The following is a 279,960-nucleotide window of genomic DNA, read 5'->3' as shown; positions in this document are numbered from 1 at the left end:
TAGCGGCCGGCGCATCCAACTGCCCGTTAAAAGTAAATCTCTCACATTCAGTTGAGATGACTTTTGTGCACATATGTTCCTAGGTATGCATTATACTGCCCCCTAGTGGCCTAATGATGCAAGGAATTACAGTGATCCCTCGCTACTTCGCGTGTCGTTTATCGCGGCTTCACTACATCGCGGATTTTTTTTTCCAAATTAAAAAAAACATTTCAAAGTCAAAATAAAACTTCTAAATTGAGGAAACGTGTCTAACCTTTAGGACAATGTAGTATCGCTCCAAATGTTCGTTTACATCCCTTTAGAAGTCCGCTTTCAAGTGTTAGCACTATCGAGAATTAGCATCTTTCCGCTAACTCGTTAGCCTCCCCAGTACTTCTTGTTGGAGACTGGACTTAGCCGATATCACTTTTCGTGTGGGGTTTTTGGAACCAATTATCCACAGTAATCGAGGGATTACTGTACACTGAATGATCAGTTTTGTTGGTATTTCAACTGATGAATAGCATGTCTAAATATCTCGGTGGGTGCGATTACGCACGCCGACTGACCGCGTCTCGGCGCTAGCGGCAGCGGGTGCGGCTAACCCCAAAGGCTCCATGTATTTGAATAATGTAGTGCACCACAGTAAACATTAGCATATGTGGGTACTTCCAAGCCACCGGGGCACCATGATTCACTCGAACAACCCCCCACCCCCCGCGTTGATGCAGGATGGATATTAAGCCTGTTCGAGTTGCCCATGAATCTTAACGGCTGCAGCCCACTGAAAAAGCAAAGTACTGCAGAATGACGCCACAGACGAGAGGGGTGCGCTATCGAACATGTGCCAGTTAGCGCAGCGGAGCGGTGAAGCGGGCAGGCGGGGCCCCCCTCTGCCGGAGCCCCTAATGGCTGCGGGCTCTCGAGGGTTGCCCGCTGAGAGTCGATGCGAGTGCAGATATTTGCTAGTCGCAGTCCAAGTCCACATTACCAAGCGTTTGACTGAAGGTCCTTCGGTGGGCAACCTTCTGCCATCCGCTGGTGCTTCTTGGAATCGCACCGGTTCATCTTTCGCCGAGTCCCATTTTCACTTTTCCAACTTGCAGGCGTGACCAAATGGCCAATGGGTCATTTGTCCAAAGCGCCAAATGTTTTCTCTGCTTAGCAGACAATCTTACTGACTGATGGAATTTCTTTTCATTTTTTCAGGTTTTTCAGTGCTTAATTCACAAATTGTGGCGATGGCCCAGTCTGGCCATCATCTGCCACACCAACAGACGCCAACGTTGTACCCAACGCAGTAAGTTGTCCTTTTTTGTTGCTTTTTTGATTGCGAAATCTGCCACGGTTGTTCACACAATTAACAAAAGTTGCGTTTTCTATCCTTGTTTATACGAACAAGAAATTCAGGATGAATGTGCCGACGATAGCTGTGCATCACGTCCTCTTTGTCCTCGGTGAAGGTCTTCTGCCCGTGTGCGTGTGCTTTTCGTCCTGTTAGTGAGACGAGTGAAATGAAACTAAGCCATCTTGTAAGTGTCCGCCCACGCTGCGCGATTCTCACAATGTTCTCCGGCCTGCAAATTACGACGGCGAGAGCGCAGCCGGGTCATCGACGGCCAACGGGAGCCCTCGCGGTGCCCCCCACCCCTCGGCCCTTCCCTGTTGCTTGGATACGCTGCGGTTTTAATTAAGGCCCGCGATCCCCTGCGCTAACCTTCATTTCCATTAAACTCGATGAGGCGTCCTCAAGTGTTGTCCAAACTTCAGCAAACAAACAACCAACGCGAAGAGCGTTCTTGATGGAAGCTCAGCCGGCGGTCGGGTCACGCGCGGCGTCTTTCAGGGCGGCCAAGCCACGCGGGTCGGACTCCGCCGCTGCTGCTTATTTGCGCGTCAGCGCGGGGCGCGCTCGCGCTGTTCTTCTCTTTCTTACTTGCTGAAAAGCAAAACTGCGGGATGGAATCTCCTTTGGGTGATTAGGCGCGCCTTGGCTCGCGGGGCTAATTGGCCTCGGGGCCCCGATGAGCCGGGTTTACGAGCAACCTGCTGGGATGTGGATGAACTGGAGGGACAGGAAAAAAAAAAAAAGATGTGGAGATGACACGTCTGAGCTGAGGTGCCGGTCACGTCCCAAGTTCCATTTTCACATTTGATGAATTTGAATCGAGTGCAGGACTGCTTTGTTTGCCTCGTTGGCGCATTTTGGTCACAGGATGCACGAGCACAACTTTTTAAAGGCGCCGCTTCCAAAGTGAAATATTCTCATCACAGTTGACACAAAGTGGAGGAGGCGCGAAGAGGCTCATCTGTCACTTTGGGCTCTCGTCTCAGTCCAGACTGCCGACGGGCGAGTCGGCGCCTCCCGAAATTCACGAGCTCAACAGACGATGAGCCTGCGAGGCGGATTCAATTTTCTTCCTTGTACGACTTTTAGTGTGCCTTGGCGTATTTTGCGCTCTTCTTACTTTTGACATTTTGAACGTCACTAGCCAATTAGGGAGCTGATTATTGATGACACTGACACTAATCTCCGTTTTTGCGGGATGAGGTGATCGATAGGCGAGTGCGATAAGCCGAATGAGATTTGGACTGGATCCATATTCGAACGGGCGCCCTTATCGTGTTTGTTTTCTTTGCAATAATGTCAGATAGAGAAAATAATGCATCTGGCAGCATGGAGTCAGTGTACTTTTTTCTTTTTTTTTCTCTTCCATTTCTTGGCGCGGCTGTCTTGTAAAACATAATTTACAAACAAGCTCCAAACAATGCTTGTGTGCAGAAAATGTCATTTTTTCAGCTGGCAGCTTGTCGTCTGTCTTGGCCTGCCCGGCTGCCTGGCTGCTTTTTTTTTTTTCCTTTCCTTAGCAAACACGACTCGTAGACAGACCCGCTGCCACCAATCCGACCGGTGCGTGCTAATAATGTTTTTTTTTTTTTCCAACTGGTCCAAAATGAATGGCGCACTAGGTGATGAATGACAGAAAACGTAGAAACTTTTGGGATGTTTTTTTTTTTTTTAAACCAACAGACGATGAGGTTGACAACAACAAAAAAAGGATGCAAGTTCAAAAACACACACACACACACGTACGCACACACACAGGATAGAATAAATGTGAAAGTCACTTAGCACCAAGTTGCCTCGACGACTATTAATGGCGACTCAAATGAGTTGCAGATTCATAAATTAATCGATATGTTTTGGATTTCCGGCTTTAATTTCTGCACGGTGTGGCTTGTTGGCTGACTTTCCCGTCCACTCTCCCAGCGTGGGTGAGCTCCAAAGTTTCTTGTAGGTCTTTCCAGGTTTGCAAAGTTGAGCCATCTCATTTGCAAAGCTAGGTTAAGCTTATGCAAAGCAGATGCGTTTCAAGTACGTGGCAGGTCCCGCAAAACAAACATTTCCCCCTCCGCCCCCCCCTCGGCGGGCGAGTGACAGCGATTTAAATGGGACGTGTCATTAAGGCGCGCGAGCCCGCGCGACACCTGCTTTAATCACGGCAAACAAAGGCGCCGCCAGTGGCCGAGTCGGCGCTCCCGCTCTGTGATATTCAAATGACGGGGCGGCGCAACAGCCGCAACAACAACATCAAAGAATAGGCAGAGCGCCGTCGGGGCCTCCCGCCGACGCCGCTCATCACCTTCAATTTCCGCCTGATTAAAGCAACAAGAAGAAATTGCAAACTCTTACCATCATACATTGTCAACTTTGGAAAGATTCTTCTCTGGCACCGCCGCACTCTGTAATTCGCCACAATAGTAGACGGCAGTTATATGTTCCCCCACAAAGTCAAAAGCCATATTTTGGAAATGCTACTTTGTCCCGTCTCGGACGGCCGAAAGCCGCTGCTCTTCCCGGGCCCGTCGGTTTCATTTTAACGAGAGGGCTCGCCGGGATGAAACATCCGTCACGCCCGCTAAAGCCGCGCTGGCCGCGTGTCACCGAAGCTCTCGGGCATTTCTATCGATTACTTTTGTCTTTTTCCAGCACCCGCCGCAGACTTGACTCGTCCAACTTATGCTAAGCATATTCTACGGTTGGTAAATGTTTCGTCGGCCGTCCTCACGTTATCGAGGGAGCATCTGCTCATCTCTTTGCTCTTGAGATGCAAATGCACTTCATCGTCCAGGTGGAGTGGAGCCATTTTGCGCTTGTGGATGTTCCTCTTCTTGCAGCATGAAGAACCCGCAACATTAGCCGCACACTTTGGACGCCGAGCGTTATTATTAAACATCTGGTCGCTGGCGCTGCGCGGGAATAAATCAGTGGCCTCTTTGACTAATCAAACATAATCACGCCGGCATTCTGTTGGCGGTAATTAACAGGCGCGACGCGGAGCATATACGAGTATCGACTTCAATCTGCTTGCAATCGCAAAGGACGTCATTACGCCGCTCGTATGTGGAAGTCACGCATCGACGAAGCTGCGAGGACTCTAAATGAGGTTTCACGCTGTCAGAAAATCCACATGTGGAGCAAAAGTCAAAATGTTGCGTTTGAAAAGAAGTTTCGGAAGGCAGAATCATATTTTTAGTTCATTTTATGACACGTGAAGCCGATTGCCCAACAAGGTCTTTTTATTGTCTAAGCCCCTTTTGTGAAAATTTGAACGTCAATTGAAGACTTCCTACTTCGGCGAGAAACTTTTTTGAAGTGCGCGCAAGGTTGTAAAGGGTCGTAAGACGGGACAAAGCATGGCCTTGCATATTTGAACGCAGCTAATTTCAAACAGTTGCGCGCACGCACGCGAGGCCCGTAAAAAATTCAACCTCAGGTGCAGCCCATGCCTGAGCCGCGACAGTGAATGATGGCTTCATTTAAAGTCATCATCGTTTTAATAAATGAAGTCGAGGCGGCGGCGCTGAGCAGGCGCAACGTGATTAAACGTGCCCGTCTTTGGCTAATTAGCTTCCTTCAGGTGCGAACCGCAAAATGCCGAGTCGCCGTCCTTCCCAAAACCGGCCGCCAGCGTACATTTGCTGCGAATATTGGCCAGCAAAGCCTCCATCAGATAAGGATTTGAGCCGCTTTCTTCCCAACTGCCGTTTCGTAGGCGGAGTGGTGGAAGTCACCTTGAAATGAAAGCCGTCGGAGACAATAAGGGAGATGTTTTCATTTGATTTGACTGACATGAGGGATTGACGCTTGATAATGAGGCAGAAAACACTCACAGGATCGACGATATCATACCAGCTCACCTTTTTCTTTTTTTTTTTTTGTTTTAGCCAAACTGAGAGGCAGGTTGTCAAGGACACTCCCGAGCAACAGGTGGCGCTGCAACTTCGCCCTTAGGCCGCTTTGGCCAATTATAATTGTCAATAAATAAATAAATACATACATACATAAAGACATAAATAACTATATACATAAATACATACATAAATAAATACATGAATTACTTATTCATGTATTTATTTAAATAATGGTACATGTGGACTGAAGTGTTATAATATCTAGTTTTTCATTTTTACAGCAAATTTCACAAAGCCAGAACAACTGGAAATGTTTGCGTTTTCTAATAATTTTATTTAGGTTGTACCAAATTCTCTTAACATTTTACGGGACTTTTTTTTGTGCACAAAATCTTGCTGCAGGAGAACTGAAACTTCTTTTTTAAAATGTTGTTGGGGATTCAACTTTGCCCAAGGAGACTTTTGTTCCACCTTCAGGTCATCTCCATCCCCCGCCGGGACGTCGCCATTCAAAGCGTCGATCTCTCCTTGAAGTCGGCTCTGCCCTCACCGGCAAATGAATTCCTTCCAAATTGAAATTTGCGTCTTGGATCCTTGGAAGCGAGTGCCCGCGTTTCTTTATGCCAGGCCTTGCTTCTTGGAACCTTGACTCCTTTTCTTTTTATTACCTCCCTCAAGGTGTCGATGTGTTTTCGTTCTGTGCGCGTTTGCGTCCTTGCTCACTTGCTTCGACTCATCGTTGCACCTGGCACTAAACAAATTTCCAGGCTGATTCATTCCATTTTCCAAACCAAACCAACGAAGAATCCATTCAATTCCGAGGTGGAATTATTCATGTTTGCTGTGTTTTCATAATGCGTGCTTTCCAAGCTGCTAATATAGTTTATGTTTTATGTACATAGAAGACATAAAAGTAGACATTAGACGCCCAGCGTATGTGGATTTCAACAAGTGTAACATCGTTGCTGTTCATTGCTAAATGAAGCTAAGCTTTTACATCGCTAATCACTTCACCGGAGAGAGAAAATGGCCAACGGGAATGACTTGGACGGACGTCCTACTGAGAGAATAAAAAAACGATACCGCGGAGCCACTCGTGATCCTAATAAGGAATTCACTTTTTTTTTTTCTCCCTGTAGGCGATTCTGATAAACAAAAAACCCACCAACAAATATCCACGTGTGTTTTTGGCTAATATGTTGTGATGTGGCTGCTGATTGCGGCGAGGGAGGCGTTGCAGCACCTCGGGGCTGAAAGGAAATAATTGATTTTTCCCTTCAAGGTTAGCAAGGGAAAAAAAAAAAAACCCAAAAGAGCCGTGGGGAAAGCTACACAGGGCCCAGCAGTGGGCCAATTAATGCCGTTCATTTGGAAGAAGTGGGAAGTGTTTGGTGATTTATTTATTTATTTATTTATTCGTTTAGCATTTTCCCGACATGAGTGGGAATAGCCAAGAAAAAAATCGTGCACACTTCCTTTACCCAAGCGCACGCACATCAACACGCGTCGTGTCGTTGTGGGTCTGAAAAGAGGTATTTTTAGTTCGCTACCTCGAAAGCAAAAGTGACTTTTGCCGGTCGGCATCTCCTGCGACTTCTATTTTTACGTCTCGCCAACATATATTATTAAGCATCAAAGCCTTTTTGCTCCCTTTCATAATCCTGCTGTTTTGGTGGCGGTGCGGGGGGGAAAGGGGCCCGTCTCAAGTCTCCCACATAAAAGAAAATATTAATAACCTGCTCGCTATTGATCGCTTAGCATTGCGCAGAGTCTCTGGCGTGCAACGCGCAATGCGCTTTACGGCGTTATTCAAACTAAGAGATGCATTAAGTACGTTTTCTGCACTTTTATGAGGAGAAACGTTTGTGTCTGCGCGACATTCCGACACACAAAATAGCAACATTTCCAGAAGGTGGCTATTGATTTAATTAACAAATTTTGGAATGATGGGAAGCCACCTTTTACATTTTTACTAGCTTGAAAAATATTGTATAAATGTTTTTATTGTCAAAGCTTTTTGGGATAGCAGTAGCACACACAGCTCGGTAATCCGCTAACATTAGCTAGCCGTCTAAACGACAGTACAGTAAAGCCTTCATCGTGCTAATCCGACATTATGATGCGAGTTCTCTCTTGCTCGCTCTCCATCTCGGCCCTTTTCGTGTAATTGTATCAACAAAATCATTTTAAAAAGCGATTGTGCTGCTCGATAAGGCAGTAAGTAAACAAGCACGTTAAAAGGAGCTAATTAGCAATAAGGACTTTTTAACCCCCGCTGGAGGTGAAAGTACAAAGCTACATTTCATTTCACACTTTATTTACTTGCCTAATGAGATTATCTATTTGATGTATCCGTTTATAGCCAGGCCTGACATTTGCGTTTGAGTATTTACGGCGGCGAGCTCAGAAAAGTCCACTCTTTGGAAAAACGTGAAGATGGAAGAAGCGATGGCGTCGTAGCCGCCGGCCGGCCGGCCATCCTCCCCTGCAGATTTACTTGCACTGATTTATGGGCTCAAACTGGGGATGTGCTCTATTTGGCCGCCTTCATATCCATTTATGTAATTAACAAGGAGTGCTAGCGGTTGCGCCGGCGGTTAATAAGCTCCACCGGGAAAGGCGGGCGAGCGGGTGAACCCGTGACCCCGTAGATGTTAAACACAGATGAATAGATGCCAGAGCACACGCGGCCCACCACTAAATCACCGCAATGAGCAACGCAAATGGGCCCCGCCGCTAAAAAGCCAATATCCCTTAAATAGGCTGGGCCTCTCATCGATATTGAAAACGGCTCACCTTGACATGGCCGCGTCGCCTTTTGGACGAGCGTTCGTCCATCCGTCCGAGTGGCCGAGACACGTGCCGCGAGATGCCGATGACTTGACGTTTTGTAAAATTTTAACTTGGGTCAATATGGCGGTGCCGCTTGTGTGGCTGGGCGAGGCTAGCTGGGCAAACGTGGAAACATGCAGTAGAAGGCCACGTGTCCTTCAGATGTTTGCATCTCATTCGGTGCAACAAATGAAACAATATTTTTTTTCTTTTCTCCTTAGCGTGACCCCTTTCTATTCTTCTTTCAAAATGAATGTAGCTGACCTTCGTCACTTTTACTGGACTGTTTTTCCACTGACTTGCCAGACAATGTGGGACAATAACAACAAATTTACTGGGCCTGTCACAGGGCCGCACTTCTTAAACCTTGATCTTAACTAAAGCGACTTTATAGCAAAACCAAAGCTGCACGCTAACCTTGACAGATGACCGTAAAACTTTTTTTTTTTTTTTCCAACAGCCGCTATATAACGTTAGCACCCGAAGCCTCGTGAAAGTCGTCCGCGTCTTTGTCGGTGACAAAACAAACATACAAAACGAGCTTTGGCTGACAGCCACGTGCAAGCAAATGTTTCGCCGTCTTCCATCTGCACATCTTTGCCGCTCCGCATCGTTTGTCTTTTTTTTTTGCTGATCTGCAACATATAAAATGTCAACAAGGCCAGAATGCGTTTAGCGGTAAGCCAGCGCTACATTTTGCAAGCGTATGTTCTCACTATGGCTGCATTGGTAAAATTTCACCGCCAATGATTTCGCTACATGAGAGGGGGAGGGGGGGCATTTGGCGGGCCGCTGAACTTCCTTCCTTCCGAGTTGCCGTAATGAGGTAGAGCCCGCCGGCTACGGTAGGCCGCGTGGACTTAATGAGGGCGCGGGACGCCGCCCTCCAATCAAAGAGCGTTCACGGCTAATTGTGGCGGGTTGAACTTTAACCCCGGTGACCACCCACCGAGGGAGACTCCAGCAAAATGGGAGACTGGGTTTCATAATTAGGTTGGGTTTCCAAGCCGGAGGGTTGGGTAAGGTTTCAAAATGAGCCCGGGTGGGTCCGTGTTGCAAAGCAAAAATTAGCAAAGGTTGTGATATCCAACCCGGGTTCAAGTTTCAAGTCAGCGCAGGTCTCAAAGTCGGAGGTGAAAATAAGTTGTATCCTCCAAATGAGAGCTTCAAATTGAGTCTAAAATTAGCTTTTGTGCAAACAAACTCCAAAACCAAGCCCCAAACAAACAGAAATGCTTGAGTAACTTTATGTGAAAATAATTGGCAATAATAAATTGAAAGCGAGTAAGCCGAGCTTCGGCGCCGTTGTTTTCGAACAATACATCTCGTTAATGCGAAGAATGTAAAGTGTGTGGCCAAGGTCGCGAACGCGCGCCATGCTAATGTAAACGTACACGGCACGCGCGGACTTGTTGTTGCGGCTCTATTAATGAGTCTCATCGGCATGCAACGCAGTTAGCTCAGGGAGCTTAATTATGTAAATCGTGAGGGCCTCTACTCTGCCGATAATTGTCGGCATTACGAAACCCACGCTTTCGCACCGTTTTCATATTTTATCAACTGCATGACAGCATTAAACACATATCATGTGAGCAAGCTCAGCCGTGATTGGCCAGCCATCCAGCCGCCGCCGTTGAGCATCTTGGCAAGTTTTGCGTCCAGTTCCTCTGAAATTGTCTTTTTTATCAAAGCCCGCGAGATATGCGCGTTGTTGTCGAAGATGGCGGGTAGATATTTTAAATGTTCCCTGGCACTGCTTATCGTTTTCCTCCGCTGGGGTTCTTTTTTTTTTTTTGCGCTATTTTAAAACAAACAAATAAAGCTCCCGGAATAGCAGAAAATGAAGAAGAAGCTTTAATGAAGTTGCTCGGCTTCTTTGTAAAAGTGGGACGGGAGAAAGTCTACTCGTTTTGAGGAGCTTTCGGAGCATCTTCACATCCGTGTGGAGAGAGTGTGAGGGCTCTCTGACACCTCGCTGCTAGCGAGTGATTTTTTATTTTTTTTTTGGGCAGTATTTTTACCAATCCATTCTTGACCCAAAGTGAAGCGCAACATTTAGCAGCGAAAAGTCTTTGGAATTGTAAATGACGACGATGTGATTAGCGGAGCACCTCTTCCCGGTGTTAATAAGTTTGGCCACGAAGCCCGGGGCACACTTGGCACATCTTTTGCGCAATTAAAAGCAGCGATTGGCTTTCTCTCTGAGCTTGACTCTACAAAAACAAGTCGAAAGAGGCGGCGAATCCACATTTGTTAGAAAACGTGAAGGGAACATCTTTTGTGGCGCCAGTCGTTTAATGTCCTTCGTGGACGGGAACAAAAAAAACAAAAAGGAACAAAAGGGGATTTTTTTTTCCCCCGCTCTTATAACGAATGGGGCTTGGGTGAAGGTCCGCCTTGGGCTGTTTTGCTGCTCTAAGAAAGGAACGACGCTTATTTTTCAGCCTTGGCCTCGGCAGGGGTGTCGCCATTGTGAATGTCTTGGTGCGCCTCTCATCCAGCACCGTCTGGGTTTTGCTCTAGTGACGGATTTTGAAAGAAAGCCCTTTGGGGGGGGATCAAGGATCCCCTTTTCGCTGGCAGATGTTTGTGAAACGAAAGCGATAGGCAGGCCCTCAAAGTGTCCTTTTAAACGTCTGTATTGTCTCAGCCACTTTCAAGATGGCCGACGTATTAGCCGCCCGGCTTTTATCTCGCCGCCGCACGGACCTGCAGTGGGACAGTCCCGAAAGGCCGCGTCGCTAACAGTCGAGTCGGCCGGCAAAGCGCTCGCCTTTCATAATGCCGTTGTTCCAAGCTTTTCAACTTTGACCTTCAACTTTGACCAAAACACGGGCGGCAGCAAGATGAGGCGGGAAATTGGCCGAAGATTGCATCTGGCCCTCACCTCCAGCATGAAGAAGAAGGCTCGTTAAAGAGCTCGCCACTTTGTTGGGGCCCGGCTGTCACATCTGATAACGCTCACGCCATCCAAGCGGAGAGCCGCTGATTGCTCCCTGCCAAACTTGGACACTTTGAAAAAGGACCTTTCAGCGTTTCCAGCCGGGGAGAAGATTTGAGATGATTCGCCGCTCCAAGATTTGATCTCCTTCCCCGCTCGCAATATGGCGGCAACATTTGCCCAAAGGCCTTAATGACAGCGGCGCAAATTAGCGCGAGCGAAGGCATTAGCGCCTCGTCTTAATTGTTTCCTCCGGCAAAGCAAAGTTCACACAGGAGGAGAAAAAAGCGGCGCTGGCTTTTGATGCAGCGGTGACCTTGCTGCTCGATGCAGGATCCTCACGGTTATCTCCACACTCCCGAGAAACGCTCTCAGGTGCGCCGCTGATGAAGCAATTCATTGAAGTCGGTCACGATCGAGGGGCTGGCGAGATTGTTCTCGCGCCCGTCTGGCTCCTCCGGGCGAGTGACGTCGCTCTGCCAATAGCCGGCGGACTCTTTGTGCGCCACTAGCGCTTTGCAAGCGGTGGGGGGTTGGGGGGGTGGCATTGGGGGGCTCGAGATGCCGCGCTCTGACTCGGAAAGCCATTCCCGAGAGGCGCATCTTCAAATGTGTGCCAAAGTGGTCCAAATGCAGCTGAACTTTCTTGTGTTTCATCTTGTTTGCATCAGACGGGAGCGGAAAAGGATCAAATCACTTTTTTTTTTTTGTTGCTTTGGGTTGCAAAGCTTTTAGGCCTTCTTACGTATTGTTTGGATAACTCGCTTAAATTTATTTCGTTATTTATTTTTTGTATGTCAACACAGCAATGGACATGTTTGTTGACATCCGTGGCGAGTGTTAGATGAACCATTGATCCGTCGCCATGACCACTTTCCAGCGGGTGACCCGTCCATACGCGCCAGCCGGCTTTTCACGATGACGCAATGTCACATTCATGGCTCCAAAGAAGAGCTTCTGACTGACAGCTGGAATCTGAGGATGGACAATTTCAAAAACGAACGCGTTCAAGCCCAGCCCGATCAATTTGTATCACGACTTGATGTAATTGGATGGTCGGACTTGAAATCGATTCAGCAATCGATAGATGAATCGTTACCTCGCAGGTAATGACGGAAGACGCCGTGTCGGAATATTCTTCTCAGCAGTTACTGCTGCTTCCTTTTTTCGCCCACTCAACATCAATCAGACTTGGAATTAGAGCCTTTTTAAAAAGCAACGACTTGCCGACACGTCGGGCCGCGCTCGCCTCGCACGCAGAGAACATTCAATAATAGATAGAAAAGATCTCCTGCCTTCCTATGGCAGCTGAATACAATCTTGACGCTTTCCCCCAACAAAGATCTGCGCATTTTTCCCCCTTGCAGCTATTTGGCGAATACAAAACCATGCGGCAGGACAAACGTTTGTGCCCCGAGCAATCGTTCATCAATCGTTCATCATCGGGACATCAAATTCGTAAGTTAAAATGGCGGCTCATAAGGTGGAATGGCGCTAATGCGCGTACCGATGTGAAAACAAAAGTCTTCCTAAATATGAAGCGAGGTAGGCGGGCAGGTGTGGGAGGGGGTGAGCAATGTGGGAGGACATCGAAAGGTGATGTATTCATTTACAGGAAGAGTTAATTAAGCCACGGCAAGAAAGTGCTGAGTTCTGGAGACACAAAATATTTATTCATCAGCCCATTAATGTTTAATTTCCCCCCCATTTTTTTCCTGCACTATTTTTAAAAGGGAGGCAGAGCGGAGGAAAGCTTTGAACATTTGACCTTATATGTAAAAAGTGTCGGCTGAGGCGCCGTAGGGATTGTCTTTAATCATTATCCAGAATGGGAGGGGGAGGGGCTTAAAACCACCCTGAACGTTCTACACACAAAGACAAAATACTTGCTATCCCTGACACGCACGCACACACACACACACGAGTCCAAATGTCATGAAATTCCCCAAAAATGCAGGCACAAAAACAAACAAACAAAACACACTCAAAGACACCAACCTGCACCAGAATGACTGTCGCCTTGAAACTTTCTGTGACTGTTCTGCTATGCCAAGGAAAAGCAAACAAAGCTGCAGCTGCCTTGTTTCTTTCTTTCATTGTGACCTGTACGGAATCCAGATGCAACAAAACAGCACCGCGCATTTCCTCATTATTTCCCTCTCCGGGGTTTTCTTCAACACAACCAGATCTCCCTTTTTTGCTCCGACGATATATATATATATATATATATTTTTTTTGATAGAAACCTAAACAACCTGAGAAGGCCGCCTTGATTAATAATTGCCCGAACAAGCAAGCACACCGCCGTTTCGTAAATCCCGCGCGACGTCCGGGCCAAAGTAGCGAGGCGGTGGCTGCCGGTCACGGGCTTGATACGTCTGCCAGCTAATTACGTGGCAGCAAACGTGAGAATATATGGCTGGCTTTTATCTGAGGAACTCATCAAGTCGAGCCAATTAAAAGCGGCATTGGCGCTCTCGTTCACTTAATTCATGATTGCCAATTAAAACGGAATCGCGCGCAAAGTTGTAAAGCTGTCACGGAGGCCGGGCTCAATGACCCTCTCCCGCTTTGAATGATGGATGCCAGCGCTCGTCGCTCTTATTTTGTCTCCCCAAGGGGAGGGGCGGAGGCTTGGGAGAGCGCCTTGTCAGGAGAAAACACCCCAGACCTGCCTTGGCGACCATTGTTTTTTAAACACACAACCTGAGTGTGGCTAGAAAGTACGAGTAATTGTCGATTGATGAGCACATTCTGTTTTGGGCCTCAAACACGAATAGCCAGCGGCTCTTGGTGAGGAGAAGGTTTCTTTCCTCCCACTTTCAGAGCGGAGTCACTTTTATCTTATTTCACCATCTTTGGCGCTTGACTTTTTTTTTTTTTTTGCATCTTTGCTTTCCAGATAATTTACACACCAAATGCACAGGATACATACGTACATGGATTTCACAACAATACTACTTTCAATATTTGCGACCTCGATGAAGTTTCACATGTTGGACAAAATTCCTAAAAAAAAAAAAAAAAACGACGAATTGCGTCAGTCCTTTTGCACGTCGATCATCTGTCACAAATCACGGCCGATGCAGATCTCGCCATGAAACCGTTGTCCAATTTAAGCGCAGGGGGAGAAAAGTAAATAACGGCAGCATGAGCACGGCACTTTAAAGGCCCATTTAAATGTCGGTGCAAGCGAGTTAAAGCGAAGGCAACTTGTCCCGCCCGCATCACCGGCGTCGCTCGCGCCATTAGGCGCCGTCGCTGGGCTATTGATGGCCTAATTAAAATGTGTCAGCTTGAAATATGTCACTTTTTTGTGGAAAGGCAGAAATGGATGGCGTGTATTAATTTCCCCTTTCTCAGAGGGACCTTTTTTAATGTCGCTGGCTAGACAGCGACTTGTGTCTACAAGCGACGCGACGGCGGCGGTGCTCCCCCCCTCCCTCTCCCACGCTCCTCAAACAATACGTCAAGCGGCCTTGACAACGCCGGAGAAGGGCGATGACCGTTTTCCGCCAGGCAGGCTTGCTCAAACTGTCGCCGCTCTTCAATTTGATGTGGCCTGTGTGGCGGACTGCTCTGCGCTCAGATCGTTTCCTAATTCAATTTTTCCAAATACACACAACCTCGGTCTTTTGCCCGTGTGTGTTTTCAAGCTTGAATGCCGACAGAGAGATGTTTTGCAAAAAAAAAAAAAAAACTCTAGCTCACTTAAAGTTCCGCCCCCTCCATCCCGAGCAGCACGTTTGCTGTCGTCCTCAGGAGACGGGCCCCCCGGGGCCGCGGCGCTTTACACCAGATTAAAACCCAGCGTGGCTCGCTAATGTCACCCGGCCAAAGAATCGATGGCCCGGCGCGGGAAATGAAAGCTGTGACGGACACGGACGAGCGCGTCAAGTCCTGTCGGCGGGCTTCTACTCAGAGAATGCTTCTCAGGCTTGGCAGCTGCCAAGACCATGAAGGGGGGGGGGGGGTCGTTGTGTCAGCCAGGGGGGAGGGGGAGTCGACACCATGCGGCCATCGGCTCCATCAAGTTGTGCCACCGCCGGCTGAGCTTTGAGCTCGTTCCGCCGCACTAGAGAAGAACTTTTTCTCATTTCACACGATCAGTCGCAGCGGAAATCAAAAAAGGGGAAGAAAAAAAAACACACCTTTGATGTGAATTCATAGACGAACGAACGGATGGACGGATGTCGCCGTTAATGTTGATTTGCTCTTGTGATTTCAGACAATGCAAGACGACGTCGCAGCTCGTCGGTGTTCATCGAGCGCCTTTGAGCTCATTGGCAAGCTCGTGTTTACGGCGTCGACGCAACACGCCGCTTTCCGGCCTGGCGGCGACGCAAAAGGTAATTTCACTCTTCTTCTTACTTTTGTAACTTAGCTGTGAATTTGCGTCAGGGGGGAAAACGCCACTCGTCCTCGCTCTCCTTCACTCGCTCACTTTTTATCTTAAAACCGACGTCTGACTTTATTTTCACTTTGACTGCTGGAGAAGTTCTCGCGTAGAACCAACAAAAAAAAAAAAAGTTGGTGAGGTATTTGTCTTACGTTTGTCCTCCAACGACTGACTCGGCGCCGATGGGATTAAATTCAACGGGCTCCGTGACGTTAATGAGAAACATTGAATGAAAGGCGCCATTTTGTTTTTGGGGTCAATGTTGAAGCCTCCGCCATCCACTCAAAGGCGAAAATTGAGACGCCTGCCGCCGACACCTGTGCTCGCTCCGCCCACCTGCGTCTCACCCAAAGGGCAGCTGTTTGTTGTTGTGCTCGTTATGCCGAGGTTGGGGAAATGGGGTGCGACGTCGGAAGAATTTCGGATCTCGCGAATAAGGCGGCGACGGTTGCCGATAACGAAGCCTTTGCCAGCCAGCCGGGCAACGGACGGACGGAGAGTGAATGTGAGCGGCGGAGCATGCGAGCGCACATCTTTGACACCGCGGGGGAGACGACGTGTCACGACAAAGAACCCGTCCGTGCCTTTGCCTGTTCCTCGTTACCATGGCGCCCCGTCCAGACCGGCGCCTCGCCTCGTCCCGTCCTCATTTTGGGCTTGTTTGCGCTCTCTGTTTGCTTGCTCATTCTGCCCGACACGAGGTGACATTCTTTAGCTGGAAGCGCAAAGAAGAGCATCTGGCTTGCTGTCCAAAGAACATTTGCCACCTTTCGGGGGTGGCTGGGTGGGTGGGGGCGTGAGCGTTGCAGAAGCGTAATTGAAAAGCGCCACTCGGCAGTTACAACAAATGAAGAAACGACACCTGAATGGCGCCGGGAGGCGACGCGGCGCCGTGAAAAAGGCTTTAAAACTGATTATGCGTCGAAACGCGCGTAAGCGCTCGCCCCCCTGCGGACCGCAATGGCTTCTGTCAAGAAATGAAAACTGCCAAACAATCAGAAAGTTTTGCGAGGCCTCGTTGCGCTTGCGCCAGACACGAGACAATAACTTTTCCGAAATACGCCCAATTCGTCGAGCCAGTCGCGCAAATTTCTCGTTTCGTTTAGCATAGCGGTTAGCGGTTTGCCTTTCAAATGTTGAAGTGGAAAGTTCAACATTTGAGCAGGCGAGGTTGCTTCAGTCTTTGAAGTGGATAACATCGGACTTTGTGCTGTGTCATGCAGAACAGCAGCAAGAGCGTTGAAGATGAAACTTCAGAGTGTCTTTTGTGGAAGGGGGGAACGGGAAGGGGGACTCGCGCAGATCCAAGCCCGACTCAGCGGCTGTGCGACACACAGGCGAGCCGGCGAGTCATTAGGATTCGGATCAGGACGCCGCCTCACTCGACAAAACTGGCAGATGAATGAGCGCGTCTGTCTACGCTTTCTCTTTTGGCAACACCATGTGACGCATCGGCCCAGGATGACCTCGATGCTTGTTTACTCTTTGAGGCAGCACAAATGTAGATTCGACTTGATGTCGATATCCTGCTATGATGTGTCTACGTTCAAATCTGAATTCCACTGCAATACCCAAATCGACCTCTAAGAGGCCACAGAGAGTCCTGACTACCAGAGAAGAAGAACTCAGAGCACAATCAGGAGAAAGAGCGGCTCGATGAATGCAACCTGAATGTTGTGCTTTGAGTCAGCGAGGGCCTGGAGCCCCCCCCTCCCCCTCACACGCCTCCCTCTCCCCCGCCACTCCAGCTGCGACTCGACGGCCAATAATGAGAAGACGGCCGCCATCGATCCGGCCAATCCCCCGCGATTAGCTCGTCCTTTCGTCCACTTGATCCCGGCGACCCTCTCCGGCTGCGCCTGAGCAAAATATAATGGCTCAATACCTTCTGGACGCCGAGTCCTCAAAGAGTGCTTTGACGCAAAGATGACGAGGCTCGACCGGCTTGACGGCGGCAGGCCTCCGACATCAAGGTCTCACTCCGCCGAGGCGCCCCGCGACCGCACAGCGGCTCGGGATGATTAAAAGAAAACACAAGCGCGCGCAGAAGGAATTAAAATACAATTACAAGTCGACTCCTCGGTGTGAAACGTCGTTGCGCAATTACGGAGAGGGAAGATGCATTTGATCCGCCGCTAAACGAAATCCGGTTTGATGATAAATCAGCCACCCGCCGTCGAGAGTCACGCTGCCACGGAAAGGTCACGCGCTCTGAGTCATCGCGCCTCCCGTCTTTGAGGAGCAGAGGGAGTGCGTGGGGGCGGGGCAAATTCTATTTCCATAAAGTTGAAATGAATTGAAAAAGGCCGTCTTCCTCACCGCACCGCTCGCTCGGGCTTTCAAAAGCTGTCGCATGTTATGACAGCTCCTTAAGTGTTTCCTTTAGAAAGTCCCTCTGCCGCGATCGATGATCCTTTGAGTGTGTTACAGAGCGGCTGGCTCGCGGGAACGACACCGGCACCTGTCCGCTGGCGGCTTATTGATCTGCCCCTACTTACCGATCAGCTTGCATGCTCGCTGCTTTGGACTGAAATGTCGACTTTGGTTTTCAAACATGAAGCTTAGCTTTGGTGACCGGTGAAGAAATGGCACGCAAGCCACGTACAGGACCAGAACCTTCGAACTCTCCCTCCCTTCCTTGCAGGTTATTTTTTACTCACTGTCCTCCTCTCACTAAGCCAAAAGACCTCGAGCAGATAACCGGTGGCCAGGGAAGCGGAGGTCACGCTCGTGATATGGTAGACTCACGCGGGAGGGGGGCGGGGTCAAGACAAGAAGACGGCCGATAAGTGGGAGGCGGGCGCGCCGGACACGTGGGGGACGGCCTCATCGCCTGCGGGCATCTGCTGATGGATGGGGAGGTGCTGATGAGCTCCCAATGTCACCGTCCAATTAAATATGCCTCCTCCCCCCCACCCCTCCCTCCCTCCCTCCCTCCCTCTCATCTATCTGCATATACCTTTGACTCGCCGTTTGCTCCTGAGCCGCTGCGCGCCAGCTAAGCGCTCTTCCCCCCGCTGACAGACAGGGGCTGCTCTTTCTATTAGTTTGGGTCGGCGCTCGCCATTCTCGCGGCAGACAATGGACTGCGGCGGGAAAATGCAAATACACCCAGGGAGCGCTGACGGTGGGTGACTAATACCCGCCGCTAAGCGCCCGTCAAGTTCGTTGTATAAACCTGGGGATGGGAGGGGTGGGATCTTCTGCATACCATATGTTGAAACTTTGCACCTGCGCGTGCCTTGAGTGCATTTGGAATCTGGATTTGTTTCGCATAGCTGTTAGCAGAAAATGAACGGATTCATGCTTGTTTGCTAGCTTCGCGGGCTCCGTGTAAACTTCTGAAGAACGTTTGCGCGCCGGATGGTCATTCTTGCCTTGATGTGACTCGGTGTGATATTTTGAGGCCTCGCCCTGCATTTATTCCAGCAATACATCTGCGACTAACCAGCTGCTGCCTGCGTGCAGATGTCCCGTGTTTTGTGGCGCGTTTTGCTAATTGGGAGGAATGTAAAAGCGGGGGAGTTTTGGGAGCGTAATTACGTGGTGACATTTGAAAATTCAATTAGTGACGAAGGAAAGAAAGACAAAAACACAAAGTGCACACAAATGCATTGGCAAATGATGATTTTTGTGGCGTTTCGCTTGGACAAAAGTAGTGCTTTGGTTCTGCATTATTATGCCAGATCTCTGATTCTCTGCCGTATGTCGGCATTTATTTTTTGGGATGACGTACATTCTGGCTCGCAAAAAAGCCTAGCAAAGACTCCCAACCAAGTCTGCCCCCTACTGGTTGTACATCAATGAAACGTAAATACGTTGGAACGTGATGTGCAACTCGTGAGTGCACCAAGGTGTCTGGAATATTTTTCAAAGTTTCAGCAGGGACTTCACAAGCCATCTGCCCATCACAAATTGCCACCTTTCAAAATGGACTTGTTTCGCACAGAATGTCCTCCACAGCTCCTCCCCCTCCCCTCCCCCTTTTACCTCCTCCATGTCATCCTTCAGTTATCTTTTAGCTCATTCACCTCATCCTTTTTTTGTACATTCTCCTTCAGCTCCTCTAGCAAGTCTATCTTCTCCTCCTCTCCTATCCATCATCTCTCATTCCATTGCACGCTTCACCTCGTCGTCAATCTTTGTTCCTTGCTTATCCTCCTCTTCAATCTCTTCCTGCTCGTTTCACCTCCTTATCTATCTTTGTTTGCTCCTCCTGTCTCCTTCACCTCCTCTCCTCCACCACCTCCATATATCTTCATTGGCTCCTGCTAATCTTCTCATTTTGTTGCCCCTCCTCTGCTCTTATCGCCTTCCTCCTCATATCAATCTTCCTTTCCTCCTCCTTCTGCCCCCTCCCCGTTTTTTTATCTCTCTCTCTCTCTCTCCTCTTCTCCCCCTTCACCGTCCTTTCACTCCGTCTGGGTGATTTGTGCGAGTGTGAAAACTCCTCCTCGCCATCCTTCTCCTTTTTTATGAGCATCTCCCGCACGTCTTCTCTCCTCCTCGTGATTTGTGGCACTCTGTTCCAGGGCTGCGCAAACATTTTCATCCAAGCAACACCGACAGAAAAATCTGAAGGCTGCAAAGAAATTCTTTGACTTTAATTGAGTCAATATGCTAAAGACGGTCCAACTCACAAATGTGGATTGTTATTTATGAAAAGGCGGCGAGGTAAACGTTTAAATGTTGTCATTCTTTTTAGGCCCTCACTTTTTTCTCTTTTAACACCCAACCCTTTTTTTAAACAACATTTTCGGGCCTGTCAAAAAATAGACGGGGGTCTGCATGCGGGCCCCGGCCTTTAGTTTGGACACCTCTGCTCTAGGGCTTGCTGCGATCGCCACACCGGCAGAAGAGGAAGAAGTCTGCAGCTGGTCACCCGTGCGAGGAAGGAGGAGGAAGAGTAGGAGGCGGCACTACGCAGGAGAGAGAGAGAGAGAGAGGAGGAGTGAGGCTGGAGAGAAAGTGCGAGCCGAGCCAAGTCACATCTGAGTGGAGGCAGAGCCAGCGTGCGCAGCGGCTCGGCTCCGTCAGCGCAAGCAACACAAATCCACGCCATCGGGACCTAATTGACGACTTGTTCTACAACGTCACGCACGCTCCATTCCTCCTCCTCATCCTCCTGCTCCTCCTTTCTTCTTCTTTCTCTCGGGGTCTTGTTGTCCTGCTCAGTCAACTTTGGGCGTCCTCGCCGGTGGCAACTTCTGTCACCTTTTTTTGGCGGGTGAGTGTGGCTGCTTCTTCTCCCTTTTTTGCACGCTCGCTGCATATTCAGCCTTTTTTCGTCCTCGTCGTGCATCATTAGTATTCTGCGCTCATTTGCTCTGCCTCCGCGGCGCCTTTTTTTTTTTTTGCTGTCACTTGTCAATGCAGAAGATGAGGGCGTGTGGAACTTTTTGGGAGTGTGTGCGTTTTACGTGGCTGCATGGTGATGGATGTGCACCACGCGTGTCCCCGCAGCGGTTTTCTCGCACGCCGGGAGAGAGGACGTGACCCCCACCCCCCCACCTCCGCCTCCCAATATAAGACAAAAGAAGAAGACTCCCTTTTCTCAAGAGAAGAGATTATGATTGAATAATTTCTGACCTATTCTTAGAGCATCCAGATTTTGAGCAAAAACTGAATGGAGGAGTGAAAAAAAGATACGCAACATAGGCGGGTCGTTTTATTAGGTACACCTTAGCCTGTTGATGAAGCAGTTGATAATGAAATGCGGGATTCATTCCATGGCGATAATGATACACTGTGAAATGCATTCATTGAGCGTTCTTATACTTTTGCTCTTTATTTTTCGCAAAGAAAATTGGATGATGAAGTCATGACCTAAAAGTGAGCGTTGTTATTTTGGGTACATTTTTGTTTTGCACCTGGAGTGCAAGCGTGCCTAATGAAATGTCCCATGCCATTTGGAAATAACGCCAGTGTGATAAATATTACCATTCTCGCTGACTCGCTGTCTACAAAATTAGCCGCCGCGTTGTGCCGGCTGTCACTTGTCCCCCCCCCGGCGGGTGGCGTGGCCAATCCAAAGCGGGGCAAAAGGGGGCGTCGCGAATCAAAGGCCGGGTGGCTTTGTGGCCCCAACCTCGGGCTCAGATGATGGCTCACGTCCTCCAGCCGACCTCTCAAAAACGTCACCGCCACTTCGCTTTGGTTGGCCAATCCGCTCATTTTCTCAACTCCGGCCGAGGGGCCCTTGAGCAAGGCGTGGAAGGTCTCCGTTGACGTGGGGTGATGATCGGTGCTGGAGGAGTCCGTGAGACGGCAGCGAGTGTGCGATTGGTCGTCCGGCCCCGCGGCGCTCGCTGGTAATCCTGTTGTGGGACGGCTAAATAGGATTAGAACAACTGTGTGGAAGCCAAACAGCGGCTGGGGGGACGGAGGGGGGGCTGCTTTATCTTGTATTTTCACTTCATTCGCGCTCATCACATTGACGCTGCCCCCCAACCCCCACTGACCGGCCTCCCGGGGGGAAATCCACATGAAGGTTATAATGTCCCCAAAACACAGTTTGAAAATAAATCGGAGGAAAAGGCAAATTTTAAACAGGCTCCCACATTTTTAGGAATGTGTTTTTAAAAAGTAAAATAGCAGTCAATTGTAATATTTACTCAAGAATACACATATCGTAATCAAATTGAATGCAACGAATGAATTTTTTTTGGAAGTTTTCATTTGTCAATTGCCACCATCTGCTATGCGTGATTTGTCCAGCAGGGAGCAGCATAATGCACAACTGTTTGTCATTTGTGGAAGATGATAAAGAATATATGCCTTTGAGAGTGTGTTGTAGCACTGTTTGCGTTTAAAGATCCTGCGCTTAGCCCTTCAGTGGTGTTTTATACTGCGTGTTAGCACGAAGCTAGCAAAAGTCAAAGTCGTGTGTGCAGTCTATGAACATTCCGTTACTTGCGGAGATGGTTTGCCTCGGCTGAGCCGGTCGGCGTAAGCCATGGTCCACCTGCGGACTCTCGCCGCCCTGCACACACATCTGCTCCACTTTCGACTTCCCCCGTCCAAATGTCATTCTGAGACGGTGCAGCTTGGCAGGCAAGCACTCAGCGACTTGCACACCAGCACGCTCACAAGATTGACGATGTTGTGATATCATGCGCTCATGATACAGCAAATGATAAAATATGATCACACTCGTTATGGCGCACAGTAGGACGACATTATCATGATGATGTCACGATAGAATATTATCACGCTGTGCACGACTTATTTTGATATGCAGGTTATCATGATGTGATGTTCTCATGATTAGGATATCACCGAAAAGTCAAGAGAGCGTTTTGGTGAGCCAAGCGTAACGTCGCGTGCGAGCCAAGCTCTCTCGACGTCTCCTCTCACATGACCTCCCGCCGTTTACGTGGCATTTCTTGGCCGTAAGGAGGCTGGAGGACGAGCACGCATCGCCTCGCGACTCATACGCGGCTAACCGGCCACCTTTGCGACAAGGCCGCTCGGTCCTGCTGGGATTCTTTCGTGTCAAGACACCACGACCTTCTTCACCTCCTCCTCCGCGTTTGAGGCATGCTGGGTAAACTGTCAGGCACGCGGCCCGGGCGTTAAGACAAAGGCCGGCGTGCCACCGAGCATCCGGCTTGAGGTCGCCTCCGATTTATTTTTAATCTGACCCACCCACGTGACTTGTTAGCGTGTCCATGATGACCTTGCTGGGGTGCAGCCAGATAATTGGGAGTCAGCTGACCGGCCTTTGTTGTTGCGCTCGTTAGCATGGAGGCCTTTGACGATCCTTTGTGACGCCGGGTCAAGGGCAGGCCCGTGAGACGTTTCGTCTGCCAAGGCGGTGGCAGGCCACCACGTTCACTAAACAAGATGCGTGCAGACTTGCTGAAAAGCCGACAAAGTCTCCTCGATGAGCAATTTTACTTGGCAACATCCAAGTTTGGCCGACGTGTAAGCCTCGAGTCAACCCAATCCAATTGCTAGCAAATCATATGTTCTGTTCAAGACCGAAGGATGACACTAAATTGCAAATCATCGAAAGATTTTCTTTTTTTTTGTGGGCGGAGCTTGTTGGCAAAGTTGGATGACTTGCCAAGTAACACAAAATTCTAACGGTTCCATCAAACGATCCTTTGTTGTTGCACCGTTTCGCAAATGCAGTGTAAAATCTGTGGTTACATCGCCCCCTCACTGTGACATCCTGCAAATGCATTTTCATACGCACTCAAACTTTGTAAAGGCAATTTACCATTTAAATGAAAAGTTGTTTTTGCACTCCAACTTGGCTTGGTGACCCAATTGCCTGTCTTTTGAGTTTCTATATGATTAGCGAGAGCATGTCATTACTGGTGCGCCAGTAATCACATTACAGGCGCGCCAGTAATCACATTACTTGCCGCGGTCACAGCGGCACTTTTGCTGACGTTTGCCGTTGTCTTTTTTGTCTTCTCTGCGCTCCGATAGGTGCCAATTATCGGACCCTGCCGCCGAGAAGCTTCTGGGCCACCGCTGACCCCGTTAGCCGACTTTAATGTCAACTCCCCGGCGCCCGAGTGGAAGGAATTACCTCGCTTTTAGTCTCCAATCGAGAAAAAAACAGCAGAATGCCGAGCTTGACCGCACCGCGGTGAAACGAGCTCGGTGCTGTGAGGATAAAAACCCAGAGGGGGTTTGACATTTTAGCTTCCAACCCCCCCCCCATTTTATTTATTTATTTATTTTGCTCCTCTTCTGGCCTGAGTGCGGTTTGGAGCAGCGCGGGGGGAGGAAGGCGGCAGGGGTGGCGCAGATGATGGCGCGGTGCTGCTCGGCCGTGCGCAGAGCCCCAGCTCTCCTGGCGCTCCTTGGCCTCCTGCTTTCCATCCAGGGAGCTTGCTCGGGGCCCGACGGGGGCGGCGGCTCAGGAGACCGGGACGAGTCAGGTGCAACCCCTCGAGGGGGCCCGCACAGACACAGACGCAGCTGGGTATGGAACCAGTTCTTCGTGCTGGAGGAGTTCACAGGAAACGAGCCGCTCTACGTGGGAAAGGTGAGTGACCCGCTTGGCTATTTTTTATTTATTTATTTATTTTATTTTTTCTTCTCTCATTGAGTTTGCATTTGCCACCACAATTGTCCCAAATGTAGATGCGTTTGTTTCAGCAGTTTGTAGCACTCAGCTTTGAGTTGCTTGGGGCGGGCTCGCTCTTGAGCGCACGGTAACGCGACTAATGTCGCAGAAACGACATATGTTGAAGCTCTCGTTGTAAAAGCTTGTCCTCAGGTAGCGGTGGCGCACGCAAGTGGAAGAAACTGCAAAGTGGAAGCAGCTGCAATGAATTCGGCCACATACTCCACACGCAAAAGCAAACTTCCAGAAGGTCCTTGTGTTGCCGTGGAGACAACCCGAACAACGCGCTAGCTCCTCAAAAAAAAAAAAAAAGCAATATGGGAGCGTATTGAATGTAATGTCGTAACTCATGTGGCCAGGCCGTGTTTGTTGTGAATTCTAAAAATAAGGCAGTAACCCACCAAGAAAATAGCAGTACCGGATGTTTACTGGATAGGTGTGGAATATTTTGAGTTTTATTGATGCTATTAGTTCTGCTGAAGCGATAAACATAAGATAAAAAACTTGCCTGCCTTTGAATGCATATTAAACCTCGGCTTAAGTGCAAACGCACAATTTCCTGTGTGTGCCGTTACATTTATTATCGGATTCGCTTACAAATGAAAGAATTTGCAAAAACAAGATGGTCATCCTCTTTTTCCACCGTCATGGTCCGGATTTGACCTCGACCCGAAAATAACCTTTAGTGCTTTACATAGTTTGTCTTAGTAAGCACATTCAGATCGGAAATGAGTTGTTCGGTCCACTGAATCAAAACAAGTAGGTCCAAACAAGGAAGAAAGTGCACTTTTATAATAGTGACATACCGTCGGGTGCATCCATGATTGGCTTGCAGCACTGTTGCCCGTCGTTAGGACAAAACGGCCGTGCGCTGGCGCTCCAGATGGAGTCATCTCCGTGCCCCCCTGGAGTTGTCTGCTCTTTATGATCCAATTACTTTTCGCTCTTTCCGCTCATCTGCGGGCTGATTGGCGGCGCGCCGTTGCTGTTTTCTGGCAAAGCCATTCAGAACCGGATTAGCGGCTCCGATCCCGTGGGGAGCTAGGTGGCCGCTCGGTTGTCCTGTTCTTCTCCGTCCCGCAACATCTAGCGGGAAGCCTTCTGCTTGGACTTGGCGCCGCGGAACCACGACACGCTAGTGACGCAGCACTCGAAGCGCTCGCTGGTAAACGTAACACGATTAGCCCTTGCTTGAAAGCAACTTTACCCGAGATTCAATGGCAGCTCAGAAGGCTGCGCGACGTGACATTCTTTGAGTGTGTTTTTTATTTTTTATTAAATTGTCAATAGCTTCTAATTGCAGTCTTTCAATGCGTCTTACTGGTTTGGTAAAATCCGTCCCACCTTGTACGCTGCCGACACCGCCACATGCTTACAAGGGCATTTGAAAATGACTTTTCTTTTCATATGACTAATAAAAAAAGAGGCTCATTGAAAGCCGAGGAAATTAAAAGGCTGCTCTGGCTCGTCCACTCTTTGAATGTCAGGAGAAAATAATTGGAGTGCACTAAACTGGAAAATTCGTCCGCGACGATGCACATTTGTCAAAATTGGAGGCTGACAAAGGTTGAAATTTTGTCGACGGCATCCAAAAAGTCGGAAAGGAGTTTTGTGCAGTCTTTTTTTGTTGCTTTACAAGAAATCAATAGACTGAGGTTCCCCGGCCCAGTGAAGTTCGCACGTTGACATTTTCACATTCCTCCATTTTGGCCCGTGAGTGGTGTCTTTAAAGTTGAATTGTAAAAAGATGAGAGTTTCTGCTTTTTCATACATGACAGTTAGCGCTTGAATGTGACAAAGTGCAGCTCTGAGCCTCAGGCTGCGCTTCTTCATCTTTCTTTTCTGCCATCAACTGATATATTATGTTAATTTTCCCGCCCATTGATCAAGGGAATGGATTTGAATGCGCATCCCTGGCGGGCGGGAGATTGCCGAACACAAATCGGAATAGCGAACGAACTCCTCTTAGCCGGAACACGCTTCTCAAGGGAACGCGGGCGGCGAGCATCTGTCCGCCGCCGCGGGGAAAGACGCTTGTTCGCTCACACGTCTGCGACTGAAAGGTGGACTGAAAGGTCCCCTGCGGACGTCGACGACATGATCCCGAGCGGGAAACGCTCACACGGCGCATGCACGTGTTTCTCCGGCTTTGCTTGACTGAAGCGCCTGCGGAGCGCACCTGCTACCTGATGTGGTCGCAAAGTTGCCATCTTGTAGTTGTCGTAGATATCCTCTGCCATTTGCCAAAAGGGGAGGAGGCTATGAAAACATTTTCCTTTGCCGCTTCATCAATCATTTTTTTACGACGGATGATTATATTTACGGGAAAGCCCATAAATAAATTTACGACGGTGAGTCACGCGCACTTTGCCACCCGGCAGCCGGACGCCGGTGACGCGCGCGATGCTAATGCCGCTTTGTTCGGCAGTCCTCATTATCATCGCCGCGGACGTCCGCTGTCTAAAAGGTCGGCGAGCGTGCGGCGTAACGGCAAAGGTCACTTGACATAGCGTGAGATGAGATGAGAGGAGGGAGGAGGAGGGCGATAATTCAGAAGGGTGGGAGGGACGTGCTAGTCAAGGTGCTGCAGAGAGCCCGGAAGGGCCCAGAAGTCCGTTTCAATTAGGCCCAAATTTGTAGTAACACAAAATGGACCCTGCTCGAAGTTGAACAGGAAGTGACATTTGCCCCAAGCAGGAAGAGTCGCCCATACGTGATGACACAGGTCATGTGACGTCATTCTGTTGCGGCTAGTTCTGAAGCGTTTGGCGTGTGTGCGAGTCTTCTTAAAGTGATGAAATATGAAAAGAGGAAGAGGATGTGCATGGAATAGTTTGATTCCAACTTTTGCGCCTGCCTCCTTTTATGTGCCTTTTTTTCATCTTCATTTTTTGTGGGTGGGTGAGGAGGGTGGGGGGAGGCCCGCTAGTGAACTGCTGATGTGTCGGATTTTCGTCATCCCCAACAGGTCTCGCTGCTGAATAATTCAAAAGCGGCCCGCTCGCTGCGGCAGCCCACCGTTATTGGTGTGCTGTGAATTCACGGAAAAAAAAAAAAAAAGTTTGTACTTGTAACTGCCGTGGATGGGAGGGGCGAGGTAAATTTACAGCACTTTTGGCGAGCCTCCATTTTACGACGGCGAGTGTTCCTGATTTGGCGGGCAGCGGACGTAGTGATATACGGCCGAGGTGGCTTTTTTATGAAGCCGACGAGACCGATGAGCTAATTTCACGTGCTTTTGTCTTTACAAGCCGGAGTCATATTCCATTTCATTCCCGCACAATCATCACCTCGTCAAGCTTCGCACATAAAATGGCCGCTTGATTGTGATCAATGCAAAGTGGGCGGCAAAGTCGTCACTGATGATTCTGTGATTGTTGGGGCTAAGCGAGCGCCGCCGAAGTATATTTGGTAGCATAAGCGGCTCCTTAAAGCACGCTAACAGCAGAATTTCAGAAAAAAAAAGACGTGATGTTTGGAATGTTTGACAATACAGCAACTCATTTTTCACATTTTTATTTAATTGGGTTCTTTCAAAACGTTCAAGACAAATTTGTCTTAAATATGTTCCGCGTATTTGCATGAGATTAAACCATTAATTGCTGCATTTTTGAAAATGTTTAAGATAGCTCCAAGAATTTCAATTATTTTGTCGTAGTTTTAATGTTAATGGATTTAGTTTTTAACAAATAGAAAAGTAAATGTTTTTGCATTACTAATGCATGATTAAAACATATTCATTAATGCACGAAATGATTCCCATTTATTCCCATTTAGTGCTACCTACTGCACTAATTAACCCGTAATTTATATTTTATGTAATTTCAAAAGAGTTTTATATATATATAGATATATATAACATGATTAAGTTATTAAATTGTATTACATAATTTGATCCTTTTTGAAACTTTTTTTTAATCTCCTTGTGTGTACACAAGTGCACCCCAAAAGGATAAAAGGATCGTGAAGCTTGTGTTCCCAAACAAGTGTCAAGGGCACAAAAAGTTAAAGCTGAAGCGTCAAGCTGCTTCACTTTTTTAATTTATTTTTTTTTGTAGCATTTTTGCCTGGAAGACGCTGCGGGACGGTATCACCGAGTTAGTTGAATTTCTCATTCTAACCTGATTAGCCTGCCTAATCTGTTTTTAGGTCGGTGTGTAAACAAGTCCGAATTGCAGCTGTGCTCCAGTCACCTGGAGGCATGTCGTCCAGTGAAGGAGAGCCTAATATGCTCAAAGTGCGGAGGGGAGGGAGTTGGCGTGAGCCACCTCCTGCTGTAATTAAGTGCGGTCGTAATGAATGATGGCCACTAATCCTAAAAGTGGGCGGGGTTCCATTTCCAAGGGGAGTGGGAATGACCTACATGTGCGAGCGCCGACTTTGAACGTGAAGAAGCGCTGCGGCCGTCTCATTTCCATCCCCTCAAACATTGATAGAGTTGCAATGCGGTCCTCCCAGCCAAATGGCCGAACGGACCATCTCGTCGACCGACTTCCGTGTCTTGATTTTCCCAGATGTAAATGGGATTAGCAAATTCATTTTATACACCAGCGTGGACGTCATGCAAGTCTAATGATCCGCTGAGCTTGCCATTCATCACAAGCCTGCCCACAGGAATAAAAAAAAAAATCGCATGATTTATTCGAATACTAATATTAATATTGAAAGCCCCCAGCAGCAATCAACAGGGCCTCGCGGTGGCTTTTTCGTCATCCATTTTTTTTGTCATCCAACTTAAAAAAATAAATAATTTATACTACTATGCTTTCCCAAATGTTAGTAACGGAATCGAAATAAAAAGTCATTCAATTCTTGCTGTCTTTCTTATGTTGGCCACCAGGGGGCAGTAGTAGGCTCACCTCTGAAAATCTCATCAGAGCTCAGCTCAGCGAGCAGCCAATGTGGCCATTTTCCTTTTCTGGCCCTTCTTGATGACATCATTGCATTATTTCTCTTGCGAGAAAATCGTTTTGCATCGATGAACACGCTCGTTCATAATAGTAGCCACGCCCGGTTTTGTATGCAATGCAATCATCTTGGATTGTGTCAGCCAACAATGATGATGATTTCATGACGGGCTGGGAGACGTAGCAGCGTTTTATGATCTCTGGCGAAAAAAAAAAAAAAAAATACATGCTTGTCGGCCCCATAAAGGGCTTCCCTGACGACGGGCGATTGCCAGATAAATGATGTTGCCGCTATTCAGCCTCCATCTCATTCCATTTGGACTCTTTCTGCACTTCCAATGACTTTGACACAGCCAGGATGCAGTCATAAATTTGCAACTCTCACTGGGAGGGGGGGGGGGGAAAAACAAAGCCGAGGGATTTCTGCAGAAATATCCTTGGAAGCGGGCCGATCGGCTTTCAATGGAGTAGATGAGTTCAGCGCGCGAATCAGAACGGTCCTGGCGGCCGGTTGACCAGCGAACTGCTCTAATTCAAATCCAGCACTGGAAGTATTGTGTACACTTCCAAAGTCTCCAAAGGCATGTTGCTCTTTAATTAAGAAGGCGTTTCATTGTTTGAAGTCGTGGAGATGCTTGTAATCCCCTCGGATTACATTTGATGCCGCGTTAAAAAAAAAAAAAAAAAGCCATCATGCTGCTGGTGTTTTTTTTTTTTTTTTTTCTCCTCTTTCTCTTTGAGCTTTGAGTGGTGCGAGGCTTTCAATCAAGGAGAAGTAAAACACGGCTTGAGTGGCAGGTTCAAGGATTTGTGTTGAGAGGAACAGGAAATAGATCAATTGAGAGATGCTGTTCGAGTCGATACATAGATTCAGTTTGTTTGGTGCCGGCAGAGTTTTGAGTCGAAGCCGCCGCCGTGGTCAAGTGGAAAGCAATTGAAGCAATTACGGCGTTCGACGTGCGTTGCCGTTTAAGTAGGACAACAAAAATGCCACACGTGATCAATAGTTACATGAGGACGACATGGAAGAGCAAATGGGAGCAGCCGGACTTCAATTGGGAATTTTTTTTATAAAATCGCAAGATGCAAAAGTGCCCATCGTAAAGTGACCTTGTGGCGACGCTCACCAAGTGGAAGAGGCTTGTGTCGTAAAGTCAGTCATCTGGCGCTTTGGGGGATTCGTCCAACTCCAGGGCCCTTTGTCAATTTTTAGCACCACGCTCAGTTTGGGAGTCCAGGTGGTCTCGCTCGGCACTCTGCTGTCGTTGGCTCTCGCAGCTCATAAAGCTCAATTAGCGGCGGCGCCATCAGCTTCCACTCCATGTCTGTAAGACACTAAAGCTGTCATGAAGCCAAAGATGTCACAATGGAGACGGGGTAGCATTTTTTGGCTTCCAATCGCGCTAAGCTAAGCGGCCTATGTCCAAGTTCCTCGCCTGGTTCTGCCCGTGTCCACCAAATCAGAATCCGTCGCTCAGCTGACCAGATGCCGCCACATTGATGAGTGAGAGGAGAATCTCGGGACGAGAGGCTTGTCGCCAAGAAGACCGAGAAATCGCTCCGGCTGATAAAGTGGCCGCGTAGCCGCGACGCTCGCCTTCTTTATAATTAGCTGCTGGCGCTAATGCAGCTGGGTAAATACTTTCAAGGGTCATTTGCGACTGTTTTATTTCCCGTGGCGGATGGGATCCACTTTACGTGGCAGTCAATCAATGCGAGTACATCAAATCAAGCGGCGTGCTCGCTTGCCAGGAGCTCCGAGGACACGCGCTCAGGCCAAACACGCGCGTGTACCCAACCCAATTCGCTCTGGTTGTATTTTGTTAAATGCTGTTCAAAATTAGTCACCATAATGTGAGGAAAAATGTGACATTATGAAAACGATGTCACGTAAATCTAATAATGAAGCGTAGCTGCGGGGTTTTTTTTGTGTCCAACAGAATGCAACCAGAGTGAGAGAAAAAAAAATGTGCGAAATCCCCTCAAACAGGAACCTTCTGTTTTAAAAGCAAGCCATTGCACGGTGACGCCACTTAGCATAGACCAGCCCCGGGCTTGAATATTACATGCTAATTTCTCTTGGAATATATTCCTCATTCTTTTTAAAATATAATGCATAATAGCTTTTTTTGCATAATTGTTTTCTTCCAAATAGCTGTAAAATGCCATAAATGAAGCATTGTGATGATGTCATACGAGAATCCATTGTTGATTTGGAAGCAAAGCAGAGTGCACTGCTTGGCTGCCACCAGCAGAGGCGCTGTTGAGCTGTGACTCCAAGCTTGCCTGTAGAAGAAGAACAACATGACATCAGGTCACGCTGTTGAGAAAATTGTTTGCCTCATCCTAATCGCCTCATCTCAGCCCTTGGTTGCCACGGTTACAAAGAGTGTTGAGCATTAGACAAGATGGCCTCCTCTTAAGCAAGCTGCCTCAGGTCTCCTTTTATGACTGCCCCCTCAAAACACTCTTTTGCCACAAGCAAGCGTGTCAAAATGGATCTGAAAAATGCCAGATAAGTTCTTGTTTGCATTTTTCTGAGACAGGGCCCGTCCCGGCCACGGCAATTTGCAGCGACGGCATGACGGCAGACGCGTTATTTCACACCTGGGAGCGCTTTTCAAAAGTGCGAAATTGAAGACGTCTCCTTCCAAAGTCGTCGGGCCGCATCCGATATCTTCCCGGTTAAGCGTGATCCGAACCCGGTGAAAAGTCGCCGGATGTCATCGACGTCTATTAGCTGAAAAACGAGGCGCAAACGGAGTCGTCGGCATCTCCAATCCGAGCCGGCGCCGCTTTTGGATGCGATTGGAGTCGATGGGGCAGATGGATTGCGCTATTAAACGCCAGCGTCTGCCTGACCGGCTCACAGCAGCCACAAACATCAGCGCCCTCATCAGGAAACCTCTTCACGCTTCGCCCAGGACTTTGACTAAAGGCCACTTTTGATAAATGTCAGGCTCCAAACGTTTTTTTTCCTTGCGCATCCTCTACACGGTGGCGTTCTCGTGCTCGTCCGCCGCGCGGTTTGGCTCTAGGAGCCGAGCGGTAAACACTGGGTTGCTTTTCCCGGCGGTCATGACAATATTTACACGCAGCGCCACGGAGACCTGCCCTTTCTGTCTGAGTCCCACTCCCCCCCAAAAAAAACCTGCAAAGACAGGGAACTGAATTACCCACAGTTATATTCTATAGATCAAGAAGAGGCCGTTCTGTCTTTTGATCACTTAGCCGAGCTCCAAATGAAGCAAGTCCAAATGTAGAATGCAGTCGTCTCCCTGACCAGTCAATTGCCTAAAAAGATGCAGGAACAGGTTGACATACGGCGTCGTAAAATATTTCCCGGATACAAAGATTGGACAAAAACAACATTGGGATTGGTTGTAAATCGTATTGATGCTAACGATAAATCTGCCGCCGTGTATCCGACGCGTCCTAACGAGCCTAGCAGCGGGGCGTAAACCTCGCAGAACTCCTTCCGGCTCCCTAAGATGGCGGCCATCCTCGGCTAACGTGTCGCTAATCATGCGTGGCCGTCACCCGCCGCCCCGTGTCCTTGTCGGCCATCTTAATCTGTGGCTTCAGGCGTCCCGGCAAGGAGATTAGCGATGTCGCTCTCGTTAAACGAGAGGACGGCCATGTTTATGAATCCAAATGTGTGTAGAGAGCCTGAGAGCGGTAAACAAGCAGACGCAATTATGCCAAGGAAATAGCAAAGATGCGTCTTTGCTTCTTTTGAGATGAAGAGGAAGAAAAGGATGAAGAAGGGTACTCAAGTGGCTGTTCCACTTCAACTCTTGAGACTGAGCTTTGTTCTCGACATCATACAGATGCACTAATGCGATTCCCTGTTCATGATTTTTTGGGGCGAGCGTTCACCGAAACCGTTCCGGACATGGGCTTTTTTTTATTTTGCAAACGTCGTGGCACTTTGCTTTTAAGTTACACACGACAAAGACGAAGCTCATCAAAAAGTCACTTTCAAGCGCACTCGAGCGTGATTGCACCTGGAGGGCTTGCATGACTTGTGGCGCTTCAAGCTTGGCGCACCCCGGACGCCGCTGGACTTTTATAGCTCGGCGTCGCACCCGCAGCTTTACGGGCTACTTTGCGGTGGGCTAATTAGCCCGCCGGGGTCCATTCGAGTGGACGTTGGCGGTGTGCTTGTGCTTTGCGTTTGCTCTTAACAAGTGCAAGATGCTGATGTTGGCGGATGTGCGAAGTTTGAAAATGGATGAACAGGAAAAGATGGCCGACGCTGAATAAGACGTCTCATCTCACTCGGAGATCGGCTTGAAGTCGCGTTGATAGCCGGTTCTTGGCTGTTTTCGTTCTTCTTGCCTACCTGCCCGTCTTTCAAGCCAATTTCGCTTCCACCTCACTATGAGTGAAAGCCTTCAAATAATTCAAAGTGGCTCGGCTCTGATTAGCGTCTGCCAAGAACCCTCCGCCCACTTCCCGACTAAGCTCGAGAGGCTTGGGAGTTTAATTATGGGGACTCTAATTAGTGTTATGAGTGCGGCGCGACCCCCCGTGCGATCTCATTGACCCCGAAGCATCTGCACGGGTGTCGCCGCTGCCGCCGCCGCCGCCATTGTCTATCAAGCGGCGCGCGTTGCCCTGAGGCTGAAGACTCACGTTGGATGAAAAGTAGCTTTGCACGCAGAGAGCAAGGCCAACTAATTAGGCGGCGATAGAAACACCATGATGGATGAGGCTACGGCACAGAAAGGGAAATCTCCCTCATTTTACCTGTGCAGGAGCAATTTTAGGATATTTTATTGGGCTTTTTTTTTTTTTTTACAAGACAATGCAGAGTGGCTGCAAGATGGATGGAGAGCGGCCGCAAAGCAGCGCGCACTCGCCAATTTTGACTTTTCGCTGCGGGTCGTGCAAATTGGACAGCAGAGGCAAAAAAAAAAAAAAAAACCTGTGAAGGGCTTTGTCACATTCCCCTCGAGATCAAGACAGGAAGGAAAAAGGAAAAAATGGAGCGGCGCCGGAGAAGCTCCCTTCGGCGGCGTAATGGCTCCTCGGCCGCGACGCTCGCTTTTTCATCATACGCCGGCAAAATGGGATTGAGCAAAGTGTTTTTCAGCAGCGGCGGGCTGGCTCACCTTGACGGCTCACCTTCACAATGCAACAAAGTTGTCGCTGGTAAAATCAGCTGCAAATCACCAACCGTGTCATTAAGCCAGCGTTTCCCTCCGCCCGGCTCGCTTCTTCTTCCCCTACTTTTTTTGCCCACGCTCACCTTCGGGAAACAATAACAAGAAATCATTTGGAGTGCGTGTGAATAAATTACATCTTGTTATTATTAGTAGTATCTTAGATATTCTTTTTTTTTTAATATATATTGTTATTGTTCTCATCGTCATCATCTGCATCATCGTCATCCAGGAAGTGCAACTCCTAATGATGCCGACAGCAATGACGAAGCTACTTGTCAGCAAGTGCAAGTGTGTCAGCGTCTCAAATGACATTTTGTTGCGGTGCTTTTGTGGAGCGTGTTGGCAAGCGACAGTGCGCCTCGTAAATTGTCGTTATTGTGCCACGCCGGAGGGGAAGATGTGTCAAATGCACACCTTGACCCCGTTGGAGCACCTCTGACAAATCATATTATTTGCTAGCCGACGTGAGAGTGCGAGACAGACTGTGTGTGTGTGTGTGTTTATGTGTGTGTGAATTCACAAGATTGTAACTCTTTTATGAGCTCCAATCGTCGGTGGAAATATCTGGCCAGGCCCTCGGAAGGCCGATATTTATAGTTGTACTTCTTGCTCGCCAAAAGAAAGAACGCAAGGTTTACACTGGCTGTTGCTTAAAATCAACACTTCACTTTTGTGTGTGTGTATGTGTGTGTGTGTTGGGGGCCATTTGTAAATGTTGCAAATCATAGAGTAGCATTAGTGCACTATCAAAGCTCCTCGCCTGCAGTTTTTGTCGGCTGTGACTCACAGCAAGTTGAAGCATGCACTTAGCCACCCAAGGTAACATTCATTTCAGTTAGCTCCTGTCTACACACTTGAAGTCCAAGAAGAACGCTGGCCGGCTGGCCTGGGCCGGGCTGCATTTATCACCTGTGAAATCAATGACGAGCTGCTAGCATCTTGATAGCTAAAACGAGCGGTTACCAACAAACACCGTTCCCCTCGTGTGTTTCTGCAGGTGACACCAAGCCACGCCGAAACGATACAACCGGCTTGTTATTGTTCACTTTTATTTCGAGGTGTCCATCAGACGCTTGGCAGCCTCCGTCTGCCGCTGCGCATCAGGGGACGAAGCAAAAAAAAAAAAAGCCTACAATAAAATAGCGGCTTTGCATCTGACTGGCCTTTTTTTCTGACAAAGGAGCTTTGATTCCCTCCTCTAGAACCATTTGAAAGGGATGCCTATTCCTGTCCCCCATTCATGTGCATCCCTGTGATGAGGGCGCACACACACACACAAGAATGAAATATCGGAATAAATACAAGAGCTTGCCCCGACTGCCACTTTGATTCAGTCTATTGATGTGGGAGCGGGCGAATGGTGGCCAAGTGGAGGGGCCATCAGTCGCTTTCTTCTCATCATCCAGCCACTTTATTAGGAACCCCCAAGGGGTCTCAACTCCCAGCACAAATGTCCGCCATTCAATATCCGGGTTTTCCCTCGGCAACTTTGGCCGCCGCATCACGTCTCATTGTTTCCCCGACTCAAAGCGGCGACCTCTTTGAATCGTGGCAGCAGCGGTCGGTGGAAATACAAACCAGCTCGCCGCATTTTTGTCCGTCTTTGTTCACATCTACCTTCTCGTTGGCCAATTTGTAATCAGAGGCGATTCAAGCGGCGGCCCGCTTCCTGGCAGGAATCGAGTCCAATCTGTCAACAGCCCCAAAATATCCATTCCAATTCCATCCTAATGGAAAATGATTGAGAATGGATCAATAGGAGTATACTTCATTCATACTTACCCAACAACTTAATCAACATTATAATCATAAATAATGAGACATAATGACACGAGAGATTTAAAAAAATAATAATAATCACACAAAATAAAGCAATTGATTTAATTTTACCAATCAACCAACTTGGGTTTTGATTATAGTGGGAAAAAAAAAACGGGTTTAAATGGTGTCCATGCCGCCCCCAATGAATTTCCCTTGTCGCATCTCCTGTGGCGACAAGTGGACGAGGTGAATGGACGCAAAGCGCCGACGTCCGAGACAGCTGCTCACATGGATTCTTTGCGTGACATCTCTTTTTTTGTCCCCCCCTTCTTCTTTTTTTGTAGCGCCGTCACACATCTCCCTCTCATCTCGGCCTCCTTTTTAATGATTCACCACTCGAAATTAATGAATGATGCCCGGCGGATTGAAACGTCTGCTCGGTTATTGATTTGCAAAGTAGAAAAATGAAAAAAAGGACCAATTAAATGAAGATGCAGACAGGAAATGATATTTGGACTGAAATAGAAAGTGCAGAGCAGAATCAAATGGGGGGAAGGAATGTCAAGTCTTAGCAAGGTGCCCAACCTCCCCTCGCCAAAATGAAATGTTGACTTTGTTAAACACGCGAGCATGGAGCCACTCCAAGACGCCAAATGGCAATTCTGGCGCTTGCCAAACACGCCAGCTCTCGTCGCTGATGCATCGCAGTAATGGAAAACCTTTGGCGTCAAATCAAACTTGCAGCGGCGTCGCTTATTTCCCGTCATGTTGACATTCTTCCAATAGATTGAACGAGGGCTTCCGACAATAATCCGGCGCTAATGCAAAGAAAATGTTGACACATGCAGCCTGTCGCCACGCTATATGACAAACACACACAAACTTAATTAGACGCCGCTGCTCACAATAACGGCAAAAAAGTCATTTGACTCGAGCCAATTGTTCTTTTCCTCCGCCGTGATTGAAAAGCACAACAAACGAAAACATGATTGAGCTGAGATGCCTGAGTCGCCAATACGATGATTCTTGTTGCCTTTTCCAGGCCGAATGTTGCGCATTCTTACGGTAGCGGCTCGGCGAGTTAAGTTACGTCTCGGGCCGATGCGGCCTTGAGACGCTCAACTCGCCGGCGTGTCAACGACTCATTTTACTTGCAAACAAAGCAACAAGCGCGTCACGGCACTTTTACTTTGAAGGACGCCGTCTTTGTGTTGACAACCTATCGGTTGCATGCTGCTTTGATGCCCACATTATTTTGAAGACTTAAATTAGTGTCATGCTACCATTTCTATTTGTGGGGCTGGAGGAGCGCTTTTCATTTTTTTAATGGCCTGCTAATAAAAGCGAGCGGTGGGTCCAGATGACCTGAGCTGTCTTCCATTTTGAACACCGTGAATGAGGCACTCATAGCATCTTGCAGGCGCCATGTAAACGCACGCCATTATCCCACTTAGTATATTCGACAAACCTAAATAAGCCTCCCCCCCGCCCATTCTGTCCCATGAAATGGAAGGTGCTCCATCACGGCATCTGCAGAAACATTTTTCTTAAAAGCCTCAACTCACCACTTGTGGCACTTTGTATTGCGGCCCATTAGAGCTTCAACGACGCCGGACGTCACTCTGGGATTTTCAGACGCTTCTTCAGAATTTTTCAATGATAACAGGCCAGCTTTAGTCGACCCTTTTTCATCCTTGTTTTGCTGGGCGATATGAAAAATAATAAATATTTTTTCTTGTCCACCGACGGTGTGATCATGGATTTGTCCACACGGCAATTTCATGTGAAGCAATCAAAAGGGACTTATCTCACTGGGGAACATGACCTCCGCGCTCGGTCTATACAATTGTGAATTTATCAAAGAAGCTTTCAGCGTTTCCAAAAAGAAGCACTGCTCGTCCAGATGAATGCAAAGCGCCCCCCCAACCCCCCCCCGATGAGACATCACTGCTTATATTAGCCATATCCTAAATATGAATGCGGTAGCCAAATATACACAAGGTCTTGATATTTCCATTCATGCCTTTTTTGTTCGGGCCAGCTTCACTCGGATGTGGACAAGGGCGATGGCAAGGTGAAGTATGTGCTGTCGGGCGAGGGCGCCACCTCCATCTTCACCATCGACGAGAACACGGGCGACATCCACGCCACCAAGAGGCTGGACCGGGAAGCGCAGGCCTACTACACGCTGCAGGCGCAAGCCGTGGACCGACTCAGCAACCTGCCCGTCGAGCCGCGCTCCGAGTTTGTGGTCAAGGTGCAGGACATCAACGATAACGAGCCCAAATTTCTCGACGGCCCCTACTTGGCGGGAGTGCCAGAGATGTCGCCGCTAGGTGAGCTTGCTCTCATTTCCATTATTTGCTCGTGCATTACATTTTAATCTCTTGAAACGAGCTTGTTTTGGTGCCGGCCGACTCCTTGATTTCCATCCATCAGCTAAAATGCCAGCGCGGGCCTGAAGGCTGTTGATGTGTGACGCACGTTTGAGAGGCCACCGGAGCAAAACAAGGCACGCCTCCGGGGTGTTTCCTTTCCACGCTTACCTGCGTGGTCACCCTCTGATTGAGGCAAATCCATTTTGATTGGGGGACAAAGCCGTTATCTGGCGTCCTCCAGCCGAGACGGTGAAATGCCGCCGGCTAGGCTGCGAGCTGCCACCTCATCGGTGTCACCGGAGCGTTGTTACTGCAGTTCTGCGTCAAACTCGGCATACAGACTGACATGCTAACTTCCTGCTCTGGATGAGATATGGAAGCCATCCAAAAGAATTGACGTGATTGGTAGCTACAAGACCGTCCAAGGCCAGTAGCTAACAACTAACTAACATGATACTCTCAAGAGATCGATTTCGATGGACTAAAACAACTTGCTCGGATAACTGGCTCATGTCTCATTTGCTCATTTGCGCCGTCTTCCATGGCCTTTTGTCTTTAAAAAAAAAAAAAAAAAACCTGTCCACTGGAGAGCGAGCACATCCCTCGAGGTTTTTTTTTTTTTTCTCACTAATGCTGTGCTTGCAAAAACCGATTAAAAATAAATAAATAAAACTCTTCCCTGGTCCTTGCATGCAGATGGAAATTAGCAGAAAACAAAAAGTCAGTCCTTTAAAGTACAAATGGACTTTTTTTTTTTTACCAGCCGCCACGGTTCAAATGAGGCCGGACCCCCCTTGCCGGTCCTTTGACCTTGGCGCTCCCAGTGAGCCGTAACGGAAGCTGTCATGACTAAGAGGCGATGATATAATCCGGGCGTCCTTCTCCGGCCGGCACGCTGTAACTCCTGCGCAGGGCGCACGGAGCCGCCGTCCGCCCGCCCGCCCGTTAATTGTGCTTCTTTACGAGGCGCCCGGCCGACTCTAATCTTCCATTTCTGTGATCACTTCATTCTGTAAAAGCCCGTAAAACATGGCTCGCCTCGGAAAGTCGCGTTTTTTACGAGCGGCTTTGCTTCCCAAAAGGCGGCGCTTTTCTGTCATATGCTACAATCTAAACGTGCGCGTCGTTAAAGTGAAATATGAAGAAGGCGGGCAAGGAGCCTTTTTGAGATTCCACCAATGCGATGAACTCAACATTTTGATCATGTGACTTTCAATTCAGTCTTGAGGGTTGGAGCCCAAAAATGTTAGCATGACCCTTGCTTGAAAACCCAAGAATGTAATTTAGAAATGTGAGATGTAATTGCGTTGTGTGATGCGCGAGAACATCCTGGACAAACAAGGCTTAAGTACTCGATGGGTCGGACTCTCCATCTGGCGTCGACATCTTTGGCTCAAAACAGAAACAAAGGGAGTAGAAAAGAATTACACTTGAGCTTGCAAACAAACAGCGGCGGGCCTTTGAGATATTGCGTTCTTGACAACATCCGAAAATAACAAGTCATTCCGAAGCTAAATAGCGGCGGCGTTGACGACAGCATCGCACCTAATGACGTTATTTACCGCCTGACAAGTTTCCATCCTTCCAATGTGACTCAGCTTTCAAGTGCAACCGCAGCCGTTTCCGCAATTAGCCGTGTCGGTTGCCGTGGTAACTAATGAAGGCCCGTTCGCCCCCGCAGGAACTATGGTGGTGCAAGTGGCGGCCACCGACGCCGACGACCCCACGTACGGGAACAGCGCCAGGGTGGTGTACAGCATCGTGCACGGACAGCCCTACTTCTCCGTGGAGCCCAAGACAGGTGGGTGCCTCAAGCACGCCATTTTTAAAAATAATACACAAAAGTAATTGAGAATCCGTATACTGCACAGTCACTCCATCTGACTTTTGTGAGTGAGTGCGTGCGAGCGTGACGTGCGCGCGCGTGTGTTGCTAGCTCCATCGCGAACCTCGCTAGCCAATTAAGGAGCAGAAGCGCCGTCACACCTGTGAAGCTTGTTTACCACATTGCATCGGAAAGGCTCCATCAAGCCCTCGATGCTGCGAGACAGCCGTAATGCCGGGCTCAACTCCTCAAACGAGCGCCAAACTTTTCCCGGGCGCCGACTTGACTCAAGGAGAGGCGAAGCCGCGGCCGGATAATGGCTGGATTGTAAAAACACCTGCGATGGATGAACGGCCAGAAGCAACTGCAGCAAATGAATGGCTCACACACACACACACACATCCGTGTTGTGTATCTCCACGGGGATCCGTATATGTTTACTAAAATGTCCTCTCAAAATCCCTGGTAGCGGTTGGGATGTAGAAAATAAACGAGCGATTCCAAACACAGCGGCTGCTTTCAAACATGTTCAAAGTCGCTAATTAGCACAGAGGGATTTTTAGCGTAGCCGACTATGGCATCAAATGAAAAATAGACGTCGAGCACTTTTCCGGAGCAGCAATGCTGACGTGCTGCACAATTTCAGCTCATGTTGAGTAACGGCGACGGGAGCGGTTGGAGAATGCCGAGGTCGTCATTTAAGACTTGGATTCGCCGACACGCTGTGTGACAATATCCTCGGGTCGGACGTTGTTTTTATCCACAGCCACTTGCTCAGTTTGGCGGCCTCATGTTTCATTCGCTGACTCTAATTTAATCTGATCTGGCAATGTCGCAGTTTGTGGCTGCTTTTAACGATGTCATGAATCATAAAAATAAAATGAAAAAAAAAAAGAAGCATACTTCTTTCCCACCTGGCCCGGACGCTTGCTTAGTTGTCTCTAAGCGACGGCGCTAATCCACTCGGCGAGGTTGGCGAGGCTGTTGTTTGTCGGCTGCCCCCCCTGCTCTCTATCTTTGTTACCCCGTGCGGCGCCGGTGTCACTCCCGGGGAGAGGAGATGATTAAAATCCCGACTGCGGCGCATGGCCTCGCATCGCGCTCTGACTCGCCGCCCCCGGTGCTAACCAGCCGCGTTGTTTCCGCGCATTTATCTGACTGTCGCCTCGCTACTGGCGGCAGACAGGTGGCGAGCACCCCCCCCACACACACACACACACAACGTAAAAACGGCAGACTTGAGCTCTTCAAGATGAAGAGGGGAAGCTGGGATTTGCGAGGCCCCTCGGGCAGCCCCTTTTTCGCCAAATAGAGCCTTGCGACACAAAAACGGGGCAGCGGCGTCTCCGGCCAGGTGAGCCAACCTGAGACACGAAGCAGGCCGCATGTCTGCTGCCAGAGCAGATTGCCGTTTTGCATATGTCGACACAGGCTGTCCTAATTCCGCGGCGAAATCTCACAATCACATAATTAAGGGATTCCGAAAGGAAACAGCTTGCCAGAACCCAAAACGGGTTCAGTTGCTTTTTCTTTCTTCAAGGGAAACGTTGCAACAATTTGCCGCATGTGTTTGTGCACTTTTCATGGAACTCTCCATCAATGGACTCCTGACAGCGCGTGTTAGTCACACTCGCGCATGTTTTGTTTTGTTGTTTGTCATCAGAGGGAAATAATTGCAAGGCAAGCCGCTGTATTAGCCAACAGCGGGAGGCCGAGAGATTTATGAGACGCCTCGGGCCGTAATGTTCTCCATTTGGAGCGGCTGCCGCAGCGGGAGCCCCTTGCTAACATCTCCATCATGAGGCGATCACGGCGAGCGGGCGTCTCCTATCTGACATTTTCACACGAGGGCGGTCAGTCGGGATTGGACATGGCCTTTTCTTTTGTTTGAGCGGCCGCCTTTTAATTAGATTCTCCGCCGGGAGCAGACAAAGCCGTCTGGCCGGCCGTCACCTGTCACCGACACGTGAGGTGAGGCGAGGTGAGGCCGCTCATGTCGCCTTCAGCTTGCGTTTCACCCGAACCCGATTCCACTCTTATTATTTGTAACTTTGCGAACGTGCGTCTTGTTAATTACAGCTGAAGTGACCTGCACCGCGGTCGAAGGCGCACTCAGCTCTAAGCCGCTGGAGGCGGCTATCAATTAAGAGCCCGGTCCTTAGCATCTCGCCGCAGCATCACCTTCAAGCTCAACTACCACTAATCGATGAATATAAATGACAAAAGTAAAGCGCTTCAGGCATGACGACGGATGTATTTGGCCGTCCGCATTATGCGTGGCTTGCAAGCGGCTGCGGGATGAAGTGGCGCTTCCCAAGGGCACCTTGGAGATTCAATTTGGGATTAAAAAAGAAAAACGCAGAGTTGTTGCAAGAAGGCCATTCGGGGATGCAACAGCGGGCAACTTCCCAGCTTCCCCCCCCAAAGCCCTCCTGACAGTTAGGCACTTTGTCAAAGTCACCCAGCACCAAAGACCATGGTGTGTGCCGCAAACCGGACTAATTAGCAAGTCACACTCGGAGGCCCTGCTGGAGACAGAACGAGAAGTAAAAGTTTCATTTCCCAGCTTGTAGGCGGCTGTGTAAGATGTGCCACAATGGAAGGAACCGGCTTGTGAACTTTAGCACCAGAGACTCACTTTTTGAAAGCTGTTGTAGCTACCAGGATGGGAAATGAAAGTAACACAAGTCCAAGTCAGACCTGCACGGTGTGAACTTTAACACCCAAGGCTTCCTTTTCCTGCCCTGCGGTGGTGTGGAGAGGGGGAAAAAAAAAGACCCAAATGAGATCCTCAGTAAGAGAAGAAATCAACTTTGCGGTTATCTCGTCCTCTGTCTGCAATTGTGCGAGAAAGCCTTTTATTTGCTCTGACAACAGAGATAAGATTTGCCACAAGCTGGCACGTCCTGGAACCGTCCATCGGCTCTGAGCTGGAGTCTGTCCCGAAAGAATGTTGGCGAGAGGCGGGGCGCGGGACGTGGTGCAACGTTGCCTGATCGTGACCTTTTTCCTCAACCGGCCTGCGGTTGCCGTGGTAACCCTCTTGTCACTCCTCATCATGCCTCACGTCTGCATGTCACGTTGTCGTTGACATTCGGCGGTCAGCGAGAGTCACCCGTAGGTGGACGGCGGCTTAAGGCCGGGATGTAGCCAGGATAGAAAATGTATCCGCTATCTCCCGCGCAGACAAGATTGCTTCCTGCTCTCATTACGCCGAGGAATCGGCCGCCGTTAAATCTTTGCCGCGATGAGAAAAGAATGGAACTTAGCCAAATGGAAAACACGTCCCTGGCGCAGGCTTGAGATTTGCCCGCAGATGACAAAATTGAATGCAACAATTTCAAAAATGTGCACGCCACTAGGGATTAGCTGGTGGGGTCATTGGTCAGACACACTTTAGGCCAAATTCAGACAAATTTCAAGGTCAGAAAGCTCATTTTTATGAGGCATGCTGATCAGAAGACCAAAAGCTTGCAGGATTCGTCCAATAATCGCGGTAAACATCTTTGAAATATCAAAGAACGCAAAATACCCGTGTCGTGATTAAAAAAAATACAGATTAGAAGTTTCAAAACGTGCAATGCCGATTAGGTTCTGCTTGTACACACGAGCAACTTTTGCTGATGAACACGTAGGCTAATTAGTCAGACATTTTCTTGCCAAATTAGCATTTCTTACACACTTCAATGCTTCCGTTATTTCTCTGTAGGCTAGTAGGAATTTTCCATTGGCCTGGTGGTGCCAATTTAACAGTTTCTTGACAAAGTAAATGGTAGGAAAAGGCCAATTTTGACTCTGTGGGCTGCCACAAAGTTTCCAATAGACTTGCATTGCCAACTTTGTTGCAAGTTAACTCCATCAAGTTGAGGTCAACGCATCCCACCCAATATTCCCCTCAAGAACTAAAACACTCATAAAGCAACTTCTGGAAAGCCATAAAAGTCTTGTAACAACTCCAGTCAGGACCCCCCCTCCCATGATAGACAACTTAAAATTCCCATCCTTCCTTTTCTGTTTTTTTAAAGTACATATAGAGATATATATATTTGACAGTGAACAGCAGACAAAGTCAAGGCATTAAGACTTGTATAATGCGCCGCGCTGTCACGGCAGCCAATCAGCTTCTTGCTGGCTGGAAAGAGAGCCAAGCTTAATCAGCGGTGCTCGGCCAGCGAAGAAGCCCGCGATGTTGGCGCTGGCCCAAAAGCAGTATCTGGGTGCACATTAAAGTGTGTGTGTGTGTGTGTGTGTGTGTGTGTGTATGTGTGTGTGTGTGTGTGCGCAAGCTTGACAAGTTAATAAAGCAAGCGATTGTCCTCCAGAAAGAACGTTAACAAGCTACACTGAGCAATTTTCCACAAGACTCGCTGGCCACTTCATTAGGTAGACCCGCCTCACCTTCTAACACTTGATACAAGAAATATATTAAAAAAAAGGTAGATTCTCTGGTTTGATTGATGACACTGTCAGAGAGGTTTTAATTTCGCACTATTTTTATTATTGCAGTGGGCTATGTCAAGGTGAACTTCCTGTTTATTTTCAGGCTGGGCTCCTTGAGACTTTTTTGTGCATGTTTTTTTTATTTTTTTTTATGATAGATGTGTCCACCAAATTTCCTGCTGAAGCGGGAAACTGGTCTTTTGTTCTAACTTTAAAGGGAGTACTGCTGGGCTCATGTTCAGGACCCCTCAATTTGTTCCGCGTAGGCGTACCTAACAAAGTGGTTGCTCTCATACAGTCTACTGAAACACATTTCAGTATTTAAGTATAAATCCACATGATTTATGAGAGGATTACAATCGTGTGAGTGAGAAAAAAACAATCAGTGATGAGCTGGAGGTAATCCTGATTTATGTCCCTGGCGGTTCCTCGTATAAACACGTGTTTTTAACAAATTAATGCACTTCTTTGCAAATATTGACGACATTTTTTGAAGTGATGCAATAAAACTTAAAGAGGGGGGAACAACTGAAATAAGCAGCGGAATTGTGGCAAAACAGTTTCGCCTGCCGCTATCGTCCTTGTCACGGCGGCCTCATTAGCCGCGACTACAAACATAAAAAAAATATATGCTTGGCATAATATTAGGCTTCTTCCCACACAACCCACAGTGTGTATTTTTTATGGATGTAGTTTTAATTCATGAAGTGGTGACAGCCACTGCAATGCAGCGCCTTAAGTTCCCCGAGTCAGGCAGAAGCTTGACAACAAAAGACTCGCTTAATGTTCACCGTGAATACGTGAGACCATCAGACAGCTGCGGGAGAGGTCCGGGGCGCCCAAATATCATTAGAGCACAAATTTGGCCCTTTTCTGGACAAACAAAAGCCCTCGCTACAGCTTCCATTCGGGAACATTTCCAGAATTCCGCCAAATTGGCAAAATGGCCGACTTCCTGTTCAATTTCAGGCATTGAGCTTCGCTTCTGGCGTGTTGGGGCTCCCAAAAAGGCAATTCATTCTTTGGAAAACAAGTTAAGCACCACAGCTTTGAAACGATAAACAATCTTACGACATAAGTGAATCATTTTCAGGGTCAACAACAACATGAAGATATTTAGAAAATGTTCGCTAGCTTGTCGCTAACTAGCTTGATGGTGCACTTTCATTGTTGTTAATCACATCCACGCCGACTTGTTGTCATATATGTCACGTTTGCCTCGGCTATTTCATTAACGATTGATTTGTTAATTCCATTAGCGACACTGCTGATTGTGTGTCTAAACACAACACGGTTAATTGAGGATTGGACACAACTATGTGTTTAACGAGCAGTGTTTCCCTCCCGCTTTTCATCGCTTGAAGATGACGAGAAATTTGCCTTTTGATCTGCTCCATCAAACCGCCGAGCGGCTGAGAAATGACAAAGTAATCTCTCGCATTCGGCGGGAATCTTTAATAAGCGTCGTTTAATGAACGAACGGCAAGTCATTAACTTTGAAAGCAACAGTGATTGCTTTTGAAGGATTAGCGCACTTTCCCTGCATTTTAAAAACGTATCAGGAAACGTTGTGGAGATAAGGTTGTGATTGGAACAAAAACAAAATGAAGCATTCATCAAAATGCTGCAGGAATTTGGGCGAGACGCTAACGAACGTGCTTTGCTTGTGCCTTCAGGTGTCATCCGGACAGCTTTGCCCAACATGGACCGCGAGACCCGCGACCAGTACGTGCTGGTCATCCAGGCCAAGGACATGGTGGGCCAGATGGGCGGCCTCTCGGGTACCACTTCCGTCACCGTCACGCTCACCGACGTCAACGACAACCCGCCTCGCTTCCCTCACAGTAAGCCCCGCCTCCACCTGGCAACACTGATTGATTTTGGTGCTAAAGTTTTTCCTATGAACGTCAGCTTTCCATTTGAGACAGTTATGAATTTGACTACAAAACACGTCTTTAATTCTCTATGGACAAAAGCAACCAAAAAATAGCCAGAAAGAACCCCTCCAAGCTTTTTTTAACCTCCTCTTTTGAACTTGATGTAGATTAAAATCATGTGCAATAAATAATGTGATAAAGTGCTCTCGAGATAAGCTGAGTGGAGAGACATTCATTCAGAAGCGCTTACTGACACTTTCAACCGCCACTTTACATAATTGCTACTTTTGTTTCAGATACTTTTAACCACATTTGGCCTTACAACAAATATTGTCTGATTTATCGACGCGCATGATTTTTTGCTCTCCTTTGTTGATTGGCATCCAAGCATTTTAAACTCAGCAAGACGCTTGCTGCACTTGTAGTTAGAAAATTGGAATTCTTTTGGGATGCAGATTGTATAACAATCAGAGTGAATGGTAAATTGAAAACAACCTTCGCTAAGCACATAAGTGGCATAGTTGTGGAAAACAATAGCCAGAGACTGGCCGAGGAAGAAGCCATGAAATGTTGGATCGTATCTGTCCAAACTAAGTTGTCTTCTATCTTACTTTGATTAGTTTTATATTCTTCTTTTCTTAAATTGTTAGCGTTTTAGTTGATTGGTTTTGTTCCTTTGTTTTGTTACTTTCATCTTGGCTCTGTCTGTTAGCTAGCTTGTTTGCTAGTTGCTTTCTTTGTTAGTTGGCTAATTTGGTTTGAAAATTGATTTTGTTGTCTAGGCTTTTGGTCTTTTTTCTTCTGTTGGTAAGTTTGTTTTTTGTATGTTTGTTAGCTCTTTCATTTGTTTGTATGTTAGTTTGTTTATTTGTGTGTTAGCACCTCTACCACCGAAGCTAATCTTGCAGCTTCGCTAACTACTTCACTTTGTTCTGGTCTTTGCTAGCAGCAAATTAAAAAACCTTCCTGCAAGGTGGGCAATCTCCCTGCTTCATTCCTCATCAGAACCACGCAAAGCTTTGGCATCGGATAACCGGGATCAATCCGATTCCTTTTTTTTTTTAGTTGTTGTTGTTGTTGTGGGTTTATTTCCTGGCGTGCTAATGGCTTCCTGGCTCAGCTTTAGGATTCAAAGACGTCTGGGGCTTCTTGTGATATAATCCAAAGCGCCAGCAATCAGTTTGCCACCAACAGCCCCGCCATCCCGCGGTTGGCTTGCCGCTCTCGGACCGCCTCGCGCCAGCCAGTCAATTTGCTGCCTCCCGGGGCGAGGGAGTGTGCCGAGACGTTGAAGTTTGCACAACAATTTATCAGTGCCGCCTAAATCCCGGATCCGGCCAGCTGTCGCTCCAGGGAGATAAACTGTCGGAGAACTTATTTGGTTTTACTCCTGTAGATTTTGCCGCGTTAGGGTTCGCCTAAAGTTGGGATTCGCCCCGGAAATGATGCAAACCAAAATGCCCCGAGAAGAACATTCTATTCATGTTTGGGAAAAATGCCAGACATGTTCAGTTAGGGTCTGTGAGTTGCGGTTTTGCCTTTGCTCATGACAGCGATGAACCTGGGTTCATTTTTTCTTATTTTCCTCACAGTCCATTACAACGCATTAGAGACCTGGAGCGGGCCTGAAAGGGGACCTGGACGAGCTACTCAGTGGAGGAAAGGTGGAAAACGAGCAAATTGGATTTTTTTTTCTCGGTCCGCTCGCCTTTTAGAGAGCCGCTATTCCACGGCAAATTAAAAAGCCATTATACAGATTACATGGCCGCAAACAATGTGGGGCAGATTAGCATTTAGACGGGGGAGGGGGGGGGGCACTGTCAGGAACACAGAAAAGGTCTCGTAATGAGCTCTGTCACGCCGATTGGGGGGAGATTATGATTATGAATATGATTCCCTTCCTTTATTCTCGCCAGACCGCTTCAGGGGTCGGACAAAAGCACGGGGAAAGCCAATGAGAGAGCCGTGCATGGCGTAATCAAATCTTGTGAAGTGGACGCTTGGATCGGAGTGGACCGAAGCTCACAATGGAGTTGAACTTCCATTTAAGGAGCAATCATTTGGGATGGCTGCTCAATTGGAAACAAAATGTTGGCCTGTCCAATTTGGAATAGTCTCGCCGTATTTGCAACGGTGATAGCAACATTGATCCCAAATCATTGTGATGATCATTTTGGCCTTATTGGTACAGCCGCACTTGAGAGTGAATTTTGGGACGCACCGCTTGCACCGCAGTTGAACTTGACGTGAATGACAGATTGCGCAATTTTTTGCCAACTATTAGAGCTTGTTCAAAAGCTTTGTGTGGAAATGAAAGCTGCTGTACTCACGTTTATAGTTTCTGCCGTAGCAGGTGAGGGCAAAGCTTTGATTTTTTTTTTTTTCCAGGGGTGTCACTCAACGCTCATTCATGTGAAAATGTGCTTTTTGAAAGCCGATTAGCAGTTTGAATCCAAAATCGTGCCTCCGCACAGAGTCTTGTCAACGTCTTGTCACCACGGCAACCGAGATGCTTTTAATATTTACCGCCTACATAAATAAAGACTGTCCCCAATTACTCTATTTTATTAGTTGCGCTCCAAAGTCCAAAACCTCTTGCAGAAATTTGGTCAGTTTCTCATTGGCAAACATTTTCCACCACGTCGCCCTTGGTAGCTTCATGAGCTAGCTTCCAATCTTGCATCTGACCTTTTGTTCCCAGAGGTCAACCAATACACGGTGCTGGAGTCGCTTCCCGTGCAGTCGGTGGTGGCCCGGATCAAGGCGGCTGACGCCGACGTGGGCCCCAACGCCGAGATGGACTACAGGATCATGGACGGCGATGGGCCCGGCGTCTTCAACATCACCACGGACGAGAACACGCAGGAGGGAGTCCTCCTCCTGTTAAAGGTACAGCCAAGACAACACCAGCTAGCAACAATCACTAGCTCACATCATTAATGTCCGATTTGGCACTTTTGCTTTATAGCTCATTCATGTGCAAATGTTTTTTTTCGAAAAGCTTCTAAGCAGCTGCTCAGTTGTTTCCCCTTCCCCTAAAGTGCTCGTTTCCAAGCGGTCTGAATTGTGTAAACCACATGGCGCCGCCATGACAACTGATGCTTTCGCTATTTGAAACCGCCTCCACAAAAAAGCACCATAAACAGTCCAAATCCTGCTAAATTGTGACCGACCATGTCAGGTGTGCCAAATGGATCTTTGTCTGTCTTTGATTTGTCGTTGCCAAGCAATTATCCGGACGCGCCGATCAAAGTGTCAAATTGATACGCTCGCATGTTGCATTAAACGGCAAAGTGATATGACGACGTCTATGTCGCCATGACGACGATCCATCAGTAGTAACGGCTCCTTAATAGTAACACCCCCCCCCCCCCCCCCTCTGGCAGCCTCTGGACTTTGAAAGCAAGAACAGCTTCTCTCTGCGGGTGGAGGCTACCAACAGGAACATCGACTCCAACTTCCTGAACTTGGGCCCCTTCAGCGACACCACCTCGCTCAAGGTGAGCGTGGAGGATGTGGACGAGGTGCCCGTCTTCGCCTCGCCGCTCAGCACCATGTCCGTCTCCGAGGACGCCCGGGTCGGCACGTCCATCGGGAAGGTGTCGGCCCACGATCCGGACACCTCCGACAGCAGCATCAGGTACGACATAATGTCACTTTTTTTTTCTTGTGAGAACTTGAGCATTGTGTTGGGGTGGGCTCAGAAGTAATCACAATAAAAGGCTCAGCAGAAGCGACACAAAGTCCCCCATGTGGCCATCACGAGCGCTGCCAGATGGCACCGTTTGTGCTTGGGGGGGAGGGGAGCGGAGGTGGAGTGGGTGTGCAGCATCTGCAAAAGTCAAATGCCATCTTAAAGCCGGAAAAGGGCATTCTTTTAGTCGGGTCAAGGCTTACCACTGTGGCCTTTTCGCTTCCAAACGTTGGGTTGACAATCTGTCGGGTGTCGTATGGGTGACCCCCCCGCTCTCCGCCCCCGCCCCCCTTCCCACTTTGTATTAATTGAATGAATTTAGTCAATGTTCCATCACAATTGTTACTAGCCCTAATCAGAAAATCAAATTACTGCAGCATTGTACTTCTTTTTTTTTCTTGGTTGTTATCAGCGTCTGCGAAATGATTTTTTCCAACACACCAGACGAATTGAAGATGATTGCGGAACTAATGGCGCCACCGCAGTCAAATTATTTTGCTGTAATAGTCAATAGGTGGAGGCTAATTGAACTTGCAATGTACTCATAAAAAAATATATAAAAAATAAAATAAGTAAAAAAATACAATAAGGAATAAAAATATTTTTAAAAAAAACAATAATAAAAAAAATAATGACATCGATGTACATGTATTGATTTTGCACGCATGCATTCCAGTTTTAAAAAAAGGCTAATTGAACTTACAATGTCCTCATAAAAAATTATAAAAGAAATTAAGTAATAAATAAAAAAATAAAAAATGCAATAATGAATAAAAATATAAAAAATAAATAAAATAATAAACAAAATAATGACATCGATGTTATTAACATATATTGATTTTGCACGCATGCATTTCAGTTTTTAAAAAAATTGGGCAAGTTGACTGAGGGGTGTGCGCTGCTTTGCAGGTATTCGATCGACCGCAACACAGACATGGAGCGCTTCTTCAACGTGGACGCGCTGAGCGGCATCATCAGCACGGCCAAGCCGCTGGACCGCGAGGTCAACTCGGTGCACAACATCACCATCCTCGCCGTTGAGAGTCGTGAGTCGAGTGCAACCGTCGCCTCGTGTGTTTCATGTTTTTTTGTTTTTTTTCCTCTGTGGCTTGTCTGGGCTAATTATAAGACAATCAAGAAGAGTCGGAGTCCTAATTGAGCGCGTTGGGGGCATGCAAATGTGGCGCCACGGCACTCCATAAAGATTTTGTAGTGCTGTCAGTGAGAATGAAGTCACGCGTGAGGACAGTCGCTCTGACCCGACCCGACTGGGGGAGGTCATGACTCGGGGTTTTATTTTTCCTCCTCGTGTGACGTAGTGGCGCTCAGAAGCAATTGGCAGCTGCGGAGCGGGTGTCCGCCAGCCTCCATGTCAGCGCAACACGCTTGCCGGTGGCCCCGGGGTGCTGCGCGTCCTTTTTTTCTGTGTCCGCCGCGTCAGCCCTCTGAATGTCAGCGCATCATCTCGGGCCGGGCCCGCCAAGCCGAATTAGTGTCCGCTGCGCCCAGCCACAGACGTTTAGGCGTTGGCGCGGGAAGCCGTAAAGCAAAAGTGATATGAGCGCCGCTCCTTTTGTCCGTCTTTCAGAGGACCCCAACCAAATTGGCAAAGGCGCGGCCGTCATCACCGTGCTGGACGTCAACGACAACGCGCCCGTCTTCGCCATCGACTACGAGACGCTGGTGTGTGAAAACGCGCCGGCGGGCACGGTACGTCCCTCCTCAACCTTGCTTGCTTGCGTGAAGCTTTTTCTTTCCGTGTGTTCGCATTGGGCCAAGTTGTTGCTAAATGACCTGAGCGACCGTTGTGCTGATTTCTCCAGCTTTTGGGGAAGGCAATCAGGCAGCGGCTGATGGTGGCGCGCCATTGGCCAGCCTCAATGGCGGGCTGTAATTGAGACAGCCATTTGGGCCTCGTTGAAGATGTCGCACACTGCTTTTGTCTGAGATGAGAGTGGCAAAAAAAGTGATTTGATTGGTATGTAGGAGGGAGTTCCGATTTGGCTTGGAGACTTTTTCCTGCTTCTTTTGTGTTAATTTTCAAAATCATTAGAAATCAAAGCGGCTAAGTGCAGTTGAAGCTGAAATGAAATTGTTTTACCCGCACGTCACCCTCGAGTTGTTATTAGAGTAAACATTGCGTCTTCATTAGCCACCGGCGTTATCGACAAAGCCCTCGCCGCCGCAGCTGGATGATTATCGTCCTTTCCACTTGTCCACCGATGATTATTGCTGAACAAAAGCAGCGGCGGCTTTCTATCAGCCATCAATCTCACGCCAGCACTCCGCTCCGATACGCGTTTCGTATTTAACCCCCCCCCCCACCACCACCACCTACGAGCGCCACCGTAATTCATTCCTGATGTGAATGTGACCGCGCCGAAGCAATCAAAGCGGGCCCAGACACGGTGCGCCACGTCTCGAGCGGAATGTTGCTAATCAGTCAGTTTATTTTGTCCTTCTGGAGGATCAAAACATCAGCAACAGAATGATAAAAACAGATCAAATTATTTTTATTCATTTAGCTCGAGGTTCAGAAGGTCCTTGCTTTGTGGCTCAAAGGTCCTTTTTCTCGATCTTCTCTCCAAAGTCAACCTTTGAGGCAAATGTGTGACGTGACCTTGTTTGTGGCGACCGTTTGAATCGGACACGGTCAGTTTCTAGCAGTTGCGATGCAATAAAAGAGATGAAATGTCGGACTGGCAACATGTCAGAGTGCTGATTTGAAATTAATTGAACTGCTCTTTTAGCGTGTGCGCCGGTCCAGTAATGGCTGTGTCCCCTCGCTTAGGCCGCCCACTGGCTGTCACGCCCGCTCGCTGCTCCGAAGATGAAATCAGATGGCGGACTTGGCGGCCGTGGGAATAACCTGCAGCGGTCGGGCCTAATTAAGACCGTCCGTCGGCAGCAGCTCCCCGCGGAACGCGCTTGACGCTTGTCACGGATCATCGACGGCATCTGCACTCTGCCATCTTTATTAATTGATGGGGTGGCCAGGGCAGTCCCGGCCCCCGCCGCATTATATCTATGAGCACACCTGGTCTTGCATTCTGCATCCCTTGCCATCATGGCCACCCACGGAAAATATGAACATTTAGTTCCCCTTTAAGTAGATTTTGTAGGAGTTATTTTTAGTCTCCGTGTTTCAAGAGATACTTTCAACCCCTTCCTTGTTACTGATTCAACCTCGGCAAACAATGGCACATTGTAAAACAAAAAAAAATGAGTCAAGTCAAGCGCGCTTGACATTTTACGTGAATGATTGATGGATTGTCACGATTGAGATCTCGAGGCTGTTTGTGACTTTGAGAAAGTTGAGCTAAGAGCGTAATGACGACGACGCAACAATATTTGAGATATCGAGAGACTTGTTTGATGTCTGCTTCAAGAATCAGAAGAGGTGAATGCCGACGTCTGATCTCAGTTTTTTTGTGTGTTGTTGTCATTTTCTGATTGCATTTTTTGGGGTACTTAAAACTGAGGAAAGACATTTTGAGAGCAGTTCTTTGTTTTTTTCCCCTTATCAGACATGCCAGCCAGGCGCGCTGATAAAACAAGCAAACTATTTTAAAACGTCTTTTTTTCCCCCCATTGTGCCAAGTTATCAAAATGGATCTTGTACACAATCATCGACAGTAAAAAAAATCCATCTTTACTTTTGCGCTCAAATAAATTGAAGTGCATTGGGACTAATTTGCTTTAAATTTGCCTCGTCGTTTTTTTACCCCTTTTTAATATCTCGTCTCTCCCTGAAGTGCAAAGTGAGAAGTGCAAAGCCAGCTGCGGTCTCAACTGCACTTTGGCATCACTTCCACATCAACCGCGTGCGAGTGACGATGTCATCGCCTATCCGTCCAAATTATCACTTCAGCCTGCAAGGCGCAAGGTGAGGTGAAAACAAACATGCGGCAAGCTATAAAAAAAACATCATCGGATCACACTGCGCGATGACAACGCTCGTGCGATCCGCATCAGACGAGACGGTCGAGCAGGCCGCCGCCCTGTCACGGCGGATGTCACATGCGGGTGATGTTTAGGGCGCGGATGGAAAGCTGCGAAAGCCGTGTGCCCCCACACATCCTCGCTGACAGCTGTCATATCGCCACGGCGACAAGTGCCACCTCGTCAACGGCGCGCTTATTTCCACTCCACGCCTTGATCTCGAAGTTTGCGTTTGCTTCAAAGACACTCGCTCGGCTGCGTCTGCTAATACGCGTTTGAATATTCCACGCGGACGGGTTTCCTTTCTTTGTCGATGTCAAAGAAGGCACCCGAGCGTGTTCGCTGTCAGATGTGATGTTCGCGTTTCTCTTCCAAACGTGTGTCAGCTCCCGCGAAGACAATTTTTTGAGAAAGCATTTATTAGGCTTCATTGAAGTAGCCACGCTGCGAGATAATTGGCTTTTTCCAAAGGAGGCGGGGCTTGTGTGTCCGTTTTCATTTCGAGGGCGCCAACTCGCAACACATTTTATGATGTCGGCCGAAATTAACCAACATCCGCCACTGCACTCATCACATTGTGCTTTCGAATGGTGCAAAAGCTTCACCACGGAAAACATTTGCAAGCAGTACGGGGAGGAGAATTATTCATGTTGGGACTTCTCATTTGCATAATATTCATGAATTAAATAGGTCAGTTTTTGAGCCCGTTCATGCATGAATGATGACAAGCTCCCTCGGGATTCGCCCCCTCGAGTCTTCGTGTGACTCTTTTGCCATGAAAAACAACTTCATGCTCGGAACGCGCTTATTTGTTGGTCGACTGCTGTTGAATTTGTCCAACTTGCAAAAGCGGCGCTTCGGCCAGCAGCAGTCTGAAGATTTTCAAAAACGAAGCACTTCGCTCACAACTCTTTATTTGCCTTTTGGAGGCGGCAGGAACGTTTTCATCCGCCGACTCCCGGGCCTCCTCATTCGGGCAAATTTGCGCCTGGGCTCATCGGAGGCGTGTGTGAGCGTGCTAATGAAAGGCGTTATGCATTACAAAGTGTTTGATTTAAGTCTAGATTTCCTGGGGGGAGGGCGTCTTTTCTCGCCGCCGCCTTCTTGCCGATAAGCCGCCGATCCGTCCTCGCCACTCAAAGGACATGAAAAGGTTGAAATTGCACAAGGGCCGGGCCGCCTCCTCCTCCTTGTTGTTGATCGCGCTATCCAGATTTCCATAACACAGCCTGCGCGATCTGCCCATTGAATGGCGGCTTTTGGCAAGCTGTCACAACATTCGGTACAGGTTCGGTCTCGGCTAATCCCGATGCCGTATCGACGCCTTCGTTGATAAAGAAACGAAATGCGTCCCTGTGACTGACGGCGCCGTACGGTGCGTTTTCATCAACAGGCGGATTTATAGCTCCAGCTCTCCCGATCACTTGCGGGTTTTTTTGTCCTCCCCAATGAAGCCGAAGCGACATTTTGTGATCGTTTTGGCGCCACCTCCACGTGTTGGCATAAAAGTGAGAAAAACTGGACTTTTTTTGTTTTGAATTTTCTTTTTGTAACGTTGTCAGTACAGCGGGTCTGCCTGGCCCGATAAGTTGTCGGGAAGGGCCGGCGGGGCTGCGAAGGAGTCGTCAGCTTTTGAGGGGAATGAGTCAGCGACGCCCACCTTGACGCCATTGTCAAACCTGTCGTCTGGCGTCCACCCACCCACACACTACAAATATTGCATTGGATTTTCAAAGGCTTGTTTTGGTCTTCTTGGCAGGTGATTCAGACGGTGAGCGGCGTGGATAAGGACGAGCCTCAGAACGGTCACCGCTTCTTCTTCTCCTTGGATGCCGCCGTGGCGGGAAATCTCAACTTCACCCTCCGAGACAACAAAGGTAACCATGCGGCCGAGAGGGGCTCGCTCGGCTCTTGTGAGCCTCTTTGGCTTTGTGGCAATTTCATTCAAGGATGCCAGGTTTTCTCTTCTTAGGTTTCAAAATTAAACCCAGCTAACAAATGATAACAATCATTTATTTACTTATTTCTTTATTTATATACTACTGGTCTATGGAAATGCTAGCCCTAGACTTTGTTTTCATTTTGCCAGCATAAACACCTCCACATTTGCCGTCTTTTGGTGTGTGTCGCTTCCAGATAACACGGCGTCCATACTGACCAAACGCGGCGCCTTCCGGAGGCGCGAGCAGCCGGCGTACCGGCTGCCCGTGCTGATCGCCGACAGCGGCAGCCCGGCCCTGAGTAGCACCAACACGCTGTCGGTGCGCGTGTGCGAGTGTGACGCCGACGGCGTTCCCCTGGCGTGCGGCGCCGTGGCCTACGCCGCCACCGGTCTCGGTACCGGCGCTCTCTTGGCCATTCTGGGCTGCATCCTCACACTGCTGGGTAAGAAGTCGGCCTCGCCTCCACTCATCGGTCCGTTCCCGTGTTTCCTGAATAATTTCGAGGGGAGCCGTCGAAACTAGGATGAATTTGATAAAATGATTATTTTTCACCGTTGAAAATTGTCCCTCCTTGAGGTCTACTTTGTATTTTCTTGATGATGGAAATCTTTTTAAAGCGAGGCATCCTGACAACTATGGCGCCATCATTTAGGTGGACAATCCTCTTGAGGGCCAATTAGGACGTGATGGAGCGCTTAGATTTTTTTTCTCCCGTCCACACGGGTCTGTCGTCCGTCCATCCGTCCGTCTTCACACGGCAACCACTTGTCATCTTTTTTGCCTTGACGGCGCTCGTCGACAGCATTTGTGCGTTTCGGCAGCGTAATTGTTTACGAAAGGCGGAAGGAGACGACAACTGACAGTTTGGCGTACGTTTACAAAAGACCTTTGAGGTTATTTGAGGATACGAGAAGGAATTTGTCAAAAAGGAACACGGCACGCTTTTCCTGTAATCCACGTTAGAATGTTATCCACGTTAGAAAAACAGCAATCGGACTTGAAGTCACGACTAAAATTACGACTTTTTGATCGTAACATCGGTTGGGATTGGAGGACTCCAAGAAACGCCGATGCTAATTCCCGAGCCGTCACGTTTGGGACCGATGCCCTTGCGAGTGCCAGAGAAAAGTCGTCGGCGGGTCAATTTCTTCGTTTGCTACGTGATTAGCGACCGAAGGGGGCTGGCGCCAAAAGGAAACGTGGGCCGCGAAATGATATTTTGCTGGCAGCAGCTTGACATTGATGGATGGAGGACAATTCGACATTTGCCACTTTGCTTGGGCGGAGAGTTATTTTCAGCCGCTAATGCGCCGCAAACTCAAAGCCGTGCCACTCGGCTCGTCGACGCTTCCTGGTTTCAGAACGGCGGTGGCGCTAACGTGAGGTTATGTCACGGGCTCACTTATGTTAGAAGAAAGATGATTGGATCTCGTCGAGATGGATGGATCGTTAGCTTGTTTTGCTCCTTGTGCTTCAAAGTCATTTGCATCTCCGCCGCGTCTGAAGCGTTTTGCTAATGGCACCGCCAACAACTTGATGGCATCTGAAGAGCGTCGTTTGTCACTCCATACTGACTCCACCATCTGTCTTTCGCAGTGATCGTCCTCTTCATCGTGACGGCGCGCCGGCGGCGGAAGGTTCCGCTCATCTTGGAGGAGGAGCGTGACATCCGGGAGAACATCGTCCGCTACGACGACGAGGGCGGTGGCGAGGAGGACACGGAGGCCTTCGACATGGTGGCCTTGCGCAACCTCAATGTCATCCGAGACCCTGGCGCGCGGCGGGACGTCACCCCCGACACGCCCACCTTCTTCCAGTACACGCCCGCCAGCTCGGCGACGACCCGCCCGGCCTACAAGTCACTCCCGGACAACGTGGTGTTCCGTGAGTTCATCTGGGAGCGTCTGAAGGACGCCGACGTGGACCCGTGGGCGCCGCCGTACGACTCGCTGCAGACGTACGCCTTCGAGGGCAGCGGCTCGGTGGCCGACTCGCTCAGCTCGCTGGAGTCACTCAGCACCGACTCGGAGCAGAACTATGATTACCTCAACAACTGGGGGCCGCGCTTCAAGAAACTGGCCGACCTCTACGGCAACGCCGACGGCGCCACCGGCGTCTTCTCGAAGCCTTTGAATGCAGGAAGAGGAGGACACTGACAGATGTCCAATTTACTGGGAGAGATTCAAAGACAAGACGCAGTAAGCGAAGCGAAAGACGCTTGAAAAAGCTTTGGGCCTCGTTTAACTCCTCAGACGGATCTCACTTCAGGTGTGTCGACTCAAGTTGAAGTTTCTTGTTGGGGTTGTGCGCTACAGACGCTGATTGCGTAACACCAAGCGGCAGGAGCGTTTCCAAAGGGTGTCGGACAGCCATCCAAGAAAATCATCAAAAATCGACCCAAGTTTGGAAACTTTGGAATGCACACGACCAACTGGCCAAGCAGAAACGTTTTCATTTGTTTAGTTTGGTCAAAGCCACCGATCTTGCACTTGAGGGTCGTCCTGAAACTCTGTGAGTACGTTTGTCTTGTTTTGAAGGGTGCTGGTGGGGGGAGGGGCCTCAAACAAGTCGCGCATCATGCTAAGCAAGTGAGTCAATCGAAAAAGCGACGGCTTGACGTCTCAGCCCTCGCCACGTTGAAATGTCGCTCTTGTCTCATTTTTGTAATCCTCATTCTCCTGTCAGAGATAAAAGCAGTCCTCCTCGACTTTGTGGGGTCGGGTTGGGCTTCTTTTTTTTTTAGATTCTTATTGCTCTTGATTGTGTTGCATTGACACCGCTTAGACGTTAGAAGAAGAAGCGTGCCGGTCTTTCAGCGCTGAGGTGGAACTGTGAAGTTTTTGCTTTTGTAGTCCAGCATGGATGGTCACCTTCATTCATGGAACACGCGCTCACTGTACGATAACCACCTTGTGTTGTTTACGTTTGGTTTTCCCTTCTCACACTTTCAACCGATGGGTGTTGTTATTTATTTTCAGCAGGCAAGATTGTGATTTTTTTTTTTTTACTTTTTTTTCATGAAATAAAATTGTATACAGTCAAACCGCAGAGTTGTTAGGTGTCTTTTTCCAGCTATCGACTTAAAATCTCGGCTCGGTCACATAGTACGTCTGCTATGCGGCAAACTGATTTAAACGTGAGGTTCTTTGCACATCTCCCACTAAACCAACATGTAAGGCCCATTTAAGCTTTTTTATCCACAGTTCAGATTTCAAATTAACTTGACTCGGTTATTTGAATTTTAATAAAATCGTCCTAGTTAGAACTTGTGCCTCTCTGTGGAGCCAGCAGAAGTGTACGGTAAACCACTCAAAATGTGAGTGCTAATTAGCATGCGGCTAAGTGCTCTTTGCTGTTGACGTATGGCGAGACAAACACTCCAAACACTCCACACAAGAGCGCTTGGGCGAGCGTGCGGCGGCATAAGGCGCCTTGGACGACTGTCAGTCCAAATCAGGAGGACACGTCCGACAAGATGCTTGCCGCGGGGAACACTTAGCGCCAATCAGGCGACGCGACTCGCTATCAGCGCTTGGGTTGATTGCCCCGGTGGCCGCCGCCGGCTGCCATTCTTATCAGAAGTCCGCATCGGCGGGGCCAAATTGGAAGTCGCCACTTGTGTTGACTCGTGAGTGAACAAGTCGTTCAAAAGAACGAATCTTTTCAGTGAACGTGAGTGAACGGATCACTTCCTGAAGTTATTTGTTATTTTTTCAGTTCATGACTTCAACCAACATGCATTGACATAACTTATCCCACACCCTAGGTGTCGGGAATGCGCATCGAAGCTGCTGCCACCTCACCGTAAAACAAAACGAGTTCACGAACGAGTCAGTGAATTGTAATTCCCGTTCACCAACTGTACCTAATGGAGTGTCCGAGTGACGTCACAGATCAAACAGCCAATCAGAAAGTGGGGGTGAGGGCGGGTGTGGCAGCAGGGGGGGCCCCATTTCAAAACACACCTGATTCTATGATCAGGCTCCTGCAGAACGTGAGGATGAACTGATCATTTGAATCAGGTGTGTTTAACGAGGGAAACTTGGAAAACATGTAGGAATGCGGCCCTTGAGGACTGGACTTGGACACCCCTGCCTTACACTGAGTGCCAAAAGTCCCAATGATGGTGAGCAGCAAGGGGGGGCCCCATTTCAACCCCTTACACTGAGTGCCAAGCAGGGAAGAAATGGGTACCATTGTTATAGTCACTGGTATGACTCGGCAGGGGTTTGAACCCACAACCTCCCAATCTCAGGGCGGACACTCTCCTCTTAGGCCACTGAGCTGGTAAACACTTCTATCGTAGTATAAAACTTATAGTCGTTTTTAAATAACGTGTATATATACGCCTAAATATTGTTATCCAATATATCTACTGCAATTTCACATTTCAGATTGCTGGTTTGAAATTTGCTTTTAATGTTATTATTTTTAATAAACATTTATGTTAAAACTTGTCTGGCGTCTTATTCCTTGTTTTTATATTCGCCAATTAAAACATAAAAATCAGACATTTGGTTAACTGCTTTATATGACAATATGTGTAGGTACACTACACGAGGTTAAAAAAAAAAGAGAATAAATAAATGAATAAAGGGTTAATTGCACAACAACTGCATTTCCTCACACCTGGGATGGAACCAAGCTCTTACCGAGCTAGAGTTTGAGTCACTAACCAGTCGGCTATGTCGACCGGCAGTCTACAATTGCTTGCACTGTTTTGTACAAGTGATGTGCATTCCAGTTCTCGTGAACTGAAGCTTTAGAATTGGTTCACTCAAAATAAAACCATACATGTTCCATCCACTTCCATAGGGTAGTGGTTAGTGCTATGGGCTTTCGCCGCAGCGAGCCGGGTTCGAATCTCAGTGGGACCTAAAAAATTTGATCATAAAAAATTTGCAACATTGTTGCAACATATGTAACCATATAACGATACACTTCCTTAGGGTTAGGTTTAAAGTTAGGGTTAGAGCTAGATTTAGGTTTAGAGCTAGGACTAGCGTTTGGGTTAGAGCTTGGGTTAGGGTTGGAGCTAGGTTTAGGGTTTAATGCTAGGGTTAGAATGAACTAGGGTTAGAGCGAGGGTTAGGGTTAGAGCAAGGGTTGGGATTAGGGTTAGAGCTAGGGTTAGGGTTAGAGCTAGGGTTAGAGCTAGGGTTAGGGTTAGGGTTAAAGCTAGGGTTAGGGCTAGGGTTAGGGCTAGGGTTAGAGCTAGGGTTGGGGTTAGGGTTTAATGCTAGGGTTAGAGTTAGGGTTAGAGCTAGGGTTAGGGTTAGAGCTAGGGTTAGCGCTAGGGTTAGGGTTAGAGCTCGGGTTAGGGTTTGAGCTAGGGTTAGGGTTAGAGCTAGGGTTAGGGTTAGAGCTAGGGTTAGTGTTAGAGCTAGGGTTAGGGTTTGAGCTAGGGTTAGGGTTAGAGCTAGGGTTAGGGCGGGGGTTAGAGCTAGGGTTAGGGTTAGACCTTGGGTTAGGGTTAGGGTTAGAGCTAGGGTTAGAGCTAAGGTTAGGGTTAGAGCTCGGGTTAGGGTTAGAGCTAGGGTTAGGGTTAGAGCTAGGGTTAGGGTTAGAGCTAGGGTTAGGGTTTGAGCTAGGGTTAGGGTTAGAGCTAGGGTTGGGGTTAGGGTTAAAGCTAGGGTTAGGGTTAGAGCTAGGGTTAGGGCTAGGGTTAGAGCTAGAGCTAGGGTTAGGGTTAGGGTTAAAGCTAGGGTTAGGGCTAGGGTTAGGGCTAGGGTAAGGGCTAGGGTTAGAGCTAGGGTTGGGGTAAGGGTTTAATGCTAGGGTTAGAGTTAGGGTTAGAGCTAGGGTTAGGGTTAGAGCTAGGGTTAGCGCTAGGGTTAGGGTTAGAGCTCGGGTTAGGGTTTGAGCTAGGGTTAGGGTTAGAGCTAGGGTTAGGGTTAGAGCTAGGGTTAGTGTTAGAGCTAGGGTTAGGGTTTGAGCTAGGGTTAGGGTTAGAGCTAGGGTTAGGGCGGGGGTTAGAGCTAGGGTTAGGGTTAGAGCTTGGGTTAGGGTTAGGGTTAGAGCTAGGGTTAGAGCTAAGGTTAGGGTTAGAGCTCGGGTTAGGGTTAGAGCTAGGGTTAGGGTTAGAGCTAGGGTTAGGGTTTGAGCTAGGGTTAGGGTTAGAGCTAGGGTTAGAGGTAGGGTTAGAGCTAGGGTTAAGGTTGGGGTTAGAGCTAGGGTTAGGGTTAGAGCTTGGGTTAGGGTTAGAGCTAGGGTTAGGGTTTGAGCTAGGGTTAGGGTTAGAGCTAGGGTTAGAGGTAGGGTTTGAGCTAGGGTTAGGGTTAGAGCTAGGGTTAGAGCTAGGGTTAGAGTTAGTGCGAGGGTTAGGGTTAGAGCTAGGGTTAGAGCTAGGCTTAGGGTTAGAGTTAGAGGGTTAGGGTTAGAGCTTGGGTTAGGGTTTGAGCTAGGGTTAGAGTTAGAGCGAGGGTTAGGGTTTGAGCTAGGGTTAGGGTTAGAGCTAGGGTTAGGGTTTGAGCTAGGGTTAGAGATAGGGTTAGGGTTTGAGCTGGGGTTAGGGTTAGAGCTAGGGTTAGGGTTTGAGCTAGGGTTAGAGCTAGGGTTAGGGTTTGAGCTAGGGTTAGAGCTAGGGTTAGGGTTTGAGCTGGGGTTAGGGCTAGAGCTAGGGTTAGGGTTTGAGCTAGGGTTAGAGCTAGGTTTAGGTTTAGAGCTGGGTTTAGGGTTAGAGCTAGGGTTAGGACTACCGTGTATGGTAGTTTTTTTTTTTTCCCCCAAAAAAAAAAAAAAAAAAAAAAAAAAAACCTACCATACACGGTAGTTTTTGTTTAAACTACCATTTATTGGTAGTTTTTTTTTTTTTTTTTTTTGGGAAGGAAAAAAAAAAAAAAACTACCGTGTATGGTAGTTTTTTTTTAAACTACCATTTATTGGTAGTTTTTTTTTTTTTTTTTTTTGAAGGAAAAAAAAAAAAACTACCATACACGGTAGTTTTTTTTTCCCAAAAAAAAAAAAAAAAAACTACCATACACGGTAGTTTTTTTTTTAAACTACCATTTATTGGTAGTTTTTATTTATTTATTTATTTTTTTTTTGAAGGAAAAAAAAACCGTGTATGGTAGTTTTTTTTTTCAAAACTACCACGTATGGTAGTTTCTTTTTTTTTTTCAAAAATAAAGCGTTTCATTTTTTTTTTTTTTTTTCCCTTCCAAAAAAAAAAAAAAAAAAAAAAACTACCAATAAATGGTAGTTTAAAAAAAAACTACCGTGTATGGTAGTTTTTTGTTTTTTTTTTTTTCCTTCCAAAAACAAAAAAAAAAAAAAAAACTACCAATAAATGGTAGTTTAAAAAACCGTGTAGTTTTTTTTTTTTTTGGGGGGGGAAAAAAAAAAAAACTACCATACACGGTAGTCCTAACCCTAGCTCTAACCCTAACCCCAGCTCTAAACCTAGCTCTAACCCTAGCTCAAACCCTAACCCTAGCTCTAGCCGTAACCCCAGCTCAAACCCTAACCCTAGCTCTAACCCTAGCTCAAACCCTAACCCTAGCTCTAACCCTAGCTCAAACCCTAACCCTAGCTCTAACCCTAACCCCAGCTCAAACCCTAACCCTATCTCTAACCCTAGCTCAAACCCTAACCCTAGCTCTAACCCTAACCCTAGCTCAAACCCTAACCCTCGCTCTAACTCTAACCCTAGCTCAAACCCTAACCCAACTTCTAACCCTAACCCTCTAACTCTAACCCTAAGCCTAGCTCTAACCCTAGCTCTAACCCTAACCCTCGCACTAACTCTAACCCTAGCTCTAACCCTACCTCTAACCCTAGCTCTAACCCTAGCTCAAACCCTACCTCTAACCCTAGCTCTAACCCTAACCCTAGCTCAAACCCTAACCCTAGCTCTAACCCTAATCCTAGCTCTAACCCTAGCTCTAACCCTAACCCAAGCTCTAACCCTAACCCTAGCTCAAACCCTAACCCAACTTCTAACCCTAACCCTCTAACTCTAACCCTAACCCTAAGCCTAGCTCTAACCCTAGCTCTAACCCTAACCCTCGCACTAACTCTAACCTTAGCTCTAACCCTACCTCTAACCCTAGCTCTAACCCTAGCTCAAACCCTACCTCTAACCCTAGCTCTAACCCTAACCCTAGCTCAAACCCTAACCCTAGCTCTAACCCTAATCCTAGCTCTAACCCTAGCTCTAACCCTAACCCAAGCTCTAACCCTAACCCTAGCTCTAACCCCAACCCTAACCCTAGCCCTAACCCTACCTCTAACCCTAGCTCTAACCCTTATCCTAGCTCAAACCCTAACCCTAGCTCTAACCCTAGCTCTAACCCTAGCTCTAACCCTAACCCAAGCTCTAACCCTAACCCTAGCGCTAACCCCAACCCTAACCCTAGCTCTAACCCTACCTCTAACCCTAGCTCTAACCCTAACCCTAGCTCAAACCCTAACCCTAGCTCTAACCCTAACCCTAGCTCTAGCTCTAACCCTAGCTCTAACCCTAGCATTAAACCCTAACCCTAGCTCCAACCCTAACCCTAGCTCTAACCCAAGCTCTAACCCAAACGCTAGCTCTAACCCTAGCTCTAACCCTAACCCTAGCTCTAACCCTAGCCCTATCTTTAACCCTAGCTCTAACTCTAACCCCTAACCCTAGCTCTAACCCTAACTCTAGCTCTAACCCTAGCCCTAACCCTAGCTCTAACCCTAACACTAGCTCTAACCCTAACTCTAACCCTAGCTCTAACCCCAACCCTTGCTCTAACCCTAGCGCTTACTCTAACCCTAGCTCTAACCCTAGCTCTAACCCAAACCCAAGCTCTAACTCTAGCTCTAACTCTAACCCCTAACCCTAACTTTAAACCTAACTCTAAGGAAGTGTAGCGTTATATGGTTACACTGTGTTGCAAATTTTCTATGATCAAATGTTTTACGTCGCACTGAGATTCGAACCCGGCTCGCTGCGGTGAAAGCCCATAGCACTAACCACTACCCTATGGAAGCCTTGCTCTCAGTGGATGGAACATGTATGGTTTTATTTTGAGTGAACCAATTCTAAAGCTTCAGTTCACTTGAGAACTGGAATGCAGATCACTAGTACAAAACAGTGCAAGGATTTGTAGACTGCCAGTCGACATAGCCGACTGGTTAGTGACTCGAACTCTTGCTCGGTAAGATCCCAGGTGCGAGAATTTACCTTGATGTGCTTTTGTTGTGCAATTAACCCTTTATTTATTTCTTCTTTTTTTTTAAAAACCTTGTGTAGTGTACCTATTGAAGGTGTACCTACACATATTGTCATATAAAGCATGATTAAGCTGATTTTTATGTTTTAATTGGCGAATAAAGAAACAAGGAATAAAACACCAGACAAGTTTGAACATAAATGTTCATTAAAAATAATAATATTAAAAGCAAATTTCAAACCAGCAATCTAACGTGAAATTGCAGTAGATATATTGGATAACAATATTTAGGCGTACATAGGTATACACGTTATTTAAAAATACGATAAAAAATAAATAAATAAAGACGAAAGTGTAGCGAACGATTTGGTGAACGATTCTTTTGAACAAATATTTTGAGTGAACCGATTCTAAAGATTCAGTTCACTTAAAAGAACTGGAATACACATCGGTCGTACAGAAGAGTGCAAGCTATTGAATACTGCCGGTCGAAATTGCCAACTGGTTACTGACTCGGGCTCTTACTCGGCAAGAGCTTGGTTCTATCCCAGGTGCGAGGAAATGCTTTTGTTGTGCAATTAACCCTTTATTTATTTATTCATTTATTTATTCTCTTTTTTTTTAACCTCGTGTAGTGTACCTACACATATTGTCATATAAAGCAGTTAACCAAATGTCTGATTTTTATGTTTTAATTGGCGAATATAAAAACAAGGAATAAGACACCAGACAAGTTTTAACATAAATGTTTATTAAAAATAATAACATTAAAAGCAAATTTCAAACCAGCAATCTAATGTGAAATTGCAGTAGATATATTGGATAACAATATTTAGGCGTATATAGGTATACACGTTATTTAAAAACGACTATAAGTGTTATACTACGATACAAGTGTTTACCAGCTCAGTGGCCTAAGAGGAGAGTGTCCGCCCTGAGATTGGGAGGTTGTGGGTTCAAACCCCTGCCGAGTCATACCAGTGACTATAACAATGGTACCCATTTCTTCCCTGCTTGGCACTCAGTGTAAGGGGTTGAAATGGGGCCCCCCCTGCTGCTCACGATCATTGGGACTTTTGGCACTCAGTGTAAGGCAGGGGTGTCCAAGTCCAGTCGTCGAGGGCCGCATTCCTACATGTTTTCCAAGTTTCCCTCGTTAAACACACCTGATTCAAATGATCAGTTCATCCTCACGTTCCGCAGGAGCCTGATCATTGAATCAGGTGTGTTTAACGAGGGAAACTTGGAAAACATGGAGGAATGCGGCCCTCGAGGACTGGACTTGGACACCCCTGCTCTATTAGGTACACCGCCATTTTCAGGTTCGCGAAGATTCACGAGTGAGTAACAGACAGCGTTGCTGTTATGCCAGCCGACACACGTTATGCCGACATTGATGTTTTAATTTTGTATTTGTTGGATTGATGTATTTATACCGAATGTGTTTGTGTTTGAATAAAAGGTTGAAAAAAAATCCGTATGCCGACATTTATTTAGGAGGACACCAACTCATATATCAACGTAAAACACATACATATTGTCATATAAAGCAGTAAACCAAATGTCAGATTTTTATGTTTAAATTGGCGAATAGAAAAACAAGGAATAAAACACCACACAAGTTTTAACATAAATGTTTATTAAATAATAATAATAATAATAATAATATATATATTAAGCAGTTAACCAAATGTCTGATTTTTATGTTTTAATTGGTGAATATAAAAACAAGGAATAAAACACCACACAAATTTTAACATAAATGTTTATCAAAATAATAATAATGAAAGTAAATTCCAAACCAGCAATCTAATGTGAAATTGCAGTAGATATATTGGATAACAATATTTAGGCGTATATATGCGTACACGTTATTTAAAAACTACTATAAGTGTTACAAAATAAAGATTACCCAAAGAGAAGCATAATCTCCCCGTTTTTGCATAACGGCGCATCCCTTCATGCAATAAAGTTAGCCGTTAGCTTGGAGAAAACGTGTATAAAACAAGTGGTGTTTCAGTGAGTGGTTCTTTCTTCCCTTGGCAAATCGTAAATCTACATTCTGGCTTACAGAGTTCACGCCAGGAGGGAGACGCAACACGTTCACTGACTGATCCGTTGATACACGGGAAGGAAGGCAGTTCACCCATTGACTCGTTCGCGAACGGAGAAGTCAGGATTCGTTCCCTCACTGATCCGTTCTCGCGATGAACTGGAAACACAAATCACTCACTGACTCGTTCGCTCACAGATCCGTTCGTTGGTGAACGGGAAATGCAATTCATGACTCGTTCGTGAACGGGAAGTTGCGTCATTTTCTTCTTCGTTTTGTTTTACGTCGAGGTGGCATCAGCGTCAATGTGCATTACCGACACCTACTGGTTGAAGTCATATGAACTGAAAAAAAAAAAAACCCGAATCACTTTAGGAAGTGATTCGTTCACTCTCGTCAACTGAAAAGATTCGTTCTTTTGAAGGAATCGTTCACTCGCGAGCCAACACTAACAGATATAAAAAGTAGCCCCCCCCCCCCGTTCAAACGTTTGGTCTTTGTGATGAGAGAAAAAAAATTATCATTTGAAAAATAATCCAAACGAGACAATGGTTGCAAATGTCTGCACACCCTCTTCTATATGTTCACAATTGAACAATCGCATTCCAATCAATTCCAGACGCAACTCTCGTCATGAATTCAAAGGAGTCAGCCCTGCTACCATACTAGCAAAGTTGGAAAAGTTCATTCCGACGCGCAAACACACACATACGCCGCAATGTTAGCCCAGTCAAGATAAGTTGAATATTCATTTGTGTGCTCAGCCTGCAGCAAACAAGCACAACTCCAAAGCAAAGTCTTTCTTTTCTTTTGGGTTCGGAGAAAGAGAAGGAAAAAAAGGGGACGGCTTGCTGTGTGGACAAAGGCTAGCGGTCCGGACGGCAGATAAAAAACAAGTATGGCAGCATCAGGCCACGCTTTTATTTTCTCTTACAGTCAGCCGGCAGCAACGCGATGCACCCCCCCCCCCCCCTCCCCCCAAAGAAAACACCCTGCATAGATTTGCAGCCACACGCCGTGCGTGTCTACGCTCTTCATTGAATATTTATCATAGCCGTGCCTGCTCCATAAATATTGGGACACTTTTTTGCCTCTACACATCAGCGCAATGAATTGGAAGTGAAAGCAGCAAGATGTCCGGCGGAGACTTTTCAAAAGCAAAACAGGCGATGACGCAGTGGCGCTAAAGAGCCGTAATCAATGGTGGCGGCCTAATTAGCGAGGCTTTGTACCACGACGACTTTTCATCCTCATTAAGTGAGTCGGGATTGATGGCGCGCTCGACGCGTGTTCAGCATGTCGACATGCTAAACGCTTACATGCCACAAGAGGCCGTGCGCATGGGCGGGCAGGTGGGGGCATTTTTACCGCCGGGACTCTCGCTCCAGAGATTCGCTTTAATACAAAAGCTTGCGTTTGGCTGCATTTAGAAAATGCCTATCGTAAAATTACGAGATATTTCTTGTTTATTTTTAAATGACCAAATCAACAACTTTTCCCCACAAAGTTTTTCTTCCATTTTGAATTTTGTCACTCGAGCTCAAAATGGTACATTTTTGTAATCCAAAAACTATCTTTTAAAAATGATCTATCGATCTTTACTTTTTTCTCTTGTTAAATTTGATTTTGGTTTGCTGTTTCATAATAGTCACATCCAATCCGATATATAGATGTATTTATTTTTTCCAGTGCAGCACTTGAATTTTTCAAACCTTAGTAAAAGAAAATGCAATTGTTGACTTTTTGGAGTGGCTTGAATTGTGTCAGGATTGTCGAGCCGCATTGCAATGCGAGCGCCGAGTAAATCATCTATCAAAGGGCTTATTAAATCCATCAGCCAGGTTTAACGCGCCGGTGCAAATCCATCAGTGGCTGATGGGGGCCTTTTACGACACGGCGCCGCATCGGCGTTTGGCGCTACGTTATTTCTTTGAGCTTATTAGCCACAACACGCACGCATCCTCTCATCTCTTTTGCATATTTTTACATTCCGCCACCTAATCATTCCACTGCGAGCGCGCTCCTGGATTTAGTTTAAAGAAGTAAAAACAGTAGAAGAGCAAATTACCTGGCTCGCATTTAATTAAGTTTGACCAGGTGTCGAGTGGACGTCGGCGTAATCTCGCCGCATCTCCGGCCGGCTTTCTCCTATCCCGGTGAGACGTTCAACTTTGAAACCGCTCGCCCGCTGCATTATTCATGCCGCTGCCGCCACGAGAGCTTCTTCAAATGGCCTGTCGTTTCCTTTTACCTTCCATCACAATGGCCATATGCTGCACATGCCACGAGCGGGAGAAACAATTTGAGACTACGCCAAATGTGCTAAAAGTGTAAAGGGAGGAGCCAATGGCAAAAAACATTTAAAGATAATTAATTTATAATCTGGTGGAAAAGTACCTTCAAGAGACCATTTAACACGTGACTGTCCAATTTCTCTTCCCCCCCCCCCCCCCCAAAAAAAAAAAAAAAATCTTCTCATTCAAAAAACAAACATTGATTTTCTAGGCCAAGCAAATATTTTGATGGTCGGTAGCCGTCCCGGCTGCCTGGCCGCCCGTCCGTCATCCACCGCGTCCTCGCTCGCCCAACCAAGCAGTCAGGCAACATCTGGCAGATTGCGAACGGGCGCGGCGGCCGCATTTATCGCTGCTAAATGGCACCACGTGCCCGACAGCCGCAATGACGGCGAATTTACCTTTGGAAATTACAGGACGTTAATGAAATGCTTTCAAGGGAAGGAAATCCAGCCAATTTCATATTTTTTTCTCGCGCTTTACTTTTTTTTTCTCTCCTCCGCCGCCTTGTGGCAACACAATTGTTGACGAGAAGCAGCTCGGATAACAAACCGCATGCTGCTTCACTGAGACGTCGTGGCCTGATAAACAGATAGATTTGCATTTACTGGCTGCGTACGATTTCATTGTGATGAAGATGAAAGTATTGTCGCGTGCGTCGCGGCAAAAGGAAATTGCGGCAAGCGCGCAATCTTTCATAAAGACGGCGGCGGCAGATGCTGACAAGCGGGACGCGTCTTGTTTTGTCACGCTAATGATTCACGACGGCATCCAAATGTAGAAATGCAAATGTTTTTGGTTATGTCTTTGTGGGGTTGTAAAAGTTCTAAATGTGACCTCACGGAAGGGGAACAAAAATAAAAAACGAAGCGTCAGCTCAAATGTTGCCTGGCATCAGACAGACATTTGTGCACAGAAGGAAGGCTTCACCTCGCCAAAGCAATAAAAACGTACGACGTCCCGAGATGAGCGTCGTCGACAGATGCGCTGCGGCGTATTTATGAGGTGCGCACGTACGCACGCGCGCGCGGGTTGTCACAAACATCGGCGGGGTCGTTAATGGAGGCCGACAGCTTGGCTGCGGCAGAGGAAACGCACGCGGGACGGCGACGCTCGCGTCGTCTGATGCAACGCTAACACGGCGGCGCCTCCGCATTCCGAGCAGGCGAGTCAGCCAACTTTGCACTTTCTCAAGATACGAGCGCATTCACCTTTTTCATCCACTTGTTGACAGTGACAATCATAAGTTTGTAAAATGAGCCGCATACTGCTTCACCGCATTTTTTATGCCAAGTCGCCTCCTTTCCCGCTTAATTTGCGCTCCAGCTCAGCAACAACAATAGAAATGATCTCCCAAGGGCTGCTTTTAAACGAGTGCCATTTCTTTCTTTTCAACAAAGCTGCTCAGTGTCAACACGGCACGGCGCGCGGCACAACACGTCCCCCGGCCCTGCTTAGCATTCCGACGCGGGTGTTTCCTAAAGGTTAGCAAACCTAATTAGACATTTATGCGGGATCTTCAAAGGTCTCGCGGTTATTAATGATGTGCTACTCGGCCGCTGCCGCTGCATCGACAACGTCGACACGCCTCACAGCGTAGCAGGCGCGGCGAGCTCAATACTTGGTGGTGGTGGTGGTGGTGGTGGTGGGGGGGGGGGATCATCCCCACAGCTAAATGCCCCCCACCCACCCACGCATGCAGAGGTGCAAAAAAAAAAATCAGATGGAACGTGTCTGTCATAAGAGGATGCACCAAAACGTCTGAAGAAGCCCTGTCTGAAATTAAACAGGAAGTCAGCCATTTTGAACTGACGACCAAATCAAACCAGTAAAAAACATTAAAAATCAATTTTTGTTCAGCACTCGAAAGCAAATTTAAAGAGGGGTAGGCGTGGGCTCCTCCTTGCCAGTGCTTCTCATTTTGGAAAGTACTTAAGCACTTATGTCTCTCTCAGGCCTTTTTTCCCTGATGAACTCAACTTGATTGAATGAAGCCATCTTGCCGCCGTGTTTACAGCCGCTCTCTACGCCACGTAACCGGATTTGACAAGGCAGCAAAGCTCCAAGCCTGTCGAAATCAAATTCAATTTCCATGTATTACTTCCATTCGGACTTGAATCAATTACCAATGACAGCTAATTAGCCGTGCGCGGCGGCCATCGCTCTCCGCCGTGTCAAAGTCGACTAAATTCAGCCCGTGTCACCCGCTGTGGACACGGAAGGAACAAAAAAAAAAAGATTTTTTTTTTTTTTTTTGCCATGCTGCAGATTAGAGTAAGGAGACTTCACTTATCATCCACGAGTGTGTATGTGCGTGTGTAGGTGTGTGTGTGCGTGCACAAAGGAAAATAAGAAGTACTGAAAGTCATTTCTGGGTTCAAAAGAGGAAGGCGTAACTCACTTTTTTTTTTTTTTTTGAAGGATGACGCAGAGAAGAAAGAGTGAGCGCCAACCAAGCAGGGAACGCGTGGGCCCGCCGGAGCTTTTCAATGAGCTTTTTGAGCGATGTCCGGCACCAGCGTCAATCCTTCAGCGCCATGTCCTCTTTTTATCAATGACACTTTTCACGCCGGTCCCGAAGCCTCTGCCACCGAGTGGAAACGGCACATTATGGAAGCCGAAGACATGCACTGCTTAGCCAAGCATCCAACTTAGCCACCAAGCCGAATTGAACTTGATGAGGATTGCGATACGCGGGCTGCGCTCGACGTGCCGCCTCTGCTCATGCGATCGCGGCTGACGAGTAGGACTTAAAGAATCGATACGCGATAGAAGCTCGCCGTCCACTCCCACTCAAGTCGACATGGAGTCCGAGGGTCATCTCACAGCGTCCTAATCGCTTCTTGTTTTTCTCATCAAACTTGTCGACAAACTTTACGATACCGAGCAAACCAACGTGTGACGGCCAAGGTAGAAGCTAGTGGGCGAGGATAGAGAGCGAGCGAGTGGATATTTGGAGAGGCTGCCTCGAGTACGTCACTTGGATGCCCTTTGGCACCGGTGATTTCGGAATCACTATTTTAGCCACACAATGTAGTTAAGCGCCGCCGGCTTGGTTTTGTTTGCCGACACGATTTGGAAGATGTCCGTAATTTCACTCCTCATCGTTTTCCTTGATTTGACACACGCTGATCAATTTTTTAGTAGCTATCAACCAAATTGGACTCCTGACAACTTTTGCAGTGGCTATACACAAGACGGACATTTTCAAATACTTCTATTATGAGTCAGCGTAGAAAGGATAAAATAACATTGTTTTTCTATTACTGTCAAATGTCAAAACGGGTCCAAGGCAAGCGTAGGTGATGTTGAGCTTAAAAGGGGAGTTTTCCATCTGAAAATGAATCTCTCAGATCTCGGCGCCGAGATGAAAGCCGGCGTAATGGAGATAATTACACAAAGAAAAGGGCCCACGAGTTGAAATTAGATGCAGTATTGGCACGGGCCGAGGCTTTCCAAGGACAACGGGAGCCCAATGACTTTTTTTACACGGCGGCGTGATTGAAGGAGGACTTGAAGAGAAGTGTCACGGCCCAAATCGATCGCCTTTGTGCGGGTCCGCCGCCGCTGTCGCCTTGAAAGGCCCCTCTTGAGGTGAACCCCTGCGTCTTCGGGGGAGCACTTTGAGGAATCATTGAATCTAAAAGACCAAGCAGGGGGAAAAAAAATAAAACACACAGCCCCGCGGGCAGCGCGGGCGGACCGGATCAGCTGAGTCGAGCACTTAGCGAGCCAAAACGAAAAAGATCGACGTCTTTCTTGGCATTTTACTTGGTCAGGAAGAACTCGCTGGCGTTTGACATTCAGCCCAATTAAACAGCCCGAAGGGGGCGGGGACGCAATTAGCCCACCGCCTGACACCCACGCTGCTAACGCGCCTCACGCTTGGTTTTTTTTGGTGTGTATGTCTTTATACATTTCAAATTTGTCCCGCTGATTGGCTGCCTCACTGGCAAGCATGACAGAATGCAGCCTGGCGCATTCCGGAATTGTGATCTTTATTTAGAAAAATACATTACGATAAGCGTTCACACCTTCCGTATATCAAATATTCCATTGTGGATTGCATCATGGAATGGAAATTTACAGGTCAGTAATAGTGTGCTTTCACACGGGGGAGAATAATACATAATAATATGACACTGATTAAAGCATAAACCAACGGCGCAATCAAATGTTACATTCTACATTAATTAATAGAAATACTTTTTGGGTGAAGCTGCCACGGAAAAGTCTGAAAATAAAGCAGAGAAAAGGAACAATGAGTGCAAAAGTTAGAAAGGTGACAAACACAAAATGACGGTGTGACAGCAGTGTGCTGCACAAAAGTCTAGAAAAAAAAAAAAGCACACAGCATGAATGAGGAAAGCCTGGGGGGGGTATCCCACTGAGCATCAATAAGTCCAAAACCTCCGAAATGAAAAACAGAGTGAGCCCTCCACCAAGCGTGACAGCAGCGAGTCTGAAAAAGAAGCAGTGTGACAAAAGTCAACAGTTTTACAGCAACGACAACTGGCACTTGTTTTGTTTTGGTCCTACCTGGTAGTGGAGTCCTCAGAAGATGGTGTCCTCCTGGCGTTCGCTGTACCAGGGCGACAGTCTGGCCCAGGGAGCTGCGGGAACCGGGCTCGGCCTCTCCGACGCGCACGAGTCCACCGAGCTGAGCGAGCCGGCCGAGGATCCCGAGCCCTCGTAGGCATAGACCGTCAGGCGGTCGAATGGCGGCGCGTACGGGTCGCTGTCCGCCTCCTCCACCCGGTCCAGGATGAACTGCCTGAAGACATCGTCCTCGGGCCCCACTAGGCGAGACTCTCGCAGGGACATGCGGATGCTGGCCCGGATCTCCTCCCGAGCCAGCCGCCTCTCGCGCCTCCTGGGGTGGGAGCGTAGCGGGACCACCGGGTCTCGAATCGGCTCCCGGCCGGGCTGGCCCACCTGGGCGTAGTACAGCACCTTCTGCGACACGGTATCGGGCAGTTCCAGCTCGCTGGCCTTCTTGCGTGCCGCCTTTTGCACACGCCTGCGTCGCCACAGCAACAGCGTGGGGACTGACGAGGCTGCGGACACAACACAGCTGCGTTACCACTTGACATGACATGGACACAATTCTCATCTATCCAGAGGTGGTGACATCTGGTGCCAAAAAGATAACAATGGTCTCCAAGGACTTGGCTGCATCTTTTGGGATGGTTATGGATGGCTCCACATAATAAAAATATGAGCACCTTAGCAGGAGATAAGTCATTGTACTGTTGGGATGCAGCAGAATTTGTTTTTCTCTTTTTTTGCAGCCTCTCATCTGTCAGGGGTGTTAACACAGCGGGCATGACCATTAATCTTTCATAGGGAGGGCGTGGGGACCACGCCAAGCAGCAGAGGTCATAATGAAGCTCCTCACTATGCCGCAGACGTCAGCGTCTCGGGATGGCGGCGGCCGGTTGCGGCGGCATTGTGAGGGCACGCGTTCACCTTGTAGCTGGCAATTCAATTGTTAGTGGGACACTCCTGCCGCGAGGAGACGTTTGCTTACTTGCCGTGGCGACGGCGGGAGGGCGGGAAACGGTCTAGCTCAGCGGATCTGCCAGGAGACAAAACAAATCCAAAACCTTTTTCTCTTTTTGTCCAGTCAGGAAGGAAGGAGGGGTGAGGGGGATTTGTTGTGCTTGATACTTGTCATGGGGCTGGGGGTGTTTTTAATTGATTTAATTTTTTAATGAATAATAATAATTAATAATTTAATGTTTTTAAATTTTGATTTAATTTTAATAGGAATAAGGGGTTAAGAAAATTATAAATGGGGGCTCTGATTAAAAAAAAAAATGTGAATAAACTGAGATTGGGTAAAAAAAAAGAATGAGTGGGTGATTGGGTAAAAAAGCACAAAGTGAATAATCAGTGGATTGGGTAAAAAAAAAAAAAAAATCTCAAATAAAAGAGGGATCAGGTAAAAAGTGGAAATAAGTAGGGGGCTCCAGAGGACTCAAAATGCAAAAATTAGTAATCAGATGCTGTGGTCCTCTTCATAGCTGGCGTTGATCACTTCATATCTCATGAAACAAATCCTTTTCAGCCTGGAAAAACAATCCATGGGCAGAGATCATCTGGAAACAGAAACGAGCGGCGGCGAGGTCGTCGTGAAGACGAGCACTCGAGTCACGGTGAATTTTCCATCACGACTTTGTCAAGTACGGTTTCCATGGAGCACCCCCCCCCCCCATCTTATATATTGCATATTGATGTCACACTGTGCTTCTTTTTTTTTTTTTTTTTTGCTCTGCCTGTTTGTCACTTGCTCACCTGCGGCCAAGAGCAGGCAGACGAGAAGCACGACCAAGGTGCGCGGACTGACCCCCATGGACAGAGCCAGGGCCTCCACGCTTCCGGAGGGGCAGCGGCCGGCGGGCCCACAGCCGCACACACTGATGGTCAGCGTGCCGGTGCTGGACATGGCGGGCGAGCCGCTGTCCATCACCACCACCGGCAGCAGGTAGTGGCTGCGTTCCCTGCGGCTGAAGGTGCTCCTGCGTGCCACGATGCCCGCCGTGTTGTCTGGAGGGGGAGGGGGAAGAGAAGGAGAGTATTTTTAGTGGGGGGGGGGGGGGGGGGGGGATATGGAACACATTTCAAAGCTGAGTGAGAAAATGAAATATTCAGCATGTGCAAAAGCACATTTGGAATATCTGTTTCAATACTTGGCGGGGCTTTGGGAAGGGTGCGCAGCGGCAAGCGGACGGCGGATTGAGCAGCGGCCCTTCATTTCAAGCTCCTTCCGTCTCACAAACAACAAAACTCACTTTTGTGCTGCAGTTTTATTTTTCCCTACAACTCCACAACCCCACTTGCATTTGAGATCTAAAAATTGTTTAAGAATTGAAAGGTGTTAAGGCATATCATATTCATGTCCATTTTCATTCAGTAGAATTGATGCTGCCCTCAAGCAGATTCACTGATTATATTTCCACTATGATTCTACTTAGTCATAAAAAACACACCTTGGTTATCCCGAATGGTGAAGTTGGGATTGATTTGCTTGCCGGGGACCATGGAGAAATAGAAGTGGTGACCCTCGGAAGGCTCGTCTGGATCAATAGCGCTCAGTAGCTGAATGAGCTGAGACATCAAATAAAATTCTCACCATCAAGTCAATTTGACGGTCTTGTACCGTGCATATTGCAGTTGAGGTGGTCTAGATGTTAGCGACGACTTCGTACCTCCCCCGCTTGCGTCCCCTCGCAGATATACGGCCGGTAAGGGCCGGCCAGTTGCGGCGCGTTGTCGTTGATGTCCAGCACCTTGATGGACGCCAGAACCCGGGAGGACAAACGCTTGGACGCTGAGAGAGCGGGCGCACGTTAGCATCGAGACCACCATCGAGACCACGGAGCACTTACTGCTCTCTTTGGCGACGATGGTCAGATTGTGCCAGGCGGATAGCTCTCGGTCCAGAGGCTTGACGATGGAGATGGTTCCGTTGAGCGGGTCCATCTTGAAAGCTTTTGCCGCGTCGCTGTGCTTTTCGAAGGAATATCTGGTGGGAGCACCACAGGCAGGAGTAAACGATGGCAGCATTCGTATCAAGCTGCACGTTGACATCACAGTACAATCGGCGCGACAATCGTCTATGACGCGTTACGGTATGGAATGAAGCCAAGGCCCGGAAATGAATCACATCGAGCTCGCTGGAAACAAGAACAAACTTCATCATTTTTAGTGCAACTTTGCAAAGTTGGAAAATGTCAGGCAGGACGTGTTCATCACGGCGCCGGCGTCACCAAAGGGACACTAATGGACGGCGGGCGGCGGATGATGTGCGGCACCTGCCATTGGCAAGCTCGCTCGCCTCCGACGGACTCCGGGCGGGAAAACGTGCCTCGCTTGCAAATGACATCAAATCTCAATTCGCTACGCCGCCTCGCAGGGCGCTTTATTACATTCCCACGTCCCGGCCAACGTCGCTTTGTGATAATACCGCAATAGATAGGAAAAGCCTGTGAGGTATGAAGGGAAAAAATCATGATGATTTATTCAGCCGGGCTCATTTCCAACTAAACTAATATGAGATAAATATGACCGGAATGCGGAGATCAAGGGTAAAAAGGGATGCACCCGCAAAGTAACGCCGTTTGAAATTGAATCATTTTTCACCGCATGGAGGAAAATAATCCGTGTATCATTTGTTCTTTCCATTTTCGACACGCAATCAAATTCAAAAAAGCCAAACAAAGGACACATTTTTCATAATTCTATTCTACGCTCAGGTCCATAATATGAAAAATGGGCCACGGGACGGAGGTTGATTTGTCTTGATTTGCCGTGTTAACGTGAAACGCCGGCAAGTTTGGTAACAAAAAGGCAGTTACGTTAGCTTGCTAGCCGCTGCATTCGGTCAACCCACATGATGATGACGTAACATCACGACGGAAAAATTAAAATGAAAAATGGCATAAATGATCATAAATTAAAACATAAGTTGTCACCTGTATTGTGCTTAATTGAGTGATTCAGTTGTGTGCCACTAGAGGGAGCGTGCGTACCTGACAGTGTTGTTGGCCGCGTCGGTGTCGCGGGCGCTGACAACGCCGACGACGATCCCCGCCGCCGCGTTCTCAGCCACCTTCCACTCGTAGACCGGCGAAAGAAAGACGGGCGGCTCGTCCACGTCCTCCACCAGGATCTTCAGCGTGGTCCGGTCCGAGAACTCCCCCGGGGGCAGGAAGCGGGGATCTACTTCCTCATTGATGGCCTCCGCCACCATCACGTAGCGGCGCTTGGTCTCGTAGTCCAGCAGCTGCAACGAGACATTAGAAGGTGATCTCCGAGAATATGTTCACAACAAAGTCACGTGATCACAATTTGGGCGGTGACCCCCTCGATTGTCTGTCAGCCCTTTCTGACCAAACAGGAAGTGGGCCGTCCTCACCTTGGCCAGCAGGATGACGCCCTCTTGCGTCAGCGGGTCAGTGTGGACGCTGAAGGTAGCGTTCTCTTCCAGGTCCGCCAGCAGGCTGTAGTTCATCTTGGCGTTGACGCCTACGTCGGCGTCGTACGCTTTGACCCTGCCCACCGTGGTTCCTACCGCGGCGTCTTCGGGAATGGCAAAGGTGTATAAATCTGAAATGAAATGATGGCATGGAATGTTTACAATTTTCATTGATGGATTTTATTATCGATGGTGCCCGTGCTGTCACTGTTGCTTCTAATTTGCAACGCTGTGTCAAAACAGAGGGCACGGTTCAGGCACAAGTGTGGCGATACAACATTTATAAGCGTCTGCGGCGAAGGCGTACGTGACAACGAGCCACCCTCGCCTCGCCTCACTCCCGCAGAATTGATTTCTTTCCCGGATCATCTGTTGGGCGAGCTTTATCACAGAGAACGTTTGTTTCCTAAAGGTCACGATACGACGTGTGAAGGATTGGAGTCGTCCACGGGGCGACATGCAGATGAGCCAGACGAACACGCCCACTCCCCCCTCCCCCACCCATCTTATTGCTTTTCATTCCAAAGTTGGAAGTTGATGGATTGATAGATTGCTCCTGTTTCGGAAAGCAATGTGGCAATAGACGGACGGACGGCCAGGGTGACTGCGAGAGACTAAAAGAGTCGATTTCAAGGTCTAATCCTCCTTGCCTGTGGCGGCCCGTTTGCGGATTTGTATTTGTCGATCATCTACAGGCTTGAGACTCACGGTGCTGGAAGATGGGCCCGTTGTCGTTGATGTCGCTCAAGCTGACGCTGACGGTGGCGGAGGCCGAGTATCCGCCGCTCATGCCCAGCATGTCCTTCACCTGCACCACCACCAGGTAGTGCTCTTTGGCCTCGCGGTCCATGTCGGGCCAGGAGGTCACGATGATCCCTGCGGGGGCGGCGCATTCGCAAATCAACAATAACCAGCATTCGTGAATGAGCGGTTAAGAATTTATTAGAAAACGTGCTGAAAAATTTGAGCTCGACTTCGTAGGGCAAACGACGCTTGGGGCAAAACCACCACTTCAAGAAGTCTCAAGTCTCGCTTTGCATTTAAAGAATTGGCGGATCATTAAAGGTCAACGCTGTGTGCGGGAAGCGCCGCCAGGCATAACAATAATCTAGCCAGAGGTGGGGGTGGGGCAACCATTTGGGAAAAGTATCACGATAGCATCAGTCAATGAAGAGCTACCTTTAGAAAGTGAGTTGAAGGGAACAAAGAGGAAAAACAAGCCTTGGGAAACATCCATCCAATCTTTTTTGATCCAAGTGACTCAAACAAAAACACTACCAGTGAGCTGGTGTGCGCTAACCTGTCTTTGGCTCCACCGAGAAGTAGGGCTCCCCCTGCAGGATAGAGTAGATGAGCTTGGCGTTATTGCCAAACATGGGGTCGTCAGCGTCTGTGGCCGTCACTTGGACCACGGTGGTGCCTGGCGGGGTGGGGGGTGGAGTCAGAAAGCTGGGGACGGCAGTTCCACTCGACCAATACATAAAGGGATTAGGACAGGACCTAATTTTAATTTTAAAGACTGTTATAGTTGCATGTTGCTTCTAGAAGAAACAGTTTGAGCAAATTGTGTGTTCATTTGAGCCAGGAACATGCCCGGCATCGTGTTGCAGTGCCGCCGGGCCCGGATGAGATGGCACCACAACAACAGGACTGGGTGGTGGGGGTGAGGGGTCGCCCGCTTAGCCTCGGCCTCACCATAATCTCTATCTGGCTTCTCTCGGCGCGTTTCGTATTCGAAAGTCGTCCGCCTTCAAGCGTCACGCCGCTGCCTCATTCCCAGCCAAATACATTCTGATTTATTAGAAGGGGGAGATATTATACTGCAAAAGGCAGATTACACATAAATTGAAATGCTAATGTTTGCGCTATGAAAGGGCAGCAGCTGTAATAACATTACTTAAGAAGAAAAAGGCAACCGAGCCGTCGTGCAGAAAGCAATACATTTAACTTCCTGCAGGTGGACGGATGACAGACATTCATATAACCTTCTGCTTTTAATCTGCAGCCGGGATATAAATTTGCCTTGAAAAGTGCATCTGCGGAAATGATCATAAAGAATTTATTTACGGCGGTAAGGTGATGCCGGAGGGCAGAGCAAAGCGCTTGCTTTGCTGCCGTCAGGTAGTGCAAAGTAAAAAGCCTTTATGCTAACTCAACTTGCCATGTTTGCTATTGCTAAGCTAATATCTTGTCAATGGCATGCGTCCAACGTACCGACAGGGCACATCTCAGGAATGCTGGCCGCGTACGGCTGGTTGAGGAACTGCGGTGCGTTGTCATTGATGTCCTGCACCTTGATGATGAACTCGGACTGGGGCTCTTCGGGCTCCCCGGAGAGCCTGTTGATGGCTTGCGCTTGGAGTACATAGAAGGCCTTCTTCTCGCGGTCCAGCTTCTTCAGCGTGCGGATCTTGCCTGAGTATTCGTCAATGGCAAAAGTGTTGCCGGCGCCTTCCCCGGACAGGATGTATCGGATGGCGAAGTCCCCGCGGTCGTAATCTGATTTCAGCTGCGCGACAAGAGGTCGGATGAGTTGTGAGCGTGAAGGACGCGGAGGGGCTTCGGTACCTGGCCGATGACGCGAGGCGTGGGGTCTTCCTCCGGGACAAACATCTGCTTCCAGATCCAGCCTCTCTTGTGGCGACGGTGCCGCCCGATGGAGTCCGGGCCCGAGCGGGGCCCTTGGGGGTCCTGGCCGATGCCATCCATGTGGCTCAACAGGGACAGCAGCGTCAGGGCCGCCAACACGCTCCTTGCTTTGGTGTCTTCTGCAGCTCCCATGCTCGCTCAAAACCTTCCTGTCACTTTGGCGCCGTCTCAAAGCCTGAAATAAAGAAACATTGGACGCAATTGCTGGCCACATTTTGGTTCTTTTAGTTCCGACGAACCCCCGCAAAGTGTAGGAAGCGTTTCAAGTGGTCAGAGACAGCGCCACTGCACTCTCTTTGAAACTGACAGAGAGGCGAGCTGCATGTTCTCATTCCCTTTTGTGGGCTTACCAAAGACACACACAACAGGAGGTTGCAAGCGTCCAGTCTCTCGTGCCAGCCGGCCAGTCTGTCGCCATCCCGGCAGCGGCGTTTGCCATCTTGCGTGTGGAAGAAGCAACACAGGCAGCGAGAATGTTCTGTACACTTCACAGAGATTGCAGAATGAGCAGATTAAAGATGCAATGCTCTCAAAGCCCAAACATTCATTACACCACCTACATTTGCAAGCTCTCTGCACTTTGTTGTACAAAAGAGGTTGGGGGGCTGGGGGGCTTTATTGTGGAGAAATTGGCTCCGTTTCATTAAATGCTGTGTGGCAATTAGGAGCACATGATAAATGTTTAGTAAACAAGCATAGCGATAAAAGATATGAATATAGAGACTTGATTAAACAGTGATGGATGACTGTAGTGTGATAAAAAATAAGATGCACGCTTAGTAACAATTAAAATAAATAGAAAGAATAATTTCGGGGACATATCACAGGATGTTTTTTCATTTGCTTCTTTGGCCAGGGAAGTTGAAACAAACAAACGCGATCGTGCTAACATGCGTTTGCTCGTGCTAAGCTAACTAAGTAGTAACAACAAAGGACACGTCAACAACAATAGAGATGGTCTGAGGCCTGAGTTCGAGTTTGAGGCCTGTGCCTCAAAACTGTCCCGTCTCGCACTCTTGACCTGGTTATAATGACAGCATCGACGCACGACTGGCCGGGGAGTTATCGATCTCATTACAAGTCTTCATTAGGGCCAGCATGCAGTGTCACACTGGGTCCAAGAAAACCACGAACAGCAGATAAAACAGACAAAAGGCTCGCTTTCAGCAGTGAGACAAGAAGCCTTTTTGTTTTTACACATCGCAGTTTCCATCAAGCGACATCAGGCCACCAAATCTGCAGTTTGACATGTTTTGAGATCTGATGGAGAGAAAAGTGAGATGCTTTTTGATACCGCGATGTTGCGGTTGGGTGATGATTGTACGGTGGCTGCTCCTAATCGCAACTTGGCCAATCTCACTTTTATTTTGACTGTTCTGTTTATTTCCTGTTTCCTGGTCACGTGACGTCCACAATGCGAGGGCACTTTGACGTGACGGCAAGACTTTTGGAGGCTCTGCAGATGCTCTGCTCCTAAAATGGGCCATCTTACAAAAGGTGAAAACAAACTTAACCCACGCGAGCTGAACCCACTCGTGAATAGCGGCAGGTGCTGTGATTGATTTACGGAGGGAACCTTTTCTTTTCCATCCATCAATTACACACATATAAAGACGCGCCCGTGCGCCCCACGGTCAATTTTCTTCTGTCAGACGAGACACCGGCATGGCACCCGGCGGGCGAGGAGCTCGCCCGCGCCTGGCAGCCATTCATTACAGCTAATAGGCCCTTCAAGCATCCGCCCATCGTCACAGACTGCTATTTGCGGCAGCGTACGTACGTGAGCGAGCGAGCCAGCGAACCGACGGCAAGCTGCCACATGACAGCACGACAACGAGCGGCGGTCGCGCAATGTTAAGCACCGCACGCACCGAGACCCTCGCATTATGCTCCCGCCCGCCTGCCTCATCGGGAAATGCCGTTCCGCCACCCGAGTTGGGACATTATGACGCTTGGCTACAAGCGGCCCTGACAGTGGGGGGTTGCCGGGGGTGACATGTCGCCGCAATGCACAATGTCAAAGCTGATATGTGCGCCGCTCCGTGCACAGATTTCACAAAGGAAATGATCAGATTAACCTTGTTGCAACCTGCACTTTCTCCTTACCACACAAGAAAAGCCCTTGATGATTATAAGGGTACTTTTTAAGAATAAGAAAGACTTCCGTAAAAAAAAGAAAAAGCCAAATACAGGCCCCGGGAAGAAAAAGGTAACATCAAGTCAAGTCAGTCGGTTTATTGCTATTGTGCAAAATGCTGATTATTGTTTGAGATAGAAAATAGGCCATTAAAGCAAAATAAACACAAAAACGGTTGTTCATGAGAAAATATGACAGAAAGCTAAATTACCGGTGGCTGAACATCTCCGCTTAAAACAATGGTGCTAATTTTCATACAAAACATTTTTCTTTATACACATTTGGAGGTACTTGCTTTTTCTTGTCCAATGTTAGTAAGTCAACTAATAAAAGGTGTAAAAAAAAAAAAAAAAGAAAAACATCTTTTCAGCCTGACTTCTTTTGGCTCAACCTTCCAAGACAAAATGTCCTAATTGGTCATTTGGGACGGGTTGTGTTTTTTTTTTTTTAGTTAAAAACAATCAGCGCCGCCACGCCGCTTGTTGTCTTGCAGGCGGGACCCAAATGATCAAAAGCAACAGGGAAATGTCAAAGCATCATGTACTTGTTAGTAAGCAATTTGCCGCTATTTATTTACGCGCGCACGGAGCGGAAACAGTTGGCGGTAAGAATTCCCACTGACGTTAATCAGGCGCTGTGAAACCACATCAACAGTCTTTTTTTTTTTTTTTTGCTTGTGAGGGGAAAAATAAACGCGCAGATGTCACAAAAGTTAACTTTAGAGATGTACCTAGTGAAAACCTGATCATGCAGTCATAAAAGATTTCCAAAACAATCTGTCTGAATGATTTTGCAACAAGTGTACGTAACATGCTTCCATTTTGTTAAACACAACTTACATTAGCAATAGCGCTGGAACTAGCATGCTAACACATTATTTTACCAGTGGAGGGGCTATCTCATAATTGCGTTTTCTTTTATTATCTAAGTTTTTGATACATCGATCAGCGTTCATAGTTTCTCATTTAAAAAGAAGAAAAAAAGAAACTTTGTAGAGACATGATTCTCTCTGGAAAATGTCAGACTAACCTAGCTTAGCTCGTTTGTCTTGTAAACATGTATTTTGCCACGTTCCATTAAGTGTCCAACATTTGCAAGCGTTTCCAAAGGTCGTGAATATTGTCAAGCTTGGTTCAAACGTTTGCGACCTTGAATGAACCCTCATTCACCACCAACAGCAACTACAGAGTTCACACATTGTCGCTACGCCGTGAAACGTATCGTAAAGTATTCCATAGAAATTCCGCGAAAATGTGTTCTCCTACCTGCAAGTCACCAAGTGATTTTGAGGTGAAAGTACACCTTCTCGTCTTTAACAACAACAAGGACTTGTTGAAGAAAGCAGGTGTTGTTTACGCCAAAGAAGCAGATTGTGAGGCAAACAAAAGAGCCGCCTGATGGCGCCCAGATTGCGCTCGCTTATCAAGACTTTTCCGTCTTTGTTGTGTCGAGGCCTCCGTTGCGACCCCGCGCCACATTTCTCAGCAAGCCATTACCTCTCGCCATGCGTTTGGAAATGCTATCTAATTATCTCCCAACAAAAGGTGGGCAAAGTACCCGCGCGCCACACCCACCTGTTTGTTTGTTTGAGACCGCCGGGGGGGACACTAGGCCACGCAATCTGCTTGGAGCGATTGAATCGCCACAATGGCCGCGACAGCCAAACGCTCATCAAGACGGAAAAGAAACCAGCAAGGCCTCCTCAACGCCTCCCTCCCTCCCCTCCACACGTCTTCTCCCCGGCCCGCTTTTGTGTCCGAGAACAAACACTGCCGCTATTGTGCCGGACACTCGCGGCCTTCATGCAAATAGTCTGCCCCTCCGAGAACCCCCCCTCCCCCGCACGCCCCCAACTCAACCCGGACGTACCAATGGATTTCTATTTCTCTGGCTGTCATTTTACAGAACAATCGAGGGCTTTATTGGAACGGGGATGGATGATAATTCTCTCAGTGTCAGCTTGTGCAAGCGCTACGAGAGGGCGGCAACAGGCGAGGGAGGCTGCGCTTTATGATGCACGCCAAAGAATTCCGAGCAAGGAAATCCATTTTGCGTAGAGAAATTTTTCTCCTCAGAATCAGTTGACAACTGAAACAAAATTGTCAGTTCCTAATCACAAATCCTAAAAACAATTCTCCTTTGCCTAATGTCAAGCTTCTTCTTTTAAAACACGTTGCAGTGAGCAACATCAAGTATTGTGCAATGAGCGAGGCTCATTTTCCTCTTTCAATTCATGAATGGACAATTGATGACTCACTTTCACAATTAGCTTCCGTTGAATGGCCATCACGCTGACGAAAACAGCACCTTGGCCCCGCTGATTATAGTCAGCGCGGCGGAGGTAAAAGTCGAGTGCATTCCTTTCAACGCGGCTAATTACATCCCTGCACGTAATGGATGCCATCATTATACCTTTAAAAAAAAAAAAAGGCGGCATAAATGCCGAGGGTGCGAGCCCGGGAGTTTGTCGGCTGCTTTTGCCTTCCGTCTGCTCTCAAAGGAAAAAATGTCAAGACCCGTGAGGTGACATTTAAACCCGGCCTGCCGTAAGCCTTGTCTAATTGAGCTTCGCCTCATTAGAATGACACCAGATGAAAGATTCAGTTTGGAATTTATTTACATTCTACGAAGGCGGCGACACTGCGGGCTGACATTTGAGGTGCCGGACACATAATGAGCGTGCAGCAACGCTCAGCAAATCAGTCGCTGCCGGACAAAAGGTGAAGCCATCAGATTGCCATGATTGCGTTGCAGAACCGATCATGTGGGCCGGAACTGTCATCATACGCAGATGCGACGTGTTCGGCGGCAAGGCGCGGTTAGCACGTCTGCTTTGCAGTTCTGAGGCTCAGGGTTCATATCTAAAAAAATACGAATACGCAGATTGTGTTCCCGGCTTGTTGTTCTATCGTTGAGTTTTTTCCTGCCCTCATTAAGCGCCAAGACAAAGTTCACCGGCGGATGTGTGGTAGTCATGGTGGCGCTCGGATGTGCCCTTCAAAGCTCGCATCGGCATGTGTGCCGCGTCGTCCTCGTCGGCGCGACCGCGAGGCGGGATAAAAACACGGTTGGCATTCCGCTCAGCTGGCTGCGGCGGATTTGATGAGGATGTCACATTAAAAATGCATGCGCCTCATATGTTCTTTGGCCTTTGTCTCTCCAGCCACAGGAAACAGGCGGACACCCGTGACAAATAAGGATGCAGCTGAGGCCCCCCCAACCCCCCCCTCTGATGGAGTGGGGGAGATACTGCCTCACAAAATGGAGACATTATTTCCACAAAGCTGATTTTTTTACTATTGTGCAAGGTGGAAGTTATCATGGAGAAATGGCGAGAGGAGCCATAGATACATGAGGTGAGCGCGTGGAGACATTTAAGTCACCGGCGGTTATCACACTGGCGCATTCTCGACTTAATGAGAGTGCTCACTTGCCCCAGCGGCCCATATCTGTGACAACGTTGCGGTCACGGATGGATCGCCGCGTTCTTTTCTGCACACAGATATCTCTGTGAGAGATGTGAGCGCGCCATATTTGAAAGAAACAAGAGGAGCCGCTTTAATTGGGTGAGGAATGGATTCAGCGCTGTCCACACCCACAACGGCGCAGAGCGCCCTTTTTTTTTGCTGAAGATATGTCAACCTGTGTGCCGGTCTAGGAAAATACAACTTGACATGTCAAGTGGGCTCAAGTGTAGTTGAAAGTCGATCCTAAGCAAAGTATAAGTTTCATGTTTGGAGAGTGAAAGGGTGCTTCCAAAGAAGGAAGTACACCCCACCCTCCCCCACCTCTATCGCCTCTCAGGGGAAATATATAGTTCGGAGTTTGATCGCGTGGAATCCATCACGTTGATGATGAATGCATAATTAATTCCCATCATTCCAGTAATCCCTTTCCAGATCCCAGCCGGAGAAAATTACATGCTGGGAAGCAGCTGTAGCAGCAGGAGCAGCTCACCTGACGTCCGTCCATCCTCCATCCCTGCATTCCACCATGACGTGGCTCGATCTCCTCACCGGTGGGCTGGATGCAAAACGAGCAAGGTTACAAAGTATTTCCACAAATAAGTTGTGCGTGCGCGGTCGATGAGACGTGCCACGGCACCGTAGCCTGCGGGATGAGACCGCCCCGGAAGAATGCACAATCCCGCCGGCCCGCACTCATTGGAGACGCAGATTGCGTCGGGCTGATCAATGCGAAGCGCCGGCGAGCCATCCATCTCGCCGAATAGGAAGAAGGCGACATTAGCATGTATTAGTCGCCGTGTCCCGACAACGTCCTCTAAGTTGGCGGCAAGCGAGGCGCCCGTGGGACAACGAGAACCAGAGGCGCCGTTTAAAGACAGCAAGGACGTAACTGTGATCACGTCGCCGTCAGCGAGTAGAGGCTCTTTGGGGGAAAAAATAAATAAATCAAAAGTACTCGTATACACGTTGGCCTGTGACCTCTCAACGCCCCGCGCATGCGCCCGGCGGCTGGAAAGCTCCGGCGCTTGCTTAAGCAAATCAAGTGGGACTGCTTGATGTTTCTTGCTAAACGACTTTGTTCTTCTCATTTTGCCCAAAGTGCAAATCCAAATACTTGCTTACCCGACTTGAGTAGATTTTGCAGGCGACTGAGGAAAAATCGAACCGAATCTTAACTAAGTGAGGCTGAAACGCAAGACAGCGTTTTTTTTTCCGTATCGATTTTTACATTTGAAACTATGTTTTTTTTTGTTAGTGCATCATCTTCATCTATTTTTCTTTCCACTAAAAAATGTAGTTTGTGTCCCTGGCCCACCTTTGTGCTTCTCAGGACCTTACACGGCGCAGCCACTCGCAACGCAGGTTTCACGGGTTTGTCTTAAATGCCAAGTTGAGATTCAAAAGCAGAAAATACAAACTCAATCCCGCCGTTTTGTGTTGGCAGCGGGCGGATGAAACGGTTAACGGCCATTTTTAGCAATTATCGAGCAGAAGTAATCAATTCCCATCAGTGGCGCTCCTGCTGGCATTTACGTTTTGAGGTGGCGAGGATTTCAGGAATGAGAATCGATGGGAGGCCTTCAGGAGCTTGGAAACAAACGCCAAAGACGTCAAAGAGCAGCTTATTGTAGCAACGACGTCTTTGCGTTGCTTTCGCGAGCGTCGGGCCAATCAGCTGCTCGTCGGCCGCGGCGCCCCCCGTCGGGTGATTTGTTATATTTATTCCATCTGGATTGTGCTGTGTCTCCTGTGGCTCATTTGTTGCTGATTTTTCTTCCCTGCCAACTTGAGCATTGTTTTGTTTTCTTTCCGTCTTCCTCGCAAGGTTTTAATCAAAACTCGCTTCGCTTGTAGGTGAAAATGTGCTCTATTGAGTCGACATCTTATTCCTTTAGGTGGCAATTACGCCGCTTTTCTGCAAAATGTTTCTTCAAATCCCCAAAAAATACCCGCAGCTGCTTCGTTTTGCAAAGAACCAGCCAAAAAAAAAAAAAAATCAAATCTCTAACTACACACGGAGGACGGATACAATTTGAATGAATATTTTTCTAAGTCGAGTTTTATTTTTTTTCCTTGGAGGTCAAATGCGCAGGTTGGCAATAATTTGCCAGAAGTACAGCGCTGGCTTCCAACTTTCCTATCAAGAGCAGGCAGGCCCTTTGTGTTGCTTCTTAACCTCGACAAGGCGGTGTGAACGGGAAGCTCACAAAAGCTATTACAACCTCCGCAGGCTTGACGTGGACGCCGCCGCAGGCTCGCGGGGGCACCTTGACATTAGCCCGCCAATTAGAAGGCAACACAAAAAGTGTGTGTGTGTGTGTGTGTGTGTGTGGTGTGTGGTGTGTGTGTGTGTGTGTGTGTGTGTGTGCGTGTGTGTGTGTGTGTGTGTGTGTGTGTGTGTGTGTGTCAGTCGGGGGACACTCACGCGGAGGAAGACTTTTAATTGAATTTCCACCATGGGAGTCGCTCTAAGCCGCATGCATGAAGTCTTAATGTGCTTTTTTTGCCTGTACTAATAGTTGAACATGCACAAACGTGTTTCTTGACGTGCTCAATCCACGCGGGCTTCAAATCCAAATCCAAATGCTGGCCTGAGATGAGAGTACAGTAAGACGCAAGAGGTAAGGCGAGACACGCGAGGAGCGCCTCGGGTGGCGTCTTGATGGATGGCGCAGACGCTTATCGGCCGAGCCGCGCCTAATTGCAATTGATCCTCCTTTGCTGTAACATTAATCCTGTTGTTGCGCCGCGGCACTTTCAAAAAGCTTCATTCGAGAACGATGACATCATCGCGTTACGAGCTGTTTGAAATCAACCCGCTAAACTTGCTGATCAAATCTTCTCGACCAAACGGGGGAGCACATTGGCAATCTCGCAGTTCACTCATCTTAATCGGCTTCATTTTAGCAGCGGCGCTAATCGATACTTGCTAATGTGGTGCTGTGGGGCTTCGATTTAGGGTTTTACGCCAGGGTCAGCCTTGCTAGTTAACATTCCAAGTGTCAGGGTTGAATCCCAAATTTCAAGTGAGGGTCTCGAGCCAGGCTCACTGCTCTCATTTTGTGCTGTCAAGGTTTTCAAGGCAGGGCTTCAAGTCAGGTTTGGGCTTTCAAAGAGCAGTTAAAGCCAAGGTGACGGCTTGAATTCACAGGTTGGGTTTCAAGCAGGCGTCATCCCTAACTACCAATTTAAAGACGACTTTGCGCCCAGTTTCGTGTTTTGTTGCACTAAAGAGTGCGCGTGATCAATCCACCCCCCCCCCTCCCCCCCCGCTACGATGAATGACATTATGCAGCAATTTGTCAGGCGCGGCTGCACGTGGCGCATTCTAAACACCGTCCTCGCAATAAAAACACTGGCCCTCTGCCGTAATGACCGCGACAAGGCAACCACAATCAGCGGCCGTGCTCGCCCACGGGGGACAAAGTCGGCAGGAGGCCTCGCCACCGACCGTGTGCTAAATAAACACGTTGGCGCTAATGAGCACCCACACGCACCGGGGAGCCCTTAAACTTGTGGCCCGACGTCGCAAATGACATCAACCTGTATTGATACTCCATACCGTAGTTTATCAAAGAATTTCAAAAAGAAAATTAAGAAACATCCAAACTGTCAAAATAGAACCAAAAGAAATTGCAGGCAGAATTCATCTTGTAGGCAAAGTTACAGTTTTGCGCCTTTGAGAAATGTTTGCTACGGTCGCCAAAACAAAACAACGAAGCTAAATGCAAATAAAATCCAAGTCATTGCCTGCATCGGTCTTTGTTCCCGCTTGCCGGCTAACTCGATGCCTCGCACTTGACTAAACAATAAATGGAAGCAAAAACAAGGAGGCTTCTAAATGTTTATGGCAGAGACCAAGAAAAGCAAGCGTTAAATATAATGAGCTCCGTGTTTAAAAGCCATTGACGGGAATAGTTTGTGTTTGCCGGGTGTTAATGGGCGAATAAAGCGCCACGATCCTTTTTGCGCAATTAGATTGAAGCACTCGTGACCTAGTTACTAAAACCAAAAGGAAAGACGATTGTAACATTTTGGCCACTTAATGAGACGTTAAGCAATGTGCCCATCCAATAACAATAATCAAACTACTGGTACAAAGTCCGAGAACAAAGCTGTTCTACCGAGTGGCGAGATCTTAAAATACAACTTTTCTGATATGATTCTAGCAACTTAGGTTGGACTGGAGTGCCCCTTTAAGCTTGGCTTGATTTGTCAGTCAAATAAAGGCAGACGGTGGCGATGACCTCATCAGTCTCCCGTCACATTACCTCCGCTAGGCTTGTTATTGATTAAAGGGTGTTTTCAGGCCCACTTGATTCTAAATTCCCCCCCGATGAATTCATTTCTGTTATCACCTCGCAGGGACGCCGAGGTGACGGAGTCAGGTCGATTAACCCCCACCCCACCCAACTGACGACCGCCTGCTCGCTCGCTCGCTCGCTCGACTGGAGCCGTCACACGCTCCGAGCTTCTCGGCAACCGAGCGAGGATTCAAACAAAGGCGTCCTCCTGGTCTCGGCCTTTTAATCACATCCGCTAATAATAATCCATAGCCCCCCCAACCTCTTTGGGCTTTGTTCTCAGCCTGGCGATCATTTTGCTGTGAGCTTGAACGCTCGCAATTAGAACTAATGTTCCTTTGGAGGGCACACTCCGCTTTTCCTTGTCTTTTATCCCAAATAGGTTTAAGCGAAACAGACGGGACATTGGCCGCCCCGGCTTGATTTATGCGCCGCTCCCGCCGGCCCTAATGGTAATATAGCGCAGGTAATTGAAAAGAAAATTGAATTAGGTCAACACGAGCGGTGACGCCCGTCGCGTGTCACGGCGAGTCTTTTACGAGCGCATCGCTCGGCCGAAGACGGCGCGCATTAAGTTATCCCGCTGTCACGCCGGATATCAAGCCGCTCTTCTAATTGTTGCCATTTTTCATTTGGACACAAAGTTGTCGGTCGCACTCGGCCGACACGCGCGGCATCCAACTAATAACGCTAGGAGGAGCCGCGCAGGACTACGGGCGCCAACTGCGGGACGGAAATGACCACGAGGCCCGTCATTCATACTTTGGCGCGTTAATAGAATAAAAATGTGTTTGTCTCTTGCGGGAATAGATTTGATTAAAGGGGAACTAAGCCCAAATTTGTGTTTGGCAAGAATGTGGCAGCACTTGTCAAAATGAGCTAGTCCCATGAATACTGGCGCTAAAGCTAGCGACTGCTCGTCAGGGTTCCCAAAAGTAAACAATTAAGAAAATGCCACTCATTTCCCGTGAGACCCGGTTCATTCACCCTGCGGCCACTAGAGCACAAAAAAAGAGTCTCAAGTGACCGCATTGCGGTGCGTTGTGATATCCAGAAGAAATAATCAAGTGTAAGCGGGCAGACGCGAGAAGGAGCCATTACTCACAGGGAGCGTCGCTAATGACACGCAATGCAATTAGCAGATAGCAAAATGAATTAAGCGCGATCTGCCGTGACACCTCGGCGGATGCTCGACTTTAACTCTGACTTTTGCAACAAGTCCAGAGTGGTTTGCACTTTGTTTTGACGTTCAATTAGGCTCTTGTCACTATTCATCGCCGAGCGTTTTCATGAGCAAATTTATGGGCTCCCTCGTGTTTCACTTGGCGTGCTTGCGCTAAAGACAAGTAAAAAAGGGAAATTCGACATAAACTGAAAGAAATTTACAAAAGTGCAAAGGAAGCCGACTTGTAAAGGTCAAAGTGCATTTGAGGCTCACCCTGAAATTTCACTCCAAAGCCACACATGGCCGTTTTTTTGTGAGTCGTGTATTTAGGTTGCCAAATGTGTTTCCTTTTCCAGTAAAAGTGCTACGATTGCATCAAATTCCGCCACTTCTTGCATTTAACAAGCATTTTCTGCTGTTTGACGTCCAAGTCGAAGGCGTTTTTATTGCCTCGTATTGCGCACCTGCTGCTCGCGCCGCTAACAACTGAGACAGAAATATTGACAGAGCGGGAAAGCCAGCTGAGAGCCGGCAAGTTTACGTCGGATATTAGCGCGCCGCGCAGCTGTCAGAGGATAAAACGAAGGCAAATCAAAGTCTAATAATACGCCCGGCCAGCATGCAAAACACGAGATGTTCTCCCGGCAGCTGGATTGCGCTTGTTGTCGCCGTTCTATTGGACGCGTGCGTGCTAGCCGCGAAAGCTAATTTTCTTACAATGAAGGACTAAATAAGATGATCTAGTACAGGATTCCTCCACGAGCAGAATTTATGTTCTCTTTTCTTTTGCAAATAAAAACCATTTTAAATGTCCGTATCTGGATAAATAAAGGTAAAATAATATATATTTAAAAAGTCCCAAGTAGCCATACTTAAAATTCAACAGAAAATGCCAATGCTTATCGGAGTGGACACTTAAAGCCTCGGGGGCGGGGCACAAGAAGGGATGCAGATGAAAAAATCTGCTACCTTTGGCTACCTGTGTGCTAAATATATTCCAAAGCCTCCCCTGCACTTCCCGGGTTACGCTAACACCTTACGACAGGAAAGTTCCTCCCGGGGAAGTTGAACCCGCAGCGCTGTCGACCGGGTCGCCTCGACGGGTATGCAAATGAGGACGTAATGTCGGCGAGGAAATGGAAAGAGATGTCGCCTCATTAGAGCAGAAGGCAAAAGTTAGCAATCAATTCCGGCTCAGTTCCCACAGCCCTTTTCCCAGACATGACTAACAGATCTGTGATCATCAGCACCTAGACGGGCAGCGGGCAAGCCTGGCGAGTGTGTATGTCAAGAACATTTCTTGACTTCGACATCAAAAAGACACCTGGGAAGAAGGAAAAGACGGCTTGGGGTTCTTCTACTCCAGGCTTATGCTAATCACACGTAGCATGCTGAGTCTTCACACTGAGGGAATAATTGACGAAGTCATCATGAAGGGGAAGGCCTTTTTTTTGATTGCCCGACTTTGCTCCGACTTTCCGATAAGCGGCGCATGCAGACTGAGCTAGCCTCGTGGGCTAACACCTCCGCAAATGAGCAGCGCGCTCACTGTCCCGCAAACCACACGCTGAGGTTTGACTCCAACGCCATCACGGCCGTGTTGCCGTTTATCAAAGCTGACAAGCTACACATGTCGGATAAAGCCGCGCATCGGCGTGATGTATCTGCCTTGCATTATTTATGGCGGCCGGCTGGCCCGCGTGCGAGGCCTTGAGGTGAAAAGTCTCCCGATACATCATGGAGCGTATCGTCGGGGCTGTCAGAACGCCGCGAAAATTAGCTCTTACGTAGCTTCTTTTGCTTGCTATCTAAATAACTTGCATATTGCATTGTCTCAGACTTTTTACACCTGAAAAGAAAAACTACAATTCCCGCTACCATGATTAGCATTAAAATACAGTAGCATAGTAGGCCTACGTGTTCATCAAAATACTATTGCAACTGTAACATTACACACAGCTGGAACATTAGCACTGTGCCAAAATTTTGGAAGATCTTACTAAAAATTTCAAAACAAATAATGTGTGACTCTGCGGCGATTCTTTTGCGTGCCACTCGAGTATCGTGTAATACGTGTCATTACTGTATGAATGGTAGTATTTGCTATTGAATGTGTGGTCTTCAAGGGGCTTGCAACACACACATCGTAAAAACTATACAAATATGTACAGCAAAAAAATGTGAATGAAGGCGACATTTTGCGGTGATGAATTTGCCCTTTCTAAAGAACAACATAATTGGCCTTCAAGACAAGTGATTAGCAGTCACGCACTTGAGCAGCTACTAATGAATCACAGGCTGAAGGTGATTTATTATTTTTGTTACACTTGAAATATAAAAATAACATTGTGTAAATTGTTCATATCGCACCAGCGGCGGTAACAATGGGTGCAATTATCGCAAGTAACATTAAGAGCATGCTGATCGCACCTCTGATTGGCAGCTTTGTGTTTGCAATATGATAACTTCCAATTGACTGCACAATTATCAACAATATGGAAAATGACATAATTAAATGCTGTGATTTAAAATACCAATCACTAGCAATTGTTATTTGTTTGAAGCCGCTAACACAAAAAGATATCTTTGAATGAATTGGGAAATATTTGCCAGAACCCGAGTGGCAAATCTGCTCCGAGTATGAATCTTTCGTGATAATCTTGGCAGAGTGGCGCCCAAACGGCGGCCGTTCCTCAATCCACGAAAGTGCTCGTTGCAAAAAACCCGATAGCATGTTTTTGGATTGATTGTGCAGGTGACGGGTGACTGCGTAGGGTGAGAACAATACGTGCGTTTCAAAGGCAAAAGGCATGTGGCGAAACACGGCGGGGCTCCCGCCGCTTCTTGTTTTGCCGTTCGTTACCTTTGCAACGCACATTTGCGCTGTTCTCTTGTTTCCTTTCATGTCTGATAAAACGCCTTAGAAGCAGCATGGACGCTCGTTAGCTTGGAATCACACTGATTTGCGCCGTGAAATAAGCGGCGTCGCTATTTTAACAGGGTCGAATGATGAAAATGTATTTAGTCGTTTGAATTGTTGGATTTACTACAAAGCGTACAAATGGTCCCGAAATGCTCACCAATTTGGCAGGAACAAGTCACGGGTCTCCTCGAGCGAGGTGCTTTTTCTTCTCGCGGCTGGATTCAATCGGCCGGTCACGTCCGCTATCATTTAGCCATCACGCCGCCATTAGCGCCGCCAGGACGCATCGTTCTCTCTCTATTTTGAGTGCGTCTTGGACAAACGTTGGACTTTCTGGCCGTGGTGAACGGAATACGTTATCAGCGGCTCATTTGACTTATTAAATCCCTCCTCACGATCCACGGCGGTTGGCGCCTTCCTGTTTGGTCAACAGCTGCCGCCTTATTGTCCCGACACATCCGAGGGAATAGCTTATTATTCCGCCATGTTGATTTAGACTTATTGCGTGAGCCGGCGTTATTAAAAATCCGTGCGAGTGAGGACGTCAAAGTCAGTGGGCCAGATCGTCCATATGTGCAAGTAGAGACGTGGAAACGGTGACAATCTGCCGGCATCCATCTGAAACTTGCAAAATGCCTTCTCATCGTTCACTTGATCGATGGAGAAAGAGGAAGGAGGCAAATTGAGCGAGTGAGGCAAAGGTCAGCGACGAGATCTGACTAATGTGGATTTTCTCTGAGGGCTTTTGAGGTCTTGATGAATTTTGTCCGAAATCCCTAGGCTCTGCTCGATGACTTCCAACAGAGGGCGCTCTACCAAGCCAACCCAATAAAAGGCTTGAGACAAGGCTTCGAATTGATCACTCAGTCAGAAGATGGATTTGACAGAAGAATATTTTTTAAAAAGCAAGTGGGGAAAAAGTTGTCTAAAAGTGAGCAAGCTCCGACGTTCAAGATTCCGGAGATGACGAGCTGTAGGAGATGGCCATGTTTTTTCTTGGCTTGCTCATTCCCCGCTGTGGAAAAGGGCATGCGGGTGGGCATGTACATGACATGAGCACACCTGGATAATTGCTGCAGTCCGAAGGGGCCAAAGCAGACGGCGGCAGCCCCGCTGACTGAGAAGCAAGCGAGGCAACGCTTTCCAAGATCAGGAAGTGGCCGCAAAAACACGCATAAGCGAGCGGGCAAAATTTGGCCTTTAACAAGCCAAGCGGGCGTGGTGAGACTACCTTCCTACGTCTAGCCGCCGACTCGGACGCCACGTAATGATGGCGAGGCCACAGCGGCGTGTCGTTATAATGAACTTCCCGCCACAGACGCGGGCGGACGCCGTCTCCATCGCCGCACTCGTTCTCCGGCTACCATCATATCCCCCCTTCAGGCAGAGTATAATTAGTCGGAGTTCAACGCAATGCTTTTTTTTTTTTTCTATTTCTGTGGCGCTGAGTGGTAATTGCTATCTCAGGGCACTTTTCTCAACGACCAGAAGCTCCACAACTACAGGGAAGTCCCCCAGTCCAGCATATGGACAAAAAGACAGCTCTTCAGTCCGAGAGGTTCAACGAGGATACTTGGAAGCTCAGAATCACCTTTGGGACCTCTTGAAATCTTTGGTGGTGGGGCCCAGGGCTCCTGATGGAGGCCCCTTTTGTTCTCCCTCCTTGCTCTATTCAGTTTTCAAATCCACCTCTGAAATGCATCTCTAATCACCGATTGCGACAACTGTGCACATGTCAGCAGGACTGCGACTGCCAACCTTGTTTTTTTTCTTGTTCTTTATGGAGACAACAAACTGTAAACCCTCGCAGCTACCCGTGCGCAAATAAAACACGAGCTCTGTCACGCCGGCCCGTACCGAGGCCCCGGCAGGGGAGTCCTAATGACGGCAATAAAAAACAAATGCAAATGATCACCTTGGGGTTGCCTCTCGCGCCGAATCTGTCGCTCAGCCTTCGGCTGGTCGGGATGGATCGCCGCCATCGTCTTGCCGACACGTGTTGGGAAAATAAACAGCGAGCAGCGGCATGCTGATATTATTATCTGCATGCTGAGGCCAGCTAGCAACATTTGGGACGGGGACTAATGGATCTCATCTCAGTGGAAACTGAGGAGACAAAATACACGTTGTATTGCATTAGCTAACGTTAACAGCAAACATCCATTTTCTGACTGCACTGTTCAAACACGGCATTGGAAATCAAATTAGACGTCCGTAGTTAGATCTGTATTGAATATAAGCTGGACACGGCTAGCGCATGCTAGCTAGCTTAATTTGGTCCGAGGGGAAAAAAAAAAAAAACATTTCCGCTGTCTAAAGTCTAAAGTCACATTTTTGAGGACAGCCGAAAGTGACATCGCTTCATCCATGTTGAGTGTTACAAGTACGGGGGAGGAAGCAGAAAGCACATGACAAGTGCTTTGCGCTTCAATTTAAAAATCCTTTGGCGAAGTTCTCGTAAAAAAAAAAAAAAGAATAAAAAAAAAGAAGACGGTGGGGGTGTGAGTTATGAATTATTTCTATAAAGGTGTCAGCTCGCCGGATTTAGTGGACAAGAGAGGTCAAACTAAACAAGAACACTGATGCACAATATTGCGCCACATGTACTGTATATATGTAATAAAAAAAAGAAGAAAGGCGGCGATGGCTGCTGAAATTGGACCTCTGGGCAGGTGAAATCCTCATTGCACGGGAATTAGATTTTTTTAACTCAAAACCGGCACCAGCCGCACATCAACAGGTGAATTTAGTGCTTACGGCCATGTTAGATAAGGCCGGAGAAGGTCAGGGATGACTTTTCGCACATTGTCTCTGGCATAAGATGGACTTAATCCTCCACACAGTCTATGCGTTTGTCTCTAAATCGGAGATTTTTTTTTCTCCATATAGTTGTTGCTTGTCAAAAGATCCGCCTGCAAGTGGAGATAACTTGAGCGAGGAATTCATTCAAGGTCAACAAGGATGCCGGCTCATTTTTGTAGAAACATCGAAAATATGAAAAGACAGGTTTTAAAGAGAAAACAAGATTTTTTTATTTTTTTTAGCTAAGTAGCTTGAAACAAGCTACAGCCTATTTGTCACTTGTTGCTAGGCAGTGTTCAAGTTTATTTATATCGTCCATAACTGCCCAATGGGAATGATGTCAACCCACGTGGCTATTTGAAAGAAACAACTCAGATTCATAATATAAAACATTTTCTTAGCTAGCCAGCTCAGTGAAAGAGAACATCATTGTCGCTGTCACTTGTTGCTAGGCAAACTTTACAAGACTCAAATCATAACATAAAATTGATAGGGTGGGTAAGGCAAACCTATGAAATATAAAAATGTATGATTACGAGCTTAACATGCTGTGATTTTTTATTTTTATTTATTTATTTATTTATTTTTACGGCGTGCGAGTTTGCGAGTGTGTGAGCGCCCACGTGTATGTGGTAGTTATGAGCTTGTCTGTCCGGAGGGGCTCAAGGTGGCTATCGGTCCAAAGCAATTTTCTGATTGATTTGTCATGCACTTATACGAGGGGATGATATCAAGCGTGCCGGGAGGATCTCGGCAAAATGTGACATTGAAGATGATGAACTCTTTATTACGGGAGGCCGGAAACAAAAAAAAACACCTTTGCTCTCGTGTGCTCACAGTGTTTTGGCATTATACTGTTTAAAGCGATGTCCGTGTTATAAAGGGATGGCGAGGATCTTAATGTAGTTGAAGGAACATTATTTTGCCGCATGTTGTTTTGACATATTCACATTCTGAATTTTGACCCCCAACACACACACACACACACACAAATGGGCATTACGTACAGCATCAGTGTGTGAGAGACACCTACTGGACTCTCCTCTCGCGGCCTTATGTGTTTGCTTGTGATTTGTCATTTGTATAACTTTGTTTTGACTTGTCCTCCTCCCCCCCTCCCTCCCACTCTCCACTTTGCAAACAAAAGGTGGAAGACGCGCGTGTCGACGGGGACTTAAGATTGTGATTTAATTAGCTGTGACTCCAGGGGCAGCCTGCAAGCGAGTGGCTCTCTCAGGCTGTAAAACTCATTATGGATGAATTAATGAAGTGGGACGTGCACTTGGCATAACGCATGCCGCATGCACTGATGCATTATGTATTATTTTTATGTTTTTTTTTCTTTCAAACGGACGACTAAAGGGGCATTTTGATTGAAAAAGTTAAAAAAACAATAATTCACAATTAAGTTCATCCCGTCACGTTTCACCCTCATTCCGGCATTCATTTGCATACTTAGAGCTTGCCTAATCAGTATTCATAACTCCAATTATGGACGTGGATATGAAAGGAGTTGCCGGGAAAGATGACAAAGAACCATGCCGCTTGCCCCTTAGCTTTTTTCTTCTTCCATTTTTTTTAACCAAAACGACATCATAACCAATTAACCGCGGCTGATTGCTGTCTGGGTCAAAATGCTAAGGAAGTTGGCTATTAGCCGCTATACCAACAAAAACATTACCAAAGTGAAGTAAGCGATGTCCAACATTTGGGTAGTCGTCCAACATAAGAAATAATGTAATAAAAAACGAATTTTTGGACATGAAAGGTATTTTAACCTCCGCAAAAAACAAATGGCATCACATACAATATAGCTTAAGGATTTGTTTTATATATAAAATTGAATTCTGTTTTTTTGTGGATTAGCCAAGAGTAACTTCATCTGGCTATTCCTTCACTCGTGGTTTGAATGGGCCCCGGAACGTGACCATGACAAATCCGTGAGTTAGCGAAATAAATACCCCCGCTTCGCAGCGCTCTATTATAATCGGGCCTCGTAAATATTCCCCCCGCTTGTTTATTGCATGCGAGGTCGCGTCATTAACTCGCCAACCTTTCTACTGACGATCTCAAAATGAGAGTCTCCAGCCAAGCGTTTCTTCTTCTGCCACACATTTCCCGCCGAAAAGCCGCCAGCTAGCTCATCTTTTACCCCGGCACACAAATCATCCAGGATTCAAGGGTGCCTCTGAGGGGGTGACGGACAGGTGGCCCCCCCACCCCACCACGCTCTGCTTAAAGTGTTCATAAACACGCTGGATTGTATATGACGGCAGCCTTTCATACGGCTTCGACCTTGCCGAGTGCCCGTCTGTATACCTTGGACGACTTAATTCCACCCACCTGTTTAAAAGCAAGGGAGAAGGGGAAAACTGATTTAGGCAAACGTGGTAAGTTCACGTCCTTGAAGGCAAATGGAAAGATGCTTCATTGTCAGGCACGACCTTCAACACAAACCTCGGATTGTAAAGATCTTTGAGAGGGAGGAGTTTGCAAAGACGGATCGAACAGGCCCACCCGCATATTCATGCTTGACAAATTCATCTCTTCTCTCTCCAAGACCTTTTTTTCCACTCTTCATGAAACACATTGCGACGGCATAAAATGCGGCCAAAGCCCTGTCGAGGTAGAAAAGAGGGGGAGGAGCAAAGGTTCTGGTTCGTTCAGAAGTTAAAGGAGAGTCTTCCTTGCTTGTGAGCCGCAAATCCAATTTCCCGCAAGCTGTATACTTTTAAGCGTAATTGCTCAGGGGTTTTCGCTATTCGCAGCACGACTTGTACCTTATCCTCTGCAAAAACTAAATTGTAGACATCAGATACTAATCTGTGGGAAATGACTTTCTTCTTACTTCTGATTGGGTTTGGTGTTCTAATGCCACCTGCTGCTCTGGCGTGTGCTTCATCCTTAATGTTTGTTATCTGAGAGAAACTCAGCCCGGCTAGCCTTCCAACTACTTCGACCTCAAATAGCCATGCCATATTGTGCCTTTTTTATAAAATGACTTTCTTCACGCTTGAAAACATTCCAGGTCGACATTTGAGCGCCACCTGCTGCTCTGACACGGGATCTTGCTCGTATGTGTGCAGGAAGTGGCACGAGAAAGAGATGCATTGCTTCATTTGTGAATTCAAATGCTCGTGACATTAGTTGCTTTTTAGTTGTTATTGATTGTTTATTATTGCTGAAGTGGATTATTACGCGCAATTAGCGTCGCGTGACGTTTTAATGCATTGCACTCAATGAGACGTGAGCAGTTGCAAGTGGTATGAAGCACAATTATATTGGCATTTACGTGTGAGCAGCACCACCTACAGGACATTCTGTGTTAGTACAGAAACGAAATAACTTTTCAATTTAATTAAAATAAGTACATTTAAAAAGGCGATGCTGCCAACTTTTTTTTAATTATTCGTGAAAATGCATTAACAAGATGCCTGTTCAATGTGTTAAAGCCAGAGCACAAATCAGTCGTACTCTATCGAAGTAGTTTGCGGCGATAACTTTTATGGCCACTAGGTGGTGATAACTCTCTTGGAAAGTGCCAAGCATTTTGTTGACTTGGAAATCCTATTGTTTAGAAACCATTTTCATTTTTATATTTGGCACATGCTCAGGTGTTACGTTATATAATTATTACGGATCTTTTTTGCTTAAATGATTTGTCATACAGAAAATAATTGTACATATTAAGTATGTTTTAATGTGTTTATTCCTTCAACTAGTCAGATACCTTGGCATCATTTAAAATAGATGACGACTGTCTGAGGGCGAGATGGATCGCATCTGAGCTTTGCATGATAATTAGATTCTGCGCGAGAAACTAATTATGCGTGACATTTAAACCAAAAAGCAGTCTGCAAATGGCTTCACTAAATACCTCGGGTGCCACAACACTACGTTGCCAATCGGCTCTAACGAGGAGACCATTAAAAAAAACTGTCGAGGCTCACCACGGTTGTTTTGTTTTTGAAAATAAACTTTTCTGCTCTAAATTTTACACACGACCTATTTTTCCCAAATGAAAACTTTAAATGGAGTGAAGCGTGGGACCATACGCGTATATTGCAATATACAGTCCGACTTGATGAATATTCATAGCTGGATTGAATGAAGACGTCACTTTGATTAAGTCTCGGCTAATGGGCTGTATCAGTGCGCGGTGTAACTAAATTACAGTGACTTTGTTGCATTGGAAATGAAGACGCGGCGGTGTGAGTGACGCCGATGAAGATGGATGGAGCAGCTTTCCTGAAGCAGCAGCTGCGTACTGTGTACACATTTTCAGTGCATTTGTGGGAAAACACGCAAAAGAAAGGGCAAGTGTCTATAAAGTGCCACAAGTCAAGTATACGGCTGGGCTTTGTCATCAAGCAGAGTGCTTTCAAATGGCTTTTGTCACAGCTCCAATGCTTCAATTTGGAACACGCCTCTCCCCTGCGTAAGCATCAACTGGCAGTTTATATAGATATACCGTATTTTCCAGACTATAAGGCGCACCTAAAAACCTAAGATTTTCTGAAAAGCTGACAGTGCACCTTAGAGTCCGGTGCGCCTCATATATGGACCAAATTCCTAAATTTAAACTGTCCCGAAGCATTGTGTCATGAAATCAATCATAAGTGGCCCGCTGAAGACTATGAATCATGAATCAAAAAGACTATGGATCATTATTTTGGGATTATAAAGTAATTTGTTGTGTCTGAAGTTGAAATAAAAAAGATAAAATGGAGAATGATTTGATTTGGATTAAAAATCTGACATGATGCATTAATGAGGATAGTCCAGTGTGCCTTATATAAGGACAAAGTTTTAAAATGGGCCATTCATTGAAGGTGCGCCTTATAGTCCGGTGCGCCTTATAGTCTGGAAAATACGCTGTGTGTGTGTGTGTGTATGTGTGTTTAACTCATTCGCGGCCGGCCAATTTCAAAAGAGAATCCCTCATCGGGCCAGCTGATTTTTGACTGTTACAAGATTCCCACATTGTGTTCTGTGACAATATAAGCACCAATCCTACCAAAAAAATTCTTTACTAATCAGCAAGAAAATCAAAAATGCCAATTCCTCACCAAAAAGCAGAGAAAACAAGCTTTTTGTGAAAAGAAACTACTCCAGTATCTTTTCAAGCCGTGCACCCCATTCCACATTGTACCAAATGCTGTGCACCGTAGGGTAGAGGCACCCCCTCCCCCCCCACACACACACCTAAAAGTCAACGGCGCCATTTAAAGGCAGCAGTAAATGCAGTAGCTGCTTCTTTGCTATTTTGCTTTGCTCTCAAAAGAACACAGATGGAAACACAGTTGTGCAATCATGCTCTAATTAATGAGATAATTGAAGTTTCAGAGGCAAAGCAGACATCTCCTGAGCCTGATGATTCACCAGCCCCCCCCCCCCCCCCCCCTTTTTCCGTCACATCAATGTCGGGCATATTTGAATTGAATATGATGCAGATGAAAGGCTGCGATTGCGAACGTGGTTGCCAAGCGCGCTTCCACCGGGACGCCTGAATGCAGCAGGCTGCAGGCTTCTGATTTTCATTTGTGCTCAAATGCCAGACTGTACTACCATGTTGGTGTAAGCACTTTGGAAAAACATGAGCAATTGGATGACAAGCTGACACTAATTTGGAGTCGATCTGGAGCAGGAAACGTAGAAAATTGGGCAAATCGAATGTAGTTATACAACTTTTTCTAGCCTCTGTAATTTTATTTTCCATTCTACGAAACTTTCAGTCTAATTGTCAAAAGCGGCTTTTGCGAGGCGGGGCGCATCTGATCTTCTCATCACTTATTAAAGTGGCGGCAACGCTTGTCAAATTTGCGCAAGCTTCACCAAACATAATTTCCGAAGCGAAAGCTTTCCGAGGCGACGTCTGAGATGAGAAGTGACGGCCCCGAGAGAATATTGACTAATGTGCGAGGCCTGTAAAAAGAGACAAATTCAAACACGCGAGCCGTCATTTTGTTTAATTGGGACAACTCGAGGCGGACGGACGAGCGGCTGCCAGTTGGCCTACATCAAAAACGCCATTCCTCATGTGACGCGCTCAAATTGGCGTCCACAAAACAAAACTCGCAGATAATTGAGCCTCCCTTTTGATGCGACTCCATCCCGGCGTCAGGCTATTGGACCGCGTCCGCCGCAGGGTTCCGCTCGCCGCGCCGAAGCGGAACTCGACACGAGGTGCCGCCAAACGCCAGCGTGGCGAGCAAAGCCGACGTCTCTCAAGAGCCCAAAAGCTTTTTTTTTTTTTTGCTGGCACATGACGACAACATGGAGCTGAACAATTTCCTCCTTGTGAAGCCAAGCTAACATGAAAAGCCTGCTTTGCTATTTTCCAAATGTGATCTGAAAGCCAAATGTTTTCAGCGTACGACGACAACAAAGGACATGAACTCGCCGTACGTTGAACGCAGATCGTTGCGGGCATTTGGCGGCAGTTCTGAGAGCTATCCAGCAGAGGTCAGCCATTTTGAAAGCTGTTCCATATTCATTGTTTACCTGCTGCAGGCTTAATCGTAAGCCCCCTTTTGCACCTGGTAAGTAGATAATCAATGCCGCCATTAAGTAGCGTCCGTTGAGGAGAATCTAATCGAGCGTTGGAGAGCGGCTAAAATGACAGTGCGCCAGGCGGGAAGGTTATGAAGCTGTCCCGAGCCAGATGCTCGTTAATCAAAACCTGCAGCGGCCCACGTACAAAGGGTGGGGAGGCGTACGTGACAAATGGAAGGGGAACCTCAGCCAGCTCTGAGGCTGCATCCCTTTGGGGGGGAGCAGCGCTCATGAACGGAGGTCGCAGGGAGGCCGGCGCCGGCAGCCGTGAATCACCGTGACCTTCGCCAGCACGTGCGGCTGGTGAGCCACCCACTTCCTGTTGACCAAGCAGAACGAGCCGCGTGATTCACGCGGAGCGGCTAAAATCCGAGCAGGGGAGCCGGAAAGTTTTACGAGTTCTGCAAATCAAGTCGGCACGTGCGGACGCCCTGCGTGCTGCTCAGGCGTCCATTAGCAAGCCGGATGGGATCTTTTTTTTGTCGAGTCATTTTGAGTCAGGATGAATTGGGGAACGTGTCCTCTGAGCGGTTGAGTCAAATCATTTCTGAAGGGAGCGGAAAGCAGAGGCTTTTTCTGAGAACCTGATGTGGGCGTCCGCGTGCGATTCATCCGATGCGCCGAGGTGGATCGGCATCCCGCGGGAACGTTCTCGTTACGGGTCGCAGATGACATATTTTGCATTCTTTTGGAAGCTTTTTTTTTTCTCTTGCATTATTGATCAAGACATCAATGAGGCCGGGGCTTTGTTCCTTCTTTTTGAACTTTACCAAGGAAGTCGATGCGTTTCTAATTTTTAATGCAAATATGCAATTTTCAAGTCTAAACAATTCTTGCGCCAAATTATTTTCGACACACCAACTGGCTGCCCAAATGTTTTATTCACAAATCCTCTCCTAGGCTGCCCTGGTCATCGAGAGACGTCAATCGCTTGTCATTTGTTGACTCTGTATTGTGATCCGGTCTTTGAAAGAAAAAATTGAGAGAAAATTAACAGCTCTTGTAGACAAGGTGTCTTGAATGCGACCGTATCCATATCCAGCAGCGCCTTTAAATATTTAACAGCGCCTGTAACCGGAGCTCACTTTTGACATTGGTGCCAACCTCTCGGCAAGCGGTGTCTTTGTGACAGGAGCCATTGGGGATGGTCGTTGAGTTGGTCAAAGGAGCCCACCGGGGAGCTTCAGCTTCTCGGACGCATCAAGCGGCTGACGGCGCCGGTGACAAACTCTGCCAGCGCGGCTGCAAATGACTTGAACGAGTCGTCATAACTCGGCTTTGACAAAACAATTGCAAAAATAAAGGCCCTCTTATAAGCATCTTTAAAGCACAAAAAAAATTGATGTGCATAAATTCCTTCTCCTGATCTTATCATATTTTATTCATGGGTTGATCTTTTGATTTCAGTAATCCCGTTGTTTGGCGGTGAGGGGGGGCAATTTCCATTTTAAATGAGGAGCGCGCCAATCCGTGCGTGTGGCTGTCGCTTACTTGCCGCTCCATTTTTTTAATTACAACTCCAGCAGTTCAATATCACAGCCTGATTAAAAACTTCAGGGGAGCCGCCTCCCTCGGCTGACAGAGGCAATTATTTGATTTGTACACATTACACCTCGAAAGTGCGTCACAATCGACGACTTAACGGCAGCCGTCGGCTCGGACGGGGCCGGATGTTTTATTGACAGGTGGAGGATGATTCACCACATTTTGTTATCTTTGGAGCGAGCCTGTTGTTCGCTCTATTAGCCTCTCTGACATCTTGTTTTTTTACCCCGAGCTAGCAAGTGACCTCTCCAGTCATTTTGTGCGAATATGGATAGAGTGACTCACAAAAAAAAAAGAAGGGGAAATTCTAGGGGTTTTTTTTTTTGTCTGCGTGAAAGACAAAGAACAGCCACTTAGCGGCTCGGCGCGTCATCCGGCCTAGCTGACAGGCAAACGTTAGCACGGCGGGATGCTCGTCACAGTTCCCCAAAAATAGTTTCTATTGATTGCTCGTCAGCCATCAGGGAGGCAATTTGAGAGAAAGATGACAAAATGATTTTAGGGGATGCGAGCACAAGCGCTCATTTCACTTGCAGGAAAATTATGTTGACATAAGCAGCTGGGAGAGGGGGGTTGCATTTACACAGGCTGCTACATGCTAGCTATTTTTTACGCTATACTCAATTCTATACAATGCCCAACTAATTCTATGGCTGACTATTGCATGTGATGTAAGAGTGACCGGTGCACATATTTCACGTGTTTGCCATCATTATTTCCACTAATGTGCTATTTCTCCATTTAAAAATCGTTCGCTAGCTCTTTACTTTAAATTTGACATCTGTGAAGTGTTGCATTCCCTTTAAACATGGCGAGTAAAACTAGGTTCTGCGCGGCACAATTAACAGGCTGATTGATTATTTAACAGGTGCCTTGTCAATCACTTGCACAAATATTGGCTTCTGCTAAATGAGAACGTCTTTGGACTTGCCTTCCCGCCTGCCCGCCCGCCAAGTATTAGCGCGGCGGCGTCGTTGCCAATAACCCCGACGAGCGTTCATGCTAAATTGCCGCAGCCAGCAAAGAAAACATTGCTAACTGGGCTGATATTGATGTTACGTCTGCCAAGCGTTGGCGCAGCCATCAGGCGGGGAAAAAAATATATCAAAGATGACATCAAATCCAGAAATTTAATTATAAGACCTTGGAACAAATTAGCACAAGACCAGCGAAAGGAGAGGGACAAAAAATGAAATAAAAGTGGGGAGAATAAAGCATCTTTGCTTTATGCTAATTCAACACAGTCTCTTATTTATTTCCACTGAGTTGGAGCGTTTCTGAAGCCGAGCCGAGAATGTGTTTTTTCTTTTCTGGGTGTTATTTTCCTCCCTTTCTTTATCGCACTAGCTTGTCCTTGAAGAGAAAATACAGGAAGTGTCAAGAAAAGACGATACGCGTGCAGCATTTATCGAGCCAGCGAAATTAAATTGTGTAAAGTTTCCAGTTGAAGGGCAAACGGCACGGCGGCGAGCAAACAATCTCCAAAGGCGAGCGTCGTAAAAAGCGATTGATGAGCGAAGGCGGACCGGGACAAAGGACTTGCCTGCTCTTTGTTTAAGACACATAAAATCCAATGTCGTTAATTCGGGGCATTTAGGGATGGCTAATTGCTTGTCTCTGGGGCCGCAGGCTAAGCAGCTTAGCGTACATTTATACAAGCGCCGCCTTGTAAAATCCGGACACAGAACTGATTTCAAACTATTTTGATTTCAGCATCAAGCGTATTAAAATGAAACAGATTTCAACGAGCGTTCGATTTTGCTCGCTGCTTGTTTAGTCCGAGCGATGACAAAGACAACGGCATGAAAGCGCGGCGGCATAACAGAAATACGGAGCGAAGAAAAGGCAAGGCTGCATAGTTGGCACCGAAGGCCGGACGCACTTTAACGATTATTATAATAACGTCTCGGTCGTTTAGAGCACAAACAGGTGGGCGTCGCTCGTGGCGCCCATCAACCTCGACTTGGCTTTTTGCAGAAGCGAAACAAGAATGGCGAGAATTAATCCTGTTTTTTTCCCACCATAAGAAAAAGTACCTTTTGAAGCCAGCCGTGACATATTCAACGTGCGGCGTCTCCAGGGAGCGCCAACGATAGCGCCGAGCTCGGTCGAGGGACTCGTTACGTGACTCCCGAGCGCTCCCACGTTTATTGTTGTTACTTTGCGTCATCGGCTAAAAGCAGCCAGCGTTGCGGCGATGGCCTCGGCCTAGCTGCCCTTAGAAGAATATTCACAATGGGATTGCGAGTACAGTCAATCAGGCGGGCTCCCTGTGCGCGGAATAACAATGAACCAAAACGATTAAGTTGTTCCCCGCCAAAGCCGAGCCACTTAAACCTAACACCCGCACTCACGTGTGCACACACACACCCCTGCTGCTTCTGCAGAGGAGGATATTTTCAATTAATCACGCCGTCTCATCAATAATGCATCACCCCTGCAGCCTGGTCGCTCTTGCGCGGACATTTAATGAGGCAGCCCGGCCGTGGGGGTAAGGGGGTGGGGGCGTCCCATTTGTCAATGCTGTCGTTAAGGTAACGTCACTGCTTGTGAATTGTCAAAGATGGCAGCGGGGGCATTAACTTGACACCTGAAGCCAAATTTTCAGAAAAGCGCAACTTTTTCTTAATGTTTGCACGCTTGCTGGGCAGAATTCTCAAACGTATTGCATTAAAAAAAAAAAATATATATATATATATATATATACACATATACACACCACATGTCTGCAGCAACTATATAATTTGCCAAGCAGGCCGCGAGTGGAGATCCCTAAGCAGAAGAAGCATATGAGCCGAGAGCCTCGCCATCTGGCTGTGCGAGAAGGAGAACAAAAGAGAGAAAGAAAAAGAAGATAAAGATCAATATCCCTCGTCATTGCTGTGATGTCTCCTTTCAAAAGTGAAATTGCTGTCTGGAACTGATTGCACTGACAGGAGAGGAGATCTCAGGTCGCCACTAGGGGGACTCAAACGTGGTTTCTGTCCACCAATGGCTCTGTCGGGACAGATGAATAAACCCTAAAAAAAAATTCTCTCTCTCTCTCTCTCTCTCTCTCCCTCTCTCTCTATACATATATACATATATATATATATATATATATATATATATATATATATATATATATATATATATATATATATATACATATATATAGATATATTTACACACACACACAACAATATAAAAAGCATTAACTTTGTATGTGATGAATTGAGGCCTAATGTGAAAAAGTTAATCATTGGCGCTATTAAAAGTTTTTAAGTGGAGGTTACAGAAGAACTATTGTGTGACATTTGAAGGCGCACCCTCCTATGACATCCCACCAAAAAAATAATTAAAAAAAAAATAAACTTGTTTCCACAGGTTGAGCTAGTTGGCGGAACTATTTGCCCGAGGTGCTTTCCACCAACAACCAAGTTAACTTTTGTCTGCCTTCCATGAAGACAACAAATGAATGTATTTGCTTAGCTTTGTTTGACTTTCAGCCAGTTTCAAGCTTTTTCCACATTCTGAGTTGAAAAGTTTGAGGCAACACAAAACAGTTGAAGCACCTTTTGCGAGTGTGGCTCGTAAACTGTCAACATTTTGTGCTTTCAAAAAAAAAGGACTGCTGCCAGACACTGTAATGGTGCTTTCATTTTTTTTTTATTTTCCTTTACAAGACCTTTGAGAAGACAACAATTGCAATGGAAGGCCGCGCCGTATCAATCGCAGGTTGAAAGTGACAGCGATGAGAGCTACACAAAAAGCGCACCCTTCCCCCACCCCTCAATGCATCATTAGACGTCTGATTGACCGAGGCAGAAAAATGGAAACCTCGTTTGTGACATTTTGCAGATTAATATGAGCCACCAACCGAAGGGGGGAAGGGGGTATGGAAAATTGCTTCAACGGGAAAAGTGTCACGGCTGACAGCGACACTCTCCTTTTTCTTTTTTTTTTCTGATCCCCCATTAAACACTTTCCTCTGATCTAATTCAATAAACGCCAGTGGGAGTTGGAATGCTAATCATATCCACAGCACGCACATCTTTGGAACTCACAAACACTTCAAACGCTCTTAAGCCATGATGGGAGGATGTACGTACATCAATAGTGCCCCAAATAGAGTGAAAAGTGTGCAAACAGTGGTGACATCTTCAAATAAACCAAAAAGATGATGCCTATTTTTAAAGGGAAGCGGATCAGGTTCAGAGAGCAGAAAGAGGCCTCAGAAGTTCGGGGATCTTCAAGTGTGACAAAAGCAACGGGTCTCCGGGACTGGAAAGGTAGCTTCATTTTTGGAATCTGCTCCTTGAGCTTTTTCCAGACACCTTTGAAGCGTTTATCTAATATCTGATTCCGCTAATCTGACAGTCCTGAGGCCAGTTGATTTTTTTTTTAGGAGACCAAAAGATCTCCAACAATGCAAACTTGACAAAAGAAAAAAAACACAAAGAGTCAATAAATAGTTTCATCGCCCCTAAACAGAACGTCTCCTTCAGCAGCGTAAAAACAAATGCTGACATCACAGATTGAGGACTCAGAACCGGTCCTTTCTTACTAAGACTCACAAGAAGACCCGATATGACTTTTAGGGCGTGCGTCTCACTCAGTAAGCGTGAAACGATAAACCCCAGCAGATCCATTTTAATATAAAACACCCCCATTTGTGAGTACACACCTGTAGATGAGTTTCAAATCAGTGCAAACAAGGACAACAGCAGTGCGGAGTCAGCCGGGCAAGCGGCTGTAGCCCAACCTCTCCATCAACCCCCCGCAGATGTCCTCCACCAGCCTCACGTCCCGCCGCGGCATTTTGTGCCGCCACGCTGCGATGTTGGCCGGCGAGATGTCGCCCTCGTACTGCAGGTTGTACAAGTTGGTGGAGGTGGTGAACGCCAGCTGGTTGAGGGCAGCGGGCGACACCGGCACCCCCAGAAAGGCGTGGATTCCCTGCGCCGTCTCCTGCGGGGAGTTGACCACGTCCTCGAAGCGCACTTGGAGGTAGGAGTCCTCCGGGAGGCTGCGGCTGACCCGCAGCACCCCGGCGGTGTGGGCGAGCCACAGGTGGGCCAGTATCGACACCGGGTCGCTCTCCTCCCGGGCCAGCAGTCCTCGGAGAGCGTCGAATTCCGGCGCTACGCTCGGGCAGCCGTCCTTGACGGTGCCCTCCTTGAATATCAAGGAAAGGTGCTGAGGGATATTCTTCAGGGAGTACAAGCTGGGCTGGCTGTTGTACAACATGAGATAAATCCACGCTCGTGGGTCCCTCACCACGTAGAGGCTTTTCAGGGAAGGTCCCACAACCTCCCGGATAAAAGGAAGCTTTAGCGCCCAGCTCCCGCTTCGCATGTTGAAAACAACACGGCTGTTTGGATACTGAGCCATGTGGCGCCTCAGCTCCCGTATGTACTCCACGTCTCGGTCGGTACCAGCTCGCGGCTTGCCCTTCAGCCCCGCTGACGGCTGCCGCCGCCTGGACCACTTCTTGGAGTCTTCTTCTTGGGGCGGCCGGGCCCAGTCCTCCTCTGCCAGCTGAATGTTCTGCAGATGCAGCTTAGTGTTGTAGACCAGCGAGTGGAGCCAGCCTCGGATCATTCTGAATCGGCCCTGCTTGGCCAATGACTGGGACCACTCGCAGGCGTCCACCAGAGAGTCAAACTCGAATTCGGTCTCTGGTATGTCCAAGTGCTCTGTGGGCACCCTGATGTAAATAAAGTCTGAGCTGTTGTAGAAAAGGTGCTTGAGGATCTCCGCCCCCGAGCCGGGCAGAGACGCGATGAGGACAGTGGGCAGGGCGACCTGGCGTTGCTCTTGCGGCCGGATTTGCGGCTCGACTTGGCTTTTCCATTTGACCCCGCAGAGGAGACGATCGCAGCTGTTGGACACAAAGAGCAGGCCGCCTATCCACAGGAAGAGGATGGCGAGCAGGGCGTAGCGCATGAGCCGCCGCAGCCTGAAGCACACGTTGTAAAACATCCTGTGCATGGCGAGTAAAGCAGCAACCGTGCAAAGACTCAGGGCCGCTATGGCGTTGAGCGTGAAGGCAAAGTCAAAGAGTCGATTGTCGCCGCTTGTCTGTTTGGAGGCCGCCTGCGTCCCCAGGCCGAATCGGGTGATTCGATACGGATCCTCCACCTTACAGTGGCCGCCGTAGCCGAGATACGCCAACCTCGCCCCGATGTCTTTGTAATTTGTCGCAATGGACACAATGGTCTCTGTGCCGTTAATGGTCAATGACAGCCTGACGCCGTTTGTGCTGCTATCTATGAACTTACAGTTGGACACTTTGACGTATGGCCCGTGGAACACGTAAGCTGTCCTGCTGACGGAGTCCGTTATCGGGAAAGTTACATTAACATACTGAGTCCACCTCTTTTTAAACTCGGCCGCCTGTTCCGCCTCTTGGATGCGGGTTTCTGGACTATTCCCCTTGCTGTCGAACCAAAACATTTTATAGTGCGCGTCCCACACGTCCATCATGGCGCCATTATAGCGGTCCATGAACCGGAAGGGAACGTATTTGAAGTCAATGTCCAGATTGTGGAAGAAGGCACTGAGTGACCTGACGGGCGAGTCGGCCGCCTTCTCCACGTGATCGAGCACCAGAAGCGTTTGGGAGTTGAGCAAGAGCAGAGCTCTGTACACGCTCTGCAGCCTCATGGCGGGCGAGTACGCCGACACGGCTTCCCCGCTGGCGAACATGGTGTCTCCGTGGGACACCGCCACGATCACATCGCCGCTGGTGTCGCCCACCCCCTCGTCGTTCCAACGCAGCCACTTGAAGCACTCGCCAAGCTGCCCCTCCCACGGAGCGTTACACTGGCTCGTAGGGGACGGCCCAAACACCAGTACGTTGTTAAGGTAGCTAAACTTTGGCCCATAAAGTGCTTCTGACACAAACACCTGCCCGTTAGGAGCAAAGGTAAAAGAGTTCTGGTCCGGGTGCTCGTGACCCGGGTTGAAACTATTCCAACCGTGCACCCACGAGTAGGGTTTCTCGTGGACAATGTCGAAGACTGCGCGGCCACCCAGCTTGCCAGACTTGAAGGAAACAAAAGTGTTTCCCTGGCCGCTGGGCAGCCCGGCCCCGTAGGTCACCACGCCCCAATTGGAGAAAATGTGCATGGCGGCTCTGCCAAAGCCGAGGGGGGGCTGCGGGGCCAGCCGAGCGTCGTACCAGATGTACTCCGTGTGCAGCGTGGCCCAGCGCTGTGCCGACGACTGGCCCATGGGGCCGTCTTTGGGTCGGTGTTTGCGGATCTGCTGAGCCAACCAGTTCCCCGCGCCGTTTCTCAGAACAAAGGCGTCGAGGAACACCAGCTGGCTCTCGGGCCCGTAGAACCAGTTGTAGTTGGAGTCGGCGATGCCCACCGACCTCTGGAAGCCGGGCAGCAGCGTGGCGTAGTAGAACCAAAAGTGCGCTCCCAGCCAGTTGTTCTGTGTGTTGTCGATGCCAAAGTGTCGCTGCGCCAAGTAGACGTACTGCGTGATGGACTTGCTCGTGTAGCTCCCATACGCCACCCCCTCGTCCAGCGTGCCGTCCACCACGTGGTTGAGCAGGAACATGGTTTTCTCCATGCAGTTGACTGCGAATTGTTTCCAAAGCATGGACTCCGGGTCGTCGTGAGACCCCACCACGATGGCCCCGGTCAGGAGGGCCATTACGTTGGTGGTCTGGTGATTGTGGAGATACTGCCGGCCCCAGCCCCTGTACTTGGACAAGTCGTAAAGAGCCGCCGTCTGCGAGCGGATCTTCTTGAGGTAAATGTCTCTCCGCCGTACGTCCAGGTAGGCATAAACAAAGTCGTAGGCCGTGGCGAAGCCGGTCAGGGAGTGCGCCATTGGGACCTCGTCGTGGGGCGCGCTGGTTACCTTCCAGTTTGGGTACTCAGCCATCCTGTCCATAAATTTGATGAGGAACTGCAGGGCGGCCGTGTCCTCGGGGCACAGCAGGCAGTACAGTGCCAGGGGAGGCAGGTTATTCCCGTAAATCTCGTTCCACTTGCTTGAAAACTCCTCGTGCTTGGCAGGTGCGAGGTAGGAAGGAGCGTTGGACAGCATGGTGAGCGCTGCCGCACGGATGACTTTATATATGTGGCTGTGGCTGCTTGAGGACCTTTGTCTCATTTGCGATACGTCCCCTGGGCCGAAATAGAGACCCGGGTGGGAAAAACCCGCCTGCTGCTCAGCCACTCTGTCCCCAGCGAGTTGGACCTGCAGCATGTCGTCCGCAAAAATGTCTCCGTCTGTGACGTTCAGGACCCCCGAGAATGTTGCTCCCACTACCCAGAGTGGGATGAGAAAGACAGCCGACAGCCAGTTAAGCGCCATGCTGGGGTTCAACGCTTAAAAACACTCCTTTTAGAAAATAATGGAATATCCCATAGTTAAGTCCAGGAACGCCAAAAAAAAAAAAAAAAAGTCCTTCTAGAGGCAAAAACTTGAGAGCACTTTCCACACATCTGCACATGGGTAGGGGAGAAACATGTCTTACGACGCCAAAATAAACCTGCCTTCCATGTTTCCATCAGTCCCACACAGAGGAAAAAACTCCAGTCGTTGCACAAACATCCGTCAGCCCCAGTCGGTGTCCGGTCCACAAAGGCACCGCCAGGAGCCCGACCGATCCGCAGCATCCGTGGAGCCCCACCGCGGCGAGCGACGCTCCTCCGCGGGCCACATCGCTCGCGTTTAGCCCGGGCTGCACAGCTCCAGGCGGCGGGGGCTGAGCGGACGGACGGACGGATCACAGACGGAGCAGAAGCCCCCCTTCTTCTCCTTCCTTTCTCCCTCACTCCCTCTGCCCGCGTTCCAACTCCTCCTCTCCGGGTCCGAAATGGGAGGAAAGTTGTCGTCACTCCTCAAGTATTCACGGGCATTTTTTTCCACATTGTGCGCAGCAAATCAAGCTCCCATGAGGAGGATGAGGAGGCGGCGGCGGGAGCAGCCGATGATGACTATTCCAGGAGATCCGCGCACGCAGCTAAGGTGTTGTGTCGACGTGTGCTGGCGTGTACTGACGGGCGCACACACACGCGCGCACACACTCTGACATGTGTGCGCAATCCGCGTCGTCGTCGTCCTCTCGCTGTTCAACACTGTGATTGTTTTCCGGGCGAGCGGAGCTGCTGGAAAATCGTGCGCAGAGTAGGCGCTAGAGGGCGCTGTGGTTCAAGGGGCGAACTCGCTCTCTCTCCCTCACCCTCGCGCCCTTCCTCGTGTTCGTGCTTGCGTGTGAGTATTAAGTGCAGACCAGAGCCGGTGAATCAAACAAGTGGTGGTCAAATATAGTTTCTGAATGTGAAAGCATTATATTATTGTGGAAAAAAAAAAAAAAAAAATATATATATATATATATATTTTTTTTTTTTTGGGCCATAACATTTTGAACCAAAGCCTTTCAATCTAAGTCGAAGAACACAGGCTTAAGGGGCGTTTCTCAATTGAAACTTGTGAATATGATTAAAAAAAAAAAGTTTGACTTTAGCAAAAATCACATCACATTTTTGAAATACAGAAAACAGCATTCAAGTGGTGCAATGTGACAAAAACAGTTCAATTCTATTTAAGTTTGTCACTGGTAATTATTTTGAACAAATAAAAGATTCCAAAGGTTTTCTCATCTGTAAGCTACTGAAGGTTTACCATCAAAAGAAAAACATTCTGCAATGCTGCAATGGCACCAAGCGTGAACGGCGATACGAGGGAAGCCGATGACTGCTGTCCCACTTTTGTGAGGACAAATGCGTGTACAGTGACTTGGAACAGAGCATCGGTAAATGACCTTGGGTAATGAGCCACATGCTGCTTCACTATGACGAATACGATCGATTATTCACTGCATCCTGTTCCGGAAGCAATTTTTGGAGGTGGACTTTTCAACTGGTTGTCGACAGCGCACCAAATCCAGTTAAAGTTGGTGCTGGGCAGTCACGGTTCGCGAGCCGGAGTTCGACCGGTACGCCTCGATTAGCCTCAGCCCTCAGACAGACGTCCGCCGCAGTCGCTCGACTCGCATACTTTACTTGCGGCGGGTGACGGTTGCCTGGCGACCGACGGCGCTAACGAGAGAAGAGAGGCTGGTGGACTCCGGGGACACGATTGGCGGGTGCTGCTCGAAGCGTGCGCGGACAGCGGCTGCCCTTATTAAAAATACGACACGCTGGGTGCAAAGGGGGCGAGACATGAAAGACCACCGCCAACTCTTCACGCGCCTCACAGACCCCCCCCCTCTAGAAGAGTCTCCAATCTCGCCCTGCGGCCAACGTTGCAGGTAAAGCATCGCGACGGCTTTGAGGCTCACGGCTACACCCTGCCTGTCACTCGTCAAAGTCTTGTCAGTTTGAGATTAGCAAACAAAGCCTGCTTGAGGAGATCCTCGATTCAACACACCCTGAAATGCACAAATGGGAATTCAGGGCACAAAACATTTTGCACTGAATTCCACCTTAGCATGAATCTTTATATTGCAAAACTAGTTTGTAATCAGAGTACATGGGGGAAAAAAATCATCTGGTCATATGTATAAAGCCTGTTGTGGTACGTAGCAAACCAAAATAACCTGCTTATGTCCTGCCCAGTGGCACCTGTCAGTCAATCCGTCAATTAATCGATGGGCAGGATGCAATTACGCCCCGGTCCACATTTAGCATCGCTAATGAAGGTAATGGGCAAGTTTTGGCTCCGTGGGAAGATCGACTGCCTTCAGCTCAGCACATGAAAAATTAACCAGCAAGGGTCTGTTGGAAACACTAACCTGTAACCCCCCCCCCCCCCCCCCTCCTCCATGCACTCCTCTACCCTCTCTCTGAGGTAAACCCGACAAGCTGGGAAACACGACATGAATATTTCAAAGAGCTAAATTTGGCATCCCGGAGGATCATTTGAATTTTGAAGAGAGATGCAGGTTCACGAGGGAAAAAAAATTGCCCAACTGCCATGGCTAGAAAACAGCAAAAAAAACAGCTGGGAAAAAAAGTTAGGCGCATTTACAGTATTCGGTCCAAATCAACTTACGACTAACAAAACTCTTTACCAAGTACAAATAAAATTAACTAAAGGAAGCAATCAGCACAGACATTTGGCAGTCTGTCTTATTCCTTCAATGAACGCCACGTTGCATAAATTCATGAGATTATTTGGGCTTCCTGAAAAGCCGTAAACAAGCGCACAAGTTCACCTGCAGTTCACAGCACAACAACGGCGAGAAAAGCTATCAGAGGGCGACTCGGTACATCTCGATTCTTTGCTATGAGTAGAATAGCAATGCGGTCGCGTTCAAAATTTAAAGGTGACGCTATTAAGCTAACGATCGGATTGTCTTTCACCTCCACCGGCCAAAAGACAGAATTATTCCCAAAGTCTAAAAGCGGCGAGTTGCTTAAGAGGCGCGTAATAAGATTAGCAATATTAGCAAATCATTATGCAGAGTAAGCGCTCTGCTTTTCACGGGAATCCATCAGTGTTGGAGTTTTCAACTTGCTCGGGCGAGAATCCAATAAACGATAAGGACGACTGAGTGGATTCCCAGGCAAGATTAAAATGCACTTTGATGGAAAAAATGGAATTATGAGCGGGCCAGATTGTCCTCGGCAGAAAGTGCAATTGCCTTTCCGGGACTTCAAATCAATTCCCTGACGCCCCCTCCCCCCCTAATTTTTAATTCATTCCGAAGTTTCGGGCTAACTATAGCCGCACGGGAAAAATCCTTATGGTGACATCTGAAAATATTATTAACGGTAATTATTCTGACTCATTCGTTTGGGGCAGCATTATAGAAAAGAACGTAGAAGAAATGAAAGTAATAATTTCAATTCTGTAATAAATGATTGAAACAGTATGACTTTTGTCTGGAGTTGTTTTGTTCTAAGACCGCGTCGTTATTCTCCTAGGACATTCTGTTCTTTTTGTACCAGTGACGACCCAGTTGGTTCACAAGGAAGTGTCCTTGCTATGATAGAGATGTCTTTTTTTTTTTTTATGATAGATAAAGTACACAACATTGTCCCGACCGCTAACCGCACCGCGCGTAGATGTCTTCAACATCAGAAATAGGAACCGGTCTTGTCTTTCTCATGAAAGAATAAAAAAATCAGCTAAGTCCATTTGGGACATTTCCTTTTGCGCATGAGTTATTGTTCTCTTGGATGAATGAGCCTTGACGACAAGATCGTCTTTTAATGGCCGGCATCAAATATCCGTCCCAAAAGGGAGTGAGGGTCACTCGCATCGATCGCGCCCGTCATCCATTAGCCGCCATTGTTGTGTTTTGCGCACGTGGGCGGGCACCATTAGCATATCGCACATCGAGCTAAACCAGCATGCCGCCGCTCGTTTCTTATTCCTTCGGCGTGAGGCGGTGTGGAGGTCGCGCCTCCTGACTGATAAGCTCATCCTTCGCCGCGGATTTGATTCATGGACATCAATTAGGGGCAGCTTAGGGGCGGCCGCAACGCCCTTTCGAGCGTACAAACAAATCGTCGGTCGACCGGATGGGAAGAACCGAATTCCCACTCATGGGGGAAAATTAACGATTCAAAAGCACATCCGTCTTCATCAACGCTAAGGTCTGCTTACCTCGAGTCCTGATCGTCGCCATCGGTGAGAAGCAGCGTCGAGTTGTTGGCGTTGACGCTCAAACATTGACCTTTACTGAAGGATTTTCATTTTTACAATGGAAAAAAAAGGAAAAGATGAATGCAATAAAGTAGACTCAGAAAATATTTCAACTATAATGAAAATGTCTAAAATAAGAATCCATTTTAAATGCCAAGATACAGCAGACATTTTTTTAGCCTGGACCAGGGGTTGGAAACCTATGGCTCGCGAGCCAGATTGGTGACTGCGTCTGGCTCGCGGGCAAATCTGACAGTTGTTTACACAATTGAAGTCATAAATAATTTTGTTATATTATCAAAGTAAAAAATAGACCTACTGAAATCAAAATGTTAAATTAGCTTTAAAATATAAAATATGATCACGTTTTCAATCCATCACGTTTTCTACCGCTGAAATCCACGGATGTGTCACGTAGGACAAAAAAAAAAAAAAAAACGATTTCTATTGGACAATACGGTGCCTACGGGGTCATGAGAGGTAAAATTCCATCCGCTTTATTTAAAATTTCAGCAAGCTAGCTGGTGTGTGCCAGGCACGCAAGAAAGATGGCGAAGAGAAAAAAAGATGACGATTACCGAAGATTTCAGAGTGAGTGTCCGTGTATGGACCAGACAAGGTGACTTTAATTCAGCTAGTTTTGCTGGCACATTAGGGATTGTGAGGAACGGAAAGCCATTCACTGATGGCGAGTATTTCAACATTTATGCTCGATGTGGCTAATAAACTTTTTGACGACGTCATGGATAAAGAAAAGATACTCAAACGGATAAAAGACATGCCTCTGTCAGCAAGAACCGTTCACGATCAGGCCATTATGACTGATGAGAACCTCAACGCCTGCACGAAGCTCAACCTCACCGCATATCAACCGGACTACAAAGCCATCAGCAAAACGATGCAGCCCCAGAAGTCTGTTTTAACCGTTTAATAGTTTTTAGTTAATGGTGAGGTTTTTTTTTCTAGGCTTCAATATAAAAACTTTATTAAAAAGAATACATTAGTACACTTTAATTAAAAGACATGCATTTAATTGTATTTAGCCCATCGTTTTTTTAAATGGTATGGCTCTCACGGAAAATTATTTTTAAAAAATGGGCATTTATGGCTCTGTCTGCCAAGAAGGTTCCCGACCCCTGGCCTGGACTGTCCCTGATCGCCCCCCAAACACACTTTTGTCAATGTCACAATGATTGATCGGAGGTCACTTCTGCCATGTTGTCCTCCACGCTTTTTTTTTTTTTCTCTCCGAACAAACGATTGAATGCAACACAACCACCGAGTCTGTCATTAAGGCTGACAAAAGCGTTTGAACGCAACTTTGTGCAAAGCTGATGAGATGTTGCCATAAGCCCGGCGCGCCTTCCGCTCTCATTTTCCTCAACGCTGCGGGAGATCGACACTCCAAGCCATCCCCGGAAAGCTCTCAGAGCCGGGGCGGCGCGGTCCCTGCTGCTGATTTGCTAAAAAATAAAAACGAAATTGCTGTCAGGCCCAGACGACGGGTGGCGAGGGCAGCGGTAATTGCCGTGTTTAAAGGCTCACGGATCAGATGGGCTCGGTGGGAGCTTGGCTCGGCTCCACCTCCATTTTGCGCTCGTGTTTCTATGCACGTGTGTGTGTGACACTTTTCGGCGTGCTTTTTAGCGCCACCGGGAATCCCCGTCGAGTTCGACAAACCTCCTAGAGCGCCAAGCCTTTGGGCGACACTTAAAAAGATTGTTGTGCGCTGATGCGATGCCTAACGTTCAACGACACGGCGACTCTTCTTCAAAAGACCGCGATGGGAATTGTTGTGTTTTCCAGATTGCGGTCGTCGTTCTTTTATTCACCGCGTGTCTTTCATGCTGTTCGGGCTGTTAACGTGATCATTGCCAGCTGAGTTCCCCCGTTGTCATTGATTTTTTAAACGCTAAGCTAACAATGCTGATTTTCTCTCGATGAAGAGGCCAGAATCTTTCCGAGAAGGGGGGGACGCTCTTTTAGCCGCACCTGTTCATACTTTTATCCAAATTTTATATCTGAGTCAGGGCCATGAATAATAAACGTTAATTTGGGAGGAAAAGTTCTTGAACAATCCGAGATCAGAGCCCGCCTGGCGTTAGCCGCTTCGGCCGGGCTGAAGTCTTTGATTCATCTCCACCTTTTACCTCTAGCTCGGCTTTTTGCCGCCATCCATCATTCATCACTCTGGCCCCCCTCGGGGTACTCGCCGGACCGGCGCTCGCCTCGCGGTCAAAATGTCAAGCTCCATGTGGAATAATTGAACAGGGAAGAAATTAAGTTGACATGCTAGCCTTGCTTGTCCTACCGCTGGTTCCTTCGTGTACTTTGAGGGCTTGTGCAGTTAGTATCTCTTAGAAAATACGAAAATAATATCACAGGCTAGCTCAGCTGAACTCGCCTGAAACGCCGATGCTAGCAAGGTGAAACAAAAATAGAACAGTGACAGGAGGCTTCAAGACAGCCCATTTGCACAGCCTCACATTTGTGTGCAATGTAAGCAATAAAAATGGAGCTCGAATGGCTGCGATGGAGACGCCGGACCTTCAGCCAAAATGCCGCTCGGTCGCCAGCGTTTCCTGTGGATGCTTATCAGCGAGTGCACGCTCACAGTTGGCTCCACACGCTGCCAGTTGTTGAGCCGTGCATCCCTGCCAGGCTGCGCACCACTGAAGCAACCGCACACACAAACACACACACACGTTCGCATCCAAGCCGGAGATCGGCCGATGGGCCCTGAAGGCTCAGCTGCAGTCGACATGCGTCCGTGCACGGCTCACTGGCGAGGTTGCAATCTGTTGCCTTCTTCCGGAACCATCCAGCTTTTCGTCCTGAGTGCATCGCTCCAATATGAATCCAATATTGTCTTTTTTCTTAGCGCTGCGAGAAAGGCCGAATGCACAGATCCGTCGCGTTTGCGGGTCAGCGCGCCGGCCCCGTGTCCATTTGCTCACGCGGCCTCCGTTCTGGAGCTGGTGACCTTCAAAGCGGATGGATTTTTTTCCCGTTGGATGAGCAGCACATGCTGAGAGAAGACGCGGGGATCCACTCAGGCCGGATTCGATTCCATGCGGGGGACAAGAGAGGTGGAACGGAACGCAAGCATGAATAGATGCCGGGGCGTGGGGGTGGGGTGGTGGGGGGAACGCACAAGTCAGCATTTTCTACGTCCAAGGCAAGCCGATAGATCGGCCCGGCTGCGGCCCGATGTAAGGTGACACGTTGCGGACGTCTATTTTTATTGCTTTCCACGGACGCGCTGTTAGACACAGAGAACACAATCGCCGGTGTGGCTTGATGGCACCTTCGCGAGCCTCCATTGAAGCGAGATCCACTTGATCGGGTTACAATCGTTCACTTTGATGGCGGCGGGCCACGAGGGGAGGTGTAAAACTATGCAGCCGTAATGTCCGAGATGGCGTTCGGGCGCCTTCTCCGACTATTCATTTCAACAAGTCGGGCGCGGTGAGCAAGGCGGCGGTATCGATCCACGACCGGCGCTCTAATTCCATCCCCTGTCTCGAATATCACCCAGATTGGTGGCCGACCAGCGCGGCCCATCCATCGCGCGCATCCAACAATTGTTTCTCGGCTTAACTGGCTTCCTGATGAAGTTCATTGATCCTCTGGGGCTCGACACCGCCCCTCCCGAGGCAAAATGATTGGCTTAATCCATCGGCTCTAATCGGCAAGATGGGATTTCAAATGTCGCTGTGGGGGGGGGGAAAACAAAATGGCCTTTTGACTTTCTCACCCATGGCCCGCTATTGGCTGGAGGTGCTGCCTGCTATCAGGCACACACAAGAGCAGATAAGGGGACATCTGGGGGGCTTTTACATCCTCAAAACCTCCCACAGTTTGCAAGAATGTTTTTAAAAAAAAAAGAGCTATGAGCTACAAGTCTGAAGAATCCACATGTCTAAAAAGACAGATGAAGTCTGCCATTTTTCAGCGGCCATCTTGAGTCACTTTGACAGCTTCAATTTTGGTAGGCTTGTCTGTCATGCCAAAACCTGCACCAAAGTGTCAACAAGTGGATAAAAGGACACATTCTATTTTTTTTTTTCCTGGTCCAAGCTCTGGAAACGACGTTTGTGACTTGTTCATGCATTCTGCTCGAGTAGATACCGCGGATGGCGTTGATGGGGCTTTGGAACTTTCCAGGGAGCTCAAGTGTTTGATTGCTCTTGAGCCCGAGTACAAATGTTTGGCTTTGGTGCTCATTGTAGCCATTTCTGCCCCACTTTACGGGGTCATTGGATTTGGCCGTAAAAGCTTTATAGAGGTTCTCGTTACGCCACTAATCGTTAAGCCTGACCGAGGAGGCCTTTCTTTGAATTCTTTCAACCGCCGGAGAAAGAATCAATTTTTACACCCGGCTGGAAACACAAGCCCAATTGCAGCCGTTTATTTTCACGCTATGTTGCAATACGGTAGATGAGGGCCCCAAAATAAACTGCGTTTCGATTGTTGCCCCTGACGACAGGATTTGCACACCTTGAACGAGCCTTTTTGGCAGAACACGTTATGAAGCAAACGACGACGACAGGTCGGGTCTATGGAGATTGCTTTTGTGCGTGGCAAGTCTCCTTCCAGATCAATTATTCCCACTCAAATAAGTCGAAGCGGCCATGAAATATTCAAGTGGCAGGCAGAGCGAAGGGTTGAAAGCCTTCCTCTACGCGGGGGTGTTGTACCTCTTTTATTTTTCATGTCCGTTCAGGGACGCAATGGGACGGTTCTTCTTTTTTCTTTGCGGCTAATTTAGTCGGTAGCTTAAAACCGCGCTTCACGAAGGGAAAAAAGCTCACTTAGTTGACTGGAGGTTAAAGCCAGAAATGAGGCATCAACAGATGAACGTCTTCATTCGATTCTGGTCATCACGTCATCTGACCGCAAACAAAATGAGAAGAACGGCAACCGCGGCGGGCGGGTCCTCTTGAGGAAGTGGCGAGTGGGCGCTTCGCTAATTGTCCTCGGCGCTCGCCTCTGGAGGACCACTCGGCGAGCTCATTAGCGCCCCCTTCACTGGCGTCGACTTTGAGCTTCCCACTCCAAACGAGGCGACTCGAGCATCCGCCGCCGAGCTTTCATCCTGGAGATTCGGCGCCGCTTGCATCATCTGCGACTGTCAGAACAAAGACGATCCGAGCGGAGGCGCGTTCCCAACGCCGGAAAAAACACGACAAGCAGGACAAGCCGCTTGACTTTGAACTGCTTGGTGACTGATTGCGCAGTCAAAACAAAATGGCACCTACATGAAGGGACAAAGTTCTGCACGGCCACTGGACTTGCTTTTCCCCAAAGTCGCACTTGTTGCTGTTTGATTCGGGCACAGCCTCCAAGAAATTATTAGGTTGGGGAAAAATCTTACGCTATTAAGATGCATAATGGTGGTGAAGCGAACCCTGGCTGACTGCTGCTTGTCAAGCAGATGATGACATCCGCCAAGGACATGCTTTTCCATTGTCAAGAAATTTGGCACATTGTGAATTGAACATCACGCTTGCCACAAAAAACAGCGTGACAACAAAACCAGCGTTTCTCATCACGGCGAGTTTATTCCTCCATCGTCATCCGGCTTCCTCTTAAGACTACCTTTAATTTGGATGCGCTCGCCACATTCTGTCGACGCCATCTGGCAGGAGACATCAGCCCACTAAACGGTTCGAGAGCACTCCCACCGTCTGATTAATCACGGAGCTGTGCGTAGAGGGGTGACGGGTCCATTAACCCATTTGCCCCAAACATTGCGAATGGTGGGCGCGACGCCGGGGGCGGGGCCTGAGCAACGGCGCCGTGCCAACCAGCCACGGAAGGAGAGTTGGAAAGGGAAGAAACTAACACCTGTGCAAAAAGATTGCGGCATGTCAACGATGGGGAAAAAAAATGCGGACATGGAGGGTGGGCTACGTTTACAAAAGCAAGATTAAAAAAAGGATGGCGTGAAAGCAAACATTTTTTTTTTAGGCTGTGATTGGCAGCTTCCTTACAGTTTGCACTTACCAGTAGATTGTAGCAATGTCAGGCCTCCAGCAACGTAAGTGCATCATATTGACTTCCACGATGACGAGCCTCAAGGCACAAATTCGATTGGTTCTATAGCCCCGCTCATTTATTTTTTTTATTGCCGATTTCCTTTGTCATTTATTGGTTTATTTTGGAAAAGCGACGCAACTCTGATTTATAGCAAGCACTCAGATTGTAGCGGTAGTGAAGGTCAAGGCAGAGGACGGCGAAGGAGTTGAAAGACGGGCGAAGCTTGCCAGGCTTACGCTCTTGTTTAAATTGGGTTCTTTTCAACAAGCCGAGCGTTCTGGGAATTTTACCTTCATAGCATTGACGTATTTTGTTATACAAGTTGAAAGAAAATCCTTGGAAATTCACGAGGAAGAAGAAGGTGACTCAAGCAACATTTGATTGTCAGAGGGCCTCGAACTAAATATGCCTCTGAGAACTTTGCTGCTCCTTTGTGTCTAATATTTTTGGAACTGCCAAGTTTGTATTCCAAAATTCCACACCGCAGTCGCTTCAACAGTAATAATACAAATATTCAGAGGGAAGACGCGTTTTGACAACAACACGTGGGAGTTGATTGAGATTAATGGGGCAGGTGGTGGCGCTTTTACTCATCTTGTCAAGATAGCGCTTACCCGCTTGACGTCCAACGGCGGAGTCGTTTATAATCATTTGATTGCGTTTGCCGCAAGGATGCAGGTAGTCGGCAATTTACAAACACCTTCTTTCTTTTTTACTTTGGCTTGGCGTGTGGATGTAATTCGCCGGTTACGTCCGCCACACTGTTGTTAGCTAGCTAACCCGCACTTGTGCTAGCGCTATCGATGCTATATGATAGGCTGCAACACACATGATTAGTCTAATTAATTAGATTAGATTATCAGAGTTGTGCGGGTGAGCAGGTGTTCTAGTTTCCAACTTCTAAAGGATTATTTGATTTGTGACCATTTTAAGATTTTGATTGTCAACGCTGCTGCAGATAAATCTAATTGAGTCCCCTGATTTATTGTATTTTTTTTTCCCCCTTCTTTGGTGAATTTATTTTTTCACCGCATTGTGCCGGAGCGAGATTTTATCGCGGCCAGTTTTTCCCTCCCTCTCTCTGTTGGCTTTTGATAAGAACAAAAAGGCTCTCCCAGCCTGAAAGATGCTGGCGCGGACGAAGCCGACGAGTCGATCGTACGCATCAGCGGCGTGAATAGATTCAACAGAGGAGCTCGTGTGTGAACCCGCGAGACCTAATAGCCACTATGTCTTGGTCACGACTATTGTGCGTACTCTTCATCACTGACGCTGTTATCTTTCGCCCGCACTTGTGAGGGGTGACCTCCTTCAAGGCTGTGAAGGAGCTGCTTGATTTAAGCAGCGCTGCATGAAAGCGAGAGCTTCACCGCTATGTTCCAGATAACATGGACATCGACACTGTTCTACTAAAAGAACATCCAACTAATCGTCAGTAAAATCAAGTTTTTAGCTAGTTAGCTAAAAAAAAAAGCTCAGGTTAAGTGCCAGCTAAGCTAACAAGGCTAGCACCCGTGATCAATATGCATATTTCGGAGAAATTTTTGATGAACGCTTGTACTACTGATACCGAAGCGTTTTGCTTTGTCGCTGATAATGTCTTTTTTAATTTATTCAATGACATTAAACTGCTTAGCATACGTCGACCTACATTATGTTGAATTGCTTTGAGGCACATTAGTCGCCACCTCCGTGGGGGTGATTGACGGGGAATAGGAATGAGTGGCGTCACGGTGCAATTACGGCACTGTGACAGAATGCCTTTGAAGGACAAAAGGCGTGCTTGAGGAGGATGAAGCGATTTGGAAAAGCAAAAAAAATGAAAGAAAGGGGTGTCACGGTCGTGACTTTGTAACCGGACGAGAATTATCTTCCCCAGCAAATACGTCGTCTGGCCGCTTTTGTGTGCTTTCCTCATTACAAGTCGGCAGAGAGCTCACCGGCATATTACTTCGGTGTGATGCATATTAATAGGACGCCCACCATGAACAAAATGACATTCTCAGCCAACACGTCGGCAGGACGTCTTTGAGAATCGCCGCCTCTGTGCTCCTCCTGCTGTTTTCAAACTTGATTGACTGCAACGCGGCTTGAGGAAGATGACGCCTTTGCTGTTGACAACAACACTAGCAAACTTTACAAAACAAATCCTTCCCAATAACAATAATGGAAACAGAACTCCTCTCAGTATTATTAGCATGTTGTGCGTGCTAAAATTATGAATGACACGAAGCCTATTGAGCCACGTTTTGTACCGGCAAGAACAAAGAGGTCAGGAAATGAAAAGGGGAAGTGTTGATAAGCGAAATGACCCTGTATGATTTCTTCCCCTGTCACGGTTATGAAAGGCCACGAGAGTTTCTTCTGTTTTCGGCGGCGAGCGGCCTAATCCCTGCGCCGCCTCCCATTGTGAAGCTTTCGCCTATCTGATCATCTGCAGTGTTGCAAGTGGCCAGAGCTGCATGGCCTCGTTGTGGTGAGTACAAAGTGCGCGGGGAGCGGATCGGACTTATTCACCAGCGTGACGGTAGCAACTTCTTTGTAGGTCTGCGGAGGAGCGTAATCATATTCATAACCTTTCCCATGTCCCGCGACAGCACATTTCTCTTTGGCGTCTCGGGATTCAGTGCCAAAGATAAGAGCGAAACATGGCCGGTTTTGAATGCTGACGACTGAGCCAACGCAGAATTTGTTCCAAAATGTTACGGTTTGAACCTTGATTGGACCGGATTATGTACGTTTAGCATTTGAGCCTGATGTGTTTGCAAATTCTCCACATGCCATTAAAAGCTTTGGCCTGAGGCGAATACAAAGCCTCTAAATGATAGCTGTGCAAGCGGGAGCTCTGCCAATTAGTTCGATCGCAAGCCCGGGGGAGGCTTCGGTCGTGCTGGGATCAGACATCGTCATCGCGTCTGGAGTCAACAAACTAACAAAAGCTGAACTTCATTATTCTAGTGTCCGATGGTGCCTTTCATTTTCTGGAAAATACTTTGTTTTTAAAGTTCTTTGACCAAACCAAAATCAACAGTTTGAGGGCTTTTAAAAAAAAATGGAATTTAAAGAATAATTAATTAGCCCTTCAGTCCAGTTTCACTCTGCAACCTGAAATTTGGTAGGTGTGTAAATTATAAGTAGACAAAAACATTCCCAGGGAGCCATGCCTGAGAAGATCCAAAAAGTCTGCCAATTTGGTCTTCTTGGAAAGTGGCCATTTCACGGTCAATTTGACGAATTTCAGGTGGTTCAAATTTTGGAGGACAATTTAGCTCCCGAAGTCTGTTTGACTTGGGAACATGAAATGGAGTCAAACTTATCTATCATGAGTAGATGCACTGAAAATATCTCAAGAAGGCCTGTGTGAGAAGACACGGGTAGTCTGCTATTTGTTCAGTCAATTTGAGCTCTTGCAGAGGCTATTTAAAGAAAATGTAGACCCCTAAGACAGTTGCCCTTGGCGACGTGAAAAAAAGTATTTTCCATCAAAAGAAGCCCCGCAAAAAATGTTTCAAGAAGCCATTACAGGAAAGATACAGGGTGCCTGCCGTGTTGGTCTCAAGTGGCCATTTTAGACATTTCCAGGCGAATGCATGCGATCCAACATTTTGAAAATTCCACCCCCGAAGCCTATCTGTCTCAAAAACATGTTAGATTTGCATCACACCAAATTTGAATCAAATTTGCAGATTTGCCCGGTGAGTCCCAAATCTTTGGCACCGCCAAATTCCTGTGTTCAGTTCTGCCTTCAGTTTTTAATTGCGTTCTTTCAGATTGAGACGAGCCAGACAAAAAGGCGGCGGAGCTTATCATTGTGTCTCACGGGCAGACGGCCTGGCCATAACAATTGCGGTTATTCATCCTGACCCGTAGCGAGCATCACGGCGGTGCAATCGGAGCTCTCGGCTCACGAGTCTCTTATCGGGGCTGGCGGCGCAATCAGATCGCCGCTGGCCAAAGGAGGAACGGCGGATGCAGACCGGCTGCCGCTTAGAATGTGATTGGCCCGCCGGTGAAATGAAGCGAGCGTACCGGGACTGGTTTGAAAAGAGGAGAGTGTATACGAAATAATGGCTTTGCTCTTTAAAGGCTGCCATTAGAGGACTTAATCATGCAATATTGCTCCTCAGATGCGAGTGGCGGAGCACTTCATAATAACACGAGCATGCATTTTTCACCACATCAGACCTACTTAGCGGAGAGAGAGAAGACGCCCCCCACCGCGTGTTTTGAAATCACCGAGGGAATTTGTCATTCTTGAGATGACTCTATCGGGTCTCCTGTGCACAGCAAGCCTTTTGAATTATTAAGAGTATTTACTTGGTGACGAAATGCATCAAAGACTTGTCAGAAGGAGATAAATCAAATTTGGCTCTTGAGAGATCACAGCGTTTTAATCAACGTTGTGAGTGGCACGGCGACAATTTGGGAAAGTCAAGAACAAGTTATTTTGTGGTGCTGGAAGTAATTCATAGGCCATAAAATGACTAAAAACAGATTCAAACTGAATCCGGCGGGACATCAAGTTGAAAGCCCCTTCATCTAATACAATTTGAAATTCTACTAAATCCAAATGACTTCTTTGGACTTTCCCGATAGCTCAAATCGTGTCAGACCTTTTGTTATCATCGATGGAATTCAGTTCACGTTTGTTGTGGTCTATGAAAACTTGATTGTTATTCTGGCCTCCCTGCGGCACAAAAGAGGTTTGCGTACCTTCTAATTCCGTCCTCACATGAATTTGTTCGCACTATTTCATCTACCGTAATCCCGCCAGTGGCCACCCCTGGCGGCACGGGCCACTCAATCAGGCCCGCCCGCCTTCTATTCGGTGTGACAAATGGCGGCCTTCCTGCCAATCTGACAAAAACGAACGCAACACAGGTTTTTGCTGAAATGAGAAAACGCGACATGGCCAAAGGTGCTTCTCGCCGGTTCACCGCTACTGACTGCACCTCGACGCAAACACGTCATCTGCCCGCCTGAGATCGACCCTCCTTTGACACTTGGCAATTTGTCAGCCTTCTATCTTAAAAATATATCACTAGCACAGGGAGAAACACAGACCTACCTATTGCAGAGGGTGACGTGTAAAAATAAAATAGTACTCAGCAGTATTGTACTTTATAAAAACACGTCGTAATAATTACTTACCCTGCCAAGAATTATTTTTTTTTGCTTCAGTAATATTAGCCTTATTTTCCTAAAGGATAAAGAATGTGTCTTACTATTGTTGTAGACTGTCTACATGTGTTGCTCCACCATTTGTGTTCCAATCAAACCTTTATTATCTAATAACACTTCCATGACGCTAACTTGTTACTTTTAGTAACAATACAATGTCCCAAATCAACATGTGAATGACTTGATATTGTGTTGTATTTAAAGCTAAGTAGCTAGGGAGCTAAAGCTAATTGTCCCACAGTGCTTGGTGGTGAATTATTCCGAGCATGGGCTAAGATAAGAAAACGGTCCTTTTATCGATACTAAAGAAACATCAGTGTTATCTTTTAAATTACAACGTGTCATTGCTTCGCTATGTGTCAAACAGAGCTTGAAATTGTATTTGCAGCGGGAGACCTTTTGGACATGATAGAGAATTCGATTGTGTTTACGTGGCCGAGGAGCAGGAGGACGCCGGCGTTAATGTCGCGAAAACAACCTCGTTCAAAAGTGCCCTGGCAAGCGATTTCTAATGACCGGGGGTGGGAAACATACACCCGCTTTCTTCTTTAATCGAGCCCGCTGAGCATTACCATGATGAAAAGAAATATTTGTTACTTTTTTTCCTTTTTGATGGCTACCCAAATGAGAGTGGGACTGTGAGACTGGGAAGTTTGCTAGTAAGATTTCAAACTTATGGCGTTTAAAAAGTAGAAAGCTAACAAAGGCTCATGTTATTGATGTCAAGTGTGTGTTTTCCAAGCCATCAGCTGGTGTTGAAACCACTCAAAAGAATTACGCTCACAAACAGTCCATTGGAGGGGGGGGCTTTTTAGTTAAAAGCCTGCCGTCTGCTTCTAATGAGAAGCTCGTTTATGTGTCAAGTGTTTTGTTGACGCGCTGTGGCCTGAAAAGGAGCCGCTGCCGTCGTAATAAATAAATGACTGGCTCTCTTCAATGACAGCCAAAAATGTGTCGGCTTCTTGGCGCGGCTCCCTCCGTCAAATTATGAGCAAGTTGTCTGGTGGCGTCGTCGGCCTTGGCTGCCAAATTTGGACTTTCAAGGGCAATTTTTTTGGGTGTGAAAAAACAAAAACTAAATGGGACATTTGAGTCTGTTCCAGCAACGTGCAGAATGGGGGAGGGTGGCTTAATAAGTATGTGGTCAAGGCAAACATTGCGTTCAAGAGCGCTTTATAGATAACAGAATTGTTTTTCTGCCTGAGTGGACCTCCAGACAAGTATAAACTTTTGCCAAGGCCTAACTTTTGAATTAATCTGCGTCCCCACACAAACACCATTCCTCTTATCGCGCTTAGTATGCGCGCGAGTGCGAGATCCATACGGGAATGCTTCCATGCCTCCATTTTCATGTCGGCGGGGCAGAAGCTTCGGAGGCTGTCGAGCGCGCACGCTTTATCTTCCCACCGAGCTGGCCGGCCGGGGCGACGGGCTGTGTCTGTTGACAAATGCTTCGGCTCCTTGCAGATAAAGGAAATGGGCTCAACGGGAAAAGCTCAGGTGGGCTCGCACCTTTAAGTTGTTTCCCCCGGAAAGAAAAAGGAGAATGTGGCTAGCGACTGTGAGGTCGGAGTAACATAGCCAGCTACATTGATGGACGGGTATGATATAAATATGGCGCAGTGCTGTGTCTGCAAAGTCATTTGAGTTAGTGTCCCATTTTGACACACAAACAGATCACTTGTGATTGCATTTTGTCCCCAAGTGATGCAATAGCTATGAAACATAGGCACGAGTGGAGGGCGGGCGGCTGACATTTAATGTCCGCCTTTGACGTATTGCGCCATTAACAACAAAAGCTTCACGCCGCTCGAGGAGACGGAAGATGGCGGCCTCTCGGACCCGCGCGACGCTCAGCTGCAGACGGATACCTCTCCCGGCCGTCTCCCGACGCTAATAGCCGATTGATTCATTTGCGATATGGCTCGCAGTCAGCCGGGTGGGGAGCCCGCCTGCGCTCTCATTATTTGTCTGGCCCTCAAATCCCACCCCCGCACATCTCTTTCAATCTCATCCGTCTTATTAAAAGGTGGCGGCAAAGAAGGCCCTCGCCCTGTCTTCTTTCGCTCTATCTGATGGAGCGGAGAAAAACAATTTGAAGGGATTCATGGCACCTTCTAAGCCACGACTCCGCCGGGAGAAAACACTTTGAGGCCTGAGATGAGATGGACCTCCCGATCAATAATTCTTCTCCAATGTTGATTGACAAACACACGCCACAATGGTCGCCCCCAAAGTCACAATTTTGGTTTGTGTGACAGATGACAGGCACACTTTTTTTGCAATGTTCAGATATTACAAAAATAGCAAACATTGGATTCTTTCTGCTTGGAGTGTGCAGTTGTCTAAAAGACACCAAGTGATCACTGAGTCCGGGACTGGTACACACCAAGATTTTGAAATCTTGAGAAATGATTTAACTGTTATAGACTTCACACTAAAGACAAAATATTCTCAACACAGATGACTCTGTTCTGCCATTGATCTCGAATCTATTCCGCCAAGGCACCAATTTGACGTCATCAAACGTTCCCAACTAAGAAACGAGTGCAGAAAAGATCCCGAAGGCAGCCAATAATGGACTTGACAGTCTGGTGAGCGAGCTACAGGTGAGGTTGGCTAGCATTGCACGCATCACAAAGAGAGTGAGAAAAATGGCACACTTGTTCATGTTGCCCCCGCCCCCTCCCCGTCCTGTTATATAACAGAAGCTTCACCCAAAGCATTCTAGGAAATTCCATTTTAAAGCCAACAGCCGGTGGCACTTTTCTGGCCCAGATCAATTCTCCGTAAATGCTCCAGTGGCCAACAAAACTTTCCCGAGGCCGATCTGGGAATGTGTTAGCCGTTTAAAAAGTGTTGGGGGGATGGGGGGGGAGGCAGTCCTACCCTTGGGCAGGCTTTATTGTGTACAGTAAAAAAGAAGAGTGGTAAAAATGTTAAGGGACTATATATGCGGCCATTTATCACAAGGCCAATTTACTGCTCGACCAAACCTCCTAATAGCGTTAGCCTGCCCTGCAGCTTTTTGCGCTGCCAAGGATATCAGCGCGACGACAGCAACGGTTGCATGTTCCGCCCTGACACAGTTTCCCTTTCGGAACTTTGCCCGAGCTCCTAATTACTCGAGTATCATCTCCGCATGCGCTTAACAGAAAGTGGTCCAAGGTTAAACGCAAATAAACAGCTTGAGAAATTCAGCAAGCGTGTACTTTTTTTACGCATTTCCCTGAAAATATATTTACTATGTTAACACAAAACAAGTGGATTTCGAATCGAAAGAAAATTCCCAACACCGAGTAAGGAGATCGCATGCAAACGGCGTGAAAAACATAAATTGTGGTGTGTTCATGCAATTTAAACCTCCCGTGGAAGCAAAAAGCAGCAGCAATAATAGCTAACATCTGCTGCAAAACATTTGAGCGCGAGCTAATTAAAGCGTTCTCCTTTGTGGAACTCACTGTTCCTGATAGCTTTGCTTGTCTCCCGGGGGCCGGGGGGGGGAGTAAAAACACTTAATATGGCTATAGCTGGGAGAAAAAAAATAATTAAAAACTCAGGCAACGGAAGGACGAGATAACATGTTGATTGTTGATGTTGGACCAGCCGGCAGCTACTGTCACAAAATCGCCCACACAGGCGGCAAAAAAAAGTTGTTTATTTAAAACAACTGCGGCGAGGCTATAAAAGTCAAGCGGAAAAAGTTGTACGGAATAATCTAACAAAACAGGTAACAAAACACAGGAGGCATTAAAGTTAGTTTTCAAGGTGAACGCATCCATCTGGCAAGCTAACTTTCCCAATTGGGGATTCATCCAAGTAGGAATTTGAGTGTCTGCCTCGACGCAAAATGGCCACCCTTTATCAAATTTTCCCGAGGGCAATACTGGGGGAGTTTTCACCTGTCATGTTTGGGGCCCTTAAAATAAACACGATTCCAAATCACAATTGTTATTTTATGCATACATTGGCAGATATAAATGCATGCGGTATGAATCGATAAAGCCCATCAAACAAGAGGTCCTCATGAATATTAACGCATGTGTAGGCAGGCTGCAGTGTCGGGAATCTTTGCTGAAGCAAAGCGTACACACGGTATACACAGGACCACAGATGCAGACGGTTTATTATCTAGATTTCACTTTTAGAGCCGAGAAGGGAATTTGCTTTTGGAGTCACATTAGCTCAAGTGTGAGGTTATTTTGAGCCACTACAAAAAAAATGTGCCAGTAAGATTTCGGGTAAAAAAATAAAACATAAAAAAAATAAAAAGCAAAAATCACTAATTCATCTTTAATGGTGATGGGTGTTTGCCACGCTAGGTGCTTTTGCGCATTGTCAGCAACGACAAATGAGGGCAGGTTGCGACGTCGTTCATCACGCCGAGAGTCATGTAAGAGTGGCTTAACAATTTTATGTTTACGCGCTGTTTGGTTACGGCGTAATTGGATTTTAATTTACGACGCGAGGCCCCCTCCTCGTGAGATGGGATGCATCAATCAGCACGTTTCCCCACGGCGAGGCTGAAAGCTTTCTCAGCACTGCAACAAGTTGATTTGGCCAAATCTCTTCTTTGATGGCACTCGTGCTCTTTCTACCCGCCATTTTCCCCATTTTGCAGGCTACGCAATCAGTCTGAGCGCCTGTCCTCTTAACAGAAGCACGCCGAAGCTCTCTTGAGTGCAATAATAAACCGGCTTATGTTGCCATGGCGATAATGGTACAAGCTATTGTCTCCTTATCCCCCCCCTCCTCACACCCCTCAGCGTGTCTTACTTCGGCATCGGCGAGAGCATTTGTCGGTGAAATTGAACATATTAGAACTGCTCAAGTCCTTCTCTTTAAAAAAGCGACACGTGATGCAGGCCGTAATTACTGCAATTTCATCTATTTTGAAAAAAACAACACAGTAAATCCTCATTTGATGAAAATAAATGCAACTCGGTGTTACGAGCGCACGCTGAGCCGGCTGGCGCCTACCATCAACTTCACTCATCGGGCATTCTGGCAGCGAGAGCGAAGGCCGCGGCTGCTTGACGCGTGGGCGGCGCCGTGGTATTCAATCACCCACACGAGTTTAACTGCGTCGGGGCGCACCTTGGCATGAGGCTTCCCAGCGGGGCAACAAGGAATGCTCATGAATACCAAATGTTCCAGCTAACCCCCAAAGCGCTTACATTTTTATAAATAGAAAAAATGGAATGAACGATGTTCTTGTAACACAAAGCAGCGCGCTTGCACGCAATCCGTGTTCAAATGTTTTACATTCAGGGAACGTGATGATGACGACGTGAGCCCAATGAGCGAAAATCACTCCCTCCGAAGCCAACGAGCGTTTCTGGCCAATGATGAGCTTCATTAATCACCCTTCGCTTCCCAAAATTGCCTGGATGACTTTAATCGAGAGCGACAGATAATATTACAGTCAGGTATTTTGGCTGAGGAATCGCGTTGTGGGGGCATTTTGAAGCCCCTAAACTGAATCAAAGAGAAATTTCAAGTCCTGACGTCGGCCATTTTGAGACGTTGTTCCATTAGCCTGTCATCATGATAAAGACGTGAAGGCTCAAAAGCGAGCCAAGACTCTGCGGAGACCGTACGTTGTCATTAGTGCTCTCTGGCAGTTGAGGGGGAGGAAGTATCCTGCTCTTGGGATGCACTCAAAAATAAAGACACTCGTGAAGCCTCATTGGAATTTAAAAAATGCAAAGTCGGTAATCGCAAAGGAGAATTCCCCTTTTTTGTCGGGATGCAAATCGAAACGTACAGATGATTTAGGGAAACGCTACTTGATACTTATTTACAGCATAAGGTAGGAAATTATTTATCAGATGAAATCAGCATAACTGAGCCGCGGCTAAATGTCAGACATGTGCGGCAGACAGCAATCAAACCGGTAAGTCGCTACCTGCCAACGTCCTGTTTGACGAGACGGGGCGGATGATTGTCGGCGGGGATAAAAGCAGTGAGCGGTAGCTTTAGCGGCTGACATCAAACATCCCGGAAATTACTACCGTCGCGGCCACACTCGGGAGCGAGAAAGGGCAGATGCGACGAGAGAAGAGCTGTCACGCGCAGTGCGGCCAGGAAGTCGCTTCTCTGTGTGACAAGATTCGCTTTGTGTGCTCCGAATGAAGCTATGAGGACACCAGCAAAGATGTTTCATTTCCACCGAGCAATTTGAAGACTTTTCTTAAGGCGTTCTGATCCCACAAAGCGTTGTGGGTGGCCTGTGAGGTCAAGTTGGGGAAACCGTGTGAACTTTGAACAGCCGGGTTTTCTTCAAGATTAAATCACACGAGAGCACGCCCGAGTCGTTCCGAGAAACGAGATTAATTTGAATCGCTGGATGACAAGCCGTGTTTACGTTGAAGACGCCCGCTGGCGTGTGTCGTAATTGAGAGGAAATTGGATGAGAGCTGGTGGGAAGGGAGGTGCGGCTCTAAATGTGCTTCTCGTTCTTCAGAGCGGCCGCTTTTATTTTTAGAAGCTGTGCTGGTGATCCACCTCTAGCCTTAACAACGTGCTAATTATTGCAAGAGTGACTCGGGCCGGCTGGAATTGAAGATGTCCTCCCACGCGTGAATTTCTTTGACGTGCATTTTACATGGAAAAAAGAAATTAGTGAGTGGAATCCTAAAAACGCCACCTTGTACTCCTGCTTCCCTCATTACAAATCCCAGAGCATAAGTATACATTTCACAAGTTGAATGACTCCGCGCTATTCTTAGTGTCAGCGCCCTGCAGGCGGATTTCATTCCCGACGTTACGATAAATTAAGAATGCGTCGGATTGGCTTGCGTTCACAGGCCCGCCTCGTTTTAATCAGCTTTCTGGCAGGGGGGGGAGGAAAAGTTCACTTATGTGAAAAGGTCAACCAGTTTCGACAAAGAAAAAATATAGCTCGAGGCTGAAGCCAAGAAAGAGTCTCATTTTTTTCAAACCTACGCATGACTTGACCCTAAACTTTGGCTGACCTTCAACCGCTTGCTTCGCTACCGACACAACTGCGGAAAGCTGTAATTGCACAGCAGCCAAGCTGAATTCGTTAAAAGTTACAACCAACACTCAGGAACTGAGAGTTATCTGATTGTTAGTGGAGATTCAACTCGCTGGTTGCCATTTTGGAAAAAAACGGGAAGTGCAACACGCCAACGGCGAAGGGAAACATGAAGGCGACCCGTGTCGGAAGCTCTTAACGCCAGGTACAAAAATAAACGGGTTATTTTTGGAGGTGGTATCCTTCTTTCAGCCCCTTTTCAGGTGCCCTCAGACAAGTGATTGTCAAAGTCGACGGTAATGTTTTGACAAAATTACAAAGTGCAATGTCAGACGTTTGTTGTGAAAACGCAGCGGGAACAAAGCCGAAACAATCCGTGGCGGTTCTGAGGAAGCGTCGGCACATCTCTGGGGATGAGACGGAGCAACTTTTTCAACGCAGAAAGTGAACACTGCACAACAGCACTCGGCTTGTTATTTGTATTGCCGCTACACAAGACGTCCTCGAGCCGAGATTGTTATCGTCGACCCTCTTGTTTACACTGCACTTAACCAACTGGCCGCAAGACCGCTAAATAGACTTTTCGGGCACACTAATCTGCCGGGGGTGCTCCCACACCGCCGATGTACTCCACAGGCCGGGGGCCCCTTTGCGGCGTGGTGAATGAGCGCGAGGAAGCCCGGTGCCGGCGATCGATACGAGCGAGCGGAACCCGGGCCCGAGTGGTGTCCCGGGTGGCCGCGGGTTGTCGATGTGTCAGTAATCACCTGTTATGGCTCTCAAAACAGCCGATCCACGGGTGCGCTCAGAGTCCCCACGCTGCTGCACTCTTCTTCATTTATAAAACATCACTGGACACTTAATAAGGCACACGCTGAGAAAGGAAAAATTTGCTCTCCCTCATGCTGCTGCTAGAATTACGAGCTAGTGTGTGCTGTTGGGCAAGCGTGGGAACTGTGGTTAGCTTGTCAAGCTGGTTAACATTTGTCTGGCTACATAAAAAAAAAAAAGCAATTAATATAAATTAAAAAATATGAATGTATAAAAATAGTAATTTTTCTGGCTACATAGCTAACACACTGGGTTCAATTCATTTAGTCTAAGATGCAGTAAATAAACATTGGTATAAAAGTGCGCCAACAATAATTATTCCTCTCACACTTCTCATTTTAAACGGATTATAATCACCTCGTTGACTTGCCAAGTCCCCCTGCCCCAAAAAAGATTACACGCCAGAATCTTCTGTAATTATTCAGGCGATGAGGAGGGACAAGTTGTAACTAGTTTGTTGTAACAAACAATGTCAACAATAAAGTAAAATGCTCCTACAGCGGTGCCTTGAATTACGAGACCAAGGAACGACAATTTGTACTTGAACAAACAGGTATGTTGGGGGGCTCGTGAGTCAAAGCACGAACATATTTGTAGTTTTGTAGGCGTCCACTGGCGGCCATGACATTTCCCGCGCCATCGATTGCCGTCATTGCCTCAACATCACGACGAGAGCTTCGGTGTGACCTACGCCGGCCCCGCAGGGAGGGCCCGGTGCCAAAGAGACTCGCACAAAAAAGGCTTCCTATTGATCGGTCAGAACTCGCCCCCCACACACACACACACCCTCATCCCCCCCCCAAAAAGGAACATAAATAAAGCCTGGCAATGACACTGAGGCAAGAGAGAAGCCGGCATGTGCAAATCAATGGTGACCTCAAATTTCTCCAACCTGAATCGACGTTTTGAGATTCTTCTCTTGGGCAATATTTACACTGCTGGTTGTATGATTTTTATCAATTCAGTTTAACGTCAACAAGCAATCATCTATACATTGAAAAGAGAGCAAATACAGTGACAAACATTTTTTTTAACTACAGCAATAATGACATCACATTGCAAACTAGGAGGAGCTTTTTTAAATTTTATTTGTGATCCCACTGCCTTGATTGTATCAGACATTTAGCCACATTTGAGTAAGACCAGATCAAAAAGTGTCCTTATTACACAATTGTGTCTCATAACCAAAAATCTGTTATGGCATGCCTTGGAGGTTATGCAAAATGCCAGCTTTGCATTTAGCTGAGTAAATGCTAATGTCAGATGTTTAAGACATGAGACATCAACTGGTCTTGGGCAAATGCTAAACTCCATCTTTCCCGCCTGCTTCCCGCAGCGGGAGCCCAGCTAGCTAGAAGCGACACGCCTTCTCCTGCGAGATTTCGCTTCACAATTCGCCTTTCAAGTAGCATTTTTTTTTCAGATGGAAAAAAAATGACACCGCATGGAAACATCTCTGATGACGTGACAATCTGTTTGCACGTTTTGGCGTTTCTCTGACCTCCACAACTTTTCTGGGAGCAGGAATACTTGAGAGGGAGGTAGCGGTAGTCAGCGACCTCATGAAAAACTCATGGCGCCCAACTGTGGTCGGGAGGCAGAAAGCCACCGAGGTTTGCGTGTCCACGCAAATAGGCGGGAGGAAAAACCTCACGACGGTTTCTCTTCTCGGATGATTGAAGCTGTCAAGAGCTTTTGGAGGGCCAAAAATTCCAAATTTGAGGGTCAGCGGCTTCCTTCTGGTTTGCGTCAGAGCAATTTGTCTACCCTCGAGCTTGCTCTTGCAAATGGGAGCTGTCAAATATGGCCTCCTCCTTGCAGATAGCAGAAGGGGCGAAATGTGTGTGTGTGTGTGTGTGTGGGGGGGGGGGGGGGGGGGTGATAAGGGCCAGTGGTTACAGAAGAAAAGGGGAAAAAGAAAAGCGGGAGGGATGATATCTCAAGAGTGACTGAGGCATATTCTTGGTGTAATATTTAAGTCCATATGTATGCTTATTGGAGGATGTTTTATTCATTACTTGTATTCTCTGCAGCGGGAGCAGAAAATAGGTAATAAAAACTCGCATTTGGAAAGCGACGGGTCGCGCATTTATTGCGTTTGACATCGGCCGCTTGCGCGTGATGCTGAGTGACGCGTGTCAGCGTGTTGCCGGCGTAAACATCGCACGAATCGAGAAAAACAGAGCGGCTGAGGATGAGATGAGTAATCAGGCCTTTGTGGATATATTCCCAAAATAAAGGCGATGCCAAGAATGCAGAGAGAAGATTTTTATATCGTAAAGCAATTTATGGCCCGGAATGATTTATTGCCTTACTGAACTACTTCACAGTTTGAATTTTGTCACATTTGCATCGTAAAGAAGCAATTCACCCTTTGGCTTTGTTCCAATTTAGCTGTTTCCGCTCAACACTTTAATTCACAATTCAGTTTGGTTCACTTTCTACTTGCATTTAGTAGCATGGTTGAAAAAATCTAAAACACCTTCATAGAACATAAGCATCCACAACGAGATGAATGAGAAAAGGAAGTTCAGTTCACCACGGCCTTGCTATTACCCGCTTGGCGCCGGGCGCAACGTGCGACAGCTCATTATTACGCATGGCGAGCAATTTCACAGCTCAAAGATTCATTTTGGTGCGGCGAGTGATGCGAACGCGCCAAATAGAGCTCCCGCAGAGGTGACACAATGCAACACTGTGACACACAAACAAGTCGCCAATGCTAATGTAGTGTGCGCGTGCTTGCCAATGAGTTAGTTCAGATAACGCGGCGGGAACCTTGTGAACAGGTTTGAGACGGCCAAGACAACGGCGCTTCAGTTTCGAGAAGCCATCATGTTTATCTCTGTATTTGGGAATTCAAAGCAGCACAACATATTGCGAGGGACGCGCTCGACTTTGTTCGCCGCTATTGTACAATGTCTCAAAATAACTGACGCAATCTGCCACACTTTTTAGGCCAGTTTGTACTTAGCGCTTTGATTTAATACGCTTTGGTTCACCATTTATTCTATTTTAAAGTGAATGTGAAAATATTTACCCTGACATGATTCAATTAGTGAAAACAAAACAAAACAAAAGGCAGGCTATTATATTTTTCTTTTGCTGATAACGAGTGTTTCTTGCGCTTTAAATGAAAGCGTCCACAGTTGCGCCAAAATAACAAGCAGTGGTGAAAGCCACCCGAGTTGTCTCGCGGGAACAATGAGGCAAACAAAGAGCTTTTTGCTTGGTGACTAGCGATAAGGTTCATGTTATCAGCGAGCCCAGAGGGGGCTGTTACTGTCGTCCCGCAGCCTTGTTATTGCTTATTCCAAATGCACCCATTAGCAACTTGCATGCATCTTGATATATATATATATATATATATATACTTTTTTTTACACGAGCCAGATAATTAGGTTGGACTAATTGCAAAGATTTAACGATTACACGTGGGCGATCAACAGCGGGCAAAGAAGGCAGCTTATCTCATGTAATACGTTTAACACCGGTTATAAGAATGTAACGAACGATAGCGGTTAACGCCTGCTAGCAGCTATGGTTGGTTAACGCCACAAGCTAACGATGAAAGTGGAGGAAAGATAAAAGCAAAGAGCTAGCGTTTGCGAAGTTAGTGGAAGACATGGATGTGCGGGAAATAAAAGACTATGCCAGTTAACAAGAAAAAGGGCAATTCTTTATTTAAATCCAATGTGGAAATAAAATACAAAGACCAAAAGGCAAAGCGAGGGCTTGTTTTTTTTTTTTATATTGAGGGGTGGAAGTTTGCTTGTGTGTATCAGTCAATTAGGGCTTGCCCCAATACTTTTGACCACAGTGCCGTCGCACACCTCTTTTGATTATATCTTATATACAGACAGGGACAAAATTATTGGGACACACTTCAACAGACATAGGGGCTTGTCCCAATACTTTTGTTCACAGTGTAGTCATACACCAATTTTGATTTTAGCTTTCTTACACACACGGACATTGAGTATTGGGACACACCACTGTAGCAGTCCGTTGGGATTTGTCCAAATACTTTTGTCCGCTCGTCGGCTACCTGGACAAAAAGATCGTAAATGCGACCCGGGATATGACGTGTAGACAACATGGCTCACATAGTGGCCCTCTACTCACAAATCTTGAACAAACCAAAGTAAAAGCGCAAACGACAATTATGGCAGAGTTTCCATCTGGGGCGCTCCGTAAGCGTTTGAAAGGTTGACGGAAATTTGTTTGTATGAAGGCAGCATTCACTCTGCGTCTACCGGAGGTTAAACGGGGAGGGGAAGGAAATAAATGTCATGTAAGGAGGCGCAACGGTTTGGGTGTTCAAGGTAACGAGGTCGCACAAGACGCAGTCCGTTCGGGGTCCGGTTTCGCGCTCTGATGGAAAAACGAAAGAGGCCATCTTAGATAAAGATCGAGAAACGCGTCGCTTGGAGAGCCTGTGCTAAGACAGGCTTTGAAGCAGGCCAGTGAGATGGAAAAGCAAAGATCAGCGACACGAGCCGTGTCGCTGATGCGTCTGAGTTCCACGTCACATCCACTCACTCATCCATCCATCATGCAGCCCTGCGTTAATCCGTTTTCTTTTCTTCTGGATCCTTTTCTAATGCCACCTCACCCTCGGGGCCCTCCAACCGTCGATTCTCCTCCTCCTCCTCCTCGTCCTCCTCCTCTCTCTCTTCCTCTCCCTCCCCTTCCTCCTCCTCCTCCTCTTCTCTCCCCCCCTCCTCCTCCTGCTCCTCCTCGTCGTCGGTCAGACCCTCTCGCTTGATGGCGTCAATGTCGTCCGAGCCGTCGTCTGTTTCGGCCGTGCAGATGCCGTAGCACATGAGGCTGATCACGCCCAGCGGCAGGCCAAACAGGAAGCAACCCAATAGGGGTGAGCTGCGGAACACTGACTGATGGGGGGTAGGGAAAGAACAAGACGGGTAGGGTCGGTTGGGAAGGGAGATGGGGCAAGAGAGGACACGGTTATGTTCATGGTGCCAATGAAAACAGATAGGACGTGGAATCTGTAACCCTTAGATCAGAAATTCTGCGGCCTCAACGGGCTGCAGAACAAGTAACACTGCCTTGATAGGCTGCGAGAAACAACCTAAAACTGCGACTGCATGGTGCTTTACAGTAGCGCAAACCCGTGGAAAGTGATGTTGGCCGAGTACTCGGGGCAGGCAAGTTAAATAACACTTGCGCATTCGTTACCTTGAGAGTGCTAAATGCACCATAGAACCACAGTCGATGTGGAAAAACTTAATCCGATCAGAGAGGAAGAAGCAAGCGTGCAAGGCTTTGGTCCCAGGCCGTATCCGCAGCATCCCCCAAGCAGCGGCGGCGGCAGCAGCAGCAGTAAGCGCGAGCGCATTTATCCAGTTCGTCTTTAAAGCTCCCCACGGCCAATAAGTTAGCAGGCTTTAATATGGAACACGCTGGACGGGCAGGCAGGCAGGAAGGAAAGAAGGAGAGATGGGAGTCTTAAATTGCAGCAAGACTGACGAGAGAGAAATCTGCTCGCTCCCTCAGGTCGCCGCTTCGGGAAGAGAAACACATCCCGACTGCCAGATGTGACAGCCACGCTAACGTAGTCACTGTACCACTGTGAGAGGCGGCCAGAGTAGCCACAAATGGTACTCGGGTACGAGTACTGACACTTGTGAATAATCCCATGCCAGGAAATGAAAAAAGCAGTCCTCAAGAGAAAAATGGAAGAAATATTCAGCCAAAGGTTGTGTAGCTTTGAACTGTTGTTTGTGTTATTTAACATTACAGATCATTTTCACCATACTAGCAATCAAACAAAAACAAATGTGCTGACTTATATTTTTTGCTTATGTAAATTCTCGGTTGGTCGTTGCATTTCTTTTGTCGCCCGGAATCCATACAACACAATCATAGTTTGGTAAATCCAGACTTTACACTGAGTAGACAAGAATGTCATGATTTACTTTTTGTGTGTGCCGCGACATTTTTCCGATACGAAATACGTGCCTTGGCGCAATAAAGGTTGGGAAAGACGCCCAGTACGGCCCGACAAGGTCACCCGCAGTCGAGGTGCGAGTTGGGATGTCGACAGGGAGCAGCCCCTGTCGACATCCCAACTTGTACCTCGACTGCTGGACAGCCGGGATGATGGCACGATGACTAAAATAGCTCCCAAGAATGTGGCATCGCTTCACAGCGTTTTGGGCGACGTTGTGGTCTCGCAAACTTTGCCTGGAGGAACGCTTACGAGCTTGACGCTACGGCTGCGCCAGCTGTTTAAGCAGTCGTCTCACGGCCATGGCAGAGTAAACACTATTAGACCCAAAAGAAGCGCGGACCCTGAGGGAAAGCTCCCACCGTCTCCTCCATCACCCCCACCTCAACCTGTTTACTGCTTGCCTTGCATATTCCCGCCCTGTCAGTGTCATTTGTCTCCCAGGGGGCGCAGCGGCACGCACATTTGTTCTACTTGTGTCACAGCTCGCCCTCGCCTGCTCCGTATTGAGATGCGCGGCGAGAACGACGCGGTCGATGCAACATCCCCAAGACTCTTTGCTCAAGTGCCACAATCTAAAAGTACTCGAGTGGCGCGTGAGGAAGGAACAATACGAGCACCTCGTACAGAAACATGATGACACGTCATTAGGCGTTTAATGGAGGGAGTCAGGGGTGGCGCTTGCGTTTACCGAGGTGCTTAAAAAAGTGCCGATATTAGAGGTTTACTGCTAATTGGCTGTTTTATTTACATTTCTTTTATGTACCATCGCCGATGTAGGCAGTGTTGAATTCACTCGGTGACGGCTTAGATCGAACGTAGCAGGACAAACGATGCAACTGTTGGCTTAAATAAGACAACAGAGCTAATAATACATCAAATGTGCTAAATCTTCAAGGTTTTATGAACTGCATCAGGACTGCAAGGACCACGAGTACCCCGAGGGACAGTTCATCGGTCCCAGAACATTTTCTAGTCATGTAGAAATGATCATTTCTAAATGGAAACACTGGCCAAGATTTATGAAAACAAAAATTGTTTCCTAATTATTGTGAGAGGTCACTAAAGTCTGAGCAAAAAAACTAAAACGTGAGCGGCACCATGACAAACAGATTTAGATGTAAATATGTTTAGAAGCGTTTAGAACCAAAAAATGTTGATGGCAGTGAGTGAAAGAGTTAATAGATTTCAAAAGCATATTGGAGAAGTAAAACTATTTTGATATGATATCTCCGCTGCATATTTTCATACACTGCCGGTGGGCCTACAGAAAATCACCCGCTTTCTAGCACTCAATTTGTATTTATAGAGGCAACATTCAAGTCGAAAGCTAAACTGCACGTATTAAAGAAAAGATTTTTACTTACCATCACAGTGGATCTGGCATCAAAGAGCACGCGCTTGATCCTCTGGATGAAGCCGTCACCTCCTTGAGCCTGCAGGGAGGCGAAGACACTTTAATGGAGCGGCGGGCACGGCGCGCGATATTGTTTATATGCTAATTTCACACTGGTGCCGTTCGCCGTCGGCCATTTGTCGCAATTACTCGACGACAACTCGGGCGATCGGCAATTATCGGCGTGTTTATGAAGGGCTCCTCGCAGAAGACAATTAGCGTTGGGGCTATCGCCAAAAGCCCTCAAATTTGCGTCTGGGCTCAATTATTGCGAAAGCACAGCTCCCGGGCAGAGGCCAGTGTGAGTGCACGGGCCAATTATAGTGAGCACTGACAATTTGGGTGAGCCGGGAAGTCGGATTTGTTTACATGCAAGTTGTCGTCCCCACGTTGCCACCTTAAATATTGGATGGCAAGCAAGACACTAGCACTTAGGAGGAAAAAAAACAACACTTCATAACTGTCATAAAAAAAAAAAACAACTGCAAATGAGCCGCCGCTGCCTGTCAGAAGCAGCTAACTGCGCCTCCCGCACACAAGAGCCCACTCGTGTGTTTCATCTTCCTTCCGGATGACGAAGCAGCGGGATTTATTTCTGCTCCTGCATGAGGTATCTGCTTCCAGCGCTCGCCAGTCGATGCATTGGGCACACTGGGATCTAACATCCATCCATCCATCCATTTTCTGAACCGCTTAGTCCCCACGGGGGTCGCGGGCGTGCTGGAGCCTATCCCAGCCATCATCGGGCAGTAGGCGGGGGACACCCTGAACTGGTTGCCAGCCAATCGCAGGGCACACAGAGACAGACAACCAATCTCACTCACATTCACACCTAGGGACAATTTGGAGTCTTCAATCGGCCTACCAAGCATGTTTTTGGAATGTGGGAGGAAACCGGAGTGCCCGGAGAAAACCCACGCGGGCCCGGGGAGAACATGCAAACTCCACACAGGGAGGGCCGGAGGTGGAATCGAACCCGCACCCTCCTAACTGTGAGGCGGACGTGCTACCCAGTGCGCCACCGAGCCGCCCATTGCCCATTAGTCATCTAACATGATGACTGCAAATGCACGGTCATACAATATTAATCATAACGTGTATAATGTGTACCTAATGACTTGTCCGATGAGCGCACAAGCATCCGTCCAATCGGTGGCCTGATTACCGACAACACTGTTTTCGTGGAAAGTCCCTCACATACTTTATGCCTTGGGGAAGCGGCTTTGTTATGTGAGGCAAAAAATAGCGAGCTTTTTTTTTTTTTTTTTTAACTTCGGCGGTTCTGCACGCGCAGTCGGGCTCTCAGTTGACACGCTGCCTCTCCTGAGCGGTGTGCGGATTACAACAGCGAGTCGTGTACTAATCTCACTGTTTGACTTGGACCGCAAGAATTATTCGGAGATAATCTGTTCAGGAAGGATAGCGACATGAAATCTAAACACGCAAAAGGAGATTGCAACAAATACCTCATGGGGTGAAATGTGAGGCAACATGTTTGACTCATCAGACTGCCGGTGTGGTTACAACGGCCGCAAATTCTGTTAGGTTGAAAATCACTCCTCGTTACATTTGATTTAAAGTCCCTGTAAATAACGTTTTCTAAATTTGACACACCGTAGAGGACAGTTAGTGTCGGGGTACAAAATTGACAGATTTATGTTTTTTTTTTTAATCAACTTTGCTAATGCTCAGGCCTTAACGACTTACCGGGAACAGAGCTTTATGCACAACAGACAGTCAAGCGTGAGGAAGGTAATTTCGTACCGGCACGGAACCGTTCAGAACGCCGCTGATGAACTGGACCAGCTGCTCCACGGTCTCGGTCGGCTGACTGGGCAGGTAGTACTGCTCGTTGGCTGTGTTGAGGACGATAATGGAAGGCACCGTCACCTCGCTGAAAAAAAAACAACAGGAAACAAAGGTTGGTGTTTTTATTATTATTTTTAATCCTCTCAGCGGAGCGGACCACCTGAATCAAAGCGGAAACAAATTGTGGCTTCTGCAATGACAAATTGCCACACAAAAGAGCACGACGGCGTGATCGACAAAGCCTTTGTACTTTTCCCGTGGGAATGCTCTCAGAAAAAAAATGACGCATGTGTGCCAGGAAGAAGGCGAAAAGCAGATGGTACCAAGCCTTGGAATTTCCTTAATTTGTTTTCTTTTGAGTTAAGTTTCTCTAGTCTGGGATGCACACTGCATTTTGTAAGGAACCGGCTCACCATAAAAATAATCCATTTCTGCTGTCCAGCCTGGCTTTGGGCCAAGATAAAAAATGTGGCTCATCACAAACGGCCACCATTTCTTGGGCCATCACAGAAATCAATTTGAAAATGATTTCATTCACTGTCAGTTTCTTGCAGAGAATGGAACTGTCATGAAAAATTGAACTTGAAAGCAGTTACCACATATTGCAAAGCGGCCTGCTTTTGTAAACTGGCTGCTGTTTGTTTGCAAGTCACATTGGGATTTACTCTTCAACGGTGCTGAACTGGAGTGACCTGCGCTGTTTCGTGGAAACGGAGCTTTAAGATGCGGCCGGCATACAAAGTGTACGGACACTCTGAGCACTGTTTTGGACGAATCAACGGAGGAATTACACAACTCAGTCAGCTAACAAGGTCATGCAAACAAGCAATGCCCCCCCCCCCGTGGCACCGGTTCGTATAACGCGCCCTCATCAAGCGGGCCGCGCTCGCACTCCATCACGCCGCCGCGATCCCACGTTGCCGCCGCGTTACGCTAATGGGGGCGACAAAAGTGCACAGGCATGCGCCAGTGATAGATGCGCCCCGGCTGCGCCGACCAGCTGAGCTCTGCGAGTCACGCATACGCACGTGGCGAAAATTTGCGCCCCGCCTGATGCGCCGCCGATTGCAACAGATGGTGGCCATTTTAAATAAATATGGATTAGCCTCTTAACCTCACTCAGAGGAGAGAATGGTTTTGTGGTGGAAACCGAATCACACATTACAATGGAAAAAACGCTGACGGCGGGCGGTGTTGTGAGCCCTTAAGCAATGGATAACGCAACACAAACTCAAATGTTTGGTGTAAAACTTAATTTTGTGGACTCATTGAAATCTGGCGCCTTTTAGTTGAAGACATTTTCTAGACTCGCTTTATCTTTGTAAAGGCAAAAAAAACTGTAATGCAGGTCTTGTATTGCTAATCATTAGTGTGCAGGGGGCAACCGAATGTTGCAGTCGTGTCGTGAGTGTATATTAAGATCAATTCTGATCTCATATAAATGCTAATTATGGCACTGGAGCCAGAAGACGCTCAGCTTAATGATTTGAAAAGCCAGTGAATAATTTAAACACACAGCCAATGCTTATTATGTCCACGGTAAGTATTTTAAAAAAGAAAAAAAAAATTTGGGTTGTGCTTCCAGTAGAGACTTTTTGGGCTGTGTGTCAGTCGCTGGTGCATTGTGGGTATGTGGCTTCCCAATGTGCACGAGATGAACTTGGAGAAGCAAGAGGCTAAAGCAAGGCGGATGGAGTGCTTTACTTTGGGGGTTAGTGCAGGAAATGAGTGTAAGCCTAAGTAATGTCCTGGATATGCGAGTGTGTGTGTGCGCCTGTGTGTGCCGCGGGGTGAAAGCAGTGGCAGGCTAATGCCAGACAGGCCGCTGCCAGGACACAGTAATCGCCATGATGACAGAAAGCGGGATAAAAAGCCATCAGATTTATTTCGCCGGGCGTCCTGAGGGAGCGGATTAGTGGACATTGACGGAGCCAGGATTTCATCCCTCAAAGGAGGGCAATTAATCCTGCGCCGCCGCGTCCAAACACCCGCAAAACCCTGGAAAAGCGAGCGCGGGAAGGCCAATCGCGTCCTTTCATCCTCGGCCGGTAAACGCCGGCAGATTTCCAGCGAGACTGGTTAATCAACTGCGTCGGGTGTTTTCCAGGAAGCGTTCAAACAGACGCCTTGCTCATACACTAGATTCTATTACGACGCATCATTTGATCAGGCGGACATCCCCTTCAAGCGGTTAATTAACAGCAGGCCTTCCTGCGACCGGTGCTCTCGTCCAGATGTCGTTAGCGCGCCCAAGCCATTAGGTTATACGTGTTGCTATATACGCCACTAATCCTCACACGCAACACCCGTCGTTGGTTTTACCATCAGCGTGGCACACCAGATTTGTGGCGCTTTGCCGCACGGGAAGTGAGGGAGCGAGGATGACGACAAGGATGAGAGAATGTAGAAGAAGGCTGACTTTAGCCACTCACCCCATGATGAGGCTGTTGATGTAGTCGTTCCCATCCATGTGGCCAAACTGGAAGTCTCTGTGGACACAAGGCCACATTCATTAAGTGCGGCTTAAGCTTATGTACACAAACACAAACACACACACACACACACACACACACACACACATCTGGGCAGAATGCAAACAAACTTCTACTCCATTTGCATGATCCGGCTGTGAAAAAGCTGCGGACTGATTTTGGGAGGAAAAGAAAAATCGTCAGACTGAGAAATTCTACTCGGATGTGATTGTGTCAGCGGAGTGCATTGTGGGTAGTCCAGGTAAGATGGCTGCAGTGGGCGTCTAGGGAAATGACTGATTAGTTGCGCTCTCACTATTCATTTGAGCCTCCGGGCGCCACATAATGGCGGCGGCGCTCGTGTCAATGACGAAATTACGAGGAGACGGGAGCGTGTCATAAATCCAGCCGACACAATGGGAAGCATCGCGCTGGCTTATTGATGGTTTTGCTGACGAGTGTCAGGCGGCACGGATATGAAGCTAATAAAAAGTCTCAATACAAACGTCTATTAAGGGACCCAGAGACATGCAGATACAAAATGTAATGGCTTTTTTTTTCTTTTCTTTTTTAATCAAGGCCCAAGTTTAGCAAACGGAGCGCAATCTTTCCTGGTGGATGAGCTCCACTGCAGAAGGATTCAGGCCACTTCCTTCAACTTTCCCCGACCGAGGAAATGAATCCATAAAGAGGGATATCCATTCAAGGCATGTTTATTATCAGATTGGCTCAAGCGGTTCTCGGTGTAAAGGCTTCTAAAATTCAATCTCGCAGGCCTTAAAAGAGAGTGCGTGTGTGTGTGTGTTGGGGGGGGGGTGCAATTGAGAACCTACAGGAGCAGTGATATTTAAAGCAAGAGCCCACCAGCAATAACTCAGAAAGGGCTCGAGTTTTTGTACTTCAATCAGCTGCTATCATCACTTCTTTGGTTCATGTGCAAATGCCAGCAGTGTGAAATTAAACAGCAAAGTTTGTCTAAAAATGTTAATGTTATGTTAACACAGCCTTGGCCTAGCAGTAGCGGGTGACGTGCTGAGACATGGCTCATTTGCATTAGACAGGACTGCTGCCTCAACAGGCTAGCTTGAGTCCGGCTACTACAAAGTATCCAATATAACAGGGGAACGCCTGGATCATTGGACCAAATATGTCGCCGGCATGATACTAAATTGTACGAGGGGAACGCAGACTATGTCCTCTTTGAAAAGATTTTGAGTGACAGCTAAACGAGCGGCAATATTTGTCAGCCGCCCGACTGCATGATTACCTCTTTGAGTGAAGCACAATGAAAAATGGGCGCACCGTCCCTGAATAAACCAACAAATTGGATGTCATACCTGCTAAAGTGCTCTCTGTATTCCCTGGCAACCGTCTGAATCAACACTTTTAATCTGGGTGGGGGAAGAAGGAAAAAAAAAAAGCCTGTGAGCACGCTTCGCCGAAATTGTCGGCTAGTCTTATCTTGATTGGAAAGCCGTGCACTTAAAAGGTGCTGGTGTACCTGCCACTCTCCTCGGTGGGGTCCTTCTCGTCAATGATTGCAATCGCCACCAGTTTGCCTAAAGGGGGCAGACAAGGGGCGGGATGCTAGATTACAAAAGGCAATCACAGCCGACAGATGAGAGGACAATGGCGAGGGAGATAAAGTGCTGTTTTCCTGAGACGTTAATATTAAACCAGACTGAGGTGAAAATGAATAGATTGATTACAATTTCCTTGCAAGCGTGATGAATCCTTGAGCAAAGAAAACACAAGCCACAGACCCCCCGCCTCCACCCCTCTTCAGCGCCGGTTGTGACAGGAGCACCCCCTGATGGTGACGCACGGAGCTTGCTGCCAAATACAGGGATGAGAATGGCAAATGTGAAAAAACACTGAAAAGTAGCCGGGGGTCTGGGGGTTGATTTTTCATATATATATATATATAAAAGATTTATTCTTTAACAATATCATGACAATAGCGCTACATTAGCTTACATGTAACAACATCATGTTACTTTCCAAACCCACATGCTTGTAAAAGTAACAACGTATGGCATTCTTATCTAAAATCAGAACATGTTGGAGCTAATTTTACCATAATGATTAGGTGGCTGGATTAGTCAGTGCGAGTGTTTTTTGTAATAAAAGTTCTTAAGCAAGCAAGCAATGCCAGCCCGGGCCCTCAAACACATCCAAAAGGACACAGCAGGGCTGCTGCCCGGGCCGGGTACACGGTCACTTAGACACGGACGCCACGCTTCGTGTCGCTACGAGTTTGGTGGCGTGGCTGACGGAAGCCGCCGAGCGGAAAATGTTATTCCGCCGGCGCCGCGCTTGCGTTACCGCCACTTTGGCAGAAGAGTCACGCTCCTCCGACATCTAACCGACTATTTCAAAGCCTCCGTCTTTAATCGGTGGGGCTCTAATTAAAAAGCATTTGGCTGTGGCTTGTTAGGTGCAGGGGCTGGCGGGGCGAGACAAGCGGCTAAATCAAAGCGCCCGTCACAGGAAGGTGCACATTAAACTGAAACGCCGAGATGCTGCTGCTTCTAATATTAGACGGCGCACGGCCTCACTCGCAGTAAGCCCGAGACGTCCTGTGGGAGGGAGCGTCTGCAAAGTAGAGCAACATGCTATGGATTCGCAAAGGAGGGAATGTCCTGAAACCACCCAACTGCCAGATATAGCGGAGGCTGTGATGATTAGGAATAAATTAAAATTTGGGATGGGGGAAAGAAAAAAAAAAGGTATTCGTGTACAGTCGCCCCTCGCCACATGGCAGTTCAATTTTGGCGGATTCATTCACTGCAATAATGTTTTGCTCTGAATAACAAAGATTTGTTGTGTTACGGAACATAAGCTTCACCATAGCGTACCTGTCTCTCCAAGCTCGTACAGCGTAAATCCGTCAATCTGCAGGTAGCCTTGGAAGCGCTCTCTGTTGACCCAACTGGTCAGGCTGCCATCAGCGTACTCTGCAACACGGAAGCACACACACAAGCTTCCTTAACAATATTTTTCATCTTGCAATCAGTGTAGCGTGACAACCGGTGTTGCCTGGACACCAGCAATCACGTTCCCGCTTAAAACGCATGGAAGGGAGCTGTGTAGTTTGACACCAAGGTGCTGTGGGAAACTAAGACTGCTCAGTGGAAAAATGGGTTGAGTGTTGCATGCGTGTAGGGGTAAGCGCCGCATGTTGCCACTCGTACATCTGGCGGCCACATGTGGAGCCGATCGTGCTCGCCGGATCAAAATAGTAGGGGAAACGTCTGAAAAGCGCTTACGGGATGCTCATTACCCGCGTCGAAGGGCGCCGGGGACCTCATTATGACACCTTAATAAGTTATCACGACCTCACGGCCACCGTGAGAGTAATTACAAGACGGACGATGACTTTGACACGCTTTTTAAACCAGGCGGGGAGTCTCCCCAAAGGGCTTCATCGCAAAACGCTTCATTTCAAACGGTCATCGCCAGCGTGGGTATTAACGCTGAGTTCGTGTGAGAAAGCTGCTGAGTCGACTCCGGCGCATTCTTTGCACAGATGTTCTGGCTTTATGGGCCGACGCGCTTCCTTCCCCCAGAGTGAGCTAAACGCCGCCCCGTCCCCCTCCCCACCGCCCACCTCCGCTGCAACTACTTCACCTTGAAAAACACGCTCAAGCCGGGAGAAGGCGTTCTTGGACGTCTCCATACGGGCTGCAGGGATGAGGAATTAAAAAAAATAAGGCAAGATGATCCAACGTCTTGAGAAGCATGACAGAATCCTCGCATGTACTTTTTTTGGCGGTGGGTGTATTTTCTACAACCGATGCTGAAAGACTGCCATTTTATGCGTGTTTTATGTTATGACTGAATGTGCTGGCTCTCAATTTGACACGTTCTAAATACTTTGGACCAAATGCAGGCATTTCAATGACATCCTCGTCATCTTTGCTGACTAAGACGCGGCGTGTTATCATCTTCAGAGGCGCGCCGACGTCTTGTCGTCGCTGTCGCGGCGCATTAGGCGGCCCGTCGCTTAAGTGCCCGCCGTAAATGTATGCAAACTAATTCCGCCTCACAGCCGGCTGCGTTTTGTTCGCTCCCATAGGAGGAGCGGCGCAGTCAAACAGGAGCGATTAGCCGAGAGACTTGAAGGCGAGCGATAACTAGGACGGTCCGACGTGGGAGCGGCCTTCCTCGACCTTGTCGCTTCTTACACCTTTCAGGCGTGTCGTCGTCCGGCTGCTGATCAAAACAGCCCGAGCAACAGCTTCTGTAGCGTGAAGAATTGTGGCAAATTAAATATGCATGAGCTTCGTGCCGTACTTATTTTAACAGCAGCCTTGAAGGGCTAGAGAGAGAGGAAAAAAAAAAAATGGATGCGGCTTGTGATGCGCGCTTAAGCTGTGAAAGCCAAACAACGCGGCGCCACAGAATTATTTGCGCAAAATGAGAGGCCAGATTTAGACTGCGGAGCTCGTCTCTTCAAAATCACACCAACGAGAGCAGCAAGGCTTGGATCCAGGCGGGGAGAAGGAGGCGGCAATCTTGGTTGCATTTTCTAAGAATTGTCAGCCTCGGTGTGGCGACAACACGGTCCGTATAGAATAGAATGTGCGCGTGTGCGAATGCTGGCAACGGTCAGGAATTTGTTCAATTGTATCAACATCCACAACCGTAGCTATTTGTAAATGTTCGGGTGTTGTTTTTATGAGCCTGACTGTGGAGCCCGAATCGAAAAAACAAAGGCGGAGGACGGCATTGGCACTGACACGGTAAAATCCCGCCTGGCAGCACTGACCCAAAGCAGCTTCAGAGTACAAGCGGCCATCAAAGCACGGTGGTGAAATGACACAGTTGCGGTGTGGCAGCGGGAAAGTTGATATTTCCCGCTTATTTCCCGACCTCGCCCGCGCCACATATAATTTACAGCTCGACGGCGCGTACGCTACAAGCTCCGCGGTCTCCCACGCCCACGCCAGCCTGCTACGCCTGGGGAGATAACCGCTGCAACATGGCTACAGGCCTCGCCGCGCAGTGGTGCTGAGAAGAAAGAGACGAGGAGGCAAATGGCGGCCCGAGGCTCGACACGACAGCCAACGATTCCGTTCGGGGAGCGGCACTCACCGTCATAGGTGAAGTAGGCGCCATCTTTGAACACGATAACCGCAGGCATCTCCGGCAAGGTTACGGACTGAAAACACAAAAATGTCTCCTTTTAAAGCGAGTTTACACGCGCAGAATTTCAAACAGGAGAGGAAACCTGAGGGTGACAAATAAGCACGGTAAGCACATTTCACAGATTTCAAGCTACACTGGGCACCATGATGACTTTGCACATCACACGAGTGATGAAATGTCACTTAAAGGCATATACGGGATTTATTATATTCTCAAATATGTTACTATCAATGCAAATTGTGAAATTATTGAGCAGAGCATGAGTGAAGAAGCAGAAAACAAGCAGTGAAAAGCACCGTTTGATCATTAGTCACCTCTGGCAGGACGTCCTCCGAGGCTGAGAAGAAATATGTATAGACAATGAGCTCAGTGGCAACGTCGTTGTACTTCTCCTGCAAAGACAATAGAAAATGTATTTTTGTGTGCATTCCTCAATTTCATACCAACACTGACGCAACACACAAACACTCACTTTGAGGGGAGACTCGCCGCCGATGTACACAAAGAGGACATTGTGTCGCTTCATCATATGCTCAAACATCTGCTTGCTAGGAAGGGCTCGAACGGCCGGCCTGCAGAGGGGGTCCAGGTTTTTATGATTTCAAAAAGGCAACAAAATACTCGCAGGTGCCCACTACATTAGCTACACCAGCTAATGAGATCCAATACAAGAGCTGGATCCAAAATGATGCCAGAATTGTATTATAATCACGGCTCCTAAAAATTGAGTGTACCTAAAGTTGTGGCCAGTGGGTGAGTTTGTATTATGAGGTTATGGCGCCACCCAGTGGTAATAAGCAACCACTGTAGCCCTCCAGTGAAAAATATTGGTAGTCATGATAGCACTCCGGACAACGCTTTGGCAACACTCACCCCGCCACCCGATTGGCAAATTCCACTATGTCGTCTTTTGTCCTCGCACCTTTGTAATTGTAGGCCAGGTCACCCTTTAATCTGCAAGGGGACACAATTCAAAATTTCAGTTGAGAAAGCATCGGAGGAATAACATAACTGAGTTTAGCAATAAAAAAAAAAAAAAAGAACACCCAAATTACACATACAAGGAAACAATCCAACTGGTCGACAAATGTTTTGATCCAATAAAATATTTTTTTTTAGAAAAAAAGATTCCATAGGCGGCTCGGTGGCGCACTGGGTAGCACGTCCGCCTCACAGTTAGGAGGGTGCGGGTTCGATTCCACCTCCGGCCCTCCCTGTGTGGAGTTTGCATGTTCTCCCCGGGCCCGCGTGGGTTTTCTCCGGGCACTCCGGTTTCCTCCCACATTCCAAAAACATGCTTGGTAGGCCGATTGAAGACTCCAAATTGTCCCTAGGTGTGAGTGTGAGTGCGATTGGTTGTCTGTCTCTGTGTGCCCTGCGATTGGCTGGCAACCAGTTCAGGGTGTCCCCCGCCTACTGCCCGATGACGGCTGGGATAGGCTCCAGCACGCCCGCGACCCCCGTGGGGACTAAGCGGTTCAGAAAATGGATGGATGGATGGAAAAGATTCCATTTCATTTTTGGGTCACCATGGTGGTTGATAGTTGGTATTGATGCATGCTTAAACGACAAATGTCCACTTTTCTAGTTTCGGCTCAACAATTTACTTACAATTCATTAGGATTTTGCGCGCTGCTTTCAAAAATAAAATGTGAATATTGCCACTAGCAAAACCTGAGTCTATTTGTGCCATTAATTAGGTAGACATTTGGCACATTGGCGCCACTGCGCACCGGCGCACGAGCTAAAAAGAGCACGTTGCCGTGGAGTGTGGCTGCCGTTGCATCAGCCCACGGGGCTTGGTGCTCTCAGGAGGGGTGGGGGAAAGGTTGGCGTGGGGCAGCTGTCCTCTGATGGAGGTTTCATCACTGGCCTGCGCTGTCTCAACTGTACTTCCCCCAAAGGAGTTGGATGGAACTCCAGTCTACATAAAAAGATGCCGTCTTACACATGAATTTAAAAGCTTTGCTAGGTGAAAAAGCTAATTGTGAACATTGTCGCTTATGATTAAAAGCCTCTGGAAGTATTGCGGGAATAGGATTGAGGTAACATATTGTGAGTAAGCTTTGTCTTGATTACGCCTCAGGCAAGCAGCAGCAGGCAGTAGCAGCACAGCATGTTCCAAGTGAAGGACACAGAGCGAGCCTCCGGGGGAAAGACTCAAGAGGCACCAAGAGAAAACTTCACCAAAGATACTTCAGATGCGGGGAAAAATAATGCAACTGAAAAGCTCAGGGAGGAATGAGGAAAAATATTGCCACAGCCAGTGCCAACACTATGTAAAAAGGCCGCACTTGTGCACTGCGGTGACTGAGGGTCCGTGCAAATTTCTTAGTCCATTAATTCTCTTTTTTCATTATTCAAAATAAAAAGCATAATTGACACGATTATCGCACTTACAGTTTTATGGTGGGGTAACCGCGCACGCCAAACTCTGACGCCATTCCTGCCAAAAAAGAAAATAAAAATCCAAAGATGCTCACATTTACTATATTATTTATATACACTAAATGACAAAGACTCACCTGAGTAAGCAGTGGCGTCCATTTTGCCGACACGGACCGGCGACCCGGATAGTTTCAGCTCGGCGCCCACATCGTGCCACACCGGCTCCAGTTTTTTGCAGTAGCCGCACCAAGGAGCGTAGAACTGAAAGCCAATAGTTACAAGATGTTCTTCCATCATTTAGGCTTTGTCTGTTTGGTGTTTTAAAAGCAATTGTGAAGAAGCATTTTTTTAGACAGAGGAATATCAGGTTACTGTGAGTACCTGCACATATTTTTTGAGCTATGCATATTTTTATGGTGGATTTTAGGATCACTTCATCAGAAAACTTGACAGTACTTCTCAGGTTGGGCACATTTCCGTCTGCTCTACAAGCCCAAAACTGACTCCGACTGTAACATAAGCCCCCCTGGCTTTGCCCTCCATGCATGGCTTGTCATTGACGTGATCACAAACACAATGTAACCCTCCATTCAGGCCCCGACGCCCGTTCCCACCATCCATGTTGCAACTTCCGCCAGGGATGAGTCGGTGGCATCCGGCCTGGCATAGGGTTGGTATTGTATTGTATTGTGTGTGTATGTGGGTGTGCTTGAGTGAGTTCAAACTTACATCAACCAGCCAGATGTCATTGACTCTGGTCTCTTTAAATCTGCCAAAGCGAAATGCAGACACCTTGCTATTATTAAAGACTAGTCAAATTGGACATAATGAAAACAAACTATACTTAGACGTTAGCGCTTATTTTAATTAAAATGTACTGTTTCAAATCTAGTATACACGGGTTTTTAATTACATTTATTAATTAGCACACACACAAAAATATGCCACAAGCCTTCAATGATTCACTTACGTGTCATCCAAATCCTCCACAAAGGCAAGCACCTCCAAACCCGTTAAGGCAGCAATGACTGCAGGCAGGAATAAGATAAATTGGTTAAATAACAATACTGGAACGAATGTTCCCAAATAAAACGTCAGCTCGCCAATCCTGGCGGCAAAGCTCACGAGTGTAAGTGAAGGAAGCATCCCCGGCAGGCTAAAGGAGCTAGCATCACCATGGCATCATTTCGCGCCACACTTTCAACAAGAGAGGCTTTTTGACCGAGAGCAAGACCGAGACTGCGGGCTCACACAAGTGAATGCTTGAAAAGGAAAAAGAAAAAGTTTAGCGAGCAAACGTACCTCCATAAAACAGAGAAGCTTTCACTCCTGCCATTGCTTCGATATGAAACGGCAAGCCGTCAACTCAATGAAAACGTTCTGCGCATGCGTGTAGTGACGTTACCAACGACTTAAACGACGGAAAGGCATGCGTGCGACGACGTGGGATACTAGCTTTTATACATATTAATATTTTTTTCATGTCACATATCCTATATTACTTCAATTATTTTAAATAAAGTAAATTCTTTTTTGTTATTGTGAAATTAATATTTATCTTTGAATACGGTAACTGGGAGAATCATTCACGACTACTCTGAGCCACAAGAGGGCGCTGGAAGATAATAAGAAAGAGTCTGTTCTTTGTTACTGGTCATTTTATTAGAAACATTGTTTTGAAGACCTTTGAAAAAATACATTTTAATACTGTAAGTTGACAGAAAATTCACAAACATTCCTGTCATTATAATCCTCATTAAACTCCTCCTGTTTATTCACATTAAGAAATTAAAATATAATAAAGCTGTCATATTATTTCAGATTTATCAGCTACGCTTGTCACAATAGAATTGATTTGCTGTACCAGTATTTCATATAGTATGCTATGCAGCAGGATATGAAGGGTTATTCCAACTGTCTTAACTTTTAAGCAATGTATTTCACAACGGCAAAGCGCAAAACCACCAAAACTTCCTCAGTGAGAACGAGCTGTACTTTCTCACTGGCTGAATGGCGATCATGACTGTGTTACTAAACAGAGCCATGCTGAGGCCTCGTGTGCCAACTTTGTGAGGCTTGAATGCCTTGGAATTTGCAGGGGGGCACAATACTAGATGTGAGTTGTCGTGAGCCCTCATGACGTGTCTTCTCCTCTCAAGAGACAAAAGCAGATTCAGTCGCAAACAAAAAAAGTTTACAATCTACCATTTTGTCTGCAGTCTGTTGATTGAAGACACTGAAGAAAAGCAAAAGTGCCACCCTCGAATGGGAGGACCCATACAAGAGAAAATAAATGAATCTGCTGTTTGCTTAATAGTTTAAATCCGAGGCCAGTTTTGTGCCTCTGCTACAATAGAGTGCCACGTTCAGGTCCTCAGTAAACCCTCTGACCTCACACGGCCCCTCGTCCTTTCTGATTGTGATTCAGAGCATCACGTGACCCCAACACTCAATCTCTCCTCCTAACATTACAATCTGACTTGAAATACAATTGGACTTGAAGTCATTAGTGCAGTGGACTAGTGGTTTGCACATCAGCCTCACAAGTTCTGCTGTGCAGGGTTTGAATCCCAGCTCTGGCCTTCCTTGGGTGGGTTATCTCCAAGTAGTCTGGCCTCATGTTAAGACTAAACTGCCAATATATGTGAGAATGGTGGTTTGGCAGTCGGTTCAGGGTGTACCCCGCCTCTCCCCCAAAGTCAGCTGGCTTCAGCTCATCTGCAGCCCTACTGAACAAGCATTATTGAAAACAGATGGTTGGAAGTCACGACTGAATAATTCTTGCAACAGGACTGCTGTCAAACAAGTGTGCAAATTTAGCTGCATAACATGAAATGTTGAAGGGACCGCAAAGGGTTCCAGGTGGCACACCAAGAACTTTTTTTTTTTTTTCAACACTTCCATGAGAAATAATCCATCGCTTTAGCCGTCAAAGACTCAAAGTCCACGAGGCAAATCCTCTTTGAGGGGTCGCATTAGGTGCACTAAAATAGCACAAAAAACAAAGATGGCAGAAAGCGCTTCCTAACGACTTATTGTAATCCCACGAGAACTCCAGAGTAGGTGTTAAACTGTTGACTTTGACTTCAAGGTGGTGTGTTTCATTTTGCCAAGACATCCTCCAAGATGGCCGACTTGAAAAGTCTCACTGGTGCCATCTCGCTGGTGGTTTTTCCATCCTTCAATGGTTGAGCAGTTTCCTGGGAGAGGCCATCAAAGAAGCCAGCTCCTCATTCCAAGATGTCAGTCTCAAACGGGACCAGGTGGTAGTAGGACAGGTTGGTAACGTACGCCTCGGTTTCCTCATTGCACGCGTCCGCCTGCATGGGCAAGAACTCGAGTCCGTCGTCATACCTGGCGCAAGAAGCAAGGAATGCATCAGTAGAGTTATGTGGAACGTTTGGTGTGAACCACAGCAAGGAATGTGCTCCTTTCTTTGCTTTCCGTGCAAACCCGGGGAAGGAAAAGGTGCACAGGCAAACTTCCTGTTTCAATGAAGTGGTGGAGAAGGAGGGCCTTGACTTTACATTGCAAGGAGCAGCCGCAATGACTCAAATTTCATAGGGGGGAGGGGGGTATAACAATTTTTTGTTCAGAAAGAAGTGTTCATTTGGAAATATTTACATTGGCATGCCAAAGATATGTATGTGAAAAAATAATCGATGGAAACATAAGCTCTATACATAGATACTGACAATAGATGTTGCGCTATCCTTAAAAAGAACAGATTCAATATTTTCTATACATTAGCAAAAGTTAAAAAAAGGGTTTGTATTTTTAGAAGAAAAATAGCACTCTATCTTATTGTATTTTATTTTTCAAAGGTAATAGGGTGACAAGAAAATTCCATAGAACGCCACAAAAATTAACAGTTTGCGCGTCATGTGCAGGCCTTGGCCACTGGGGGGTGGTATAGACATTTACACAGTCATGCAGACACAAGCAGACAAGACTACAGTGATCCCTCGCTACTTCGCGTTTCGTTTATCGCGGCTTCACTACATCGCGGATTTTTTCCAAATTAAAAAAATATTTAAAAGTCAAAATAAAACTTCTAAATTGAGGAAACGTGTCTAGCCTTTAGGACAGTGTAGTATTGCTCCAAATGTTTGTTTACATTCCTTTAGAAGTCCGTTTTCGCGTGTTAGCATGATCGCGAATTAGCATATGTCCGCTAACTCGTTAGCCTGCCCAGTACTTCTTGTTGGTGACCGTACTTCGCGGATTTCACTTATCGCGGGTGGTTTTTGGAACCAATTATCCGCGATAAATGAGGGATTACTGTACTGCTATTACTACATACTTAAGTGTCTCCAATATACTATGTCTTGTTGAATATGCCGTTGAGTATTGTTATCTTGTCCGGCTAATCGTGTTGCACAGCCCTGAATTCCAAGACATGGCTGCTGTTAAAATAATTTCGTTTCACTCACGTGTGCTCTGCAGAGTCTGTGGAAGACGGCCTCTCCTTGTCGTCTGGCAGCTTATGATCAAACACGATGGTTTCCGTATTGGCTAGACAGAAGCCATTTGAGCGCATGATCTCTGAAAAGTCCAAAAAAGAATGTTTATATCCAATCAGAGATGCAGAACGGCACTCGAGGGGGCAGGGGGGGTGGATTACCCGATATGTTGACCGGACTCTGGAAGCAGGGCTGGATTCTGTGCACTTTATCGTTTCGGAGCACTTGGTCCAGCGGCGAGCGCTCAAAGAAAGTCAGCATCACTTCCGATCTGGAATACTACGCAAGCGCCATCGAGTGAGCGGAAAATCGCCAAAAGCGTCGCAGCCGCCGACGGTTGTCCCACCTTGCACGGCATGTTGATGGCGTTCTTCAGCAGCCTTTCCACCTCGTTGAGCTTCTCCTCAATGTCGTTTGCTTCTTTGATTTTCACCAGGCCTGCCAGGATAAAATGGAGGAGATGGAAGCCCATGCAAACATGTTTGGGATGAACTAACTTTCAAAACTCTCCCAAGGTGTCCAAAAAATGCGAGTCTGAGTAAAACAACATGACGTGTGCGGCCATTTTACAACTTGTGAAGAGGAAGCGTGATGTCAGTCCATTTGGCAACACGCGCTCGGGTGGCTCCCATGAGTGGCCGTCATTTTAGGATGATGTCATCATTCCCATTGTGCGGAAGGACTGACTAAGAGCGCATCACTTTTGACTCGGCCAAACTTTTGGGGCCGCTCAATCAACACTGACATTCCGCCAAGACTCGCAGGGCCTGTTATCTTGGCTAAATGATCTCTGGTTTCCTGCGCTGACTTCCGGGCCACCGTAGCCCTTCAACAATCGATTAAAAGCAAGATTAAGTTTGTGTAATCATCTAGGGAAGTGGTTAGTATTTTGCATCGCAAGAATTATCTTGTGAGAGCAGCTATTTCTGGTTCCCAAAGCTAAAAGCTGTAAGTTTATTTTCATTCTGGGGGGATGGACTGGTCCGTTGAATAGTGACACAAAGCAACAGAGACTCTCCACGCTTTACTTTTCAGCCAAATGAAATGTATTTTAAGTCGATATGCTGTGACATGGGGGGGGGTATCAATCCATGCTCGAACGTGACCCTTCTCAAACTGCGGCCTTCTACTCAAACTCTGTGAGTAATCGCTTCCTGTCCACGTGAAAACATGGAAGCTATGTAGCCTCCAGGCTAAATATAGGAAGCGCGTTCGTCTGGCTCGCTCTCATCATGACATCAGAACGAGCGACGCCTTCCTTGTTGCCTGGACGCGGAATAGACAGAGGAAAACAGAGAAGATCCAGGACCGGGATTCTCTTTGGAACAAGTGGAAAGCCGAGCACCCCCGATATGACAACAGAATACTCTTCCCCGTCCTGTCGACAACTTGTCCGCTATTTCCGCGCAGCAGCAGGAAGTCAAAACATTCCAGGCGCAGCTGCAGGGATGTTTTGACAAATATTTGTCTGTCCACGCCACAGATAACACTGCAGTCAAACGGGCAATGGTGGGATTATCCAAATACAAATACCTTTACTGCACATAAATAGGCTTGTTACTTTTTTTAAACCCCAGAAATGATGACTTGACGGAAAAACAACATAAATAGAAAGTCAAGCGGAGATCTTGAGCTAGAAGGTCAAAAACAGATAGCAAGATGTCGCTTAGCCGTATTTAAGAGAAAAAGGGCTGCAGCTATCCTAACATTGTAGAATCGAGGACTGCAATCATTCAATATTTTTAGAATCAAGTCTCCTGCCGATTATCTCAATAATTAATCAAGTCAGGTATTATTTCGTAGGTATGACTGTGACTGTTTTTGCCCCGCTGATTCACGCACACTACTAGTGCATTAATAGACACTGACCTCTGACCTCAAGCCAATATAATGTTACCCAAGACATTAAACAGACTAAAATAGCAGCAGCTTTTGTGTATGCTTGACACCAAAAACCTCCATCACATGTTCATCCACCGCCTTAAGTGTCAATACTGACTGCGACTAAAGTCAGCTTGGGGCTCTTTCCACTGATAAATAAAACGTCCAAGACGCAGAGCTTATTGCTCTCTGGTCCTAAAAATTGAGAAATAAGCATTAGACTCTGCTCTCATTCAGGCCTCAGGCTGTTGATGTGACATCCATAAGTGGACTTTGCACATTATTGACCCATGCAAACATGTCAAAGTGACTGACAAAATGAGTTGACTGACGCTTGTTTCCTTTTATGGACGCGCATCATTATGCGGTAAATGAAAATTATGCCCTCACCGCAAGGATGGAAAATGTGCATGTAGCACATTTTTAGTTAGTTGTATGCTGCTATTCTGTCTGATAGTGATTTATTGCAATATATTACAATTGTGTAGTGTCACTTTGGAAATGGTCCTTCTAAAGAGGAAATAATGTGAATAATGGAGAACTTCATGGAAATGTGATACTTGGTAAAAAAAATTATAATAAAGTGATGGAAAATACGCATTATTTAAAAATTAAATCCAATTTGGGTTTGCACGAACGAGGCTCCCCCTGACTGCGACCCCGACCCTGACCAACCTTGGGTGAGAGGCGAGGCTGACAGGTCTCCGCTGTCCTCGGGGAACGAGTCGTTGAGGCGCCGAAAGAGTCGCCCCAAGTCCGAATAGCTGCGGTGCAAGTAGAGCACGTTCCTGTCCGACCACTCGGTGCGGATCTCAAAGAAGTCCTCCTGGTCGCCCCGCGGGCTGATGAGCAGCCGTCGGACGCCGTTCACCCAGCAGTCGCGCACGAACATGTTGACCAGCGACGTGCCCTCGAACACGGCCGAAGCCATGCCGCTCACTCCCGCATGCCGAGACGCGTCGACACGTCACCACGGAGATGGAAGACAGACAACTTTTTGTCTGCACTTGTTTTTCTTCTTCTTCTTTGGTCTTAGTTGGGAACAGGCGATGTGGCGAAGCTCGGCCCAGAGGATCAAGTCAAACGTGGCGTGATTGAGGAGGGAGTGAAACCAGAGTCGGACTATGAAAGTCATTGCGAGTCAGAGATAACGCCCATTTGGAAAAAAGTAGTGACAAAAAAAAAAAAAAAACACTCCCAATTGTTGCGTCTTCTTGGTCATGTTAAGATGAAAGGTGTAAAAGTATTAAAGTAAAAATTAGTAAGTAAAACTATTGTGAAACAAAATATTTGACAAAAATGTTAAAAAAAATACAATTTAAAACATTTCAATCAAAAGAAAAATAGCACTCAAAATTTTTATGCATGTTTTATGCAAAACCCGTTGCATGCTGAACATGGGTAGTCGACGTTGGTGCTGATTGTTTAAGTCATTGGGTTCAAAAGTTGTGTTCAAAAGACGTCCGCCACATAAAGTGGGATGGGTGCAGTACAATATGTTACCCGCAGAGGGCACCCGTGCGCTATATTCAGGCTGTGGCGGAACTCGGTCATCAGTGTTAAAATAAGACGGCGCATCATTATAACTAGCAAGGATATAGTTTAAAAAAAAGTTTTGTCTGTGGTACTGTTTTTTTTTTTTTTTTAATTGTTCGTCGGGATAGAGGTGGTTTGGGGCCCAATATCACACCTAAGCTTGCGCACCCTGTTGTCAGTGCTTATTTGCAACTAAATTAGTCCCACAACAAGCATTGACTGCTCAAATGATTTTCCGTCCAATAAATTGTTCAACTGAAATGTAAGTTTTTGTATTTTATAAGCAAATCTGTTTCGCTCATTTGAAGTCTTTGATGCTTGCTGCAAACGGTGGCAGGCTTTTCACTTTTTAGACCAGGATTTGTTCCCTCTGCCTGTAATGACAAGGAAGACACAATGACTCATTTTTAGATGACTTATTTTTAACTGCAGGGTTAGCAGCTGGCCGTTTCTGCACTTGAATCTCAAACGACTACCAGCAGGTCATAATACTCAGTTTTTTTAATAAAGAGAAGCAAAATTTGATAATAGGAAATATTTTTTATTACTAAAAAGTATCTTGAAGGTGCTCTCTGAACAGCAACTACTGAAGTCTTCATTGTACTCACAAGATTGGACCGTCACCAAACCATCAATTTGTGAATGGGGGAAGGAAAGAATGACGATGACGATGTCTATGTACACGAGGACGAGGAGAGGCAAAGTGGTCGGCTGTCACGGCAGGAGGCACTTGAGGAGCCTCAAGCACACCACAGTGCTTTAAAAAAAGAAAGAAAAGAGCAACAACAAAAACAGATTCTTCCAAACTTGCCATTTGTACACGGGCATGCACATCGACGTCCACTATTTACACTGATTTGATGTCATTTAATTTAAAGCGTCACTGTGGAGGTTTACAATGACCGGGCCGCTTAAAAAAAGAAAAAAAGGTGACGTGTGGTATTTACAGTAAACGACACAAATTTGATGGAAGGAAGGAAGGAAGGAGGCCCAGCCGATGTTTGGTCAAATCTTCTCCTGGATGAAGGGGTGCTGCAGGGCCTGGTTGATGCTGATGCGCTTGGCAGGGTCCAGCATGAGAGTGGCGTCCAGTAGGTCCTTCAGCTGCATCACCTTCTTGCGCTGCTCCTCGGGCAGGCGCTGGCCGCCGATCATGTCGCCCAGCAGGTCTTTGGTGGGGTTGATGGTGCTCATCACCGTCACCTTCTCCTGTAACCGCAAACGTCACGACAACGTTAAGCGAGCTCTGTGTTCTTTTCGCTGGACCAGAGCTTGCTTGCTGGCAAAACTGAGCTCACCCTTTCCGTGACTTTGTCCACTTCGATGTAGAGGAAGTTGAGGTTCTGGTCAAAGTGCTGGTCTTTGAACAACCCTTTGCGGATCATCTGAGGGACGAGCGGTGTTGATGATGAGGATGATGAAGGTGATGCGGGTGGGCGCCTGCGTGCGCACATCCTACCTTGTTGGGCATTTTGCCCTTGACGTCCATGGCCAGTTTGATCATGTGGTTGTTGGAGGAGCCCGGGAAGAGGATCTTGCCCGTGTAGAGTTCGTAGAGCGTGCAGCCCACCGACCACATGTCGATGCCGTAGTCATATGGCTTGCCGATGACTTGGGGGAGATGAACCACCGCTTTGTTTGGTTGTGCTTTTTCTTGAAAAGATAAAGAAGGAAAACGGAAGGCGACTCACTGATCTCCGGCGCTCGGTAGAACCTGCTGACCAGGTAAGGCGTGATGTCGTTGTCGGCTACGTGGGAGGCTGAGCCGAAGTCGCAGAGTTTCAAGATGGTCTTGGACTCGTTCACCTGGGGGCAAAAGACGCACACACAAAAAGCATCATCATCATCATCATCATCATCATCATCATCATCATCATCATCATCATCATCATCATCATCATCATGTCGGGGGAAAAGTCTCATTTTGGTGCCAAATAGGTACGACGCCTACCAGGATGTTGTCAGGCTTGATGTCGGCGTGCAGGATGTTGCATCTCTTGAGCAGCTTCAAGGCCAAGAAGAGCTGCTGACTGTACGAGCGCACGGCCTTGATGTGCAGCCCCACGTCCTTGCCGTACTTCTTCAGCACCTCGCGCAGGTTCATGCTGGCAAGTGCAGACGACAAGTGTGAGATGCAGGGGGGGGGGCAAGCTCAGGGGGGGGCTCCTCACCTGAGCGGCTCAAAGACCAAACACAGATGCTGCTTGTGGTAGAAGTGCCTGAAGAGGCGCAGGCAGTGGAACTTGTCGTCGGGGTCGGCGTCGTTGAGCTTCTTGAGGAATTCCAGCTCCTTCAAGCCCGTCTTCTGCCTGACGCCAGCAAAGGCAACACCCCAAAATGAACAACGAGACCATCGGGTAGGCCGACTCGAATGTGCTAAGCGCTGCCGAGCCATACATGAGCTCGTTGTTGCGGATGATCTTGACGGCCACCTCCTGACCGGCCCTGGCCGTGTCCCTGGCCCGGATCACATTGCTGAACACGCCTTGGCCCGTGTAGCCGTAGACGTCGTAGCGCTTGTCCAGCGTCTCGCCGATGTTGACCCCTACGGGGAAGCCGAGCGTTAGTGAGAGCAGTGCGGATGGGAAGGTGGCGGCCGCTGAAGGCACTTACTGTAGTAGCCCTCGGCGTCGGTCCAGTTGTCCCTCAAGTTGGGGTTCTCCTTGAAGTCCTTGCCAACTCCACAGGCTCTCATCCGGGCACTCTGTGCATGCACACATTGACGACTTGAACACAGTGCACTTACAACTCTGCTCGAGTCAAGTGTGGAAGAAAGCTATGAGAACAGCAATGGCAAGGAGATCTTTGTGGTTTGCATGAAATTTGTCTCCTGCTTCTACTCAGACTTGCATTTCGAAGTTTGCGAGTCAGGAAATCTTGTGAACTTAACAACGCAGCAAGAAGCACGCTTGCACTTGGCTTACATCAAAGTCTGCAGCAAACATGTCGTCCGACTCGGTGAACATATCCGGTGCTGATGGCTTCTTGGGGTTGGCCCCTGGAGACCACCAGAGAGAAGATGAGAGGGAGAAAGGTGAGCGAGGACGTGCGGCCAAGATATCGGCAGAGGGAGGCTCACCGTCTTTCTCCTGGGCGATGAGGTTGTGCTTGGCCTTGATGCTAGCCTCGAAGGTGTTGAGGTTCTCACGCTCGTACTCCTTGACGTCTGCGGCCACGCGCTCCAGGATGTCGTCGGGCGACGGCGAGCGGCTGCGTGTGCTGCTCTGCGGGCTGTTGGGCTCCGACATCATGTTGGAGTCATCGCCGGCCGCCTTGTATTTCTGACGCGCGGCGAGGACGACACACTTGAAAGTGGCCGACTGGAGTCGCGGCGACCGAGATGTAATTTTTGCAGACCTGTACGATGGCCATCCGCTGCTGCCGGCGCTGTTCGATCAAGGCCTCCTCATCCACCTCCTCGCTGTCAAAGTCTTCCAGTCTGCAAATTTGGTATGGAGATTCAAGCAACGGAACGTTGAGAAGGAAAAAGAACTCAGAGGAGCTGTCTTTGGTGCTTCGCATGGTGAGATTTTTTAAGGGTGTGTGACAACTGCCGTCAAGACTCACATGTCTTCTTCTGAGGACTCCTGGTCGACCTTCTGACCCTCCGAGAGGCTTCCTTTGAACTTGTCCTCGTCTCTGCTGCGTCGTCGTCTCCTGTCGCGATCGCGCGACATGGAGCGCCGGTACTGCCGGAGCCTCCCGTATCGGTCTCGTTCACCGGATCTGGGGATCAGGACAGAGACAGAATTTTTTTAAGGAAGAGACAACAACTCATTGAAGGCAGCGACTCCTCTATCATCGTCTTCCTCACCTATGTACCAGCGGAGAACGGCTGCGTCTGCGAGGTGACGAGCGAGAGCGGCGTCGCGGCGACGGGGAGCGCCGCCTGAGCGGCGAGCGGCTCATTCGGCGGCGCGAGGACACCGGGGGACTCTTGTCTCGCGAGCGGTCTCGACCCGACCCGGGTTCCGCTCGAAGTCGTTTCCTGCGTACGTCATCGGAGGCAGACACTTAAGGGCGACAGTCCAAATGTGAAGGCAAATTGCTCACGCACCTGAGTGGTGAATCCTGCCTGTCTAATTCTCTCCTGCGGGGGTCCGGCGAGCGTCCCCTCCTGGGGGGCGGCGGCGGTAGCGGCGACCTGGGTCTGGTGCGGTCAGCTGCGCCGGCCGAGGCATGGCGTGCCTCTCTGGCGCGAGGCGAGACGCTGCGCTTCCTGACAGGGCTGCGCTGCGGCCGTCGGTGCGGCGAGCGGTTCTCCTTGCCGGACGACGCGTCCTTGGACGGCGACTTGGTGGGTCTCTTGTCCCGTTCGGCGTCGAGGCGAGCGGGCCGCTCGCGTCCGGGCGAGCGGGATCGCGGCCGCCCCTTTTCCTGCGCGTGCCGCTCATCCCGGTGCGGTGAAGGGCGTTGTTTGTCGGCGCGGGCACTTTTGTGCTCCGAGGGGGACTTCCCGCTCCTCTCCTTGGCCCTCTCGGTGGCGTCTGAATGTTTCCTCTCCTTGGAGGCACTCCTGGCACGTCCTCTGTCCTTGAGGCTAGCGTCCTTGCCGCTTTTGCTCACCTTGTCCTGCCTGGAATCCTTGGCGGGCCGCTCCGTCGACTTGCCGGGGCTGTGGCGCTTGGAGGTGGTCCTGCTGCCATCAGTGGAGTCCCGTCTGGATTTAGCGGCGCCCCCTGCGCGGGGGGAGTTGACTTTCCCCGCGGCGGCCCTCTGGCGCTGCTCCCCATTTCGGACGCGGGCCTCTCCGCCGTCCTCTTCCGAGCCCGAGTTGTAACCCTGCAGGATGAGGCCCATGCCCGACTGGACTTTACCCTCCATTAGCTGACTGTCCAGCTCAGCTTTGATCATGGCCCTCTGCTTCTCCAGGTCTTCCAGCAACGCCCGGTCGTCCAGGCCGGGGTTGCCCGACGAGGGGGAGCTTTCACCTTTCTTGTGTCCCGACGAGGCCATAATGACGGCAGCGGGGGTGGGGGAGGCTCCCTCCTTGTTGCGCTTGTGTTTCCTGTGTTTGTGGCGATGCTTGCGCTTTTTCTCTTTGTCCTCCTCCGAGGCGTGCTTGTGTTTCTTGTGTTTTCCACGATGCTTGTGTTTTTTTCGCTTGTGTTTTCCGCTGCCGCCACCGCCGCCACTGCTACCGTGCTGCTTGGCGGGTTCCTCAGGTTTCTCGCCATTGGTCTCGGCCTCCTCCTGGGAGTGAGAAGAAGAACAACAAAAATCTCTTGGCCACTCTCTCTTACACGAGATCGTTTTTGACTGGATTTTACAGTATGAGGGCAGTTATGAATTCAGATTTGCGCGCCTTCAGCAAAGTACCAAATTGTGCCATAATATGCCAGGTAGTGTCATTAAGAGCAGAGGTAAGTGCGAGTATTGTTGGATGCTGTTTGTATGTGCTGCCGCTCCTTAAAAAGCAGCATGACAGATTTTCACCTGGGTTTGAAACAAAGGCCCCCGTTTATCGGGGTGCACCGTACTTCCTTTAAAAAAAAGGGGGGCATGTAAGGCGTTGACGACAACCACGACGTCACGCCAACAGGGGTAGCTACCTCTTCTTCCTCCTCTTCCTCTGAAACGTCTCCACTGTCCTCATTGCCACTTCTCTCGTGACTTTCCATTTCTTGTTTCCTGTTCATCAAAATGAGAATAAAAAAGGTTGCAACATGAATTCATCACATTATTCATTCAAATGAACTTTTTAAATATTATTGACGAAAAACAGCCTAAGGTATGGCTTTTGATTCAAAACAGCTAGTAGACCAACATCTATACTAAATCAAGAAGGATTATCTGCTGAGTGATAAATAATCCTTCACGCAAACAAACACACGTAACCACTGGCAACCAAAAGAAGGCTTGCTTTCTTCAGCACAACATACTCCATACTGCTTAAAATCAGGCGAGTGATCCTGCACAATTTTCATATTCTTTCATTACTAAAACGAACACACACAAAATCAGCCTTTGTTGACTCAAAAGAAAGGTTATTGCCCTACACACCGACACCATGAGAAGCTCAAGGGGGAACAGCGGTTATCTAGACGAGACGACTAATTTAGCAGAATAATTAATGATGAAAATGATTGAATGCAGCAACTAAAAATATATGCAAAGGTTCCAGCGGTTCTGGTGATGTTGTTTGCGAACATACTCAACTTGCCGGTTTTCAAATCCAGCATTAGCGCTGAAATGCTAAGGCACTTTAGCAAAGTTGGGTTACACCGCGGGTTTTCGCGACACGATTACATTTTGACTATTCAAATTGGACATTTGAACTCATGTTGCGCAATCCACACAAACGTAAATAGGCGTAAATACAACATCGGGGGGATTTCTATCAACGTCTGCTTGACGTTTAGCCAAACTTCATGCTAGCCCAGCTAAGCTAAGAAAATTAGCAAATCTTGGCAGTAGTGTTCCCCAAACAACACGACTGGCGTTCCGCTGTTTGACCGGCCGGATCACTCCGTTTTTAATCAGTAAAATAGTCCCATCTCATAAAAAGTTCTAAATATGAAAGCATAGTGCTAAAAAAAAGACTTACACGTGCTCGTTGAAATTATTCATTCTTCTCGACGCGATTTCCATTTCGACGTCGGCCATTTTCCTCAACCGAAGGACCTCTTCTTCCTCCTCGCCACTAGACAGCAAGATGAGAACAAGCGCCTCCTGGCGTAGAGGCGGCGCACTGCTATTGCACACACAGAAAGTTCTGCACTTTCTCCACCAGGATGCGCTAAAGACACTTCATACGATTAAATCCGGTGCTGCGCAATTTCACGCCTTGACTTGACAACGAATTCTCGTAAATGGACTTTATGCTTTTATTTTTTAAGTTAGGTGATTGTATATATCGGTATTATACATATTTAAAAATATACGACTATATTTACATATCTTAAATTCATTAGAGTAAAATGACAAAATTAAACCGTAGATCCTGGATTAACATCATTATTTAAAAAATGACTGACAAAATTACCAGATTGTATTTTTATTCGAACAATATAATTTAATTATTCAAAAATGTGCTTCTAACAGTAAATTCATATATTGATATTCACTATTTATTGAATAAATAGTGTGGTAGAGTCTGTAATTATTCACCCACACAATAAATAAATACATCGATAAAATAAATGAAATATTTTAGTGTTAAGGATTCACTTATAATTAAATGAAAATAATTACTTGTATGGAATTTAACTGCAATAGGTTTTACTGCTTATAAAGATGGTCAGTGGGTGAGGATCACTTACAAATCTAGAAAGAAAGAAAAACACCAAGTCAAATATAATTTCCATTTTTATTAAAACCATACAAACATTTGGAGTCAAGTTATAAAAGAACTGAGCGAGCGAGCGAGCAAGTGAGCGGCCCCTCTGGCCAGCTGGGCCGATGAGGGAGGCCCAACCCCCTCCAGCACAGGGCCCAGATGCCCCTGCTGGCCCCCAGGATGTTCATTCCCCTTTTTCCTTTTTTCCTACACAAAGCGTAACCTATGGACACTTTTTTTTTTATAGATATGTATGCTCATATATAGAGATTTAAAAAAAAAAAAAAAAAAAAAAAAAAAAAAAGCACAGTAAATTGTGGAAACAAAATGAAATGAGAATGCATTTGACAAATCTGGACTTTTTCCATAACTCGACATTTTTTTTCATATAAATGCTCATTTTTTTCACGTTTAGTTTTTTTTTGTTCTTCATTATTCACAATGTAAGATTGGCAGTGTTTCTTCTCTTTACTGAAACGTATAAGGCACATACCTCAATGCAATTTTCCTTCTTTGAAAGGAAATAGTTCATTTTTTTCCCCATTACTCAATAAAACAAAAGAAAAAAACAATGCCCTGCGATAAAAACGTACCAGAAAAAAAAATTGTACCTCAATGCTTTTATGCTGAACTACTTTTGTTATTACGGACACGTACAAATTGAAAATGAAAAAAAAAAAAGGCAAAGCAACAATATAAGACTAACACTGGCGACGACGTCTCGGCAATACTTGACGGCGGTACACATTCGGAATTTAAGAGCTTTGGAGAAGACAAAATCATAAAAAAATAATCAAACATCACTGTACAGGATCAAAAAAAAAAAAAAGTCATGTGCTGTTGGACCAGCGTCAGCATCCAGTAAGACAAAAGTACATATGTGAGTAAGCACCTGAAAAAGGAGAATATAAAAACACTGTTCGACTATATACACTGGTGTACCGCACCAGACAAATTCAACCATAACACTTGATTGTTTTAGCTGAGTTTTCTTTTTCCTTCCTTCCTTTTTTTTTTTTTTTTTTTGGCACAGTACTTTCTCTTAAAAACATCACTGGCTAGAAACACTGACAAGATATCTTGTCTGGGAAACCTTTTCCCCATCAGGAACTCGTCCTGAATTAGTTAAAACATGATGCAACCAACAAACAAACACTTGAAAATTTTATCCTCCAAAGCCAGTTTTGCCGAGCATCTTCAAATTTGGTACAACTCATGAGTAGACGCCCCAAAAATGTCTCAATAAGCCGAGCCTGAAAAGAATTTTTTTCTTGGAAGCGGCCATTTCAGAATCAATTTGGCTGTTTCCCGGGATCATTACAAACAAACTTTATTGAGATATTTAAATTTGACAAAAGTGTGATGTGAAATGACCAAATATTTGTGACTCTGCTTGACTACATACATGTTCGTATGTACATACGTTGTTATTCAGTTTCCTATATTGTTGTTTTCTTCCCAACAATGTGTACAGCAAAAACAGTGACAATACACAAGAATACTGTTTGAAGTGAACATTGTCAAAAAAGAAGGGCTTGAAAAACAGCCTTCATTCCCGAAAAGAGGAATATTATTATTTTATACATCATTTTCATTCCATGTTTTCCCTTCACATACACCATTTTTTTTCTCGAGAGGAGAAAGAGGAGAAGAGCGGGGTTTACTGCATGATGGCGAGGAACTTGCTCTCCTCTGCGAGGCTGCTGAGGAGGGAGCTCATGTCGCCGATGGCCATGTTGTTGACGCCGGGGGCCACGGAGGCCGGGAAGGTGGCCGACGCCCGAGGGGTGGTCAGCCGCGACGACGTCCTGGACAGACCTTGCAAAACAGAGGGGCTCAACGGGCCCGACACCAGGCTGCCTTGGTCGAAGCCGTCCTCCATCATAACGCCAAAGTCCAGAGCGACGGCGTCGTCCAGGGCCCCCCCGGCCAACATCCCGCCGTCGATGGCCCCGCCTTCCACCGTGCTGGTCACTTGGTCGGACGCAGGAGACAGCAGGGAGACGGTGTCGCCCGGACCGCTGCCGGAGTTCAGCAAGTAGTGGTCTTCCACGGTGGGGAATGGGGCTGACTTGAGATCAGTTTGCTGGTAGGTAGTGGGATCACCATAGCCTTGCTGGAGGTATCCATGTTCTGGAGCCTCCAGTTTCAGGGAACAGAGGTTCCCGCAATTCTGCAGTTGCGGGACTTCAGTGCAGCTTCTGGGGTTGAGATGGTTCCTCATCGAGTTCCAGTAAGTGTTGACAGGCGGGCGCGGGCCTTGCTGATTGGGATGATGTACTTTATCGTGGGAGAAGCTTTGGAGATTGTTTATGGAAGCCCGAGTCAAGGGGTGGCAAGAGACCCTGGTGTTGATGTTCTGCTGGAAGTGGTTCTGCGTTCTGGAAGCTTGGTGCGTTAGAGGTCCATCAGTGGCCTTGGGGAAGTGAGGCCTGGCCAAGCCATTGGGTGCGACTCCTCTGGTCTCCATACACATGTTGGGGGATGTCTCCAGCTTCACTAGCGCAGCGCCTTGCGTCTGGTTGGCCTGGGAGCAACCGTTTTGGAAAGCCGGCGGCGCGTTCTGCTGCACTACCATGTTTCCAAACCTGCCGAAAGGCTCCGACGAGGCCTGCCCGCCGGACCACCTCGAGCAGTGGCGATCCCTCTGTGGAGAGCGCTCGGCGCTACCGGAGCTCACTTCGTTCCACTGGATGGGAAGCAAGCTGGGGCTCCTCCTCTGGACCATCTGCTGCTGCTGCTGCTGGAGGCAGTCGTTGGCCTGGAAGTTCATCACCTCCGTGCCCTCCATCGAGTGTTGCGAGCTCTCAGAGACGATTTGGTCCTCAATGTGCACGTATGGTCCACCGTCTGCCTGGACTTGGGAGCGGAGATACTGCACCATGTCATCTGGAAGTATATCTTCATCTCCGAGTAAAGAGTACACCTCCCCGTCGCCCTCCATTGCCAGAGCTTCCAAAGCGACATGCTCGGCGATGCTCGAGGAGTACGTTGGGTGCTGCGAGCTCCTCTGCAAGTTCCCCTCTGAGCGGGTGTAATTCTGCAGGTTCAAGTTGCGCATGTCGAGGGGATGTGGCTGCTGCTGGTGGTGGGATAGAGGTGGAAGAGGGTGGAGGTTGCTCAGGCTGTTGAAGCGCTGCACGGGAGGGAGAGCGCAAACGTCGGAAGGTTGCGTCCGCACCGGGTCGCTGGCCCTCCGGTTGCCTGCCGCGGGTCCCTCACCGGGGTAGAAGACCCTCCTCCTGTAGCCCGAATGCGCACCCAAGCCGTTGGTGGTCTCGGAGCAGCGGTGCGGCCCTACGAGGGGCGGCAATGGCTGGTTGGCCCCGCCTTCGTCCATCATGGCCATGCGGGCTTTAAGGCTCATGCGCTCCAAGTTAGGTAGTGGCGTGGGGGGAGGGCCGCCGGTTGCGGCAGCGTACTTGGCCTTCAGGTGGTAGTGCTGCGCTGGGGTTAAAGTGAGCATCCCCCTGAAGCCCCCGAGGTCCGCACTACCTCCCGCGCCGCCACAAACACCACCTGAAAGTGCGCCGGCGCTTCCCATTGCCCCGCTTCCATAGTGGCTAGCCTCGCTGGAACGGCGGGAGGCGTCGGTGGAGATGGGGTCGTACGAGTCGGTGGAGCTGAGATTGTGGCGGCGGCGGTGGCGGGAGGCGGCTGCCGCACCATCACTTTGGGACGCCTGGCTGGAGCGGCGGCTGGAGAAGCACGGCGAGATGCCCGAGGAGCGCCGGCTGCTGCTCAGGTAGGCCGAGCTCGCGGCACTCCCGCTGCTGTCGCGCCGGTCCCGCAGCAAGTTGAGCACCGTTAACTCGGTCGTGCCGCCCAGCTCGGGGAGAGCAGGGGGTTGAGGAGCGGCTGACGTCCACTGCTTGCCCAGACAGCATCCTGAGGAGGCAGACACACGGCAATGGACTGAACTCAAATCTGTTTCCTTCAGCATCAACATGTGCTTATCATCAGTATTTGAGAAAAAGCCATGAGGACTCACCCTTCCCCTGGATGCCCGTAAGCATGGACCCCTTTGGGGGCGGCGTGGGAGCCAGGGGCCCCGGGCCGGGCGTTGTTCCGTTCACCTGCTTCAGCCTCTCCATCTTCAGGTGCTCCATCCAGCGCAAGGGGCGTCCTACACCGCGCCTCGCCCGCAGGGTCAGCGCGGCCACTGTTGCCGTAGAGACGGTAGAGACCATGACGGGTGCCGGCCCGCCCCGATGGCCCACCTCTTCCTCTTCCTCTTCGTCCAGCTCTTCCCCTAGCGAGCGTCCGGCGCTCACAGTAAGCTGGACTCCACCGCTGGAATAGATGCTGACGGGGGACTGGTCACTGCTGCATGTAGACTGACCGCCAGGGCTTGGCTGAGACGTCTAGGAGGACACACCACAGTCTTACTTAGTCGCACAACATCTCAAATGGGGGTTCCGTGGCTTTCATGGCCAAAGACATGGATTACTTCACTTGAAAAGACTCGGTGTTTCACCTGGCAACTTTCACAGCCCCCTTTAATATTTCATGTTAAGTTTTGTGCACTTGAGCCAAGCGGATTTTAGATCGGTAAGTTACACCCTGGACTGGTCGCCAGCCAATCAATCGCAAGACACGCATAGGCAAACAACTATTCACACTTATATTCACACAAATGAACAATTGAAGTGTCTTCAATGAATCGGACATGCGGGAGGAATCTGGAGTACATGCAGGAATAAAGAGAAAATGCAGGCTTCATGCCCATCTCACCTGATTACCCACTGTCCTTAGAAGACAACAAGCGCAATGCCCAAGCATTGGATAGAAGAGAACATGCACTTGTTAGAAGAAGTTTGCAGTGCTGATGGCTTTGTAAACAAGGTTCCCCCCAGGTACAGTTGCGGAGAACGACCCGATAAAGGCGGTGACGGTTTAGAGTTTGCGAGGCTACATTACGCGCGACGGCTAAGTCCAGTGTAGCTAGCAAACAACAAAGTGTCCAAGTAAACTGCACCAAGGGGGGGGACACTAAGGGGAGTTCCACGGAAACCAAGTGTAAACCGAAGCCCATTCTGAGCTAGAGTCTCACCATGGGCTTCTCTGTCTTGATGGACTTGACCTGCAGACAGTCGTCCTGCTTGGAGGTAACGTGGTTGCTGAACTCCCTTTGGTCCGTGTAGCCGCCCAGGCCCAGCTGTCCGTGGCCGTTGGCGCCCGGCTCGCGGGGCTGCGCGGGGGGCCGCGGGTAGTCCCCGCGCTGCTTCTTGGTGACGTGCGCCTCAGGACCGTGTACCGTCTTCACGTGTTTGCGCAGGGAGCTGGGGTCCGTGTAGCGCTTGGTGCAGCCGGGGATCTTACATACGTACGGTTTCTGACAACAACCAGAATACAACTTACTCAGATGCACTTTTATCGTGGTTGGCACCGGTCGAATGAGGTGAACGCGCAAGCGCATACCTCGTTTGAATGCGTACGGTTCTGATGCTTGGCTCGGTCCGAGGCGTTGGAGAAGGCCTTGTTGCAGCCTTCGTGCTCGCACACGTACGGCTTCTCGCCCGTGTGCGAGCGCAAGTGGGTCTTGAGATTCTCCAGACGGGAATAAGCCTTGGCGCAGCCCTCGAACTGGAATCCAGACAGCATCCGTCATACATTTTTTGTTTCATGTAATCACGAGGAGTCGAATCGGGCGGACGCTCGGTTGAGCGTTACCGTGCACTTGTGAGGCTTCTCGCCGGTGTGCCGCCGCATGTGGACCACCAGCATGTACTGGGCCTTGAAGGGCTTCTGCTCCCTGGAGCAGTCCTCCCAGCGACACACAAACTCCTTCTTCTCGCCATGGATGTGGTCGTTGTTGATGTGCTGCAAACATACGTGAACACGTTTCAGTCCAAGACTTGAGCGACCCTGGCAGAATCGGGTTTTCAGGTTTTTTAAAGGGTCAATCGGCTTTTGAAAGAGCGTTTTATGAGTGAGCCCCTTTAGGGTGAAGTCAGCAATGTGACCCGATTGAACACAATTTACACCCCGTATTGACCTCAGCAGATAATCCAAATGGTCTTGAAGGGACTGCAGACAATGGAAGCTCTTAAAAGTCTGAAGAAAAAAATATATCAAGTGCTTTCTTGGAGTTGTCAGGGTCACATCCTGACCGGGCAGGCCTCGACCCCCTACTTGACAATGGCATCTTTGTCCCGCCCCCTCGGCCCGAGTCTGACCCAGCAAGCATCCGACTTTGGCAACGTCTGCTCGAACAACTGCGCTCATTGGAAAGTGGCCCTCCATTACTCTCACGTGGCACTTGTTTAATTTTAAAGTGACAAAACAAGAAAATGATTGTGTGGTCGATGAGCATAAGTGAAGTTCCCCCCTCCCCTCCCCTCGCCTCCTGAGATTGATCTCCTCGGTCGGAGGCCCTGGAGCCGCCACTTTGCGAGGGAATCCCCGCGGCGAGCGATCGTTGTGTCGGGCGGCCGCTCGATATCCTCCCGAGAGCGATGGACGGACGGCGCGTCGGACGGATCCACGCCGGCGCCCGTGTTTGTACAAATGAAGGAGGCGCTTGACGGATGTGATGCATGAGTCGGCCGGCTGACAGCGAGAGGGGAAAGCTAATGGCAATTCTTATTGGATCAATAATCTCCATGCTGAGCATCGACAAACAGGTGCTGATAGCGGCGCCGCGGCGCTTATTCATCTTCCTGCTGCCAGCTTATCGGACCACAAGTGTAAAAACGCCACCAAGATGGATTTAAGGGGGGGTAGTGGCTGACGGGGAGGGCGCTGCGCTTGCGTGTGCACACGCAGCCGCTGTTTTCTCAGTCTCGTCTTTCCCGGCAGTCACAAAGGGAGCAGGAGGAGTAATTGACTCTCCTCTTAAGGTTTTGGACAATTACTGTTACGATGGCACAATGACTGCTAACTGAACGCTAACAGGCAGTGCAGAATGAGCAAACAAAATTAGCATTCTTGACGCTAACGCTAATTGATAAAACAAAGTACTCATACTATTTGAACTCAATGTAACAAAACTCTCCGGCATATATTCTTTATCCTCCGCAATAAATATGAGTTGTGTGTTAGTAAGTGTTAAAGATGGCACCTCAGCAATACTTTGAGATTAGAAAGGACAATGACCTGTCTCCATGAAATTCCTCCTCTTACTTCAACAAAGTTCGGACACCAGGGTGTCAGAGCACTACTTTTATTTTACACACTTTTGTGCATATAAACAAGCTTGCTGTCAGTCACGTGATCAGCTTCCACTTGGGACGGGCTGGCCGTAAACCAGCCGGGGAAATAAAATAGCTTGATGGAAGAAATAGTGCTAGGTACAAATTGCAGCCGGGCCTCGCGTCCTCACTCGAGTCTCGGTGGTACGCGGCCCCTCATGCATGAGAATGTTTACACGGCAATTCCCCCACAAGCCTCGGGACCCGCAACGTCGTTTAGCTTTTATCAAACGGCCGCCTAATAAATCAGACGCTCTTTTGTGATGTCACTCGGCAAAGCGCTTTGTTGTAAAAGCGCGGGGAGGCGAGGCAAAAGACGAAAGAGGGGAGGCGGTGGCTGGGTGTGGGGACAGGGGGGGCAGTTGCAAGGGGGGGGGGGCGCAGTTGGCATGTGTAATTCAGCGCACTCTTTTCATCTTGCGGCAAGATACTCCACGCCGATAAGCGGCCTAATCCTTCTCTCCATCGAAAAAAAGAAAATCTGCATTTTACCAATTAAAGGCCTGCGCCTGCAGTTAGAAGACGAGGGGGGGGGGGTGGCGGTGGCGTGGCGTAATGGCATTTTTACTTGACGTTGATGTGCCTTCAACATTGGTGATGCAAACAAGCCCTCACCAGCGCCACCTATGGAGGTGACACACATATGCGGACCACCAAGACCAAATTGGACCAAGTGCAAGCAATCAACAATCTTAAGACTGCATTCGTGATTGTTGATGGCACAAATTTTGTCATGGACTGAGTAACAATACAGGAAGGCGTAGAAAGGCCATAGGAGGGCATTATGCGAGAGCGGGGAAGGAGGGGGGGAAGCACTTGAAGCTCGACATTAAAGAAGCCACCAGGCCTTATCTTGAAAAAGTCGTCCCTCTGGGGGGGAAAACGACAGGGAGGGAAAATGAAAGTGAAAATGAGAGTGGGGGGATGTTGGGGGTCCCCCCCACCCCCCGAAATCAAGAGGGGAGTCCAATTGAGCAGGCGAGTGCCACAAATGGAATCAATGAAATAAAGAGCGCAAAGTAAAAGTGACACCCGCCTCGCTTGTGCTGACTGGCGCGGCCCGATAAGTGAGCTAAATTGCACAGATCCCACGTTTATCTTATCGGCACCGCCGATAAAGTAGCGCCGCGCCGCACGGCGCCGCGCCGCCTGCGTTCGGCATGTTTGAGGCTTGCAAAATATGCGCCGAGAGCTTTTGAACAAGGTGGAGCGCGACGAGGGTGGTGTGAAGGCTTAATTGGCAAAATGAGGCCAAGCGCAAAGGCGCGGCCACGTTTCAACGCCGCCCTCAGAGCAAATAGGAACAACTTGGTCCCGATCCAAATGGATATTGTTGGATGGAGGTCTACACGCGGCCATCTTTTTTTTCTCTTAGTTCCCCCCCTAAAGCTATTTCAGAAGACAAATGTGGAGGTGGGGAAGGGGGCCTCTATTGTTTGCTTATATGGAACCCCCCCCGTCCGCCCCATCAAGCCGACTCCCCCCCTCCCCTTTCAAACCCTCCAGCAGCCTTGTGAGGGGGACCCACTGTGGTCCAAATACTGTACTTATCCTATTACCGAGGAGGTGGGGGGGGGGGGCACAACGCGGAAAATAGCGTGTTCTTGTCGGGGGTTGGCTTTTAATGACATTTGCGTGGCAAATGAGAATTCAACTAGCAAAAAGAATTAAGAATTGATTTGAATTGATGGATTTTGTTCAGAATGAGAAAGCGAGAATAGCTCATACGTTGCGGCCACCTGCTGCGAGGGGATCTCCTTCCTTTCCCCTCCCTCTCCCCCCCCCCCCGCCGGCTGCGAGAGGCGCAAGAAGTTGTCAAGCTCCTCAAGCGTTTGAGCCTCGCCCTTCAAAGGCGGGCGCCCGGCAGGTGAGGATATCAATTATAGATAGAGGTTACCACCACGATTGCCGTGTCAAGACGCAGACGAGACAAGCGCGCAGAGCGCCGGATCTTTCTATCCTCGTCTTCTTCCCGCTCGCCCTCCTCCAACTTGGTGTCTGACAGGAGATGATTTTGTTGGCTGAGCACTGTGACCTCACAAAGAAGCTTCACAGACACACTTGATGGCTCCTAAGAAGCATCACTGACAAGTGATTGGTTCCCCTCCCCCAATTAATATGCTTTATTTTCCATTACAACACATCATACCTTCTATTTTTGATACGTGTGTCCATTTTTTGGACTTTTACCTGCACGAGCTGCTCCTGCGTATCAAATTCGCGGCAGCAGTTCTCCCAGTGGCAGTTGGTCTCGTAGACCACCTCGGGCTCTTGTTTGCCGTCGTCCTTGTCGCCCTCCTCCTTGACCAGCGTCATGCCGTCGGGGTGATCCTGCCACACAAGCGCGTCGCTTCACTCAAGCTGCCGAACAAATTGACTGGCCGAAAAATGGCAGCCTGACATTAAACGCGGGGATATTTCTGCTCCGATGCTGGAAACAGATCTTGAAGTTCCAATTTTGAAAGCTCCATATCATGTCCGGCTTGGCATCGGCGACGCGAGTCACCACTGGCCCAGAGAATTTGGCCTCGAGAGGCAGACTTCGATTTTTACGGCTTTTTTCCAGCATGGGAGCGAGTGTGTGTGTGGGAACTACTTTTGTATAATAACATGGACGACGTGCTTTTTCCCTAAGTACCTGCATGCTGAGCGCGCCCGGGCTGGGCATCTCCTCCTCCGGCTTCATCTTGGAACGCTTGTGGTGCATCGGGTCGCCCGTGCTGCTCACCGCCGACTCGCTGGTGGGTTTCGCCTGCACACGAGAAACAGGATGTCCTCGTTTTGTCTGGTACATTTGACACAACGCCGAGTCAAGACGGAATAGGCGCTTCAAGCGTGGGCCCGCACATACAGTCGGCGGCAGGTGAAGCAAAGTAAAACCCCTTTGGATCCATCCATCCGTGTCAATATTCGCCCCCCCCTTCTCTTGTGATTAATGGAGTGAGCGGCGAGCTGCGATGCTAACAAGCCCCTCGCTGTCGGGCGGCGTAACTCCCGGGAGGACGGACGCTACGGCTGGCGTTTGCGAGGCGTGGCTGGCGTGCGGCAGCGGCTATGGTATCTATTACTGCCGTGATGTGATGAATGGCCAGAGGTGGTACTCTCACGCTGTACTTGAGTACAAGTACAGATACGGAAGTTTCATTTCTTCCGTGGCTGTTTTTATTTAGCATTACATTGCTTCTTATGACATCAAGAAATGGTGGCAATCAGGTGTCATATTCTTCTTTTTATAAGGACTGCAATGTGCTTTAAAACAAACACACAATTCCCATTTGTCAAGTTGGCAGAGCCGCCCCTTTCTCTCACCTGTGAAGAGTCGCCCGAGATGGCCGAACGCTCGGCAGCGGCCAGCCCGGCGGCGGCTGCCGCAGCGAAGCCAGAAACGGGCCTCTGGGTAGCGAAGGCCGGCGTCGGGTGGATGAGCGGTGGGCTGTGGCCGAAGGCGGAACCCGCCAAACCTGGCTGGCGGCCCATCAGCTGTTGGTGCATATGCAGGGCCACCGGCGTGGGCGGGTAGGCGAAGCTCAACGCCGGGCTAGCCGCAAGCAGACACGCACACAAACCACAAGTCACAATTGTTCAGATGAGAAGTAAACGGAAATAACAAAGTGGCATCATTCCAGTGATGGCTCACTCGGCAGAGTGCCTCTGCTGCTCAGCCCCACCCCCACCCACCAGCACCCCGAGGACAATCTGACAGAAGACGAGGTTGCGCTAATGCCGGAACCAGCTGGCCCGGCGGCGAAGCTTTAGTGGCGGCGGCGACATGCTCGGAGCAGGCGACGATTCGCACGATAAATAAAAAGTGTGAAATTGAGCTTGGTTCATCAAAGCCTTGCAAAAACAGGAAGGTTGATTTCAAGTGCAAAGTTAGAATCCACTGGGGGGGGAAAAACAGTCAGGTGACTTTTATACAGTACTTCTGTTCTCGTCGCTCTACCTGGTGGTGAAGACGACGGTTTTGCTTTGAACTCAAAATCAAAATGTCCAAAGTGTATCGGTGTCAAGACTCCGTGTGGGTGAGCCTTTCTCAGCCGGCTGGAGCCGCCGCCTCCCTGGCGGCTGGTGTCAGTCACCCCAGCGGACGGACGAGCGGCCGAGGAAAAGAAGATAGCGAGCAGCGGGGGAAAGATCCATGGCCCCACCCACGGCCATTGATCAGCGATCCGCGCAGGGAGCCTGATCAATCACGCCGCCGACTCGGACCGCCATCCCGATGACAGGACCCAAATAGGCCGAGGCGGCGCACCCGTGACTGATATGACAAGCTCGCGGGTCCCCAAATGCGTCTCAGCACATCGATTTCCCTCCGCGCCCGTAATAAGATCGGCAGACTTATGAACCGCTGAGAGAGCGAGCCGTCACAATGAATGGTCACCCACAACATTCAACGCTCTTCGACGCCAACATGAGGAAATCTTTTGTCGTCCATTTCTGAAAAAGTGTCTGTGAGCGAGCCCTCGTGCACTTCTGCCCCACTGTGATGTCACAACAGAGCGAGTTTACACAGCGAGGTTCTCCGCCGAGTGAGACCATGACATTGAGTGTGGCGTCCCACAGGGGTCTATACCGGGGCCATAATAGTTCATTTTGGGCTATCAATCCGAATTGAAGCGTTTAACATTTACGTCATGTTACTCATCGTAGAGTGATTGGTGACGGGTTTACCTGATGGCTCCGGCCGACAGGTGTCCGTAGGATCCGCTGGTGGAGGAGCTGGAGCGGGAGTTGTTGAGCATGGTGACTAGCGAGTTGGGCGAGTTGCGGATCATGGTCTGCAGGTCGAAGCTGTGCTCCGACAGCGGCGAGATGGGCAGCGGTCGCTTCCTGCTGGGCCGCGACGGCAGCCTGGGGCTCGAGAAGCGAGAACCTGCGAGAAGGACCGAAAAGCTCATTCCGAGTCCGGAAAAGAAATTCATTTCGAGCACTACAAAAGTTTTCCAGATGACATCTTTGTCAATCACGCAACAAAAGCGATGGCGTGACTGAGTGCTCGGCTGTCACTTGATGCACTGCTTGCATTTCACGCCGAAGAAAACAAGTCTTTCATGTCGGGCCGAATGCTCCGACGGTGTATGCTAATACGTCTCCCGGTCCAATTTGACTCCTCATTCAGATGCAATCAAGAAAAAAAAAATGGTTTGAATGGGTAAAAAAAGGCGGCAAAAGGCGGCCGCCATTCTCTGCGCACACGCACAAAGAGCCACGGGTGGAGATTAAAACATGACTTTTGTTGTCTTTTCACACGGCGATGTCACAAACAAGACAGCGAACAACAGTGGGAGGGGGGCGGAGGGAATGAAGGGGGGGGGGCAATGAAGGGATGCGGCACTGTGACACAATGACTTTGTGACTCAAGACTCGCAAATAAAACATTTCGGCTTGTTTCATAAAAGGGAAACAAAAACGGCTTACGCAGTCTAAATCACCCGCCACCCCCCCCCCCCCCCCTCGCACGCACACACAGCCACCCCCGTATTTACGTCCCCCACAACAATCCATCCATCTCCCAAATGTAAATGCTCCGTCTCTTCAGTTGACACATCCAACGATTACAGAACGCTCCATTCACATGTTAATCAGCGTGTGTGTGTGCGTGTGTGTGTGTGTGTCAAAACTGTTGTGGCGGGTTTGTACATAAGGGTTTAAGCAAAGCAACAACTACCTTTACATAAACAAACATGGAGAAAGTATTGCCAAGTCTACGATTACGAAGCCCTTTCAAATCCTCAAACTAATAATCAAACTCCGCTCACATTTGAGAGCATCATCCATCAATCGAGGACACCTGCTTCTAATTGGGACTCATTTGGGCAAATTTGCTAGACGGAGTTTGGCAATACACTCACCTTTAAATGTGGCCCCAAAAGGCTGCTTCAAAACAAAATGGCCGACTTCCTGTTCAATTTCTAACATGAAAAATCCATATGGTTCTGGCGCTAATTTTTTGAGGTTCCCAAAAAGATTTCCAAGAACACGCACATCGATTCTTCGGGGTCCCTGAATGTGATGTCTTGATTTTATTTGTCCGCTTCCCGCCACGTCGGCATCCCTGAGTTTTTGGAGGCTCTGTCAGTCCGCTGTCGGAATCCTTGCGCGGCCACAGAAATTAATGAGGCGGTGCATAAGCGGGCCGGCTGTCCATAAATCAAGAGGAAATTAGAGGGACAGTTGTGCTTCGGGGGGCCGGGACGCCCCTCTCTCTCTGTCCCGGCGTGAGGCCGATTCATCATTTGAGCGGCGCGCTAATAAACATCAGTCCCGAGAGGCCTTTCTATCCCGGGCGCCAACCACATGCGGAAAAGTCTCCTTCACCATCTTGAAACATCTTCAGAATGAATAGCATAAGCTTTCTTTAATTACTATTTTTTGTTGATAGTTTGTAATGTAGCGCTTTTGATACAATTAGCTTTAGCACAATGCTTGTTTGTGTTCACTTTTTCGACTGGCTATAAAACCTGAATTCAAACATTTACTTGTGATGATGAAAGAAAGTAGGTTCTAATCGACCACAAATCGGGCAATGAATCCAATCACGCTATTATCCGAGCATTTTGGCACTAATTAGGCAGTGGGAACAGAGACACAAGCCTGTGAAAAGCGCTACGAGGCTAACAGGCCCATTGTTTCTTTAGCACAGCTCACACTGTCGCTAATTACGCTCCAAAAGTCACCCTCGTCCAGATTATCACGGAAAGCCTCCTAATGGAGTCCATTCTGTTGGCATTTTAGCTGCCGATGAATTTTTAGCCGCCGATGATCACAAGCCGCTTTTAAGTACAGAGCAGCGCACGGCCGCTTAAACGTGCCCCTAATTGTTTTGTTTCACTCCATTAATCTTAAAACGTGACAAAGAAGAAAGGATTTCCCCCGTGATGAATGGCGGGACACTCCAATAGCCGCTTAATAGCAATTAATTTCCCGATAGCCGCGCAAACTTTGTTGACTTTTAATTAGTTTGTCGGCAAGACGACGAGGCGCGGCTCCGACCTCGCCCCGCTTCTTATTAAGCTAAGCATCGAGCGTCAGCTTTTCATTTAAAAAAATTTGAAAAAGAGACTCCATCTTGTAAATTTTAGTGATATTTCGTCATACAAAAGAATTTTCAGATGGTGTCTGGGTTTTGCACTTACTGTCCATGGCCTGCAGGTACTCCATGTGCAAGGCGCCAGCGGCGCTCGCCCCGGCCGAGGTCACGGACGGGAGCAGGTCGGCCGAGTAAGGGCTGCGGTGGCCCGCTAGCAGCGCCATCTGGTGGTAGTATTCGGAAGGCGTCAGGCCTGCATGGGGGGCTGCACACACACAAGTTCCTGTTGAAAATGCGTCAAATTGAAATTGAAAACACTTGCAAAGCAATTTGTAATGCACCCTTTGATTTTTTTCTTATATGGTCATGCAGCAGGTCCAACTGACCCATCTGACCCGGTTTTGAGATGTTGATCTTTTTTTGACGTCGAGTGTTTTCGTTGGCACGTGTAGCTAGCTATCTGCCGCGCGCAGATAGGCGAGCAGCGAAACAAAAGGCCTAAACCTTGGCCGCACGCAGCAGCGCTAGATATCCCGCCTTCATTCCGTCTTCGCCTTCATTCGCTGAGTCCTTCCCCCTCGGTATGGCGTTCCGTAAGTCGTTCAACGGTTGCCTAAAAATAAACATCTGGCGCTGGTGGCTTTTCCTTATGCAAATATTCCCTGAAAGAAGACGGCGGGTTTGGATGCGTAGATGGAATGTGTTCAGAACCACAGACTCCCCCCCCCCCCCACGCCACTCTCTCCAGAAAAGACGCGATGAGGAGATTTCCTGCATGCGATTGGCAGCATAAGTAGGGGTGGTGGGGGGAAGCTAAATTAATTTGATCTGGGTATTATATCCTTGTTAGAAGTGGGGAGTTTGTCGATTGTCTGAGCGGTTCCACCCGAGCTTTGCATTTGCATTGAGCCGTAATGTGGCCCATTCAGAAGGACGCATGTGTGCGTGCTGCACCGAGAAAGAGAAGAAGGAGAGCTTTGCTTGGCTCTCTAAAGAAGGAACGCTGGCATCCTAGTGCCATCCTAGGGGCATCTTGCTTGCGTGTGTGTGTGTGTGTGTGTGTGTGTGTGTGTGTGTGTGTGTGTGTGTGTGTGTGTGTGTGTGTTTGTTCTTGGGCACTTTTACTGCTGATGGAACACACAATGAGCGAACGGAGGATCCCACCCACTTTTAAAGCTCCATTAGATACCGTTCAGTCATTCATCAGCACTCAAATGCTCCTTTTTAAGTGTCCAATAAGAAGGCGACTTGCCACGGATGAGTTAATTAACCAGAGCGCTGATTAAAAGAGCTAATTAGTGTACAGATCAAGAGCATAGAGGGGGGAAATTAAAGTGAGACTCATCAAGAACTAAAACCAAAAAGGGTGTACCTAATGAAGTGGTGTCATTTGCACAAGCACAAACACAATTTAAACGGATGCAAACAAATCAAAATAATGAATTCAAAATGTTCACATTCAAATATGGCGTCTATCAAATGTAAACATATTTTCATCAAAGACCTATTACAGACCCCGCCTTCCCCTCCCCTGCTGTGTTGGAACAGTACGTGACCCTGCTGGTCTTGGACATGACTCACAGATCAAAAGGATTAGCCTCCTGAGCCCCCTCCCCCCCCGCATCACATGACCCTCATCAGCCGGATAGCATCTGAGCGAGCCCCTGGGTCCTAATAGAGACGGATCTGCTTGCCTCTCCCCCGCCAGGAAATAGCCTGATCCCGGCAAACGGGTGCGTCCTGATCAAAGCTGACTAATCAATGGCAGCGATTACCCGACCACATTTTTTTTCAGTTCTCACCATCGGCGGGGCTGAGGCCTCTGGTGGCTGACAGCACGGAGATGGACGGGCTGGCCAGGGGCTGCAGGGAACGCAGGTAGTCCATGTAGGGGTTGATGTACGGGTGCGACGGGTGGAAGGGAGACTCGGCCCCCACCGAGGGGTTGCGCTGTGGCGAGATGCGGATGAGGGAGATGTCCGAGAAGGCCGGACTGCCCGCCAGCGACGGAGGCCTGCGGGGAGGGGAACAAAATCCATCATCAACTTTGAAACATGTGATCAGCCCAATAATGAGCACTTCCACGGAACTTATTCTCTTCATCTTTTCTGATGTGTGCAATAAAAGCGGACAAAAAGTTTCTGCCGTCTCCATTCTTGTAATTGGCTAGGAGGGGTAGGAAACTTCCTAATGACGGCCTTCATCACAAAGGCCTCCCCCCCTCGAGGACGAGGAGAAATCCACATATCAGTCGCACATTAACGGGTTGAGAGATTAGACCGAATTAGCCCCTCCGCATCTCCCCCTCTTCGCTTCCTCCTCCCAGCAGACCCTCGTACGCTGTGACCAAAGACCCCAGGAGGAAGCGAGAAGAAGCGAGGGAGGGGTGAGTGAGCGATCGGCCAGACGTGGCCGAAGAGTTTGTCTCGCCGTGACCTTGAGCCTCGAAGGGGGGCGAGCGGAACGGCCCAATTACGACCTCCGCCCCGTCCCCTGATCCCCCCGTCGGCCCTCCGCTCCACAGCTAATGAAAGAGCTCAGGCCCGGGGCCAATAATGAGCCCTGCACACATTATTAAAGGTCGCGCACACACACACTTGAACACACGCTCACTGCTAACAGCGCCTTTCTTTAATTAGCCCAAAGGGTCTGCTGGAGTGCGTTCAAGGCTTTCACTGCGCTTGAGTGTGTGATGACATGTCTCACACACATCAACACTAAAGTTGTACTTTGATCCCTTTTTTTTTTTTAATCATTTCATTCCACAAGCTTAATGCTAACATCAGATAGCATCAATATCGCGGTGCTAAAAAAAACAGACACAGTATGTAACAGTCATACAGGGAATTCTTGATCCTCTGCAAAGAACGATGAATATTAGTGCCGTACTAATGAGCTCAGAAGAATCATTGCCTACAAAGTCCAATATTGTGCGCGAGAGTAAACCGACCCAACTGTCCGGTTTCGTGGATGAAGCCAACGTGTCACTTTTCCCACACCTTCACAAAGATTTACGCGGCCCCCCCCAAAGCCCCCCGATGATGTCTCGCCGACGGCGTGCAAGGAAAGGGTTAGTAACGCACATGTGGAATCCATTTCCTTCCCCGCGGCTCAAAGCGGCGTCTTTTACGACGAGGCATGTTAACACGCGGGGCGGCCACAGGATGTTGTTTTATTCCCGCTCCTGCTCGACTGGATGTGCCAGGGTATAAATATGCCACCGGGAGATGTTTGAGGCTTTTTTTTTTTTCCTCCACGGCGTCCAAGCGAGACTCGTCTTTTGCTTGGAAAGCGAGGTCGCGTCAACGCAGACACTTTTTTTGGGTCGTTTGCTTGACGGCTTCATTCGGACACTGAAGGTATCATTGTGGCGGTGGCGGTTGCTGGACCAGACCGGACCGGTGTTGACACAGCGGTCTGCAACAACAGGAAGTGCGCCACGCCGGAATACCTCTGCACCGCAAAGAAACACAGTAACACGTTCTTGATTTACAAGTGGCGCAGCTTTGATTGGACTTTTTTTTTCCTTCGTTCTCCCGCAGCCAAACGTGCCGAGGCCCTGGCCAGGATGATACTGGGAGTTGCCGGGCACCCGGACCAAATATGTGACCCCGATGGGTGGGGCGCGCCCTCCCCCTAACATCAAAGGCCTCAGCTGGAAGGGGGCGGGGTCAGGCTTTCTACTCAAGGTCCCGTCGAGTTCAGAACACCAACCCGATTGGACACTTTAACTGCCATCTTTGCTATTTTTAAATTTTTTCAGAGGAAGTGCGTACGTATGATCCAAATGTGGATCGTCAGCTTTTGACAGATTTTCATTCTAGTTTTGAACTTCCCATTGCCGGGCGTTTTTTTTTTTTTTTTTACACGCTGCAATCAGGGCTCATTCCAGCCAACGAGATAAGAACAAAACAAGTCTACTGAGGAAACATGAAAGAGAAATTACACAAAATGCCCGCAACCCCCTCCCACCCACCCCGGAACTATCAAACGAATCAGGGAACAATCCACATCTTTTTACAAGCACTGCTTGGAAGGTTCCTCTTTGATGAATTTCCACTGTTGTCCTTGCAGGGGGCACCACGGCGAGTCACTTGCATGATTTGTTTGGCACTTTTTTTTTTTTACACCAGTGACCTTCCTGACACCACTCAACTATTTTAAGGGAAACTTTAAAGCGTGCAGGAGGGGTAAAATTATTTTTTTGACACGGTCTTTCTATCTTGCAGAAATGTGAGGACGGTCCACCCCCCTGGGTTCAACCGAAGAGCTTGACTTTTTTGGCCGCAAACTAGCGAGTAGCATTGTTGTGTTTACAGGTGAGGGCAAGGTGAGAGTCTAAGCGGCGGCGGAATTAGCTGTCAGTGTTTTGACTTCCTGCGGCTTGCCCCGGGCTAGCGGGCCGCTTCACAACAAAAACAGGAAGGAAGCGCATCCATCTTTTCTTTTGCGCGCAGGGGGCTCACCCAGCGCCTGCAGCTAAAGACCCCGCTCCCTCTCCAAACTCCAACCCCTGACCCCCACACACAAGCGTGTCAGGCGAAGGAAATCGGCGTGGTTCCGTGACTCAACCCCGCATGGTAGCGCCCCCTCCCTCCCTTTCAATCCGCCGCATCACCGAGTGGCCGCGCGGTCGGGCCTGAAGTCGTCACAAACAATAGCGCGCGCGCCGCCGGAGACGCGTAATCCTTCGGATTGATCCGAGCTGCATCATAGCAAAAGCAGCGAGGGAACAAAGGCGAAGCATCAGGTACGAGACGGAAAGAATCTCTTGGCTTTTCCGCCATGAAATCCATCACTGGCTCTTAATATACACTTGGCGGCATTAGTGCGGAAGGATGGAGAAGCCCAACAAGCTCGGGCGCGAGTGGAGAAGCCAGCGAGCGGCCGGCCGACCGGCCTACTTTGCGGCGGCCATTTCATCCATCTTGTTGGACTAATAAAACGTCAAGCGGCGCACCTTCATATTTCATCATGGCGCTCGCATCCGAGGCCCACGCGACGGGGCGGCGTTATGCAGAAAAACGCTAAACGGCTGCGGGAAAACTCAATCAATTTATGGTTATACAGCAATTATGTTTTGGTTTCATTAGTGTGATCATTATTTACAATGATAATTACGTTCTATTCAGTTCACTTGAAATTTCACATTTTGGTTTGGAAAACGTCAAGCGGCCGCGATATGACGCGATACGGCAGGACGCTTACAAAAAAACACTATTAGCAATTATGATGGATGTCAATATTTTAAATAAAAATCATTTTAAAAATTGAAGTTAAATAAAAGAACTTTTTTTTTAAGCTGCACTCCACTATATTATTTCACTCTAAAAAACAAGACAGCCTTTTTGCCATGAAGCGATCAGCTATCAGGAGGAACGGACGTCACATCTGATAAGACGAACGTTTTTATACGCTGCAAAGTCATTTTGGCTGGTGTAAAAGGAGTGAAATTTGGAAGCGATAAAGAACGCCGCTGCTTGAGAAAGCGGATTTACGACAGCCCGCCTTCCTTTGGCCGGCTCTCCTTGCTCGCTGGCAGTAAGTGGCCCCCGGAGTGGACTCGTCGGGTCTGGACGTCTCGATCAGACTAATGCAAAGTCCACATTTGTGTTGTGGCAAGAAGAACGCTTCGTAGAGTTTCGCCAATTTTTTTTTCCATAGATTTCACAACCGTATAGGCTAGTCGGAATTTAGAACGCAGTACCACTGTGTGCCACAACATGCCTGGCAGCACTGAGCTGGACTGCAAGACATGTCACTTAATTAAGAAGCCAGAAGAAGAGGCAAAGAAGGATCTCAACTTTAGATGTTCAAACAGAGCAGAGAAAATTTATCCTCGTGTGTATTGTTGGATGCTGTGTTTGTAAGCGTCGCAAGAGCCATGTTGCAGGTGATTGGTTTACGAAAAAAAAAAAAAAAAAAAAAAAAGCCACACAGAGGACACACGCATGCACATGCACACACACACCTGCCTGTTATCAGGTCCCCTCAGACGCGCACCTCCTTTGTGCTCCACGGGGGAGCCGCAAATGGAGACCTCAAACATGAATGGCTGGGGACAAATCACTGCTGCTAAGAAACGCTAATCCGCTAACATGCTACAAACAAGAGATGAATATAGCCCCCTCTCCCCTCGCCTTTTGTTAATGTACTGAAATGACACGTTACTTGATACATTTACAGATTAAGAATAGCATAAATCACACGAGTCATTTAGAAAGTTAGCACAAGCTCTTTTCGTTAAAGTTAAATTAAAATTTGGGTCAATTAGCTTTATTTAGACTTCATTAAACGTGGCTGCTTTTGGAATGTGGGAAGAAAATAAACCTACACAGCCCAGACTCAAACCCAGAATCTCAGACCTGCAAGGCAGACGTATTAACCACTGCTCTGGCCTTTTGGCTCTCCACTCCCATCTGCAAATACAACAAAAACATCCCAGCGGAGTGCACGGAGCAGCCCATTTAAGGTCCTAAAAAAAAAAACTTTAAAAAAAAACTTGCTGATATAATAAAGTAGCTTGAATCTACCCCGTCTATTTATCTCCTTTCTCTGCTGCATTTTCACACAGCCCTGCATAACTTTCGGGATTTTTTTTTCCCGCCGCTCGAAAATTGAAGAGGCTTTATGTCAAATGCGGCTCAAGCCAGCCTCTCCATATCAAACAAACGCGGCGCGAAAAATTACCGCGGCGACGATAAGGCTGCCAGATAGAGCTCGGAGAGCCGGCGAGGACGAAGAAGAAGAGGAGGAGGAGGGGGAGGGAGGAGGAGGACAGTGAAAGGAAGTGACTCTACTCAATTATACTGCAAAATTGGTATGACTGAATATTTTTCATTCAGGTGACTGATAGTATCAGCCGGGCTGCAATGCAGATAAATAAAGGGAGGCTTCTGTCAAGAATAAACACCATTAATCATGAAGAGCCACTGCGTGACCGCCTGTCCCGCCCCCCCCCCCTCCCACCCCCATCATCACCACAAACGCAGGAAGTGGGAAAGTCGAAAGGGAGGCGCCAACGGACGAGAGGTGACCCGCGACATACGGAGAGGAAGATGAAGAAGCGGACGGCGCAGGTGTGACAGCGCCCCCTATGTGGACGGAGATGATTGGACACGCGTGCTTAATTATGGCTGTGATTTATTACGCAATCGTTCTCCGGCTTGTAATATTTTATTCTCAGAACATTCCAATCTTACAACTTTTTTTTTCTTTCTCCGTAACTTTGAACTTTTTCTCTGCAATAAAACTATGCAGGCCATCAATTGCTGAAGAAGACAAACATAAGCAAATATTTGAAAAACACGCATATTTTCTTTTTACAACAAAACTACACAAGGGCCTTTTGTCTTCCTATTGTCTTCCACTATGCATGTGTGTGTGCGCATGTGTGTGTTCGTGTGCACACGCTCAGCTTCATCCCATCTGGATGGGGGGCCGGGAGGGGGAGCTGGTTTGCGATAAGGCTGCGCTCTTTATGCTAAGCGCCGCGCCGCTCCTCCATGCGCAGATTGGGCGCTCTGACAACAGTTTATGTAAATAACAAAACAGGGCCACATCCTTGAGAAACACAACACACACACAACAGAGGGCATTGTGTGTGAAAGTTAGCAATAAAACTTGGCGCAAAATATGCATTGTGGTGGAATGTAGAGTCGATGCTAATTCCGAGATTCTTGATAACAGTGTCGTCACTCAGGCAGTCTCAAAGCAACATTATGCGAGTGCGTTAGCATAGCTTAGCTTTAGCGCTTCTGACTTTGTCATAACATTGCAAATGATATTGATGGCACACAATTGGGTCCAGTCTTTTACGGCCTCTGCGTGCATGAAATCCTCGCGCAGCTGAACAAACACACTCTCGAAAGAAATCCAAAATACACGCCCTGCCCTCGCCATCCAGACATGCAGAAAATAACTTCCTTTTTCGGACACCAGCGGCAGCAAAATCTGTCTTGAGAAAATAAATCTTCAAAATGTACCCAGTGGTTAGAATTCTTTGTCGGCGCACTAGACTTGCAAGGCCTTTTCATTCTGGACCTTTTGGGGTCCAGGGCCCAATTTGTTATATCACAAGATGGTTTTGATGGCTTGCAGAGGAGCCCTACTTTGAGAGCCGCTGCTTTAATTGACTCATTTGGAGTAATCATCTCCTAAATCCACACAGAGTCAAAAGGCAGCTCAGTCAATAAGAAGCTTTTGTTAGTGCTATCCTCACAACAAGGGGCCTGGGGTCCCCCCACCATTGAGCACCAATGCCGATCATTGACTCCGCGCAAATACTTGCGATTGTTGCGACCGGTCGCTAGGTAACGGCGCAAAAGCTTGGCCGTGCTGTCCGAGGTCGGGCGATAAAAGTGGCGCCCCGGGCTGGAGAACCCCTCGCCCCCGGCACAAAAGCGACGGCGGGACCCCCACAGATGGGTGTGCTCTTCAGCTGTGAATGTGTTGATTTTAGAAGGAAACTGCTGCTTGTTGGAAAAGGCGCGTAAGTTGTTACGGTCCACTTCACTGGAGCAACAGTTTGACGTGAAAGTGATACGCTTCACCTCACTTCAACTTTTTAGATGATGGCAAGAGAATGAAATGAAGAAAACCACATTCCTTGAAGAAAGTCTGTTTAGCTTTATGCTAGCAAACAATGCGAAACTCCATAGAGCAGCTAACTATTCAACCTTGCAGCATTATAAGCCCTGAAGCGACAGCGATATGAATACAAACAGTGGAGCAACACATGTCGAGAGACAATATAACAATACTCCCTGTCAACTACAGTACTTTTTACTCTTTTCGAAAAAAAAAAGACTTGCAAATGCAAGTTTTTTAAACTTCACCCTTGTAAATCACGATTTTATTTACGTCTCTGGAGATGTCTATTAATGAACTCTAAGGATTTCAAGTCGAGCCCCATCCAGCACCACCCTTTCCAAGCCGTGGGCTTTAATATTCAATGGCATATTGTTACCTCCCCCTTCAGAAATTCATAAAGTAAACGATTAGCCTGTGTCTGTAATTGCGCTCCCCCTCGCCTAATCGTGGCAGAGAGGTAAGAAAGAGAGCTGAAAAACAAAGGACAGTTAATTTGTGATTTCCTCCGCTCATTTGAAGGCAAATTAAGTGTCAAACAGCTAATACGGAGCATATTTCATTTTATGAGCTTTTAATTCAATTCCGCCCGCCTCATAACGCCGGAGCCCGTAAGCCCGCGCCGCTAACGGCCGCGCCTCGTCCCAAAGCAGCGGCCATAAATAAACATGTTTCAATTAGGCCGTCACGCTAATAGGATGCGATTGCGTTGCCGCGTTCAGACGGCGGATGAGGAAACAAGCGCGGCAGGTTGTTTGCGGCGGACTCGCACGCCTGGCATAAAAAAAAAAAAAAAAAAGTGGGGGACGCCGGGCTGGATTGATGGAAGCGCCGCGGGGTCCGACCCAAGTGTAATTACAGCCCATAATGAGAGGCTGCATGGGGAAGTACTGCAATAATAGCGCCCGTGTACTTAGCCACAGTTGGCACGGCGCTAATAACGATGAATTCCTCTCACCGAGGAGAACTTGTTTCAAACAATGCCATATTTCTCCGGGAGTCTGTCCTCGGGCCACGGGACGCATCCCAGAATGCATCGCCGCTTCAAGCGGAAATTTGGGATTTGATTGGGTTGATTGGGAATAGAGGAGCGCCGTACAGACGACCAAAAACAAGTTTAGACGAGTTTATAGCTTCCAAGACTTTGTGCGAGCCGAGCGGTCGCGGCGGCAGATAACTTGTCCCCTCCTTAATTCAATTCCCGCTCGCCATCCTTCTCCCCCTGACGGATAACAAGCCAGCCAGCCTGTTTGTTGGCGCGCGGCCGTGTTTGCCGCCACGTGTTGGCCCCATTATCTCCGCATAAGCTAAATGCTAAATTATATTTGCCATTTTGTTTGCGCTGACACAGGGCATCAATCAGCTCCCCCCCCCCCCCCCCAGAGGTGCGATGGGCCGGCGGAGGAGGGCGCATCAAAAATTCATTACGCTTAGCGGCACGGCGGCGAGGGGGAGATATGACGGCGTGAAGAGAAGGTGGAGGAGGAAGAGGACGAGGAAAGGGCGGGGGCTGATAATGATGAGGAATATCAAACATAATGCGGCCCAAGTAGCTGCCCTGTCCAATTTGTCCTCGTCGCGCGCTGATCGCTTCCTCCGTGTCCCAACAAACGCCGCAAGGACGACGAGGCGAGGCGAGCCGACACGGCGAATACAAATGACGCCTTGTTGCAGCGGGGGAGTGGAAATGTGTGATTAAAGGTGAGTGTAAGGTGGGGGGAGACTTAAATACTCAAGACTGACCAGGCAGAATGTTCAGTTCTTTCTCAGAGCTTTTCAAATACTTTGAGGGGGCATTTTAAAACCGTAAAAAATGTTGGTTAGGTGATTGAGTGGTGTGGCGTGTCGCTACTTACACGTGGAGAGGCGGCACGGGCGACGGCTCGTAGATGTAGCGACCCTGCGCGTGTCTGTCGTCGATGGGCACCGGCGGGTGGAAGGCCGGGAAGAACTGAGGTGCAGCTGACAAAAAAAACAAAAAGCACAGAAACTAAATGGACGCCACAGCAACAGGTGGCACTATAACAGCAAACTAGCAAAGTTGCACAAAAAATGGTTCACGAAGCTTCGTTAGTCCTGATTTAAAAAAAACAACTGTGGGTACATTTCACTTTTTAATAAGTAATTTTTTAGTCACAAATTTGTTGATACACACACACACACACACACACACACACACAAACACACACACGCACGCACACACACACACACACACACACACACACACACACACACACACACACACACACACACACACACACACAAGGCTATAACTTACACGCCACACCACCGTGTTAAACGTGTGCTGGCGCGCATGTGCGAACTGTCGGACAAGCTGCGACGAGCCTACGAATCACCGGCCTTGTCAAACTTGGAAGGAGTTCAACAGCAACAACAAGCAATGACATTCCACCTCGGCATTAAACACACACTCGCGCACGCGTGCGACTTCATTCACAGGCGCACACGTGTGACTTGAACGTTGCCAAGCCGCAGCGCCCCGAGGCAAAGCGCGCGTCAACATCTGCATACCTTCACGCGATGAGGCTCTGATGTCATCCGTATGTTTGCTTTTTTAATATATACAAGTTGTGGGTACATTTTTTATTTTGTCGGTGGGGGGAAACATCTGGCGGGGTACGTGCGGCGGCGCCATAGCAGATGGCTGACGGCTCAACAAGCGGCGCTTTATAAGAACGAAGGTGGGGGGGGCGCTCAGGTTGGTTGACCACATCACTGCTGCAAACAGAGCCCACACGGACAAAAGTTTTGGGACAGTAGTTTTTAAAGCCTGATGCTCTGGCCTGCAATGCCAATTTGAGAGCATAACAAATGCCCCAAACTTAAGTGGACCGCATTACCCAGAATCCTGTGTTCCTCCCTCTACACGTGCTGCGCCTGCGGCCCGTGTGGTTTATTTGAGTCGCGCTCCCAAGTTTACGTAAGCCGAGCTCTGTCTAAACAGAGCCGGCCGGCTGCCTCTTTCACGCCAGCGCAAACGTCCATTAGTGAGGCAAACAGCCATGTGTCACCGGGGGGGATGTACACACTGCAGGAGGGGGCAAAGTGCTGGTGGGGGGGTGGGGGGGGGGTGGGGGGGGGGGGTCTTCTGGATCCATCCTGCCATCCATCTCCACAGCTTCCTGTGGGGACTCCTCGGTGTTTACTTCAGGGCTTAACTGCTGCTGCTCTTCTGGATATTCTAAAGGAAGGCCATTTGAGGCCACAGATACAGCCAAGGGGGGGTGGAGGGGGGGCTAGCTTAAGGCCAAACGCTGAAAACATGGTTTTGATCCAGACTTTTCATCATCATCCAAACGTTTCCTCCTAATGACCCTGATGTCACTGTGTTTTTTTTTTTTTTTTGTTCTTCTCTCATTTTTCTCATTAAGACCCGATTACAAGCGGATTTTAACGAAAAGGCAATTAAAGGCAAACTTTGTCGAGGCTCATTAATTTCCACACACCGAAATATAAGTGGGCTTTTAATTGCCTCGTCTTTTATTGGACACTTGAATGCTGTCAAAAGAATATGAGGATCAAACCTAAACCATCACTTTTTATTTTTCTTTGCCGTCGTTACCTCGCATTCTCTTTTTGCATGCAATTTCTTTTAAACGTTTCCCAACCTTTATCGCGCCAAAGCACATCTTTTAAATTCCAAAAGTTCATGCCTTGTCTATAAATCACTCCGATGCAAAGAAACTGAAAAGTTTTCGTCTCTATCGGTGATTGACAAATTACCGCACATTGTACACCCGCTCCCTCTAGTGGTATGACAAAGTATCACAAAATAAAAGTTTGCATTATCAACTTTGTTGAAAATTTATGACCTAACCCTAACCCTAACCTTTATCATCCATTTTGAAATGTTATTTTTCAAACATTTATTCCAGTACACTTTTGATTGCGCAACACATTTTAAATAAGTGTATATATTTTTCCTTTCCTGTATGTAAGCACAGTGTTAATCTCCTTATTTTCCCCAGAGAGGAGACTCAGTGAACCGAGTAACCGCTCGTAAATCTCAGTCAGGTTTTCATAAACAATTTCCAATGGCAGTCTGTCGTCGTCAAGTCAGCCCGCGGCCGGGTTTACGCTCTCGGCGAGCGCACAAAGAGCCTCTGACGGATTGCGCGGGGCGGAGGGAGCTAATGTGGAACATATGAAGCTTGACGCCGACACGTTTTATGATGCCACCTCGCTCGGGACGCCTGAGCTCACCGCCGAGGCACGCCTGCCGTGAATCGGGCCCCACGGCTGCGCTTCCACCGCACCAAATTACTATGCTGGAACTGCGCGAGGTAGGAGAACTAAACTTTGGACTTAAAACGACAACCACTCTGAAACCACAAGGCGACTCCACTAAAAGTCTAACAAAACTACAATTGCGTTCAAACTACAGACAAAATTTTAACTAGCAGCGCCACAAAAACAAGTCTTGGACTCACTGAGCACTCGACTGGTGTTGAACTTGAAGCAAGATGGCGCTGTGAGAGGGATATCCCATAATCCACCTCCTAAAAGTTTCAAAATAGATGAAAAGCAAGCCTGTGGAAGGGGCCCCAAATCCACGGCCTTAACGCAGAGCTGTGATTAACTTTGGAGGTAAACGTTTGGAGTTAATATCAGGTTTGTGCGCCGCCTTCCCGACCGACTCATCCCAGCTGTCACTCATCTGGCGCTCAAATTATACGGAACGCCGTCGCTGTTTTCCAACACATGCAGATGCTTGTGATGTTTCACTACGAGATGGTAGTTTAGGATCTTTTTTCTTTTGCGCGGGTTTGCGCGATAAATCGTCCCACCCACTTTTTGGATTTTACCTAATGACCTGGATTGTTTCAGGTCCAAGCACCTAATTAGTGAATAAACAGAGGAGCCCAGTTTTGCTAGAGAGAGGAACTCAACATGCATGACAGCATCAACCCACCCCCCTCCCTTCCCCACCGAGTCTATCCCAGAGTGGATCAGGGAGTGCGGGTTATTTCAGCGGGCCTGTGGGAGCGCCAATCTATCTCCCACATTTGCTGAATTTCTCCAGATTGGGATAAGCTGGGGGGAGCCGAACAAAGCGCTATGCGCCGGCCTCTCCACCCAAACCACCCCCCCCTCGCCGTCCTCCCCCTCCCAAGCGGAGAGAGATTCACACAGCAGTTTAGTAGCTGGAAAAAAAAAAGTGCAGCCCTGCACACCTCCCCCCACCCACCAGAGTCTTTATCTCCCTGAGATCCCCCCCCACCCGAACGCCGATATGTCTCCGACACAAGGCGAGTTGATTTAAACCTCAAGTTAACTCACCAGCGTCGGGCGACGTCTATCTTAGTTCCACCCTCGCGGGGATTTATTTGGCCCCCTTCCGACATTCTGCGTTACTGCTGAGTGACAAAGAAGCCAAGGCCGCTATTTTGTCGACGGGCTCCGTAAACGCGGGCCGGAATCTTTCAAAATAAAGAACGTGAACTATAAACTCCACTCCCTCAAAACTAAAGTAGAACTCCAGCTGCTCTCACGTCTGGAAGCTAATCGCTTGTTTTCGCACCGTCCTCCAAAACGAAGCCAAAGTTGTAATCCATTTAGCACAACCCGTCAACCGCGTCCATCCCGGAATAATCCGCCAACACTGGAAGGTGCTATCAAGGGAACCGGGAGGCAAGTGAGGAAGAAGTGAAGTGGGAACTTGCGTCACAGTGATTTTTGGCCTCTTTGTCACGCAGGTGGCGCTCTGGGCTTCCCCGCCGCCGCCCTCGGGCCCGGCCGTAGAAACCTCGGAGAGGATTAAGCGGCGGAGCTTTAATGAGAGCCGAGCGGTTGTCGGGGCAGGGGCGCCGCTTCCCGAAGGTCCGTCCTGGCGGCCCCTGTGCCGCCGGCGGCGGAGCCACATCAAAGGGAGAAGCCAAAGAGGCTGAGGGGGGTGGGGCGGAAGGGAAGGTGCCCCGCTCGGAAGAATCCCTTATCACCTCCTGAGAGGATGCTGCTCTGCGCTGAGAGATTGTCTGGAGCTGCCACCTGTCTCAGGCATCTTTGAAGGCGAGACGGCAGCGTGTGATGGGCCTGACCTCCTTGCGCTCCCTCCCCCGTTCTTTTATGTCTCTCTTCATTTTGGCCTTTGTTACTCACACCTCCCCAACACTTGAGCGCGCCACCTCCGCTGCCGATTTCTCGTCGGAGAGCTTTTAATGGTCCTGCGCCGAAGATAGAAATCAGAACAGCGCAGCATCATGAATCTATCGTTCACCTGACAGCTCCGCTATAGAAAGCGAGCATTATTTTTGTAGCTCATGGCAGGCAAGTTTGCTTCATCGTAGAACTGTAATCAAACCAAACTAAAAGTTGACTTATTATATTTGTTCTCTAACTGCAATGTACTTTTGGAAGTGCAACTTTCTGTCCAAGGCTTTATGTATTTCGCAAGTTCAGCATGTTTTTGAATCTCATTAGAAGCGAGAGTTGTACCCCGCTGAGCTGATGTTAGCTTATCTTATGTAGCTGTAGAGAAAAAAAAAAACGATAACATGAGCAATGGGCCTGAATGAACCAACACACGCAGACACCATAATCCTGCTAATAAGGAGGCTAGCCGGCCAATAATCAAATCGTTATTGTTGTCAAGACGCGGCAAATCTTGCTTTTAAGCCTTCGCGACATCAGCGGAATGTTTTGTGCGTGCGCGATTAAGAAAACGAGGAAGTTGAAAAAAAAAAAGAAAGAAGCGCTACGGCAGCGCTGCGACAGATGTTGCCGCGCTGATACCAAACGCTCTTCTTTGAACGTGCTAAATTCCCTGGAAATTCGGCTTCGTTCTCCTTCGGCCCCATCGCGTTTAATCTCGTCATTGTTAACGAGACGCGCCGTTATTTCTCCAGACCGGGTCACGTGACTTGAAGATGTTCAGAACTCTTAAGTCATGCATACAAAGAGGAACTCGCATGGCAGATTGGGCGATGCGGCTAATAAGCTGTAAAAAGGGGGTGATGTGATGATCCCTGGTGTGCCGGACCACCGGGACCCCCGTGTTGTTCTGTCCTGATGAAAGGCGTCAACCGCAGATGGAAGGCGTCCCTTCGCTTCGCCTGCGGCACGCCCGAGGCTGCCGCCGCTTCTCGCCGATACCGAGGGAACGCCTCGCCGCAACATTCGAGGCGTCGTAAAGACAAACATTTAGCCCGTGCCTCGGCACCTCGGCTTTCTTTGAAGGCACGCCGGCCCAAGTGGGTCGCTTCAAAGCCCCGTCCTAAACTAGAACGACACGTGAACTATGGTAGAACTAGAAGGACACTAGATTTCTTCCTTTCATGTCTTCAGACCCTTTTTGAAACCACGGAAGGCCGCTTCTTGTCAAGTTCTCCGAGGGGTCACTCCTTGGTTTTCTAACCCCCCTCCCCTCCCGTCGAAAAAAACATAGACCCACACTTGAAGATAAATGAAAATGTCTTGCGCAGTCCACATGAAGCGGAGCACTGTAATTACTTGTCGGCACGGCGAGGCCGTTGTCGTGCCGATCACGTTCGGCGGCGGTGACAGCCGGCTCGCTCAGTTCACTGGTCAGCTGCATTTTGATATTGAGACGGATGCGTGGAGGGTCGGACGAACGCCGGACGGCTGGACGTGCTACGGCTCAGCGAAGCCCGAGATCAGCTCGCCGCAGCAGTTTTGCAACCGATCGACCTCCCCTGACCTCTGTTCCTCTCCTTTACGGATCCTTGAGTGATCCAGGTATTAGTCAGCTGACACCACACTCGACTATACTAAACTGCAACATAATAGTAAACCACGACTTAAGAGAAAAAAACTACAATAAAAATATAACACACACAGAATGGAACTCTAAAGACATTCAGCTCTATTTTGATATTGAAACAGACGCGCTACGGCTCAGCGGCTTTGTGACCCCGGTGACCTCCTTTCCCCGCCGATCCAGGTAGTAGTCACCTCCGTCCGGGCTCAGTGGACAGGCTTAGCGAGGATACTCGCGAATGGGAATCCGGCGGCCGCGAGAGCCACGGCCGCGCAGCCTCAGGCTTAGCCGGCTCAGATTGTGCCATCAGTCAAGGACAACGAGGCTTTTGTACGAGGGCCCAAAGGCGGCCATCACCACGCTGTAAAAAAAGTCACTTTGCCAAGCGAATTCTTAAGCGGGGAGATTTGAACTTTTTCACCGCCGCGTTTTCCGCAGCCGTTTTAACATTTGCAACAAATCCGTGGCCTGAAAAGAAAGAATGGGCTTTGTCTTCCATCTTGGCAAAAGAGGGCCCCCATGTTTAAGAGAGGCCCACTTTTAAAGAAGACGACGACTGTTGCTGGACGGCTGACCGGCTAATCGGCGCAGAATGTAAACAGATGTCGCATTCACACTTAAAGACAATTAGCGTCTTGAAAAACAAACAGCCGCCTCTCTCATTAATCCTCGGCGCAATCCCTTCCTCCTTATCCCCGGCACCAAAAGCCTCGGTACATTAGAAGCGATGCCGACTCTTATCCGGTGCGTTTGCTCAAGAAAAGCGGCTAAGACGCACGCATCGGCACGATTAGCTAACGCTAACAATAGGGGCCATGTTTGCTTGGCGGCTCCTCTTGTGTTGCGCTCAAGTGGGTGGAAAGCCCAAAAGTAAACACGGGCCGAGGCCAAGGACGATCACGCGACTGGCTGAATGAAGACAAGCTGCCGGGCCGGCCGCGTTCTTTTCTCCTTATTCTCGCCGCCAGGTGCATGCGGAGGCTGCAGGTGCCGTCGTGTTTTGGCGCCGACACGGGCCAGAAACCATGCTAAGCCGATTTATGAGCTTGCATGTTATTGTGTAGGGCCTCTCCATCACTTGTACACACCTGGGATGAATTAGAGGAGGTGAGACTTCATGTTACGGCCCCGCCCCCTCCCTTTACTTGTGGGATTCCTGCTACTCAAATGAGAAGTGGCAGTGTTGCTGACTTTAGGCCTGGACGGAACGGCCCCCATCGTCAGTACGCTTTACCTTCAGTAAATAGAGTTACACTTGGAGGTCGGGCTCCGCTGGACTTTTCATTAGCAGTCGTCCGGAACCGCTTTTCCGAGCCGATTGATAGCAAAGTCGAGAGGCAATTAGCCTCCTAATCAGACTCGTGCTAACCCAATCATCTCGCTGCCGTCCACCTTTGCTTCAGATTATCTCCACCATCTCACATTAAGCCTGCTTGGCGGATCTCACAGTTGCGGTGTGTGTGTGGGGGGGCAGTGTTAGTTGACATCGGGCCGTTTGAAGTGTGAGTTGATGAGAGCGGGCTCGCCGTTCAGGCGGGCCGCCCTAATGAGGGAATTAAGCAGGCGCGCTGGCCATACCAACGCCGCCTGCAACCGCCATGTTGCCTCTCACACTCGAAGCGCTCTCACATACGCTCATGAAACATTCTCACATACTTGTGAAAAACTCGTGCACATACTACAGGAATGTTCCCGCGCTCAAAAGAACACTTGAAAGTTTCTTACGGTAGTGCGTGTCCAGGTAGCCGTTGCGAGGGTCCATGGCGAAGAGAGTCCCCCGGTAGGGCAGGGCGTGTTCGGCCAGGTGTGGCAGCGAGCCGTGCAGCTCCTTCTTGAGCGGCGAGGGCCGCTCCTCGGTGGACGTGGAGGGCTCCTCGCTGGCGCCGCGCTCCGAGATGAGGGCGTTGCGCCTCTCGCGGTGGTACGGCGGGCCCGAGCTCTCGTCCTCTGCCAAAAACAGCACAAGAACTTCGTTAGGAACGACGTAGCATTTCACAATTGAGGCGCTAAACATTCAGCCCTCAAAAATGTATATTACGCAATGTGGTTGGCAAATTGTCATGTCATTTGTCTTTCTGGTTGCAAGAAATTCAATAAATAAAGACACCGATTTTCCTCACCTGCAAGTGAGACTTTTTATCACCAGTGCAAACGTGTATGGGTAAAAGCGTTTCAAAACGTAAGGATTTCCCAGAAGTCTGCTCTTAAATTCAGCTTTTTTCCCCCCTCCTTCATAAATCCCACGGAGAGAGAGCAAGAGAGGCTTCTCGACCGCATTCCAAGCTGCCCATTAAACAGCGTCATGGGTTGTATCAAGCGCTCCCCTCCCTCGCCATCCCCCCCGTTGGACTGCTCTTAAACTAAATCTCTCATCCGCTGTCTGACGGAGAAATTGGGAGGCGCGGGATCTCTGGGGGGGAGGGGGAGGGCGCTTCCTGGCACGTCGGCTAAAGAAGGGGATAAACGTCGAGTTGAGTTCAAGGGCTGAGCTCAGCCGAGAAAGATGCGGCCTTTGACCTTTGAACTGGCAAGGGGGTGGGAGGGACGCAAAGTCAGCCAGCCAGCCAACCGAGAGGAGTTTTATCCTTCCTCTTGTTTTTGTTTCTTTGCTACAATGTCAATATGAGCCGCTTAATTATACAATAGAATGCGAAAGCAACAAAAAATGGCAATTGGAAGGTTGAATGTTGGTTTCGTGGCCAGTCCTAATCCAGGCTTGTTATTTAGTCATAAAACAAATACAACAAAATTGAAGCAGCAGAAGGAGCCACTTTGAGAATCTCGGCTTAAACTTTTCAAAGTTTGGTCACTTTGACTCAAACGTCCCTTTTCAAATGTTTGGTCTGCAAAAAGCCCCTTGGACGTGTCTCTAGAATCGACCAGTTGACGGCCTTTTAACTGCTACATGGCTCCATTTATAAAACATCAGAAAAATAAGATCATAAATATGTGCAGTGCTCCAGTCAGCTCGCGCCTCCTCACATGTTGACGTCAGACACGTTTTTTTTTTTTTTTTTAGCGGGGCGCTCCCGGCCTCCACTTTTTTCCAGCCCGTGTCGGCGGCGGCGGCGGCTGAACCCGATTCCCGAAATCCCTTTATGTTAATATTGCGCTTTGCAAGAGCCAGACCTATTAATCCAGCTCGAGAGCGTATAAATGCCATTATTCCCTTAATAAGATCACGGGCTGTGCCGTATGGGATTAAATGCTTAGATCATAACTGACGCTGTCATTTCCTGCGGATGAGGGCGGCTCGCTCCTCTCTCAGCCTGTCAGTTCCGCGTTAAAGGATCCCCGCAATTTGCCGCCGTCACGGAATAAGAGCGGGCGCATTTCCGGCCGCCCCCCGCTCTCTTAAATCTCGCCTCCTCAACGGGGCTCTCTTAAGGAAGCGCTTGTTCATCTGGCTTGCTTTGTTGCTCTTAATTGGCTGCTTGGAGGCTCAAGGTGGCTGTTCACAAACTTTTGACCACCTGGAAAATAGTTGGTCCCCCAAAAAATATACTACGAAAAAGATACTATGGGAAAAAAAATGGCTGGTGTGAAAGCCAGTTTGGAGTTCCCCCTCCCGGTGAGGTCAAGCGACTAATGGCTCAATCACAGCGGTGTCACGAGCTCGCCGTGGCCCCCGCAGCCGTTACCATGGCAAACCCAGTGGGTGGGGTGGGGGTGGGGGGGTTCATCAATGTCCCATACGGCACCTTAAGGGGCTTCATTACTGCGCTCCCGAGCACCTTCAATGGTTAACCAAACACTTGGAGGCTCAATTGACTCCCGCGTGGACACGAGAACAACAAGTGGAAGAAGAAGCTTTTGTCTTCCGTTTTCAAAAGAACTTTTCCCTTTCTCATGTTTTATTTGCCTGTTTTTTTCCCATGGTCACCGTATCCAACCGTCCGTCGGTTCTGTTCGGACCAGCGCAAAAGCAGCAGGCAGGGCCTCTGCAGACCAAAAAATAAAAAATAGCAGAACTATCCTGCGCTCTCTCTCTGTGGTGATTGAATTTCTTAACATCTTTTCAAAAAGCGCTTAAATGCCTGCAGGCGAGAGGAAGAAACAAGCTAATGGTGGATGGGGAGCGCTGAACAAATTTCAGAGGCCTTTCCTGCTCGCGTTTGAGCTTGAAAGCGCACTGGCGCCTTTCAACTGTTCAAAGTCCTCCTTCCTCCTGCAGTGTCACTGAAGGATTTGAAAAGAAGGTAATTGTGCTCGCTGCCGTCCTGATCAGAGCGCGCGCCCCGCCTTTAGTAGTAGAAAGGTACGGGCGCTCTGTTGCGCCATTCTTCCCCCGAACCCCTTTTAGCGGGGCTGCTCCCTTTCACTACCTGCGAGCCGCTCATTAAAGTCGTCAAAATCCCAAATGTCGCCCTCTTGTCCGTGCCGCTATTGTCAGAACAGGCCACAAACCTTCGGGAGTGGATGCCAGGACTTTAAACGCGTGGCCGTGACTTACCTTGGCGCCATTGAGCAACACGGCCAAAAACGGAGGTGAATATTATAAATATTTTAAATAAAGTTTGAAGTTTTTTGTTGAACGCCGAGAGAAGTAAACATTGGAAATTAAAAATCAAATTTATTATTTTTTATATTTTTTAAAATATTTTTTGTATATTTATATTTACATAAATATTTATATTTTTGTATATTTATATATTTTTAAATATATTTTTCATATGTTTTTATATATTTTTCATATATTTATTATTGTTATTAATTAATTTTAATCTATCATGTGAAATGCCATGGCTGGGCCAACTAAAATTAGCGGAGATGTCGCGGGAATTATAATGTTTCAAACAATGCCACACAAAGGTACGCAACTTTTAAAAAAAAGTTTGTATGTCTGAAATGTTAGCAAGGTGAAAATGACCAATATAGCAAGGGAGCGAAGGCGGAACAGTGATAGAGTGAGGGAATACTGATTGGACCAATGAAGTGGCACTCCAATCATTCAGAGAAACCTGAAAAACGTTTTTTTTTTTTTTTTTTTTTTTTTTTGCCCCGCGTCAAAGGCAGAGGTGAAAAAATAAGAACGGCTCCTTCCTCCACATGCTAATCCGTCTTTCACTCTCAAGCATCTGATTTGCCCTCCGGCCTCAACTCTTGTCAGTCTCCGAGGCCGGGACGTGCACGTTTCACCGGGTGCACAAAGGCCCACTACAAAAAAAAAAGACCCCCCCCTTCCCCCAAACCTCCGCCAACTCTCCTCCAACCCCCAGCCAGCGTCTTTTGTGCAGCCCAAACATCAGAAGAGGTGTTGTTGTACCTCTAAGCCAAAGCCGGAGAGAAGCGGCGCTCCACCTTGCGCGCCTCAAAGACGCGCTTGTCAATGGCACAAACAGGTTTTGGCTGCACAGAGAGGAGACATGAAGCAAAATCGCACCAGCACTTGCTCTTCAAAGCTCCTCTCCTCCTGTGCAATAATCTCTTGCTCTCCTTTCTTCCCTCCTCCTCCTCTTCGCCTTTCTCTTGCAAATCAACTCCCGGGAAAGACTGGAGACTCCCCCCAATTAACAATGAGCAGGAGAACATTCCAGCAGCTGGCTGGAGTTTAATAAGAGCACCTCTCCAAGCCGCTTTGGCTGACGCGCCCGATTCCACGCAATCGACACGCGGGATTCGCCGGCGATTAGCCGCCTGCCCGGAAGACTGGAAAAATCTGAGCGAGCCCGATGTAACTGCCGCGAGCGGGATTAAGACGATAGGGCGGCGTTCTTGCCGCCCGACGGGTGACTTGTGCAATCGTGACTTACAAGGCAGGTGCTGCGAGGTACCTGAGGGCCTTTTAGCAGGATGGTTCGAGTCCAGCTCTCTGCCTCTGATCACAGATTTAAAATTTGGATAGTTGAAACAGTGTCACAAAAAAATTCTTTTTTTGCCCTCGGTGAGCATTTGCGCCTGAATGAACCCTCTGTTCACATTGGCGAGCAGGGTGGAACCCGATCGGACTGTCGGCTCCGGCTCCTGGTTAGCAGTCGGCAACTGATTTCACACACCACAAATGCCTGCTTCAATATTCATCCAAGCAAACACACCAACTCCCACATCTCAATTTGGCTCCCCCCCCCAGCCCCACCCCCATTTCCCGCTACGCCAACCACCGCACGCTCTCTCTCTGCCGCTGGGGGTCTGCAGGGACGCCCCTCATGCGCACCACCCCGGCCTCCGGGAGCTCAGCCTCCGGCAGCGGCGGCCACCGGGCCCCAGGGCCAGGGAGGGGCAAATCAAAGCCTGCCCGGCTTCTTCCGTCTTGCCGGCACTCACCTCAAATCAGGCTCACAGCGGGATTGTGTCATGCCAAGACTCCGCCGGCCCCCTCGGCCTCCCCCTTGTTCGCCCATCAGGGGCGCGGCGGCTGGAAACCCCACCAGCATGTCATCAGGACCACATTGTGATGGAGCAATGAGCAGGGGCCCGCTACAACGAAAAAGCCTGCCCCCCCACCCTTTTGACTGGGGATAGTTACGCAGCTTTTAAGACTGTTCACTGCAAGTACATTTTGGCCTACATTCTTGGGCGAATCAAACACCAAGAGGTGCATTTGATGGCAGCTTCAAAGCCAAAGATTCCATTAAACGCACCGGGCCAATCGGCTGCCGACGGTCACAAGTCGCCTGTGATGGGCTGTAACCTGTTACGCACTTCAAACTGTCCTCTGTAACAATGCCACATGATTGCACACCCATGTAACTTCTCCGGTACATTATTCTCACATACCAACTACTGGAGCCATATTCAGGTCTGAGACTTTGACCAAAGGGCACCTTGGCTCACATTCTTAGGCCCCGAGGGTCCCGAATTAGCACCGACTGAGACGGTGGCTCGTCGTAGATCTGGGAAAGCTTCCCAGAACGCCAGCAGTGGGCCCGAAAGGCAGAATCTTTACTTGTGACACACACGAGCCAGAGCGAGCCGGACCGGTCTGTGGCACTCCGATTAGCGCGGACCCGCCAAGAGAAATGGAACCGTGGCCAAAGCAAAGAAGTGGCGAGCCAACAGTTGGGATCCAGTCGAGAGGAGGGAAAAGAAATAAAAAAAGCCACTCTGCACGACAGAGCAGCGAGCGGTTCATTCACTTCTGTGTAGGCTTATTGCGTCAAAGTTTTTTTTAAAACTTTCACTCTTTGGGATAAGAGACCAGAAAATAGAAATAAATAAAAATGAAAAAAGTGAAACTAAAAATGTCAAACAGAGCTAATTGAGTGCACCCTGAAAGAGGCAGGAGGCAGTCGCTTAATGAGTCACCTGCCCGCTAGCCATTGACTAGCACATTAGCTTCTAACCAAGGCTAGCGGGCTAATTTAACTTTTGACATTTGATAGCTAAGGAATGAAGGGGATCAGCCATTTATCTGGAACAGGATTACTCCCCCTCGCTGTTGCCAGCTTCCCGTCCATCCATACGCACACACACACTTACACACACACACACACACACCCTCTTGCGAGCGAAGCCCGGATTCATTAATTTTCCTCCTGCTAAGCACTTTATCAATGCCTGGCGCTGTTCCGCCGTGGTCACTGCACGCCTTCCCGCCGTCCGCTGTGCTCTCGGAACTGTGACCCACACAGTAAGTGGGACATCGCCGAAGCACATTTTTGGAAGTTTGGAAACGCTCACAGTGGCATCTGCGGCGTGAAGCTCATTCTCTGGGACGGTAAAAAAAGAACGTCGAGTCGCTATTCTGGGTGATTCGAAAGGCGAGCTCTACACTAAACTCACACTAGAAACAGTACAAAAAATAAATAAAACTACAGAACCAAACAGAAGTCATGATATGTTTCCTTTAAGTGTAACCAAGTGTCTGTACTCTGTCTAACATAACTCGCGAGCACCTGGAAGTCAACAGAGGAAACCATGGCAGAGACTCGGCACGATGGCGTCCAAATCAAAAACACACACTGGAAAGTTTGCACAGTGTTCAGTCTGGGGAACAGCGGCGCTATCGCTCACAAGAGGTGCGAGGAGCTCATTTGCATGGCGCATTAGTCTCAGTGAAAGGCCGAGTGGCTCTGTTACAAGTCAAACGAGGGGCTAAGCGCCAGTGTGACAAATTCGGGCAAAGTGAACGGCACAGTCGGGCCTTTCATGCTGCAGCTGGCAATACTCAGGCTGTCTCGCCCTTTGCCTATTTTCTTTTTCGTTTTTGGACTAGCAAGAATGACAATTTCAATTCATGCCAACCTGGCACCCACAAGGAGGCGCTGTTCTGGATTCACCGGTGCAAATGGCATCGAGGTTTAGCCTAGCTCAGGCTTGACCTTGGCTGCTTGATAAAAAAAAAAAAGCCCCACCTGAAAAGTCCAGGTAAGCCTTGGACCTTCATTGGCCCATGAGACAAAACGTCTTGAGACCACAGTGTGGAAAAACCGTTACTGGAGTCCAAATATAGCAGCTCATGTCTGGCTTTTCCATTCGTGTCATCTCTCCCTCGTCCTTCAGCCCCCTCCTCTTTAATGACCTGTCCTCTCCTGTCGCTCGCATTGCCTCTCACCTCCATTTTCTAATCTGGGCCTTACTTCACCATTAATCCCACATAAATATTGACTTGAGCCGCATATCTGCTGTCCTTATTGGAATGATTCCAAAGTGGTGTTTAAAGTGATCACCGCAAGCTCAAGGCTACTTTGGGATTTAAGCGTGCCGCGGTGTGTCCCCCCCCACTTAATCTCTCCTCTCGTCACTCGTCGCAAAGTTTCCGCAATATCCTGCGTCTCCCCCCAACTCTCTCTGCACGAAGCTCCCTCTTTTCACCTCCAAGCCCCTCCCTTGTGAACTCCACAGGGGGGTGGGGGGGACTCACACAGACCCACGCAGAGCTGTCCCAGAGCCAAAACCAGAAACAAAGAGCCCACAGAGAGGCCTAGACATAATATGGAGCGCCTCTGACAGCACTCCAAGATGAAGTCATGAGGTCAACCAATAGTTAATAATCGTGCCCCGAAGACGAGCGGCATCAATACCGCCATTTAGCGGCGGAGAAAAATGAGCGTCGACACGCATGTGTGAGTGTCAGCGGTGTGCAACAAGTGTGGACGGATAAAAGGCTTTTAAAAACGTAATCAGATACTCCGGCGGGTCCTTTGTGGATACCAAAGGAGGGAAAACTAAACTTTTGGCTATGCGCCAACTAAGTTGAAGTACAGCCCATCCCCCCGTCTCGTTCCTGATTGGAGGTTGTCTGACGAGAGACACGCCCGGGCAGTAATGGAGCTGTCGCCCCCTGGACATCGGTGGAGACTCCCAGATTCAGATACGATCGTGGAATCTCTATCAAAAGTGGACCAGACATTGAACCGACAGAAAAAATATTTCTTTCTCTTCAGTTCTGATTGGATGTGATCTCAATACAATTTTGTGAACTTGGAAGACCTTTGCAGCTGTGAAGCTAATCAAACCTTGAGCCCCTTTCCAGAGAACTCTGACTTTTTGGGATCATCTGGATTAAAGGACCAAATGTGAAAACATCCTGACTTTGGTTGAAGTCTTCACATGCACGAAGACCAAAAAGTTTGAAGGGCTCGCTCGAGTTGGTGTTGCCTCTATAGACATTTGTTTCTCTGGCAAACTTTGTCTGCGCAACACATCTGAGTTCAATTCCCTCTTCTTCGGAAAATCAATTCCTCTCAGAGCGGGGCAAGGGATTACATCGTCCCTCCCCGGATCCAACCCGACAAATGGTTCTTATCAGCTGACAGCCCCGGTTCCTCTCCGTCTTCCACGCCAATAGAGGCAACTCTTTTCGCACTCCAGACCTGAGGTATTTACGGGAGAAACAAGGGTGGGAAGAAGAAAGAGCGTGGAGGGAGCAGTAACAGGGAGCGCCGCCCGCCGCCTATCCGCCGTGTCTGCTTCCAATCAATCGCCAGGAATCATTGCCATGCTTTTTGCCCTTTGATCCCAACTCAGTAGAAAGAGAGAGAGATCTGGTTGGTGGGGAGGAGGGAGAAGGGTGAGGCCCAGGGGGAGTGGAAGTTGAAGGGGGAGATTAAGAGGATGCGGGGCCTCTTGTTCAGGCAAACCTGAAAGCTTGACTTGATCAAGTTTGTCAGAGGCTGAGGCGCGAGTTTCTGTCATGAGAATACCCACGGCGGTACTGCATCGAGGTCGCCGTTTGTGGAGTTAATCATGACGCGGTCTCAGCCAAGCAGGCAAGGTTTCTTTAGATCCATATGAGGTTGTTTGAGCACAATGGTGCCACCTATGAGCCTGGAGTTTTGTCCTATATGAAAACATTCTAGTATTTGAGTAAATGTTTGATATACAGTACCGGACTCTATGCTAAAAGGAACAGTCCAACTAGTTTTCTCACCGAATTACAAGCATAAATGAAAACTAACATTTAGAAAAGCCGCATCTGGCATCTTTTCTTGGCTGAGCTCTGCAATCTACCGAATGTCATTCAACTTGTGTCTATTTAGCCTTTAGTGCACACATCCATCTCAAATCCACAAGTAATTCCCCGGCCAGACTCGAACCTTTAACTAATTATATGTTCTCACCACATGATGATGTGTGTCAAGGAAGCATTTAAAACCCAAAACTGGAAAACGTTTTTGTCATTGCACATTTTCTTCTGATCAACACCAGATGCGGCGTGCAAAAGCCATTAGACGCAAACGTCGGTCAGCGCTTGAAGAGAAGGTCCGGGGCCACGCACTGCCACCAGGACTTTGGCGAGCACAACAGAAAGCGAGGGAAGGAACGCACCATAATAAATTCTCCTGGCAGGCTCGGGACGCTCCTGCTTTTGTTCCTGCTGGCAGGGGGGAGGCCACCGATGCCTGACAACAAATGGGGGAAAAAGTACAGGCATAATCAACTACTGTTTTCCCGCTTTACGGGGCCCCTGCGCCTCCCGCTCTCAGAGGAATGAGATCCGGCATGGATGGAGCGGTCTTGGGATGTTGCTTGGTTTACCCCAACCTTAACCCCATGACATCATATCCCGAGGGACAGGCTCATTATCCTTTTTTGGGGTTAGTCATTGGTCTGGGGACTCGTCTGTGACCCCTGATGAACACCTATTTTTACTGACCCAGTTCGACCCAGCAGATCTATCTGCAGTCATAAGCTCTCTTGTTGCAGTTTTCTTCAGTAATGATTGTCTAAACTGTGACTAGAATTCTGGAGGTCCAAAGTTAGTAAGACAGGGTGAGAACCATTTCTGGCCACAGCTTCCCGACTCCCGAGGCCATCGAAGCAAGCGTGCATCATCGGCGAACGGAAGTTTGCCAGACGAGTGAGTCCAAGGCCGGGCTGGAAGGCTCATGTTCCCCTCCGCCCCGAGTAGTGGCGAGGCTAAGCTAATCCCGCGCCTCGGGCCCCGGCGAGGCAGCGCTGCCAAAGCCCGTCCCCCTGCTGCTGCAGGAAATTGCCTTCAGTCCAGAGGTCCGTGAAATGAGCGTGACTCGCTGGTGAAAGGCTGAAAGCAAAACACGCCCACAGTTTGCGTGTCGACAGGTACAATCCTAAATTATCCTCACAGATTCCGAAAGCTTTTCGTACATTTCGATGTATTATTTATGCAACAAGCAGGGGGTTGATTGGACACAAATAGCCAGTGAGAGGTTTGTGTGTCAGGCCCAAAACGCCTCCTCCATTGTGCTGTTTGACCCCCAGGCCTGGCGGTAGTCCCCGGAGGTCCCTTATCCCTCCATCAGTCCTCTCTCATTAGCCCCGCAGACGCAGAACCCGGAGCAAAAGCAACTCGAAGGGGGCCCTCACTTCCTCCTCGAATGCACACAGCACAAATACAAATGGAAGGAATCCCCCTCGGAGTGGTTCCGAAGCTCCAATCGCTCGCTGCCCGTGCCCCTCTGCTCAGACTTTTTATTCTTGAGCAACAAACGAGGAGATTTTTCATCCCTTTGGTGGCAAGGCGAGGAGGGAGGTGGACAAGGCGGAGATGGGGCAGAACACAGCGGAGAAACAGTTGATTATGAGTCCCATCAAGTGATCAATGATTTCATTAACAAGACGGATCACGCGGCTGTCATAGCGCTGGCACGGGCTGAGGGATGATCCATTTCCCCCAGACTCGCAGTTCCCCCCGCCTTGCCCTTTCGATATCCCTCTCCTGGCCACGAGCAAACAGGCGGGGCGGGAGGGGAGGGGAGGGGAGGGGGAGGTTAAAAATCGGAATGAAGCCTGCTTTTGACGGACGGTGGGGGCAGTCACGGGGGAGATGGAGGGAACTGCGGGGTAGGGGGAATGGGGGGGGTGAAGGAGGCAAGGAGGAAAAGTGGAAATCCATTTTGAAACCCATTTTCAATTAGGGGTCCACAAGCTGTTATCACAGGTGTCCCAGAATGGCGGGCCGTAAGTGAAAATGTCTCCTATCCGTTTGTGAAATGAAACCTTATCTGGGAGGCACAAAGATGGCGGGGGACAGCGTATCTGTAAATTACTTTCCATCCGTGCTGTTAAGGGGAACTTTATTTCTGTCAGATGACACCCCTCCGCCACCCCCTCTATTTACTGTTGATCATTTAAATGGCCGCCTAAAAAGACGGCGGGCCGTCGACCCCTCGGTCCCCCCCCCCCTCTCCCCCCTTGCCGCTCTTCACCTGTCAGATTTTCTTTCCTTTCTCCTTGAAAGCGTTCCTTTTGCTCGAGAAAGTTCCTGGCCAACCCCTTTGTTGTCCTTACTTGAACTGCTACCAACCCGCTCGTCAATTACACAACTTTTACAACATCTTTCATGAGCCTTCTCATGATCCCTGCCCCACCCCCCAAGCATTCCAAGTCAGCCATTTTTTTTAAAACCGACCCACCAATAGCGACCATATCCTATTTTTTTTATCCTAACAAAAGAATCTGAAGACTTTGTGGCCCACCTGCCTGTTGAATGAGGAGAGAAGGAGTTGGGGTAAGGGGGGGCCTCCGCTGAAGCCCCTTCCAATCACGGCATTGTCGCGGCGCAGTCGGCTCTTTTGAGTTGTCAGGAAAGAAAAAGGGGGTTTAGGGATGGGGGGAGGCCGAGGTGGAGCGTGAGGGACACGCAGAAGAATGGCACACAGGATGAAGCCACCTTTTAGTGGCCGACCACATCAGAGGGGTGTGCCAACAAGGACAACTCGGTGCCTGAATGAAACTTCCAAGGGGGGTGGGGGCAGGAATAAAACATCAGTAGACTTCAAACTATTCCGTTATCGTTCGGATCTCGGGCCCACAGGGTTACTGCGGACTTGGGCCTTCTTCCGATGAGGGGAACCCGGCCGGCACAGAGGTGGTTTGGCAGCTGCTCACAATTACCTTTTTGTTTGGAAGGGGGATGCAGGTCAAAGTTGGGGGTCGTGTTACACCTGATAAGAGGTTATGAGTTCTGGCGTAGGGGAATGTGGCGTAATTATAACCGACCAAAGAATGCTGGCTGCCTTATGACTCCGATGATGGTCTTAAACTTCCGGTCCGGTGACTTTGAAGCCATGTAAGTAGACCCGGCATTCATCGACCTGTGTCGTTCTCACGGGATGGAGTAGGCTTTCACACGGCACCACAATTTCGGAGAATAGCTTCCGCTATTCTACTTCACGCATTTCCGGCTCTGATACGTCAACCGAAGCTGAGGAATCGGTCGTGGACCTCCCCTTCTAGCAACCTTCAGTAACTGTACCTTTCACACAGAACAATGAAAACCTCGAGAACTGTGAAGGGGTCTTAAATACAGAACAGGTGCAGAAACACAATAAATGCCAGTCTTTCAGATCCAGATCCGGGAACCTTGCCTCTACCTCCTGCAGTTTTCCAAACAGTCATTACATCATCAAGAAAAATCTACAATTACGGAGCCAAATTATATCCTTGTTTTTTTCCACATACACCCCCTCTCCCCTCCCCTTGAACGGGCCCCTTTAATTAATAAAGCTGCGTCAGCCATCCGGCAATAACTTTTCTCAGGACGCTCGGGGATGTTCAGTATTACTTAAGCCACTTCCTGTGATAACTCCCACACGGAGGGGGAAAGTCGCCGCCACATTTTTACCCTGCACACTGGGCACTTGGGATTGTCCTGTTTGGCAGATGCTGCCGTTGAGGCCATCCACCTCCGAAGCCCCAAAACCAGTCCAAAATCCTCTTGCTGCTAATGAGCACAGCTGCAGCTTAAGGGCAGTGATCTCAACTCTGGTTTTGTTACATCTTTAGACTTTCCCGCCTCAATGTATACCTCGTCTGAATGCAAAGCGGATAACGACGAGCGTAACGAGCTACACAGCATTCAGAAGAGCATCAATTGAAGGCATCGCTAGCGACAGTGTTATATACGGCGTGACTCACAGAAAAGCTTGGGAAAAAGGAGGTAAAGCAAACAGTCACGAGTTTAAATACAGCTTTTGGGAGTTGCTCAGAAATGATATCATCGCGGTTAGAAAAACAAGCAGCGGGTCACGGACATCTGCGCTTAAATGTGATGACTGATTAGCTTATGTGGCTAGGACGTTTCTTTCTTTGACACCAGAATAAAAATTTAAAAAGTCAGCGAGACGCTTATGACTATATTGAATTAGATTTTCACCTTCTAGCTAGCTACCCATGATGCCTAGTTAAGTAACTTACCAGGACACATTTGGGTAAAACACGATGCAGTGAATGTAGCAAGAAGGCTAACGGCTAAAGAACAAGGCTAGCTTTTACAATCGGCGTGAACTGGGGAACGGCTACACAATGTGGACAAAAGACTTGGGATCATCAGACGATGTTGACGTGTGTCGTACCGTTGGACGTAGTGCTGGAGGCCACCGCCTTCTCGCTGATGTCATTGCGCGCCGACGAGCCCTTGGTCGCCACGATGGTCTCCACCCTCTTCTTCTTCTCAGCTGCGGAACTGGCCTGGGACTGGGTTTCCATGGCGAATGCTCATTCCTCAGCACCGCATGGAGACGGGACAACTGAGGGGGAGGCAAAGGCAAGATCTTTTAATACAGTTTCCAACTCAAACTGTACCAAAACTAAGTATGAGCTTCCGCAATGGTGCAGAGAGTCGAGATCCATAAAACTGAAAACGAGCAGCTCAGGTTCATTCCTTTCTAGCTATCTAAAAATCTAAACTTATTTAGAAGTATGTCACCTTAAACTTCCGACTTCCTGCCAAGAAAAAACAAGCCGCAAACACAACAAGACGAGATCTGGGATCTGACAAACAAAGTAAAAGCGAGTGCAGATAGTCATGCTCGTGTTAGGCAGCGAGGAGAAACCTTAAGGGTATATACCGGAGTAGGAGTAGAAAAAAAAATGAAAAAAATCAAAAACAGTCCTGGAAAAACAAGGATTGTTTGAAGGCCCCATTGGGAATATGATGGTGCCGGGCAATTTTTCTTTCAAAGAATAAAAGGTGGTTGAAGCTAATGCCGTCTGTGGGTTTAGAAGTGAGCGCCGTGCCGCAGCGTGCCGTCTGGCAGTTCGGCACCTTAGAGGCCGTCTACAAACACAACACCATCCAGGTCACGCAGGTCTATGATTATTAGCCAGACAGCAGCGCGCGCAAGCCTTCATTGACACGTCGCTAAGTACAGGACAGGTCAACACAGAACTCAATAATTCATGAACAAGCTATCTAGCTAACTAGCTCATATGTAGCTTTGTCTAAACCAGCTAGCTATCATGCTAGACGCCATGGAAAATTTTAGCGGAGACTGTCTAATTAGCCAACAGAGACATTTAATTGCCATGCGCTCTGTAAACATGCTTGCTTTATTACAAGCAGACTAGGGGGGGGAGTGTTTTGTTTTTTCTTGGGGGGGAGGAAGTAGCGAGGGCTAAACTTCAGACAAACACTGCGCGCTTTGTTTGTTTTACTCTTTTTTTTTTTTTTTTTCCATGCATGTCATCTATCCTGACCCGTAACAGCAGGCAGCATCTGTAAGCGATTGCCAGCTAGCCAAAGAAAAAACAAAGAAGAAACGAAAACACACACAAACTCATATACACACACGCACACACACACAATTACTCCCCGGCCAATCAAAACAGAATTAAACAAAGCTCGCCGTCTAATGGCTCCCACATGACACGCAGCGCCGTCAAGCAGCTAAATACATTTTGCCAGGATGCCTTGACTCGGCAAACAGCCCGCGGGCCACACGTTTCCCACCACCAAATTATAGTTATTAAAAAAAAAAAGAAAAAAAGGAAGAAAGAAAGAGTAAGGCATTGTTTTGTTGTTCCAGGAAACTACATAAAAAAGAGCAAGTAAATAAAAGATGTGCTGCGCAATAATAGATTACAAGTGGTTGCATGTCTTTGGAATTGCACAGAAGCAGCAACCTTCTGCAAACAAGCACGTCGGGATTTATCTGCGGGCCCCCTTTTGATCCGCACGTGAATGTTTTGAAACGATCGCTCTTGTAATTTTTTTGGGGTAAGAGAACCTGTCATGTCATCATCCATTATAGGCTTTGCGCTGTTTAGTAGTGAGGGCAATTGTTTTGGCTTTGTGATCATGTTTATGGTGTGAAGGCCTATTTTAGCTTAAAAAATAACATCATTTTGTTAGAATAATGTCAGATTGTGGGCTTGAGAAAAAAAAAGATACTTTTTTTCTTAAAAATAAACCTTAACATTACATAGGATTAAGTCAAGAGTTTATTTATAAGAGATTATTTCCTAGAAATTATTTTTTCTAATATCTATATTATAGCAAGACTGTCCTCTTTTTTTGGTGGGAGAAAAATGTTGAAAACTTTTTCAAACCATCCATAAAGGTCAGATTTGAAATTTGAAAGCGCGCTTACTAGCTTGTGCAGGTGTGCCTAATGAAGTGTCCCGTGAGAATTCCCGCACGATCCCAGCTGCCTTTCCACTCCGCCTGCAGTCTGATGATTAATCCTCATGTTGAATTTTCCTCACACTTGTAAGGAAAGAAGCGTGACGCTTTTTAAAAAAAAAAAAAATGTGTTGACTGTTGCAACGTGCCCCCCCCCCCCCCTGCAGGTGAGCTCCACCACAAGGAGATGAAGCAGATAGCAGGGTCAAGTTTGCCTTTTGTAGGGGGCGGCGAGGGGCATTCCGCCGGCAAACATTCCCAAGTCCAGTCCAGTGGAGCGTGTCGGAGCGGCTTTTTGTGTGCCGGCAGCTACCGAGCAGCAATTAAAAGCCAGAACTTTTCACCCCTAATCCCGCTGACCTTCGCGGCACGCCCTTCAGACGCAGTTGTGCGCGCTTTTTTTGTTATTTTTATTTTATGTTTTGTTTTGCATCTTCATTTTGCGCCGTAATCCCTCCACGCAGAGAGCGAGGCCATTTAACAGGTTTAAAATGCTGCAATTCACACCAAAAAACATCCTTATTTTTTAAGCACATTAGGCAAATCAATTTAACATAAATTATACGCCCGCCCGGCGCACAAAAGGCGGCGAGCGGAATGTCAAATTCAACACATCAAAGTGAACAGCAAAAATAAACTCTTGTCTACTTTCGCTTTTTGGGTTTCAGCACAAACTTCCGGCACACACGCAAAACACAAAAAATGTGTACAAAAAAGACGTACGCAAGAATAAAGTTGTCATTTTTCTTAGAAATAAAAAGTTTAGGAAGGAAATTGCATTTTGCAAAAAAAATCCGTTGGCATAATATTGAAAATATTATTTTTGTTTTTTTTGTTTTTTTTAATGAATGTGTGCAATTTCCGTGGTGAGATGTTGGCTTGGATTGGGCGCACTTTCTCCTCCCCTCGCCCTCCCAGCAAATACGAGCTGCTGTATTTGTGTTCATTTCATTAGGGGGACTGTTCAGTGTCGAGGGTCCCGCCGTCCCCCTTGAAGGAGGAGGGTGAGGGCGGGGTGGGGCGAGGGGGGGCAACTGGGGGCGGCGCAGCATTCATCATCATTACATCAGCGACCACCGAGATCTGCTATCTGCGTCTTATCACGAGTGCACCGACGCCGCAAGTCGGAGGGGAGGGAAGCGATGGAGACGATTGGGACAGATTGCCAGTGAAAAGGGGGAGGGGGGGAGGAGTGTGTGTGTGAGTGTGTGTGTAGGTGCCCCTGCATGCCTGCGCATGTTTTCCCGGGTGTGTTTTTGCAAATTTCACAGCTATGCCAACAACATGAAGGTTCTGCTGCACAGCTGGAACAACTAAAAACACTCCAGGGGCGAAGAGGGGGGGTGGGGGGCAAGGGGGATTGTGCTTGGGCTACAGGGGTGAGGAAGGGAGGGGGAGGGGGGAGGGCTGCTGGCGGCGTCTAAGCCCTGCAGCAAGATTATCCCAATCTTGCAATAAAAGCGAATGGCGTGCACGTGTTTGCATTGGATAAGGTGTTGGGCCGACCTGACCGGCAGGGCCCCTCCCAAGCTCACCTCACGTGGAGGCAAACAAATTTAGAGGTCAAAAGTTGCAATGTCATCAACAATAAATTTGGATTTTAGTCTTGCTAGAAAAAAAATGCAAATATTACCAGGATAAAGTTGACTTGTGAAATGAAAGGCAATTTAATGCTAAAAAGTCATTTTGCATTTTCCTAAGAGAACTTTTCGGGCTTTAAGTTGCGCAATCAAATCAATTTTTGTGCTATCAGGTCAGCGACTCGTCATTGTTTGCGGCAAGTTTTGCAGCTTTTGATTTGTCGGTCGTGTCGATTGCGAGCGGCGTCTGTTTGTATTTTGCGTCAAGGACAAACAGTAGCTTTGAGCGGCGCTAATAGGATTACCCCCGCGAGCCAACGACCTCTCCACTTGCGGCACAATGCCACCGGGGGACCCGAGCGCATCTTACATTCCTGCCCAACAAACCCACACGATGTAATCGCGACGCTTACACAACGCCTCTTTTTTTTTTTCCCTGTTTGCCGTGCCGGCTACGCGGCAGATAAGGCCCTGAATAAAGCCAGCGCGGCACAATGGCATCCTCGCTGGTGTTGTCCCCGACTCCAAAGCGTATTAAAGTATTATTTCGATATTTTTGAGCGGTCGCCTTTGATGCGAGCGTCACTTTCCTGACGCGCCGCGGAAATGCTTATTCAGCGCTGCGGTGGCGCAAAATGCAGATTAAGACACAAGGAAGGTCCTTGGGAAAGTTTTTGCTTGGCTCGACTTTGACTTGCGTGAGCCCTTAAATTGCCTCCTTAAATCACCTTCTGATCCTAAATTTATTTCTTTGTTGCTTTCCATCTGTTGATCCTGCCTTCAAATGATTCTTTCTGCATCTTTTTGGTTACCGACGACGTGATTAATGGCGACGTGGTGCGAGGGTCTCCGAGGCCGCGGGCCCGACAACAAGTGCCGGGGAGGGGATAATGCGCAATAATCACGGCGGCAGACAATCAGGCGAGGGCCTATTAGCTGAGCCCATCAGCAAGGCTAAGTGAGAAATGAGCTCTTCCCAAGCGCCTCCTCGATTCACCCCCTCCCCTCCCCCCAGTCATAATGTTTACTTGAAGACTGGGCCGGATGCCCCAGCGGCCGTTTTTATTGGCTCTGATTAAGTCCCGCGCTAGTCCCGGGCGACGCCATTTCAAGGCCATTAACAGCTTGCAAATTGGAGCCGATGAAGTCGTCGACTCCAAGTCGAGCCGCGGCGAGATGAAGTCCCACCCAAACGCACGCGGACGGCTGAGAAGGCGAGACGTCGGGATGTAAAAGAATGCACGATGAGGCCCGGCCTGAGATGCGCCACGGGAGGAATGCGGCGGGAAAGGGGGGGATGGATGGCGAGGGGGGAGGGTGCGAGTGGGGTCTTTAATGTTGTACTTCCTGCACGGATGGGAAACCTTCCAGGGGGTAAACGGCGGGTTACGCATTCCGAGCGTGCCGAGAGCGATGACTTTGCTGCGGCCGCACATTGACTTTATCTGTCGGGAGACGGCAGCCACATTCCTGGTGTGACGTCATGGCGTCTGCTCACGTGATGTCTTCTCTTGAAGTGACCCCTTAAGTTACCCAAACTCCAATATGCCTTAAGTTACTCCTTCACTTACATGACTTACTTGGCGGAAGTTGTCTTAGATTTGTGTGTGCGTGTGTGTGCGACTCAGAAGCAAGCGGCAGCGGTGGAGGTGCGCACACATCAAAAGCCGAGCGCGGATCTCATGATGAAGTCCCGCCGACTTTGGAAACGTCTCGTTCCCTTTCCTTTACGCGCCAGCACCTCGCTTCGATCCATCCTGACTTGCAGAGGGTGCACACACACGCACACACACACATACTGGGGGTCTCAGAGGATTTGCTGCACCTCACCTGAGCGTACACGCATGCACACTGACGGGAAAGTCTGAGCAGTACTGGGGGATCTGCGGGTGTTGCAACACCCGCATTTTTTTCCAGTTCTGTCTTGCCTGCGGCATGTCGGCCAAATGTAGGCTGACGTCAGCCAAGGGAAGGATGAGAGCGTCTTAATGAAGACGTGCGGGGGCTTTGCGCCTTAACTGGAAGTTGAGCGCAGGACAATAAGCTCGGCCGTCTCGACAGCGCGGCGAAGACGACGGCCTCATCGCTCACCCGCGCAATCAACCGTCGCTCCCGGACGCAAGGCGGCGAGTCCTGCGGGTCCTGGTATGGAAATGTCCACGGCAATGGCAGCGGCCGCAGCGCTAATGGCTTATTAGCCCACGTTAGCTGGTTTGCATTGATTGTCCCCCCTCACCCGCACCCGCCAGAGGGATGACAGCGCTGTTGCAGCGTCGCATGCGGTTCTCTAATCACACGGCAGCTTGTTTCAATAAAGCAACATTAACATAAACCCGGCAAAGGCGTAAACCTGGCCGGGTGCGTGCGGGTGGGGGGAGCGACGGTAGATTAGCTGGTAACGCACGCCATATGCGGCGAGTCAGCACAGACCTTTTTTCTGGTTTCGCATTAAAAAGTCATTTTGAGGATGGTGTGTGCACCCCAAAGCAACAGGTGGCGACGTAAGCGCAAAGAACTACGTCAAATCGCCATAACAAAATGCTTAAGGTCTTTCCAAAACTTTTAACCTTCAACATCCAAACAATTTTGGCGCACCCCTAACTGGAGGTTTATTTCCAAGACTCAATAACCGTGACACAATACAGATTGGGGTTCAAGGGGTGCATTCGGTGGCGCAAAAAAAAAAAATGGGGGCGCACAGGTAGAGTCATATTCAGTAATGGGAGGAGACAGAGACTTAGAGGCGCCACACACACAAAAGCTTTATAAATAATTCTAAAAGCTAACGGGATGCCTTGTCAACGTGTGCCGTGCCTTCACACACATACGCAAGAGAAGAGGAAAAAAAAACACAAGAAAGGTCAATTTTTGTGAAGACACACACACACACACGCACACACACGGAGAGCGGTGCACTTATCATGCAGGGCAGCCGAAGACAGCGGAGAGCTGTCATGTAAATCTCTTTGTGAAAGCAGCTTTGGGGGGTGCTAGTGCGGGGCTTACACACCGCTGAGCCCCGAGGTGCAGCTACACACTCCACTCCACTCAACTCTCTACCCCCCCGCCACACCTCCCTTCGTGCTCATTCTCACACACACACACACGCTCACTTCACATATTTCCTGCTTTTTACTTTGTGGGGGGAAAAATGGGTCAGTTTGACCCGCAACGTACATTACTCGAGATTGCGCACCCACGCAACCCCCCACCCCTGACCACAACCCGCCTCCTCGGGGTCCAAGTCTGGACTCCCAGAGGCCGCGGTGACTAATGTCCTGCCCGGGTCCAGACAATGACTGGGCTCACACGTGGGGCAAAAGTTGAGGAGGAATCAGGTGGCTGCGGGCTTGGAGGGGGGCGGGGTCAGCCACCTTTGACAAATGGACGCCTGGGTGGTGGCCACGGAAGCTTTGAACAGAAAGTAAGAGTGGGAATAGAATGAATTCTTTGGCTTTCTTCATGAATAAGATCTACTTCCCACAAAGCTGTATCCTGACATACGATTGTATTAAAAGCAAACTGCTCGGACGAGCGGGGGCCGTTTTTGCCGGCCCCCCTCCCCCCACGTACGTACACATGTTTTCCTCTTCTTCGTACATTTTTGCCTGTCAGCACGAGGCCGCCCACACAACTGCGCCATAAAGTTCAGGCGGCGTGATGACAAACTGTTATTAAAAATGTCTCCCTCTCTTTCAAGGAACTTGGCGCCCCCCCCCCCCCCCCCCCCCCCCCCCCCCCCCCACACACACACACCCAGCCCACCTCAAGCCCCCCCCCCCCCCACAACCCTGAAAGGAACCGGGCTTTGTCTGCAGAGCAAAGGAGCGAGGTACCCTCCCCTTGCACCCCCTTCCCCAGCATCCCAAAAACCGTGTTCCTCGCTCCCCGTGGAGTATTGTTAAAACACACCCCCTTCTCCAAGCCCCCCCCTTAAACCAGCATGCTTTGCATGAGAAAAAACGATTAGTCTTCAAATGCAGCGCTGTCAAAAGGGGTGCGCAGGGAGCCGGGGGCAGAAGTTTGCTCCGGTAGTTGAGTTTTTCTTTTTTTGTTTCTCTGAGTTGAGGACGACGAGGCGCCATTGAAGCCGCTCGCCCGCCCGCGTCAGCATTCTTCACAAGATACGAGAGCAAGAAGAACGCTCTCCAGCCTGTGCGGAAATGAACAGCAAGGAAAAAGTGGGCCCGGGTCGGGGGTGGGGGTGGAGGGGGTTCTTTCAGGTATTAACCCCGCGACATCCTGGACAATGGGCCCCTCGTCCACGTCCACTTAAAGATGCGGTGAGGCTCCAAAATGAAAGGCGACACTGCAAAGCAGTCGGGCCTCGGATAAAAACACTTTGGAGCCGTTTTTGTCCCGGGAAGAATCAGTTGTGTTGAACTTTATGGTGCACTCTGTGAGGACGTGATCTGGGGTTTTTTTTTTTCATTTAGGAACTGCACGTTTTCTTCAGCAAAAGGTCGCAGGGGTCACAGAGCCGCTAAATTTGCTCGCCGCTATATCTGAAATGACGGCAGAGCCTCAGCCTCCTCCTCCCTGCATCCACCTTATCCAAAGACATCGCTCGGCTTGAAAGGTGCCTTTAGCAGCTCCTTGAAGCCTGGGGGGGGGGCGGTCGGGGTCCCGCTCTGGGACAATGATGGTTGGAGGTTGCAGAGGGGGAGACACATAGCATATTAAATGGGCCGTCAGAGCTGGGCCGGTCCGCACGGAGGTACTAGATCTGAGGCATGCCCTGAAGGGACGGTCGGCTGGGGGATTAGCGGGCCGACGAGGAGGAACCCTCCCGCGTCCGCCCTTCCTTCGCTCGCTCGTACGCTAACGCCCACTTTTGCAACTTTACATCCTCAAAGCAAGAGGAAGTCTCCTCGCGTGGCCAACCGGTGGCCCAACTTGGCGAGTTGAAGGTGCCGGCCGGGATGCCCTCACACTGGGGCAAGGAGAGCCACCCGCAGTTTAAGCACAAAAAAAAAATAAAAAATCATGACAGTGAGTTGAAATGATTTTTATGCTACTGCAGGCTTGCAAACATAAAATGCCGATTAAGAGCAACTGGAGGTGCCGTGGGTTATTGCGACAAACAACAAACAAGCCACGACAAGCGCACAATTATCTCGGAAAGGAAAGTCAACTTCCTTCTCACAACGCACGCATTAGCAACACAACAGGGCTCATTAGCGCCTCTCGCCTGATACGCACTCGCGCTACTCGTGTGTGTGTGTGTGTGTGTGTGTGCGTGCATGTGTGTGTGTGCAAGAGGAGAGGCCATAGCTCAAGAAGCTAATAGAATGTCACCTCATCGCATTAACATGACAGGCTCCATTCTGCGGGGGCAGCGGGGCACGAGGGGGGGGGGGCAGTGTTGGGAGGGAGCGAGCACAAACTCTGCATAATTTGGACTTTTCAAGTTGAGATAAACGCTATCGGCATTATTGGTATGATGTCGGCGTTGGGAGAAAAAAAAAAGCTTTGCATCTTGAGCGCCGGCGCATTTATCAGCGTCCTAACGACACGATGAATTTTTGGGGAGGGTGCGCCTGTTCCGCAACAGTCACCTTGACTCCTGCCTGCCCTGAAATAAAACAACTGGCTCAAACATTTTTCTTGGGAATTACGTGGCTTAGTTAGGCTTCACGTTTTTATCACTTACAAATACAGAACTGAAATATAATATTTACATTGCCACCAAGATTGCTTTAATATTTTTTTATCTTTATTTTTGGCCCGTGGCACTGATTTTATCTGATTATTTTTAGGCATTTAGATTGCCTTTTTTTTTTTACACAGGAAATGTTAACTGCTCCACGTGTTTTAAAATAATAAATATATATGTATATATTAATAAAGTAAAGAACACATATTTAAAAAAAACTATTGCAAATATATAAATGTCTTCTAATATTTGTTGCCACTCTCAAAATATTGTCTAAACTTTAAAATGAGTCAACCAGGAGTCATCCCAAAAAATAAAGAAGACAAAAACAATTTGCAACTGCATGTAAAAATCAAATTCCAAATGACGCTCAGCTCGTCATTTCAACACTAAATTTGACGAGATTGACTTCTATTTTAACAGCCTGATTTTTAGATCAAACACTTGAGACAATTCAATCAGGTTTTGTAACAAAACATTGTTTTTTCTTGCCAATGGTCCAGGTGTGAAAAAGACGAGTGCGGCGTGGTGCCGATGACTCTGGCACGAGGAAACCCGATAAGCCAGCGAGCACATCAAATGTGGAGCAGCTGGCTGCGACTTTCAAACAAAATATCTCCACATGTGGATGCTTTTCATGTGGCCATGCCCCCCCCCACCCCCCGCTTAAGAAAATGAACATAAACTTGCCCCCTTGTGCATAAACACACGAGTGAGTCATGCAATGAGGGGATTTCACATTTATGACTTTGAGACTGGGAAGATTTTTTTTTTTATTTTTTTTTTTTACAAGAATGCAGAAAAACAAACAGACTGTAACACGTATTTGATTTTTCTGAGGTGGCCTTAAGACGTAATGTAAAAGTCTTGAATTTCTCCTTTTCAATGTTACTTTTTTTAGGTGACTATATGTAAAGTAATAGACATGATATTCAAATTGGCAAGTGTCAATTTAATATTTATTCTGTGTATCAAAGTCATAATCAACTGGAGTACACTTTAAAGTAATCTGAATAATGCCCTTTATAATGACACATGCAGAATGTGTGTGTTTGAGCTCTGGCTCATGTTTTCACACACACAGAAAATTAAAGCAAAGATGCACGTGTGTCTGAACTGTTTTAACTGCCATTAATAACAACAATAATATTAATATTTGCAATAATATTATTAATAACATGAGATACAGTTGAATAAACAACACACACACACACACAAAGGCCTTGTTTACAAAGTTTTAAATATGTAACATTCCACTGACAATTATAATCTCAATACTAATAATAGCAACAAATTCATAATGACGATGAAGTGTATGATGCATTATGTGCGCGCGCGCGTCTGTTCTGGTTAATCGTTTCAACATGAAGGGCAAAAGCACAATACGAAAAAAATGCAACAAACTTCAACTCATATTAATTCATAAGAATTATAAGCAGAACCATTATGGAATCAATCTTGATATGTGAGTCTTAAATGCTTCAGCACACTACAAACATAAACGTGTGTGTGACACGCGCACACACAAAATAAACTAATGCAACTACGACTAATGCTAATCATGAATGTATGAAATTCATTGCGCGCGTGTGTGCATTTTCTTGTTAACGGTTTCAACAAGTCACAGACACACACACACACACACACACACACAGTGAAATATGATCACACATGCCCCCTACACACACACACACGCACGCACACACTCACTCACGCAGGCGCGCGCGCGTTTTTCGCGTCCAAAAAGTTGTAGCAGCTCCAACGCATTTGCTCGGCTTTTGTGACACACAACACGAATTCAAAGTGGTGCTGCCAAAGTTTGCACCGAAAGCGCGCACAAAGTTTGCTCGCAAGTCAACTTTGAGAGGAACTTTGGCGAGCTTCGTGAGTGTGTTTAGTGCGTAAAATGCGCTTGGAATCAGCCAGACTTACTTGCGTGTGTCTTTCTGACCCTTTTTTGCGAAGTTTCTCTCTGTCAGGTCGGGAGCAGATGCGCCTTTGGAGGAACTCTTCTTCTTCTCCTCCTCCTCCTTGTTTTTCTTCTCCCTTTTCCACGCTGCAACTTCCAAACAGCGCGGCCAGAGTTGGTCCTCCTCCTCCTCTTCTCCTCCTTGTTCTTTTTCTTCTTCTCCACCTTCTTCTTCTACTCCTTTCGTGGCTTCTTCTTCTTTGGGCGTCTTTGCTGCCTTCAAGGGCCGTCGGACAAACAAGCGTCCAGTGGAGCCCGCCACTAAAAGTGTGCGGACACCCCCCCAAAAAAAAAGAGAAAGGAGAGTGTGTGCGGCGCGTCACTCTAGTGCTGTTGCGTTGAGTGCGCCTTTTTTTCCAGAAGAGAGGACGAAGTGTGGAACTCCAGCTGCTCGTTCCCCCGCTTGACTCCTCCCTCCTTCAACTCCACACAGCCATCCTCCTCCTCCCCTTTTTTTCGTACCCCCTTCCCGTCTTCCCACCGCCTTCTGCATCCACTTACTTGGCGCAACTTTTTTTTTTTTTACACTGAAGTATGCACATTTCTATAAATCGACGTTTTGCGAGATTACACGACACGCATGTACTCCAAGGCAATACTTCTTAAACTTTTGACATCTAGTAAGCCCTTCAAAAAATACTTTTTTTTTTAAAATGGTCAATTTTACTCTATTTTCATGATTGGCGCAAATGTGGCCTAAATCAGCGTGAAGTCATGCAAGACCAGTGTTGGTCATTTTGCAAAAGACGATGTTTTCCTGAAAGGGTGGTCTGCGTCGTTGTGGATGTGAACACAGCCCACTCCATTTGTTTTGGTATTTACTTCTTTGCAAAGTCTTTATTTTTAAAATTGTAAAAGACTATAAGGGCTGAGAAAATATTGAAAGATCCTTAATTGGCAATCAATCAGTCAATCAATCAGTCAATCAATCAGCGTCCAGTGTCACGACACGGCTGCCATCAATGAACTCATTACAGTCAGGCCGTTTAACTTTTTGGGAATTAATCAGAATGTCTTCATTAAGGATGAAGTTGCCGGTCCGCCCACATCCACAGAAGGGTTGCCATGACGACAGCAAGGGCGTGGCGTAATAGCGCTGTTAGCCGCCGCTCATCTGGGCCTCATTCCCATCACGTCAGGTCCTTGTTAGGAGCTCGCGTGTGCGTGTTGGGGGGCGCGCATGGGGCAAGAGGAGCGGTGTTCCCCAAAGTATTCCATCAAAGAGGGGCCAGGATCTCGGGGATTGCGATTGTGCCCGCAGGCAACTCACCCCGCGTTCGCTCTTGCACACATTCCAAAGTCGGACCCGGCGAGCCAAAGCACACATCAAAAGCGCCTCTGCACTCGCCAAAGCCATTGACGAGGAAAAAGAGAAGGAAAAAAAGAAAAGGAAAGAAAGAAAGAAAAAAGGTTCGGGGGTCCCGTCACACCCCCCCTCCCCACCTTTGAGCACACCATCTCACCCCAATTAAGGAGTGGTCGCTGCAAACACACACACACACACGGAGAAGAAAAGAAATGTGTCTGAGGTGGATCCCAAGTTTGGCAATCACAATCAGAAATAAAATCTTAAATGTTAAAATTATTTTGATTTAGAATCTTCCGACTGAGCGAAGGAAGGCTGCAGCATCCTGTCGCCGCAGCTTCTGTCTGAAAAAATAAAAAAATCACACAATATTTTCTGCTTATTGTGCAAGAGCACCATGACAATCAATAATTGCCGGCAAGTTTCGTGACCATCCGACACACTTGACAGACATCATGCGAACTCGTCAACATCGTGCGAACTCGACAACTTCAAAGTCGTTTTCGAGCGTCCAAGCGGAATTTTGGGTCGGGACTTTTCACATTTAGTTTTCTTGCTCCTTACTTTTGTCCATGTGGCACCTTTAGCTTAGCATCTTTTGCTAGGCCTCATTAGCCACTCAGTCGGCCCCCCCCAAAAGGAAATTTGGGGGCTTTTTATGCATCCCTGGGAAATAATCAAGTGCTCAACTTGGGCAATTGAAGCAAATTGCGGGCGCGGCGACGGCCGGCGGGCGCACTTTTCACGCCGGCTCCAAATGACGGCGGCATCATGAAAAGGCCCCCGCGCTGCGGCGCCGCGGCCTCCTTCCTTATCAGGCGGGATTAAAAGGGAATCGTGAAACAAGCCGCGCCTTTGCAGCCTTGTGTGGCATGAATACGATTATCTAATGGGCTCCAGTGGCAGGAGGCGGTGGCGGCGACGGCGCCCATTCCGCCAGACCTTTCCCAGACTATCTGCTGCCCGCGGCCCCTCACCATCCTCCTCGCTTCAACTCCTTCTTTGCCGCCAAAGTCATTACGGCCGCCGTCTATCAGAAGGCAGAGCGATAAATCCTCCCTCGGCTCCTCCGATTGGAGCGTCTTGCTCTTGTAAGTTCAACAGACAAAAAGCACTCAAGGCACTTATCAATATTCAGATTTTTTTTCTTCTTTTTGTCTCAATGTGGGTCACATTTATGCAAAGCGCCTTCAAACTTCACAAAATCGTATTACATGGCGGCCATGTGCGAGGAGGCCTCGTGTCACCAAACTGGGACAAAAATGCAATTTGGGGCTTTGGCTCCAACATGTCAACATCCCGTGGTGCTGCGGGTCAAATTGACCCGCTGAGATTGTAGACACACATCATCCACGACTGGCTCATCATTTTGCTCCTTCAAGTCTGCAGGTCATTTTGAACCCAATAGATCTGTGGCATGTTTATGTTCAAAATTCTCAAATTCAATTGATGATCATAAACGATTGCTAGATTTCCACAGAGGATAAAGAATTAAGTATTGGTCTTTGCTCTCTCGACATTTCATACTAGTGTTTGGTTTTTCGAATAGAAAGGTGTGGAATCACACGAGATCTCGTACAAATGTTGCAGGAAAATTCACTTTACAGTTTCAACCTGACCAAGAAACGTGGAAAATGACTCCGCCACCTAGAACAGGAAGAAACAGAAATAAGAATTTGACGGGTCACTGGGTTTAAACTACTTCAATAATATTTATGCTCGTTTCGCAAACCTGTCTATGGCGTTTTGTATTGTGTGTTAGCATTAAGCTAGCATGTTGGCGCTTTCACAAATGCTCACACTCGCATCCCGGGAGCACGCGAGCTCCCCCGGGACCGTGTTATAGCAAAATAATAAAAAAAAAGGCATCAATATTTGATCCAGCTGCTGTGTTTGTGGTCCACATCAAAGTGCTTTTGTTTGGCCTCCTCGGCAGCATTCGTCTCACGGCCGGCCGCGAGACGCTCGGCGGCGAGGCCTGCCGAGCCGCCGAGCGCCCAACGACGCCCACTGATTGCTTTATTATCCAACATTAATTATTGATCTTTCTCTTTTATCAGCTGCACGCCTCCTTCGTTTAGGCCGTGACGAATGTGGGAAGGATGCAAAGACAACAAGATGGAAACGAATTTGGATTTTGAAAATTGCTCGAGAACCGCGTTCGGTCACTCCAGGAGGCAAAACGGAGGATGTCGGAGGCCTCCTGAGAACCACGTGACTCTCCCAGCCAAGAAAAGATGAGCAACATTAACAAGACTTCTACTCAAATTCAAGACAATCATGTCCTGATGTTGTTCTCACAAATTTAGTAATTTGGCGATATCGCATATTTGTATTTATCACATATTTGTATTTATAAATTATTGTAATTGATTTTTATGGCAACAGCATTTATATTTATGTAATGATAATAATAATAATAATAATAATAATAATAATAATGTAATATTACTACGCTCTTAATGTGATTCAGCAGCAAGTTGACAAACAAGCAGATAATAAACATTGTTCCAAAATTACATTAGCAACTCTCCGATGGTATCACTTTTAAAAAATGAAGATGATAATCTTTTTCCAAGTACTATATGATGGCTTTACACGGCGCGGGTGTACCTAATCTACCGTCCTGTGAGTGTAAATCATTGTGTCAGCCGCTTATGGATGCTCTGCCGTCACAGCGACACGGACGGTGACTAACGACACTCGCACTTATCACGATTATCATGAGTGACGTCAAACGGAAGCGTCTCTCATTCTCGGCTGAATGATGAGCAACATTGTGGGCCGCTACAGTGCCGAATGTCCTTTCCGCTAGTGGGGCTCCGTTTCATTGCTACTTTTGACCTGTTATTCTCTGCTCCACTGTGGACCCACTCCAAGTCCGAGAGGTCACATTTGCTAGCTCACCACTTTAAGACCTGAACACACACACACACGCACACACACCAGGTTCCCTCCACAATTGCAGCAAGATGGATGGCGTGTCCCCCCACTACAGGTGCTGCTCTACTTCGGGAGCCTTTCACATTTTTCACTGCACTCCCCGGTGGTGATTAAACAAAGAGTGCATCACAACACACTGGATTCGTTTAAAGGCACGCAATCCATCTTATCTAATTGTTCTCGTTCGAGTTACAAGGAGGTTCACACTGTGCGGCTACACCGGTAGTCGATAGGGGGCGCTCCTACCCGCTATAAAGTGCAAGAAAGGCTTTTTTTTAAAAAACATATATTTACGTGCAAGCTATGCCACCCTGTGGCTAAAAGTAGACACACAAGAGGCAGAACGTGAGCCAGCCAACACTTACTCCAATGTCGCGATGGTTGTTTGATATTTAGCCTTCTTGAGATGGGGAAATATTTCTTTTTCTCCAGATTTTCAAAATGGCTCAAGGGGGTTAATAAGACGTGAGACTGTGAGGTCATATATTTTAGCGTTTTGAGAGAACAAATAAATCAAATGTGTTGTGCAAGAGGATATGATATCTTTGTGGAATGGAGTTTCTCTTTTTTTTTTTTTTTTTTAATATGTGACAGCCGCTTCCTGTTTCAGGGTGCTTTTTGTGAATCTTCAGTGATTAAAATAACATTGGCGTCTTGGAAACTAAAGTAAGGAAATCTACTTACAAGGAGGCAAGAGCGCCTTGTCTTCATTGTTGGCAACTTCCCATCGTGACAGCAGCAGCAGAGTCTCACCAGAAGGCCACAAGGTGCAGCAGACTGTGGCTGACCGCAACACACGAGGTTCTCTGGAGGTCATGTGCCCAACATGCCAGTTTTCTTTTTCTTCCCTCCAACCACATAGACACGAGACGGCTTGCCAACTCCCACATGTGACCGTGATTTGTGCAAATTGCGTCACCGCATCTCAGCTAAGCGCAAAGCCACAGATTTCAAACAATAGTTGAACGAAGCACCCGACAGAGACCGTTGAGCTCGTTGAGCGTTTGCTAACCTGCAGCGGTTATTGTCACAGCAGAAATAGACTCAATCTGTTTTTTTTAATATTTTCTTTATCTGAAAATAAAGAGTACATTTTAATGCATACAATTGGAGTCTTCAATCGGCCAACCAAACATGGTTTTTTTTTTGGAATGTGGGAGGAAACCAGAGTGCCCGAAGAAAACCCACGCGGGCCCGGGGAGAACATGCAAACTCCACACAGGGAGGGCTGGAGGTGGAATCGAACCCCCACCCTCCTAACTGTGAGGCGGACGTGCTACCCAGTGTGCTACCGAGCCGCCCTTAGAAAAAAAGTGACAATTCAAATTTACGGGACAGTTACATTTGTACAAGAAGGTCAAAGACCTGGCGTTCATAGGGAGAGCGCCGGCATGGTGTCAGTGTCGCTGCTGAGTGACGGGCGCTTAGGGGCCGCCTGGAATTTGACGACTCCGCTTCCGGCCGCTCCTGGAATGCACGAGCGCAGCAGCTTCAGCAGGTCTTGCCTGAAGCGCACACCGACAAAGACGTACAAGAAGGGGTTGAGGCAGGCGTGCGTGTAGGCCAGGCTCTTGGCCACCTGGCTGGCCACGTCGAAGCGCTTGACCACGGCGCAGTCGGTGATGGTGGCGTTGGCAGCCTGCGAGGCCTCCACCATCAGGAGCCCGTTGTACGGCAGCTGCGAGGCCAGGAAGGCAAAGACTACCGCCAAGACCACACGCAGGGACTTGTGCTTCTCGAAGTTCCTGGCCCGCAGAAGCGTGCGGATGATGCCCGAGTAGCAGAAGACCATGACCAGGAGCGGCAGGACAAAGCCCATGCAGATCTGCAGGGCCAGCACCAGGATCTTGGTGCGGTTGTATGCGTTGTTCCAGTAGAGCAGCACGCAGAAGGACGAGCCGCTCGCATCCGTCTTCACGCGGGCGAAAAGGAACTCGGGCAAGGCGAAGAGAGCCGAGACGAGCCACACGGCCACGCAAGCCACTTTGCTGTACAGGAGCAGCTTCTCCTTACAGTTCTGAGCCTTGGTGACATGCACGATGGCGATGTAGCGGTCCACGCTGATGCAGGCCAGCAAGAAGGTGCCACTGAATAAGTTGATCTTGTAGACGGCCGACACCGTCTTGCAGAGAACCCCGCCCACATGCCAGCCTTTGATGGCCTCGGCCGCCCAGAAGGGCAGCGTGCACAGGAAGAGGAGGTCGGCCATGGCCAGGTTGAGCAGGTACACGTCCGTCATGGTCTTCAAGCGCTTGCGTGCGGTGCTGTAGATCCACACCACCATCAGGTTGCCCACGGCCCCCAGCGCAAAGATGGTCCAGAAGAGGGGCGGCTCGTACCGGCCTCGGAACTGCCTGACCCAACTCCTGTCGCACATGCCGCTCATCTCGGTGGGGCCCGTGTCGTAGTCATCCGAGTAATCCAAAGACTCCTGATGAAACAAACCAAAATCATTAGCAACAATAAGCCCCTGATGGAAAAAAGAAATGACTAGAAGAATCTGATGCTGCCATCTAGCGGTGGGGGTCTGAAGCACGGTTCAAGTGACAAGCGCGCATCTTTGTAGTCAAGGCCATCCTGACTCAAGGCAGTTCTGCTTGTTTAGTGCCGAGTTGACTTCAAGAAAGATTTTTGTCTTTTTGTTTCCTGTCATGTATGTTCTGAACTGGCAAAGATGCGGAGATGTAACATGAAACGCTCGTGCAGAGCGAGTGCTTCTTGTGCAGCTGCCTGGAGAAACCACATCGCTGCACCACTTCCTGCTTCCAAAGACAATGCTCAACGATCCTTGTTAGATGAGAGCCACAGATAAAAAGGTTGTAAGTGACCGTCAACTGTTTCCCTACATTGAAACCAACTTCCTGTGCTATTCTTGATTTCAGATTTCAATTTGGTGTTGTCAATTCAGGGGTGGTTGGTTATCTTAACTAACCCAAATTTTGACTCTGGGGTTCCAAGAGTGTACGTGTGGATGTTTAATCTTTTTTTTTTTCTTTTTTCAATTAGCGACTTGTTCAGTTAATATTGTGAGCATCATCTCACATAGGACCAATCCATTTTTTCTTCATTCCAATACATGTTGAAGCCATTTGTATTATATTTCTACAAACGTGATTAATTTATTTTTCTTGAATACAGTTGAAGCAAAAGTTTAGTTAAAAAAAATCCCAAAATGTCCATTTAAGCAACAACATAAGGAGTTAAAGGAAGGAAGCTTGAAAGGGAAGTCAAACTTTGTTCAAAAAGCAAAAAGAGAAAATACTCACCGTGACAAAGTCATCAGTTGTTGTCATATACGGCGAAGTGATAAAATCTGTCATCTTATCTGCAAATGATGAAATTTTTTTTGACATGAGCTCCTCCATATGCGTTTTAACAAGCTGTCAAATTTTTAGGACTGATGAACAAAGCAGCAAGTGTATTACCTTGCCCCCCTGAAGGCACGAGCGCTTCTTGTTTCCTGTGCGAGCGACTCACAGCAGTCTTTTATGACTCCACTAGCGTCACAAGGTCACGTGCTGATCGTTCCAAGTCCGTGCCAATCAAGGTGGGGGAGCCCTAATGCTTCAGGCCGCCTCCCCCCTCAACCAAGGGAAGTCAAACTAAACATTTGTTCAAAAAGCAAAAAGACAAAATACCGTGACAAAGTCATCAGTTGTCATATACGGCGAAGTGATAAAATCTGTCATCTTATCTGCAAATGATGAAATTTTTTTTGACATGAACTCCTCCATATGCGTTTTAACAAGCAGTCAAATTTTTAGGACTGATGAACAAAGCGGCAAGTGTATTACCTGGTTGGGGGGGGGGGGGGGGCGTGAGTGCACGAGCTCTTCTTGTTTCATGTGAGTGCGACTCATCCTCAGCCGTCTTTTATGACTCCTCTAGCGCCACAAGGTCACGTGCTGATCGTTCCAAGTCCGTGCCAATCAAGGTGGGGGAGCCCTAATGCTTCAGGCCGCCTCCCCCCTCAACCAGACCCACGAATTTGGATCTATGCCTATTAAACTGGAACCAAAACAATTTCTCGTCACAGATAAGGTTTCAGATCAAATTTTGAAAAAAAAATGTGTGCACAGGTGGAGCACTCAGCATGAGCGATGTGTGAAACCCAAAACTTTCAGGTGCGGGTGAAGAGCGGAGGCGGCTGATGAAGACACGGCAGCTGTGTCTTCGGTGTCATTTGACACTTTTTGCCTTCACTGTCACTCGGATGATGGATGGCATATGGATGACGTGGGCTTTAACGGACGGCTCGCATTTTGGGAAGAATCCGTCCGTCTTGTTATCAGACAGCAGGTGCAAAGTGAAAAAAATAATATTCTTCAAAGTTGGACTTTGTTCCTGGTCAAACTAAATTTTTGCGAGCAGAATTGTGTTCCTGGATGACGTTGCTCAAAATCATTCATGTGATATGGCCAAAACAAAACAAAAAAGTGGGAAAACACAGGAAAGGGAAACACATCAACTGACCCGAGTCACCAGAGCAGAACGCACGCAAAGCTTACTGAGCATGCAGTACCACACGCAAAAACGTCGTTCCGTCGAGCTCGGGTGGCTTTCGCAAGAGGCGCTGGTCTGGTTTTACGCGCTTCCTCTTGAACGCTTTAACGCTCCATGAGGACAGTTGCAATGGTCTCGTTTTACGCGCTTCCGCTTGAACGCTTTAACGCTCCATGAGGACAGTTGCAGACAGTTGCACTGCGCTTGTCACCACAGCTGCTTTCACAAACGTGTATATCACCAAAATGACCATAAAGGTACGCACACGATGTGAAGTTGACTACGGTTGGTATTTACTGTCTGAAGAACATGTCTGTTTGGGTTTTCATTTCACAGAAAAGCATTCGTGCGACACACAAGATGACAGAAGGTCAAGACCAAGTCGTGGCTTTCTTTTTTTTTTTTTAAATCAGAGTCCAATTCACTGAAGGCCTCTTGTAAGAAACATGTACTTGATCCAACTGGAGAAAGTTCTGAAGGGCACGTCCAGAACCAGAACCCAACGACAAGAGTGGGGAAAAAAAAAAAAAAAGTCTGATTAAGCCTGAATAAATGAGTTCTCACTAAAGTGCTGCTTTATTCTGCTTGCGTCACGATGGATGCTTCCATCTCCCCCGCTGGACTTCGACTCATTCGTTGGGCTCGTATCTGAAAGACAGATTGAAGAGGCTTCTCTTAGCTACACTGCACTCTGCTGGATTCGGGAGGGCACCGCCCCACTTTGGCGTTTTGGAGGCGGCGCTCTTGCTCACGTACTTCTGCAGTCGTTGCCTAATGTCCTTGATCTGCTCGTTCTTCTTTGTTAGGATCTCCTTCATGTTCCGATAAGCCGCCGTTTGCTGGAACTTCTTGTCCAGCTCCTGGACACCAACACGCCTCATTGAACAGAGCTCAAAGCGTCATTCTCACACACATGCCGACGAGGGCGGACCTTCTCGGCCAAGGCCAGCTGCTCCTGCACTCGAAGGAGTTCGTGTTTGGCCGAGACCAGGTTCTCCCGCAGGTCCTTCTGGGAGGCGGCGTTGATGGTCACCGAGCGTTCGTACTCCTTGTTGAGGGCCGCCACTCTATCCACCAGGCCGCTGATCTCCTTGGAGTGAGCCATCAGCTAACAGACAGGGGGGTGGGGGGACATGAGGGAAGGGCAGCGATCTGCTTTAGAAGCAAAACGAGCCATACCTGATGGCTGCTTTGCACCTTCTGGAGATCTTGAAGGGCTCTCTGGGCCTTTGTCTTCTCCTCCAGCACATTCATTGCCTGGAGAAATGAGGCGTTCATGGCTTGCTGTGAAGGTGAGCTTTGAAGGTGCTTTCGTACCTGGGTTTCTAAAGTGCGCAGTTTGCCTTTCAGGGTCTCGTTCTCTTCCTGGAGTTTTACGATCTCCTGAAATGAGCAAGTAGATATGAATGATGGGGAGTTATAATCTGATTCTTCTCCAAGTAGTTGCGTTTCCCCACCTTGTTGAGAAGTTCCGAAACCCCGCCTTCGTTTAGCGGCGCCAGCTTGGGTTTGCTGCTGTCCTGGTTCGCCTAACACGAACCAAACAAAGACATGCTCGATCATTCCGAGCCGAGAGTAGATGTGCGCTCTTCACACTCACCTTATCGGAGACTTTAAAATCAGTCTTCTCAAATTCAGCTACTTGCTCGAGCAGATTCCTGTTTGGGTAGAGAAGAGGAGGCGAACAGACTAGTCGGCTTTAGACAAAAAGAGCTTGGAGTCAGTTCAGCAAACGTTTTGGCATGAACACAACACATGGCAGGGAACAACAATCAACGAGGAGACATGATCACAAAGCAATTGGTATTATGGAGCTGAAGATCGTTCCACGGTCATGAGCTTTTTTTTTTCTCAGCTCAGTCTTGTTGACAGCAGCTGAGCTAAAGATATAGATGTGGTTTGAAAAAGCGGCGAAAGTGCACGTAGGTGGCTGCGCCCGGGCCCAGTGGGGCGTGTATGATTCTTTAGAAACTTGCAGCCACAAAGGCTGGGAGAAAAAAACAACAAATTCCCCCAGCCGCACACTTTAAGAGCAAGGGTCACGAGGTGAAAAGTTACATGAAGTTCACCAAGGTGGACTAGGTGTTCCTCACCTGTTCTCCAGCTCAGAGATATCCGTCTGGAGGCGCAGGTAGTACTTTTCGGCTTGGAAGAAGAGCTGGCGCAGTAGCAGGACGTTGGTGTGCGCTGTGTTGATGAGCTCCATCTCTACCTCGCCTCGCACCACCACATGCAGCCCGTCCAGCATGTCGCGTACCTCGTCCACCGTGAACGTCTCCTCCACCAGCCTTTGGACCCAAACACAAACGTGGCACATGACAAAATAGCATGTGGGGCCGCTAGACTCATTCACACATCATGTTACATCTTCCCAGTGTGTTACAAGGTCCACTATTGGCCCGCTGGCTCCCTCTAGTGGCATGTCAAAGACTCACAGCTAAATTGAACTTTTGTGCAATACATGCACGGAATATTTAAGAACTGAACTAGGCCATGGAAGGAAGTGTGAAAAAAACAAACAGTGGCACCCACCTGCTGTCTTTGAGTTCTTCAAAGCAGGAATCCACCGTCTTGAGCCTCAACATGCGTTTGGATCGAGCGAATCGCATGTAGTTGATCACCTCGTTGTGATGATACTCATTACACCCAAATTCAGTCTATGTGAGGGAGGGAAAAGAGGAGCAACCCGTTGATTTTTGTTTTAATTCATTGGAGTTTCATTGCAAGAATTTAACAATTGTTTTATTTTGGGGATGTGGGATGCAAACTCGAGTTTTACCCCCCCACAGTATCTGTAAGGGAAAAATTATTGATTTGTATTTTCTATTATTTTTGTGGACGTTGATCAATTATTGATGAATTAAAACAAATCGCAGAAGGTGAAAATCAACGCTAACGCAGCTAACAGAATGGAATTGAAGACAAGCAGACGTCCAGCAACAGGCCGTCGACAACATCAACATGAAGCGCAGGAGGAAACGACTTTTACGAAATGGTTACAAGCGCTAACTGTAATCCACAAATGATACATAAAGCGACTTACCATGTTGGCTGTGGAGCTAACGTTCTCGTCACTTATGCGGCTAGCTTGAAGCTCAAAATAGCACGGATGATGTGCTGCTAATATAAAACAGATTTGGAAGAGGGGAAAAAAACTGCAAAAGCGATACCGTGCGTTGGTAACGCTCACGGTAATGTCGTTTGAGCAAATACGCAAACACAGGATGTCCTAAATGAGCTACTTGGCGCTGGTTGTTGGACGATAATCTGTCCGATTGGCCAGGCTAGCAGTGAAGCTAGGCGTTTGCAAGGGAACCAAAACGAGCGTCATTGCCTTGGTTACGAGCGGTGCGTTCACTGCAGCTCCGTAAACCAGAGTTCTAAATCAATGACGCCACGACGTCATTTCCACAGATACGTTTTAAAAAATGCTACTGTTAAACATTTGACATTATATTAAACTCATCTAAGATATGTATAAATAATATCGCATACATAATAGCTATCGATGTATCTGTAGCCCGTGTGTGTGGAAGAATTTTCAGATTTTAAAAATATACTTAATCATGAATATGACTGCACTGCTTGTTTATTTCATTTTTGTAACTCCCGCACGAGGGCAAAAATGTGCAAAACGATGATTTGTTCATAATTGCTGATTGAAAAAGAATTGTTTTACAGTTGGGCCATTTGATGAAAAAATATGTCAGACATTGAACATAATTTACACACACCTCATTTGACTTGTCCAAATAGTTAGATGTTGTATTCTGCTCGGAAACGTGCGTTTCTGAAACCTAAAAAAAAGGCAAACGCACAGGTGCACCTCAATAAATTAGAAGACATGAACTTAAATTCTTTCACTCGAGATGGGGATCCAAATGATAACGACGTATACAATCCAAAAGGTCAATCTGTAGAATAATCACATTCCCCTATTCATAAATTTGCTCCACACAAAGTGAAATATTTCAAAAGTTGTGTTCATTGTGATTTCCAGAAATCCGATGACATACAAAAACAATCCAATCGGCTGAGATGCATCTCTAAATGTATAAGTGGCATACTTCCTCGAGATTCAAGTTGAACAGGCTATAATGAGTCATTTAATCTTGATTATTGAAAACAAAAGCATTTGCTTCTCTCGCTTGATCCAGTCATCAAACCAAACCACACGGGTGTATTTAGAAAGACATTAAAAATTATCACAACAATTAATACGTTTTTTTTGGGTGTGTAAAAAGTGTACATCAGAAAAATAGGCGTGCACGCCCTCCTCCCCCTCGGAGCTGTCGCACGTCACTGCTCACAAGTCCGGAGCCAAGGACGTGTGTGGGGCGGCGGGCGCTAGATGGCCGAGGCTTTGTCTCTGTTGATGAAGAGGGTCTCCTGGCAGAAGGGGTTGACCAAGACCACGCTGCCCACACCGTAGTCGCCGTTTGGGGGCAAGCAGCTGTCGTGCTCCTGCCGCAAACATAAGTGACGTCATTCATCAGGCTTTGCAAAAAATAAACAATTATAAATGAACAAATAAATAAATAAATAAATAAATAAATCGTCATAAGTTTAAGTTTAGAAATGAATGTACTACACGCCAGCCAGCAACCAGTCAACTCGGAAAAGGTTGGAGATCATGCTATACTGTCTTCAACCACTAGATGGCGATGTAGCACGCAAAACCACGTTTAGAATGCAAATCAGGGGTAATTAAGCACGTTTGATAAAAGTATTCAAACACATCAACAGTAACGTATATTATAATTGTAAATAATTTTCAACAATAACAAATAATTACAAATTATAAATAAATTGTTTGCGTTCGTTACCTCGCTCTCCAGCGTGTGAATCTCTCGGGGCAGCTCGACGGCATGGCGGCTGAAGTAGTCCATGGTGATGGCGTTGTTCCAGTAGCTTAGGTTGTTCTCTTGACTGGACGACTTCTTCCTGCGTCTCATGCAGCACACCGTCAGCAGCACGGCTGCCAAATCACAACAATAACGACTTAAATATAAAAATATTTTGGGGGATTGCAACCAATCTCTGCCACAAATCGCAGCATTCCACGAGTAATTGAGACCCCCGAAAAATGTTTGCCAAAAGAGGCCACAAGACAGAGGTAAAACACTACTTATGTCAAAATGCAACTCCTCAATTTGTCATCAGTTGGCGCTGTTGCTCAATCACAAATGTTGCGACTTACAGCAGGTAGACACGGGCACACTGATGGCCAGCACAATCCACACGATGTCCACGCGACTCAGGCAGATGGCCACGCGAGACGATGGTGATGAATCCAGACCGGGCCCCGAGCTGTTGTCGATCCCCCAAGGGTCCCGTGTGGTGGCTGGCACCTGCCTGTTCAGGAAGCTGCCGCCGCCGCCCTCTGTCCAGACCGTCTCTCGAGTGGACGGGTGGCGGTCCGGGGTGGCAGACGTGCTCGGCGACGGCCCCGCAAGGGGGTCGCTGTCCGTAGAGTTGGGCCGAGGTGATGCCGGCGTGATCGCCTCGCTGCTGTCATTGACGGCGGTGTCTGTAGGACGGAGGCTGGGTTCTTGGGAAGCGGCGACGGCAGAGGTTTGGTTTTCCACGGAGGCCTCCGCCAGCGTGACGGGGGCCAGCTGCTCAGTGGGGGGCTCGCTCATGTCAGCGGGCGCTTCCCTCAAGGTGATGGTGTGGTGGGCCGGGAGTTCCCTGAGGGACCCACGCAAGTTGGAAGCTCGGGTGGCGTGGAGGACCACGTCGCTTTTAGCCGACCATTCGGCGCCGCTGCTGGAGCCTTCCCGGTGCCAGTCCGGGCGAGGAGTGCCGATGGTGGCGGTTGCCATGGCGTCCCGTCCGGGGGCCGCGTCGCCAAACTGAAGCTCATGTGCCGACGACGCCGGTCCGACTGGCAGCGTGAGGAGAGCGAGAACACCTGCAAGAACAAAAACAGCACCTTCACCGAACGGCATCAGCTCAAGGCGCTTCCTTCCCTTCACGTGCAGAATTGCTCCTGGGGAACCGTCAGCCACGTTATCGTCGTTTGGCATTCATAACGTGCCTCCGCTTTTAATCGAGTGCGTTTGTCACTCTGCCGCTCCTCTAACGAGATTGCTTCATTAAGCGCAACGGCCGGCGAATGCCGAGCAGGTCGTCACGACGCACAATTTTTCACTTTCTTCTTACATTCCGTTCCAGATCGCAGTTAGCACAAACTCAAGTGGAACTGAGGGGAGACGTCTTCTTATTATGATGGTCGTTTACACTGACAATTCTTCTTCCAGCCATTTGGCTCAAAGCGGGAGCCTCTGACAACTTTAAGACAGGTATTATCATACGTTGATCAACTATTGGATTTTCTTCGCTCTGTAGCTCCTCCTCCAAGGTCACTTTAATGCCGCGCAAGATTACAGGATCCTGAGGACAACATGCTTGACAGGAAACGTTGTCCTCCAATCAATAACATTGATGAAACTGCGCGTGGGGGTTCTCCACCACAATGTTTGGTTTTTTAAATATCACCTGGTAAAAACAAGTTCCAGTGGTGACGCAAACAACAAACATGAGATAGCGGGTGTTGCCATTGGTGTCCAGATAGTCTCCATCCTGTGGACGCTCTCGCTTGGGCGGCAAACACTCGGCAGATGTGAACGTGCAGATAAAGACAAGCACTTCCTGTTTGAATGCCCCGCTAATTGTTGCGCAACAACTTTGAAGAGTACATAAAGTGTGCTGTTGACCAAGCGATGGCCATCAAACAGGAAGTAGTCACATTAAACAGGAAGTGTTTCGGATTGCGGAAAGAATGCTAAAATTGGTCCATTACAGCCAAACCCAAAATGTAAAATCATAACCACAGAGACATCAAACATGAAATCTGGGTATTTTGGAATCTTGAATCATTTCTCCCCCCCCCCACCCCCACTTACTCAGTAGCTGGCAGCGCAGAACCTGCAGGCTGGTCTTCATGGTATCATGTGATCCGGGTCGTCCTCCACAGTGCTCATGGTTCTCTGCCAAAAACGAAAGACGACACAGGCGCTCAAATGAAGCTCACGTATCGACCGTCGGCGCGCTCAAGTTCGTGCTGACGGATGGCTTTCAATTGAAGGAAACAATCAGAATTTATCATTTTCAGTATTATTCATAATGCGGGGCTGATTCATTGTCAGCTGGTTGTCGCAGTGGACAGCGGGAGTGATCATTTGTAGCTGAAGTAAGTCTTTAGACGCAAGACACATTGACACCTCCCACTAGGAGCACAACTTTGCCTAGCAACAGGACTGCATGTGTGTGTGGGGGTGTTTCTTTTGCAGTCGGCTAGCGAAAGTGCAAAGTTACGAGTGACAGCGCTCGATAAATGTTTCATCTTTTTTGTTGATTGGTGAGGTTGAAAAAAAAGAAACCACGCATCCGGGCGTCCACTGTCACCATGGCAACCGAGCCTCCTGCAAGTCACTTGAAGAGGGAACACGCGAGTGAGTAACTATTTGCGGAATTCAAGTCATTTCGGTACGCCGTAAGAGTTCACTTGCGGAGATCGTCTCTCGTCTCGATCGTCTCTCGTTTCGATCGTGCACCTGCGTGGGAATGGTCAATACTTTGGCGGCGGCAAAGTGGCATATTATTACAAAACCAGATGATTAAGCATCACCACTGAATGACCCTGTTATGAAACCAGATTTGGTGCTTTTGTGTGAGTGGGAGGCCACACACACACAGACACACACACACACAAGGCAGTCACTGACAAACTGCGGCTTTCAAAGCCGCTGCAGTAACACCATTTACATGACACAATATGACTTGCTGAGTCACTGCATGTGTGTTGGCCATTAAAAGGACACCAGGCCCCCCCAGTAGAAGAGCTCGACATCACACCTCCACTCTTATATAAGCACTGACTGGACACTTGATGAGGCACTCCGGCACCGGCCCATCCAATTTGTGTCAGCGGTGGTCGGGATTGACACAGATCGGATTGCCTTGACTGTCAAAAATATGAAAGAAAACAAAAAAAAAACAAGATAAGAGAAAAGCACCCCATCTCCCTCTCCACTGCTAAATTCGGATTTCAGGTGTTGGGTACCAAACGTAGTGACTGCAGTCATTTGAGAGGTGTCACCGTTACGGTTTGAATTCCCTAGCGGGAGAGATTTGGCGTGAAACGTTGCCGGCTGCTCCCTCATTGGAGCAGGCGGGCGGTAAAGGGCAAACATCAGGATGCAGCTCACTAGCCGCTAGCGTCGCAATCGTAAATAACTTCCCCCCTCCTTGTCAGCGTCTCGGCTCGTCGTCCCTGTGTCAGGCCGTCTCGCTCGGGATGATTTGGCGCGTCGCCGCACTTGTCGACATACACAGGGGTGACACTCGCCATGATCATTTTCAAAGGGGCGTCGGCGCCGTGGCGACGGGCGCACCACGCTGCCTGTCGAACGTTTGAAAGCGGCCGGGTAGCAAAAACGGAAACGCCGACAGCGGATGACGATGCTCCGGGCTAAGCTGGGTACCATTGTTAGCTCTACTTCCTGTTTTGGTTCCACTTTGGAAGGCTGACTTCCAATTGCCCTATTCTCGTCCCTCCGAGTACAAACTACACCGTGTTTCCCATTGTGACCATTCCTGGTCTCCACGGCAACCGTTTCCGGCTATGTTCCGAAGCAGTATGAGAGTGAAAAATCAGCACTTTTTTCAAAGTGTGGGCTACAAGTGTGCGATCATAAAAGAAAAAAAAAATCACAGAAAGACAAGACTGCTTTTCATGCTCAGGTGCGGCGTTACCATGGCGACAAAGCCACAATTTGCTTAACCTCAGCTATGCTAATGTCATTTGGACCGGCAAGGTTGTCATTCGAAAAAGAGATTTGAATACAAGAGTAAGAAAGACAATCTCGAGTTGGAAAAGCAGTCAGGAAGCACCGAGGAATTCTTGTCGGAGAACAATCGCGGTACAAAGGGGTGACGACAGGCCCGGGTGGAATTTATCGTTTCCTGACAAAGGAAGACATCTCCAGCACAACATTTGAGGACAGGATGTGGACATCGCGCTACTGGGATTTCAACAATCCCGGTCAGTTCTTTTGTTGACCAAACTACTGAGTGCTTTTTGCAGGTCTGATCCCTCGGCCGGCCCGAGTGAGACCAAGCCGCGTGGCTCGGCTCGGCGACACCAGCGACTTAAGGGCGGCTAATTGAGTGGCGCGAGTGTGATGCAAGAGGATCAGCGCGGATCGCTCGGCCTTAAGCCCTCCCGGCACTTCTTCCTCCTGCCGTCATTAGCAAATAGATGAGCGCAAACATATTTGCTGAGGAAATGTCCCATCATCATCATTATCGTGACCGTCAATGTCGTCCCTGGCTGATTCCCAAGTAATCGGAGCGACCTCGAAACAGACTAATTACCAAACGGCTTACTGGATGACTCACGATGATGTTATCGGACCGCTCCAAACTCGGCCCGCCCTCGTTGACAAAACGATGTACATCTGTCTGTCAGACAAACCCGAGAATTGTGCTCGTGTGCAATGTCGGTATGAAAAGATGAGCGGCAAGATCTATTATTGGTTAACGATGGCCTGGAGGACGTGGAAAAAAAAGTGCAGCTGCCCTTTCTCTCTCTTTGCTACTGTTTGACAAGATCAGCACAAACACACGCGGCCACTTCATTAGGTCCAGCTGCAAAATGCAATGCGAGGCCTGATTCCACCCTACCAATAAAGAAGCGCTCGCACAAAAAGAAAAGAAAAAAAAGACGAACATCACAACAGAGCAAATCTCCCGCGTCTGCTTTCCATCACCGAGCCAGACGTCTGTCGTCTTTTATGTTCAGCATCTTTGCAATCCCCCCACCCTGTCCTCCACGCGCCTCGGATGACGCCGCTGTCGCCATGGCGACGCAGCATCAGCAGCGCAACTGTACAGAGATTAACCCGGACACGGTTCCCGGCCAGCTGGATGGACCCGAACGGCTTCTTAATGGACATTAATGAAGATTATTTCACACCTTCCAGAATCTGTAATGAACCATAAGTGGCCTCTAATTGGGAGTCCAAATTGAGAATTCCAAATTAGCGGCAGTCTTGAATGCAACGTGAGGCCACCGAAAAACTGCCAGGAGGGAAAAAAAACAACAACATTGCACTCTTAAAGGTCTTTTTGCCCCAAAACATGGCATAATATTTATTTTTGACAGTTGCCAAGTTGCTAAGCGTGTTGCCAAGAACACGTGTCGACACCATTTGGCATCTTCTCCATGAATGAAGTCGAATCATAGAATTAAAAACGATGACACAAGCAGGCGCTCCTCAATCCCAAAAACGTACGGCAGCGCTTTCATCTGCAGTGTCAAGCTGGCACCAAGACCACGTTTGATAGCAACACGTTGGAAATCCATCAAAGCTCCAACGAGAACAAGTTGCCAAGGAAACAAGAGAGGGTCTTTTCTTTTTGGGTGGATGCCACCCCACTGATGTTAATCCTCGTGCTACAGTCATTATGTAGACGCCTGCACTCTCACCTCAGCATCTCGTAGTCGGAGGTGACATGCGTGACCCCCCCCCCCCCCCAACCCACACTCGAGGACTCCTTCACCTTTCGCCAGCAGGTCCACTACTAATCCCATTAGAGGCGCTCATGTGTGCTGCTTTAAGAAGAAGCAGAAGGCGGGCCACCGTGTTCTGTGAAAGCCCACACGGAGCTCAACACCAGCTCCGAGCTTGCTTACTGGACCTCTCAAAAGTACTAACACCTCCCGAGTAATATACTGTACTCAAATGCAAAATAAAAATAAAAACTTACACAACACGGTCGGAGTGGATTAGCTGAACCAAATCGCCCCCCCCCCCCCTTTTTTTGGTGGCACCTGGGGGTGAATATCAGCAGGTGCGGGCGCACATCGGAGTGGCACGGCTGCAGCTCAGGAATGTCAGGAATTCCGCACAGCTAATCACGTCGCCATCATGCTCGGACGCTCGCCGTGGCTCTTATCTCCCGGACCGATGCCCCGATGCCCCCCTGCCCCCTCCCATGTGTGATCATTAGAATGACGACTCGTTCATTACCGGCTGACGCGCTTCCTCGACTCTTCCCGTGGCCTCCATTTTCAAGTCTTACACCGGGTATCAACGAGACAATAAGGCTATGTCAACAAACGGAAGAATACCCATTGTTCTCACTTAAAGTGCTTTGGCGCCACATTTATTTACTGCACAGTCAGATTCAAGTCAGAAAGTACAACATGGACGCTTTGTTTGTAATATATTAAAATACTGGGGGGCTCACCGTTTGCCTCTTCCCTACAAGCTAACTTGCCCAATCTAACCTCTTGCAGGCACATTCCCAAATACTTTCCCATCTGTGCCCCCCCCCCCCCACCACAACCCGCCGTTTCCTGCGATAGGTTTGTCCAGGCGGCATGGGACAGCTGATAGTTTCCGGGCGTTTTTCAGACTTTTCCGGACGAGTGATAAGAAGCCAACGATGCCGTTAGTTCTTCCCAACATAGACGTCGGCTTGGCCAGTGACGGGTGACATTGGAACATTTGATGGCATGCAAAAGACCGGACAATTATTTCCCACCGATAACGATAATAACATGAGAGAATGAGTCCACGGTAATTGCCTTAGGATAAAAGTAAACATTACTCTCCAAGATGTATGCTTTTCATTTCTAGGGATCTTTTCATTAGAAAGGAGACATGAAAAAAAATCTATTAGTAGGCTGCCTAATACCCGACCCAGCATGGCAGTTTGCCCCGAGGACGATGTCCGCTCCAGATGTCATTGCCCCGGCTGACCCCCCCCTCCCCTCCCACCCCACCCCTGCGCACACAGCACTACTGGCGGTGTGGGTGCAGGGATTGTCCAGCAGAACAAAAGAGGCTGGAGGTGAGTGAGCACGGGTGGTGGTGGTGGTGGTGGTGGTGGTGGTGGTGGTGGTGGGGGCAAACATTCCGGCCGCAACAGCGAGGTTTAACCTGCAGGTTGAATCGAGACTTGAAAACAACCACAATGGACTACTTGGCGTTCTCCGTTTGGCCTCAAGAGAGTTGCTCGGCTCTAAGCAAGTGTTCTCATTTTGTTTTTTGGAGGTTCTGGATTTGAAGTTCAAATCTCCTGCCTAGAATTTTCTCCCAGGTTACAAATCGCGCATGTCAGCTTGACTGAACATGGATGGAAGGATGAATGATGGCAGTGCATTATTTTCATCGATATAATCAACATGGCTGTCATAAAATGATCCAAAAATGTATCAAGGTTCATCTATTTATGCCAGCTACATGTAGTGACAAGCACAACAGAAAAATTAGCCTGTGAGGCACTTTTTGTGACAATTTTGGTGCTGGCTCAATAAAGGTTGGGAACACTGCCCCGTGATTGGAAACAACTAGACTTGCTTGCATATAGCCCTCATTGGCACTACTACTACCACTCCTATCGCAATGTATAACCCCCCCCCCCCCCCCCCCTCCTTACCCGTCTGTCTTTATGACCGTCTGCATGTCTGGTCCAGCAAACGGCCGCCCCGCGCGGGTCCATACTCAAAGTGCATTGAGCTAACTTATTTACTTGAACGACATAATAGGCATGAAGGACACAGTGTGGCTAATGATGCGGTCGCGTGATATCGAGCTCGCAAATCGATGCATGCGAATCGATACGCGCGGCAGTAAATAAAAAGCGCTCCACTCACCTATGACGGCGTGGTGGCGTCGGCGTATCCGAGCTCGATTGCGAGGCGCACCAGCGGGTGGCGAGTCGCACTTCAGCGCGTCGAGACGCACATGGTCCGGCCCGGCTGGGAAAAGAAGTGTCGCACCAGCTCCGGCCGGCCGCGGGAGGAGAAGGAGCGGCGCTCGGTGTCCAAACTCCGGCCGCGGGGATTGCGATGCGCAAGGCGGTGCCACCTGACTGAGAAGCCTTAGTCGGACCCAATTCCGTCCCCGGTGGCGTAACTCTGCTCCCCGCCAGTGACGCAGCTCTCTCTCCGCCTCCGACCGGGTCGTCCGTCGGGGTTTGCTTACGCCGGTGCCACCCACCGAGTGTGAGGGAGGACCTAGAGGCGTGTAGACAGAGAGGGAATGTTAATGAGGATGTTGGGGGGCTGCTGCAGTCGATGGAGCTGCGGTGGCGGCGTCCGACGCGATCCTGGTCACAGGGGAGCAGCGGACTGGGCACCCGCTTAGGGCGACAGCAAGCACCCCCAAGTTAACAGTCAACAGTGCCTGCAAAGTGGGGGCGATGGGGAGGGGCGGGGGGCGAGGGCGCATGAACGCATTAAGTAGATTCCCATTGATTTGAATGGGAAAAGATTATCTCCGAGCGTTGAAAGTGAAGAAAAAGAGAAAAATATATACTCAAAGTACTGATACATGAAAACACACTTGAGTACGGCAAGACAGGATTTCTTTACTTTCCACTATTAACATTTAAATAATCTAATGACTACTGCACCAGAAGAGCAGAAATGCAATCGGCTAGAATGGACGCGAAAGACCAAAACAGAAAATGAATTAAAGTGAGATCACGAGAAATCAAATGAATCCACGTGCCCAAAAAAAATAAAGAGCAAGCCAACCATCAACACAAGCGTGACGATGTAGCGTCCTCTGCTGGCCGGCCGCTGCGACCGCACCTAATAACAAAGCATGACTGTGCATTTTCTGCAGGGCCCTCCTCAGAGTCATCAATCACAGCCTGCAGCCACACTGCAGTCTCCTCGGCGAAACGCGACAGAGCGACGCCGCATGCGCCACGCTCACTTTATTCGCTAAGACAAACTAATCTTATGCGCACATTTTTGTACTGGCGGCGATAATAGAGTCAGCCGATATAGGAGTGTCGGCCTTGCCAGGCGCCTGTTCGGGGAGACTCCCAGTGAGCGACGCAAGAGGGATGGGCTCCTGCAGGGGGAGAAAACATCGTAAATCCCGACACATAAAAGTGTCCACAAGACACGGGAAGAGCCCCGTTGCTGCCTTCTTTACATCGTTACAATATGTCTATCGTTAATTCATGTTTGATTAAATACTATTTGTTCTTGCTTACTTAATTCGAATGGACCATACATTGAAAGTTGTTTGACTGCATTATGTACAGGCTTGATATTCGCGCCATACGTCACTTCCTTTCCCTCAGGGTCACAAGGTAATTGAACCGTAAGGAAACAAATGCCATCTACAAATTTATCGCTTATTGTGGCTAATTCGTTGTGGAAAAACTAATAAATTTACTTTAATTTATTATCTTATGAAATCACTCAAGGAATTATCAAGATTGTTTTAGGCTAATTTGCTTAGTTTTTTTTTGCGTAGTTGCAATTGAATTAGAGTGAAGCACACTTGCTAAAGGAGTGGGACCAAAAATATGGTCGTACGTTCTCGTTTTACGGTTTAAATCAACGTAGTTCATCACGGATTTACGCCAACGCTGTAGCAAAATTCGATTTTTTTCTTCTTATAACTATGAACAAAACCCCTTCTATAATAAAAGTGATTCCATAAAACACATTTTTAAATAACAGTCGAATATATTGAAACAATACAAATGAACGACACTGTGGGTTCCCTTTTATTCTTAAAATTTTATGTACAAGTGCGACTGATTCATTGTTTTAATGTACATTCAATATAGAAAGTTTATATACGTAATATTACATTGAACTTGTCACAAACTGCACTAGTCTTTCACACAGACTCAAACATAATTCATCCTGTCGACATATCAGAACCTCATTTCAAGTTGACGTTGTTATTCACTTATAAATATTCTAGTGCTTGTTTCTCATTCTGGGGAAAGGGAAATTATTTTATAAAATTGAGGGGGCAACCATGGAATGAAGTAGGAATAGAGGTCAAAACGGCAGCATCTACAGAAAAAGGCGGACAAATCTCATTTGCAATTCCCGATAATTGAGGCTGACAATTTGGAGGGGGCCAGTGGAGCCAATTGGGAAATTGCAAAATGACAGAAAGGAGAAGAGACAAAATTAACTAATGACAGCCTTCCAATGTTTTTCCCATGGGAAAAACAGAAGAAAATCTACTGTAAAAAATATCTTCATACAAAAAGTAAACTCTTCTGCTTTTCATCGGAAGAAAGGTGTTATCACGAAAACAAAACGTGGCCCACCTGTTAAGACAATTTCAAACAATTTACGCGGTGACGGTCAGAGAGGGCAGCTGGCGATATGGGGAGGAGTCAGCGACATCTTCCTCCCCATCTGCGCTCCCCTCGTGCGTGTCGGGTGAGGGGGGGGGGGAGCCAAACAGCTCGGGTGCCTGAGCCTGACTGTGGCTATTGCGAGTGTGCGTCCGCCTCCGTCAGCCTTGATCGCTGTCCACCGGAGGCGGGCCGCTGGGCAGTACAGTTGTGCCGCTGCCTGCTGCCGTGAGGTAACCGGCTACTCCTGGCCCTGTGGGAGTTAGAATGACATCATCAACTACCATCCAAATTTGCTCTTTGGACTGCATGGTTATGGGATTATACAGTGGCCATTTTAAGACTAGCAACCATCGCAATAGTCACGCTGATCAAGCTAGCTGCCATTATCAGGAAAAGACAGCTCATTGTTGAACCTCAGAGGCTAGACATTGGACGAGCCCCACTGTCGCGCTGCAATATCCATGTTAAGTGTGGTTAAAGTGGGCTTGGCAAGAAGGTGGCAAGAAGGGAATGGAATGGTGAAGAGTCAAAGGGCAGGCCATGAGGAGCCGCGAGTCTACCTGCATTAGTGCAACAGAGAGGAGGGCTCTGAGGGCCCAGCTGGGGAGTCTAGAGCCCCCCTCGCAGTGGGCTGCTGGCCGCCAGGAGAGAGGGAGTGGACACCCCTGAGGAGGAAATGTGGAGGGGGACAGAGAAGAGAGGACGGGAAAAGGCAGAGGCAAGAAATTAAGGGATTTGGAGAAAGGAAGCTTTGGCTTCAACAGCAAGGCGCTTGTTTCCAGGAAAGCAGTAAGCAAGCACCACCTACCTTTTGAGCCAGTTGTCAAGCAGAATGAATGACTAGAAAAGACTCTACCTGTCAGGTAGCCTGCAGTCTGAGACTCATTAATGAAGAGATCATGCTTCTGGTCCTTGAAGGCACTCCACACGGAGGACTTGGCCAAGATCTCGTTCACCTGGGAAGCGAGGAGACACTTGAGAACCAGACATTAGCTCTTTGTTTTAAAATCAAACATGTCCCACATCTTAATGCATTGTAGATGTCAGCAATAGTGACGCCTGAGCCTCAGACCTGTTCTCCGTATTGCAGACTGCGCGTCATGGACTTGAGCGCCTTCACGATTTGGGCCTTGGTGGCCGACGGGTTGTCCACGGTCTCCAGGCCGATACCTTCCAGGAGCTTCAGGAGGTATGGAACCAGGTCCACTCGGAGAGCCTGAGCGGTGGGAATGGCGTCAACGTCTCATTTGGGACACCTGGTGCAGTGCGGCCGAGCATGGTTACCTGAGCCACCAGTTCCGTCTGCTCTTTCTGGAACATGCGGTTCAGTGCCTCGCAGGCCAGCCCGGCCATGTCTGCGCGGGCCTTCATTCCGGTCATCAGCGGACCGATGGCCTCCAGGGCGGACATGGAGCGTACGCAGAGCTACAAAAACACAAACAATGAGGTCGCCCGTACAGTCTTCACGTGAAGATGGTGGCTAAGCTGCGTTTTCCCTGCTTCCGCACCTCGTTATCCGAGAGCACGTGGATAAGGCGGATGGAGCTCTTGGGGATGGCGTTGTTCTTGTGGTTGAGCGCGGCTAATATGCGAGGCAAGTGACCTAGCGGAGGAACCTGATCAGCCAGCTGCGCCTGCGTGCTGAACAGACACACGGCTGCCGTGGTGACCGTCTCCAGTGCCTCCCCCTGAGAGCACATTTTAGGAATCAGTGCAAAAAGTGAGTTGTTATTGTTTTTGGAAACAAAGATTCTGTGTCGAGCTCACGTTGGGATTGTTCTTCTCCAGCAGCTCCGTCAGGGTCTCCAAGAGCGACACCAGGAAGTCGCGAGGCTTGCGCAGCACCCAGCCGGGCTGCGCGATAAAGATGCGCAAAAAGACTCCGCCCACTTCCAGCTCGCCCTGGCCGGCTCCGTAGGCCACAGTAAAGTCCTCTGGCAGCTAAGCACAAACACACGAGGCAGTGAGAAAATGTGGGGTTCACACTTGTGTCAAGAAATGGCATGCGTGTGCTTCCTGCTCTGTCCTTAACCTGTCGGCTTTGTTGTTGTAGTACCAAGAAAAACCTGAGAGAGGCAGCATGGCATCCAGGTTTCACAGTAGTAGTAATATTAGAGGTCGTTAAAGTAGTTGTGCTAATAATAGTACTCGTAGTAGTAATTAGCTTCCTGAATGCTTTGTGGACACTTACTTTCCAGTTGATGTCAGGATTATCCTTCTGCTGTTTAAAGTGCCTGAAAAATAAAAAACACAGATTTTACCTCTTTGGATGGCCGCCTCTTTCTTTGCAGAGCTCGCCTCTTGACTGTGAGGACTTACTCAAGCATCATCTCCCGCACGGTAGTGGACACGGTCTCGCGGGAGCTGTCGTTCCAGATGAGTTCGGGATTCTCGTGCGTTCCCTCAAAGATGTGCACGGCTGCCTCGGCGTTGTCCCGCATGGCGTCCATAAACACGCTCGGGAGGAAACGGATCAGAGTCAGGCGGACCTGGTCGGTGGAGGAAGGAAACGGTAAGGAAATAAAACATTTCACTCGGATGGATGTTGCTTGGCAAGCAGCTTTACCACAACCCACCTTGGGCCCGACCAGCTTGTCCGAAGTCATCTTGGAGAAAAGCTCAGCCGTCTGTGTGCGAACCTGAGGGTGCGTGCAGTTACAGAAGAGATCGAGCAAGTAGATGAGAGCACCTGTGAGAAGAAGAAAAAACAATGAATAGTGATGGGCAGAACAATGAAATGCACTTTCAGAGAGAGAGAAGGTTAACACAAACCTTTGGCCATGGCTTCCTTGACTATTTTGGTGTTGGATGTCAAAGCATGGAGCGTTTCCAACACCATTTGCCTGCCTGGAAGAAGATAGGCAGACAATGAAATTAAATGAAAGGACAGATTTTGTCACAAGTGATTGTCTTACTCGATGGGAGGGAGTGCAGCAGCAAGAGGAGGTTGGACAGCACCAGCGACTCAGCAATGTTGCTCACGCATTCTTGATTGGAAGTCACCGTGTTGACGACCTGACACAAAAGCAGAGACAGATGAAGCGGCGGCCGTTCAACACACTCGAGTCGCTCTTCGTGTCGCGTTTTCGTACCTCTAGCACAAGCTGCTGCACCCTGCCGGCGCCATGAACTCGCAGCAGCGAGAAGAGCAACTTGAAATGGCCGATGCACTCAGTCTCAGAACCTGAGGGGAGCCTTGGGTCAGAACCAGCTTCAAAGTCAGTGACGAAACAAAGCGGCGTCTCACCAGGGTTGTTCTTGATGACGTTGCGGAGAGCCTCCAGAGCCATTTCGGCAAAGCGGAGACGCTCGGCGTGCTGCTGCGACTCCACCTTGTTGCTTTGGCTCATGGCCAGCAGTGTGTGCAGGTACTGCGCCTGCGAGCCCACGTAGTCCAGCAGGCTCGCGGCAAACGCTTTGGGATGCTGGATGAAAGAAGGGGGGGGAAAAAAAAAAAAGTAAGCTCCTGTGTTATTAGGCTTCTTATAGAAGAAATATGCAAGAAGTGCTTACTTCAAGTGGGAACGTTGGTTGCTCATTGTAAACACGCACAAAGATCTCGCCGACGATGAGCTCTTTGCCGTGCTCGCTGAAGGTGAATTCTGCACCGAAGCTCTCGTCGTTCTCCCCCTGCGCACAGACAAAGAGAGCGAGGTCAGGCGAGATCCATCCGTCTGTTTTCTCAAGAACTCATGAGACCTGCAGCTGAAAACTACACGATAACCCTGAAAAGCCACTTGAGAATAATCAAAAAAGAATTGTTCTCAAAATACCAACCTGCTCACTAATCACACATGATGAAACTTTCCCTTGTCCCGAATGCCAAAAGCCTACTGACACTTTAGAGTGAGCCGGTTTTGTTTCGTCATCAAACATAATGTCAACTTCTCCCTCCAAGTGGCTTCCTGCATCTCCTTGCTCTGTGTCTGCTTTTTCTGTCTGCATTGCTTTTGCCTTTCTTTCCTGATGCAGTCTTGCTCTACAGTGGCCGAGCCAGGCCTGGTGATCCTCTCTTGACTGACTAGCGCCTGCCTCACTGTCACCAGGAAACGCCTGCGTGGCCAGGATAAAGATTAGTAACGTAAAAAGCTATCAGGGATCATATAATAAATATGTCTTTGGAATCTGTGAGGAATAAACATGAAAACCCCAGCTGAAACTCAAAGCCGATGCGCTCTCCACTATTTCACTCACAATGAAGCACCACCGTCACGCTTACTCTTTTAATGTTGTCCTCTTGTTGACCCTCCAGGAACTCGAGCAGCTCGGCTCTCGTGCCGTTGTTCCAGATGAGGTAGGGGTTCTCCGTGTTGCTGTTCAGCAGTTTCAAGACCTTCAAAAGAAAGCAGAGTGTGAGTCCCCCGCCCACAGCAGCGCCGCCTCGCCTCTCCGACAGTTCAACCAACCTCAGGTGAAGATCCCGTTCCCAGCTTCCTAGATATGTACGGTGTCAGCAAAGCGGCCAGGCTTTTGCGGATGCTGGGGTTCTCCGGGGGGACGGTTTCTACTCCGTTGGTCTCCGGTGCAAGGTCGCCGCCATCGACGCCGCGCGGCAACGGCAGGTAGCCCCCCAGGCGGCTGAGGGACACTAGGCTGAGCTTGGCCAGGTAGTTGGCCACCTCCTGCTGGTTGCTGTCTTGGCTGGTCTGGACGCCGCTCTCCTCCAGTGTGTAGTCGTAGTTGAAGAGGTGCACCAGCAAGTGCCAGAGCACGCCGGCGTGGTACAGTTGCGTCTGCAGGAAGAAGTCCACCGCAAAGGAGCTGACGCACTGCACCGCCAAGGCTGCCGTTTTGGGGAGACCCTGAGGGAGGATGACCAAAGCACATAGCGTTAATATTTTTGCAGCAACTATTGTCCCAACGATGGGATACGAATAATCATAAACAATAGATTTCCCATTAACTGGCGGCCATTTTGATTGCTCACCTTTCCATAGTACAAAATGTGACAGAGGTCTCTGATGATGTAAGGCAGCTCGATCATCTTTTCTCGGCATTCCTCAAATTGCGCCGCCACGCTGTAGCACTTGCAGATGTGCCCGCACACCTGACACACACATTTTGTTTTGTAAATAGACAGCAAACCACGACTGATCTGGCGCTACGTACCTGAACGGCCATGTCGTCCGCCTTGCTGGATGCAGTCAACACGGAGACGCAGCGGGAAAACGCCTCCAGCAACACCTGAGGACCATCACAATCCTACATGGCTCTGCACCTCGCATGTTTTTGAAACAAATGAGAAAAGAAGGCAACCTCGATTCCATTCTCGCGCCGCAGTTCCTCGGCGTTGAGCGCCGAGCAGTTGACGGTGTGAAAGGCCAGTTCGGCAGCGGCCGGCAGGAGCGGCGAGGTCTTGGAGAAGAGCTGGTCGTCTTCGGTCTCCATAGTGATGGTTTTGATGAGCATGGGGTAGCCAGCGTACTTGTAGGGCTCCAGATCTATTTGGGGTAAAAGGGCCACAGGTTCACAACGGGGAACGAGCGTCACAAGTACCTTTGGGAGGCAGCATTTATACCGTCTTTGTGCCGGTTGAAAAGGATGCTTTGGGTCTTGAGGATGAGGATAATGTTTTCCGGGTCGGGGCCGTCGAGGACCCGTGCTGACTTTGTGCAAAGGAACTCGTAGGCCTTGTTGACTTTCTCAAACATGTCCTGAAAGAGTGGAAATAAAACACGAGGGAATGTAAAAACGTGGCAGTGAGAATAGTGCGGAAGGAACAATAAATAAAACCACACACCCTGCCATCAGGGTTCTTGTCTGGATGGTACTTCTGCGCCAGCCTGAAGTAAGCCTTTCTGATCTTGCTCTCCTCGTGACTTTTGAGAAAAGAGAAGAAAAAAAAAAAGGAGTATTATGATGGCTTGGCAGTCCAAGGCTAGCACTTGTTTCAGAGTGGAGCAAATTGACTCACATTCCTTGTCCTTTGGGGAGGTTGAGAACTTCGTAAGCGTCATCTATTGACATCGAGGGGGGCTTCTTCTCCACCTCTCTCTTCCATGCGTCAAGTGTGTCTTTCAGCAGCTTCACCTAGGAGGGTAACGGTGATGAAACTAATCTTCTTCCTCCAAAGGAAGAGACAAGCGAGAAAAGACACATACGGCATCTCGAATAGGCCAGTTGGGGAAGTGGACGGTGTCGCACAGGTGTCGGAGGTAGTAGATGTTGCAGAAGAGCTCGTTGTCCAGTTGAGGGAAGCTGACGACAGGGATGGGGCAGTACTGGTAGAGGGCGCGTGTGTTGCTCTGCAGCCTCGGGCTGAAGTCGGCAATATGCGCGGCTATCTTCTCGATCATCATCCGCCTGATGCACAGAGATTATCAAAGTCAGTCCGCAGCCTCGGTCAAGTGAGGAGATTCGCTCCTGACCTCATCTCGCAGCTCCAGATGGCCTCGGGGGTGTCGAATTCTCCCAAGAAGATCTCAGAGAAGCGTTCGGCCTCATAGTTCTCCAAGTAGCACACCATGGCTTCGGGAAGGGCCGGTCCGAGAACGCTGCGCTGCACGATGTCCTGACCTTTGGACTAAAAACACGGGCAGGGGTCATTCCCACACATCGGTTAGACTTAAATATAAAGAAGTCAACAGCTTTTGATTCTTGGCAAGAGATCACTATATTCAAAAACAAGACATCTTTACCTCTTCAGATTTAAAGGCTTGTTTCAAGTGAGTGTACTTCAGGAACCTAAAAGGACAAAAAAATGTTGACATCATGATACTGAGAGCAGCGCAACGTCCAAGAAGGTCATGAAAGGCGCGCTTTTGGACCTTGCCACGGGAAGCACGTTGGAGCCCGTATACATCATGATGAAGAAGAAGACTCCGGTCAAGTAGAGCCGCTGCAAGTTGGGGTTGTCCTGCATCACCAGGTACAGCACGTTGGCCACCTTCTCCACCAGGATGGGGTCAAACGTCAAGAGAAGCTAAAAAACAAACAAACAAACAAAAATTGAACATTTGAAAGACTAAAGGGTGTCTACTCTGGATGATTCCTATTTTACCTGCACAATATGAGGCAGGCAAGCGCTGTCACTTATCATCCTCTTGATCTTTGGTAATGGGCGAATAATGGCATTATCTTGATCCCTGCAATAAATGAAGGAATAATTTTTTTCAATAAATTAATTCCCAATTTCTATCATGCTCTAAATCTCTAAAGACCTGCTGGGGTAGTAGGAGCACATGGTGATGAGCATGTTGAGGATGAGCGTCGCCAAGTCCGTCTCATTCATCACCGCCTGCCCCGTGGCCAGCAGGCACCACTTGAGCTGCGGCACGGCCTGCAGGGGGCGCCAGCCGTCCATGCCCTGGGCCCAGCAGCGCGTCTTGGCCGTCAGGACGCCCGTCGTCCAAAACTCCTGCATCTGCAATCAGATCACACGGAAAATGGATCTTATTAAAAACTATGCTCTTTTGTCACTTATTAAAAGCAATGCAAACCTCTTCAAAACTGAAAGGTCCTCTTCTTTCCTTGTCTGCGTTGCCAAAATACCACTCCTTTTCGCTCTCTCGCTTCATGTCAGGCGACGCTTCCAAGACGTTACTCTAGGAGAAACATCAGGACACGCGCTCATTGGACTCACTTGCAAAGGTAAAACAAACGGGCTTACCTGCAGCGGCACCGTGGCTCTGCTGGTATGCAGGTGGGCCAAGGTGAGCAGGTCCACCAGGATGCGCACCCCGTTAGAGTCCATCACGTCTTTCACGTTTTTCTGCGGGATTGTGGTTAGTCACGAGAGAGCGAGAGAGCGAGAGATGGCGGCTTTGGCTCGCTCACCCTGTTGAGAATCAGCTTGTTCAAGAAGAGGATGAGCCTGTCTCTTTCCAGCTTGTCCGTACACTGCAAACACACAAGTTGTCACTCGGGCACGGCAAAAGCGAGCATCTCCGGGCTCTCGGCGGCTCAACTCACCCGGTCCAGCATGCCCACGATGTATTTGGTGTCGGTGAAGGGGCCGATCTCTTCGAAGCACTTGCCGTACACGATGGTGAGCGCCTGAAGGCACAGGCACTTCATGGTGACTTTGGGTGTCAGCAGGAAGCGGTGGTAGAGCTCGTTGAAGAACTCGTACCTATAAGATGGAGACGCAAACTCTCAATCTTTGCCGTAAACAGCGGGAATATCACAAGAATCGCTTGGCTTACGATCTCTTGATGGCACTGGATTCGGCATTTTCATCCTCCTCCAGCAGGAGGCGCAAGTAATAGTCACCAATTTTGATCTCATCGGAAAGGCACTCGTACTTCACCTGCAAACAAATTTGAAGAGGCTTCGGCTGTGACTTGAGCTCACATTTAATGGATGGTGACGTACCTCAAACTCTTGGTGGTTCCAAGAGATGACGGTGGCGTTGCCCAGCTCGCGGTCCACGTTGAAGGCACGCATTTCGCCTTCCAGCGCATCCCGCAGTTCCTCCCTGGTCTTCAGATTCCAGATGAGGTTGGAGCGGGCGTGGTCCAGCTGGAATCTTGATTGGACGATATGACTCATCATTGCCATGACACACACTTTAGAGTTCTTGGGACGGATGGGTCCGCCTACCTGTAGTAAAAAAGCTCCCAGTTGGCTTCGATCTTGATCCGCTGTCGTCGTTTTCTCAGGATGACGGGCTTTTGGTTGGCATTCTGCAGCCAGATGCAAAAAAATAAATAAAAACAAATAGTGTCAGTGTTCCGTATTTAAAAAAAATCCTGCATATGGCGTAGAAGACAAGCATTGAGTGAAGAGACAAGATGGACAATTTGGAGAGACATTTTTAGATGGGGGTCTCAGGGTGAAGAAAAGACAAGATGGCACCCAAAACAAGGCCATCGATGCAAACAAAGGTAGGAAATGCAAACTTTCACTCACCAAGTTATTTCTGTCCTGCTACAATAGTTTGACAGCAGAGGGGAGGGGAGGGGCGGAGACAACAAAGAGTGATTGTTTGATGAATCAACTTTTTTTTTGTTTCTCCAAGTGGGTTGCCGTTCAAGAGTTCAGCCGTGAGCCGACTGACGACAAGCCCCTCTCACCTCCTTCTGAGCGATGCCCATCTTGTCCCTCCAGTGCATGAGGACCAGATCGGTCTTCTCCTTGGCGAACTTCTCCACCTCTTTGGCTGCTTTGCCGGCTATCCGCTGCCACTCGGGCACTTTGCTGCGGTTGAGTAGGTCCTGCACCGGGAGACGAAAAAAAAAATTCAGTTCCTAAAAGGGGGCAGGTGGTGAGGTTGTCAGCCTACCGTGGCAATTTTCAAGTTATCTCGAACGTGCATTCGATCCACGTCTTTCTCCGGCACCGAATCGGAACTGTCCATGTAGGCCAGCAGGCCCGTCGGCTGCAAAGTCGACACGGGGGACGTTCAAGCGCTGAATCAAACTCGGCTGCGGTGACGAGTCAGAAAATGTTACCAGTATTCTCTTGAGGAGATTCATGGCGACGGGGTTCTCTGCGGTCCACAGTCCCACCAGGTGACGGCTCAGCTGTCTGAGTTGGGCAAAAGACACGTTTAATTTCGGGTGCCTTTCAATGGCCGCGGGCTTGCTCGCTGCGACCTGTTGGTGAGCATCCTTTGGTCGGCGCTGATGGTGAACAAGGAGGTGTGCAGGTGGCGAGGAAGGGCGCCCTCGCTCAAAGCCAGCTCCTGCATCTTGGTGGCGATTTCTTTGTCTCCTTCCTGGATGGGGCAAAGTCAGAGTGTGACCACACAAATGAAGCGAGTCACACACCGTTCTTCTCGTTACCTCAATGATGGCCTTCATCACCAAGCCGGCTCCCTTGACGATGGCCATAGAGGGATGCTAGGAGGAAAAGGGGAAAAAAATGTGATTGTCTATTTTGAAACGCTTGTCAGAGGTCACAGATGCGTGGGCGACCTGGAAGAGTTTGAAGAGCGTGCGTCCGTTGGAGGCCACCATCTCCAGCAGCATGTCAAACTGCTGGCCCTCGGTGGTCTCGCTGTAGGGGGCGCACAAGGCGAAGGTTAAAAAGTCCAGCAGTGAACTGATGACCAAAGCTCCGCTTCCTTGGTCCTGCAGGGAAAAGGAGTCAGTTGGAGGAACGCCACGCTCCACGTTGAGCATCGCCATCGATGCACTGACCACATTGGTGATGAATTTTTCAAGCAGGTTTTCCAGGAACTTCTTGGATGACAGCAGGGACGCCTTGTTGAGCTGCTCCTGCCTTAGGTCGTAGTCGTCGTGCATGGGCTGATTGGAGGAGGAGCCGCCAGGTCTTCACAAGGGCTCTCGGGGCAATCAAAGACAACGAGGCGCTACTTACACACATCAGGGCGCAAAGCATGTCGATAGCAGCGTGCGTCACGCCGTTGTTGTTCCTCTTTAAAGCTTTCACCGTCTTTACTCCTAATTTCTCCCGGAACCTGAAAAACATCAAGATGGGACCAACGTTGGATTGGTGAAAACCGCTTTGGGATGTTGCTCATTTTGATGCAATGTGAAAAACATCTCAAACTTACTTTGGTAGCTGAGTGAAGGCCTGGAAGCCAGCCTTGGAAGCCACCAGGCGGCGGATGGCCTGGAAGTGGCTCTCCAGCTCGGCGTTGAGCGCGGGGAGCTCGGCCTCTTGCGACAGAAGGGCCAGGACGGCGTTGTTGATCAGCTTCTCTTTGTTCTCCGAGAACAGACCCTGGAAAAGACGAGAAGAAAGAAGATGAGCAACAGGCGGGCGCAAGCGGGCTCGAACATACTCACGTCTTGTGTGACTGCGTGCAACACGCCGCTGTAGGAGATGTTGGCGTTGAAGCGAAACACTGCGTCGGCAAAGTTGCCATCTGAGAATTAAAAAGAAACAATTGCAATATTGGTAGTTTCTAGAAATGTAGAAAACAAAATTCAGGAACCCGATTGCGACTCACTCGGAGGCGCAGCCAGGAACTTGAGGTGCAGACTCTCCACCTCCTCGTCCACGGGCATGCACAGGAGGCCCCATCGCTGGCCACGCCGCGTGGGCGCCATCTTGACGCACACGTCCCTATTGCCCGAAGCGCGCACGCCGTCCAGCAGGCTGGCCAGAAGAGAATCCCTAAACGGGTCGGAGCCAAGACAACGCTGGTGTTATGCGACGCAGCAGACAGCAAGATTGGGTTGAATCAAGCTATAAATATGCTAACTCGTGCATGCGTACCGTTCTGTGGAGGAGAACTTCCTGATTTGGCCTCTGATGAATTCCACTGTAAACACTTGAGGGTTGTCGACATCGCAGATGAGCGCAAACACCTACAAGAGAGAATCCCGCAGATTAATCGTGTCGTCCAGAAACGTGTCCCGCACGCAGAGAAGCGCCACCGCCGCACCTCCCCGAACGGCTTGATGGTGACGATGTTGTAGGAAGCCGGATCTCTCTCCACCAAGCACGTCTCGGTCAGCGCCAAGATACGCTTCACGGGCTCCTGGAAGCCACACGACGCTCGGCTTTAGTAAAGGAGAAGAAAGGAGCACGTGCGGTAAAAAGGGCGGAGCCTCGACTGACCTGGTGGCGCGGGGTGATCTTCTGCACCACAAACTCGGCCAGCGAGGTGATGCTCTCGTCTGAGCTGTACTTCCCAAACCGCTCGGTCACAAAACTCTCAAAGGTGAGCGTCTCCTTCCGCAGCCGCAGCACGATGCCAATGAAGTTGCCGGCGTGCTCGATGGCGCTGCGGATGATGTCGTCGCGGTGCTCCGAGGCAAACAGATGCTGCGGGAGAACGCCTGATATTGAACAGCTGCTTTCCTTTGGCGAACCGGATGATCGGCGGGTCGAAACGACATTTGAATTGTCATTTCCTGGCATCTCGGCGTACACACCAGCCTGCCGAAGCCGCCGTAAAGGATGCAGAAGCCGCCCTGGTAGTCGGAGGTCTCGGCGAAGCCTTCCACATTGCGGTAGTCGTAGGAGCACAGAACCCGGTTGGTGTGCGGGTCGATCTGGTCGATGCCGCCCGGCGTCACCTCCAAGCTGACGGCCTTGCGCGTGTCGCTCCAGTGGTGCTTGTAGCAGTTGTACCGCTGGCGGACGACACACGAGCACATGAAAGTCCATCTCCTCACCTTTGACTGCTAAATGGACATTTGGTAACTCACCCTGCCGGTGATTTTCCCTTCTGAAAATTCAGTTCGGAATCTCTGTGAATGAAGGAAAGCTGGTGAGTAAGGACATAGGGCGCTGGCGCTGACGTCGAACATGCGGCGCTTTGGCCTTCACCAGTGCTTCGGTGAGCAGCTCCGTTCGATGCTCAGTGGAGAACTTGAGTGTCTCTGACTTCTTGCCGGTGCCTTTTCGGAAGGTCAGGCTGAACTCCGTTCCTTGGCCTTTTCCCACCGGCCCGATTCCACAAATGTCTCCATAAGGCCACTGGCGAATCGATGAACACAAATTGCGTAACAAGCCACGCGGCAAAAGATTTTCCAACATGAACTCGGGTGGCGAATGGCCGTCGCTAACCTGATTTGTCACTTCCAGCGTGGTGGGGTTGTACGTGGTGATGCCATGCGTGCCCACAGAGAAGACACGCTTGTACCTGGAACACACAATAACGCGCCGTGAGCCGGAAACTGAGTAAGTCTGAGGCGCGCAACAAATTACCGTCAAATGAACCAATCAAGGTGTGTCGTAAGGCATAATTGCAATCAATAAAAGCGCCTAATGTCCATTTGTCACAGTCTGGCCCGTTGCAGGGCTCAATTTGAAAAGCGCACAGCGTGTTCCTTCACGCTCAACATGCTGACTGGGCTTCTCTCTCACGCTCGCACATCCTCATTTGGCGAGGAGGTGTGGCAGGGGCGAACTGCCATGAAAGCGACTTAACAGCAGCAGAGAAGAAACGCGGGTGGCTCGAGGCCCGTCCCGATTTGTGTCGTGCCACTTGAACGCAGCTTAGCCTCACGATCGGCTGCTCTGATAAAACGCTTCTGCGGCGCATACTAGCTTGGAAGAAAAAAATAAATTGCGGACTCAGATGTGTAAAATGCTAATGCTAATACAACATTTGAATGCTAATTTGAATTACCTCTAATTCTAATCATTCAATGTGAGTGCTGATGTAAAAAATGTAGTTTGGTAGAAGGTGGTTAATGAGCAAGCAGGGCCAGATCTTTACAAGCGAGCTAACCAGGCAAAACGCTGACATCGGCAGTCGTTGCCTCGCACGAGGCCATCAGCATAAGCAGAGACGCGTCAAGTGTCGCCACGACTGGCAAGGTGGAGGTTGGCTTCAATCACGTCTGCGTGAAGGACAAATGAAGAAGCATTTCCGCCGTGACATTCATGCTGACTCGTAGAGAGCGCACGCTTCATGTTTCCTTTGGGTGTCGCTCATTAGAGAAGCTTTTCCTTCCACTTGTCGCATTTCATAACGTAGCAAGTTATGCAACTTCCCGCAAGGGACACAACGACTTCTCCTCCTTCGCTCAAACGCGATAGGAAACGATGTGACACGATGGGAGGCCTCGAGTCGGTTTTTGGCTTTCCAGAGAACAGTCGCTGCCGTCACACGACGCAAACGTGAACCGGCAGGGACGAGGCGCGAAATCCATAAGCAAAGAAAAGCTCGTACTTCCCCCTCCAGGAGTGCTTGGTGGTGTAGTAGCAGGCCAGGTCCTTGTTGTCTTTCAGGACATTCATCTTTTCGCAGGACCTAAGAAGCACAGCAGACGGTGGAATGTTGAGAACGGAGAACAAGTCGCTCATTTTTTGGCAGCGGAGCCGAGTCGGAAAGTCGGAACGCCGCGACGCCATCTCCAAATTGTCGTTACGAGCTTTGCGCGCACACTTCGCGCTGCCCTTCGAAATTTTGCACCACCACGGGAAAAACCGCAGCTGGACTAATATCATCCAACCGGATTCTCCTTTGCCATGAGGTAGAAATCAATCAGGCCACTCAGAATGGATTACAAGTGTAAAATAACAAGGTCAAGGGTCAATAACACAGCAATGGCTTGTCAACAAAAACGAGGGGAAAGCCAACGTGGATGTTGCTCACGTTTAGAAGGCCGAGAGTTAACAATCCTCGCACGGATTGAAACACAAAATGCTGAGTACTCTTGAAAAATAAATTTAGTGCCCCCCAGGACTAAGACAGATCATGTATTGAATCAATACTGACGTATAAATAAAGTGTTTGTAAAAAAGACTTTTCCCCCGACAAATGCTCTCTTCCAGCAGCCTTCATCTAGAGCACAAATGTTATTAAAAATGCATGAAAGTGACAAAACAGGAGTGGGAGGGGGGTGGGACCTGTGTCAGCATTCTGCCCGGATCCGGGAAAACTCTGACTCCGGCTTTCCTTCCTCTACTCTCGAGCCAAATCAAGGAATGTCTGCTCATCGGCTGCTGAAAAGGGATCAAGTCATGTGACAAGCCATATCAGGCAGGGCCAGCCTGCGCTTCCTGTCTAAAGGCGGATCAATAACAAGGTCTTAATGAACCATAAGAAGAAAAGAACACAAAATTAACATGCCAAGCCCATCCTGACAGCTTAAGTGGTTTCCCAATGAGATTTGTTATTAGTAATCGCCGACGTCGTGGGAAGTCTCGGCAACACATTCCGTAACCCCAACTAGTCGTTCAATTGGCCTTGCATGCATCTTGACAGAATGTATATAGTGGCGCCTTGACTTACTTGCTCAAAACACTTCGATGAGCACTTAAATATGAACACTTGAATATCCCCCATTGAATAGATTGGTTGGATAATGCAATTTAAACTGTTCCAGCCTAACCCTAACAGTCAAAAAAAGTGCAAATTACATTACAAATTACAAATACACACTAAAAGTACTTTAATGTACACGTTTTTGTGAAGAACTGTACAAATGTGCCACATGCAAGTGGTTATTTGATTCATAAAGGTAAACCGTTAAACATAAATGTAATCATTGAGGCTGGCTTAAAAACTAAACACGTCTCTGCCGTTTATCAGTTTAACGAAGAAATCTCTCTGCAAGGAAGGCTGCGGCAGTTTATCTGCAAACACTTTGGCAGTTTGTTCGCTTCTTCTTTTCCTTCATGGGCAATGAATACTATTTTTTTTGTTCCCTTGTGACAAGCCTTTCCTCACCTGGCTTATCAGTAGACAACTTAACGAGACTGCTCCACTGCAAAGCGGCCTAGGAGCTTGACTAATGACTATCCGAGCTTAGACGTTGTCGCCTCCGTAATGCCATCCAAACGAGACGACTTCAAAGCTCAGGATGCTTTTATGGAATGTTACGAACACCAAGTGAGTTTGGAGCTCCATCTTGTTATGCTACAAATAGCGGCTAGCTAGCGCATCACTTGGCAGCTAAGCTAGTCACATTAGCAGCAGGCTCTAGTTACATATTTAACATGGGCGAGCTGGCTCCAAGAGAGAGGCGCAAATGACGCGTTTACCTGTCAAGTCACGAGCGGATGAGAATTCCAGACGTCCCTCGGCCCCCCGCCCTACTCGGTGTGCAGCTGCCGCCTCTCGCTGTAGCCGCTCGGGTGCCAAAGGTGCTCGCTTTACGGCGTATTGCCCCCCCCAACGGCACTCAGGACGCTGCCATATTCCTCCCAGCCAGAATGCGCCACTACGCATGCGCCAAGCCTGCCTGTCATGCGGCGATCAGCTGATTGGCTTATGTGAACGTGGAGAATGACAGAAACTGATTCCAGATCAGCGTTTAGCCCGTTCATGGGGCTCTTTTTCATTGAGGGATACGATTGGGACTGACTATGGAGCAGTTGAAAAGCTTTGGTTGCGCGTTTCCTTGACAGAAGGACAATTGTGCTCTCTAGTGGCAATATTGATCAAACACGAACTCAACGAAAACTGCAAAAAAAAAAAAAAAAAATCAACGCATAACCACTGAAGTGTCTCCCAACCAACATTGAGCCGTTTTTACATTACTAAACTAAAGTGTAATGAAAAGTACACAATGCACTAAAACAGCAATAATGATTCGATTCTAAATCATTTGTGTTATCATAAATAAAAATGTTTTGAACGGATCATTTGCAATTCATTGTATGGACACTGGTCTTGCACTACATCTTGATAAACAACGTGCGATTCAGTAGTACTGTGCTATTGTGCTCTTATCTAAATTTCCTAATAAATCACCTATACTCTTTTTAATGACTGTGATCAAGTAGTTCAACTTTAGACTTAAAAATAGTTAGTTCTGGTAATGTCATATAACCACCCAAGAACTGTAATTTCCTCTCACTCAGCAAAGAAAACCGGATGACTATTTTCTGTATGATGAAAGAGCCATTCAGACAAACTCTCTGTACTCAAATTTGAGGTAACTCACCTTGAATGGAGGTAAAGGGGAAACATCTTGGCCTCTTGGTACTGATGCCGCACACTCAACTTGAGCGGGATCCAAGGCACACTGAGTCGTAAGTCACGTTATAATGAGGCATCTGATTTGGTGACCAATCATGTGCTGCCCCTTAGTCTAATTCATTTAAGACCTACAGACAAATTCGGGGGTGGGGTTTTTGTCTTTTTTTTTTGAAAGATAAAGCTTTTATCACAGAAGGGATTGTTCCCCCTGAAAAATCTTGGGCTGGAGCCTATGCCGGCCTGACGGAGTTCACCCTGAACTGGTTGCTATCCACTTGATGGGAACATTACTCTCACATTCAGACCCATGGTGCAATTTAGAGTCTGAAACGAAGCGAACATGCATGTTTTTAGAATGTGGGAGGAAGCTCGGGCAGAACACACAAACTCCACAAGACCTGCAGATGTGCAGATGTGCTCATCATCCATCGTGCTGCCGGAATACAGTTCAACTAAACGCAATTTTGTTGCCATATTAGTGTCACGTTGCTTCAATTGTACATCCGAAGCTGAGCCAATATGCAGTTCAGTGGGAAAGGTGACGGCAAGTTTGCTTGAATCAATGCTGCCATCTATTGTCAGATGCTTTAAAAATGACAAGAAATAAAATTGATTTATTGAACTCGTTTCATTAACGAAAATACCCACTTGCGGTTGTCGTGACTATGAGCGTAGGTTTACTCCTCCCTAGTGGCTGAACACTGTATTGCACCCCAACGGCAGATCTGGAGCGCACCCACACGTTGCATCTTTTGTTTGTAATTTAAAAGGAAATTGTCATTCTTATACAGTAGATATTTTAAATAACCGAAGAGCTTTAAAGGGACAGTACCACTCCCCGGTTGCGCATGCGCGCCTAAATCCTGCCCTCCTCCCCGCTGCAAAAACGGCACCTGCATTCTGGCATTCATGGTGACACAGTGAGTACATACGAGAGGGGCTTTATTTGCTATATTTTCTTCATTTATGCATGGGGGTTGAGCAGGGGTGATGCTTTTAAAGGATGATTGTATGCTTGCGTTTTCTGGCTGGAATGGTGAGAATGAAGCATCCCAAACCAGATTTTTGTATTTACTTGTATTTGCACGCAACTTGAATGCGCAGCACGAGCGTTTCGAATGCCCGTATCGAGAGCGTTTTAAATGCAAATGCTGCTGCTTTTATATGGAAAAGTGCATGTGAGTGAGGCAGATGGATGCTGCCTTGTCGCCAGGCTGAGTGACGAAGAGGAGGCTGTATTCATTCGCTGAAGGAAGGGGCTGGGAGCGGGGGGTGCAGATGTGACTAATATTGCGCGGATGGTGTGTCAAGTGTGGTGTTGCTCGCCTGCAGTTCACGGGTTCGGAGCGGCCGGGGATGCGCAAGAGGCAGCAGATGCAGGTGCACCAGGAAGCCGCCGCCGTCGCAGCCGCCAGTGTCCTGCAGGCCCGTCACGGGATGGCTGAGGCCCCCGCCAACGCCTCCAACGCCTGCTGCTTCTGCTGGTGCTGCTGCTGCAGCTGCTCCTGGTAACTCAACAAACTAACTAATAAAATAAATAAATTAATTTTTTTAAAAAAAAGGGGTGCTGGGGCGTTCTGTGAAAAATACTAGAACCAACCATATAAAAGAATAATTTAGGCGTCGGAAACAAATGTCATTCATTAATACCATATTATTTTTTGGAATCGAATTAAATATAGTGCACTCTTTAATAAAGCAAAACTTTTGTAAGATATATAATACGCATCTCCATGTTAATTTTTCAATGATTCGTCATAATTCATTAATTAGCCAGGTGACTTGTGATGTAATAGAGTAACAGTTTAAAAATGGGAGGCAATAGTTGAGCAGTTGCTAGCCATTGTGCTAATGATATTAGCATCGGCCGGCGGAAATTAATGTGTGCAAATGATCATTTCACAAACGCATTTTGGAATCATGGAGTACTTACGGCCTTTGAGGGAGGCCTGAGTGATTGTTTTTGGTCCCCCGACGTGCTTCTTAATTGCTGTTCCTTCCCAAGTGGGACGGCGGACCCAATTAGAGCTGGCGTCAGGTGCTGTGTACATTTTAATGACGTGTCTTGTCACTATTTACGTGGCCTTCCCAGTGGAACAGGCCCAACGACTGTCACCATCTATTAATACGCTATCGTCCATCCCTCAATGGGAATAATGAAGGAGTGCACCCTCGACCTTCTGCATGTGTCAAACGTTTGCTTTCTTGCAGTTTAACTGTTCGAGGCGAAGACGAGACAATCCAGAGGTCCGCTTGCGATCGCAGGACGGATGATGCAAATCACTGTGAAGACAGGTAAGTGGCACTTGGGAGGTACGCGGAGCACACGGGCTCATCTGACCTTGAACGTCATCCGAAAGCCCCAAGCCCACACTGGAGGACGCTCGATCCTGGACGACATCCTTCGAGAAGGTGATGAAGAGCGCGGCGGGGCGTGCCTGCTTCCGCCAGTTCCTGCGCACTGAGTTCAGCGAGGAGAACATGATGTTCTGGCTGGCCTGCGAGGAGCTGAAGAAGGAGACCAACAAGACGGTGGTGGAGGAGAGAGTCCGGCAAATATACGAGGACTTCATCTCCATCCTCTCGCTGAAGGAGGTAATATAAGTAGCGCTCAACCCGTCACGAACGACACAGCGACAGACGGGAGACGTTACGGTGGGTTAACGGACGGCTCTGGGTTGACCCGCAGGTCAGCCTGGACTCGCGCGTGCGTGACGTGATCAATCGCAACATGCTGGAGCCCACCTCGCACACCTTCGACGACGCCCAGCAGCAGATCTACACGCTGATGCAGAGAGACTCCTACCCACGCTACATCAACTCGGCCGCCTACACCGATCTGCTCACGAGCCTGGAGGATCCTCCGCCAACACCGCCGCCTCCAAAGCCATAGAAGATTCGCCGTTAGCTTTAAAAATTAAAAAAAAAAAAAAAGCTGCACACGTCCCAATGGAGTTTCGGTTGTGTGTCCTGCACAAATGGCAAGCCCTCAAATGTCTATTTTTCTACAGTGCCAGGTACTTGATATTGCACTTTTCTACTTGTTTCCAGGAAAAAGGGGCGAACGAATTTCGCTGTCCATCACGAGCCTTAGAAACAGGCAGGTTTCATTTTGACACCCATTTAGAAGACGGGGAGTGCCTTTGGGACCAGATCTTCTACACCTTTGACTTTGGTGCTTTTCAGCTCTTCTCCAGCTTATAAACTGTACCTGGAAATGATGACACAGATCATTTGTATATTCTCACATAGATATAAGATAGACGACTAGATATAGCACTATAGTTATATCTCCAGATAGTGATAATATACCGTCCGTACATTTGGATACTGTGATATGCGTCATTTTCTACAAGGAAAGACGATGTGAAAACATGTCCGCCACTCAAGTTGTGTGTCAGGGCAAATTTGTGTCAAAGTAGTTAAATAAAAGCACAATTATGTTTTGATGGATATAGTTCATTTCATATCAGTGAAGAGTTTTAAGACAGAGTATCATTTTATTCTATTTTTTGTTTCGTAAGATTGCCTGGCCTAAAACGTTAACTCTCCTGTTATGTTTGTTGCTAAGGAACAGCTTTCATGTCCTAGAGTCAAGCTAACGCGAGGCATGTTTGACTATCCAAGTGTCTGGGGGGGGAAAAAAAAATTAAACAATTTCATTAATCCTTAACTTCTTCTACTCTTCTTTTCGTCAATATTTAGTGGCTAGTGACTTGTTTTTAAATATAAAATGCATGTTAAACGTTGCATCCAGAAGGCTCTGCTTGAAGCTACAGAGAAGGTGTGCGGATGGTCAAAGGGTAAAGCAAGACAAAAAGAGACATGGTGGTGGACTGACAGCGTCGAAAGAGCGGTGAATGAGAAGAGGAGGTGCCATAAAGTATGGAAGAAATCTAAAAGGGAGGCAGACCGAGCGCGGTATGTAGAGGCAAAGAGGGCGTCACGGACAGCAGTGTGGAAGGCCCCCAAGAGACCAAGAGGAAAGAATTTGCAAGTGAATTGGAGAGTGAGAGAGGACGAAAGAGCTTCTTCAAGATAGCAAAGCAAATGGTTAAGGAGAGGCGTGATGTGACAGGTGCAAACTGTGTAAAGGATGAGGATGGCAACATCGTGACAGACAACAGAGGAGTGAAGGAAGTATGACGAAGGTACATGGAGAAGCTGCTGAATGTGGAGAATGACTGGGATGGAGAGGTGGGATGTGACGAAGTGGAGGGTGAATGTGGCCTGATCACGCGAACAGAAGTGGGGAAAGCCATGAAGGCCATGAAGGATGGAAAGGCAGCTGGACCATCTGGAATGGTGGCAGAGATGCTAAAGGCAGCGGGAGACGTCGGTGTGCAGTGGATGACTGACCTGTGTAACAGTGTCATCGCTGAGGGACACATTCGAGGACTGGACAAGAAGCGTCCTGGTGCCGCTATTCAAAGGGAAGGGGGACCCACTTGCATGCGGGTCTCATACAGGCCCATAAAGCTGCTGGAGCATGGAAGGAAGTTGTTAGAGAGGGTGAGGTCACGGGTAGAGGTGGACAAGATGCAGTATGGCTTCATGCCTGGTAAAGGTACAACAGACGCAGTTTTTGTCATCCGACAGATGTAAGAGAAACACCAGGAGAAGAGGAAGAGGTTGTACTTCGCTTTTGTTGACCTGGAAAAAGCATTCGACAGGGTGCCAAGGGAGGTGGTGAGATGGGCCCTAAGGAAGTCGGGCGTGGAAGAGGGACTGGTTAAGGCTGTGATGACTCTCTACTGCAGAGCATGCACGCCTGTTAGAACAGGACCTGGCGACAGTAATGGGTTTGAAGTAAGGGTAGGGGTGCACCAGGGATCAGTGCTCAGCCCATTATTGTTTGCTATCGTGATGGATGTGGTATCAAGGGAAGTGAGGGGTGGACTACCATGGGAGCGGCTCTACGCGGATGACCTGGTATTGATGGCTCACAGTCGAGAAGACCTAGCTAGGAAGCTAGCAGCCTGGAAGACCTGCCTGGCAGTGAAAGGAATGAAGGTGAATGCGGCAAAATCAAAGGTCATGGTCGGTGGTGCTGGCCTGGGAGTGGTACCACAGTCAGGAGCATGGCCATGTGGAGTTTGCGGGAAGGGAGTGCAAGCTAACTCTATCCGGCAAGGGTTGTCAGAGATGGGTACACCGGAGATGCAGCGGAGTAAAAGTCAGCCTACTAGCTGCAAGTAAGACCTTCAAATGCAAGCGGTGCAGGGGAGAAGTCGCCCAAGCAGACCCAGCTGAGCGAGAGGGGCTCATAGTAGATGGGGAGATGTATGAGGTGGTGGACAGCTTCTGCTACCTTGGAGACATGCTTAACGCTAATGGGGGGGGTGGACCTAGCAGTGACAACAAGGGTGAGAAGCGGGTGGAAGAAATTCAGGGAACTCATGCCCTTCTTAACATCTAAGGCCCCATCCCTGAAGATGAGAGGCCAAGTGTACTCAGCCTGCGTCAGAAGTAGTATGACGTACGGAAGTGAGGCATGGGCCCTGAAAACAGAACACGAAGACAAACTAAACAGAGCAGAAATGAGGATGATCAGATGGATGTGTGGTGTGTCAATGAGGGAGAAAAAATCCAGTGCAGAGCTGAGAAAGAAGATGGGAGTGGAGGCCATAGTGGATGTGGTGAGGAGAGGCAGACTGCGATGGTACAGACATGTAGTGAGGAAGGACGAGAACGACTGGGTGAAGAAAGTTATGTCGTATAATGTAGAGGGAACAAGACCCAGTGGCCGACCTAAAAAGACCTGGCAGACGACCGTGTCAGCTGACATGAAGGCACTCGGCATCAACCACGAGATGGCCATGGACCGTTCCCGGTGGAAGAAAGCCATATCAAGAACCCAGTCCAACCCAGCGGCGCCTGGAAAACGGACTTTAAACCGATGATGATGATGATGATGAGTGTTTTGCATCCTTATAAATCAAAACAAGAAAACCTGCCATCTTGAAATAAGCCTAAACGAGGCAGTTAGTAAATATGCAATTAAATCTAATTAACAGATGGCAAGCTAGAAGTCAATTTATTTTGGCAAGTAGTCAAATTAGAAACAAGCAAACAAACAAAAAATTAATAGGCCGTTTATTGCGCGTAAAAAGTACAGCTTGAGATAGCCCCGGTCCAGGAAATGGCTTTTAGCATCACAATCAAGCGACTGATGTCACGCTACCATAATGTCACTCCAGGGCGGGGCGGGGTGGACGAACCTCGTCCGGAGCGCAACGTGAAGCGGTCCTGCGCACCTCTTGCGTAGCGGAGGAGGCGTGTTTGCTGTCGTCAAGTGTCCTCGGGCCAACCGAGTCGGTGGCGTTCATTCGTTGCTGATGGCGGGCAGCTGCTTCTCGATGAATCGTTTAATGTCCACCATTTCCTGCGCAAAAACAACATCGCTCGTCTTACCAGGGTGATCTTTTTTAAAAAGAAATATGGAGGCTGGTCTCGGGTGTTATTTGGTGCAGACCTCTGGACAGGCGCTGTGCGACAGGCCAGGGTACGTCTTGAAGATGACATTGTCGGGGCCCAGAAGGCTCTTCAGCTTTTCGGCGGTGCGACTGCCGAAAGAGAACGGCACCAGCGGGTCGGCGTCGCCGTGGCACTGCAGCACGGTCATGTCCTTACTGGCGCCGCCGGCTGCCGCTGCCTGCGAGAGAGCCGTTAGCGGAAGGACACGACACGGAATAAGATGACACACCCACCTGAGGGAAGGCGTTGCGAAGGGGAAGCCAGCAGCTGAGGGCTACCACCCCGGCGAGCTTCTGTTGGCTGGTCAGAGCCGTGTAGAGCGACAGAGCGCCACCCTGAGGACAGATAATAGCAAACGCGTCAGCCCGAGGGGATTTCAAAACACGGGGAAAACGCTTTTGCCCATAATGACCTGCGAGAATCCACCCAGGATGATTCGATGGGAGGGAATGCCATTCTTTACTTCCTGGTCAATCATGGCTTTAACTGAGGAGGAATCAAAAGTACGTGAGTCCCTGAATGCAACACAGACAGAGGGACAGGGACACACGCACGGTTGTCTGACGCTCTCTTGATGCCGGCCTCATCTTCTTGCGCTTCTGAACTCAAGCCGTAAATGTCAAACCTAAACACAACGTGTTTCTGTTTTCATGCAAATGTACATTTCAAAAACATTTATTTGCATCCACCTACCAGGAAGGCATGGACATTCGCATATTTAACGTGACAGGCATGGTAGGGCTGCAAATTAAACACACATACACAGACAAAAAATAACATTAAAATGAATGAAGTCCCATCATGAAATATAGTGAGAAAAAAAATACTGATAATTTTAAAATGAATACATACGCATGTGGACAAATGTACTTGACGTGGGGAATCCTGATACCACTGAAGGCTTCTGCCCAGCCGTGACTGTCCAAAAAAACACAAGCAATAAAATGCTGTAAATGTAATCAATCATTCATATACAATAATAGCACAGTAGCCAATTTTTAAACCTAAATAAAAAATATTATAAGTACATGTCAAAACACGGCATACAACTACAAAATTAGAAGTTGTGTGGATGTAAATCGTTCAAAATTTAAAAATATAACCATTTATGCAGTAGGGTTAGAGTTGTGTAGTATGATGACAGCTGCAAACGCGGTGACCTACCCCGTGTCACCGAGGCCATGCAGGAAGATCACCTGCAAAGGTTTGGAATGACATCAATTAGGTGAAGATATCAAATGTTTCTCATGCAAATAATCCTGCAAGTAAGCAGTAGCCAGTCGGGATTATCGACTCACCGCCGCGGAGGCTTTGCGGGCAGCAGGCACGATGGCAGGTAGGGGCGCCGACATGTTATTACCGCACATACAACGACGCGTTGTACCAGTGAAGAAGCCGCTTTTAAGGCGAAATATCGAGGCAAACCGTAAATATGATTGAAGGACGATGAGATCGCCGCTGTTTAGCAGACTGGAGAGTTTCCTTTTGGCTAAATTTCGCTAAAAAAAAAAACAACAACACACGCTGATAGGACAAATCTCGCACTAGTTGTACGTCAAAGTGGGCAAAGGAAGTCCCGCCTCCTCTACTTTATGATTGGCTCTGCTCGAGGAAGACCTAAAGAATTAAGGTGGTGATTGGTTCTTTAAAACGCAAATCTTTTACCTAACGTTCATGTCAGATGATGCAACGCTTTGATGCAATTTTAAGAGTCAAACGAAATGAAATGTATGATTAGAGCTTTGAAATGAATTGTTTTCAAGACCACAAATGTTTATAATAATTGAAAAAACAATCCGGGGCAATGCAGGCTTTGATAACTATTTGAAGGATCAAATGTCATTTTATGATAACAGTTTTGAAAGTGAATGTTCAAAGCCAGCATAGTATTTTGGTAATTTTATTTTTCAACATTGATTTTTTCCGGGTAGGATCACTTCCGATGTCTCGCCCAGCCTCATCACGTGACCCGGGTTGTCCTTGGTTACAGGCCGAGTCAAGTTTTTGCAGAGACATGTGAAGCAAATCGTGGATCAGAACAATCATGTCTTTCCCCAACAAAACCGGCAGCAAGGCGTTTGAAGCCTTGCGGAACCTGCCGCGCCTATCGCTGGCCAACCTGAGGCCCGAGCCCGGCGCCAAGAAGCTCGTAAGGTTCCATTTAGACACACCGTAAATGCAAGCTAACAAGCTAATGCTAACGTGACACTCAACGTCGGCTAACTAGTTAGCATGTTGTGGTACACTCGCCTGTCATGTGTGCAGGCACCATGAGTTCGAACCCCGCATTTGACTGTTTGCATGCGTGTATGTGGATGAAAAACTAGTTAGCATGGCTAATGTTAACCATGGTCTTTGACAGTCAACATGTGTTAGCCCGCGAGGCTAATGCTAACCAATCTCGTCACTCCTTTTTTAGGGTAAGCGTCGGGGCAGAGGGCAGCACGGCGGCAACCGGAGCGGACGAGGACACAAGGGAGAGCGGCAGCGAGGCACCCGGCCTCGACTCGGCTTCGAAGGCGGAACGACCCCTTTCTATCTGGCCATCCCCAAATACGGCTACAATGAAGGGCACAGGTAGGACATATTTTACAGTGCGTTGTGACGTATTTAAAATAAGAGGAAAAATAAATTTCAGAGGACTAGAGTTTGGGAATATTTCTGCAGTTCTGACTACTCAAAAGTTCCCCCAAACGTCTATTAAAAAAGTCTGGCTAGTATTTGAAAAAAAATACACGGAAACTCACGTCTGCCTTCCCGTCTGTTTTGTGCCGCTTCAGCCGGCGTCCTCAGTACCAGCCGCTGTCCCTGGGGCGCCTTCAGTACCTCATCGACTTGGGCCGAGTGGACCCTGGCCAGCCCATCGACCTGACGCAGCTGGTCAACGGGCGTGGCGTCACTGTGCAGCCGCTCAAGAAGGACTTTGGTGTGCAGTTGGTGGATGACGTACGTGCTACAGTCGTCTCCCTCCATCATTTCACTTTTTTGAATGAGATTGCTCACAAGGTCTCGCATGCACTTTTGTGTTTGCAGGGTGCCGAGTTGTTCTCGGCCAAAGTGAACATCGAGGTCCAGCGCGCGTCCGAGAAAGCCATCGCGGCCGTGGAAAGGAATGGCGGCGTGGTGACCAGCGCCTTCTACGACCCCATCAGTCTGGCCATCCTCATCAAACCCGTCCCGTTCTTCCAACGCAGCCAGCCCATCCCCAAGCGCATGCTGCCCGGCGAAGAACTGCTGCGTTACTACACGGACCCCGAAAACCGTGGCTACTTGGCGCACCCCGATGACGTCCAGCGAGCCCGTCTCGCCTTGGCCCTCAAGTATGGCTATGTGCTGCCAGACGTTTCCCGAGACCAACTGTTTGATGTGCTCGCTGCGCGTAAGGACGTGCGGCAGATTTTCTTTGGACTCGCCCCAGGCTGGATCGTCAACATGGCCGAGAAGAAGATCCTTAAGCCCACAGATGAGAAGCTACTGAAATACTACGCCTCCTAGTGGACGTTTTGTGTATTATGTTTGTAGGTATTAGCAGGGGTTCTCAAGCTCGAGTCATCAAAATAAATTGTCATCATTTGCAAAAGTTGATATTTATATAAGGTGCCAATAAAACAAGCGTGCTACTCAAAAGCTCATGTTTGCAAATGTCCTATGCAAAAAAAAAAAAAAAAAGAACTTCTTGGAACCATCGCACGTTCTCAGTTTGAAGGGAAAACGTCACGCGACAGGTGAGCGTGCAGGAAATCAAGACAAGTGGAAAGAATGAAAACAGGAAGCAGATGGCAGTGACGTACACCACTTGCAACTTTTCGAATGAGTCACATGACCAACAGCAGCTGTATCCTGCATCACACATCAGGAGACAGAGCCCACAGATTGCATGTTCAAGAAATTAATAATACCAAGGAAATAAAATATTCTACACTTAGAATTGTAGCACTTTTTCTGGCAGTGTACGTTTGGGAAGGGGACATGGGCCTAATGTTTATTTGGTCGAAATGTCAGCCCGGCTATAAATACATGGCCTATTTGATGCTTCTTTATCAAAGGAAGCATATGTTTGTGTGCTCACATTGTGCTCACACACAAAGCCAAAGCGGGCGCAAGTCCACTCGAGATTTAGTGGAAGGGAATTTCAACAGAAAAGCTCAAATTTGAGGGGTGGAGAGGAGGGGTGGGTGACTTCTAGTGGTTAAATGTGACACTTTGGTGGCTGAGGACAAATCGAGGCTGCATCCTCACCACATCAAATAAATCCGAGGGCAGGAAAGAAAACGCAGAGTCATTGTTTACTGGTGGCCGTGCTGGCTTATCTTCAAAGCAGCAGATTCTTTGCACTTCAACTCTCCAAACGAACGTTTTGCTTTATTTGTATTTAGTTATT

General features: G+C 48.3%; 14 protein-coding genes and 1 long non-coding RNA gene across 30 annotated transcripts; 4 read left to right on the top strand and 11 right to left on the bottom strand.

Annotated features, from left to right (window-relative positions):
* The first annotated feature begins 15,163 nt into the window (after nucleotides 1-15,163).
* cdh7a (cadherin 7a) lies at nucleotides 15,164-59,416 on the top strand. Of its 2 annotated transcripts, none has more exons than XM_049749211.2 (12): nucleotides 15,164-15,300; nucleotides 23,790-24,354; nucleotides 38,316-38,610; nucleotides 40,334-40,453; nucleotides 46,594-46,761; nucleotides 49,496-49,683; nucleotides 50,181-50,434; nucleotides 51,398-51,534; nucleotides 52,077-52,198; nucleotides 56,190-56,307; nucleotides 56,567-56,815; nucleotides 57,970-59,416. In XM_049749211.2, the coding sequence occupies exons 2-12, from the start codon at nucleotides 24,115-24,117 to the stop codon at nucleotides 58,527-58,529; spliced, it is 2,451 nt and encodes an 816-aa protein (XP_049605168.1). In that variant the 5' UTR covers nucleotides 15,164-15,300; nucleotides 23,790-24,114; the 3' UTR covers nucleotides 58,530-59,416. The 2 variants fall into 2 exon arrangements, with proteins under 2 accessions (XP_049605168.1, XP_049605169.1); XM_049749212.2 differs by lacking the exon at nucleotides 15,164-15,300 and adding an exon at nucleotides 19,766-20,577.
* A 14,431-nt stretch (nucleotides 59,417-73,847) lies between these two features.
* Nucleotides 73,848-87,655, bottom strand: cdh19 (cadherin 19, type 2). 7 transcript variants are annotated; one of them, XM_049750033.1, is made up of 14 exons: nucleotides 87,590-87,655; nucleotides 81,846-81,980; nucleotides 81,415-81,670; nucleotides 81,061-81,355; nucleotides 80,147-80,266; nucleotides 79,555-79,722; nucleotides 78,787-78,977; nucleotides 78,401-78,654; nucleotides 77,258-77,394; nucleotides 77,078-77,199; nucleotides 76,859-76,976; nucleotides 76,164-76,415; nucleotides 74,406-74,923; nucleotides 73,848-74,328 (listed from the first exon to the last, which is right to left on the bottom strand). In XM_049750033.1, exons 3-13 carry the CDS (start codon nucleotides 81,625-81,627, stop codon nucleotides 74,421-74,423), a joined length of 2,373 nt encoding a protein of 790 aa, XP_049605990.1. In that variant the 5' UTR covers nucleotides 81,628-81,670; nucleotides 81,846-81,980; nucleotides 87,590-87,655; the 3' UTR covers nucleotides 73,848-74,328; nucleotides 74,406-74,420. The 7 variants fall into 7 exon arrangements, 6 of the variants coding, with proteins under 6 accessions (XP_049605990.1, XP_049605988.1, XP_049605991.1 ...); XM_049750031.2 differs by lacking the exon at nucleotides 87,590-87,655 and adding an exon at nucleotides 85,207-85,362; XM_049750034.2 differs by lacking the exon at nucleotides 87,590-87,655 and adding an exon at nucleotides 85,207-85,362 and having other exon boundaries at nucleotides 81,846-81,934.
* A 22,367-nt stretch (nucleotides 87,656-110,022) lies between these two features.
* LOC125986351 (dermatan-sulfate epimerase-like protein) lies at nucleotides 110,023-115,501 on the bottom strand. The gene has a single exon (XM_049750029.2). It carries the CDS (start codon nucleotides 114,710-114,712, stop codon nucleotides 111,110-111,112), a length of 3,603 nt encoding a protein of 1,200 aa, XP_049605986.1. The 5' UTR covers nucleotides 114,713-115,501; the 3' UTR covers nucleotides 110,023-111,109.
* A 3,512-nt stretch (nucleotides 115,502-119,013) lies between these two features.
* LOC125986354 (protein disulfide-isomerase TMX3) lies at nucleotides 119,014-158,659 on the bottom strand. Of its 3 annotated transcripts, none has more exons than XM_049750040.1 (16): nucleotides 158,539-158,659; nucleotides 158,207-158,264; nucleotides 157,966-158,005; nucleotides 157,374-157,497; nucleotides 157,249-157,294; nucleotides 155,722-155,802; nucleotides 155,321-155,420; nucleotides 155,163-155,240; nucleotides 154,795-154,861; nucleotides 152,556-152,654; nucleotides 151,199-151,256; nucleotides 151,035-151,088; nucleotides 149,659-149,715; nucleotides 147,182-147,311; nucleotides 145,389-145,457; nucleotides 119,014-119,032 (listed from the first exon to the last, which is right to left on the bottom strand). In XM_049750040.1, the coding sequence occupies exons 1-16, from the start codon at nucleotides 158,570-158,572 to the stop codon at nucleotides 119,030-119,032; spliced, it is 1,098 nt and encodes a 365-aa protein (XP_049605997.1). In that variant the 5' UTR covers nucleotides 158,573-158,659; the 3' UTR covers nucleotides 119,014-119,029. The 3 variants fall into 3 exon arrangements, with proteins under 3 accessions (XP_049605997.1, XP_049605994.1, XP_049605995.1); XM_049750037.1 differs by lacking the exon at nucleotides 119,014-119,032 and adding an exon at nucleotides 141,708-142,945; XM_049750038.2 differs by lacking the exon at nucleotides 119,014-119,032 and adding an exon at nucleotides 144,174-144,867.
* Nucleotides 152,649-157,329, top strand: LOC125986356 (uncharacterized). 2 transcript variants are annotated; one of them, XR_007487581.2, is made up of 3 exons: nucleotides 152,649-154,802; nucleotides 154,892-154,952; nucleotides 156,935-157,329. It is a non-coding gene; the product is annotated as an uncharacterized lncRNA (long non-coding RNA). The 2 variants fall into 2 exon arrangements; XR_011085687.1 differs by lacking the exon at nucleotides 156,935-157,329 and having other exon boundaries at nucleotides 154,892-156,259.
* Nucleotides 158,660-158,876: 217 nt separating the features above from the next.
* pxdc1b (PX domain containing 1b) lies at nucleotides 158,877-164,698 on the bottom strand. Its single transcript, XM_049750041.2, has 5 exons — nucleotides 164,256-164,698; nucleotides 162,046-162,137; nucleotides 161,861-161,978; nucleotides 161,670-161,781; nucleotides 158,877-160,590 (listed from the first exon to the last, which is right to left on the bottom strand). The coding sequence occupies exons 1-5, from the start codon at nucleotides 164,509-164,511 to the stop codon at nucleotides 160,467-160,469; spliced, it is 702 nt and encodes a 233-aa protein (XP_049605998.1). The 5' UTR covers nucleotides 164,512-164,698; the 3' UTR covers nucleotides 158,877-160,466.
* A 938-nt stretch (nucleotides 164,699-165,636) lies between these two features.
* Nucleotides 165,637-171,808, bottom strand: prpf4bb (pre-mRNA processing factor 4Bb). The gene is made up of 16 exons (XM_049749210.2): nucleotides 171,664-171,808; nucleotides 170,669-170,747; nucleotides 169,174-170,309; nucleotides 168,931-169,104; nucleotides 168,684-168,842; nucleotides 168,474-168,555; nucleotides 168,196-168,397; nucleotides 168,041-168,114; nucleotides 167,730-167,820; nucleotides 167,514-167,661; nucleotides 167,288-167,425; nucleotides 167,068-167,221; nucleotides 166,808-166,922; nucleotides 166,576-166,727; nucleotides 166,415-166,501; nucleotides 165,637-166,325 (listed from the first exon to the last, which is right to left on the bottom strand). Exons 1-16 carry the CDS (start codon nucleotides 171,720-171,722, stop codon nucleotides 166,122-166,124), a joined length of 3,054 nt encoding a protein of 1,017 aa, XP_049605167.1. The 5' UTR covers nucleotides 171,723-171,808; the 3' UTR covers nucleotides 165,637-166,121.
* Nucleotides 171,809-172,406: 598 nt separating this feature from the next.
* On the bottom strand, nucleotides 172,407-229,308 carry gli3 (GLI family zinc finger 3). Its single transcript, XM_049748580.2, has 15 exons — nucleotides 228,879-229,308; nucleotides 217,663-217,836; nucleotides 204,671-204,892; nucleotides 197,064-197,169; nucleotides 188,421-188,632; nucleotides 186,725-186,883; nucleotides 184,260-184,461; nucleotides 182,898-183,126; nucleotides 182,227-182,340; nucleotides 181,779-181,919; nucleotides 178,069-178,218; nucleotides 177,817-177,981; nucleotides 177,449-177,730; nucleotides 176,387-176,759; nucleotides 172,407-176,283 (listed from the first exon to the last, which is right to left on the bottom strand). Exons 2-15 carry the CDS (start codon nucleotides 217,793-217,795, stop codon nucleotides 174,056-174,058), a joined length of 4,716 nt encoding a protein of 1,571 aa, XP_049604537.1. The 5' UTR covers nucleotides 217,796-217,836; nucleotides 228,879-229,308; the 3' UTR covers nucleotides 172,407-174,055.
* A 4,895-nt stretch (nucleotides 229,309-234,203) lies between these two features.
* On the bottom strand, nucleotides 234,204-237,903 carry LOC125985640 (C-C chemokine receptor type 9). 2 transcript variants are annotated; one of them, XM_049748584.2, is made up of 3 exons: nucleotides 236,590-237,903; nucleotides 236,431-236,489; nucleotides 234,204-235,595 (listed from the first exon to the last, which is right to left on the bottom strand). In XM_049748584.2, the coding sequence occupies exons 2-3, from the start codon at nucleotides 236,482-236,484 to the stop codon at nucleotides 234,537-234,539; spliced, it is 1,113 nt and encodes a 370-aa protein (XP_049604541.1). In that variant the 5' UTR covers nucleotides 236,485-236,489; nucleotides 236,590-237,903; the 3' UTR covers nucleotides 234,204-234,536. The 2 variants fall into 2 exon arrangements, with proteins under 2 accessions (XP_049604541.1, XP_049604539.1); XM_049748582.1 differs by lacking the exon at nucleotides 236,590-237,903 and having other exon boundaries at nucleotides 236,431-236,583.
* Nucleotides 237,904-238,056: 153 nt separating this feature from the next.
* lztfl1 (leucine zipper transcription factor-like 1) lies at nucleotides 238,057-241,033 on the bottom strand. Its single transcript, XM_049748586.2, has 10 exons — nucleotides 240,711-241,033; nucleotides 240,200-240,324; nucleotides 239,761-239,955; nucleotides 239,268-239,325; nucleotides 239,125-239,196; nucleotides 238,985-239,050; nucleotides 238,847-238,924; nucleotides 238,599-238,775; nucleotides 238,424-238,527; nucleotides 238,057-238,315 (listed from the first exon to the last, which is right to left on the bottom strand). The coding sequence occupies exons 1-10, from the start codon at nucleotides 240,711-240,713 to the stop codon at nucleotides 238,297-238,299; spliced, it is 897 nt and encodes a 298-aa protein (XP_049604543.1). The 5' UTR covers nucleotides 240,714-241,033; the 3' UTR covers nucleotides 238,057-238,296.
* Nucleotides 241,034-241,238: 205 nt separating this feature from the next.
* tmem108 (transmembrane protein 108) lies at nucleotides 241,239-251,791 on the bottom strand. The gene is made up of 6 exons (XM_049748581.1): nucleotides 251,693-251,791; nucleotides 250,338-250,700; nucleotides 244,576-244,659; nucleotides 242,868-243,581; nucleotides 242,494-242,645; nucleotides 241,239-242,131 (listed from the first exon to the last, which is right to left on the bottom strand). Exons 1-6 carry the CDS (start codon nucleotides 251,712-251,714, stop codon nucleotides 242,015-242,017), a joined length of 1,452 nt encoding a protein of 483 aa, XP_049604538.1. The 5' UTR covers nucleotides 251,715-251,791; the 3' UTR covers nucleotides 241,239-242,014.
* A 405-nt stretch (nucleotides 251,792-252,196) lies between these two features.
* LOC125985841 (dnaJ homolog subfamily C member 13) lies at nucleotides 252,197-268,347 on the bottom strand. Of its 3 annotated transcripts, XM_049749039.2 has the most exons (57): nucleotides 268,163-268,347; nucleotides 266,346-266,426; nucleotides 265,235-265,310; nucleotides 264,995-265,144; nucleotides 264,874-264,915; nucleotides 264,598-264,798; nucleotides 264,281-264,487; nucleotides 264,105-264,200; nucleotides 263,936-264,027; nucleotides 263,667-263,833; nucleotides 263,503-263,582; nucleotides 263,268-263,437; nucleotides 263,072-263,171; nucleotides 262,891-262,998; nucleotides 262,666-262,821; nucleotides 262,534-262,590; nucleotides 262,345-262,466; nucleotides 262,201-262,276; nucleotides 262,032-262,127; nucleotides 261,823-261,963; nucleotides 261,659-261,676; nucleotides 261,350-261,432; nucleotides 261,122-261,275; nucleotides 260,953-261,056; nucleotides 260,720-260,879; nucleotides 260,585-260,647; nucleotides 260,418-260,519; nucleotides 260,248-260,352; nucleotides 259,969-260,171; nucleotides 259,809-259,893; nucleotides 259,576-259,730; nucleotides 259,447-259,492; nucleotides 259,177-259,331; nucleotides 258,910-259,111; nucleotides 258,723-258,838; nucleotides 258,549-258,627; nucleotides 258,327-258,462; nucleotides 258,065-258,249; nucleotides 257,918-257,992; nucleotides 257,736-257,855; nucleotides 257,215-257,610; nucleotides 257,028-257,141; nucleotides 256,322-256,438; nucleotides 256,056-256,233; nucleotides 255,901-255,992; nucleotides 255,724-255,823; nucleotides 255,581-255,655; nucleotides 255,385-255,497; nucleotides 255,128-255,297; nucleotides 255,000-255,042; nucleotides 254,576-254,749; nucleotides 254,317-254,496; nucleotides 254,093-254,233; nucleotides 253,881-254,024; nucleotides 253,665-253,764; nucleotides 253,369-253,473; nucleotides 252,197-253,058 (listed from the first exon to the last, which is right to left on the bottom strand). In XM_049749039.2, exons 2-56 carry the CDS (start codon nucleotides 266,411-266,413, stop codon nucleotides 253,418-253,420), a joined length of 6,744 nt encoding a protein of 2,247 aa, XP_049604996.1. In that variant the 5' UTR covers nucleotides 266,414-266,426; nucleotides 268,163-268,347; the 3' UTR covers nucleotides 252,197-253,058; nucleotides 253,369-253,417. The 3 variants fall into 3 exon arrangements, with proteins under 3 accessions (XP_049604996.1, XP_049604994.1, XP_049604995.1); XM_049749037.2 differs by lacking the exon at nucleotides 253,369-253,473; XM_049749038.2 differs by lacking the exons at nucleotides 253,369-253,473; nucleotides 261,659-261,676.
* A 1,508-nt stretch (nucleotides 268,348-269,855) lies between these two features.
* Nucleotides 269,856-272,555, top strand: LOC125986030 (regulator of G-protein signaling 20). Of its 3 annotated transcripts, XR_007487532.2 has the most exons (6): nucleotides 269,856-270,022; nucleotides 270,435-270,610; nucleotides 271,314-271,397; nucleotides 271,463-271,697; nucleotides 271,792-272,083; nucleotides 272,154-272,555. XR_007487532.2 is itself a non-coding variant. In XM_049749366.2 (5 exons), the coding sequence occupies exons 2-5, from the start codon at nucleotides 270,459-270,461 to the stop codon at nucleotides 271,993-271,995; spliced, it is 675 nt and encodes a 224-aa protein (XP_049605323.1). In that variant the 5' UTR covers nucleotides 269,856-270,022; nucleotides 270,435-270,458; the 3' UTR covers nucleotides 271,996-272,555. The 3 variants fall into 3 exon arrangements, 2 of the variants coding, with proteins under 2 accessions (XP_049605323.1, XP_049605324.1); XM_049749366.2 differs by having other exon boundaries at nucleotides 271,792-272,555; XM_049749367.1 differs by lacking the exon at nucleotides 269,856-270,022 and having other exon boundaries at nucleotides 270,029-270,610; nucleotides 271,792-272,555.
* Nucleotides 272,556-275,181: 2,626 nt separating this feature from the next.
* Nucleotides 275,182-277,149, bottom strand: LOC125985650 (acyl-protein thioesterase 1). Its single transcript, XM_049748598.2, has 9 exons — nucleotides 276,878-277,149; nucleotides 276,744-276,775; nucleotides 276,432-276,497; nucleotides 276,273-276,320; nucleotides 276,134-276,204; nucleotides 275,992-276,065; nucleotides 275,813-275,914; nucleotides 275,578-275,757; nucleotides 275,182-275,487 (listed from the first exon to the last, which is right to left on the bottom strand). Exons 1-9 carry the CDS (start codon nucleotides 276,944-276,946, stop codon nucleotides 275,428-275,430), a joined length of 702 nt encoding a protein of 233 aa, XP_049604555.1. The 5' UTR covers nucleotides 276,947-277,149; the 3' UTR covers nucleotides 275,182-275,427.
* Nucleotides 277,150-277,523: 374 nt separating this feature from the next.
* Nucleotides 277,524-279,206, top strand: mrpl15 (mitochondrial ribosomal protein L15). Its single transcript, XM_049748597.2, has 4 exons — nucleotides 277,524-277,728; nucleotides 277,999-278,156; nucleotides 278,360-278,525; nucleotides 278,613-279,206. The coding sequence occupies exons 1-4, from the start codon at nucleotides 277,624-277,626 to the stop codon at nucleotides 279,072-279,074; spliced, it is 891 nt and encodes a 296-aa protein (XP_049604554.1). The 5' UTR covers nucleotides 277,524-277,623; the 3' UTR covers nucleotides 279,075-279,206.
* Nucleotides 279,207-279,960: the final 754 nt, after the last annotated feature.

This window comes from Syngnathus scovelli, chromosome 18 (genome assembly GCF_024217435.2).
Source record: "Syngnathus scovelli strain Florida chromosome 18, RoL_Ssco_1.2, whole genome shotgun sequence".
Taxonomy (NCBI): Eukaryota; Metazoa; Chordata; class Actinopteri; order Syngnathiformes; family Syngnathidae; genus Syngnathus; species Syngnathus scovelli.
Note: the sequence above shows the minus strand (reverse complement) of the source record. Positions and strands in the feature narration are given on the sequence as shown.

Excerpts from the sequence above, each read along its gene's own strand:
- cdh7a (XM_049749211.2), top strand. The coding sequence starts at position 24,115 with ATGATGGCGCGGTGCTGCTCGGCCGTGCGCAGAGCCCCAGCTCTCCTG. Across the intron at positions 56,308-56,566 it reads CACCCTCCGAGACAACAAAG|ATAACACGGCGTCCATACTG; the intron begins GTAACCATGCGG and ends TGTCGCTTCCAG. Across the intron at positions 56,816-57,969 it reads CTGCATCCTCACACTGCTGG|TGATCGTCCTCTTCATCGTG; the intron begins GTAAGAAGTCGG and ends TGTCTTTCGCAG.
- cdh19 (XM_049750033.1), bottom strand. The coding sequence starts at position 81,627 with ATGGGAGCTGCAGAAGACACCAAAGCAAGGAGCGTGTTGGCGGCCCTG. Across the intron at positions 77,395-78,400 it reads GCGGCCAACAACACTGTCAG|ATATTCCTTCGAAAAGCACA; the intron begins GTACGCACGCTC and ends TGCTCCCACCAG. Across the intron at positions 77,200-77,257 it reads CATCGTCGCCAAAGAGAGCA|CGTCCAAGCGTTTGTCCTCC; the intron begins GTAAGTGCTCCG and ends CCGCTCTCTCAG.
- LOC125986351 (XM_049750029.2), bottom strand. The coding sequence starts at position 114,712 with ATGGCGCTTAACTGGCTGTCGGCTGTCTTTCTCATCCCACTCTGGGTA.
- LOC125986354 (XM_049750037.1), bottom strand. The coding sequence starts at position 158,572 with ATGGCAGGAGTGAAAGCTTCTCTGTTTTATGGAG. Across the intron at positions 157,498-157,965 it reads ATGACATCTGGCTGGTTGAT|TTCTACGCTCCTTGGTGCGG; the intron begins GTAAGTTTGAAC and ends ATTGGCTTTCAG. Across the intron at positions 154,862-155,162 it reads CGGAGGACGTCCTGCCAGAG|TCCGTAACCTTGCCGGAGAT; the intron begins GTGACTAATGAT and ends TTGTGTTTTCAG.
- pxdc1b (XM_049750041.2), bottom strand. The coding sequence starts at position 164,511 with ATGGCTTCGGCCGTGTTCGAGGGCACGTCGCTGGTCAACATGTTCGTG. Across the intron at positions 162,138-164,255 it reads AGCCTCGCCTCTCACCCAAG|GCCTGGTGAAAATCAAAGAA; the intron begins GTTGGTCAGGGT and ends TTATCCTGGCAG. Across the intron at positions 161,979-162,045 it reads CCATCAACATGCCGTGCAAG|TATTCCAGATCGGAAGTGAT; the intron begins GTGGGACAACCG and ends GCGCTTGCGTAG.
- prpf4bb (XM_049749210.2), bottom strand. The coding sequence starts at position 171,722 with ATGGCCGACGTCGAAATGGAAATCGCGTCGAGAAGAATGAATAATTTC. Across the intron at positions 168,115-168,195 it reads CATCGCCCAGGAGAAAGACG|GGGCCAACCCCAAGAAGCCA; the intron begins GTGAGCCTCCCT and ends GGTGGTCTCCAG. Across the intron at positions 166,923-167,067 it reads TCAAGCCTGACAACATCCTG|GTGAACGAGTCCAAGACCAT; the intron begins GTAGGCGTCGTA and ends TTTTGCCCCCAG.
- gli3 (XM_049748580.2), bottom strand. The coding sequence starts at position 217,795 with ATGGAAACCCAGTCCCAGGCCAGTTCCGCAGCTGAGAAGAAGAAGAGG. Across the intron at positions 182,341-182,897 it reads TCTCGGGCGACTCTTCACAG|GCGAAACCCACCAGCGAGTC; the intron begins GTGAGAGAAAGG and ends TCTCGTGTGCAG. Across the intron at positions 177,731-177,816 it reads ACCGTACGCATTCAAACGAG|AAACCGTACGTATGTAAGAT; the intron begins GTATGCGCTTGC and ends GGTTGTTGTCAG.
- LOC125985640 (XM_049748582.1), bottom strand. The coding sequence starts at position 236,529 with ATGGAGGAGCTCATGTCAAAAAAAATTTCATCATTTGCAGATAAGATG. Across the intron at positions 235,596-236,430 it reads CAACTGATGACTTTGTCACG|GAGTCTTTGGATTACTCGGA; the intron begins GTGAGTATTTTC and ends TTGTTTCATCAG.
- lztfl1 (XM_049748586.2), bottom strand. Across the intron at positions 239,051-239,124 it reads TTTCGGAACTTCTCAACAAG|GAGATCGTAAAACTCCAGGA; the intron begins GTGGGGAAACGC and ends TGCTCATTTCAG. Across the intron at positions 238,925-238,984 it reads TGCGCACTTTAGAAACCCAG|GCAATGAATGTGCTGGAGGA; the intron begins GTACGAAAGCAC and ends TCATTTCTCCAG.
- tmem108 (XM_049748581.1), bottom strand. The coding sequence starts at position 251,714 with ATGTATGGTCCATTCGAATTAA. Across the intron at positions 250,701-251,692 it reads GTATGGTCCATTCGAATTAA|GTCCTCCCTCACACTCGGTG; the intron begins GTAAGCAAGAAC and ends ACACGCCTCTAG. Across the intron at positions 242,646-242,867 it reads TGTGCCCGTGTCTACCTGCT|CCGTGCTGCTGACGGTGTGC; the intron begins GTAAGTCGCAAC and ends GTGATTTGGCAG.
- LOC125985841 (XM_049749037.2), bottom strand. The coding sequence starts at position 266,413 with ATGAATGTCCTGAAAGACAACAAGGACCTGGCCTGCTACTACACCACC. Across the intron at positions 264,799-264,873 it reads AAGGGAAAATCACCGGCAGG|CGGTACAACTGCTACAAGCA; the intron begins GTGAGTTACCAA and ends GTCGTCCGCCAG. Across the intron at positions 255,656-255,723 it reads GCTGCACTCCCTCCCATCGA|GCAGGCAAATGGTGTTGGAA; the intron begins GTAAGACAATCA and ends ATCTTCTTCCAG.
- LOC125986030 (XM_049749366.2), top strand. The coding sequence starts at position 270,459 with ATGCGCAAGAGGCAGCAGATGCAGGTGCACCAGGAAGCCGCCGCCGTC. Across the intron at positions 271,398-271,462 it reads GCAAATCACTGTGAAGACAG|CCCCAAGCCCACACTGGAGG; the intron begins GTAAGTGGCACT and ends GTCATCCGAAAG. Across the intron at positions 271,698-271,791 it reads CCATCCTCTCGCTGAAGGAG|GTCAGCCTGGACTCGCGCGT; the intron begins GTAATATAAGTA and ends GTTGACCCGCAG.
- LOC125985650 (XM_049748598.2), bottom strand. The coding sequence starts at position 276,946 with ATGTGCGGTAATAACATGTCGGCGCCCCTACCTGCCATCGTGCCTGCT. Across the intron at positions 276,321-276,431 it reads AAGTACATTTGTCCACATGC|CCCTACCATGCCTGTCACGT; the intron begins GTATGTATTCAT and ends TTTAATTTGCAG. Across the intron at positions 275,915-275,991 it reads TCCTGGGTGGATTCTCGCAG|GGTGGCGCTCTGTCGCTCTA; the intron begins GTCATTATGGGC and ends ATCTGTCCTCAG.
- mrpl15 (XM_049748597.2), top strand. The coding sequence starts at position 277,624 with ATGTCTTTCCCCAACAAAACCGGCAGCAAGGCGTTTGAAGCCTTGCGG. Across the intron at positions 277,729-277,998 it reads AGCCCGGCGCCAAGAAGCTC|GGTAAGCGTCGGGGCAGAGG; the intron begins GTAAGGTTCCAT and ends CTCCTTTTTTAG. Across the intron at positions 278,157-278,359 it reads GGCTACAATGAAGGGCACAG|CCGGCGTCCTCAGTACCAGC; the intron begins GTAGGACATATT and ends GTGCCGCTTCAG.